The 243,793-nt window shown below is 40.0% G+C and overlaps 14 protein-coding genes across 24 annotated transcripts; 8 read left to right on the plus strand and 6 right to left on the minus strand.

Moving 5' to 3' along the window:
• Positions 1-1,168: 1,168 nt before the first annotated feature.
• Positions 1,169-19,491, minus strand: EMC1 (ER membrane protein complex subunit 1). Its single transcript, XM_028313298.1, has 15 exons — positions 19,344-19,491; positions 19,145-19,260; positions 18,691-18,822; positions 18,234-18,432; positions 17,540-17,867; positions 16,941-17,133; positions 16,279-16,395; positions 14,185-14,357; positions 13,509-13,655; positions 9,392-9,559; positions 8,798-8,902; positions 8,078-8,270; positions 4,260-4,412; positions 2,659-2,835; positions 1,169-1,444 (listed from the first exon to the last, which is right to left on the minus strand). The coding sequence occupies exons 1-15, from the start codon at positions 19,484-19,486 to the stop codon at positions 1,179-1,181; spliced, it is 2,610 nt and encodes an 869-aa protein (XP_028169099.1). The 5' UTR covers positions 19,487-19,491; the 3' UTR covers positions 1,169-1,178.
• On the plus strand, positions 12,058-12,732 carry LOC114359055 (uncharacterized). Its single transcript, XM_028313300.1, has one exon. It carries the CDS (start codon positions 12,118-12,120, stop codon positions 12,658-12,660), a length of 543 nt encoding a protein of 180 aa, XP_028169101.1. The 5' UTR covers positions 12,058-12,117; the 3' UTR covers positions 12,661-12,732.
• A 29,496-nt stretch (positions 19,492-48,987) lies between the features above and the next one.
• LOC114359062 (synaptotagmin binding cytoplasmic RNA interacting protein) lies at positions 48,988-73,614 on the plus strand. Of its 5 annotated transcripts, XM_028313309.1 has the most exons (15): positions 48,989-49,363; positions 49,784-49,988; positions 50,256-50,367; positions 52,707-52,900; positions 54,457-54,584; positions 56,558-56,799; positions 58,934-59,069; positions 59,822-59,955; positions 60,037-60,108; positions 60,356-60,505; positions 61,080-61,225; positions 63,833-63,927; positions 65,331-65,473; positions 66,189-66,248; positions 66,655-66,678. In XM_028313309.1, exons 3-15 carry the CDS (start codon positions 50,257-50,259, stop codon positions 66,661-66,663), a joined length of 1,620 nt encoding a protein of 539 aa, XP_028169110.1. In that variant the 5' UTR covers positions 48,989-49,363; positions 49,784-49,988; position 50,256; the 3' UTR covers positions 66,664-66,678. The 5 variants fall into 5 exon arrangements, with proteins under 5 accessions (XP_028169109.1, XP_028169110.1, XP_028169111.1 ...); XM_028313308.1 differs by lacking the exon at positions 66,655-66,678 and having other exon boundaries at positions 48,988-49,363; positions 66,189-66,296; XM_028313310.1 differs by lacking the exons at positions 65,331-65,473; positions 66,189-66,248; positions 66,655-66,678 and adding exons at positions 70,360-70,522; positions 73,504-73,614 and having other exon boundaries at positions 48,992-49,363.
• Positions 73,615-83,785: 10,171 nt separating this feature from the next.
• On the minus strand, positions 83,786-161,770 carry LOC114359056 (cubilin). Its single transcript, XM_028313301.1, has 17 exons — positions 161,680-161,770; positions 152,482-152,537; positions 151,944-152,039; positions 97,180-97,286; positions 96,810-97,008; positions 96,244-96,270; positions 95,592-95,803; positions 93,069-93,276; positions 91,791-91,999; positions 91,047-91,182; positions 90,870-90,968; positions 90,036-90,250; positions 88,020-88,248; positions 87,200-87,398; positions 86,709-86,913; positions 85,450-85,579; positions 83,786-84,226 (listed from the first exon to the last, which is right to left on the minus strand). Exons 2-17 carry the CDS (start codon positions 152,493-152,495, stop codon positions 84,037-84,039), a joined length of 2,475 nt encoding a protein of 824 aa, XP_028169102.1. The 5' UTR covers positions 152,496-152,537; positions 161,680-161,770; the 3' UTR covers positions 83,786-84,036.
• A 2,462-nt stretch (positions 161,771-164,232) lies between these two features.
• CCT1 (chaperonin containing TCP1 subunit 1) lies at positions 164,233-179,995 on the plus strand. Of its 5 annotated transcripts, none has more exons than XR_003656409.1 (11): positions 164,233-164,395; positions 164,736-164,859; positions 164,967-165,084; positions 165,304-165,485; positions 165,757-166,021; positions 166,438-166,690; positions 167,194-167,284; positions 167,901-168,093; positions 169,445-169,585; positions 170,190-170,464; positions 170,537-171,198. XR_003656409.1 is itself a non-coding variant. In XM_028313293.1 (11 exons), exons 1-11 carry the CDS (start codon positions 164,323-164,325, stop codon positions 170,412-170,414), a joined length of 1,665 nt encoding a protein of 554 aa, XP_028169094.1. In that variant the 5' UTR covers positions 164,233-164,322; the 3' UTR covers positions 170,415-171,198. The 5 variants fall into 5 exon arrangements, 4 of the variants coding, with proteins under 4 accessions (XP_028169094.1, XP_028169095.1, XP_028169096.1 ...); XM_028313293.1 differs by adding an exon at positions 168,542-168,607 and having other exon boundaries at positions 167,901-168,027; positions 170,190-171,198; XM_028313294.1 differs by lacking the exons at positions 170,190-170,464; positions 170,537-171,198 and adding an exon at positions 179,668-179,995.
• Positions 171,978-174,481, plus strand: LOC114359052 (valacyclovir hydrolase). Its single transcript, XM_028313296.1, has 5 exons — positions 171,978-172,356; positions 172,550-172,807; positions 173,083-173,236; positions 173,748-174,003; positions 174,360-174,481. Exons 1-5 carry the CDS (start codon positions 172,267-172,269, stop codon positions 174,451-174,453), a joined length of 852 nt encoding a protein of 283 aa, XP_028169097.1. The 5' UTR covers positions 171,978-172,266; the 3' UTR covers positions 174,454-174,481.
• On the minus strand, positions 174,802-191,426 carry wts (serine/threonine-protein kinase warts). Its single transcript, XM_028313297.1, is given in 7 exon segments — positions 174,802-176,274; positions 180,001-180,194; positions 183,156-183,255; positions 184,286-185,206; positions 185,209-186,367; positions 190,222-190,713; positions 191,038-191,426. Coding segments are annotated over 6 exon segments (3,054 nt in total). The 5' UTR covers positions 190,477-190,713; positions 191,038-191,426; the 3' UTR covers positions 174,802-175,849.
• Positions 191,427-194,351: 2,925 nt separating this feature from the next.
• LOC114359058 (thioredoxin domain-containing protein 5 homolog) lies at positions 194,352-196,440 on the plus strand. The gene is made up of 8 exons (XM_028313302.1): positions 194,352-194,647; positions 194,736-194,872; positions 194,965-195,083; positions 195,157-195,300; positions 195,399-195,554; positions 195,630-195,820; positions 195,927-196,053; positions 196,131-196,440. Exons 1-8 carry the CDS (start codon positions 194,478-194,480, stop codon positions 196,329-196,331), a joined length of 1,245 nt encoding a protein of 414 aa, XP_028169103.1. The 5' UTR covers positions 194,352-194,477; the 3' UTR covers positions 196,332-196,440.
• Positions 196,441-196,598: 158 nt separating this feature from the next.
• LOC114359059 (ADP-ribosylation factor-like protein 6-interacting protein 4) lies at positions 196,599-197,689 on the minus strand. The gene is made up of 3 exons (XM_028313303.1): positions 197,338-197,689; positions 197,154-197,259; positions 196,599-196,961 (listed from the first exon to the last, which is right to left on the minus strand). Exons 1-3 carry the CDS (start codon positions 197,603-197,605, stop codon positions 196,829-196,831), a joined length of 507 nt encoding a protein of 168 aa, XP_028169104.1. The 5' UTR covers positions 197,606-197,689; the 3' UTR covers positions 196,599-196,828.
• Positions 197,690-197,996: 307 nt separating this feature from the next.
• Pfdn6 (prefoldin 6) lies at positions 197,997-198,636 on the plus strand. Its single transcript, XM_028313313.1, has one exon. The coding sequence runs from the start codon at positions 198,145-198,147 to the stop codon at positions 198,517-198,519; it is 375 nt and encodes a 124-aa protein (XP_028169114.1). The 5' UTR covers positions 197,997-198,144; the 3' UTR covers positions 198,520-198,636.
• Positions 198,637-201,014: 2,378 nt separating this feature from the next.
• On the plus strand, positions 201,015-204,598 carry LOC114359064 (uncharacterized). Its single transcript, XM_028313314.1, has 4 exons — positions 201,015-201,693; positions 201,952-202,234; positions 202,898-203,514; positions 204,072-204,598. Exons 1-4 carry the CDS (start codon positions 201,535-201,537, stop codon positions 204,252-204,254), a joined length of 1,242 nt encoding a protein of 413 aa, XP_028169115.1. The 5' UTR covers positions 201,015-201,534; the 3' UTR covers positions 204,255-204,598.
• A 492-nt stretch (positions 204,599-205,090) lies between these two features.
• LOC114359060 (RING finger and transmembrane domain-containing protein 2) lies at positions 205,091-208,556 on the plus strand. 2 transcript variants are annotated; one of them, XM_028313305.1, is made up of 7 exons: positions 205,091-205,420; positions 205,539-205,880; positions 206,213-206,301; positions 206,434-206,499; positions 206,603-206,873; positions 206,955-207,170; positions 207,501-208,556. In XM_028313305.1, exons 1-7 carry the CDS (start codon positions 205,226-205,228, stop codon positions 207,732-207,734), a joined length of 1,413 nt encoding a protein of 470 aa, XP_028169106.1. In that variant the 5' UTR covers positions 205,091-205,225; the 3' UTR covers positions 207,735-208,556. The 2 variants fall into 2 exon arrangements, with proteins under 2 accessions (XP_028169106.1, XP_028169105.1); XM_028313304.1 differs by lacking the exon at positions 206,434-206,499 and having other exon boundaries at positions 206,213-206,367; positions 207,501-207,838.
• A 1,161-nt stretch (positions 208,557-209,717) lies between these two features.
• On the minus strand, positions 209,718-222,564 carry LOC114359041 (E3 ubiquitin-protein ligase RNF19B-like). The gene is made up of 7 exons (XM_028313281.1): positions 222,500-222,564; positions 219,040-219,154; positions 218,329-218,516; positions 216,911-217,052; positions 216,008-216,242; positions 213,662-213,851; positions 209,718-213,003 (listed from the first exon to the last, which is right to left on the minus strand). The coding sequence occupies exons 1-7, from the start codon at positions 222,558-222,560 to the stop codon at positions 212,708-212,710; spliced, it is 1,227 nt and encodes a 408-aa protein (XP_028169082.1). The 5' UTR covers positions 222,561-222,564; the 3' UTR covers positions 209,718-212,707.
• A 1,460-nt stretch (positions 222,565-224,024) lies between these two features.
• On the minus strand, positions 224,025-242,870 carry LOC114359042 (E3 ubiquitin-protein ligase RNF19B-like). 2 transcript variants are annotated; one of them, XM_028313282.1, is made up of 7 exons: positions 242,776-242,870; positions 232,020-232,200; positions 228,661-228,775; positions 227,991-228,178; positions 226,502-226,643; positions 225,407-225,832; positions 224,184-224,279 (listed from the first exon to the last, which is right to left on the minus strand). In XM_028313282.1, exons 2-7 carry the CDS (start codon positions 232,030-232,032, stop codon positions 224,273-224,275), a joined length of 891 nt encoding a protein of 296 aa, XP_028169083.1. In that variant the 5' UTR covers positions 232,033-232,200; positions 242,776-242,870; the 3' UTR covers positions 224,184-224,272. The 2 variants fall into 2 exon arrangements, with proteins under 2 accessions (XP_028169084.1, XP_028169083.1); XM_028313283.1 differs by lacking the exons at positions 232,020-232,200; positions 242,776-242,870 and adding an exon at positions 231,868-231,932 and having other exon boundaries at positions 224,025-224,279.
• Between the last annotated feature and the right edge of the window lie 923 nt (positions 242,871-243,793).

Genomic DNA, 243,793 nt, shown 5'->3' on the forward strand with positions numbered 1-243,793 from the left:
CAAACATTAGTAATCCGTTTTTTTTTGTGTCCATCGTATGGTACCTACTTACGTTATGCGAGACATGAAGGGTTTACTGCTCCTGCATCCTTCCTTAAGTCTATAATTATTTATAGGGATAATTGTGAAATAAATATTTTTATTTGAAGAACCCCTTATTAATAAAGAGTTACACCTAGGAAGAACCATGGATTAAAATGACATTTCCATACCAAATGACAATCTAAGCCATAGTTGAACTAGGGTGTAACTTGATTTTATTAATAAAGGGGTTAGAATTTTATTACTTCATGAGGATTTTATTATGGGTTGCTAAAGTGAATAAACCCACAAGACCCAATAAGTCCACCTACAAGATGGACCGACGACCTCAGAGTGCATTACCGCAGCAAAATTTTTATAAATGTTGTGCTTTAGANTGTGAAAACGCCAGATAAGGAAGAAGCCAGTGGTTATGTTTTGTTATAATCTCATTTTTATAAACGTTTCCCCATTTTTTACCACATGATTTGTATAACGTAGATAGTTATTGTAATTTGTATTATGTAATTAGCACATTATTTTTATTTCTTGTATGTAAGTATGTAGAGATTGATTGAATTGAACATTGAACCTGTATTAACGTATATAATTTATGTATGTTATTGTAATTAGCGCATTATTTTTTTATTTCTTATTTAAAGGGGGGGAGTACTGTGCCGGTATGCACAATACTTTATCTCTTCATATCTTATCTTGATCACGTTCACAGTGTCAGCACATTTATCACGTATAGTGCTGATGCTGTGACGTCATTTACCTTTGATCTATATTAGTATAAATAGCCGCGCAGTTCACATTAATAAACAGATTAATATCAGAGACTAACTACAACCCGTGTCTCATTCATACGGTCCCCCAACATGGCACACGTTGATTCTATGAAGTGTTCTGTTATAGTTGAGTACTGCGTCGGCGGGTAGTGGTAGTTCTGGCACGTAGAGCAATCTAATTGAAACCTAATTCTTAAAGTCACAAGGACTACACTCACCCAAGCCGGTAGCCAGCACCAAGCTCGTAGACTCTAATCCCGAAGGGGCAGTATAGATTGCGTTGATTCTATGCAAGGTTCTGTTATAGTTGAGTACTGCGTCGGCGGGTAGTGGCAGTTCGGGCGCGTAGGGCAATCTAATTGAAACCTAATTCTTAAAGTCACAAGGACGAAACTCACCCAAGCCGGTAGCCAGCACCAAGCTCGTAGACTCTAATCCCGATGGCGCGGTGTATATCGCGTTGATTCTATGCAAGGTTCTGTTATAGTTCAGTACTGCATCGGCAGGTAGTGGTAGTTCTGGCGCGTATGGTATGAGGCCTTCTTCTCGCTGCTCGGGCGTGGGAGCCAGCGGCCGCCGCGGCTCTAAGTATGCCCAAGGAAGTTCCAGTATCGCTCCGGTTGATAACGCCACTGTAAATAGTATTGTAGTTATTTGTCACATACGTCAGCAAGTCAACCTTACAAATTATTTATTATTGCTCCAATGGGCATTAAAGTGCTTCTTGAGCTGTCTAATAAAGCCATTTTTGTGCTTAGTTGGTACCACCAGTGAGGACACTGCGGCTTTAACGCTCATAAGCAAGTGACAAGACCTTACTTTATAGTGGGCCATTATAATGAGAGCAAATATGAATCTTCAAAACACCTTAGCGCTCACCAGTTGACGCCATGATCTTAGTCACTGTGAGTTACATGACCTTACTCTACAGTAGCACCAATGGATAGACGTAAATACGTTAGCGACTTCTTTAAGTAAATTTTGGATTGAGTCTAGAATTCCCATTTCTTTTAAACTTTCAGGGAATGTTTTGTAAAATGAATAACCATGTGTGTACGAACTTAGTAGTTTCTACTCACACAACACGTGTTTGTTTATCCGTCAGCGATTGCTCCTTTGTAGTGACGGCGAAGGCGAGCGGCGCCGCGGAACAAACTGAAGGCCGCGCCCGCTTCCAGCGAGCGAGACTTGCCCTCATACTCCAATGCTAATGCTGAAGCCTTTTCTACATAAACAAATGTTTCCACTCACGCAACACATGTTTGTCCGTCAGCGATCGCTCGGTAGTGGTGACGGCGAAGGCGCGCGGCGCCGCGGGCAACACATATGCCGCGCGGTACACGCTGGGGGCGCGCGCGCCGCGGAACGAGCTGAGCGACACTTGCCCTCTGTAGTGTTTGTATCTACGTACTAGATACAATACGCTGTCTCACGCACACATGTGAAAGGCAGTTACGTGACATCGTTATGAGAGAAACGAGTCGAGTCAGTTGTACGGCAGACGCCGGCGAGGACGGACGTGCCGCAGTAAGACGCTTGGTGCGACGGTGAGCCAGTGAATAGTGCGTGCACATTTAGGTACACTACACCCTCGTACAGCTCTAGTGCTATAGATCGTCTCATCCACGAAGACGCGCCCCACCATTCTTCCGCTAATGTTCGAGTGTTATCGGTACACGCTGAATTATCCATGAGTGCACTCGCACACTACAATAATGACGCTCGGATTGATCGGATCAAACTCCCCGCACCCCGCGCTTCCTTCGACCAAGAATTGGAGGTTTTTGTGGATGGAACGATCTATAAAGCTAGAAACCTTTTCTACATGTATAAATGTTCTACTCACGCAACACGTGTTTGTCCGTCAGCGATCGCTCGGTTGTAGTGACAGCGAAGGCGCGCGGCGCCGCGGGCAACACATATGCCGCGCGGTACACGCTGGGGGCGCGCGCGCCGCGGAACGAGCTGAATGCTGTGCCCGCTTCCAGCCAGCGGGACTTGCCCTCGTACAGTTCTAAGGTACCTGATTACACCGAAATAGCCACTATAACACAAATAACAATATGTACTTTCAATGAGGGTTTTCGCAATTGAAAAATCCGCCAGATGGCAATACGTAGACGCGGTCCAAATGTTGCTTGATTGGTGGATTTTGACATATCTGTCAATGTCATCAAAAATAACCAATCATGCAGCATTTGGACCTCGCGTCTATTCAAAATTTCAATTGCGAAAACCCTCATTGAACAAGTACAAATAGATATTCAATCTCTGAGATTGGAAATAGTTCAACTCGTGCTGACAACAGCACTGATTTTCTTTTCTTCTTCTTCGTGGAGAAAGTGGTCGTGAAAGCTTAGAAACGGGACCGGCTCCCGTCTCGGTCGCTGGTTTTGTGGTCTCCATTTGACCTGATGATGACTCACTTGTTACCTCCATATTTTGATCTTAATTTTTACGAGGTAATGTTGTTAACACCTTTTATCTGTTATCTGTAGGCCTAGGATGCGCGCCGCGATAAGCCCATACGCTTATCATCCATCGATAAGACTTTATCTCGGCGCGCATCCTAGCCCGATTGGTGATAACTGACTTGTTGCCACCATATTTTTATCTTGATCTAGTCTATCTATATAAATAAAAATGAGTTGTTGTTCGTTAGTCCGATTAAAATTAGATTTATTCACGCTATCTCTTGGGCAGTTCAAAAATGCAATCCATTCAAAATTAAAAGTTATTAGTACGAGCATTCAGGATTAATTTAATTTCTGTCTTTATATTCATAAATGTAATATTGGACTTTGCCCACGGCTTTTCCCGCGTGAGGTTGAGTGTGTCACGAATCGTTGTGAATTGTAGCCCATATGTTATTCTGATATATAAATAATAACACTGTAAAGTTTCATCATAATCTATTTAGAACTTCTTGCACTCTTAATTTATTAAGTGAAAATTTAATTTATTTATAATTATTTCACTTTTGTGTATCATAACAGTTTCGGCACTATTGTCTTGTATTTGTTATATAAATTGTTATATTAATACGTAACACTAGTAGATTGTCACTGCTTTGGTTTTTGTTTTCCTTTTTTGAAAATTACTTTGCGAACAATGTTATTGGTTACATAATTAGTAATATTAATAATAGTCATTAATACTGGTATAAGCTATATTATGTAATTGTTTGTTGTTCTGAATAAAATAAAATAAAATAAAACTCGAGAACGGCTGGGCCGATTGAGCTGATTTTGGTTTTAAAATGTTTGTCGTAGTCCAGGGTAGGTCTAAGCGGTGAGCGATATTGTTTTTCTGTGACAGACAAAATTCCACGCGGATGAAGCCGCGGGCGGAAAGCTAGTTTAAGATAGAAGGATGTTTTCAGAGTAGCTCACCAATCTTGCTCCCATATTTTGAACCTTATTGAGATGAACTAAGGTTACAACTCACCGATCTCAGTCCTACGATGTTTGTCGCTGTGGTAGACGAAGGCGGCGAAGTTGTCCTGCTGCACCGCCAGAGGGAGCGCACGCGCGCGCCGCGCCGCCGCTGAAGCCAGTACTGCGCCTGACGCTGCGTCCACGCACGTCGCGACTACCACGTCTGTGATACGACATGAAACAATAGACAGTTTGACACCATACCCCAATAATTCGAAACCACAACTGTTTTAAAAATACTCTTCATTCTGGTCTTAAAAACCTAATTTATTTTAAATTACCTGTAAATTTCGTTTTTTGTTCGAATTGTAATTGAAAAAAGTAGTTTAATTGGGTTGACAAAATAGTGACGTCACTTGCTTGTAGTGCCATACAAAATCTATGGGAGAGTTTCGTTATGACAGTTTTAAAAAGTACGTCAATTGACTGTGGTGTCAACATGTCTATTATTAAACAGATTTTACAAAATTAATCAGTCAATTTACAAAGAAAATTCCCTCCATCACAGATTTAGTACCGACAGAAATCATAATAGATCTGCTGCAAACAGCAATCGCTGGAAGAAATATTGTGGATAGAAAAGTTGATTTAGACTTTCCGTTGCGTGGAGCGGATTCTGCGCCCTCTTGACTTTACATTTACCAATCAAACCCACGCAGTGGAGGACCACAGTGCACCACCTTTGTGTATAGAGTTGGGCCTGTTAGTGACGAAGAGAAACGCACCGCCGAGCTTGAGCGCCCCCGTATACTGGGCTACAACTGACTTTTGTGTATGGGGTCGGGTCCCTCCGTCACGAACAGCACCATATTAGGGTTGGCGTGCTTGTACAGCACGCTGCGGTCGCCCAGCACGCGGCCCGTCGAACCCGCGCGTATACTGGGCTACTAAAGACTTTTGTGTATGGGGTCAGACTCCTTGGTGACGAAGGGAAACACGCGATGCGGTGAAGGGAACCACCGCCGAGCTTGAGCGACCACGTCTTCTGGGCTATCATTGACCTTTGTGTAAAAGGTAGGGCCTGTCAGTGACGAAGAAAAACGTACCGCCGAGCTTGAGCCCCCCCATATACCGGGGGACAACTGACTTTTGTGTATGGGGGCGGACCCCTCAATGACGAAGAGAAACGCACCACATAATTTGAGGTAGCCACGTATACTGAGTATGCACCACTGATATTTGTGTATGGGATCAGACTCTTTGGTGACGAATAAAAACGCATCGCCTTGTTTATACTGTGCTACCACTGACCTTTGTGTATAGGATCGGGTCCCTCCGTCACGAACAGCACCATATTAGGGTTGGCGTGCTTGTACAGCACGCTGCGGTCGCCCAGCACGCGGCCCGCCGAGCCCGCGCGTATACTGGGCTACTAAAGACTTTTGTGTATGGGGTCAGACTCCTTGGTGACGAAGGGAAACACACGTTGCGGTGAAGGGAACCACCGCCGAGCTTGAGCGACCACGTCTTCTGGGCTACCACTGACCTTTGTGTATAGGGTAGAGCCTGTCAGTGACCAAGAGAAAAACACCGTCTAGTTTGCGCACCCACGTCTACTGAGTATGCACCACTGACATTTGTATATGGGGTCGGGTCCCCAGCTTTCTGAAGAAGTCCATTCGGGTTATCTGTTCCCTGAAAAACACTAACAGCGTGGGCTACGATGAGTTAGATACAGCGGCAATCAAATGTTGTGCTGATTATCTGGCTCCACNTTATGTAAATTTGTACGCCGACCTTGGGCCAAACATAGTGATACCGACCTCATTTTTAACACCTGTAATATGTTATTTACCTATGTTCCACAAATAAACGAATTTGATTTGATTTGATTTGATTTGGTCCCTCCGTGTAGCTTGAGCGCTCCAGTCTGGGCTACCACTGACCTTTGTGTATAGGGTCGGGTCCCTCAGTGACGAACAGCACCATATTAGGGTTGGCGTGCTTGTACAGCACGCTGCGGTCGCCCAGCACGCGGCCCGCCGAGCCCGCGATGCCACGATGCGGTGCGGCTATACTGAGCTACTAGTGACCTATGTGTATGGGGTCAGACTCCTTGGTGACGAAGGGAAACACACGATGCGGTGAAGGGAACCACCGCCGAGCTTGAAAGGCACTGCCTAGTTTGCACACCCACGTATACTGGGCAACAACTGACCTTTATGTATAGAGTTGGGCCTGTCAGTGACGAAGAGAAACGCACCGCCAAGTTTGAGCGCCCCCGTATATTGTGCTATAACTGACCTTTGTGTATAGGGCCGGGTCCCTCCGTCACGAACAGCACGAGGTTGAGTTTGGCGTGCTTGTAGAGCACGCTGCGGTCGCCGCCTAGTTTGCACGCCCACGTATACTGTGCTACCACCTTCCTTTGTGTATGGGGTCTGGTCCCTAGCTCCATAACGAAGTCCCTCCACCTAGCTTAAGCGCTTCCGTCTGTGCCACAACTGACCTTTGTGTATAGGGTCGGGTCCCTCCGTCACGAACAGCACCATATTAGGGTTGGCGTGCTTGTACAGCACGCTGCGGTCGCCCAGCACGCGGCCCGCCGAGCCCGCGATGCCACGATGCGGTGCGGCTATACTGAGCTACTAGTGACCTATGTGTATGGGGTCAGACTCCTTGGTGACGAAGGGAAACACACGATGCGGTGAAGGGAACCACCGCCGAGCTTGAAAGGCACTGCCTAGTTTGCACACCCACGTATACTGTGCTACCACTGACCTTTGTGCATAGGGTTGGGTCTGTCAGTGACGAAGAGAAACGCGCCGCCAAGTTTGAGCGCCCCCGTATACTGTGCTACCACTGACCTTTGTGTATGGGGTCGGGTCCCCAGCTTTCTGAAGAAGTCCATTCGGGTCCCTCCGTGTAGCTTGAGCGCCTCAGTCTGTGCCACAACTGACCTTTGTGTATAGGATCGGGTCCCTCCGTGACGAACAGCACCATATTAGGATTGGCGTGCTTGTACAGCACGCTGCGGTCGCCCAGCACGCGGCCCGCCGAGCCCACGATGCCACGATGCGGTGCGGCTATACTGAGCTACTAGTGACCTATGTGTATGGGGTCAGACTCCTTGGTGACGAAGGGAAACACACGATGCGGTGAAGGGAACCACCGCCGAGCTTGAAAGGCACTGCCTAGTTTGCACACCCACGTATACTGGGCTACTAATGACCTTTGTGTATAGGGTTGGGCCTGTCAGTGACGAAGAGAAACGCACCGCCTAGTTTGACGCCCACTTATACTGTGTTACCACTGACATTTGTGTATGGTGTCAGACACTTTGGTGACGAAGAGAAACGAATCGCCCAGTTTGAGCGCCCCCTTATACTGGGCAACAACTGACCTTTATGTATAGGGTTGGGCCTGTCAGTGACGAAGAGAAACGCACCGCCTAGTTTGCGCGCCCACGTATACTGTGTTACCACTGACCTTTGTGTATGGGGGCGGACCCCTCAATGACGAAGAGAAACGCACCGCCTAGTTTGAGGTAGCCACGTATACTGAGTATGCACCACTGATATTTGTGTATGGTGTCAGACCCCTCGGTGACGAAGAAAAACGCATCGCCTTGTTTGAGCGCCCACATATACTGTGCTACCACTGACCTTTGTGTATAGGATTTGTGTTACAACTGATCTACTGCTGAATAAAGATCACCCTCAAGGATTTCCACAACGACCGGTATTGCGCTGCTCCCACCCAGATTCTTCCCGCAACCTTCACCAGATCGTCTGTCCACCTAGAGGGAAGCCTGCCCACGCTATGTCTTCCAGCCCGTAGTCGCCACTCGAGAACTTTTCTGCTCTCGTTTATTAAGCTACAACTGACCTTTGTGTATAGGGTCGGGTCCCTCCGTCACGAACAGCACCATATTAGGGTTGGCGTGCTTGTACAGCACGCTGCGGTCGCCCAGCACGCGGCCGGCCGAGCCCGCGCGCCCGCCGCCGGCCCGCGCCGCTACGATGCGATGCGGCGCGCCTCCGCCCAGCTTTAATGCCCATGTCTTTTGGGCTACCACTGCCTGGAAGGGAAGAAACAATAGTCAATGTAAGTTAAAAGGGTTTAAAAAATAGAACTCGAGCGCACCGCTACGATGCGGTGCGAAAACACTGGAAACCAAGTCGGGTAAACGCAACTGTGCAAGTTTATTTTATTTTCATATAATCAACATGAAATCAGACACTTTTTGTGTCCAGTTGTTTTCATTCGATAGCATACAACAACTAGGTTCATTCATTCATTCATTCATAAGTGCCACTTGTGGTCTAAACTGAATAAATATTTTTGATTTTTTTGATTTTGATTTAGGTTTCCTGCAACAGCTCCAAAGGAATTTCTTGGCGGATTTTTATAGGGGAAAGTTTGACGTCACCAGTCTTTAAAAAATTGTGAGCATGCCCATTGCCCATCGTGCTAAAGTAGTATAGAATACTGCAAACTAGGGTTGGATAAAATAACCAAAGGATCGCGCCTCGTAGTATCCCTCAAAGGTTGCTTATTTCCAGAAATGAATTAAAATTAGCTGAAATAATGATGAAAACAACATACCCTGCCGTCGTATCTTAGGGCGTATCCCTGCACGTCAGCAGTGTGCTTGTCAGCCACGTAAAGATACATGTTCTCCACCAGAGGGCCGGCGGATGCGGGGAATACCTGTGTGAATAAATAAAAAGCAATAATTATACATAATATCAATTAAAGTAAAGGGTAGCTCTGACTCAATCATCCATTTTAGAAAACATTTACATTTGAAGTAGGATAGCCAGTTCCTCTCTGGTTGAGGATTCCAAGTGAAACTAGCTTCCACCTTCAGCCTAATCATCACTTGATGTTGATAGATTGTGTGTATTAACATTGATGGTCAAGAAATAAATTCGTATTGAACTTTTATATACCAACATTGGGGTAATAAGGAATTTGAATTTGATTCCTCATTGTGGAAAAAAAAATATCTTACTTGCACATTCTCGTCCTTATCCAACAGCAATAGAGCATGCAGCTTCTCCGGGTCGGAGCGGTGTAGTAACGCGCACTGCAGTAACTGTGTATCGAGGTGTAAGACTCGCTCGCCTACTAGAGTCCCGCGGATCGGGTTAAGACTTATTATTAACCCTTTTCCTGCAACTATATTATACCACTTACTTGCACATTCTCGTCCTTATCCAGCAGTAATAGAGCATGCAGCTTCTCCGGGTCGGTGCGATGTAGTAACGCGCACTGCAGTAACTGTGTATCGAGGTGCAAGACTCGCTCGCCCACTAGAGTGCCGCGGATCGGGTTAAGGCTTATTATTAACCCGTTGCCTGTCTCCTGTGGACGATCAAATTAGTAGTATTCATTAAAAAAATATAAAAATGACGTCCAAACAAACTAGGTGTACAATTTGAGTAAGAATGTGTAGTCAAGTTACAATTAAATATGACTGTTAATCTCAAAGTGGTTTCAGCGATTCCTAATTTCATCTCGCCCTGAAACCATAATGTAAGCGCTTAGTTAAGGCGATTAGTGTCCTCAATCCGCGCCAAATGGGCATTTTGTAAAGCCTACTCCTCTATTACTGCTGGACAGAAATAGTTGAAAAAAATATATGTTATACAACAGTTCAAGGACTACATTTGTGACGTTTGAATTTTCGCTACGTCTCTTTGTTTTGGATTAAAAAAATAAATACGGGACATCGATTTTTTACTTAAATTCCCTACTCGTCCAAAACGGCTATGTTAATTTAAAAGATTTTTGCACGAATAGATTGGGAATTCTTTAATCTTTAAATGACACGTTGCGTTTTTCAATCGAGCATTACTTTCATTCATAAATTTTACTTTTGATAAATTCCGAACGTTTTGCTGTTGAGGGGGCCTTCGCGGGGTGCGGGCGGCAGTCGGCCGCTGGCCTTCAGACGGGGAGGTTGTGTCACTCGCTACAAACTGACATTAGCGATCAAAATGAATTTTTTCTTCGGATAAGTTGCACCACCTGACGTGACCTAACTTTGACCGTAGCTTTGGCGATAACCGGTGTTTTTTGTATGGAGTTAGACAGACTTTTGACGCTTGTCAAAGTTGAAGTAAGATGGTGCAACCCAGCTTTTGTTCGACAATAGATTTTATGTCAGAATTGTTCATAGAGTACGTGCAGTCAGANGAAAAAGTAGAGGCTATACTTAATTATCCGACTCCCAGCAATCGAAAAGAGGTCAAACGGTTTTTGGGTACAGCTTCTTGGTATAGACGGTTTATCCCGAACTTTAGTACAATTGCCGGTCCATTGAACAAGTTGACCTCCACTAAAAAATGTACTCCGCCTTTTCTCTGGACAGATGAAGCTGACAAGGCTTTTTTGAAACTTAAATCTCTTCTTGTTGATACACCTGTTCTTGCTTGTCCAAATTTTAGCTACCCTTTTGACGTTCATACTGATGCTAGTAATTTTGGTGTCGGGGCTATGCTGTCCCAGACGATTGATGGAGTCGAACATCCAGTCGCATACATGAGTAGATCTCTTACTGGATCAGAGAGAAATTACAGCGTCACAGAACGTGAAACACTTGCTGTTCTAGTGGCCCTGGAGCATTGGCGATGTTACTTGGAGAGTGGAAACCAGTTCACTGTTTACACTGACCACTCGGCCCTTAAGTGGTTCCTCTCACTTTCAAACCCAACCGGCAGATTGGCCCGATGGGGTGTCCGATTATCAGCCTTTAACTTTAATATAAAACACCGCCGCGGTAAGGACAATGTTATACCTGATAGTCTTTCTAGGTTGCCTACTCTTGCTGCGATTTCGGGATCATCTAGTCCAGTGACTCAAGACACTTGGTACCAGAATATATTTCAAGGATGTCAGGATTCACCAACTAGTTACCCTAATTATAGAGTTGAGAATGGTTCCTTATATCGTTTTATGAAAAGTAAAAATACCCTTACATCCGAGTTTGAATGGAAGCTCGTTGTTCCACAGGAGCAACGTCTCGGTGTTTTAAAGGATAATCATTCGGAACCCATTTCGGGTCATTTCGGAATTTTCAAAACCTACAAAAGATTATTACTTCGCTACTACTGGCCAAAGATGTATCCCGATGTTGTCAGTTACGTGTCTTCCTGTGAAACTTGCCTAGCTTATAAGCTTTCAACTCAGGGTACTTTAGGTATGATGGGGAGACCTAAAGAGTGTGGTAGACTTTTTCAAACCCTATCTATAGATTTAGTTGGCCCCCTACCGGCTTCAAGAAAACAGCACTGTTATATATTTGTAGTGACATGCTGTTTCTCTAAATATTGCCTCATGTTCCCGCTACGCAGAGCTACTGCTGATCTTGTTAGTAAACATCTGGAAGATTACGTCTTTTTGGTTCACGGCATCCCTCAAACCATTATCCTGGATAACGGCGTGCAATTCACGAGCCGTGAAATGGAATCTTTTTTTTTTCGGCGGTAGGCGCAAAAGTAGTTAACAGCTCTCTCTCATATTAAAATTGTATAAAAAATAGTTAAAGGCTAAATTGTTACCTTTTTATACTGCAATTTTCCTCAGAGGGCACTATTATTAACCCTCAAACGTTTGCATCACTTTACATGCTGTAATTATCACTGCACTGCACCTGTCACCGGTTCTCTTCACTTCGTTTCAACAAAACCAACACCATGTCTACTTTATCTGACGTTCACCAGCTACAGACATCCCTGGAGGCATCCCTGCATAAGCGCATGAGTGAGTTTGAGGCACAGCTGAAGCAATCATCATCAGAGCCGACTTCCCTCGGACGTCTATATTCAGAGTTCAGTGCGTTCAAGGAGAGTGTTGTCGGAATCGTTCAACTGCTACGCACACAAATTGAAGAGCTTTCTCGTGCCACTGATGCCCTTGAGATGCGACATCGCAGGAAGTGCCTCCTTTTTGGTGGCATCCCCGAGGACTCAAAGGAGGATGCCTCTGCGGTCATCTGTGACATACTAAGAGCCCGCTTCAACATGTCAGACATAACCAAATCTGCACTGAAAGCATGCCATCGACTGGGATCCAGCAGAGACGGCAGGCCACGTCCTATCCTGGTGCGGTTTGCTGAACATTCCACAAAATCCTCGGTATGGAAAAAGAAGACGGCCTTAAAGGGTACACCCACTGTCATCTCTGAGTTTCTAACTCGGAGTATACAAAACATATTCATGGAGACACGCAAGAGGTATGGAATTACTAATGTCTGGTCTTTGGATGGCAACATCTACGCAAAGCTGGCTGACGGGAGGCGCCGCGTTATTACATCCCTTGGCGATCTGGACATATTGTCAGCCAACTCCAAACAACCTGCCCCAGAGGTGTCTCAGCAAGAAAGTCCTGTTCCTACGCGAGCGGAGAGGTCGAGCAAGCCCCCCGGCATTTCACTGCGCCCCAAAAAAGTTAAGTCTAAGTAGGTAATTTGCGGCCGGTGTATCTACCCCCGCACTGTACTATTGCTCTAATTTCTGATAGTCGAGCTTGACCCACTTTTGCTATAACTAAATTCGGCTAAAACTATTATATTTTTTCACTTGAATCTACCTTACAGCTTGCAAGATTCCACCCGAACAAACATTTATGTAATTACCTACATACATCATAAATTGCAAGCTAAATAAAAGCTTGTAATAAAGTCGGGTTTGTTCAAATTTCGAGAACGACTGAACCGACAAAAGCATTAGAAAATTTACGAAAAATAAAATAAAATTTTATCCCGTACAAAATGTTCATGGATTTTGTTATTTTTATTAAATACCTTTACGCCTGAGTTAAATGACACCGACATCAAGGTTCATCAATTTAAGTTTAAAATAATAGGCAGTAATGTATGAAGAAAGAGCTTCTATTCTGTATCTACCTATGCCCGTGTATTTTTGATCGGTGTCAAATCGGAGTTTTTGGTGCGGGGTACGCGGGTGTTGCTCGCGGCGTGAAGGTCAAACGCCCAAGGTCATTGAGGACTCTAATCGCCTTAATATTCGTGTAATATTATCAATTTACCAGCAATTTTCATCATGAGCGCTCATTATGTTATTTTGACAATATTGATATTTGATTGATTGATCGTCGCGCGAATCGGCTTCACCATTTTGACGGTTTCGTACCCGTTAACGTGGCATGTGTTCGAAATTCGATCAACGGGTTAACTAAATTACGGCCAACTAGCAGCGATACAAAAGGTCGATACGACTGTCGAGTTGACAATATCTTCTATCTCTTCCCATCTTGTTTATTTCTCAAAGGATGAACTATACAAACATACCTCGTGTTTCCCCACAATAGTGAGGTATGCGTCGAGCGGCGGGTGGCGCGCTGAGCGCCGCGTGAACACGACCACGTTTTCAGCGTCCAGACTCGGCTCGAAGCGCTGCCACAAAATCTCGCCGGATAGGTTGTCCATGCCGAATATCTGGGAGGAGTAACATGCCATATTTAATACAGAAGCACTGGAATACAAGAAATAATGCAACACACCAAGAATAGAACATACAAGTCAGACAAAACAAATGTGTACCGATAGTTTCTACTTTGTAGATCATAATATGCATTCGATATTCTTCTAACTTAATGTAAGCTCGTATTTTGGATATAATTTAATTTTTGATTGGTTGAATTTAAATATTTTGGGACCATGGTATGAAATAAAGCCACAAACGTATAGCATAGCATAAACGTGAGCATATTGTTTATCTACGAGATCCTTTTACATTCGGTACACTCTTGTCAGAGTGGTCGTGGTCATCATTGTGAATTACGATTCAGAGTGATGTTCCTCGTAATACGGCGCCATTCCTCGCGGCCTTATTGCGGCCTTGATCTGGTCCGTCCATCTCATTGGTGATCTACCACGTGGTCTGGTATTTACGAGTGCATACAAACTAATCACAGCTGACTTGAATCTTCTTAAAAATATGTACTTAGTTCGATTATATTCTTACCTTTCCAGCATCAGTGACCAGCACAATAATCTTGTGCAGATTGAAGTAGTCTCGAACCAACGCTGTGGATGTATCCTGTGTGTTGGTCTCCGCGCCTTTGAGGCTTTGGATCAACGTCTGCAGCTGTTGAAACTGCGTCTGCAGGCGCCGGGAGAACGCGGCCCAAACCGAACCTAATGGTGGAGGTAATAGAAGCTGTATTTGCGTAAACATATGGTTATTATAAGAGTCAGAATTAGTTGGGTCGTTGGCTTCTATTCTACTGACTGTTTTGCAGTCACGCACGTCGCACGAGAATACAATGCGATACCTACATCATAATATTTTTTCTAAGGGCCCTCGCCCACGGCGACTTTTTCTAGCGATGCCTACGCGCTGCTGTAGCGCGTTAGTAGCGCGTTGGCATCACTTCTGTAGTGCGTTGCAAATGCGACTAACGCGCGTTAGTAGCGATGATGTCGCTCGTTTGTGAAACGCGCGACAAAATGTCGCCGTGAGCGAGGGCCCTAAGCTACTGTGTTTTGTTTTTTTTTTTTGTTTGTAACAATCATACAATGAATTGCCTTACATAAAAAAGAGATAACAGTACTTCTAAAGTATAAGCAGTGAACTCTAAAGACAAGGGCTGCCACAATAGATCAAACCTGGTCGAGTTGGCGCAAATAAAGGCCCAAAAACCAATAATAATAATACTTCTAAAGTACAAAGTTCAAACACTTTCTTTAAGATGCAACCACATTTCACATTACAAGTCGATCAAGGGTTTTGTGGCTAACAAAAGTGATACTGAACTATTATTTGCATTCATCCTTTGATCTGAATCTGGATATTATTAACTAATAATATGCGTCGGGCACCGGGTCAATCTTAGCAAACCGGTTATGTCAACAGCGGGGCTACTCCGAAAAACGTTATCTGAAGTTTCGAATGTTGCTACCCCTCTCACGCAAAGCGAGATGCCAGCATGAGCGACAGTGACAGGTAGAGTCGAAACTGCGTAAATAGCATTTCGGAATAGCCCTACAGGCGACGGCGTATCAGGTAGCAGACACCGGACATCGCCACTATAATTTCCTGACGACAGCCCGTGTGAAAAAGTTAGTACTTTGAAGCAAAGATAAGAGCTTCTGGATGAGGACACTTTCACAAAGCTATTTTAGCACTCAAAATTGGACCTTATTTAGCTAAGGAATTGGAATAACATTCATGAATAATTTACAATTTCACGATGACGGACGTTAGCAATGCCGAAGTTGTTAACAACTAAAAAGAAACTATGTGGATGTGAGTACAGTCAGCAACAAAAGTAGCGGTACATCAGAGACGCAGAAATGTCTATTCTCAACGAAGGAAGTGAGAAAAAAGGAGAGTTGCTTATCAACCAGTCACGTGCAACTGCAAAAGCTAATAATTGTAGTTTGGAATTATGTACATATTTATGTAGCTTATTGACAGGTAATCGAAAGTATAAAAACTACTATTTACAAGTGGGATTACTTCGCAATCAAGTAAATACGCCTGAACATATAGACTTAAAAATAAAAATCTAAATAACATTCACTTGATCAGATTGAGAACTGATCTGATACTGCGATACGTTTTGCGAAGTTTGTCGAACATAAAAAAATTTAAACACCAAGGAAAATATACAAAATGGAAAAGGCTACCACAACAGGTCTCAGTCGGAAGAGATTTTAACACAAAGTCTAGCACACATAATTTAGGTTCACACCCACAATCTACTGAATACTTACTATACATCTTGGCAGCTAGAAATAAGAAAAATTTCAATTTAATTTTGTCTCTTCAAATCAAATTCTTCACATATGTATAGTAATACAAAGTTATCATAAAGAAATGTATCACAACACTTCCTTCTTCAATAAAAGAAGTCGCATTCTTCATGGCATTCATGGCATCTTAACATCCATCCAATATCTAAGTTGCGCAAAACTCGATTCAAACTCAAGAAAGTAAATTATTGGCCAAATATAGAAAAAAACAGTCAGGCTTGAGAATGCTTCATTTTGAAAGAAGTTTTTAGTACCGGCTAGCTATTAAAACTTTTTTAAATGACAAAATGAAATAACAAACCTTCTTTCTGGTCGAACTCTGACTCAATGGCAGCATCCAGGTCTGATACAGGCAGGTCAACGAACTCCACTGCGACCACGTTCGCTAGGGATTCCTCGCGGGACCACAGGATACGGCCTGAGATAAGTAAAACACATATCTTAGAGAACAACTAATAAATGTTACACCATAGTTGAACTCTGGCTTAAGTTGTCATTTACTATGGAATCATTTTAACCAGTGTGCATCCTAGAATAGAATAGAATAGAATGTCTTTATTGCGGTAAATGTGGTACAAAGTAGTGATAAACAATGAATGTCCGTTTCACACATCTAACAAACGACAATTATTATTGACCTTGGTGTAAGTTTTTATTAATAAGGGGTAAGTGTCCAGACCTGTGAACGTGCATGAAGCATGCACACTACGCACCTTGAACGCGTGTGTCGTATTGAATTTGACTCATGCTTGCTTCTCGCGTAACTATGTACTGTTAGCGAGCAAGAAACCCGCATGGATTAATTGGGTTAAAAAACAACATATTTTACAACCCTCCCGTAACGAAAGACGTTAACATGTTTCGGATCTTACCATCTCTCTCATAAAAGCGAGATGCCAACATGAACGACGCAACAGTGACAGATAGATCAAACAACAGTGTCAAACTAAGTCGTCTACTTACCTCCCTGCTGCATAAGGTGCACCGAGTCGTCCGCAGCGGTTATCAGCAGGCGGCAGGCGTGCATCTCGCGTGGCGTGGTGCTACACAAAGTTGCCGCCAACTCGGGCTCCACCGGCCGGAATGCCGCGTCTGAGCTGCGAATCTCGGACACTGGAGCGCCTGTGGACGCGCTGTGGGCCGTAAGGGAGAAGCCCTGGAAAGAATTGAGGGGATGATTAATGTTGCATAACCTAGGAACTGCCAGTTACGAACTGGGATTGAGAGTTTATAATAGGCTGGTTGGATGCAGACTGCTTCAAACCTGTTAACTATTCAGTCCTACGATGAACGTCATTTCATCTGCCGACTTTTTAGGAGAATACACAATAAATGAAGTAATAAACAAGTACAGCTTATGACTGCTGTCTGTGGAGGAACACTATAATGTGATCGCGATCCTCATCAGTAAGGGACCGAGGAAGAAAAAGGAGTATAAGAAGAATAAGCAATTTTTATTGTAATCTCAGTTCATTCTCAAAGGCTTGTTTGTTATTCAATGTTACATAACTTGTTCTTTGAAGGGTTGTACCCTTGATATTTTCAATCAAAAACATACTAACCTTAACTTCATCAGTCCATGTTTGTAGTACCAGTTGTCCACTGCCACTGTCTACTATAGCCACACTGGCCGACTGGTCCGCCACACTGACGCCTAGCACTTGGAACTCATTATTCTTGATCAGAACAATCTTCTTATCCCCTATAATGAAGCCAGGCTGCACACTGTTAGCATCTAAAGCTCTGATATTGCCATTGTCTTCGGAGATGTACTGGGAGAGTGGCTTGCTTATAATTTGTACTGCATTTGATGTTACGTCCAGCGAGAGCAGCAACTGACTTCCCATGTTGCCGGAAACACAGCTGTAGTACGGAGCTGATAGTACACATCTGGAAGCAAATAATTGTGATATTTTCCAATTGACATTCTTATGAAGTTCTTCTTTATAACTTGATCCTTATGTAGGCCATGACATTATGAACCATCACTACAAAAGATTAGGAACAAACTCAGATCAACAACCAGAGAAAACAAGATAAGACTATCTTAGCACATTAAAACAAAGAAGGCTGATAATGATGATGATGAAGTGAAATGGGAAAAGGCATAGAAGAAGATTCTTTGTAAAACTTGTAAATATTATCTACACATGTGTATTCTTTTTGCATAATAATTATGTAAGCCCTTTTGTCATATTTTAATCTTTTTAAAAGCAAATCGCCACAATGCAATCCATATAAATCTGTGAAACTTACCCTTCATTAGTCCAAATTGCCGGCAACCTAGACGTAGCTCCCCTATTCTGGCCAGTCATCAGGTTGTACATGGACACCTCGAGGTGGGATCCGAACACGGGCAGCAGGTGCACCAGCATGCCTTGCTGCACCCACCACTCCGAGAACTCTGCGTGCTCTTCCTTCTGCAGGGTCAGCGACCATTCCCATAGGAGCACACCTGGAGTTGTAAGTTTGGTCATTACAAATTTGGAAGCCGTCTTATAAATTGTGGATGATTTTATTACATAGTAATTCAAGGGAAAACTCAATCGAATCTGAAAGAAAAAAGTATCTTACTACTGTACTATTTAGGAATTAAGAATTGTAAACAATCAAAAGGAAAACCAGAGAGCTAGAAAATGTACATGCGAAATAGGGATTTTTCATAATAATAAAAGTTATCATTGTCTATAATACTGAAAAATATATTTTTTACCTGTTGTTGAGTCCCATCCCCTCACTAGATAGGGATTGGACCCAGTGACAGTCACGACTTTCTCCGAGACATGCAGAAGCTGGATATTGCCTGTAGACGCACTTTCTAGTACGTGGCGCCATACTACTTGCCCTAAACCAGAATAAAAGCAAGTAGAATTACAAAACAGACCTCTAAGTTGAACAACTTTAATTTTGATACTTTTTTGCTGATTCATACAACAAATTTCATATAAGATTCCAATTCGCCTAGCTAGACAGATGAAGCTAAATAAGATTCATTCATCAGAGCTCATTAATCAATAAGAATGTAGGGGTTACTTCATTTTGCACTTACTGTTTCTATTGCTTACTTAGCATAATGTAATTTAATGTTTATTCAGCAAGTCATTCAATGTTTTTTTATTGTTATCACTACCTAATTAAAAACGGAAACATTGAATAAAATCAATTACCTGTCTTCAGATTCAAAGCCGCTAATACATTCTCTTCAGTGGCCACAATAATCTTTTTGGCCGTTGAAACTGTGTCAAACTGTGAGAATTTTATCCTTCCCACGTATGTTTGCCGCCTGAAAGTAATAATTTCATTAAAAATTCACCAAACTGTGAACCTTCAGTGACATGAATATTATAACCTAAAATGTTAATTTACCAGTCGAATTTGCCTATTTGATCCTCGTATATACATACTGAGAGATTAATTAAGCTAAAGAACACAATAAACCAGTTGAAACTGTTTAAAAATTTTAATAAACCCAAAAAATTGGGTTTGATAGAAATTGACAGCACCCCCATATCTAAATGACTGAAATGAATAATGTTGACATCACATAAATTAAAATTACTTCTAACATCTCGGAATACATCGCCAACATCTCACGGTGGCATGCACGGTGGATATGTCACAAAATATGTTTAAACAATATCATAAAAAAATATTATTAATAAATTAAGTAATTTAGATTTTGAGTTAGGAAAAAAGATAATTAATGTATAAGTAATTTGTCAATTTAAAACTTTGATCACCAGCAGAGTAATCAATCAAACTAAAAAATATTAATTAATATCCTTCTCAAAAAGATACCTATCCCCAAGTTTTGTATTTGTGTAGGCTAGGCTCATATATATACTGTGCTAGGCACCTGCAGGGAGTGTTGTTCGGAACCGATTCAGACCTTTTGCTACAGTGGCGGCGCGATCCCCCCCCNCCCCTGGTACCCCCAGGATTTGTGTTACCTACCGATTCGAAGATTGAAAGAAGACAATCGCACCCCCCCACATCACGACAATGCAGCCAGTGAGTACTAATCTGCGCGACTGTTGTCACCCCCTGATGCTTGGCTGCTTGGCACCCGGGGCGGACTTCTTTTTTTAGGTTTCATTACTTTTTTATACTTTTTAGTTACTTTTGTTGTGTTTTTAATTTTGTCGGATTGTTTCAAATTTTATTTTGTAATAGGTTGATAATGTGAAAATGATACAATATTTTAAATGTATTGTGAATAATTTATTCTTATTGGATTATTGGACAAATAAAATCATTTCACTTTGTAGTCATTGACGTTCTCTCTAATGTGAAGAAATCTACTAATTCAAGTACAGTTAATTGTTATGGCAATATTCTTTGAACGTTCCGTTTCACGCATTTTATTTTCTTATATTTTGGTTCTTGTATCAAAATAATGTTTTGTTTAATCCTATTGGAAATATTATTTTCCTCATTTGATTTTGCTTGAAGAACGCGTGTGATTGGCCACCGCGAATATAACTAACCAATAAGTTAGTACTCAATGGGAATGGTAGCACCTTGGAAACTATAGCTTTGACATAATTTAAATTCCCTCACCTGTTTAAATTGGAAGAAACTTTAACTTTTACTTAATTCCAGTAATGTAACTAGCTGCAAATCCGCATAATGCCACGATCATACACATTGGATCACCAATGTGAAACAAAAATGAATGAAAAAACCTCGTTGAAAATAGTTAGGTAGGCTGTGTGCTCGCACTAGGCGGCTTTCACCGGGAGGGAACATTCCAGGTGCAAGCTCTCGCGGCGATTAATCGCTGTGGTGACCGTACTTCACGTTATAAGTAGGTTAACAGTATGTAGGTACCACAGGTAGTAAGTGCCCTGCAACAGGCAACTTTTGGTCTTATGGCCAGTACCCTGAGCACGAACTCTCGTAATCCTACCGTAAACAAGCGTAACGTCGCTGTCTTGTTTTTCATACAAATAAAAAGAAACGATTATCATACCACAGAGAACGATATTTATTCGTGCTCCAGGTACTGAATCTTAATACAGACAGCGTACTTTGATTGGCTTTAGTGAGTATTTTAGCTAACAGTGTGCCCTCAGTAACGAAAAAACTCAAGTTCATCGCCATCAACCCAAAGAAGAAGAAGAACCTTTTAGCTAATATCTAGGTATTTTAAGTCGGTTGGTCCCAATAACAAAAACTATCATTAGTATATTCACAGTAGGTAAGATGAGTAGCTACCTTACCTAATAAGAATTAGATAATTATTTATTATCGCAAAAAGTTGTAACGTTTGGTCACCGCGCATCATCCGCATCTTGCTGAGTGCGCGTAGTTCGGTATTTAAATGCATAGTGCAATTTATGTTCGTTAACAACCTTCGCAGAAGTCGTGAATTATTTATTGAACATTTCCATTCCTGAATGAAGACACAAGCCATTGCCAATCAACCGGTAACGAACAGCCGTTTCCATTGGACGCTTTCCAAACAATAGCCTGCAGCGAAATTAAAAGTTGACGTTGTAAATTACATGAAATTACAATTTTATAGTCATAAGAAGCAGAGATGTAATACAAATTGTAGTTTTAGATACCTACTCAAGTTTATAATTAAAACTTAAAACGTGATTATAACTTAAGATAGACTTGGGGATGTGATGTGATTGACTGAATTTCAGTAGGCCATAGACTTGTTGAATTTCACGCTTATAGTTATTAACTAAATTATTATTGTAATTAACCTTTGAGCACCGTATCCAGAATAGCAAGCCTTCTAAAAGCAGGTAACCATATTTATGTAGACTCGCAACTTGAGGGTAGGTACGCGCAGAAAATCATGCTGGAACCCGCGTTTCTTGTTTAAAATTTATCTATGAGCTCTCTTTTGTCATAAATTATTTTTGTGCTCTATCTCAATTTGTCTATTTTTATAAGCTAGATGAAAAAAAATCAATTATTTGTCAGTCAGACAGATAATTAGAAAATATTAGACTCATATTTTTTATTTTCTTTCATAATTAAATAATAACAGTGCTACATCGAGTTGAAATGACGCGATACGTCACGCTTGAGTAGAATTTTTACTCAAAAGTGACGTCACGCGACATTTCAACTCAATAAAATACTGTAATTATTCCATTATGGAAAAAAATAAAAAATATGAGTCTAATATTTTCTAATTATCTGTCTGACGGACTAAATAGAATTTCGATTTCATTACCCAGTCATCATCCCTATTATATTCTAAAAAAATATAAGCCCCGTGTAACAGGAATACACAGCGCAGTTTAACATGGCGTTCGTCGCTGCTGCATGCGGTCGGCGCAGTGCCGCACCGTGCTGCAATGCCGATGTCCGCGGCACTGCAACCGCAAATGCTTACATTTTGTTTATGTTCACGTAAATGGTACGGTGCAGAATTGCTTTTTAACGCATAGTAAGTAATGATCTTTATTTCACTGCAATGCGTTGGAATATACTCAATTAAGTAACTTACTAAAATGTTGTGAGCTAGAAAGAAAGTTAAATGCGAGTACCTACATATTTTACGCACAGTTTGTCATCATCATACGGATGACAATAATGTTGCTTACATGCTAGGTACGGTGCTTGCATATTGCTACATAACTATGTATTTCTCGGTACCTCAACTCTTAAGTTAAACCATAGGCTCTTACGTCGTCGACTCTACATCATCATCATCATCATCATTTTAGCCATAGGACGTCCACTGCTGAACATAGGCCTCCCCCAATGCTTTCCATGTTGATCGATTGGTAGCGGCCTGCGTCCAGCGCTTCCCTGCTACCTTTACGATGTCGTCGGTCCACCTTGTGGGTGGACGTGCCACGCTGCGTTTCCCGGTACGCGGCCTCCATTCCAGAACCTTGCTGCCCCATCGGCCGTCAGTTCTGCGTACTATGTACCCTGCCCATTGCCACTTCAGCTTGCTAATCCGTCGGGCTATGTCAGCGACTTTAGTTCGTTTACGTATCTCCTCATTCATCTCGCAAAGAAACACCGAGCATAGCCCTCTAGCATAGCAACTCTACATCCACTAGCCAAATTTCACACGGGCGAAGCCGCGGACGGAAAGCTAATTATGTCATAATAATACAAGAGCGAAAAAGTCTGGTAGATAATTATAGGTTGCCTGTTAATTCAGAATCTGCAAATTGTATTCACTCATTTAATGAGTTACCTATTTTGTTTACTATTCTTTGCTATTGTAAAAAGATAATCCACACTTACGTTAATAAATTAATTAATCGCATTCTTACAAAACCTAACGATGCAACCGGCCTACCTAACAAGTCGGCAACAATTTATTACAAAATTATTTATCGTACCTACCTAACTACCTGCTATACGTATACCTACTGTAACATAATATTATTATTTGCTATAACTATTACTATTATGCATTTTTATGCATAAATATTCACTAATAATGAACCTAAATTAGCTGTATACTTAAAATTATGTAATAAGTTGGGCGACTAACATCGACTAAGAAAATTACACTGGAACTTAGTTTCAAATAAGTGTCCTCATTAATCCTTTATTAAATGAAAGTTTTTCATATTTAATTATAATGACAAGGTAGAACCCCTCATAAATGTTCACGACTAAAATTCCTAATAAATATTCTACATACCTACATTCATAATGATTCAAAAGTTTCAGGTGCAGGTCCAACTTAATAGTTCCCAACCATAAGGGGTCTTAAATTCACGATTATTTCATTTAAGGTCACGAATTGCTACTCAAATCACTCAAATGAACATTTTGTTATGAAGTCCGGTAATTATGCTGAGTAAGTATACAACGGTTCTGTGTTGTCTGTCTGACAGTAACATAAAAATTGTTAGGTCTATTACTTTAGGCATTTATTTTATTTGGGAAAACAAGTTGTTTAAAATATCACGAAACTACAGTTAAACAGCACATAAACACATAAATCAGTTAACATAAAACGAATAACACGCAAGTGCCTACCTATAATTTGCAGTAAAACAAAAATCAATAAGTGCGTTCAAAAATTACTTCATTAAAATCCATAGCCGGCATGAAATTGATCATAATATCTGTGATAATAGCCCGTATTACGAAATGATGCTGAAAACTGAAAACTCGATTGGAACTTAAGACTTAACCAGGAACTATAAAATAATGAAGAAAATAAACTTAAACTTACTTCAATAAATATCCGAATTTAGTTACCGATTTTCTACACGATATGAACCTTTTAAGTCGAAGGAAATCAATGATTTGCCGGGTAAATTATAGCCTAGGCTGCATGGGAATTTCAACACATGCACATACAATAGGAAGTAGGTACGTACAACTGCTCGAGCAGTTTCATTGAAAAAGACAGCCTATAAAGGCTGTCTTCAAAAAAAAATCACATCAACAATCATTCAAAAAAATCAGTAAATCACAAAGAAGAAGATTTTTAACTAAAAAATGGGTGTCCGTTAAATTCTTTACAATAAAGCAATTTCATAGATAAAAGACCTATTTTAAAGCGCATAGTTACTACATAGTTACCCCTACGTCTATAGCTATTTGCATAAAATATGCAAGTACTTTCACAGGATAGACCCTCCCCATACATCCCCAACAGCTGATCAAGTCTAGACTCGGGTTCTTGGATTATCTTTATAATACTCGTAACAACGTCACAATTGAAATCACCCTTCAGCGCATTTATATCAATAAGACCATCGCTTTGGTCTGTACAGCTTGCATGCTTTGTACTCAGATTACGTGTCCGTTATTTTATTTAAAAGAACAAACCGATGGGAATAAAATAAGAGGATGGCAAACAAAACACCCTTAAACTGGAATGGCTACCATAAGGCGCCCTGAGACATCACTAAAATACATGTGTAAGGTCTTTTTAAACTTTGATAGTGTGGTAGATCCTTGTCAATATGAACGAGATATAGGTTATCAACTAAGTAAACAATTGTTTAGCAACTCCTAAAATACTTAACTTAGGTCTTAGGTCGTACTTATTTTAGGACTGGCTACCTGCATTATCTTGTTACTACAAATAGGATGCTCCTTCTACCGAAGTAAATTATTATTCTGTCCTTTTACTCGTATTTTATCATGTTTGAAATCAATTAGAGTCGCAGACAATTGAATTGTTAAACAACTTAGGGTGGATTGCACCATCTAACTTTAACTGTGACAAACGTCAAAAATCTGTCAAACTCCATACAAAATACACTGGTTATCGTAATGGTTACCGTTAAAGTTAGGTGGTGCAACTCAGCCTTAGTGATTCACAGGTTCTGCTCTACAAAAATATGGGGGAAGCGCCGAAGCGCGTTTTGACAGCTCTACTCAACAAGGGTGAACTATCTAATTATCATAATTAGATACTTATAAATACAATCAAACATAAACCTGTGACCTGCTCCGTTAATAGAACAGTAGTATCATCGAGTGTGCAAAATCTGTCATTAAAAAAGTGACAATAATAGCTGTGGGCATTATCATAGCTTTTAGCTATTTGACGAAGCGTCTACGTGAGCTACGACTGAAACGATTGAAGAGCTTTTCAAAAGCTTCTTTTCAGCATTTCGTTTGAGAGGGTGTCTCCTTCGCTACTCGCAAAAAAGTGTCGCTGTTTCTATTACGAGATTGAACTAGTTACTTTGAGTCTTTGAATTGACACAACCTATAACTTTTTAAAAGCACAATAATGTCCTAAGTTCTAAAGCTTACTGTTGCAAAAATGAATTACTAAGGCAGTCGTTAAATGGCTTTATGATTACTTTCTCTACATTTAAGTTGAATAATTTTTATTTAAGTAGATAAAGGTGCTGCAATGATTCCACACGTGGGTCGTACCTACGTAACGGAAATGAAAATCTATTACATTTTAACCGGAAGTGAAACATTTTCGCAGTTTCAGTCAAGTTTAGATGCGATAACCTGTGTAATTTTGCAGCGAGCTTTCAGAAGACTGCCTACTCTCTTTAATTATTCAATTAAGGTCAGTGAATTATGAACATGGATTATTTTTATTATTGCTCTTGATGTTGTGTGATGAAAAATAAAACTGAAAAATATGTGCCAAATAGCACTTTAGCATTTTTTCCTTTCCACTGACGAAATACTTTTCCCGATTGAATTTTAGCTGGTTTTCAAACATCTCCGTATATTTTCTTTTTAGATTTTGCTATTATGTACAGAAATACATATTTTGTAATCGCAATCCAAATCGCATCAAATCAATCCTTTTAAATCCCTACAGTGCCTGAAAGAAGCGCTATAAGTTAGACATATTAAGTTGTGTGCCAAACCAATTCTTTTTTGTGTGAAACCGTAGAAAAAGTAACATTCAGTTTCTTTTTATATTCTTTAATTAAATAAATGTGTTTATTAAGATGTAAGTAGTTCCTATCCACCTAAATTAAAATACAATTACCTACCTACTTACGTATGGTTCACAAAAAGTCGGTTCAACGATTAAATAAAAAAAATCTTCATGTCTCTTCTCAATTCGTAGCAAAAATAAAAGTGGGTACTAAAAGAAAAGGTCGTATAAACTAATAACTAGCCGACGTCGGCATCAATAATTAAATAAAAAATGGCTCGTATTAAATTACTACTCATGGTCTGGGTAATCCAATGGATCGGGTGCAACAAACTCCGAGCGCATAGCAAGGGAGCTAGGGTTTGTTGTGGACATGCTTCCTAGCGTGATTAGAACACTTATTTAGACCGCAATCGATATTTAGTACTGCCACGTTGAAGCTACAATGAGGGAACTTTAATTAGAAAGAAAAATAATTTATTTGGTTCAAATACAGTTTAACACAAAATCAGTACCTCTAGTAGGAAAAACTTTCGAGTTCGTTTCGTTGCGTATTCAAAGTGTCATCGAAAAATTTTGTATGAAAAATTAAACAGCGCCCCCTAGGGCGGCTATAATATAGGGGGCGCTGTTTAATTTTTCATACAAAATTTTTCGATGACACTTTGAATACGCAACGAAACGAACTCGAAAGTTTTTCCTACTAGAGGTACAGATTAATAGTTCAAATTACTGAACCATGCCTTGTAGCATGATTGATTCTACTCAAAAAGTACTATTAAGTATTGGAAGCAATGATATTACGAGTCAATTTAGTATAACAATTTCGTTTCTTTTGTAAATAAATTAAGATTTACACAAATTTATATGCTCGTATGTAACATAATATTTATTTTATTAACAAATGCAGCATGCGTTTCGAGTTAATAACGTGTGGTAATTAGGTTAACAAGTACCTAAGTAGCATTTTTACTTAGCCAATAATAAATACTAACATTATTAGTTCATGTTGATTAAGTATTCTGTAAATTTGTTAAACAATCTTCAGACAAAAACTGGTGAAACCGAATCCTAAGTTTAATTTTAGATGTTTTTTACAAACTAATCATTGATTGCACTCCTTAAAAATAATGAGAGGGCTCTAATATTAATCCCAATTCTTTTTATATCTGTGGATAAGAACTTACTTCAACTAGCAGCCCGCCCCGGCTTCTCACGGGTGCAATGGAATTTCTCAGCTTTTCTCTTCTATATTATGCATGTTTTCTTTTTGAATCACTCTGTTTATTAAAGAAAACCGCATCAAAATCCGTAGCGTAGTTTTAAAGATCTAAGCATACAAGACCGCAAAAGCGACTTTGTTTTATACTATGAATCGGTCATTTTTAAGTGGGTGTCTCTACATAAGAGTTCCCTGAAAGTCAATCTGGTCCTTGCACATTGCGTAAGAACTTAGTCACCGCAAGCGAGTTCTTAATCAATAACCGACTTCCCGTAGACAACGGTCTACAAAATAGAAGCCTTAGAACGCCGCCATAATGCAAGTGTGCAACACATGTATGTAGCGCATAGGGCCGAAGTAATAAACTGGTTGCTAAGCGGTTATTACTTGCGCTTCAAATTGCAATTTTCATTTATTAAGTAGGTACATAACTAATATTGGATTAAGAAACATCAACATTTATTTATCTTCTTAGTAAAAATAAGTAGGTAGTACTACGAGTTAATGTAGAGTAGGGTACTTTGTGCCTTTTTCGTGATGCGGATTTCAGCACGCGTGCGGATCTTGTCCGCATGCGTGTAAAATCACGCTGCTAGCTGCACGCAGGAATCCGCAATAGGAAAAACATGTATGAAAATGCGGGCTGCCCGCATGCGGATTAAATCAAAAAAGGCACTTAACTACGACGTATTGTGTCTATAAACTATGTTTTTTTAGTTAAAATGGGCCTCTTCTTACAAATCACCTGTCGTAATTCAATTAATAAGAAACGTCTGCTTATTTGGCCCCGCGGGACTCAGGGTCACATGACGCGCCGCGTCTTTCCGTTCTATACATGGCCAGAACGCACCCATAGGAAACTGCTCGTGTATATTTTGTAGTGCCCGTTTGTAAATCTGTGACTCCAAACTATACACGAATTTTGCGTACTGTACCTCTAGTAGGAAAAACTTTCGAGTTCGTTTCGTTGCGTATTCAAAGTGTCATCGAAAAATTTTGTATGAAAAATTAAACAGCGCCCCCTATATTATAGCCGCCCTAGGGGGCGCTGTTTAATTTTTCATACAAAATTTTTCGATGACACTTTGAATACGCAAACGAAACGAACTCGAAAGTTTTTCGTACTAGAGGTACTGATCGTGTATAGTTTGGAAGAGCTCAGTAAAAAAAGTCATATCCAAACTATACTCGATTAGTTTCTACCACACCACTTACACTTGACTAGAGTGTGTTTAGTTGATGGGTACTTCTCATTTACACTCAAATTTGATGGTCACACAATAATAGTTCATAAACGGTATAAGTTAGAACAATAACTTTGAAATCAGATGATAAAATATCTATTTAGCTACATACAAAATAAATTTTATCGTAATAGAAGCAAAAATAATATGAAAAAATCACATGAAACGATAAAAAACGGGGTCATTTTTTGCGTTCTCATCGTGTCACACCTTCGGTTGCAATGAAACATTTGGTTACTGCATTCACAATTTTCATTCAATTTGTGTGTAGCATATACTAAAATCATCGTAATTAAATATACTTTCCACACAATTATCAAAAAAATATCTTCTTATAATTATTTTGAATTGAGAAAGCGAAATACGTTGGTCACACGATTTTAGGTACCTAAAATTTTGAGTAATAATACAAGATTGCCGTTAAACCGAACACCAGCAACCAATCACAGCGTTCTATTCCATTAACGTCAGTCGCGCTTCTACCATTGGGGAGGTGAGATAGGTCGATCGTCGCTTCGCGAAAAAAATACGTAACTTTTTGTGATTATCCATAGACATACCGTCGCTTGCTTGAACAATATTTTCTACCTCTAAAATTTAAACAATTTATTTNGAACTTTACTATCCTCCCACTTAAACCCACCCACCACAATGTAGACTCTCCAGATACGTGGCTTGATCTTATTTTTACGTCATCTCCAGACAGCATAGTTTCCCATGGTCAGCTTGCAGCGCCCGGTTTTTCACGCCATGACCTGATTTTTGCAACATATAGGCTCCACACCACGAAGCAGAAACCAGTTACTGTTCTTATGCGAAACCTAGCAAGGGTGGATGCGGAGGCTATTAAGAGGGATGCCGCTTCGCTTGACTGGCAACCGGTTCTGGTGGCAGCATCGATCGACGCCAAAGTATCACTATTTAACTCGCTCGTTTTGTCCCTCTACGATGTACACGCGCCACTCCGTCCGGTTAAACTTAAACGGCCACCTGCGCCTTGGATCACCGAAGGGGTACGTATGGCTATGACTCGCCGTGACCGTGCCTTTCGAAGATTTAAACAGGTCCGCAGTGACAGCAACTGGAATAGCTTCAAGGCTGCCAGAAACCGGTGCAATCAGATGGTAAGATCAGCCAAACGGAGGTACATACATAACAATATCCATAATTCTTCTTCGGCCGATGTATGGAAGTTCCTCAAAGGACTTGGCATTGGCAAAGCTGACATTAAACTCTCAAACTCTCAATTTTCACCAGATGAATTAAATATTCATTTCTCTTCTGCTTCAACTTTGGACCCTGATGTAAAAAATAAAACTATTGCCGAGGTAACTACCACGATCCCTCTCGTCTCGACAACCTTCTCTTTTTCTGCAGTGTCAGCCGATGTAGTCAAGAAAGTCATACTGTCGATCAAATCACAAGCGGTTGGCTTCGATGGCATAGGCCGGTACATGATATCGATTCTGCTCGACTGCACTCTCCCTTTAATAACCCACATTATTAACTTCTCTTTAAGCTCTGGCACTTTCCCTACTTTATGGGGTAAAGCTTTCGTCATCCCTCTTCCTAAAATATCGAATCCCACCTTGCTCAACAACTTCAGACCTATCTCTATCTTACCCTTCCTTTCCAAAACTTTGGAAGCTGTTGTACACTCCCAATTCTCTAAGTTCATCTTCGACAACAATGTCCTTAGTCAGTTTCAATCCGGCTTCCGCCCTGGCCACAGTACCAGCACTGCACTACTTAAAGTGACTGAGGATATCAGAATAGGCATGGAACACTGTGAAGTGACACTGCTAGTATTGATTGACTTTTCCAACGCCTTTAATACTGTGGACCATGACGTTCTTCTGGCTGTTTTAGCCCAACTCAATCTTACACCTACTGCAATTAACTGGTTTGCTTCCTACCTTCGTGGCCGCCAGCAAGCGGTCCGTATCGATAACTCTATTTCCCACTGGCGTGACTTGCTTACTGGCGTTCCGCAGGGTGGCATACTCTCTCCTTTACTGTTTTCTCTCTTTATAAACTCTATCACCTCCGGTATTGGCTCCTCTTGCCATCTATATGCAGACGATCTGCAACTTTACCGTCAATGCCACTTCAAGGACATCAACAGGGCTGTGGAGTATATATATGCTGATCTTGATTACATTGCTGAGTGGTCTGGTCGATTTGGTGTAGCCGTCAACCCTAACAAGTGCCAAGCCATAATTATTGGAAGCCAGCGTCAAATATGTCACCTCAACAATGTGCCACCGGTTAACTTTAATGGAGTTGACATTCCTTACTGTGCGAGCGTCAAAAACCTTGGCTTGCACTTGGACACCACGCTCAGCTGGAATGTATAGGTTGCGGAGGTCAGTCGGAAGGTTACAGCCACAATGCGCTCCCTCTGGAGGCTCAAAAACTTCCTCCCAACAAAAACGAAAATTTCCCTCATTCAAGCTCTTGTCCTCCCGATAATCGACTATGCCGACGTCTGTTACCCCGACCTAAATCAAGATCTACTTACAAAGTTGGATCGCCTTGTCAACAATGCCATTCGCTTTATTTTCTGTCTCCGTAAATATGACCATATCTCTGCTTACCGTTCCCAGCTACAATGGTTGCCTCTCCCACTTCGACGTAAAGTCAGAATTCTCTCTACCCTTTTTTCAATTCTAAATGATCCCAACTCTCCTTCATATCTTAAGTCTCAGTTTAATCTTCTCAGCTCTACGCACTCACGTCAGCTCCGTTCCTCCAACAAGTCCGTTCTCTCCACCCCTCTTCACCGAACTGGTTTTCTCTCCGACTCCTTCCGTCTCCAGGCCATAAGGCTCTGGAACTCTCTGCCTGAAGAGACCAGGCAAGCGTCTAGTAAGTTTTCTTTTAAAAAATCTGTCCATAATCACTTCCTCAAAATGATCTCATCTTCATGAATTGTAATTTCAGTTTAACTCAATCATCTATTTTATGTATGTATTTATTTATTATATATTTTATATATTATTTATGTATGTAGCATATTTGTTTTTGTTTTTCTTTCCTGCACTAGAAGTACCGCCAAACAAATTTCTTTTCTGCTCAACCCAAAGGTAAACTGGTCGAGAATGCTTTAGTGCATTAAGTTCGCCTTATGTTCAAATTTATTTTGGCATAAAGTTTAAATAAATAAATAAATAAATAAACACAAATAAAAGTAACTACATCACATTCTCCATTAAAGATTGTATGCAACCTGAAAGTGACTTAAATATAACTGCCCACTCATGTGAGAACAGATCAACAGGATGCAACTGTCAAAAAATAGAAAGGGTCACTACCACTAAATATCTAGGCGTGACAGTTGATCAAAAATTAACATGGTACCTGATGGAATTAAACGAGAGTTTGAACTTTTAACAATGGGTTTTATTTTAAAGAATTAAAATAATACAAGAGAAATGACTACGTAGACGTCAGAGGCGCGAGAGAGCGGCCTTACACAAATATGTCGCATAAACATAGCACGCGCTACTTTGCCGTGGTAATATTGTAAGGAGTTAGGGTTTCGCGTACATTTATTTCATCATCCTCCCCTGGACGCAAACCCATAGCCATCGCGAAGGTCTCGTGCTTTGGACGGTGCAATCCCTTGGTCAAGATGTCTGCCATCATGTCTTGAGTGCTTTTGTAGCGCACGGAGATTTGTTTATTGGCGATACGCTCTCTTACAAAATGATAGCGAATATCAATATGTTTGCTTCTGGCATGGTAGATGTCATCACCTGAAATACTGATAGCACTCTGGTTATCACAAAATATTACAATTGGTATACCTGACATGGAAGGCCAGAACTCTTCCTCCAACTGTTTGAGCCAAAGGGCTTCCTGTGTTGCTGTAGCCAAAGACATAATACTCTGCCTCGGTGGTAGACAAAGCTATTGTAGGTTGTTTTTTTGAACACCAACTAATGGCGGCGCCCTGAAATGTGAAAATATATCCAGAGCATGATCTCCTGTCTTCAGTATCAGTTGCCCAGTCTGCATCACAATGACCGATTATATTTGCATCAGTTTTCTTGAAGGTAAGTTTCAAATGCTGTGTTCCTTTTAGATATCTTAATACTCTTTTTGCTGCTATCCAGTGCTGTGACGTAGGTCTGTTATTGAATCGGCTTAGCTGGTTTACAGCATAGGCTATATCGGCTCTGGTGCCTTGTGATAAGTACAAGAGACATCCTATTAGCTCTTGATACGGGACATCTTTTAAAACATCGCTCTCAGTTTCAGCCTTTTTCAGTTGTACATTGCACGGTGTATGCACTGGTTTACAATCACTCATGTTGAAACGAGTCAGTACCTTTTCAATGTATACTGACTGATCCAGGGAGATTTCATTTGATTCAGTGTTATGCATTATTCTTAATCCAATGCAACATTTTGCCTCTCCTAAATCCTTCATGTGAAATTTTGTACTCATCTTGTCTTTTATGATTTTGACAGTAGCTTCATTATTGAAAAAGAATAATATGTCATCAACATAAACTGTGACGATTAGGATGTCCTGTTCATTAACAATCCTATAATATATACATGGATCTACTTTAGATCGTGACATTCCAATTTCTAATAAAACTGCATTGAGTTTTTTATTCCACTGTCGGCTTGCCTGTTTCAGGCCATAGATAGATTTTTGAAGTAAACATACTTTATCTCCTTCCTCAAAATATGGTGGCTGTGCCATATAAATATGTTCCTGTATGTCCCCTTGCAGAAAAGCTGTCACAGCATCCATCTGGTGAATTTTTAAATTATATTTTACGGCCAAACCAAAAACATATCGTAAGGAAGTGTAACGGATGACAGGTGCATAAATTTCGTTGTAATCTATACCTTTTTTTTGTTGATAGCCTTTTACAACGAGTCGTGCCTTCATTCTGCATACATTGCCGTTTTCATCTGTTTTTGTTTTATATACCCACTTGCAGGGAATCACTTTTTTATTTTTCGGCAAATCGACTAATTTCCACGTATTGTTATGTAGTAGCGATTGATATTCTTCTTGTATCGCTTCAATCCATTTCTCTGCATTTTTACTTTCTAAGGCTTCAGAAAGACTTTGTGGATCCTTATCTAAAATACTCATTGCGGATTCGCCATTCATACACATAAAAGATGTATTTTCTTGTGTCTGATCGTCCTCATAAATTTCTTTTCGACGTTGCGACCGAAGGTGTATCTTAAGCGGTGAAATATCGAAATTTACTTCAGGATCATAAGACTCGTCTGCTACATCTGAATAATGTGATGATGGTGATGAAATTGATGAGTGCGAATTTATACCTGTGGATATTGTTTCATCATCTATTTTTTCATTGGTACTGTCAGTGTTCCCTTCATTAATATTTTCTTCGGATAAAGGTAGGTAAACTGTTTTTGATTCGTTTGATTCCTCATTAGTTTTCTTTTTGTTGATTAGTTTATATGTATTATTATTTACTTTACTAATGTTTGTGTTTTCTTTTTCAGGTACAGACACATTGGAAACAATGTTTCTCTTCACGGTGGCTTCCAGAAATACGACATCTCTGCTCATCACAGATTGTTTAGTCTTCGGATCTATGAAGCGGTAGCCCTTTACACTGTCGCTATAACCCACAAATATCAGCTCACGGGATTTTGGATCCAATTTCTGTCGGCGCTCTTTAGGTATGTGTACCATAGCTTTGCACCCGAATACCTTCATGTAGCTTAAATCTGGTTTCTTTCCTGACCATATCTCTTCTGGACTGACGCAGGAAAGTGTTTTCGTCGGCGAGCGGTTTATAATGTGCGCTGCCGTGACCACAGCTTCACCCCAGAAGTAGTTCTGTAATTGAGCATTTATTAACATACATTTAGACCTTTCTATGAGAGTTCTATTCATTCGTTCGCTTAACCCGTTTTGTTCGGGTGTATAGGTATTCGTAGTTTGATGTATGATACCAAATTTTTTTAAATAATTATCAAAATTTTTATTTACGTATTCTGTGCCATTGTCTGACCTTAAAAATTTTATTTTTTTATTTAGTTCGTTTTCAACTCTGTTTTTATATTCTATAAATTTATCTAATACTTCAGCTTTACTTTTAATAGTAAAAACGTATACTTTACGTGAAAAATCGTCTATGAAGGTAACGAAGTACCTGGCCCCTCCAAGTGATGCTGTTTGCATCGGTCCACACACGTCTGAGTGGATGACATCTAGCAACTCAGTTGCTCGGGAGCCCACACTTGGAAATGACTCTCTATTCTGTTTTCCTTCAATACAACTTATGCATGTAATATCCTCTTTCAATGGAGACAATTTTACACCGGTAGTACAGTTGGGAACTTTTTCTACATCTTTAAAGTTCAAGTGACCCAATCGCTGGTGCCACAAGTACATATCATTTTCAGTAACAGCGGGCATCGCTTGAGCATTTTCAGTTACAATATTTAGTTTATACATATCATTTATTAAGTTGGCATTGGCTACTCTTTGACCATTTTTATTCGATATAATACATCCATTGTTATTAAATTTAATGCTGCAGCCACTTTTTATCATTTTACTCACTGATATCAAATTTGTGGATAATTCAGGTACATAAATTACATTTCTCACCTGTATTTTATTTACATTGCCATGTGTATCCAGTAATCTGATAGTTACATTACCACAGCTCTCGACTCGAAGTACTTTGTCGTTTGCAATTCTGATACTTGTTACAGGTGGTGGTGTTATGTCCTCGAGCCACTCCTTGTGTGTTGTCATATGCATCGAGGCCCCGGAGTCAATGTACCAGTTCAGCGAGTCATTCCAAGTAGTGGCTGAAAAAGCAGCAATAAAACCATTATCTTTACTGTTATTTTTATTCTTTTTATACCAACAATTTTTACTTAAATGCCCATATTTGTTACAATTAAAGCATCTCGGCCCCTTTGGTTTGTGTGCACCCTTTTCAACATTTTTACCATGTTGTTTGGAGTTTGAGTAAAATGCGGTTGTGTCCATTGTTTTTACTTCCTGTAATAATTTTGTTTTAATGGAATCGGCACAAATATTTACTCCCGAATTCTCAATAGCCATAATCATAGGCTTGTACATATCTGGTAACCCAGCCAGCATTAAGGTTCCTAACCATTCGTCATCTACTTTGAATCCTATATTTCTTAAACGATGGGCAGATGACATAATTTTGTTTACGTAGTCTTCTATGTTTGCACTACTTTCTAATGTAGTGTTTATTAAATCCTTCAAAAGGCCCACTTTGCGGGTCAAACCTGAATCGTCAAAAACTCGTGACAAGTTGTCCCAAACCTGCTTGGCCGTAGTGGCTTCTCTTACGTGTACATATAATGGGATCGATCGAATCGATAAGTAAAATCAGTTTCGACTTAGCTTTTACGTCCTTTTTTGCATCTACTGGTTTGTTGTCTTCACATGAAATACATTCCCATAAATCTTCCAATTGTAGATATGCTTTAACTGCAAAACTCCAAGTGGCGTAATTTTCTCTTCCACTTAATTTTTCTATACTCATTAGACCACTGTTTGAACTCATGTTTGTGTATTTCCTGAAATTATGCTGAAATAGAATCCTCTAACACGATGTCGAACTTTTAGGTTATGTACTTTTACTTTACTTATTTTTCGAGAAATGCACTATATTTTTATATACTTTTATATTCCAGGCATGGGGCAGCCCATAACCTGATGGAATTAAACGAGAGTTTGAACTTTTAACAATGGGTTTTATTTTAAAGAATTAAAATAATACAAGAGAAATGACTACGTAGACGTCAGAGGCGCGAGAGAGCGGCCTTACACAAATATGTCGCATAAACATAGCACGCTCTACTTTGCCGTGGTAATATTGTAAGGAGTTAGGGTTTCGCGTACATTTATTTCATCAGTACCCCCACCTAACGATAGTTGCTAACAGAGCTAGAAAATTGACTTGGTTATTTAAACACCTGCGTAATATTGCTGATAAAAAACTTATAACTTACATCTACACAGCCCTTGTCCAATCAATCCTACTGTACTGTATAACAATCTGGGGAGGTACTCATAAGACTCGATTTATAAGCATCGAGCGAGCTCAAAGAAGTATACTAAAAGTCATGCTAAAAAAGAGAAAAATGTATAGTGTATTGTACACCTTTATCTCCGCCATTAGATTATTATTTGGCTCGCCTACGCACACAGCACGACCTGCCCGCACCACGGTCGGACGCCGAATGCCCACACCGCCGACTAGGCTGTGACGTATGCGCTCGAGACAAATGTCTATACACTACATCCCTTCCTTGTTTTAATTTGAAATAAATACAATTTATTATTTAATTAACTTTTGAGGCGCTTCTTCATTAGGCGCTTTGTTTTAATCATTTGATCATTATTGCTTCACTGTTTTACTATTTTAAATATCCATAATATTACTATTAGCTTCTGATTAATCACCCTCATTCTGGTCCATCACTTTCCATTGTCCTTGAATATCCTCCTATACTTTTAGTTACTGTGTGTAATGTCGCGATTCAAACTCAATTTATTTTCTCTAGTCATATTTTTAACACGCTTTTATTAGGTCGACTTGCAAGTATTTTAACGAACTATGTAATAAAGTCTAAGAATCTGAATTACACGCACTTCTGATTCTTGTATCATCATGAAAATTGGCAATTAAGTGTAAATTTATATGACAATATAATGCTATGGTTCCATCGAGCTGATCCGATGATGGGACTAAAAAGTGGCTGATGGAACCTTGTATTGCCTTTTAGTAAACATATCGAGTTTGGGCTCATTAGATTCGTCTTAAGATATTCTGTTTATCTACAAGCGTGTTTTTAGTTTTTTGAAACAATTATTTATGTAAACTTTATCCCCTGGTTTTAACTCGCATTTTTTTTTTTTGCTTTTCTCTTCCTATCTTTATATACCTTACATTATGCCTTCATTTCCTTGTCCCTATGCTTTATTGCATAAATTTCATTTTGTACTCCAGTGTTACCAGCTGCCCATGATCCAAATAGTAATTTTAACCTCTCCACTAATTCATTTGGATCATCCCAATAAACCAAATCAGTATCCTTCTTAACTTCTTTCAAAATATCGATGCCTTCACCTCGTGGGAGACTTTCTACACTACTCGTGTGACTTCTAGAGAACTTAAACAAAGGTTTGATCACGTTCATATATTTAAATCCTTTGTTACTGTTTATTGGTTTTGATGGATCGCAGTTACGTTTGTGTGCATTGGTATCTATAAGTAGTAATCTATAATTTTGTAAATCCTCATTTGTAATAATTTTTAAATCTGGGGTCTTTTTGTACAATAATTCTTTTAAGCCAGGAGTTTTTTTTAGGCTACGGTATCCAATTTTCAAAATGCGGTCATCATCATAAACACGCGTGTTGCCGAGCATCAATTTTCCTTTTACATTTCTAATACCATAAGGTACATCGCTCATCACTTCAGATGACACCGACCATGATAAAGAATCGTTATTGATACTTGGTGAAGATTGAAGAGATTTAAATGAGTTTTCATGGACATCGTAATCCACCGAGGGCGATGTAGTCAGGGTTTTGTTAGATGTTTTGCAATCATCTATATTATCTAAATTGTCTTCATCATCATCATCATCAGGTTCTTCATAATCTTGAGCAGAAGTATTCGATGCTTCACTTTCACTGTATTTAGTTCTTTTAACTTCGGTATTTAAGTTTTTCTCCAATTCATCATTTTTAAGATGTTTATTACCAGTTTGGTTTGTTAACAGTTTCAGTGGGTTAACGATAGGTTTAAATATCGTGTCCAACGCCATATCATTTGAATTTTTTACATCTTTAATCATTTCAACCTTTCTTTTTACAGCTGCTGCAGATTTTACTATTTGTTCCTTAAGGTTTCGTTCCATTATTAAGATTTCCACTCTGGTTGACTTCTCTAATGAAACTGAATGGTTAGTAACTTAACATCTATACTTATAAAAAGTTTAATTCAATACTATGAATGTATCAAACTTCATTCGATAACAGCCNCAGCCTGCTGGCGATGTATATTTTGGAGTAAGATAATTGACCTAAGTCACTACAAAGTATACGCGAGCAGTACGCAGCATATGCGTAGTGGTCGTGTATAGTTTGGAGGAGCTTAGTAAAAAAAGTCATCTCCAAACTATACTCGATTAGTTTCACACCCTTGCGTTCTGGCTATGTATAGAACGGAAAGACGCATCAGGTGGGTCGTTATTATTAACTTTTATAAGTTCAATGAGAGAAACGGGTAAGTACGAGTAGTTTTTTGTCACTATGCGACTCTATATTGTCACACAACAAATCCAAATAAAAGTATTTAATGATTTGCTCTTAATTAAATTTAAATCAACTTGCTTGTGTCTTGTCATTAACAACTATACAGGGTGTGGCCAGGGAGTTGATGTTCAAAACTAAAATTTAGATTACTATCAAGGTGTATAAATAATCCCTATGTATGTTCTACGATATTGCTTAGTTTAGGGAGTTATTTTTGTGATTTAGAACGTAGTGAGAAACAATAACCGTGAAGCTTTGAAAGTTGATCTTCACTGGAAGCTTTTCCAGCGTAAGTATCTAAGTAAAAACAAACTATAAGTGTTCGACAGAGTGAGAAATACATTAAAGACCAACCATAGGTGAAAGAAAAAAATTACAAAATTAACTCTATCTCCTAAACTAAACAAAATCGTAGAACATACATGGGCATGATTTAGATACACCTTGATGTAAGGAATCTAAATTTTATCTTTGAACGTCAACTCCCTGGCCACCCTGTATAAAACCTGTAGGTAATTAATATAAAAATAAATAAATATTAGAAAGAATCTTAAACAAACAAAATTTGTTTCTCAGGATTAACAAAACACCGTTAAATGTTTAAAAAAACTTACTTACCTTTCTCTGTTACGAGTGCGGCTGGTTTATCAATAAGGGCCCTAGTCTGCCAGTGTCGCAGTCCTGTCGCTACCCAGCCAGTGCACAGCGGGGTAAAAAGTCGCCACTTGTACACATCTAAGTTAGGGATGCCGGTACATAAATCGATTGGCGTGTTCAAAGTAAAAAAATAAGAATCGATGTCTCAAAAAATTGTTTTTGTTTTTTTGCTGAACAAGGCAGGATGCCACCTGGGGTGTTAGTATACTATCACCATAACATTTATTAGACTAACAAGAAAATCGTTCATGTTTTTTCCTATTCCGTATCTACGTAGGTAGGTAGGTACTTACATTTCTTCGAACTTATAGCTTTTTTTCATGAATTTCAAGATAGAAATAGACTCTACAACTGTTACTGAAACAGATACTAAACGAAATTTTCAAGTGTCTGTGCTCGATTCATTCAGCGATTTATTAAGAACATCGATTCTTCATTTAATCGAGATTGTCAGCACTAATCTAAGCCGCAGAGAGGAGTCACATGACATGCAATTTTATATCTTGTGCGTAAACTCGCGATGTTGAGAACTTGAGATGCGCTGGATTTATCGATATCAGTAATTTTCCGCGACTACTTACAAAAATAATATGTTCTGGTAAGATTTCTGACTAATCACCAACTAGAGAAGGGTTAGCTGATAAATAATTACGGTTCATCATATTCACTTTCAGCAGTGATTGGTTGGTGAGAGGCTGGCTTGAAGAAGTTACCTATCGATCCTCTGACAAGTTGTTAATTTTATCGTAGAGCTACGAGCTAAATATAATTTTCTTTTGCACGCAATATCACAGGCCTAATTTAACAAAATTGAGCGCATTTTCAATTTATTTTTCATTTTTATGCGCATGCTTACTTAACTACTTACATTCTGTGCTTATTCAACTTACTTACATACATTCCACCTGCTAGGAGAATAAATAATTAGCATTCAAATAAAAACAAACATCAGTCTACCGGTGAAAGAGCTAATAATTCATCACTGACTGAAACTTTCTTAAAAAGTTTATAATAATAGTTTCTGAACTTTTCTATTTTAAGTACCTATTAAAAACTCTCTAAAACCGTCGTACTTAGTTGATTAAAATGGAGTCTTTTATAATCAACTAAAGCATTTCGACATGATTATTATGAATCCCTACCAAGCTAGTAACTTATAATTTATAACTTACATGATTGAAACGCATTTGCAGTACTTGTGCAATCAGTCAAAGGCATGCAAACCGGACCCCTCTGCACTAGCTATAAACTAGATTACGAAACGTGCGAATTCAATCAAGCGAGCGTTCCGCCGTTATTTGTTCTCACAGCTAGGCAAGACCTAGACCATTGCGACATCTTGAAGTCTAGCCCAACGAGACTGGTGTGAAATTCGCACCGGGCATCGCTTTCGCGATTAAAGCTACGGATTGATCGAGAGAACCGGTTGCCGCGGGTATGGCTCCCCATCCGTGCACTCGCGGTTGGGAACACTGAGATGAGATGTACGTGTGGGTACTTTTTAAGTTTTGCAACTATCACACGTTAAAAGCGTGATATTACAAATTGGTAATGTTTCTATGGAAGTTAAGTTCGATAAATTGGAATAAAATTTGAGTGGGTAATGAGAAGCGGCACCAGTCGCTTTTGAAGGCCTTCCAACGATTCGTAAGGACTAAAGAATTTTCATTTGCATAGGTAGGCATTTAAATAAGAAAGTTAATTGTCCAGAACCTGTTCGTTAAATAAGTACCTACGTTAATTGGTTAAAATACTGGTTGCTGAAATGATTATTACTTATTTAAAATTAAAGTAAGAACGTATGGAATAAGAATCGGAAAAAATAATGTAGAGACGTTTGGAGTTTTACATCGCCACCGATATTACGCTGCGGTTCAAGTTATTTATAAGCTAAATTGTTAACACTTGTTCGCATAGGATGTTTTTAATTGCCTCGGATTCTGGGACATGTCTGCAGATGACCGAAGCGAGCGCAGCCCGCCGTCCGCCAGCCGGCCACAAGCGAGGGGGCGCGCAGACCGGATCTCAGACCCTAAAATAAAAAGATCTATCGAAATAATAATACGTACTCCTTACTCGGGACAAGTACGCGAAACGAATGGCGTTGACCCCCCGAACATTCCCATGCTGTTCGCGGGCTGTGGACCAACTGGATTTTTCTTAATGGTAGGGTGGTACTACGCTTATAGAACTGAATAGGCCTTTCAAATGTGTGTTTGGACTTATTAGCTTTTATTTCTAAGACTAGCTTTCAAGGGAGCAGTGCTACGATCGCGATAGTCACTTGTACTGTGATGTTGGTAACGAGTATCACGAGACATGTAGAGAAAGTTTCATGTGTTTTATCTTATTATTGTATTGTACCCTATATACGAATAGTATTGTACATAAAAATACCTTAAAAATTGAAGTAGCTATAGAATGTACCGGAAAAATAGAGATTTTTTAATTTAACCATCATCATAGGTAAGTAAAATAACCAGTTAACTATTTAAACATGAACCTATTGTAAGCTTGTGAATCAGATATGGATCAGTAGCCAATCCTTTGTTTGGTATGAATAGTCTGCACAGGATCTAGGCACACGATAGGCGCTGGGCCGCGATGCTCTGGGATCTTTCTCTTGCCTCACCCTCCTATTCGATTTTCCATACACTCCGCACTTATTCACAGATAACCTGACCCGTCTGTGAATGTAATGTATAATTTAACAGTGCCGCCTTTTCTTCCATTCTGCTTTTGTCTGGCGAGGGCATCCAAACCCGTTGCCGCTGCACAGAGCACAAAAAATATATTTAGGGCTGATTTTTCAATCGTCGGATAACTTTTAACTAAAGAATAAGTTTGACACATTGGCAGTTTCAGTATGAGAAACATGTCAAAATGACAATTTTATTCTTCGGTTAAAAGTTATCCGACGATTGAAAAATCGGCCCTTAATGGATGTCCGAACAATAGTGAAGAAATTGTGATAGGTGAGAGTAATCTTTTACAGACGTTGACAATCCCCGGTCTTTTATTTTCCGCAGAGACCGATTGTTGAGGTTAAATAGGGTCACTCTATTCGCCGATCCGATCCCAATTTTGAATTGTAAATTTTGTTTCACGCAATCACTTGCTCACTTTTAAATTGAATTTTTAATGTATTACCAAATTAAATAGAAGGGACAGGGACTTGATAGTCCGGTATTGTTGGACACCTGAGAGAAACCGTCACTTGCATTAGAATACAGTTAGCAGGTCACTTGTTGTGCAGTGCAGTGCGGTGACTTTTAGGAGAGTGTGTTAGTTTTTTGCATACTTTTTGAGATTTTTTATCAAAAGGGCATTTTTTTAGTTTTAGTATCGAATATTGATGGGATAAACATTATCAAATAAAATAGTGATTATTTCCAAAGTGAAAATTAAAATGATTATCGACAGTATTCCACTGGATGTGAAGCAGTTCGCATTTCTAATATTTTAGTGCGATAATGTCTATAAATCACAAATGATATGACAGTAAAGCAGTGTTGGACGCAGAGATACAATAATGGTTTCAACCTTTCACCTCAATAGGTAAGTAAGTGCGTTGTCTAACATTATCATGAATTATCTCTTATTAGGTCCCTACTTGAGTTATTTAAATGTATTATTAGAAGATTTATCGAAATAGTTTACTCATAAAGTATTGTTATCGCAATCCAGGAATAATTTCCAATATGTTGCTTGTTTAGCAGAAAAGTCACTCTGTTACCAAAAAATAGTATTGAAACTCTTTTTGCTGTGAAATAGTGGTTGATTTTAAATGCAGCCGGATCTCGTTTCATGTATTTTTGTGCGTGTTTTAACTTCTGTTTCGTAACTTGTTTCTCAATCGCAAGTTGTTCGACTAAGTAGTTATAGTCGTTGTTAAACCTATAATATTCGCGCAAACTAATCAGTTAGTTTTTTTTTATTTAAGTATTTTAAACTTTGTTCGAATGCATTTCAAACTAAACATTTGGCTTGTAATGAAAATGTAGAGATAGAGGTAATAGATTTTAGAGAGGAAAAAAGTGGGCGGAGCTTTTTAACTCTGTTTTGTTAACTGCCTCAAAATGCCTCTGATTGAGGTACGATGATTTTAGGTGACATTTACGTTAAATTTTTAGGGTCAAATTTTTAAAATATTTCTTTTTTATATTACTTACTTATTTAAATTACTAACGAACGAGATGCAATGTTTGCCTATATTTATGGGATAATACATGAGTCTTGGAAATTTCATTATTTAAGTGCGAAATTGCTGCCAAATTCACGTGGTTTTCAGGTAAAATATTTTGGTGAAAACAGAAACTTTACGCTTTCAGAGATCTATCATAGCATTGTACGTTGCGCCAGTTTGCGTATTTTTCGTATGAAACGTTTGTAACGCTAACAGAAATGTCAGAGATAGAGCCAGCAGAAATACTTCAGTGCTAAAGCCAGCAGAAACTGTGGTAGAGCCGACAGTAAGTATGAAGATAATTCATAAGAACCGACAGAAACTGTGTAGAGCTAGCAAAAAATATTGTTAGTGTTAGAACTCGTAGGAACTATAGTAGAGTTAGCAGAAATGATTGGCAATGTTAGTAGAACTATAGTAGGAACTGTGATAGAGCTAATAGAAAAACTAATAATTGTCGATGCAGCAGGAATTTTAGTAGAGATAGCAGAAATGATCGTCTGATAGTATTAGACCAAATTGGAACTGCAATATAGAGCTAGCAGAAAGGAATGCCAATGTAGCCATCAGGCCAGTAGTAGAGCTGAAAGTAATGAACGTCAGTGTACGGTCTATTCCACTTTGATCACCTGGCTTTGATGACCCAGGTGATCAAAGTCCACTTCCAGCGACAATTTAGTGTCCTTTGATCACCCACGGATATGATGCTCTGGGTGATCAAAGTGGACTCTAGTTAAATTATTATTTTAGTGTCCTTTGATTACCTACATACAAATCACACCTCATCTTATACTTAACTAGCGGCCGCCCGCGACTTCGTACGCGTGAATCCCGTTTTTCCCGTTAATTCCCGTTCCCGTGGGAATTTCGAGAATTCCTTTCTTAGTGCACCTCTACGGTACCTAAGCTACGTCCCTTCCAAATTTCAAGTGCCTACGTTTAGCCGTTTAGGCTGTGCGTTGATCTGTCAGTCAGTCAGTCAGTTTCTCCTTTTATATATTTAGATGTAGGTACGGACAAACATTGTTTAGGTAAGTAACGCTTTAAAATATTTCATGCTGTAAAAAAAATGTCTATATTAAGAAAATGTTTCTACTTGCAACAATTGCACATGACGTGTCTATTCAAAGGAGGTGTGATTTGTATGTAGGTGATCAAAGGACACTAAAATAATAATTTAACTGAAGTCCACTTTGATCACCCAGGGCATTATATCCATGGGTGATCAAAGGACACTAAATTGTCGCTGGAAGTGGACTTTGATCACCTGGGTCATCAAAGCCAGGTGATCAAAGTGGAATAGACCAATGTTACAGCTAACAGAAACCATGGTAGAACAAACTAAAGTTATTGCCAGATGCTAGCAAAGGAGCTACTGAAGAGAACCAGCATGAATAAAATTGTGGTAGAACCAGCGAATATGATTGTCATACAATCTTAGAGTCTGAAAAACATAAATCTTTTAAACTGCGATCTCCAACCCGCCTGCCAAGCGTGGGGATTATGGCAAAACCCTCCACTATAGTGGATGAGGCTCATAGTCCAGCAGTGGACTGTAAAGGGCTGTTGATGATAATGCTCATGACAGTCTTAGAATCAGCAGGAACTGGGTTGAGCTATTGAATCTAGTAGTAGGGTGAGTTTGTTCCGGCGTTTCTTCTCAGCACTTGCCATAATGTTTGTCTTGAAGCGCTGGTAGGGCCCAAAAGATAAGGAGACATGTAAAGTGCCCCATAAGAGCTACCTTTTCTTTTATTTACTGTATTTTGATTGAATAAAATAATTTTGATTTTGATTTTGGTAGACTGGCGGCAGTAGCAACAGTGGACATGTAACATTGACGACATTTCTAATAATAAGCTACATACGCATGTGTGCTCAAGCTCGAATACACAACAATTTCTGTATAAAACCCACATTTATCTGTTTAACTTTAAATCCTTAAGTAGGCTAAAACGTAGGTATCTATTCTAATGCTATGTAGGTAGAGTCTCTGATCTGGTAATATAAATAGTATAAAAGATAGGTTGTTACAATGTATTTGACGGTGTGTGGTGACGGCGGACACTAGTAAATTATGCTCATTAAAACAATGCTTGGTATAAATAGGTAGATGTAGTAGTTTTTTTGTTTACTGAGGCAGAGGTAAATGAGATAGGTACGTATGTATATTGGGCGGGAATGATTGTTTTCTCTCAGAAAGTTTAGTAAGCACTAAGCTCATCATGTCCTCCCTATGTAGGCTCCCTCCCTTAGATGTTTGACTTTTTATACAGCGCCATCTAGGTAGTCCCGAACTAATGGATGCATTACTATGGCGGCAGACTACCTACAACAAAGTATGGAACCTATGTAGAGCAACTCTAAATAGGTAGGAGGTAGGTACCTATTTTAATTGAAAACTAGGTAAGGTAATAGAAATGATCCACGCTGGTACATCTCGTGCCAGCTCGATGAACCATTTTGAAAGAACCAAGCCCGAATAACGACATTTCTGGTGAGTTTACGTTTTTCAGCTTTTTTCCATATCGTGTAACTCAGTCCGGGTTGGTTTGTAAGTTTGTAAGTAAGTAACTTGCTTTGCAACAATTTTAGATAGAAAATAAATTCAAGCACTTACAACAAGGTTTAATTAATGATAAAATTGCACTAATACCAGCATGTCCTGTTATAAATTAGGTAATCTCCGTTTAACATTGGCCTATGACACGAGTCACACGAGACAACTACCTATAATGGCGGCTCAGTCAGCTCAGGCCCGCCTATAAAAAACAATTTCTGGTCTATCTATTGAATATGCGACGCCGCGCACTCAGGCTAAGGTCGAGAACCTCCCACAATAGACGAGATTCTGCCGCACCGCCACACAAGTCACACAACACAACGCTGAATAATTTAAACTTACAATTCGCTAAAAATACCTAACTATATTTCTCAATTCAACCCACTGCTTGATTTGCACTATGAATGGCCGACCTAAACTGTACACCAAACATTATCATTGCCCTTGAATTAGCAAAAAAAAAAACAAATAGCAATGACCTCGACACACATGAGCATGATAGAGACGGATACTCTATTATGCTGAAGCGGGCAGGTCAGATTAGGGCGAGTATTATAATGCATAGTACGCGTTTTGTGAATGCGATTCTAAACTAGAACTAGAATTACCGGCTAGTTTAATTTGATAAGGTGACGTCATAATCGTCTGGGCCCCCAATTTGACGTCAGCTAGTACGGTGACCCACAAATCTACAGACACAATAAATTCGACAACGTACGGTGCGAAACGGCGCAGGTCAATGAACTGTTGACGTATTTAAAATACGCACAAAGTACCTTATCGCGCGAATGTAGTGCGCGGTGAGACGAGCGAAGCGGCTTGCTATGTGTATGTTTGCAAAATGGTTATTTATAGACGTGAGTGTCCGTGACGGATGATTCGTGCCATTTCCTAAGGTCTCAGAATGGGTGAGTACAGAATAACCTGCTCTACTTAATTAAATTAATGCATTTTTGTACTAATATCCATATACCATGAGAGTATCGCATAACAAATAAAAATTAATTTAATTTAAATTAATAAAGGCTTATCAGCGAACTTTACCGGACTAGTAAACTTTTAAAAGTGCGTAGGTTTGAAGATGGAAGAAGGTCAAACAACAAAGTAAGAAACTTCTCTTGAAACTTTATTAAATCCTTTTTGCACTTTTAAAAACTGGCTAGTAAGTAGTCTGACTTTGACACATTTACGAAACTTTTCGAATTTGCCTAGCTGTCAAAAATGAAGAAAAATAGTGATGGGAATAATTTTTACATAATTATCCAAAAATCGATTGAGGACATAGTCGAATTTATTTGTTTGCTTATCTAATAATAATTTGGGTAATATTGCTGGTGATGTTTTATTATTATTGTATCAGTGTATTTTTGTAAAGTAGGTATGTACTGTAAGATGAAATGTTTCTCAAGACCTAGGTAGGGCACCGGAAACTAAGTGAGAGTTCGTTTTACTGCTGTATTAACGCCTTTGATATAAAGAAAATGTGAGAAAGGAAGTGTGTCTGTCGTGCCGCTACAAAACACACCATGCCAGAGTTCTTTGTAAAGAAAGGAAGAGTCTGCTTTGGTCAGTTAAGCGATTTTCGACATGACACTAGTCTCATGTAAGATTCATATTAGCGGTGAAAGGGCTGTGTTGGAACCTTGTCCGCACAAAACGAGGCACCCGCAGTAGCCGCCCTACCTACCCACATAATGCGGCGGATACAGATCCGAGTTTCTTACACATACACATGAAGTACGAAGGCCAGTTTAAAATAGGTATGTGTATGTGTCGCGAATACATACGGCTTCGATGATCAGCAGGTGTAAGCGAACTTTAAGCAAGGGGTTACTGCGATTAACTCTTTTATCCCTTCGTTTCCATATCAAAGAGTAATGAACCTTGTTCTACTATTTGGACGTTGTCGATTAGTAACCGTGTGATTTTTATACATTATAGGTACGTAGCGCAATATTAAAAGCTCAGCCACTTTTTAGCAGTATATATTTTTGTTTAAAATATTTAAAAATAATAGGGTAAAAAAATCTTATTAGATAATGCACGTCTAATAGATAATGAATAATTCTTATTGGATAATTTGGTCTGAATTAAAATTTCAAACGTGTCTAATAAGATTAAAACATTTTAAGTTTTGGTTTGGTAAATGTTCGATTATTTTAATTAATCAGATAAGATAACAATTAATAAGTCATTGATGTTTGTATTGTACGTCATAATAATTTACAAAAAACATCATGACTGGTGCCTAATGCTGAACATAAAACATTTCGGTAAATGTATTTACAAGGGTGTTCCTAGTATTGAAAATGCCTTCCTGCATCATTTCTATGCATCTATAAGGTGTTAAAAATGGTTTAACAGACTAATTGTAATAACAAAGGCGAAACACTGACATCAAATCGATTACGAATAACGAAGGTCATAGGGTTTGCGAGTGTGCGTGTATATGCAAGTATGCAGCGAGCTCGGTGCGGCGTCGTCGCTGCTGCACGCCTGCACCGCCAGTTGCAACACCCTCCCCCCTTCGCTCTCGGCTTCTCGCTCGCCGCCGTCTTGCCGCTAGCCTGTCTCACCTCGCGGCCGGCAGCCTTGCGCGACGCGCCGCGCTCTTTTACATTCAAAATTATTCGCAACCATTGCAAAAACTCTCTGTGCAATAAAAATATTATTTCGTATTTAGTTGCGTGCGGTCGCTATTAGTATTTAAAGCAGAGAGAGATTTAAAACTTTACAAAATAAATTAAGTGCCTTTTAAAACTTTGAATGCACTCCTCGTTGCATGTCCCGCGCGCGTCGTTATGAGAACCCCGTACTGGCGGTCACGTTGACGTCGCGCGGTGCCGCCATATCTGTCTCGGCCACCAACTAGCAAAATTAATAGGTAATTATTTTAGTGTACAGTGCCTAAGTTAAAATTTTTCATCAGTGTTCAAGTGTCAAAAGTGTTCTTTACCTTTTGGTATCCCCTGCGGATTCCTATTGGATTCTTTTTGGATAATGAACCTCGCGCCGGCCGGTTCTTATCGGGTGCAATGCAGTTGCACTCTCAACTTATTGCAGTTTTGTATTCACTAAAGTTTCAAGCGCGGAAAGTTTCTAGTGTTTGTATTTAGTTACAAAAGGACTGTAAAAGTGTTTTAAAAGTGATTACCCGCCTAAAGTGTTAAGTGTAATAGTTTCTAAAGAGCTGTCACAGTTACTCTGCTGTGTTATTTCGGTCATTGACCGCCGGAATTCGCATCTCCTTTATGTTAGTGCCGTTTTAGTTTTTTTGACATTAATTCTCGATTTTCGTTTTTAGGCTCAAAAACGTGTCACTTCACTAAAAGGATGCATTGACCCGCGAATTCGCTTTTTAAAATTTCGCCTTCACCCGGATGGAATGAGGAGTGCACTGTCCCATTGTTTCACAGTTTCATATGTTTGAACATCATTTGTTTTTTTGTTTTTCGGACGATTACAGAGTTATCATTTTCTTCCAAAATTACAAAAATTACAAATTAAAGGTAAATATTAATATCGTATAATTTACGTAAATATAGATAATAATATTATAAAAATATAAAATTTGGATAGGTGTATTGGTAGGTAAGTGGCATAATTCATGGCTATCTGGAAATTTGATTGTATGACATCATCTGTAGGTGAGCCATAACAAACCTGTGCTCAGATTGCCAGCGGTCACAAAAGTTGAAAAGTTGTTAATATTGTGAAGACTGCAGAAATTGCCACAGCAAAGTGAAGTGTGTGTAAATATATGAACATTTGTGCAGAATGGCGGAGGGCAATGGAGAAATTTCCATTGAAGAGGTACCTGGGAAGGACTCCGAAGTTGGCCGTACACCGGATTACCGCAAACTCATTGACTATGGCTTGGATCCTAAGGTGAGTTCTATTATTAAATTATACTTTTAGCTATAATAGGAATTAGTCTAGATATAAATTAAGCCATTTTCACAATTTCTGATAGATAAATTAGATAAAAAAGGAAAATAAATATTTTTCTAACATGCCCGTTGAAACTTCATATCGTTTATCCCCACTGTAAGAATGTTATAAAAAATTTTGGGCACTACATAATATATTGCTGTTGCATTTAGTATTATTTATTTACTATTAATATTACAATATTTATAATTATTTTAAGTTTTAAGAATTTTGCAATTTGCATGTCTTCAGTAAACTTGCTAATGTTCCTTCACTGTTATTATTCTCAATGTACCTATGCCCCATTTAACATGTTATTAACATGTATTTTCATTCAAACTAGGTATACTTAAAATCCCATTATTGTATAAATAAATAAAGTTATATTTTTCTTATAAGAATCTTATAAGTAATTAATATTTTTTTCTAATAAGACCTAATTATCATAAAAATTACTAGACTTTAACTTGTAAACAGCATTAAATAAATTATCTACATAAAAACTTTTATTATATTGTAGTAAGGTAGGTAGGTAGGTACTTTGTTTTAGAACACATTATTACCTAACATATCAGCCACACCTGAAAAGTTGCTAGAACTTATTGCTGATAAGTGGACAAACCAGTAATGTGCCTGACTCTGCACACAACTGCATGCATGCAATATGTACTTTCTCTCTGATAGTGCTGCATTTGTTATTCTGACCTATGCCATATTTATCTGTGTACCTGCTCATTTTCAAAATAACTCTGTTGCTATGAATTGAATATCCATTGTTTATTTATTGGTAACCATCAACTGACCTTGGTACCTATTTCATTCCTCAGCATAAAACTTATTTCTATAACAGCAGTGCTAACTATTGGGTTATAAAACTTATTTCTATAACCCATGTGACATGCAATAAATAATTTGAATTTGAATAACTCTGTAAGCATTTTGTGCCTATAACACAAATAACAAACTGATATGTCATTGTTACCATGAGCTTTTATCAAGATAATGTTTTGTATTTAATTTGCCATGTGTCCATTGGCAATTTTATCCTTGGCATTTTTATGTGTTCATCAGCATTAAATACTTTTGGAAAATAAGCAGGCAGACAAGTAAGAATGACTGGCTTGGCCAGAATGTTATTGCTTTATTTTGGAGGGGAGAGAAGTGGGGAGGGCAGGTATTTTCCTTGTACCTAGTTGGCCTTAGGCATATTCATGTAGGTATTGCCTGCAGACTTGAGACCTTTTGTGTCTCTCCAATTAACTGTCTTTAAATATAAGTACACAACTTGAATGTTCAGTTGAGAACAAGATAATGAGGCTTATTATAATTTGGTCTGTAATACTCCTGTGTTGATTGTATGTTTCCTGCTAATAAAGATTAGATATGGGTCATAAAAACCCAATCACAATGTTTAATAGATGTCCTTGATTATATCTTAAAATGCAGTCATTATCCTATTTTGTGGTATGCACCTATAACTTTTCTTTCACCTATAGTTTACCCAATCTGCTAATAGAAGCTGTAAAAATACTTTTAAGTTACTAAACTCCACTTATCCTCAATGATAATGTCAGCTGCTAATAATTCACTTGGCTTAGAATACCAGCTGAGATCTCCCCTCTATGTAGCGAGTGTTTTGTTTTGAATTTTTATAGAAAACCCTTTCGATCTTTATTGTGTGACGTGGCTTGTAAATGACCCCTAAACAATTCAAAAGGTAGTGTCCTCCACTCTTTCAAATCCAATATGTTGTCATTCGTATCAATTGATGCTGACGGCTCGGGTTTATTACTCCCGTCGTGATGACCTTCCAGTGGGAGTGTCAGTTCCCTTATCCTTTGTCTGTGGCGAGCTTCACCGCAATAATTATTGTTCGGCCGGTGAGGCAGACAAGATTCTTTCAGCGTTGAACGCCAAGTCACGTGATTTATCGAACACAACTGGCGTCTACAGAGTAACGGTCGTTTAAGTGCTTGCCTCTTGTCTTTTGTACTTTACGTCCCTTAAAATCTATTAGCATTTATCTAAAAGTCCTCCTAGTTGTGCCTTCATACTAAAGTTCTATTATGACCAAGTTCTAAAGACCCAATATGACACTCAATTTAAAAAACTGACTTTTTTCAGTCGCCTCAAATCAGGCATGCATGCACTCCTGCATAAGTTTTCAGATATAATGGCGCGACATTTGGTCGCAGAAAGTTTATTTTTGTTTGACTAGTGTAATAGTTACTTCATAAGAAATCTTAATTAGTATTTTAAAGTGCCTGGTAATTGTAAGAACCTCTTCTCGTTTTCAGGTAGCAGCCAAGCTGGACGATATTTATAAGACTGGAAAGCTAGCGCACGCCGAACTGGACGAGCGTGCGTTAGATGCCTTAAAAGAATTTCCATCCGACGGTGCTTTAAGTGTTCTTGGACAATTTTTAGATTCAAATCTCGAGCATGTATCGAATAAAAGTGCTTATTTATGTGGAGTCATGAAGACCTATAGGTGAGTTTTGCAGATATCTTATTCACTTGTGACCCAATCAAAATATTGGATGATTGCCAAACGGCCGGCCAGTATCTGGGTCACAATCTCGAAAAATTGATTTGACATATTATCGAGCCGTTGCCGACGACCACTGAATTTAAAATTTGAGCCATTGTCTCGCGGGTCGGATGGCGTTCGTTAACGCGAGTTCGCATATTGGGATATCCATAGATCCAAAAGCCTTATTGCAGTAAAACGTGCCGTAGACGTTGCACAAAGAAAACGCTTGCAGTCGTGACTGCAAACTCGCAGTGTGTTTTATAAAACAAAAGTCAACTTAATGTATTGTAATTATTATGCGTTGCAACATCCGCGAGCTGGCAAAAGCTGCCTACACATGGTAACGTGGCCATTGGCGCCATCTGTTTCCATGTCTTACAAGCAATAAAGACGAGAATGGCGTCCATAAAAACGTAACCGTGGTAAAATTACTAGATGCTTAAAAATTTCAATAGTTCTCGTCAATTTTCTCACACGAGGTGTGAGAAAATCCTTATAATAGCAGAATCGATAGCTCGATAATTATTGGTTGAAGTTAAATGCAATAAAAATCATTAACTAGTTCCCGAGCCCCAGCAAATGTATAACTTTTATTACCGACACACAACGTACATAAACTATCATTTTTGGTGGAAAAGTTGAATTGCTGCATCCGGCAAACGCAATGTTGTGCATCGAGTGCCAAACAAAAATATTATGCGCTAGCGAGCATGCCGAGCCTTCAGCAGTGCGGTGGCTCGCGCTGGGCAGATGAGTCGCTCGTCGTCACCGTACGTGTTTGTGTCGCTACAGCGAGATTAGATTACGAATGGTCATTAGCCTCGGCAAAGTCATGACTTGATGCAGAACCTGTTTGCATGATTTATAAGATGCAAATGGGCGTTTACATGAGACCGTAGACCTTGCTTTGAGGCCGTGGTGCCGAGCGCCCTTAGATAATGCGAACTAGGACTATAACTTGAGTGGCTTTTACGACTGGAAATGCTAATTTCATAATAAGTGCCATTTCACCTCGTGGAGGCTACTTAATATGCGAACTCGAGAACAGTGGAGATTTTCTAATAGGATGTATGAGTAGTGTCGGTGGAGCGGAATGAGGGGTCGTGCCGTAGCGTCAATTGTATGATCGCAGCAAACATTCCGGGGCATGATTGAGTGCGCCCAACACCTAGATGCTGTGCGTCCGGTGGCCTGACTATTTAACTAATTCTGTTCAAAAATTTTACCAGAATTGAGTAACGCGTAATACCAAATTAGAGGGTCGGACTTTCTCACTTGTATGGAGTTTAGGCCGTAGAAGAAAGGCGGGAAAGTCGACTAAACTGCTACCTAATCATATTGGAACAACATCGTTTCCTAAAACCCCATAAATATGTCTTTAAATGTCACACTAAGGGGGAACAGTATAAAGTTCGCTTACTTAGGTGCTAACTTCATGTTCAAAATAAATGCTCCCCTAATTCACACTTCGGGTCATATGCAGTCCTTTCACGATTGTGTCGTATGTGTTCCAGACAGAAAAGCAGAGCGGGCGTGCAGGGCGCGCCCGCGCTGTCGGCCGCTGTCCAGGTCAAAGGGCCCGACGAGGACAAGATCAAACAGATCCTTGCCAGGACAGGGTACACGTTAGACGTGACTACAGGTCAGTGCTGCACCTTTATTTACCTATGCATCTCTTGTAATTCACGTTTGCAATTCCAAAAACCTGTAACATAATTTTGGGTAGGCTCTAGGCTACAATTTCCAGCTAATACTTATTAATAAAAGTCTAACGCTTGATTCAGTAAATGCTTGAGGTACGGGACGTCAAAAGTCAGCGAGATTTCAATAAGCTTCAGATTCGTTCTTTCATGTCATAAAAGGTCTGTCACCGTCCCGTGCCACTATGAACAAGTATGCATCTGTGATTCTGTAATACATAATTAGATTCTGATTAGAATACGCGCATGGAAAATATAAATGTTGGTGAAATGATTTATCATTGTTGGTGTCACAGTAGTAAAATGGGGTCGTGAGAAACTGACTGTGCACAGCCTTTATGTAGACACCAAGTCGGCGTCAAAATGGCTTCCGAACATCAGATTTACTTGTTACACGTAATAATGTTCATTTTAGTATCGTAATGACTTCATATCTATAAAAACACTAGCGGCCGCCCGCGACTTCGTACGCGTGGATCCCGTTTTACCCCCTTTTCCCGATTTTTCTTTGCTATAAACCTCACGGAGCCCGAGACCTTTCCAACGAATGCAAAACCGTGGAAATCGGTTCGTGCGTTCTGGAGTTATAGCGTCAGGGAGGAAAACCCGACTTATTTTTATATAGTAGAGAAGATTATTAACTTTCATGCCGATCGTACCAGCTGTTTGAGATATAAGTGTGTCCATAATAATCCCAAATTATTTTTGTTTACCTAATTTGCGATTTAATTTGTTTGCTAAAATAACAAAAGTTGCTCCAGACAGTCGGTTGAGTCATCGTTCTCTTGACCTATCAATAAAAACAAAAACAAAGAATATTGCAGTAAAGAACCCGTTGTTAGATCCTTTGTTGCATTCGAGACGGTTTCATTGAACGGTGGAAAATATTATTTTAAACTTTTGATCTGAAAATTGAATTGGCAACACCGTTATGGCGAGGCACCCGAGGAAAATCTGTGTTCTCTCATGCTCTTATACAAAGCGATGATAGACAAATCGGGTCTATTTTTTAGTCCTTTCTTTTATGCCCGCTTTCCACCAAAGCGAAGAGACATTTTTCAATAACAAATCATATTTCCGAACCGATGCCGAGCAGAGAGGTGATGTGGAAATAAGGAAATTCGATTGGTTATTCAAACACATCCTCCGCTTTGGTGCAAACCACCCTTATTGTGTTAGAATTGTTTTCCGGGGGTTGCTCATACCGTACCTACTAAGCGGGTGTTTGTGACAAATAAAGATTTCTTTCTTCCGTTGTATAAGGGGTTTTTGAATCGCGCTGACTGCTTGCTGATAATCGGCACTGACAGATCAAAATGTATGTATAAGATCTTGCCAACCACGAAGACGCGCCCCACCATTCTTCCGCTAATGTTTGAGTGTTATCGGTACACGCTAAATTATCCATGAGTGCACACGCACACTACAATAATGACGCTCGGATTGCTCGGATCAAACTCCCCGCACCTCGCGCTTCCCTCAACCAAAAAATCCAAAAATTGGTGGGGCGCGTCTTCTTGGATGGCACGATTCTTAGAGGGAACGTTCTTGAGAAACGCTGACCGACGCTTCATACATTTCGGCTGTCAGCGCTGATGGTCAGCCTGCGTCAGATTCTTAGACTTGATTTCCTCCTACGCTGACGTCGGTCGCGTACATCGGTCGAGCGTACGAATAAACACAATGTTCTATGAAGCACCGCACTGCAACGCCGTCGTCAGCGGCAGATAATTACATAGAACTAGTGTGTAATCGTGCGCGCCGTTGACGTCGGTCACCGATGTCAGCCTAAAAGGAAATCAAGCCTAAAACCATAAGTTATTTTCTCGGATCGCTCATATTCAGAGTCGGGTTCCAGAGCAACGCAAATACGGGGGTTTTTCCCGGATCGCTCATATTCAGAGTCGGGTTCCAGGGCAACGCAAATACGGGGGCCCGCCGCCGGGGTGGGAGGGCGGCACGCCCGGCGCCGGCTGCGAGGTGTTCTGCGGCAAGATCCCCAAGGACATGTACGAGGACGAACTCATCCCGCTGTTCGAGCGCTGCGGCAGCATCTGGGACTTACGCCTTATGATGGACCCCATGACGGGAACCAACCGCGGCTACGCCTTCGTCACCTTCACCACGCGCGAGGCCACGCAGCGCGCCGTGCAAGAGGTTAGTGATGGCTCAACCAAACCCCGCTCTGTCGCCGATATGTGTCACGGACTGTGCTGCGACTCGGGACATTTGACTCGGAACTCGATTCGGTTGCAGCGGTGCTCGAGTTTTTGAGTACTTTGCAAAGATTCCAGTGGCCTTGGGTTTAAGGCGTCACTTTTGAAACTTGTACCATTCATTGTAGAAACTGCTAATTTAAAAAAAAATCTAGCTTCTATGTAACTTGATGGATTAACTCGACAGCTCGGGTAATCAAGTGAAAACGTTGTGCTATCGAAATCGAGTCAATATTTTGTATGTAGTCACTCGAGTCAAAAGAGTCTCAAGTCGCAACACTAGTACCAATTTTGTTGCCCGCTGCTTAACTAGACGGACGTGTATCCTTCAAGACACATTTTCATCACTGTCTTAAATCTAAATCTCTATCCCTGTCGCCGCAGGGCCTTGTAGCGTCTTAAATCTAAATCTCTGCTTTCCGATGCCGCAGTGTTATATGTTCGCTTTGGAATACAGCAGACGACAAAGTTCGTACTTTCCCAAACAGTATCAATGGAGCGGTAAATTTCAGCCAACTCGGTTAAACACCAAAATTGATCCGGATTTATCTAGATCGAATTGACCTCACTTGGCCAATTAAATTTCAATTTATTAAAGAAACGTTTTCGCCGTTTTATTCGTGTAGCGCTTGCGAAATGTCCGTTTATTTTACTGCTCTGTTGAAGTGTACAATACAGTAGTCGAAAGAACATTTGGATCTGAAATTGGTGCCACCGGCCCGCGGCCTTGGAGGCGCCGCGGTCGCGCGGTGGGGCACCAGTTTCGCTTTGGATGTTATCAGCCGCATCAGTGCCAATAGTCGACATATCCAGCACACTGTGTTATCGCAAAACTAAATAAAGATGCAATTGTTCATTATCAGTCATTTGTAATTGGTAACACTAAATTGTGTCAAACTAAAGCTTGTTTAAAATTTAGTATTTTGTCATGAGTGTATAATTGGTGTATTGATTTGAGACAAAATTTATTCTAATTTGACATCTACTTTCCAGGTGACTCGCCGAATGTTTAAGTATAATCCCTTGAAAGATTAACAGATCACAGCACTTAGCTGCCGATAGTTTGGCGACTTCGCCTCGTCCCGCGGGTAAAACCACCAAACATCCTCTGTACATAAATCATCCGGATTTTGATGGTTTTCCTCGAACCCCGAAGTCACCAAATTATTGTCACTTGCAAGATTACTTGTAATCATCAGCCAGTATTTTTGCAAGTCCCAATCATTTGCCTGTCGATAAAATTCACAGTCACACTTGGGAGATTTAGATTTAAGCTTCTTCTATCATTTAAACAGCATGTCATTAATATCCCACTTGAAGGCGGTTGCAAGTATCTCGATTATATCTCAGCTATTTTGTCAAGTTTGGGCGAATCTACCGTAGAATCTGTGTAAGACTTGTCTTGACCAATCTGATAATAATATCTGACTGCCAAAAACTAATTTGTATTTTTTTTAATTAAATCTGTTTTGATTGTTCAAGACTTTTCTTAACAGTACTATGGAAGAAATACATTGGCAAGGCTATATGAGATATTTGATACACGTACCTACCTTTTGACAGTGCAAAAAATATAGGGATACGTGTCGCCGCCTTCGTCGTATGTAATCTCACCGAATTTGTGTAAATGTGCAAACATAACACCTATAAACTGATCTAGCCTCGCTTGTCCTGAGATATCATCCCGTTCTTTACTGTTGCACCTCGTTCAATTTTAAGTTGCTTTAATTATTATTTTTTTGTTTACCATCACACTTGTACTGCTTCTTTTTATTTTCACTTCATCAAACGGTCCACTTACAGGGTTAACATAATTGGCTTCAAAAGTTCTCCAACTGAGAATGTAATATATCTCAGGCTCTCCTCTTTGCTCAGTCAACACTTTGGCTTATCATCAAAGTTCAGTAACTCATCTCGATTGGCTCTAACCCGCGGCCCGGGCCGCCCGCAGCGTAACTAAATTCATCGCCCGACCTCAAAATTCATCTCCGCCCGGCACCGATCGACGACACTCGGCCGACCGGATCCGAATCGATACTCTTTTCAAAATTTTTCCCTTGTTATTTTTCCCACAGCTCGATAATCACGAAATAAAACCAGGGAAGACTCTGAGAATTAAGATTAGCGTACCGAATCTACGACTTTTCGTCGGCAACATTCCCAAGTCTAAAGGCAAAGAGGAGATACTGGAAGAGTTTGGTAAATTAACAGGTAAAGTGTCACTCGAATGAATTAAGGAGTTTAGAGTTGGTGGGTTGTGCGTGGGGCTTGGTGTGGACCGCTGAGGGTGCCCCGCTTGCGTCCCGCTTGCGTCCCGTCCCGTCCCGTCCGTCCCGCGCCCGTCCCTCCCGCGTCCCGTCTCCAGTCATTGGGCCGGCGCGGCCGCCCGGCGCGACCCGGCCCCGCCCGTTGGCTATTCTCCCTCGAATTGTTCTTGCAGCTGAATGATTATGAAATTCGAAAGGGGAAAAAGATTGGCGTTACCGTTTCCTTTAACAATCACCGGTTATTCGTGGGGAATATCCCTAAGAATCGAGATCGGGACGATTTGTTTGAGGAGTTTACTAGGCACGCACGTAAGTCCTTGTCGAATTCATAATAAGTGCTATTCGGTTGGTAGTGGGCGCGGCCGCCGCGCGACCCTCGCGCGGGGCTCGCGCGGCGGCCGCGCGTAGTGTGCCGTGCGGCGCGGCACCGCGGGCCCGGTGCCCGCTGTCCCGCGCCGCGCGAGACTTGCCGCATACGAGAATGCACACTGGTAATGACTGGAGAATCTTGCTGTTGTTCTATAGACTAGAACTTTTTCAGTACCGTATATGTTCTCCTGGAATATCGTTTGATTTGCTTCATATTTTGTAGCCTTAAAGGAATGTACTTGCGCGTTGGGGCCGTGGGAAGCTTTATTTAATTATAGTGTGCTTGTGTCAGACTTCTAGTGCTATATTCGATTGGTATACTTGCAGCGGGACTCGTGGAAGTTATAATATATAGTTCTCCTGATGATAAGAAGAAAAATAGAGGATTTTGTTTTTTGGAATACGAGTCTCACAAAGCGGCGTCATTAGCTAAACGTAGACTGGGAACTGGTAGAATAAAGGTACGTTCTGACTGAATCAATGTAGATTTTGTATGTACTGCGCGCGCCACCGCGGTAAACATGATTTATTTCGATGTCCAGGTATGGGGCTGTGATATTATAGTGGATTGGGCCGACCCCCAAGAGGAGCCAGACGAGCAAACTATGAGTAAAGTAAGTAACTTTACTAAATCAGCCTTTAATTCCTTTAAACACATTGATTGCGCCTGCGCAGATTTTAAATTCACGCACACTACAGCGTGTAAAATTGCTTGCAAAATTCTTTGCAAATTTTTCGCACATCGCTTTGATAAACATAGTTTCAAAGAATGTTACATTTTCGGACCGAAATTCACTTTACGCTTGTCCTTCCTACGATTTTTAAGGCATTACTTCTCACTGAAAACATTTTATCTGATAGGTAAAGGTACTGTACGTGAGGAACCTAACGCAAGAGATATCGGAAGAGGCGCTGAAAGAAGAATTTGAACGCTACGGCACTGTGGAACGCGTGAAGAAGATCAAGGACTACGCTTTTGTGCACTTCGACGACCGGGACTGCGCAGTCAAGGTACTTGTACACTAATTTAAGTTATATTTTTGTGTAAAGATACTTTTTTTTCAGTAGAAGTGCTCCTTAGGCACGGTTTCCACCAAAGCGGGACGGAACGGAGACCTGTTATGAATAACCAATCAGATTTCCTGGTTTCTTGAATAATGAAGTCTGATTGGTTATTCAAAACACATCTACGCTCTGCTCCGCCTTGATGTAAAGTGGGCCTAACTTAAGTGAAATATAAAATGTTAATCCATCCTATATTTTTTACTAAGTTTTCTCTGTAATTTATTGTATAGATATTTTTGGTGTATCAAATTGCTGGTATAGTCTGGTCCGTGAGCACGTAGAATTTTGTCTAATGACCCCTTCTGTACTGTACTGCTGTTCTGGCACCCGCAGTGATTGTGCTCGCACATTCACTGCGGGTGCCAGTCGCACAGTCGCGACAGCAATATAATTACGCGCGAGCGATAAGGATGGGTAGCTAGGGGTCATTGGACAAAATTCTACGTGCTCACAGACCGGGCTTTAGACTAAATAAATAAATATTTTGGGTATTACACAAAACTTGGTTATCTTTTGGCAGGCAATGCAAGAATTGGACGGAAAAGAAATCGGAACGGCGCGGCTAGAGGTATCGCTGGCGAAACCACCATCGGACAAAAAGAAGAAAGAAGAAATCCTACGCGCGAGAGAGCGACGCATGATGCAGATGATACACGGGCGCGGAGGGTAAGCTACAGTTTTACTATTTGCCTTTCATAGCATGTACCATGAAGCAAAATACTGGGTGGCGCAAAAGTACTGGCACTAAAGAAAATACTTTTTTTTTATATGACATTTTCTGTCATTTTTTTGTTGAAAATTGTGTAGTGAACAAATGTAAAATACACTGAAAATAAACATGGACCGTTTTACTCCCCAAGAACGTGGAATAATTGTGTCAATGTTCTTACGGACGCTTTTCCAGGCCGAGTTATCTCTCGTTTTGGCGATTTTCCTTGGCCTGCAAGATCACCCGATCTGACCAGTCCAGACTTCTTTCTTTGGGGTTTTTTGAAATCTCGGGTGTATGTGAACAAGCCACAGACTCTCGCAGCTCTAAAAGAAAACATTCGTCAAGAAATAACGAACATATCGCAGGAAGTGTTACGGCAAGTTATGCAAAATGTCATAAATAGGGCTCAAATGTGTATCAACTCTGGAGGTCACCATTTAAAAGACATCATCTTTAAATCCTAATGGTACGAAATTTAATGGCACAAATATACATTAAAAAAAACCTAAATCTAGTTTTCTAATTTAGAAAAAATGTTATAGCTGAACCATATAGGGTCTTTACTTTTGCGCCACCCAGTACAATTATACAACTCGGTCGAGTTAACTGCGCACCTGGCGGCCGTGACGTCACATCGACGCTCTGGTACGAACGCGGGGAGATGTGCGAGTGATTGCGAGATAGTAGCATTCTAATCTTTTCTTATAGGTTTTAAACCTTTGTTGCCTGTCATCCGCTTTGCAATGGAGGGAAGTCGAACCTTAATTTCGAGCTCCTATGTTCTTCTGATTAATTTCGTTCCGGGTCCAATGATAGTTTCTTTCCCCCGGGACAAACTTGACCTTCATTGGTTGGGTTTTTATGGCGGTCAAGCTGGATCCTGGCTACACAGGAGTTGCTCGCGGGAACGAGAGATGGGAATAGTCCAGTAGCATTCCAGCGAGGTGCGATAGTTAACTCGACCAGATTGTAATACAGGTCTTGAAATAGTGCGGGGAATCTAAATAGTGCTTTTCAAAATTTATAAAATTGAAAATGATACTACTACACGTGTTTTTTATGTTAACAGACTCGATCGGCTGAAACACACCAGAAACTTTTACCTATTTTATTTTCTTTTGGCAATACTTTCAGCACTTTTTATTTCATTTATTCCGTTAATTTTCATTATTGTTTTTTTCCTTTTCTTCCTCAATATCTATTCATATCTTATTCATAGAAAATACTATACATTCTTAAAAGAGCGCACTATTCGATGATGTGCAAGTATTTTTCGTTAATACAGATGTGATTTATTACAGTTTCTTTTAAGTTCTATTTTCCTTCTTTATTTTTCGCTCTCCTATTTACTTTTGTCCCCAAACCAGCTCGGAAGGCACTGGCGCTATTGCCTGTGACAGCGATTGCATCTATCTTAGCGTCTAATGTCTAGCAACGTTGTTGCTTGATAAATTTATGGAGAAAATACTAGAATTTACTGTTTAGGACGGCTGGACCGTCGCATCAAACGTATTCTTTTCCCGTTTGCTAGACATTGGATGTTAAAGCCTTGTTCAGACAGCGATTTACGCGTAAATCGTTAAACTCGCATGAAAAGTATCCCATATTGCCTTTTCACGATTATTAGAAGACGTAGTCTTATTAGGCGTTGTAACTATGTTTATTTGAATTGTCGCAATCCCGTCAAGACTGCTTACTAGGACGAAAATTGTATACCTCTGCATATTATTCGCCAAAATCAATGCGTAAGGCCCAGAACAGACAGTGAAACGCAACTGCAACGAAACTGCAACTTTCTTATGATTCTTATGAATGAAACTGAAACTGAAAGTTTCAAATTAGTAGCGTCATGTGTGTGTGCAGGCCTGTTCATCTCCGCGAGTTTACATCGAAAACAAAACACGCACGATGGCCCACCTACAGGATACTATTCGACAAGGCCTCACATACGAGCGAACATTGACTCACGCACGCGTATTCTTGTGTATGATGGAAGAAAATAAAGAAAATGGTGTACTAAATACTGTGCAGTATTTAACTGCCTAAATAATAATAAAAACACAGAATGTACTTTTTTAAGTTGCCTCAAGACACTGAGAGGTAAATAAGTAGTTAATTAATATTATTCATGATAATTCATGCTAAATCATGTATTTCCTCCGCCATTTTCCGCAGTTTGGCACCTCACGTCACATCATTTTACCGAAGTCAGCCCTATAGCTTCGGCGCAGTGCCGATCACTGACGTTTGTCAACAAAATGATGCTTGACTCTTGAGACAGGCTAAATTACACCACATTGTTAATGACATTGAGCATACATTTTTTTAAATACCTTCGCGAAGTAAAACTTCTGTACGTAGTACTTATTATTATTCTGTGCTAGCAGTTGCAGTTCCGTTGCAGTTGCGTTTCACCGTCTGTTCTGGGCCTAAATCGCCTATCTGAACACGGCCAAAAAGCAGGCATCCGCGGAGCATCCAACCCAGCAACGCAGCGGTGGTAATCCCGACCGGAGGGCATGCCCGCGCTGCAGAGCTTAACTTGTGGCTATTAATGTCAGATTTGATTGGTGCAGCTGCTCGCCCGTGCACGGCGCGCTGCGAGGCCGCACGCCGCAGCCGACGCAGCGCCCGCCGGCCGCGCGAGGCGACTACGGTCAGTATACATACATACACAACACCGATACATTACATAAACATACACAACACAACTTGCCCAGGCCATGACCTGGTATAACAGGCAGAGACAACGGTCAGAGCTACGGAATCCGTTTTATTCGAAGACATACCAAGTTCCACTTTGAGAACTTCAGATTATAAAGTGCAAATTAGTGAACTCTTGCTCATACCTTTGACATTTTATAGTTTTATCATGTTATGCCACGTAATTTTTGTATAATATAACATTTACGAATTCACGGTTACAAGTGCAGTGAATCTTAGCCCTGACGGTTGTCTGCGCCCTAAGAACAAAGATTACACAGATACGAAAGCACTTAACGGCACTCAAGGTTGATCGAGGGAAGTAAGTGATGACTGCAAACAAGATTCAACCTTTTCCAAATTCTGATACGTAGTAGCGGTTCATCTAGTTAGGTATCCATGTGTTTCCAAGAGATTGATCCGTGCACCTTGAACTATAGTTCTCAAAATTAGGTCAAATTAATCTTAGAACCAAGAAACAAAAAACTGTTATTCGATAATGTACGAGTTGTGCTTTCGTGCTGCATATCTCGCTATGCCTGTACGAGACATGACATTGGATCTTGTGTGTAGAGTTAGCTCCTTTGTGAACGTTCCCTCCATTTACCTTATATTATCCCACACGTTGAACAATTGAACACGGTGTGGTCTCCACGCGCACACTCGCACATCTGCTACTTCCCCTACTAACCAGATGGCCGCTACTATACACTAATGCATATCCCCCCTCAATAATACCGCGTAGGTACCAGATCAGTGTATCGTATAGGCCACGTAACATGTTTCATTAACGCTACTCCCTAAGCTAGATAATAAAAGCCAGGATCAGGATCGATGCATGGTCTAGGACTCTAGGACTATCATCAGGACATCCCAGTGATAGGAAACGTAGGGCCACACATCGTCGTAATGTAATAACATTATTAACAATTTCCAGTGCATGCTTCTTCAATACAGAAAGTCATCTTACATTATGATCGGCGTCAGTCACTTCTGACGTTCTCGCCGCTTTAGAGTAGGAACATTTGGTGGTGGGATGTGAAACGAACAGCCTAGAATTCCATGACAAACAGCATGTGTGACGAACAGCAGAGAGATAGTCGAGTTGCCGACGCATGTTGTGTCCGTGTGTGAACTGTCGATGCTTCAGTCACGGCGTGGTTGAGGACAGGTGTCGGCGCTAACCGAGTGCTGTTAATGCCCAGAGTTAAGTGACATTCGCATGCGTTTAATCGTTGTTAATCTTTTCCCGGTACGAGTGTCGTGGAGGCTCGCTAACCGCCAGCCGATACGGTAGATTGTAAGTTAGCGTTAGTTTAGCTTAGCCTCTAAAAGGCCTGTGTTGTGTGTTTATAGATTATGATTACGACTATTACGGGTACGGTGATTACCGAGGTGGCTACAATGAGCCATTTTACCGGTACGATGAGTTCTATTTTGATTACGCGGGGCCACCGCAACCGTCCGCCGTCCGCCAGCCTCCCAACAGAGCGCAACCGGTGGGTCCCACACACACTCACTAATGTTATCACTCTTATTTACTAGTCACTAGTCGCTGTACTCATCATCGTTTCGATTTTTTTTGAGTTGCCAAATTTTCATCTGTTTTTTATTTTTGTTAATCCCATCCTCGAACGGAGTCAGTGACTCGGTAAAGACGGTAGTGTGTAGGCCTGACGGTGGTGATTGAGAAGCGGCGGGCGGGCGCGGCGGGCGCGCGGGGGCCCGCCGCGCCGCAGCCTCGGACGACTCCCGGGGAGTGAGGCGCGGGGCGGGGGTGGCTGGTCGGCCGATCTCACCATCAGGTCTATATGGCTGAGGCCACTCCGACTAACCTGCCCGTTCTGACCTGAGCCCACGCGGTCCAAGCTGACTCTCGCTGACGCCCCCAGTAGACCCATACAGTAGCTTAGATCACTTCCGAAAGTCAGCTTAGACAGCGTGGCCCTTGTACCTGTTGTTTTCAGTTGCCATTTGACATTAGTACCGCTTGAGGCCATCCCGGCGCTTTCACCCATCATGTAGCCGCTTCGCTTTGCTCTGTTACTAACCCGATAACACGCTTGGAGCTTCGCCACCCTCGCACACTTAGATGAGGAATGTTGTCCTATGCCCGGGACGCTCGTGTAACGTTGTTATATTTCTCGTTGCCGCAACGAGATAGAGAATATGTTAAGAAGACTTACTGACCCGCTTGGTAAATGCCTCACTCAGGACGATGAGCTCGGCCTCGGGCCCAACTCGCTTTACTACGATCTAACAGGAGGCATTCAGGTACCCCCACTTCATTCGTTTACAGATACGTAATGATTGATATACATAGTTGTCGATTCGATGTTTAGATTACTGTTCCTATTTTTTAGAAGTAGCTCTCGAATGATAAAGAATGACCGTAATTACTTGTAGTCCCCTCCTAGAATGCGGTAGTCCTTGAACCGAGTAAAGCTTTAGTAGGTACCTGATTGTTTCAATATAGGTATTTTTTAAATAAAACATCTAATTAGCTGTAGTCTGGCGCCTCCTCAGCAAAAGTTGACTACTAATATCGAATTTGACTAAAGAATTTGTGGCTCGTAGTTCTAGTGTTGTGCAGCTTTTGCTGTGGAATGCACTGGTGACATTTTGGTAACATTACATACTATTACATTAAAGTATTGCGATGCGATCGTTTATCTTGCAGCATGATTAGTCCATTTGGAGGAATGGTTTGAAGCACTTACAACTGCGCCTACCTTGACAACTTTTCTCCAAGCTTTATGACACTATTTGAGCAATGTACGATGCTGTTCACATCAGCATCATAGATTGGCCTATTATTATATTTAGTTATCTATATTACTCTTATTTTAGAAGTCACATATTGTCTTGCAACTCTAAATCGGTGCTCTTTATTTATTTCTTAGATGTCTATTCACTAATATTCATATTACATAGGCACCAATTTAGGTTTAATTAAGTTTTATATTGTACCATGCAAATATTATAAACTAGCCTGTTGTATATCTATTTGGAACGCCCTCTGCTCTTCGATTTATCTGATTTCAACTGCCTCTATGCAGGTACAAAATAGTAACTATGTTCTTATAAAGTTCTTATTCAAACAAGACGCGCTATTGGTCAATATAATAGACCAAAATACTCCCAACGCTAGCGATAGGTGGGCCCTTATCGTGTGTCAACATCGTGAGGGCTTCACGCGTGTTACGCAACTGTTAGCTTCGCTTTACATCGGTTGTCTCGCACTGTAGGTAGCACGCGTTGCGTTGCCTGGTAGGCGATGTGTCACCACTTGATTTACTATTTGTGGGCGTGTTGAAGTCAGATAAAGCGAGGAGCAGTGAGCGGTCGGTCGTAGCGCACAAGTCCCGTGCGTCAGTGCCGTGAGGTGGCACCACTGCCACATTGATGATTAACCCGGTGAATCAAACGCGATGATCTAATTCCGCTTAATCACGGTCGTTGCATTCGCGATTGTATGAAGCATCAGATGTTACTAGAATTCAATATTGTAGAGGAAATGACGAGTTCTCATAATTATAAACTCAACAATTTTTATTTTTAATTGGCACTAGCATGGGATATTGCATGAAAATTAATCTGCACGAAATTATTAAACCTAATTATAACTTGTATTTTGAGGTATTTACAATTAAGCTTAATGTAAAGTAAGTGAATGTAAAAATCGCGGATGCAAAGTACAACGGCGGGTGTAGTTTTACTTTCTCTTAAATCCGCCTTTGTGTCACCCCGGCACTGGACACTGGCCGAAACGCAGGCGCCCTTTTTATCGCACGAGTCTAGCGAGCTCACAATTATTGTCAATTTTTGTTCTGTTGTAAAGTACATCACATGCTTATTTTTCTTTTAGATTGACTAAAGCTTGGTCTGTGAGCACGTAGAATTTTGTCCAATGACCCCAAGCTACCCATCCTTATCGCTCGCGCGTAATTATGTTGCTGTCGCACTCGCACACTCACTGCGGGCGCCCGTCGCACAGTTGCGACAGCAAAATAATTACGCGCGAGAGATAAGGATGGGTAGCTTGGGGTCATTGGACAAAATTCTACGTGCTCACGGACCAGGCTTTAGTCGAGTTGATCAATTGAAAAACGCAGGTCGACCAAGTTACGAAATTTTTTCTATCTTGGGAAGATGTTTTTGTGTGATTTTTGTAACATGCATGTGATGAACTTGCGATATAACGTAAACGTTACATGATCGCGTTAACCCTTTCAGCACAGAATAATACGAAAGTGCGTTCGACTTTGAAAAAATCTAGTGAATTGGTAAATCAATTTTACCGCGCCAAGACGCTTCCGATCGATCGTACGGTTCCATATATTTGCTATTTTTCATACAAAAACTTTCAATGGCGTTCAGTCGGTGCTGTGTTGAGTGACAAAGATGGACGTGTACCTGACTACGGGAGGCGTGAAAAGTATTAATTTATTTAAATTACTTCTTTTGTGGATTTCAATGAATTTTGTGCGTATTAATTTAAATTATATCCTAAAAAAATATGATTCGCTTTAATTTTATAAAAAGTTAGATGAATCCGAGTACCAGGTACTCCTAAAGTTCTACAGCACGAGCGTGCATGTCGGGACGATGTTTGAATTTTTGGTAATGTAAGTAATGGAAACCTTTCGAATCTTTTAAAGGCCTGAACATCAGATTTACTCTAGAATAAACTCAAGAATGTCTCCGAGACACATTACCACCAAATAGTACAAATCCGCTGTAGAAAATACAGCCACCAGTGAAAATATCGAGAGGATACCAGGATTCTAGTACCAATAGATGAACCAAAATGATCCCTTTTATGAAAATATCTAACCCCATGTGTTATTGAATAATAGCCTCGACATCTGGGATTCAAAAAAAATAAGTTATTACTAAAAACGAAAGCTCATGTTCAATTTTATGATGCTACTACCCCCAAAATTCAGGTTTTGACAGAGTTCTAGGTTAGGCCCATGAGCTATTTTTGAATTTTTTTGCAGAAATTAGTATCTAATTACGATATCATGTCTTTATGAAGAATAATAAAGCTCCTTATATCTAAAATGTCTTTTTTTAATTAGTTTAAATTGTAATTGTAATGAAATAGCTATTCATAGGTTCATGACGGATTGATACGATCGTGCGGGGGGTTTAGGGGGGTTAAAGTCACCCCCTAAAGGACATCATCCATTTTGGTCCAAAACCAAAAGTGCCGGCCAAAAAATAAAAGTGCTGTATTCTGATAGAATACGTCCGCCTTAGCATTTATTACTATGGCACCAAAGCTGTAGCACCACTGTGCATCGTAGTATTTGAGCTCTAAAAATATATGAAACGACTGACTTTGATCTCAAATACTACGATGCACAGTGGTGCTACAGCTTTGGTGTTATAGTAACAAATACTAAGGCGGACGTATTCTGTCAGAATACAGCACTTTTTTTTTATTGGCCGACATTTTTGATTTTGGACAAAAAATGTATGAACCGTCGATGAATTTTAGATCTCAAATACTCGACGCACAGTGGTGCTACAGCTTTGGTGCCATAGTAACAAATGCTAAGGCGGACGTATTCTGTCAGAAAACAACACTTTTTGTTATTGGCCGACACTTTTGATTTTGAACAAAAAATGTATGAATCGTCGATGAATTTTAGATCTCAAATACTCGACGCATAGTGGTGCTATAGCTTTGGTGCCATAGTAACAAATGCTAAGGCGCACGTATTCTGTCAGAATACAGCACTTTTTTTTTATTGGCCGACACTTTTGATTTTGAACAAAAAATGTATGAATAAATCGATGACTTTTAGATCTCAAATACTCGACGCACAGTGGAGCTACGGCTTTGGTGCCATAGTAACAAATGCTAAGGCACACGTATTCTGTCAGAATACAGCACTTTTTTTTGTTGGCCGGCACTTTTGATTTTGGACCAAAAATATATGAAACGTGGATGATGTCCTTTTTTATCTATTTTTCTCTATTTACTAAGATCCTGAAGACCCCAGAAACTAACGCGATTTTTTAGAAATCGTCAAATTTTTCTCTCGTGCTGAAAGGGTTAAGTCAATTTTATAAAGAACATGACGTCGTTCATATTGCAATTTGTTCTATGTCAAAAATTACAAGTTTACAGGAGAGTAAAAAAAACAGCGTACGGGAAAAAATCTTTTAAGACACCAAAATGTTTTTTAACTAATGTTTCCTAAGCAGTTTCTTTTTAATATAAATATAAAAGTCTCCATAAATAATGTATATTTTGTCAGATTTTTTGTCATTGAACAAATTGCAATATGAACGACGATGAGCTCGCTAGACCCGTCGGTGCGGCGTGCGTTGGCGCACATCGTTCGCGCGTGCTGACGTGTCGTGTGCGCAGGGGGCTGGGTCATGTGGGACGGGCGCGCGCTGGGCGCGGCGCGCGGCGGGGGCGGCGGCGCCGGGCGCGGCTGGGGCCCGTGGTGGTGCGCGGCGCGCCGCGCGTGGCCGCCGCACGCCCAGCGCCATGCGTGGCCACCCACGCGCCAAACCAAGTTTACCAGGTCAGTGTTTTAACCTTGGGGATATACTTCCCACATAATTTGACTTTGTTTCTTTGTTTAGGTCCAGGAACAATGAAAATTTTGTTGCTATGACCATTGTGACCCACTGTATCGATTTGGTTCCAACGAGACACAATTTCAACGGGACACATTTTCAATCAGACACATTCCCACGTGGACACATCAATTATTGTATCATCAGTTAAATGTTTTAATGAAAAAAATAAAATAAAATGTGTTAATTGTCATGGGCATGGGTATGTATTCGTCTGCCGTTTGGTGTAGTGGTTCAAAACGGACTACTATGCCGAGAGGTCCCGGGTTCGATTCTCGGCCGGGCAGAAATTGAAATGATGCATTTTAATTTCTGTGACCGGTCTGGGTGTTAGACTATCTATACTTATAATAAATCTGTAGAGAGAGGTAGAGAGGTCAATTCTGTACATAAAATATGTTTTCAAAATAACTATCAGGGGGTGATTAGTGAATGCCAAAAATGCAATCAGTAAAATTTTTGTCTGTCTGTATGTTCCTTATAGAAACAAAATTTACTCGAAGGATTTTAACAAAACTTGGTACAATTATTTTTAATACTACTGGGCAGATTATAGTATACTTAGGAGTATGCCACAGGAACGGGAATTAGCGGGAAAATCCTTTTGTACGAAAAATCTAAACCGCTTAAAGTTAGCCTTAGTTAGCCTAGACGCTTGAAATTTGGCATGCAGGTACCTTAGAGAACTTAAAGCTTAGACAACAGGATATTGCAAAATTAGAGTTAGCGGGAAAAAACATTTGTATGAAAAAATCAAACAAAAAAATCCCGCGTAAGATAGATGAAGGGGGTAGGTAATAAAACGGGATCCACGCATACGAAGTCGCGGGCGGCCGCTAGTCTTTCCATATCTATGTATGTGCGGAAACGTCACGAAATCTGAATTTTAGCTGACCTCCTAACCCCTCATAAAAGCCAAGGTAAATTTTATTGATTTAAGGAAAGTACGCGAATATGCTTATTTCTGTTTAATTTTGTTTTTAATTGTAATATAGTTATTTTATTTCATTTTCACTTTCATTTATTCGACTGACTGTATTGTGTCAGTTTGCAACTGTGTCCACGTGGGAATGTGTCTGATTGAAAATGTGTCCCGTTGAAATTGTGTCCTGTTGGAACTAAATCACTGTATCGTGTGGTGTTTAAAAGGAATTAACGGACATGTTACTGAATACGTAACGTCGCGGCGTCGTCGCTTTTGCTGTTCCCATCCGAGAGGATACCTATCCTACCTTTGAATATTTTACCTTAAGTTCAATTAATCTTTGCTGAATTCTAATTTAATTTCCAAGGCCGATTTTCCAATTACAGCCGCCAAACTTTTGTTATGAGAATGTTTAGATTATCTTCAAAATAGCGCTTTCTTCTATAGCTTTTTGCAAATCAACAGCGTGACTTAAATGGATGCATACTTATCTATTCATTTTCCAAATATTGTTTCAAACGAAACGCATTTTTTTAGGATTTATGACATAGCGAATCTTAAAGCATTTCTGTAAATAAATCCTTTTCACCTTTCATTCTATTAGTTCTCGAAGTTCAAAGTGTTGAAGTTCATTCATTATATTTTTTATTCTATTAGTAACCTCATTAATATAGAGCCGGGGGCCATCATAAATTAGCTTTTACCATGAGTTACTTTGATTTGTCACCTCATTTTTAGATTACTTAATCCTAATTCAAATTAAACTATGGTAAAGTATTAATATTCTACTTAATTTTCTGAAATTTTACTGCGTTTATTTTATCATGACATGCCTGTCTAAGAACCTAACTTAATTCCTATCCATTGTAAATATGTTCCTACCTACCGTTGATAAAATGACACCAATATGATCTACGGCTTCATTTTAACAAAGGTGTGAATAATTGCTTTAAATACTTACTGAAAACAAAGCAATTACGTGTCCTATCAACACTCTGTTGGATACTACCTATGCCTATCTACACCATGCATTCATAAAACTTCAGAGCCCCGATTACGGTAACTTTTAACGTCTACAATCCAGACACGCTTCTCGATTCTGCGATACGATTGGTCGTTCAACAGCGTACGTCAGCTGTTTTGACCAATCGTATCGCAGAATCGAGAAGCGTGTCTGGATTGTAGACGTTAAAAGTTACCGTAATCGGGGCTCAGAAGCACTGGCAAAGCCAGCATTACCGATCACACCGAAACAAAATTCAAAATTATCTCAATGACATTGGACTCTTTCTCTATCGAACTCGATTTGATCGATATTTGAATTGATTTTATTTATTTCAGCATGTTTGATGGTTTGCGTGTAATCTGGAGTAATGATTGTATATTGGTAACTACCCTCTCCCTGTCCTATCCTCTCTAGGGCTGCCACAAACTTTGCCTCGGTGTAGAGCTCGACTGAGCAGAGTCCACTGTTGTTGCCCCAGTGTGGTGAAGTTTGTGGAAGACCTTCTCTGATTTTTAGTTTCAGTCGGTAATTCAGCACTTTCTGCAACTTGACGTCTGAAATGCTAGATTACCGACAGAAATTACAAATCGGAAATAAGTAGGTAGATTTGTTTGAACTAATTGTTTATCCTGGGATTAATAAAAGTGGAATGTAGCTAACTCTTAACAGTAGTAAACCAGGTGAACTTAGAAGTACCTAGATAGTTGTATAATCCCTAAGACATGCAATTTATCTGAATTTGTAGCATGATTTCGTCTATGAATTCTCTTAACACTAGACTTAAGACTTAGTTAGAATCTAAGACCTAAATCATCTTTGATATTATGCATTTGATTACTCAGTATTTCGTGCCTATGCGATAACATGTTTTTGTTTGTCAGATGTTCTTATTTGTTGTTATTATTTGTATATTGCCATCTGAAAACATGTCATCGGGAATGGACTTTTGTCTTTCTAGTAGGACGTTTGTAATATTTGACTCGGTGGCGTTCCAGGTAAACGTAAATACGACGGGGGTCACCAGAACCAAGGGGGCGAGACGAAGCGCCGCCTGGGCGCGGCGGCGGCGGCGGCGTGCGGCTGGGGCAGCCCGGCGCCGCCGCCGGCCGCGAGCTAGGCGCCCGCCGCCGCCGCCGGCCCGCCCCCGCGACGCCCCCCGGCCCCGCGCGCCGCCGCCCCTGCTCCGGAGACACTACAAGCTGCGCAGGGGCGCCCGAGCGGCGCGACGAGCGGCTCACGGTTACGTTTACACGATCCCCGCTCTGTAACGAGGGGATCACACTTTTTTCTATATATGTGTTTTTTTATTTGATTTTCAAGTTTTCGATTTTGTATCGCATTGATTCCGTAAAAATCTTAAAGTAGGAAGTTATGAAATGTTTCGAATGTAAGTTTCCCGTTATGCTTATGTTTTTCACTGTCGTATTAGCCGTATATATTATTTAATATATACTTTATATTTGTGAAGGCGCGCGGCCGCGGTTGCCTGTTTGCGGCCGCGCGTTCGGGTCGTATGACCCGTCGACTGTTTTTTTAATACATGTTATTCAATATATTTTATTCCTGCGAACGCATTTTGCGATGTGATGTGTATTTTAGCAGTAATTATTATATTATAAGGAGTTTGACTGTTGTTTTTTGACATACTTACAACTTAGGTTACACGATGACGATGAAATAATAGAATGAATTTGAAACTAGATATCTCAATTACGGCTAAAATAGAACCACCCATGTCTTTATTGTAATCGATAACATTTCCCGACTGTGTTCCTGCTTTAGTTTTTTGCTTTATTTTTATTACATATTACATATTTCCCTTTAAAATACATTAGTGTGAGGAAGTAGTATTGTAAAGTTCAGGATTTCTGTAATGTTTATTATTGCTGTACTAAACTTTTTTGTATTTCAACCACATAGCATGTCCATACTGTTAGAACTCTGTATCAATCTTGTATCAGTTTAATATGTGGATTAAATTTGCAAAACTGTGTTTGCCTTATTATAAAAATTTGTTTTCTTTAATCACCTCCGGCCTCCTCAATTCAACTGTTTGTAGAGAATAGGTCTCACACACACACACACACCCCAAAACACAAGTACTTAGGAAGGTATGGCAATTAGAGTAGGACTTCTGTTTCTCGTTTTCCCTTCTGCCACTTATTTTCCCGTCTACTACTTGTTTTCACGTTTACCCCTTGTTTTCCCGGCTGCCACTTGTTTTCCCGTTTACCCCTTGTTTTCCCGTCTACCACTTTGTTTTTCCATCTTTCACGTTTTTCTGTGCTCTACTTGTTTTCCCGCTATCCATTTGTTTCTTAGATTTCACTTGTTTTTCTGTTTACTTTTTCTTTCCCGGTTAGTTATTTTTCTGTTATACTCTCCAATATTTTCCATCCAGTCTATCACCGTTTGCCACTTGTTTTCCCGACTGCCTCTTATTTTCTCGTCTACCTCTTGTATTCCCCTCTACCACTTGTTTTCCCGTCTACCACTTGTTTTCCCGTCTACCACTTGTTTTCCATCTACCACTTGTTTTCCCGTCTGCCCCTTGTTTTCCCGTCCTCCACTTGTTTTCCCGTCCACCACTTGTATTCCCGTCAACAACTTTTTTTCCATCTACCACTTATTTTCCCGTCTGCCCCTTGTTTTCCCGTCCTCCACTTGTTTTCCCCTCTACCACTTGTTTTCCCGTCCACCACTTGTTTTCCCATCCACCACTTGTTTTCCCGTCCTCCACTTGTTTTCCCCTCTACCACTTGTTTTCCTGTTTGCCCCCTGTTTTCTCATTTACCACTCGTTTTCCCAGTATTGTAGCTACTAAAGGGACTTGTTTTCTTGTCAAGTTAGATTTTTGTGTGCATTACCCCAGCAAAATTTTCATAAATGTTGTGCTTAGAGAGTCGTCAACACCTACGATTTTGGAATGTTAAGTTTCTAAAGGACATTGGGAACTTTAATATGAGAAAATGCCCCACGGCGGACAAAGATGAAACGTATTTTATTTCAAAGCTTTATTCTTGTAGGTATATTCACTTAAAGCGCTATGTTGTGAGATATGGGAATTCTGAGATATGACGAGTCTAAGTTGAAAATATATTTGTCTAAAATGATTAGATATTTTTACATGTTATGTTGTTTGGCATTGCAGAGTAACCAATAAAAGTAAATAAAATAATATAAATAAATAAAAAATATAAATAAAATAACATAAATAAATAAAATATTATAAATACTTAAATTAATATTAGACAACATCTCATATTAATATATGTTGGAGTAATCTCCAACCCAAAATAAGTAGCTAAGGCATTTTTGTTATGGAAATCGGGAACGACGAACCACAACACACCCAAACCAGAGACAATGTGAAAAGATCGTTTTCTATATTGTCCCGGCCGCGAAACGAACCCGGGACCTCAGGATTGGCCCGGCACACCTTGAAAACCGGTGTGTGNTGTGTATTCGATAAGTCTGTTCCGCGCGGCGCATGCGGTGGCGCGGCGCGCGCGTCGTCATACGGTGTCCTGCAGCGAGGCGAGGCGGGCGGCGCAGGCGCGCGGCGGCGGGCGCGGCGGCGGCGGCGGGCGGCGGGGTCGGCGGCGGCGGCGGCGGCACCACAGCAGCAATTTTTTTAAATAAATTTTGTGCTTTAGTCTAGTCCATCGTGAGCAGAAATTAGTAGCCAAATAATTGGTAATGCACACTAGGCTGAGTCCGATTGAATTCGGTACAAGTAAATAAAAGCTATCTTGACGCCCGTATCAGCAAATCGAACGCACAGCGTTGGATAGAGCTCTGTGATTAGTTTGTGTGTCACCCTGTGCGTCCACGCACACTATGAGACCTCATAGTAATGTTTGTGAATACGAGCGTGAGGCTGGAACTTTACAATGAATCATTTCGTGGGTCTGTGACGCGACGCAAAACTTACGCTCCTATTTTCACTTGCTCGTGTGCCATCAATGTGAGAGTATTGTGTTCTTTTTCAAAGTTTGACTGTAACTTGTAACCCTAAAAACGACTCGTTTCAGTTTGGATAATGGAGCAGGTGAATAAAAACTCGTCGGTACGTTAAAGTTGTGTATTCGATAAGTCTGTTCCGCGCGGCGCATGCGGTGGCGCGGCGCGCGCGTCGTCATACGGTGTCCTGCAGCGAGGCGAGGCGGGCGGCGCAGGCGCGCGGCGGCGGGCGCGGCGGCGGCGGCGGGCGGCGGGGTCGGCGGCGGCGGCGGCTTGCAGAGTAACCAATAAAAGTAAATAAAATAATATAAATAAATAAAAAATATAAATAAAATAACATAAATAAATAAAATATTATAAATACTTAAATTAATATTAGACAACATCTCATATTAATATATGTTGGAGTAATCTCCAACCCAAAATAAGTAGCTAAGGCATTTTTGTTATGGAAATCGGGAACGACGAACCACAACACACCCAAACCAGAGACAATGTGAAAAGATCGTTTTCTATATTGTCCCGGCCGCGAAACGAACCCGGGACCTCAGGATTGGCCCGGCACACCTTGAAAACCGGTGTGTGCGCCTCTCCGCCACGGAGGTCGTCAAAAATGTTACCTAAATGTAAAATAAAATAAAATATTAAAACTTCATTTTCTCAATATTCCCATAAAAGAGAGAAAAAAAATGCACGGAAATTCATTGGATATTAGTATGTATCATCTGTGATAGGTTTCGTTTGTGTCCGCTACTTTTCGAAAAGTGGGGCAAAAAGTTCCCAATGTCATTTTTGTAAGGTTTTAGCACAGTTAGGCTGAGTTGCACCACCTAACTTTGACAATTACTATAACGATAACCGGTGTTCTTTGTATGGAGTTGACAGATTTTTGACGTTTACTTGTCAAAGTTAAAGTAAGATGGTGCAACCCAACCTTAGGTTAGGTTTTCAGAAAGGTAGGTAAGGAATAGGTTAGGTTTTCGGAAAGTAGGTTTTGAAAGATTCTGCTGACCAAACCACTACATGGAACGGAGTTAACTTTTAACATTAGTCGGCAGCTGCCTGACTCCCTGAAAGCCTAATTAGCTATTCGTAAACCTTACTTTCCGAAAACCTAACCTATGACCTAACCTTACCAATCATTCAAAAACCTAAAACATCCAAAATCCTAGCCATCTGAAAACCTAACCTAACTTGCAAGAAAAAAAGTAGAAAATGGGAAAACAAGTGACAGTCGGGAAAATAAGTTGTAAACGGAAAAATAAGTTTAAAATGAAGGGAAAACAAGTGGGAAAATAAATTATACAGGGTGTCCCAAACACAATGGATAACCTAATAACTATCGATAAAAATTTATATTACTTAGATAAAAATGTAGTGGTATATTTTATTGGTAATGGTAAAATGTGGAGATAGTTTTATGTCAAACACAGCGCATAATGAAAATTTTGGTGGGGTTAATGCACACAGCAGTAGTATGTAACGCGTTATGAAGCGGCGATAGGTACGCGTCACAGTAATATACAGTGTACGTGAAAGCACGTAAAGGTACAAGTCTGCTGCTGCTGTGTGGAGTCGGTTACGAAATCCCTTTACCAGTATCATTGCTTATTGTTATGATATTATCATGTTGTTTATCATATTGATAATAATCTATTTTTTTTATGTGTGTGTTTCCATTCTTGCCATGTCGGGTGTATGAGGTTATGGCTGACACAACCATTTTTTCTTTATAGATATGCTTTGCGCATACCCCAGGCCGTGGAGGCAACCAGGAGTGATGTAGGACACTACCGGAAGAAGGACGGGGCCTCCTACCCACTAAAACCTCATGGGATCCTCTATAACCACGAATAAAAGACATCAACGCGTTAGGCTAAGACCAATTGAATTTGGTACAAGTTATCTTGACGCTACATGATGACTCAAAATTGGTAGGAACTTTACAATGAATCGCTCCTCTTTTGCTCGTGAAAGACAGACGGATAAGGGTGGATTCGACCAAACAAGAGTAAATATTAATCTCTGAATAAATCGTCAGTTTTGACATATTTCCCGTATAGAAACTGTCAATGTGCCAGTTATACCAGTGGGTCTAGACAAAGTGCAAATTATAATCGCAAACCAGTCGAAAAGTGGTCGAAAAGCCGTTTTTTTGTATAGAGTTTTGACGGTTTCGATTTTCGATTCGATCAAAAAGTGCATTATGTCTAAGGGGCCAGGAGTTATTCTCGGATAAAAGTTTGGTCGAGTCGGGCCTAAAAAAATTAGTCAATGTGCGAGAGTATTGTGTTATTTTTCAAAGTCAGACTGTAACCCTAAAGACAAAGTGTTTCAATTTGGATATGGAGCAGGTGAATAAAAACTCGTCGGTACGTTAAAGTTGTGTATTCGATAAGTCTGATTTGCGCGGCGCATGCGGTGGCGCGGCGCGCGCGTCGTCATACGGTGTCTTGCAGCGAGGCGAGGCGGGCGGCGCAGGCGCGCGGCGGCGGGCGCGGCGGCGGCGGCGGGCGGCGGGGTCGGCGGCGGCGGCGGCGGCACCACAGCAGCAATTTTTTTAATAAATTTTGTGCTTTAGTCTAGTCCATCGTGAGCAGAAATTAGTAGCCAAATAATTGGTAATGCACACTAGGCTGAGTCCGATTGAATTCGGTACAAGTAAATAAAAGCTATCTTGACGCCGGCGCGCGCGTCGTCATACGGTGTCCTGCAGCGAGGCGAGGCGGGCGGCGCAGGCGCGCGGCGGCGGGCGCGGCGGCGGCGGCGGGCGGCGGGGTCGGCGGCGGCGGCGGCGGCACCAGACCGCCAGCGCGCCGCACGCGCCCGCCGCGCCGCCCCCGCCCCACCACCACGCGCTCGTGGCCCCGCCCCCGCCGGCGCTGCCGCGGGCCTCCGCGCCGCCTGTGCGATGGGAAACCTCAGCGCGCTTGCGCAGCGGACCGCAGGTAGATCCCGACCCTTTTTTATGTGCTGTGTCTGTTTTATTTTGGATTTAGTTTTATGGTGTTAATTTTTTGCCATCGATTTTGTGCGGGGTGGAGTTAATATTTACATAATGTGCTGTGTATTTAAAGTATCCAGTCGGGTTTTTTGCTGGTCCTTCGAGGCGGATAATGGAGTGGATTTTTTCTGTTGTCATTAGAAAGGGATTTAGCTAATGTTGATTTATTTAAACTACGGGGTATTTAGTTATGTGGGTACGGTATCTACCTGCGGTTTCAAAATTTATTGTGTTTTGACAATACATTTTATATTTTAGGTACTTTTTACAACATGCAACACATAGATTTTATCATGTTTGTTTTAGGAAGCCGAATGCGATGAATGACGATGGCGGCGCATGATGCACGTTTTAATTTCACAACACTGATAACGAACATAATTCTGCCGTATATTTCTAGAAGTTACATTAAATAAATAAAAATTAATTATTGTAACTCAAACCAGATAAGATTGGCACTATTTTATAATTTTAATAAATGCAGCATTATCTCAATAAGCGATGCTTTTTGGAGAATACTGCCTTATCGTTATGACAAAATCTGAATATGTTCCTTCGAGCCGGATAACGTTTACTAGTATTCCCCAAATTCTTAAATGCAAACGAAATTGCGCAATGAAACGAATAAGCAACAAGAAAAAAGCGCGAATGCGAAGATATGAGACTGCTGTTTTGCTCTCGTGACATGACTGATGTCTCAGATTGTTAAGATTCTCGGTGGTAACGTGTTAGGGTCTAACCCCCTTACTAATAAAAAGTTACACAGTTGTTGAACACTGTTTTAAAATGACATTTCCATACTAAACGTCACTTTAAAACACTGTTCAACGAGCGTGTAAGTTTTATTAGTAAGGGGGTATGTCACGAGAGCAGAACAAGGAGGAAGAGCGAGAATGAGAAGCGGAGCGGGAAGAGCGTGCGGTGGCGGGGTGGCGGGGTGGCGGGGTGGCTGGGACGGGGCGGGGGCGGGTGTATATTAGACTCACGTGTGCAGCGCCCGGTCAGTGCGGGGCGGCGAGCACAAGCGAGAGCACGACGAGCGCGCCGCGCGCCGACACGCGGCCCGGCGCCGCGCCGCCTGCGCACACCGCCGCGTCAGCCCCACGGCACCGATATCGACATACTTTCTGATCCGTACCCGCGGCCGTGCACGACCGAGCACCGCGCTACTGACTGTGATGTGCGTGTTAGGCCTCAGCCTCGAACTTAGCGGGCAGCGGGGCGGCGGCGGCGGCGGCGCGGGAGCGGCAGGATCTTATGCGTAAAATCAAATGGACCGGTTCTCGAAAACAGCGGCGCGGCAGCGGGGCGGCAGCGGGCAACGAGCGGGCAGCGGCGAGGGAGCGGGCATCGAGCGGGGAGCGCACTCCTTCTTTTGCCCACAATAAATCGAGCGTCAGGAATAAATTTGAATCGAAATAAAATTGTCGCCGTTGTTCAGACATTTCGTTTGCGAATAAAAACAAATATCTCGACAACACAACCCCGAACACAACACTTCGCCGCTAAATCGCCGCGCGAGCTGCCCGCTGGTTTCGAGAACGGGTCTGCGTTACCCGCCCCGCTCCCGCGCCGCCGCCGCCGCCGCCCCGCTGCCCGCTAAGAGTTGTGTTCGGGGTTGTGTTGTCGAGATATTTGTTTTTATTCGCAAACGAAATGTTTGAACAACGGCGACAATTTTATTTCGATTCAAATTTATTCCTAACGCTCGCTTTATTGTGGGCAAAAGAAGGAGTGCGCTGCCCGCTCGTTGCCCGCTCAAGGACCGCTGCCCGCTCGTTGCCCGCTCCCGCCCCGCTGCCGCGCCGCTGTTTTCGAGAACCGGTCTATTTGATTTTACGCATAAGATCCTGCCGCTCCCGCGCCGCCGCCGCCGCCGCCCCGCTGCCCGCTAAGTTCGAGGCTGAGGCCTAAGTCGTGCGTGTTCGCGCCGCCAGGCTCGTGTCGAGTGTGCATCGGTGAGCGTCCCCGCGGTCGTGCACGCCCGGCCGGTGATTTGTTTTTATTTCATCGATTAAATCATGCCATTCTAAAGATCGTTTATTAACACACTAGTTAAAGCGACAAATCAGAAAGTACTACCGCGTAAACGTGGGAAGAGGCAGTCGACTCGGTACCCCGGGCCCCATAGTGCGATGACTCAATGCAAGCTTCGTCGTTCGATTGAAACGTCGGCGACTGCCGGAAAAACTGTTGATTCGAAATTTTCCAAAAGCCACCCGACGCAAACCACGTCAAAAGAAATTTAGTCTCAAACGAAAGTTTCTTGAACTCTCCTGAGTCATCACAGTATTGCAAAAACACTAAGATATAAAAAGTAAAAATTGGAGAAAAAAATTTAGCGGAATATATGAATGTAAGAATGATTTTATGTGAGAACATTGAGATATTTAAATCGTATTCGAAAGGACGTTTGTAAATAAAAAGATCGGTAATCTTTGCAACATAGTAGATATATTCTGCTAATTCACCAACAATAATATGTTTGAACCCTTATTATAAACTATCGCCTAACATTATACATAGCTACCTAATATTTTTGAGACAAAGATTGCATTGAACCATCTAGTAAATTGAAAGTATAGTGAACATAATTATGTTAAATTTAAAGATCATTAGTTAACAGAGCTACAGTGTTTAAGTACAATATTATACAACAATACAGAAGATAAAAGCTAGAGTAAGCAGCAGCTCGTATGACCGCGAAGCTCGCCGTCGATCGGAAGCACAAGGGCGACAACTGAATACTGCTTACTCCGTGGAATATTTATTATAACAAGCTACACCGTTAAATTGGAATTTATCATAGATATCATTAATAATAACCCTATGATGCGACGATCAAATGCAATGTGTAAATACAATCATTAAGTGAAATGCAAGTGCAGTGCCAATCGTATATAATACAGTGAAGTTTTCTGGACTAATAAATTTGGAAAAACCTAAGCGACCGCTTAAAATTAGATGCATCCGAATAACTTATAGTAAACGGGGCAGATGTCACACAACGTAAATAAAATCCAAAACACACTCGTCTCAAATGGGAAATGGTCTGGAATCAAGAACTGTCAATATTTATCTTAATTACTAATATTTTTTCAAATTCTACCTACTAGAAATATGTAAGATTTTAAAGATCTAGTAGATATGGATAAAGTCTAAGAATATCATAACGAGAATATTTATTTTAATGATTCCTCAAACTGCAAAATATTTTCATAATATTTAAAGTTACTTGATATCCTATTTTACTGGAAAACCTTGATTATATGCTGTTAAATACGATCACCTCCTTAAAACTTAATGTCGTGCTGTTGGTGGTTTTGAAAATGGGTTGTCAGGTTGAAATTGTCTAAAGAAAAGCAGAATGGAATATTTTCTTACGGGGATAATAGGCGGATCGTTCTTTGTTTCTTGTTAAAATGCTCATCATTACTATTGTTGGAAGTTTATTGCTGAAACGCAATTAAAATCCTGACAACCCAAGAATTCATGTTGGACGATGATATAGAGTGGAATTTAAGATAGTAGTCTTTCTTCTGGGATATGTTATCAAGAAACGAGATTATAACGAAGAATCGGTACACTATATCTTCGACCAAAATGTTAGGGGATGCTATTGTGATTTGGACGTTCTTAGGTAGGCCAGGATGGCCGACGATTAGGTAGGTGGTTAGTGGAATAGTGACTCTACCACTTTTATGGTAGGTATGACCTTATAAAACGACTCTTCTCTGTCAAAGTGAATATCCACATATACACTTCTCTAGTACTCTTTAGCATAGTCTGCTATTTCTTAGATCCTTAGATTTGACCAACCATTGACATTAGTTCATCATACATCTATTCGCCCTGTATACCACGTTTATAATACCTCAATTAGGTAGTTCTTTTGTTTCCTGGTTATCGTGGATTGCGTTCAAATCCACAATGGATTATGGGCTGCTGGTACACAAATAGGTGGTCAAACCGTCTCGACCAGAGGGGCGCGCAATCCTCGTCACGCGTTGGTTCCCGTTGAAGACCAGCTTCTCGATTTTTTGATGAGCGGGCGCCTATTCAGCATATTTTTATTTTAAGTTAATCATGTATTGCTTTGTCCACCACATTGTGCTGAATAAAGACTTTATTATCTATACTATCTATACTAATATTATAAATGCGAAAGTAACTCTGTCTGTCTGTCTGTCTTGCTTTCACGCCTAAACCACTGAACTGATTTTGATGAAATTTGGCATAGAGATAGTTTGAGTCCCGGGAAAGGACATAGGATAGTTTTTATCCCGGTTTTTGAAACAGGGACGCGCGCGACAAAATTTTTCTGTGACAGACAAAATTCCACGCGGGCGAAGCCTCGGGCGGAAAGCTAGTTCTAATTTTCATAGAGGTTTACGAGCGAGTCCAATCAAACTTGACCTTCATTGGTTGGGTTTTTGTGGCGGTCAAGCTGTAGATCCTGGCTACACAGGAGTTGCAGTGGTGGGAACGAGAGGTGGGAATAGTCCCGTGAGCGAGTCCAATCACAATAGCATCCCAGTGCGTGCGTGCGCTAGCGTGCTTACTAACAGTGTTGTCGGGACGGCGCGAGCGCGGCGCAGTGCTGTAGGCCCGAGCACGCGGCGGCGGGCGGCAGGCACGCGCCGGCGCATTCCGCCGGTCTGCGTGCGTCCGCGCACTCCTCGCCGACGGAGACCTCGGTCCACACGGCGCGCCAGCCCGCCGCGCCTACTGACTTGTCCGCTATTATGAACCTGTGGAAGGCGCTAGATATTACAACTCTTTAAATAAATAAATATCTTTGGACAATCTCACACAGCGCCATCTAGCCCCAAAGTAAGCAATTAATATGCTTGTGTTATGGGTGCTAGCTTGACGGATATATTACTTATATACTTTTTTTTTAAATACATACATATTATACCTACATAGTAACACCCAGACCCGTCACAGAAATTAAAATTCATCATTTCAATTTCTGCCCGGCCGGGAATCGAACCCGGGACCTCTCGGCATAGTAGTCCGTTCTGAACCACTACACCAAACGGCCGACAACAGTTTAGGCCTTATACACACATCCACACAGCTTATGACCGCAGTCTGTGGAGGAACACAGTCTGTGGTCGCGATCCTCATCAGTGAGGGACCGTGGAAGAAGAAGGCCTTATACAGAAGCACAAAGTACCGGGAAACGCAGCGTGGGACGTCCACAACGTGGACCGACGACATCATAAAGGTAGCAGGAAGGCGCTGGACGCAGGCCGCTACCAACCGGGCAACATGGAAAGCATTGAGGGAGGCCTATGTTCAGCAGTGGACGTCTTATGGCTGAGATGATGATGATGAGTACAATAGTCTGCGACTAAAGCCCTTTGAGCCCAGAAATTTTTCCGCCTAATTTCCACAAACTATGGGCACTGTGCGACTATAAAACCACCATCTTGAATGTATCACTGTAGGTACAATCTATTGACCCAAGATAGTTTTTTTTTAAGATTATTATTAGTAATTTGTGCAATAAGTACAAATTGCTAATAGTCCCATTAGTCCCTCGTGTTAAGCTAAATAAGCTTGTGTTACGCCACTCGCTCACCACAACAGTCGATCGGCGCCGCGGCGGTGGGATTCGAACCCGCGTTTCTCGGATCTCGAATCGGCCAGTCCGACCCATTCACCGTTCGACTATCATGGCTATCGAAGACTTCTCAGAAAGAATACCCTTAAATCTTATAAATGCACTCTGTCGAACAGGATAGCAGTGTTACGATTCTTCGTTTTCTACCACAAAGCGACTTTTATTACGATTTGTATTGGTCAAGATAATATCTGCAATGTCTTCTGGTTCCAGCTAGCTGTCTATGATCGGCGAAATTTATTGCTCGTTGGTTAAAATGTTTAACAACCAGCCGAAACTTTTCTAACTTTTGGATATGACTAGAATACATTATGTACAACTCAAAGGTCAGAGTATACTCACGAGAGCCTAATGGAGTTGGAAGACGAGAGGTACTGCCACCGGTCGGTGGGCGCCTTCTCGCCGCACAGCTCCAGCGGCGGACCTGGACTCTCGTACCACAGCCGTAAGACCGCTGCGGGGCACCCACGCTCTGGAAATAGCCAGGAGATAATGTCAGATAGACATTACAAACGCAATCACGAGCGAGGAAAATTCGTAAAGCTTTTGAAGCGTTATAATTTTCACCCTGTATACTTCTATTCAAAAAATTCTTCCCGGGCGGTCATGTCAGATTTCCTAAAAGGTGAAGATTATCATTTATTAGCCACTGTAGAGCTGGCCCGGGTGCCAAGCATCAGGGGGTGACAACAGTCGCGCAGACTAGTACTCACTGGCGCATCTTCATGACAAGGGCGGTCATGATATGTCATAATATGGGGGAGGGGAGGGGGTGCGATTGGTATCATATAGCTTCTAATCCTGGGGGGCACCAGACCATCAGACCATTTGGGGGGGGTGTCATCGCCCCGGGTGCCAACCCATGCTACGCCGCCACTGCCTGGGAGCACGTCAACGAACCATTTACGAGGCTAGCCCGAGCACGGTGGCGAATGTGTGGGAGCAGATTAATAATAGCACTAAGTATTTACTTATTTTTCCGTCAGTTACGGGGCGCGCGGTCACGAACCAGTTGCACACACGCGTAGGGCGCCGGGAAGCTATGTAGGTGACATCCTAACTATAGTACTGGTGGCTTACCGGTGAGATGTCCTTCCACAGCGAAGTGTTCGAAGTTGAGCAGTAGCCGCTTGCCGGGGCGCGCGGTCACGAACCAGTTGCAGACGCGCGAGGCGGCGCCGCGCGCGGGCGGCTCGTAGGGCGCCGGGAAGCTATGTAGGCTATATCCTAATTATGGTACTGGTGGCTTACCAGTGAGATGCCCCTCCACAGCGAAGTGTTCGAAGTTGAGCAGTAGCCGCTTGCCGGGGCGCGCGGTCACGAACCAGTTGCAGACGCGCGAGGCGGCACCACGCTCGGGCGGCACGTAAGATGCCGGGAAGCTATGTAAGCTACATCCTAACTATGGTACTGGTGGCTTACTTACCAGTGAGATGCCCCTCCACAGCGAAGTGTTCGAAGTTGAGCAGTAGCCGCTTGCCGGGGCGCGCGGTGACGAACCAGTTGCAGACGCGCGAGGCGGCGCCGCGCGCGGGATGCTCGTAGGGCGCCGGGAAGCTATGTAGGCTACATCCTAACTATGGTACTGGTGGCTTACTTACCAGTGAGATGTCCCTCCACAGCGAAGTGTTCGAAGTTGAGCAGTAGCCGCTTGCCGGGGCGCGCGGTGACGAACCAGTTGCAGACGCGCGAGGCGGCGCCGCGCGCGGGCGGCTCGTAGGGCGCCGGGAAGCGCGGCGACGTGATCACGCCCCACTCTGCGCTCGACATGTTGCCGCCGCAGTCGCCGAATATCGACTTTGCGGGCTGGGAAGACGTCGGATGAATTAAAAATTGAGTTTGCTTTACGTGTGTCGCTTGCTTTGCAAGATACTTGAGTACGACTTGCAAGATACTTGAGTGAGATTGACCTAAACTTATAGCTTCATGTTTTCGAATTCGGATGTAGTCCTACAAATAATCCAAGATAGCACTAAGACTAAGAACATGGTAGACTTGGTAGGTATATCTTGTAACCCGCATGTAGCACATGAAAGCGATCTAATTTTCAACCTAATGCTTTACAAACTCCAAATAAGATTGTAACACTCACCTCAAAAACATATCGCGCTTTGAACCCAGAGGCGACGTTTTCCAGATCGGTGTGTAGCGCGATGAGCAGGCCCAGGGCTCCGCGCGGCGACTGCAGCGGGCCCGGCGTGGCCGGCCCGCACCAGCGGCCCAGCGGCACGCGCGAGCCCTCGCGCCCCGTCCACCACGCCTCCACCCAGTCCTCGCTGCACGTTGCGCCACTGCGGAATATTATGTATTACGTTAGCTTTCAAGATCTCATCTTTTACCATGCAGCACATGGGAGCCCTCGAACCCAGTCCTCACTGCACGTCGCGCCACTACAGCATACACAAATATTTGTCAAAAAATTGCATGCAGCTAAACAGTAGCTGCCCTAAAGAGCAGGATCTTCTATATATTTTAACAAAGTAACACGTCCGGAACTTCGCTCCCTCCCTCCCTCATCCACCATGCCTCGCTGCACGTCGCGCCACTTCGTTCGGAATAATCATCTCATCACTATCTTTCAAGCAAAAAGGTTCAGTTTGTTGTTTATATTTCAGTTAACCCCTCCAGCTAAGCTGCTTAATGTTAATAATGGTTTCAACACAATAGCCGGCCGACCTTAGGATAATTGCCAATTTGTTAGTTCACTGCCGCACATAAGCCTTCCCAAAGATCACCAGAGACGATCTCCCGCTTTTTTCGAATCGAAGATGACGGTGACCTGCTCGCTATTCGTGGCGCCCAACGTGTACCTACATGCAGTTAGTGATGAAGGATAGCGGTGGAAGTTGAACTCAAGGGGACTGTACAAGTATATCCCACTGCAACGACAGCAGTCGTAAAAGAAGACTCACCCGTATAGTCCAGCGGTGGCGTTCCAACCGTCCGCCTTGACTTTGAAGTGGTCGAAGACGACGGTGACCTGTTCATTGGGCGTGGCGTCGAGCGTGTAGGTGCAGTTGGTGCGCGAGGGGTAGTTGGAGGGGTAGCGGGGGGAGTTGAACTCGCCGCGCTTCTTCGCCTCCGAGCGGTATGTGAAGGCGCACTCGCCGCCGGGAGCGGCTGTGCCTGGCACTCGGTATTCTGTAACAAAACATCATGGTCAAATGTCAATAATTAGAACCTCATCATCGTCATGTCAGAATTTGCCTTGGAATGTCCAAAAGAATATGGATGTGGGTTACAAATTACAACTGAGGTCACGCATAACCCTGGTGGTGTCAGATTTTTTGAGGCGCCATAATTATCCATCATGATGACTCAATCGGAGTCAAATTTCTCATAGGACCATGACGAATGAGCCTTGGTCCGTTGAAAAGCAGCGGCATGGGGAACGCTGGCAGGATATAGAATCCTATTTCGTTTCGTACAATCACGTCACAGTGTATCCCTGCATTCAGAGTATCCGATTTTGAACCTTACGTACCAGTCTCAAAAGTATATTTGGCCTTGAACCCCCGGCCCTGCAGCTCGCCGGAGCTGAAGACCATCACGAGCCTTGGTCCGTCGGAGAGCAGCGGCGCGGGGAAGGCGGGTGGGACACAGAATCCTACTTCTTTTCAGATAATCACGTCACAATGTTCTGACTAAACAAAACCGTACCCAGACCGTCCAATTCTGAACCTTACGTACCAGTCTCAAAAGTATATTTGGCCTTGAACCCCCGGGCCTGCAGCCGGAGCTGAAGACCATCACGAGCCTTGGCCCGTCGGAGAGCAGCGGCGCGGGGAAGGCGGGCTGTATACAGAATCCTATTTGTTTTCAGCCAAACGGTTGCAATGTCCTAACCAAATAGTGAAGTACGACCTGCATCCAGAGCGTTCAATTCTGAGCCTTACGTACCAGTCTCAAAAGTATATTTGGCCTTGAACCCCCGGCCCTGCAGCTCGCCGGAGCTGAAGACCATCACGAGCCTTGGTCCGTCGGAGAGCAGCGGCGCGGGGAAGGCGAGCGGGATACAGAATCCTACGTCTTTTCGGACAATCCCGTCACAATGTTCTGACTAAACAAAACCGCACCCAGAGCGTCCAATTCTGAACCTTACGTACCAGTCTCAAAAGTATATTTGGCCTTGATCCCCCGGCCCTGCAGCTCGCCGGAACTGAAGAACATCACGAGCCTTGGTCCGTCGGAGAGCAGCGGCGCGGGGAAGGCGGGCGGGATACAGAATCCTACTTCTTTTCAGACAATCAGGTCGCAATATCCTAACCTAATTGTGAACTCGGGGGCTCAGAGCAGAGCCGTATCAACACCATTCAATTCTGAGCCTTACGTACCAGTCTCAAAAGTATATTTGGCCATGAACCCCCGGCCCTGCAGCTCGACGGAGCTGAAGACCATCACGAGCCTTGGTCCGTCGGAGAGCAGCGGAGTGGGGAAGGCGGGCGAGACACAGAATCCTAATTCTTTTCAGCCAAACGGTTGCAATGTCCTAACCAAACAGTGAAGTAGTAAAGCCTGGTCCGTGAGCACGTAGAATTTTGTCCAATGACCCCAAGCTACCTATCCTTATCGCTCGCGCGTAATTATATTGCTGTCGCGACTGTGCGACAGGCGCCCGCAGTGAGTGTGCGAGCGCGACAGGCAACATAATTACGCGCAAGCGATGCGATGACGCGCGCGATTTACATGAATCCTGAGCGTTCAATTCTGAACCTTACGTACCAGTCTCAAAAGTATATTTGGCCTTGAACCCCCAGCCCTGCGACTCGCCGGAGCTGAAGACCATCACGAGCCTTGGTCCGTCGGAGAGCAGCGGCGCGGGGAAGGCGGGTGGGACACAAAATCCTACTTCTTTTCCGACAATCCCGTCACAATGTTCCGACTAAACAAAACCGTAACCAGAGCGTCCAATTCTGAACCTCACGTACCAGTCTCAAAAGTATATTTGGCCTTGAACCCCCGGCCCTGCAGCTCGCCGGAGCTGAAGACCATCACGAGCCTTGGTCCGTCGGAGAGCAGCGGCGCGGGGAAGGCGGGGGGGCCGGGCGCGCCCTCTCCGCACAACTCCGCGTCGTGCTTGTCGTACGAGTCCGTCGCCTCCTGCCCGCGGAGGTACACCTTGAGGTAGCCGTCGGGGCACGAGCTGGAAGATGGTAGGAGCGTGAATCTTTGCTATGGTTATGATTAAGAGGGAGTGAGGCAATGTCCTAGCCCTAGCTAGATGATTATGAATTATTATGAAAAAAAATACATTACAGCCAAACAAAGAACCTCCTCCTTTTTTAAGTCGGTTAAAAACTACCTGTGTAACGATATCTCCGGCTGATTGTCGCTTTTAGTCTCTGAATAATAAATTATTTGATGGTATGTACTACATACGTCTTCTCTTATCACCTTTGAGAAGACCAACCGCTACCAATCGATCAACATGGATAGCATTGGTCCCCCAATGTTCAGCAGTGGACGTCCTATGGCTGTAATGATGATGAAAATGATGATGACATCTTCTCTCCCCAGATTCCCTGACACCAAGCTATTTTTACAAGGCCTATTGCGCGTGAATAGAATAAGAATGGATTAAATTCTAGGGTACTTATGGTTTCAGAATAATGGTGCTTTAAATATCACGACCAGCGAAAGAGACAAAAATTTAATTGATGTTAGCGGCATAATAAACTTTTACAAAGTCGTCATGAAACTAAATAAGATGATTAGAGTTCTTAACTCCGCTACGTAGCAATTATAAATGTTTGTGTACTCACTCAGGTTTCGGGTTAGATCCCTTTGGTATAGAAAAGTTTTGAAATTCTAAACGCACCCTTTCTAAATTTTGTGAGTCTTGCATACCGTATATAAAATATCTGGAACAAAAATAGTTATTAAATTCTTATAATAATTTAACGAGAAACTACAAACGTTGATTGAATTTTTGAACTCACCTACAAACAACTTTTTGTATATAGGGGAATGGATAATTTGGATGGTACACGAATCCCGTAGATTCCTTTTTGCTCAGGATCTTCTGGTCGCACTCTGAGCCCCTAATGTGCTCGGCGTCGTGTTTACTTATAAAATCTGAAAGCAAATTAACATTATTCATATCATTTCTCGGGTTAGAATTTCCCAGAACAAGAAATTAAAAGTATTCAGGTTGAAAGAAAGGTTGGGAAAATGTTAAACAGACTTACAAGTAAGTAAATAATATTTTTCCGGAAATGAATGACCAACTTTTTCTACACTAATATTATAAAGAGGAAAACTTTGTTTGTTTGTTTGTTTGTTTGTTTGTTTGGTTGTACCTAATGAATAGGCTCAAAAACTACTGGACCGTTTTTAAAAATTCTTTCACCATTCGAAAGCTACATTATCCACGAGTAACATAGGCTAAAATTTATTTTGGAAAAAAATAGGGTTTCATAAAATATGTAGATAATGTAGTCCAAGCGCGTGAAGCCGCGGGCGGAAAGCTAGTTTATTATATTCGTAGTCAGAAACGCACACTTTTCTTTAGCAGTTTCAGCAGCTTTTTTAGCGGTACCTAATCAAGGTATGCGGCGAAAGTCTGTGATACTGAGTGGGTGTAATTTTTCAGCATTTTTCAGACAACCAAAAAAATATTCCAATTTTCTTTCTGTTTTTATTTTCCCCAACCTCTTTCTTACTATCTTCGCGTCACAACTCACCTAACTTAACAAAACTCTCTGAAAACTCGAAGATACCCTTGAACCCGCGGTTCTGCGTGCTGGCGGAGCGCGGCAGCGTGTAGAACGTGACCAGCAGCCGCTCGTCGCTGGAGTACAGCACCAGGTTGCGCTGCTGGCCGCAGTATGTGCCGATCACCGCCGATGAGTTGTCGGGCCCGTCGTACACGCGCACCCAGTCGAATGGGCAGCTGGACGGAATTTGGTGAGATTAGTAGCTTTAGGCCATTATGTATGATAATGGTTTTTAAAATTATTTTGGACCTATGGAAATTCTTTTTTTTTTTCTCATACATTTCAGTTGAAAATTTTAGAATGTTCTGCTAAAAGCATATTTTTTATGTTTCTAGCAAAAATTTTGTATCTTGCATCAAAGATAGGAAGGTGATTATTTTTTTCAAATATCTGCAACTAATAGGGAATCTGTCAAAAAAAAGAAATCTGAGAAAAGTCAACCCAAAAAAAAGATAAAAAAAAAATTAAGCCACTAGGTCATGAAATTTGAAAAAATCACAATATTAACGATAACTTCTAAACTACGAAAAATCGTAGAACATACATGGGGGTGAAATCGATAGGTCTAGTCCTCACCTATCACCTGCCTTCGGCTTGACACCTTACAAGAAACACCCTGTATGTCGCCACGTGGACCGCGGAGCAGTGTGATAATCGCCTTACGGAATGTTGGGTAGATAGCCGTAAGTGGCTTTCCAGGTTCACTGGGCTCTCATCCTCAAAATTTAAGCAACAGGCAACCCATAAAAGGCAATATTGGGGAAAGGTACTATAAATCCTTATAACCATTTCAACTAAAGCTACATAACTTGTTTTATGGTCAATGGGGAATCTAATCAGTGTGCTTACCATGAGTTTACGTTAGGTGTGCGCGCTAGCGACTGCATAAAAAATGACATTAAAATGTATGACATATTGTGCAGCGCCTCTAGCGGCTACTTTCAAGAAATAAAATCTCCATTGATTTTTTTGACGTACTCGCTAGCGAGCACACCTAACGTCATGGTAAGCACACTGAAGTCCGATGCGTTACATCGATGATTGGTTCATACGATGAGAAGTTACTCTTCATTTTACATTACACAAAATCTGACAATACAAAAGTTTAAAGTGCACATTTTAGACGGTCGTGCTGCTATGAAGTAATTTCTACCAGACAACCAAGGCTAAGTATTAAACGCGCAGGTTCAGCTACTTTATGATTTTCCATAATCAAGCCAAATCTAATTAAATAAATTAACTCACTGAGGACCGCCGAAAAACAGATCGAAGTCGCGGAACTCCAGGCGTATGCGCTGCCCCGGCTGGCCGCTGAACAGGTAGTTGCAGGTCATGTCCTTCGGGTAGATGCCGGGGTACGTCGGCGACAGCAGCAGCCCCGTCTTGCGCTTGCTCGCGTCGATCACGAACGAGCATAAAGTGTTCGGCACTGGCGTTCCCACCTCGAACTCCGCTGTTGGGAGAGGAGTAATTTCCTTAGTTAACATGATAGATTGACACCCGTACCTATTCACAAACGATGCTTGCCAATCGAACGCACAGCGTTGAATAGAGCTTTGTGATTGGTTCGTGTATGACCCTGTGCGTCGACGCGCATTGTGAGACCTCATTGTAATGTTTGTGAATACGGGCGTGAGTCGACAGCTCATCGGACGTTTGTGATCAGAGAGAGCAATGTACCCAAAGGGAAAAAAGCATCGACGCAGCACCTGCGTTAAATTTCGGTCCGTAGTTACTTCGAATTCCGCGAGGCAGGAAAAATTATGGGGAAGGTACTCATCTCATAGACTGTTACACACATAGTTTAGCTAGATAGGCTCGTGCAATAACCAAAATGTTATCAAATCAATCAAAAACAATTTTACATAAGTAATGTCATAACTACATACTCGTACACATGCATAAACCTAAATGCTATAAATTCCTAGGAGTTTTGGATTAATAGCTCGCTAACTGTAAGCGTGTAACTTGTAACTGCTAAAGTTATTTATATCTTCGAGAAGGTTTTACGACTTAAAGTTTGATTGAAAATACTTTGTAGGTACTTAGTGAAGTACTACGAGCGTTAAGAATGTGGCGGGTAGATGGTATGCAAAACTTAAACTCAAAGTGGGTGGGTCCTTCATAATATATTTTATAGTCTTTAGCAATCTCGCTTCAGGCTGAAAGACACTGCGTTATGTTAGTGCTAAGCGGGCGTTACATCTTATCCGAGATGAACGTGATGAGCTCGCGGAAGACCTACAGGATGCTAGAAGACACTCACATGCGTTGATAAAGCGATATGTGCCGATGAGCAGAATGGGCGGGACGAAGGTCTTATCCGAGCAGAAGACCGTTATGGCAGGATGTGGCATCGTGATGGGCCCGTAAAGACAACTCACAGTATTCTCACGCTATCCTAGAAGACACTCACATGCGTTGATGAAGCGGTATGTGCCGGTGAACAGCGTGGGCGGGACGAAGGTCTTGTCGGAGTAGAAGGAGAGCGCGACGGCGCGGTGCAGCGACACGCGGCGGCGCGGCGGAATGTACCCACCGAAGATAACTCACAGGGATCTCACGCTATAGAAGACACTCACATGCGTGGATGAAGCGGTACGTGCCAGAGAACAGCGTGGGCGGGACGAAGGTCTTTTCCGAGCAGAAGACTGTTATGGCAGGATGTGGCGTCGTGATGGGCCCGTAAAGACAACTCACAGGGATCTCACGCTATCCTAGAAGACACTCACATGCGTTGATGAAGCGGTATGTGCCGGTGAACAGCGTGGGCGGGACGAAGGTCTTGTCGGAGTAGAAGGAGAGCGCGACGGCGCGGTGCAGCGACACGCGGCGGCGCGGCGGAATGTACCCACCGAAGATAACTCACAGCGATCTCACGCCATATAAGACACTCACATGCGTTGATGAAGCGGTATGTGCCGGTGAACAGCGTGGGCGGGACGAAGGTCTTTTCCGAGCAGAAGGGCGTTGTGACAGGATGTAGCGTTGTGATGGGCCCGCAGAGACAACTCGACGTCACGCTATCCTAGAAGACACTCACATGCGTTGATGAAGCGGTATGTGCCGGTGAACAGCGTGGGCGGGACGAAGGTCTTGTCGGAGTAGAAGGAGAGCGCGACGGCGCGATGCAGCGACACGAGGCGGCGCGGCGGAATGTACCCACCGAAGACAACTCACAGCGATCTCACGCTATAGAAGACACTCACATGCGTTGATGAAGCGGTATGTGCCGGTGAACAGCGTGGGCGGGACGAAGGTCTTGTCGGAGTAGAAGGAGAGCGCGACGGCGCGGTGCAGCGACACGCGGCGGCGCGGCGGAATGTACCCACCGAAGATAACTCACAGCGATCTCACGCCATAGAAGACACTCACATGCGTTGATGAAGCGGTATGTGCCGGTGAACAGCGTGGGCGGGACGAATGTGTTTTCCGAGCAGAAGTAGAAGACACTCACATGCGTTGATGAAGCGGTATGTGCCGGTGAACAGCGTGGGCGGGACGAAGGTCATGTCGGAGTAGAAGGAGAGCGCGACGGCGCGATGCAGCGACACGAGGCGGCGCGGCGGAATGTACCCACCTAAGACAACTCACAGCGATCTCACGCTATAGAAGACACTCACATGCGTTGATGAAGCGGTATGTGCCGGTGAACAGCGTGGGCGGAACGAATGTGTTTTCCGAGCAGAAGACCGTTATGGCAGGATGTGGCGTCGTGATGGGCCCGCAGAGACAACTCGACGTCACGCTATCCTAGAAGACACTCACATGCGTTGATGAAGCGGTATGTGCCGGTGAACAGCGTGGGCGGGACGAAGGTCTTGTCGGAGTAGAAGGAGAGCGCGACGGCGCGGTGCAGCGACACGCGGCGGCGCGGCGGGATGGGCCCGCAGTAGCGCCCGCCGAACGCCGAGTTGACCAGCTCGCCCGCCTCCAGCGAGGCCATCTCCGAGTAGATATCCATATACTCGTGCATGCATCTACGAGAAAAAAATATAAGTAATTTATATTAACAATAGTTTCGCTACCAAATCTTGCCGCAGATTTTGAAAGGCATCCCTAAAATCACATTCATCACACAGCTCTGTAAAACAGAATGCATTACAAAGACCACAAAATCATTATCGATTTTGATGCCATTCACATCACTTTGAGGGATTATTTTTTATTAGAATTTAAACTCGGCCGACCTAAATCATCCCCTGTCTCCCAGTGTATTCCGAACGTGTCTCCCTAAATAAATCAAAACAAGTTTATCCCAGTCAAGGTTCCGAGCTTCGAGAAGTTTGACCCAAATTGTCGCGTCTATACAAAACAATAATAATTCTTGCGGAAAGTAAACATGTTTGCGCCGCATAATTTATAGTAACACGTTACAGGGAGATGTAAGCGAGATAGATAGATAAGAAACAATACTCACGCTGGTAGCTCCCCCACTGCGGCTCCACTGAAACAATAAACATTACCAGTGAAAATTGTGCCTTCGTTAATTTTAAATGTGATGAGGGGATGTTGATACGGATTTAACCGCTGGATGCATAACATCATGGATTATGACGATGTAAATTATTTATTTTAGCTGTCTGATCAAGAGGTGAATCTCTCAGTAAATGTAGAGGAGCAGGAAACAATTTCTCAATGATTAAATTAACTAAATAGAAACAACAAGGTAATGCGTTGTAATGCGTCATAGCACCATCAACAATCAATCTAATTATACTAGTCGCAAACAATATTGAGGCATGGCATATTGTATGTACAGACACATTGGTTTTGTGAGTGTTGGGTGAATATGCGGTGCAGATAGTCATATTCTTGGGCGGCACCGCCAGGAAACGTGGCACATAATGTAGAGGCACTGGTTTTGTGAGTGTTGGGTGAATATGCAGTGCAGACAGTCATGTTCTTGAGCGGCACCGCCAGGAACGTGTGCAGACACTGGCGGCTGTGATAATATGAGTATACTGTGTGAGTGTGAACACGTACTCGGGCGGCTTCCCACGCAGGTCGAAGGTGCGGAACTCGACGAGCACGCGCTGCCCCGGCGCCGCCAGGAACGTGTACAGACACTGGCTGCTGTGGTTGTGTGAGTATACTGTGTGAGTGTGAACACGTACTCGGGCGGCTTCCCACGCAGGTCGAAGGTGCGGAACTCGACGAGCACGCGCTGCCCCGGCGCCGCCAGGAACGTGTACAGACACTGGCGGCTGTGGTTGTGTGAGTATACTGTGTGTGAGTGTGAACGTACAGACACTGGCGGCTGTAGTTGTGTGAGTGTGAACACGTACTCGGGCGGCTTCCCACGCAGGTCGAAGGTGCGGAACTCGACGAGCACGCGCTGCCCCGGCGCCGCCAGGAACGTGTAAAGACACTGGCGGCTGTGGTTGTTGGGGTTGAGGAGCTCCGGCGCGTGGAACGTGCCATTGCTCGCGCCGCCACGACTCACGAATGTGCGGTCGCACTCTGTGGACGCAAAAAAGAAAATATTATCAAAAGTATCAAGACTCATCGTTTCGTTGTCTCTTTATAAACGGAGATGGACCAAATCACCACAGCAAGAGAAGATTGGGACCCGGGATCATGTAAACAGTTCGAGCAATCGTCGATTTCCAATAGATTGCCAAAGTTGAAACTAATAACCGTATTCAAACATTTAATTAGGACCAAATTTAGGTAATTCAAACAGTTCTTAGAATCCAATTTGATTAAATTGAAATCATATAGGTAGATGATTTGGTATGGTGTTATTTCTATTTATACTCGTAATAGCACTCGGTGAATCAAATCCTATAAATCTGCTTTCTTCAATAACAAGCAAATGAGGCTAAAAAGAAAATCGCCAGATAATGTAGAGTGAAACTAAACAAAGTGGGCTCAGAAACTGGTAATTTACCGTAGATTCCGTGGTGGTGACGTAAAGCCCAGGTGTTCAGAGCTAGAATGGATAGGGCTGCACAAAACTATTCTTTTAGTTTAATAAACTTTCCGTGACCAGTTTGAAAATTTTAGTCCTCTAGTTGTTCTATAAGATTATTTTTGACATCTACAATTCTATCGTTTTTGACATAATTTAGACATTTAATTTTGACATTTCCTTTAATTATACATATTAATGTTGTTTAATTTTTTATTTATTTTTCTATTTGTATTAATTTCTTCTACTACTTGACATTAAATTTGACATTTATAAAACTCATATCCTGATACACCGAGCAACTCAGACCACGGCCGCCGTCTGAAAATCAGCGTCATGTGGTATGCACTTGACACATGCTGAGACGGGGACCTTTTTGCTGCTGCAGCGCCGCCAAGTAACTGTCCCGATATTAATTTTAATTTTAATTATCATTCTTTTGACAGGTTCTGTAATGATGACCGTTTGTTTTATGTATGTATGTGTATTCATGTGGCAGCAAAATAAACGTTATTCTATTCTATTCTTATAAAATAGGTAGTAAGATTTCCAGCACTTAAGTTAAATCATCAATCATTCAATAGGTACGTTACTAAGTTTCATAGTTACATTTTGTATTATTATTTATTATAGTCTTTCATTATTATGTAGACACTGCCGTGTTCCCAGATAAATAATGATATCATTCATCATACTGTATTTAAACGGAAGTCAAACCTAAATAGACCTTGTTTATGGATCACAATATAAATGGCCGTCGATATCCTCATATTCTTTTATCTTTTGTCCGCATTATGATTTACGAAGCGTAACCCTAGCCTGCTATTAAAGCTTCCATTCCAGCCCACTCTTAAATAAAACTACTCGCACTTATTCACACTTCGCAGCTTTTACGTCAGAAAAATACTGCGCCGGTATCAAACCCTCACCTGAACGACTCCGCCAGGAAATATGAGACATATTTATTTGAATGTAATGTATAACATTTGTTTTGACACCTTTTGATCGACATAAATTGTTGAAATTGTGTTCAAATTGATATCCAAACTACGTAATTAAAATGAATTAGCTCGATGTATGTAAAAACTTGAGCAACAGTATTTTGCAGTGTGCAAATTACTAACATTTCTTTCCAAATCCTTTAGCTAAACTATTATACTTGTGTATTTACTACGCATTTAGTAAAACACTACATTTTAAATTATGTTATGTTCGAATACAACTTCGATTTAGCTGTAAACCTGTTAGTATAGAACTTTTAAAAACTAACTGCTTTCATTGTTAATACTGCTTGATACTTTTATTTTTCGCTTTCGTTAATCCAATCGCAGCCTCGCAGGTTAACACACTGACTGACGTCATAACTCATAACAAAATGCCCATTTGTACGTGGTTATACGAGCAATAATACGCAATCTTAATGCACACAGCACATAAAAACACCAGGGAACAACCATTTAGGGCCTCGTTTATGTAAACGCATTTAGCGCTATGTAATTGTTCTCATTAAAACCATAATAATATCCATTACTTGCTAAAACAGTGTCAATAGCTGCAGAAAGTGGTAAAATGTATCTGAAAGTAGTTTGGCCCCTTTATATTTAGAATCGCTCCTTGTAAGCCCCAAGGGTCCTGACCTGGTCCAGGAATAGGTACTCTTGATAAGAAGTCTAGCCAACTAGCAGTAGTATTTTGCAGGTTTTCCATGAATGGCAATTCAAGAATTTGAGAACTGAGATGGAATTGTGTAAAGCAATCGTAATCATTTGTCAGTTCATAACGTACGATAAAATCCGTTAAACAAAGCGTTTGACAGAATAATCGTACGTTATGAACTGTCAAATGATAACTATTGCTTTACACAATTACACGATTCAGCCGTACTTTTTAACTTTTAACCGTACATTATGAACAGCGAGCGATCATTAAAATTCCCTTAAAACACAAATAACTGTCAGTTCAGGATTTCGACTATCACTCGTGTCTTGTGGTCCGGATCACCTGATGAAGAGTTGGCAACATATTACAACCTGCCACATGAGATTGTTGCCAAATTTAAATCCGCAAAGCTTTGTATCAGTATAAACGAGGCCTAAACATAATGCGGTGGAGCCCACGTTATAATATGCCTTTTATTTAAGAGCTTTCATTTCGCTGAAAAATTGCGATAAACACGACGCTGGCCCTCACGGAGCTGTATATTTTTTAGCACTTTCAAAATTAACTTTATAGGAATTTCGTTGTACTGTTTGTGTAACGTAACATGTTTTAACCCCTGCGAATGTAACAGGCATTAAGTTTCTTGATTCTTTGATAGGTACGCGACCACTTTTTATGCTAATTACAATCTGAAAAGTATATTTTACCTCGGTCACCAAAATCTTACTTTTCAACTTCTTTTGAGTTCTTAACGTTTTGAAAAAGTGGTTAATCTGTCACCTGAAATTTAACTTTTCATACCCATAGGATAATTATAGGTACTTAATTTGTAACTTATCTAGGTATTTCTGATGTGTAAGTAATTAAAACTTTTTAACCCTCGATACGAGAATACAACTCAATGCACTTGTCCGATTTATCATAATAATATAAACTCACTTATTGCTCAGCACTATTCTAAACAGCCAACAAAGAAAAACGCGTCAACTGGACTCTACATGGTCACCGCTATATTTTATCTCAAAAATAGCTTCTTTGAGCAGTAAATGCACCGTAGGAAGTCTTTCAGCCGAGAGACAGCGAATTCAAAAGCAACGGATATTCATGGTCGGGTTGGTAAAGCCTGAGGTGCCATCTACCGATGAAGACGTGTCTTTTACAAACTTTAATATTCAACGGCAAAAGCTTTTAAAATTTCGATTTCTTTGAAATCTCTTTAAATTTTTCAGTTAGTATAAGACTATGATGTGAGCGGAGTCCATTATATAAAAGCTTTAATAAAATATTAGGCGCTAGACGAAAAACTAATTTGAAGACACTAGATTTTATCAATCACAAGTCCCTTCTGAAACTTCTGAAAAGATGTCCTTAAGTTACACGATATCATATTGCTTTTGTTTTAGTTTGTCAGCTTATTTGGTTAGGTAAGTAAATCTGGATTGAAATTTATATTTGTCACGGATTAATACAACTTACTTTAGAGTAATAATAAATGTCGCATTGAGGGACGTTATGTTTAGATACATACCTGGTATACACGGTTATAGCTCTTGAGAGTTAGCGCAAGGTACCTACAGTGTGACTCTTTTCAGTTGGCCATTAAAACTTTCCCTCGCTAAGGCTTTGCCGTGTTCTCGGGTAGATTAAGAACTTCATTACGTTGGAATTATACGACATTTTAAATAAAACTTACCATATTTTTACTTTAATCACTACACATCAAACTAACACAGATCATGCTACTCGAGATACATAGAAATATTTTGAAAACACATTGATACTGTGTAGGTTCACAAATCAAAGATAAACAAACGGAACACACTCTCATCGAATGGAATTGCAGTGATAGGGATCTATATTGTGCCAGGGTGCTGTTACGAATTGGAAAAACGCCAAATAATAATGGTATACATTTTCCGAACGTCCACACGTTGTTAGGGCTACGTGCGCACATCAATTTTAATATTCGGACCTTCGTGCAATTTTTTTTTGTTATTTACGGTCTGTTATTGGGGAAAAGTGCTCAATTGACTTTAGGTTGTCAGGAGCGTGCCGGGATGGGGTCTGTGCTGAGCGTAAGGTAAGTGCTTTTAGCCAAAATACACACATACTCGTATACTCGTTGACTAAAATAAGATCTCTTTCAATATACCTTCAACTTGTAATTAGGGGATTTAAATAATCCCTCGATTTGTCGCGAACTCATTATTCTGATAACTTTATCTGCTCGCTGTCAAAACGTCCGTTTGGCAAGTTAGTGTAATCCCGAGTCGGCGAGAATTATTCCGCCAGGAATCGTAGATGTTTCGTTCCCGATAGGATGTCAAACTAATCTAAAAAGAAACTTGATCGAGTTTAAAATATGGGTCCGACAAGCCAATCTTTTTCTAATTTAAGTTTTTAACTTTAAAACGAATGCAACGTAGAAAAGTTCTGTACCAAAAGCAGAGATAATTATTTCTAATAAGAATTCCATTTCATAAATGGTTCTTTTATAATGTCGTCATTTTTGTTCTGCAACCGTTAGTGAGTTTTTGTTTTCAGAGGTAGATTGCGAGATCTTATTGTAGTTTATTTAGATGTAGGAGTGTAGACGTACTTGGCAGTTTAGTTGGCGAGCTTTCGGCGGGCGTGCCCCGGCTCGAGGGCTCCGTGGCCTCTCCCGCGTGCACTGCACAGAAATAACAACCAGTTATCACCGCATCTCAACAATGCTATTTTACTTAGTGCAAGCAGCATTTACTTTACAAGTTTTGATCTAGTCGAGTCCAGACCCCAGTAAATTGAAAGCTTTCAAGTTAAATTACAGCGCTCATTCTTAATGATATTGACAGAGATTCTAATAAGTTTAACTGTCCGAATTACAAAAGCTTTTTGTTTAAATGAATTGTCCCAATTAACTAGCCCAAATATAAGTGGAAGATCCAATCATAAACGACAATGAAGCTTTTTGACGAATTGACGTTAAAATCAGCACCAAGTCAGACTATCCCAACCGGCAATAAAGAATCTTTGAAATCTTCAGATTCTTTTTAAATTATTCAAAAGTGATATTCAGGTCAATTGAATACAAACCCAAATGCAACTGGTAGGCTTCTTGTTATTCAGATTGGATAAATTTCCATTTGAAAAGCGACGCTCTATTGCTCCGAGTGTTTGCATTACCTCAAAGTCGGGTAACTTGAATTATGGTTAATATTGTTTACCAGGCTGCGTGTTGGTGTAAGTTTAAGAAGCTGTAAAACTTCGTGTTTGAAACTATCTTCGCATAAGCGTTTATAATTAATTCGAAACCTTATAATCTCTTACAGACAACTCCGAGAGCACCCACAGTCGAAACTTTAATGGCAGAATGTGGGGTATGTGCAAACAGTGGAATAAACTTGACTTCCGGAACTCCCGCGTCGCCTGAACTCCGAGAAAATAGGCATAGTATCTCGTGGGCCCAATTAGGTTGATATTGTTGGAAGTTCAAGACAGAGAATGTAACTTTGTTTCCTTTGTGAAGAGGGAGAAATACTTGGCAACTTGATGTTTTATGGTTGTACTTAATAGTTTATCTGTTTAAAGTATATTTATTTACATTTACGCTACCAACCGGGCGATATGGAAATCATTGGGGACGTCAATAAAATTCTGCAGTGGGCGTCTTGTGGTTGAAATGATGATGATGATGATGAGATGATTGACATTTCTCAAAATGCAATGTTTAAATTTCTTTCTCCGTAGATGCGCTTCATCAAAATACCTGAAAAGTCTATTTGCGCTTTTAGAATAATGCAGAAAACCTTTTAGCGTTTCCGATATCTATACATGCATCCAAACAATCCCGCCCATAGCACGTTATAATCTGAATGCGATTGCATCGCACGTCAGAGTTAGTACGAGTATTGAAACAGCTTGCAGTGTCTGCCGATGGACCGACATATTGGATTTGCAGTTTATCGAAAGCTTTGAAGCTTTTGAGGATTAAAAATATTTTAAAAGCATTTAGATTTCCCTGGGCTAATTTGATACATTCGAAATAAGTAATATTTGTTACCTACACTAGCCTAGAAACCTCGAAATTGTTAATTTACTCTGGCCCCTATCTTAAACTTATGTACCCAGTCCTAGGTAGTCTAATCTCCAAAAAGCCGCGGGGAACAGCCAGTTAGTTCTAACGCAGGAAGTAACTACCTATCTACGTTCCTACAACATATCCGTAGCTACGGAACATGTCGTTATGAGAACATCGTAGCCGCTACGAGCTACGCCGTAGTCGACGCTTCCTGCTACGTCCCGCGCTGTAACTAAGTTGTAAGTTCCCTAAAGTACAAGCAGTTGTGTATAGATATTATTATTATGTTACTCAATTTTATGACTTCAGAATTTTATTGTAACAATATTTTTTAGAAAACGGATCATAGGGATAAATCACAAAACATGTTTTTCCTAAAAAGACTTATCTTGTGTAGTCGATATTTATCATGTTTACGTTGCTGGGAATATTAGGCAAAGCCAAAAACTGTTTAGGCTCCATGTGGTACGAACATGCGTGTAAATAATTCAGCAATTTTTTGCCCTACAAACTTACATCCAATCCTAAATACAGTGTTTCCTTCACCTAACGTAACATGACGCTTCATATTTTACAACTTTTCCAATAAAGTTATTTTGTTCTGAAGTCTTCTCGAGTTAGAACATAGATTGCTTCAACTTCGAAACTCGTAGCAAAGGAAAATAAACCTAGACGACCCATTTCTCAATTAGTTTTGTGCAATTCACAGGGTTTGAGGCAGACTTTGAAAGTGAAGCAAAGAAATATCAAATGAAAGAAACGTAAACAACATAACATAGCCAATTCAATGAAACCTAAAAGGTGTCAGTTTTATCAGCGAGTCAAAGAGATGGCAATGATAAACCAAAGAGAAAAAGTAAAGAAAGAACACCTTTAAAGCGAATAAGAGCAAAGGAAAATAAACTAAGAAAAGTATATTTCTCAATTACGCTCGTTTCAATTTACGGGGCAAATTAATTTAACAGCTACCTTTGAGCTGCAATCGTTTGTAATGAGCTAATAAATCTATTGCAATGGCGCGGAATTCATTCGCTGATCTGAATTAACTTAGCGAAAGAACTTTCGAAGTCGAGATGCCTTAGTGATAATTAATTGCGCTGCTAAAGTTCTGGGCTTTAATAATGTAAGAAGTCATTCATCATAAACTTAGATACTTTTGCCGTCGGAGCACCTGCCACTCGCTGGGGTCGTGTGGACCTTAACACCGGGGGCAAAGGTTGAATTTGGGGCGTGTGGGAAACGGCGCAAGGTCAATTAAGAGTGGAGCCAGACGTGTTACACTTCCGGACAGTTGGACGTGCGAACCAGTTCTGATATGACTTAGGGAATACCTTGACTCGTGGCGTTTAGACGTATACAACAGACTAACAACTTTTATTTTTATCAGACAACACTACACATTATGGTAGATAGGTAACTTGATCTTGAGGCACCGGCGTGGCTGGCACTAATCCGTATCTTGAACGAACTTTCGTCTAGTTGGCAATTTATCGAATACTAATTTTGCTAAGTAATATTTCTAAAGCTAAAGGTACAATTTGGTACATAATTAATAATGATGTCAAGTTCATGGGAAGTACAGAAATCTACCTCTGTACCAGTATTAATATTACCTCAAGAGACTGTTTAAAACTAATTAGAATGGCAATAGACAAATGTTACCGTTTGCGTCGCCTGTTTCTAAGTCATCTGGAGTCATTAGTTTTAGTAATATGGCCATAATACGTACGTAATAAGTGCCACGCTAATATCCGAACATGTTAAAATATGTAGAGCAAACTGTAAACAAGTGGAGGCAATATCGCGCCAATTACACACGCCGCATCTCTAATACCCGCCGCAAGATGGCCGAACATCCGCCGTCGCCATGTTGCTGTCGCGACTAAATTATTAGTATGTTGGCACTGACTCATTTAGGAGTTTAGTGTTATGTAGTGACCTAGTGGTCCAATCAGTACCTATTGGCACGCTATTGGTAAGTCAAACCAGTAAGGTAACATTTATGGCACCTAAGTACCTAAAAAACTGCGCTTACATATACAATTTGGGATAGCAGTGACATAATATTGAATTGAAAATATAGTATTTTAGTTAGAACTTGCTTGTATCTGATTTACGAAAATATCTGGTGGTGTTGACTTACATTTTATGGCAAACAACATTATTTTGTTGAGACTGCGTTCTCTTGAACCCGATTGTACCTTTTTTTATACCCCATGTTTACCAAGTTAACACAGCGTATGTAACCACACGCTGTTTGTCCTGGCCGCCGACCGCAAGCTGTCATGGCGGCAACATAAGTGTTGCCACACCACAAATCGTCGCACGCGGTTGTTTGTTCAGGCTCTGACTGACATCCAATACACAATGACCAAACACAAAACGTAGGTTGCAGTTTAGACCTTATTATCTAGCACACAATTTAATACCAGTCCATGTGCCAGATTATGAGGTTGACATTTATTATATTTTGCATTGCTATTTACTTATTGTCCGTCAAATTTTTAGTAATTCCATCTATAGTTTATTGTACCAAAGGCTAATTAATCTTATTCGTCTGTTAAAAGTTATCCGACGATGGTAAAATCAGTCCTAAAAATGTACATAAGCAACTGGCTACACCGTTATGACATAGAAATAACAATTAGGATAGAGTTTATAAAGTAAAGGTTTTTTGTTTTATTTTGGGCAGTTAAGTCATTAACAGAGTTGTTAATTATGTTTATTTCAAACTACCCTAATTAGTAGGCGATCAATCATGTTAATGTCATAAACTAATCCAGGCCTATGACTCCGCATATCATCTATGACGTGACGTGTACTATTGTATTCCGGTCGGAGTCAGTGAACTGAATAATGTTAGGTCTAATGTGCTATGTAAACCACGCAAATTGATCTTGATGAACGCTATTATCTAATAGATGCCTAACATTTGATATGCCTAATCGAAATACGGTTGATACGCATTTAATTGAAACTAATTGGAGAATACCTGTGACTATCAAATTGATAATAATGGGTAAGATTTCACTAAATTACTGTTTTACACAACTATGTACATTTGTAGAAGTCGTAATTCGTAGTCATAGTTACTACGAAGAAAACGAGTAAACCAGATCGCTACGTTATATTTAATGACAAAATTATTTCTCTAGAAGATTAGTTACTTGTACAATAAAATAGAAGTCTTGATCCAGTGTTCTTCATAAAACCTACATACTCCTATATCAAAGAAAACACTTACATCAAACCCATACGACAATTTCTGAAAGAGTTTGTACTAAGAATTTTTTAGCAGTAGGTACACACGGCCACACTGTTAACTATCCATTTCCGTTTTTGCTCTCGCTCTCATCAAATGGTGATTCTTTGGGACAGAACGAGGTGACATGACTGGCAATGGGCAATTAACACTGTTGCCGATAGTAGGTACCTACAACCTACAAGCACTTGAATTCAGAGATAATATACAGGGTGGAAACGATAAGTGATCTCACTCGATTATTTCTAAACTATACAAGATATCCAAAAACTGCTTACTGATCCTAAAAGTACTTCATGAGCTCTATCCAACGGTACCAATAATAGGTTACATAATAAATTGGATCTATCTGAAAATTCAATGTTTCCAGCCTCCATACATTTAGTAAAACCTCATAATATTAAAAACTATACAAGATATCCAAAAACTGGTAACTGATCCTGAAAGTACTTCACGAGCTCTATCCAATGGTACCAATAAAAAGTTATAAAATAAACTGGATCTATTCGCAAATTCAATGTTTTCAGCTTCCATACATTTTTAATACTGCCACAATCATAGCACTCATGTCTTGATAATATTATAGCAAGTAAAGCCTAAAAGCAATGTTTTCCGTGAATAATTTTAAATAAGAATGCTATTCACGAATTAATTTTAAGTGTTTATTATTTAAAATAAAAAAAATTAACACTTCTAATATTGTGTGGCTGGCATAGTGGCATACATTTAGTATGGAGGCTGAAAACATTGAATTTTCGGATAGATCCAGTTAATTCTGTAACCTATTACTGATATCGTTTGAAAGAGCTCGTAAAGCACTTTCAGAATCAGTAATCAGTTTTTCGATATCTTGTATAGTTTCGAAATAATCGAGTGAGATCACTTAACGTTTCCACCCTGTATTATAAGATACATTGGCGTCTACATGCTGTAGAATAACGTGGTATATTATGATTAGCTGCAACACGGCCTCAGCCAGCGGATGTTCAGCGACGTGTGGCAGGATATTGGAGATGTGGTTGGTGTGATTGCGGATATTTGATTGTTTACATAAACTTGACATAAAGTATATTCTACATTTTACTAGCTTTTACCATTAGGTGCTTGCTGTTGCCCACATTATTAGCTTCTATAACAGCTTTTTTTACCACTTGTTAAGTACTTTCACATAAACCAGATTTAAAAAAAAATCGCTGCCCAATCGATATATGTACGAGTAGCATTAGATCCTATCCATTAAAACGGAAGTTGAAATATGAATATAATTTCGCCTCAATGCATAATTTTTAAAAGTTATTCAAACTTTGTTAGTTGAAATTGTACTTATCTATATTTCGTAAGTATGTTCTGATAAATCTATTACTTATAATAAATCTGTAGAGAAGTAAAATCTGTACATGAAATATATTTTCAAAACAACTATCAGGGGGTGATTAGTGAACGATACTGATGCCAAAAATGCAATCAGTAAAATTTTTGTCTGTCTGTCTGTCCGTCTATATGTTCCTTATAGAAACAAAAACTACTCGACGGATTTTAACGAAACTTGGTACAATTATTCTTCATACTCCTGGGCAAGTTATAATATACTTAAAAATTCCCACGAGAACAGGAATTAGCGGGAAAATCCTTTTGTATGAAAAATCTAAACCGCTTACGTTAGACGCTTGAAATTTGGCATGTAGGTACCTTAGTAAACTTAAAGCTTAGTTACAACAAGGAATTCCCGAAATTCCCACGGGAACCGGAATTAGTGGGAAAATCCTTTTGTATGAAAAACCTAAACCGCTTAAGTTAGACGCTTGAAATTTGGCATGCAGATACCTTAGTAAACTTAAAGCTTAGTTAGAACAGGATATTGCAAAATTCCCACGGGAACGAGAGTTAGCGGGAAAAAACATTTGTATGAAAAAATCTAAACCGCGTAAGATAGATGAAGGTGGTAAAACGGGATCCACGCGTACGAAGTCGCGGGCGGTCGCTAGTATTCAATAAGTTCAAAGTAAAATATCTATGCTTTTAAATGTAAAGTATCTTTCCCACACCAAATTATAATGAAGACACCTAAGAGCGTTGTCACATTTTTCATGCAGAAATCGAGAATTTGGCAGATTTCGAAATGATTTTAGTCATATAATTTATTGTTATAGCTTCTTTTGACTTATATCATCGTAATTATCATACGTTTTTACGGAATGTCTATTGACAAAATCTCGTTCAAATTGGATTTTTGCCTACGAAAACAGCGAATTTCGAAAGCCCGATTTCCAGGTAACTCGCGAAGGCACAACTTTGAACTAATATTACAACAAATTTATTTCTAAGTAAGAAGATAGACTGTATTCATTAGAATAAGCATACCCTGAAGAAGAAAGTGTATTGAGAAAATTTTGATGTTTAATTCATTAAAATGCATTTTTATCATGTCTAAGATAGTCAAAATTCGAGAAAATTACTGCAAGAAAACAGGTTTCAACGGCCAAGTCACACAACATTAACTATAATAATAAAGAAATCGCAGTAAGGAACCATAGACTTGGCACGACTTTGTCTAGATTTCATTACTTTTTAGAGATAAACAAGCAGCTCCATCGAGACTTGGCTAGTTTTTTACAGAATGTTTTTGGTGGGATTATTATTTTCGTCATCCTTACTTGTATTAAATTTAATTAAAATACACTAAGGCTGAGATGCACCACCTAACTTTGACCCTAACTGACAATAACCGGTGTTTTATGTTAGATAGATTTTTGACATCCAAAATTTTGATGTCAATGTTAAAGTAAGACGGTGCAACACGGCCTAACAAATGTATCGTAGACAGTACTTTTTATTTTCTTCATAAATCTCTCTTTTCTTTGTAAAGCTATCTACAAGCTTTTATTTTCTTTGACATCTGGAGTTGTAAAATCTTGCAACTTAAAATTTACTTACTTCCCGTTTTCCCATTGAGCTGAAATTTTGCATGTCTACACAGGCATGCAAAATTTCGTTTCATTTCGCACTAAACAATTTAATTTACACGTGTTTTCATGCGATGGCCAAGTCAATATGCTTACCGCTTAGGTACAAAAATGGTATTAATTCATAGATTCTTGTGTAAGTAATAACTTTGAATAACTTTGACATTGATCTCTGGACATAAATGTATTTATTTCTTATTCTTATTAGTAGTCTTAGGTATGACATTCTATTTTGGACTTAATTATTTTATGTATTTAATTTTAATGTTATTTGACTATTATTTAATTTATCGTTTTAATTATTTGACAATTGTACATATTGAAATTGCTATTATAAATTATCTGCATTGTATAACTTGTTGGCGCGTTGGACTTTCTGTAAGCCTTCAAGCAGATTATAAATAAATAAATAAATAAATAAATATATTTATGTAAAACGTTAATGATTTCCTGGACTGGACTTGGTATTACATGGATCTCACAACTTTTTACCGTAGAACAACTGAGTAGTGAGACTTGGTTTTTTGACAAGTATTGTTTTTGATGGGTTTGTATTACAGAACGCATGTGTACCTAATGGGATAACTGTTTAAAAACACGATTAGATAAATTTTGCTCTATGGATAAAAATCTTAAAGTTACCTCTGATTTTTTAGCATTATACGACCGTGGTTTATAATAATAAATTCTATAAAATCACAATGATATCAGTATTTACCTCTTTGATTTCCTGACTTGTTTAGATTTACAAAAACTAAATATTTATTATTAACTTTTAGATAATAATTTGAATGGCGCTTACGATGTTTAGTTACGAGCTCTTTGATGGACACAGATATTATAGATAACGTTTAAAAAATGGCACGCTCGTTTTCATACATTTCATTCTATTTATTTAACCTATCCATATTTATGTGCGGAAACGTCACAAAATCAGAATAAATTTTAATTTTTCCATCCCGCATCATAAAAACTAAAAAGTCAAAAGTAAAATTTAAATAGTAAATATTTTTCATAAACAAGCTTTTGATGCTGTAAAAAGAATAAAATAAAACATAAATTCTTTCAAACCCATCAACTTATTACTTTACTCAATTTAAAGATTAAAAACTTGTCGCGGGATTTACTAGTGTAAAAAATACATTAATTACGTAACTTGATTTTGCTAAAAGTCTGATCTGAGAAAAAATCAAATAGGTAAATTATACATTATTTCTTTATTATTATGTATGATGTACTGTCTTAGGTACGATACAACTACGGATTAAGATCGTTTAGTCGACGCAGCGTTGAAATTGTACAGATAAATGCAGTTTGCGCACTCACTACGCGACGTCAAGCAATAAAAACCTAAAATTCGAACGCCAACTTTTTGCTACAACGCTCTTAATGAATTAAAAACGTGATAATTCCATTAAACCTACTTAAAATAAATTGGTAAAGTAATTCCAGTAAGAGATCTTAATTTGGGTAGCACAGGTGCTTCCACTTCGCTTCATTTTTCATGTTAATGCACCTTCTAATTTAATAGAGCGTATGAAAAACAAGGTAAAGTGGACTTTCTTAATTCAGTTTGGAAAAGTCTCAAATGCTTGACGGTGTGAAATTGCTGTTGGACTAAAAACAATATTTTTATTCTAAAATCTCACCATTTCTATTAAAAGTAATAAAATATTACGAAAATTGAACATTGACAAAAAGTCGTTGTTACTTTACATGACTTGCAATTAGTAAACTGAAAATACGCAAAATACCTAGGTATGTAAATATGAATTTTAATTTGTATACTCAATAATGCCAAAATAGTTTTAGTATTTTATGTATTATTTATCTTTCGTGCCACACGTGTAATCTATCAGCTACTCTTGCTGGAAAACAACACCAATTATAAAATGTGTAATCATTCTCCCAGCACGCTCATCCCTCACAATGGGGTGAAACGGGAGCAGAAAGGACAAAGCCGTAGTTCACGCGACACGAGACGCAATTAAGATGCACATTATGAATTGTGGGCATATTGCAATTTGCGCTTAGAAATCATCATATTAATATTATACTGGTTCGATGCCTATGAAAATAGTGTTAATATATTATAGCTACAGTTTTGCTTTAAGTATGGATGAAACCAAAAGGATTGATTTTATCTACGGCTCATTAAAAAGAAACAGTTTTAAATCTTTAAAAAAATATTACCAATTTTTTTAAAAGGATATTATTTCTGAGGGATTTTCGTTGCATTTGAGCAGTAGAACCAATCAATTTATTTGATGTAAAGCCCACAAGATACCCTGTATAGTTAAAAATATATTATTATGTTGGAGTAATATAGGATACTTATTTGAGAATCGTCCCCAATTTAATTATGAAGACGCTATTGCTCTGTTCTATTCGTCATTTTCAGCTTTGCTAGTTATATCACTGAACTACTTAAATACTTTTCGCTCGCTGTGGCATATATGGAACACGGCTTTTCGCAGCCATTAACGTGATAAATGGCGGCTCAAATGAGAGACGCGCGCGCTGCGTGACACGTGACGCGTCATTTCCACCCGATACGTTCGCCCATGCCAATAGATTCATCTCAGCTTAATTACTATCTAATACAAGTATTTGTTACTTTTCACTGACTGTATTTTATAACTGTTAATATTAGATTCCATATTCCATTTCAGAAAAAGCCAGTGCTGGATAAAGCCCCCAAAGGATTTCGACAACGACCGGTCCTACGCTGCCCGCAGCTTCACGCGATTTTATAAAATCTGGTCCATCAATTGGGTTGGGATGCCTGCTGCGGCTATTTTTTCTGGTACGTGTATCTGAACTTTAATTTGAAATACCATTGCAGTTTGTGTCATTATTCGGCACTTGATTTTACATATTAGTAAATACGTTATACATAACAATTTCAGCCCACGACATATTGGAAACAATCATCTTCTTTCATCAACAGTTTGTAACAATTTGTAACGAGGCAACATTCTACATAGTAACATAATATTTTAACCCAGAGACATGAGCTCAGGCTTTTTGTGGCCATTAACGTGATAAATGGTAAAGCGCGAGATGCGACGGGTTCGACGTGACGTGTTAATTCCAATACGCTCGGCCTTACATGCTAATGAGTTCATATCATGTTTAATTACTATCGGAAACATCTTAATTGCAACTGTCCATTTACTGTGTTTTATGGCTATCATATAGATGTATAGTGTACGTGTTTTTTATACTTTTATGCCAGGGCAGTATTGCACGACATAAATATAATTAATTCGCTGAAAGCTGAATTCAGAAAATGAGATACATATACCTACTTATTATAAGGTAAAAAACATTATGAAAAACTTTGAATGTTTCGTAGCTTATGTTACTTTATTACAAAATCCCACACAGCCGCCGATTCCCCACCATATTTTATGATTTTCAAAAGGTTTTCAAAATTTATAAACTAAATTGAGTTGTATGTACCTTCGCAAAATAGTTAAAGTGTAACATCTGCCAGAAATATGCGTACCGTGATAAAATCTTTTCGATGATTTAGGCGACAAACGGATGGGCTTATGGCGCGATAAATGCTTATCGCGCCGAGCACTGGTCACAACAACTTCGGACTATGTCTCCTTGGTCATACCTATCATGTCATATTTACGGAAACATTATAAATGTTCCTCGGTGTCAATTAGCAGACGATATCCGGTTAGGCGTAGGTGGCTAACCTAATTTATGATGGATCTAGTGCGAACGGTAACGGCGTCGATGGGGAAACTCAATTATTAATCACGTTTCCGCGCCACTAACGCAATCATGCCGTGGGTTGAAAATATGGTCGTAGAGGTATTCATTGAAAAAGAATGTTCTTTTACACTGATGACTATGAGACGGACCCGCTTCTTTTAATCGCCGATGGCCGTTTAAGGGCACCATATAAACTTTATAGCGATTTTATAAATAATCTTACAACCTAGATTAAGATAGAGCCGTAAGACTATAAATCCTGTTACGCATTCCAGAAAGTGGTTTCAACATTAATTTATTATTTAACCTTTCCTTACAATAACTAAGAATAGGGCGCTTTTTGGCCTTTATATTATTTTTGTTTGCCTATACAGGGTGGAAACATTAAGTGATCTCACTCGTTTATTTCTAAACTATACAAGATATTGAAAAACTGGTTGACTTACTTTGACTTGACTGACCTAGAAGCTGGAAACATTGAATAGATCCAGTTTATTCTGTAACCTATTAATAATACCGTTTGATAGAGCTCGTGAAGCACTTTCAGGATCAGTAACTAGTTTATTGATATCTTGTATAGTTTAGAAATAATCGTGTGAGATCACTTATCGTTTCCACCTTGTATAATATATTGTTTTAAAATGTATTTAAATTAAGGTATATGGTAGCAATCCCGTCAGTAATAATAATTATAGGTACCTATATAAAGTCCTTCACGTATTTGTAATTAACTAAAATAAATAGAAGTTCAATAAGATTTTTTATGATAATACTTCTTGCAATCAATCACAGCCTACAAGTGTTCATCAGAGCAAATTACCAATATAAACAACCCAGACCGTAGTAACTCTTAATTGTCGGTCAAGACATCAATCCAAATGTTTATTTAAGATCCATTTCAGGTGCTCGGAATGCTCGGAATTAAATCCAGGTTACGCAAAGGTTCGGATGGCGGGCGGAATTATGAAAGGCCTTTAATGGCTTAATCTTTATCTAAAACCATTGGGGCGAGATAATGCCGGGTCGGCAGCAAAGATCGCCATTACCCTTCATTGTTTGGACAATGGATCTTAAAATATTTAAGGAAAGTTTAATTTTGGAGTTCTTTTGTCTCGCCGAGGGCGCCCCGCCCGCCCAGACGGTGTGCGCTTGGCGTTAGCAAGAAAGATTATAACGGATCTGATTACAATTAGTGATTTGATACTCTGAATTGGCTTCTTATGATTTTAAGTGAGAAACTCTTTTCTTATGATTTTAAGTAAAAAAAGTGAGAAACCCTTTTCTTTAAGAAACCTCGCTAATTACGGATGCAACGTAAATTTAAGAATGAGGGTGCGTGTAATATCAATCAACGTGTCACAGTATTTACGTGAAATCAAAAAACTAAGTTTAGCGTATGTAGCTGATAATGTTGAGTTCATATCTCCAAGCACAAGATATTTGGACCCCAGTGGGACTTGAATCCGCTACCACAGCCAGGCAGACTCTATCAATATCACTACAAACCTTAGGACCATGCTTCTTAAAGGTTCTATTCACACTCATTTAATTTACTAATAATTCCTCCGATTAATTAATTAAATCTCAAAATGAATTATGATACCATTAATATTCTCAGTTTCATCATTGATAAACTAAGTAGCCGACGAACGTTTTATCAAAAAGCTCACGATCCGTCACTCCGCGGTGAAATCGCGATTAATTTGCTATAAAATCGTTTTGGCTCCTCTAAATTATTCATTACGCGCCCCGATCGGCCATTAGAAGCCTCGAATAAATTTAATTGACTGACATTATAAAAATGTTATCGCATTTGCTTTAGAGTTTAAGCAATCAAACATTGATCGAGATTAAATAGGGCGTTAAATCAAAAGTACTTAATCAGTATTTAATTTACTACCACAGGTATTACACTAATAATAGCAATTTCGTGAGAATACATAAATAAATTTCATTGTATTTGTAAGTATATTTTGATTTTTTGTGTGTTTTAATTTGCTAGTAAGAACATCACAAGTTCTGTCAGAATAGTTTTTATCCTATCTAACATACCTAATGTGTTAGAATTTGAAAAAATCTAAAGCGAAACCAATCTCATGTTCCTTTTCAATACTCGTACATAATTTCCTAAGTTTTATGTCTTCCAATTATCTGCATTTCACATAAATACTCAGCCTCATAAACACTGGAGTGTTTTCAAACTCTACACCATTGGTTCCCAAAGTTCCCAGGGTAGGCGCAAAGACCTTTAAAGGGGGCGCGGGCCATCTGTGTACATAAGTATAAAAATCCTGCGACCGCTGAGGGAATGCATTCCAGGCTGCTCGATACGATCAATAAATAATCTTGACTGGAGGAGGGGGTCGCGGAGTTTTTTATATGGTCGAAAGGGGGCGCATCTCAAATAAGTTTGGGAACCAATGCTCTACACGATGTGAGCGTAATTTAAACACTGGAGTGTTTTCAAACTCTACACGATGTGCGCGTAATTTCGCCACTCGTAGATTAATCGCAGCAAACGGCCGGCCCTAAGTGACACGCGCACTTTGTCTGCGCACCTGAGCTCGTTACTTATGCCGCGGGCGCCATTATTAAATTCACTGCCTTCGGAGTTGTCGTGTCGCGGGAAACTTTTCATAAATCGTCCCGACATAAAACATGCAGGACCGGAATTTGGCGCTACAAACTTATTTTTCTTGCCGAAGTTTTCGGCTCTATGTTAATTAAGGGTTTATAAGAGTTTTATTATTCATTCTTTACAAGAAACGAGTTTATCTCGTGCCGTTATTTTAACAGCACCACTACAAGTGGAACACAAAACAAGGATAAGTACTTAATTGTTCGTATGAGAATTACCATTGTTAACCATTCTATTTTATTGCACTCACTTGTCCAAAATCATAGTTACTTTTCAAAAATAAGAGCTTTCTAACAAAATTAAATAGCAAAAACTGTTTGCCTATAAAAAACCAACAAACTTATGCTACTTTACATGACTAAGGTAGGGTCTTTAAAAGCATATGTATAAAAGGTCAAGTGTGAGGTGCGAACCAAGATAGGGAAACTCATTAGTGACTCCGCGCGCTAATTGCAACGTTACTCATTCCAACTCCACCTCAAAAAATATTCCAAACACAATACACGGGTCAGCTGATACTAATGAACGTTGGTATCTTGCTGTTTAATTGGACTTTAAATCCTTTGAAACTTAAGTTTTTTACCTTGCTTCCTCGCAGAAGTTAAAAAACTACTAGTTACCCAATTTACCTGAAACAAACAAAAACAACGTTAGTAATCGATTTTCTATAGGTACACCACCACTTTTTCCTCAAAAGGATAATATGCTAATGGAGCAGGAAATTCTCCATTAACGGTTGTTTATTCCACTCTGTCTTCTGTTAAGGACTTAAGGCTCTAAGTTAGAAGCCTCTGGCCATAATAGGCAGCCTCGTAAATCTTCAATAGAGCTGCTATCTCCAGAGCTCCCTAACTCTGAATAAATACAAGCCATTTGTAAATTTATCCCCGAGTTATTTCAGAACGGGTTAGATCTTAGTCTAAGAACAGTGGTGCTTAGACAATTTGGAGCGCGACCCATTTCGTACGACGAAAAGGTTATAAATTGACATCATACGAGTATAAATTAAGTTAATTAACCTGGCATTAAGTCCGCCACTGTACATATGTATGTGCAAAAGTGTAAATAAATAAAAAAATAAATAAATAAATGAAATTAAAAGACCACATTACTCTTCGTAAATAGGAATCTCGATTGTAGCAAATGTAAATGACATAAATATTTTGTATTCTCCGTGGAGGGTGGCGGTATGAAACGCTCTTTTAAATTCATTCAGTTCCAAGTATACCTACTTGCGAGTAGATATTGGTCCTTTGACAGCTGTAGGAGGGTGCTCCTGCTGGAGTGTTAAACAAAACTCGGGGTAGGCGTCCGATACGCGACCCTTTAAGTTGCTTCGACCGCGTTTTTCTCCGTGACCCACTTTCCCGCGATTTTTTCTTACGAGAACTAAATATGGCCGTAATTCCTGGAGCAATTAGTGTGCAGTTTAATACTCCTTGGTTTTTAAACTGTGGCTGTGAACGGTGTAGTTGAGCTGTTTTTTATGCCAAACAGTAGATTTTTAATTCAATTGCATTCCTGTGGTAGAATTTTCTCAAACAACATAAAGCGAAGAAAATGAAACTTTACACAGAAACTTTCAGAGTACAGCTACTGCAAAATATACGTTCGTAAATGACAGATAGGAATATTCCTGTAATATTATTGTTATTCCTGAAATAATCCTGATTCAGCAGTTAAATACGTATCTATTACCTAATAAAATCTATATCTAGCACCTTTGCATTTTACTTTGTGTCAGTTGACACTAACTAGAAAATTATTCGCACGAAGTTATTTAAATGATTCCCAGCAAAACCAAATGTCATTACGTTGGCGGCAATCGCGAGTGGGCCGAAATTTATTGTGAATGATGTGACCACAAAATTGAATTATACCTGTTATCGGTATTGCTAATCTTATTATTTCCGTTCAAATGTTGGAAATTTTGCGGTTTAGCAATTTCTGCTATACAAAGAAGAATACATAGCTAAGTAATATAAATACAGCTGTGGTAGATAAATACTCTTCATTGTGTAAGGCACTGAAAATTTTACAATTAGCGAAAATAAAACAAGTTATTTAAAATAACAATTGATTTGAAAGAACGTACCTACTCGTACTTAGGCATATGTTTGAGCAAAAGATTAATTTGATTGTGACGTTTCTTAAAAACATACATTCACATTTCTAATGAACATTATGATAACGATACAGGACGAGGAGGCGAATTGTAACATGGCGGCGATCACAACAAATCAAATCCGGTGGCATTGACCATTCTCATTATCGCTCTTTTGAAATATTTCCGTCCATAAAACAAATGTATAATATGGACGTCAATTAGCTAGGCACAGTTGTCGACAGTCAAAGTAAAACAACCGCCAGCCACCAACAAAGAGCAAACCCACGCGATCAGAAAGCTCTCACAGGCACTTGTGTGCATGTGTACCTGAGACGCGCACGGGCATCCGCTCGCTTGAGCCAAGGCCGGCCATTGTGGATAGGCTTTTGTTCCCGGTTTGTGGGTCAACCGGACGCGCCGGCTAACCGTTTACTTGGATNGCTTGGATCCGCGGTGTGTGCAGGCCTTAATTACTATGTGGAACTGTAAATGTGGGTTTCTGTCAATGTTTGACCAGGCATGAAAGTACTACTAAAAAGCACTACGTAAGTGTTTTATTTATTTAGAGTAGGCTTAAGGCTTATAAAACATCATACTTGATTTACAGTAATGCGTAAAAGTTCGCAGGCGTTGTTATTTCATAGCAACAGCTGACAGGTTTCTATGTATTTCTATAAAATAACAAATACATAGAAACCAGTAGTGTAGCGACAATAAGTCGTTTAATGCTGCTGCATGGAGTCAGCTACGAAATCATCTATATGTCGCAGGCAAATTGTATGATTCCGCATTTTNGCCCTATATTCAGCAGTGGACGTCCTATGGCTGAAATGGTGGTGGTGGTGGTGGTACATATTATACTGAAAATGTATCATTAGAAATCAACTACGGGGGCTAAGGAGATAAAAGGAGGGTTGGAAGTTTATATTATGAAAGTCCTATGTTTTAAACACATAAGAGAGTTGAAATTTTAAATGTATGCGCTATAGATGCTAAGAGCGAATTTTACGAAACTCCACCCCTAATGGAGTAAAACGAGGTCCACGCGTACGAAGTCGCGGGCGGCCGCTAGTGTATATATAAAAATGAAACCCGTTTTCCGTTGTCACGACATAACATGAAAACGGCTTGACCGATTTGGCTGATTTTTTTTTTGTAGTTTTCTAATACTCTCTACAAGGCTTTTACGGAAAAAAATATATAGAAAATCTTTACGCTAAGGCGGTACGAAGTTTTCCGGGTCAGCTAGTACCTTATAACTACCTTTTAAACACACTGATCGTAGAACTACTTCGTAGCACATAAAGCTACTACGAAGCTACGAGGCTACGGGAAATCTTCGTATTGATAACTTGCGGAATAACATACAATAGTGCGGCTTATGCGGCGAAGTGAAAAATGAGGAAATAATGACGCCGCGGGCTGCAGCTGAGAATCTTTACAACGCTGGCGAAACCCACCTGGGAAGAGCGTTCATTTGAAAAATGTTCCCCAGTCTAACCAACGGCCTGCTTCGTTGTGTAAATGCTGATGATATCACCTTTAGGATTGTATTGTTTTGTTTCATATTAATACAAACTTTTTTCTTTAGATTAGTATTTACTCAATACTGTATTGCACAAGTTGCAGTATCTAGAAAGTGTCCTTTAGAGATTAATATTTTTTGGGGTAGCACGGGATCAAGTGCTAAATCCCCACGTAAGTCGCCTCTCATAGAGGTTCAAGTGCATTTGCTTCATCGCCTCACTGTCGGTAAACCACCCGTTTTCCCGAGTAAGCACAGTTCCTTCGCTCGAACGTCTCGGTGCATTCGGTTTTCTGATTCATTCTAGCGAAATCATTCGCTTACTGCTGCTCCAGAGAGCATAGTTTATGTTTTCTGTTTTATGTAACTTTTTGTACGCGTATCTTCCACTCATCTTCCACCTTATAAAATTTTTCGAGTCTTTCTGTAACTTTCCCATTCATAATATCTTTTATCAATAACTACCTGACCCGGCGAACTTTGTTCCGCCTTAATGCCAATAAAAAGTATCCTATGTCCTTCTCCTGGCTCTAAACTACCTCCCTGACAATTTTCAGCTAAATCGGTTCAGCCGTTCTTGAGTTATAAGTGGAGTAACTAACACGACTTTCTTTTATATATATATAGATAAGATTGGTAATAGGTATATCTGCAAAAAATAAGATGATTTCTGACTCTCATAGTTTTTTTTTTTTTTGGGGTTATCTCATTCCTGCTAACGATAGATCATGGGATATGTAAGTAAAGAGACTGATAGAGCAAATTCAGTCATCGGCGTAGCCCTAAATGCATAGTAAAGTACTATAACCTATGAGACTGTTTCCAATATCCATTGTCTAGTAAAGGTTCTTCTTACTTTAGGATTAGATACCGCAGTATAGAATTGTTTATTTATTAAAATACATACCTGCCTACTTCTAAACAAAAAAGCTGTAGTGCCGTTTGAAAGTTGGCTCTCCTGAGCGCAGTATCGATGCCGGCACTCGGCTGAGCACTCGATTCGCGAGTGATTACAGTTCACTCGACGCGTTCCACTCGTCAACTTCAACGATCATGATGTACGATTCGATAAGTTCTCACTCGATTATCGCACCAGCGATATGTTATTCCCAAAATGTATACGGGTATAATGTATATGAGAATAAAATATCCTAGAAATAATCTACAGGGTGACTTGTAACGAGTGGACATCCTTTTTTTTAGGGATTGTAGTTACAGGTAAATTTGCAACCAATTTAGTTATGTGTATGCATAAGTAAAAGTCAGACATTTATGAGATATTTTGATTTTGTATGGAAAAATCATTTAGATAAACTAAGTACGAGTAAAATGGAAAAAGTTTTGATAGTAGGGGAACCAATCGACGTCTGCTCTTGCTCACCACTCATTCAGAACGAGTGAACCCATTCAAAATCGTTTACAGTTATATTCGAATTTCAAACAAGAGGCGGAAATGTTCTCGACAGAATTCGCATGGTTTCAGTGTTGTTCAGATATTGTTTTGAATATAAATAACGAATGTTTATTTAGTAAAAATATTTCAACAAATGAACTTAAAATTATTCATAGAATGAACTACCTAAATTTTCAATAGGATTCAGAGAACAACTAAAATGAGGTTTACCTACAATAACTAAATGCATGACGTAAGTCTGTCTGTAGTCTGTAATCAAGAGCAGGATCTAAAAAAGTGGAAATGTAGAAAGAAAAGTAAACAAAACCGTTCTGAAATAAATACATACGCTTCCTTGTTATTTGAAAGTACTACATAAAACATGTTGAAACGAACTGGTGTTGATTTTAGCTAAATGAAAGTGAGCCGCGAAGAGAAAAGTCGTGTCTGAGGCCTCTGGTGTTTGCCCTCCTTGTTTGTTCGATTTGGTCCGATCGTTTCATTTTGGTACTTGCCAAGTTCAGAAGACTTGAAAACGATATGGCATTGAGGGGTTTACTACTTTTTTATACACATACGTTATATGAAATTCATAAAAAACCCGCGGTTAATTCTAGTTAGAAAACGGGTCAAGAAATTTTTCCAATATCATGTGAAAATTCCTTGGATATTTCGTATCACCGAAAATTAAGACCATTGGAGAGAAAAAATGCATAATTAAGATATTGAACTGTGAAGAAGTAACTAGAATAGGTATTCACATAGACACAGAGGTAAATGCAATGTGTGTTACGCAGTGGCAATGACTAAAGATATCAATATCAAACTTCGAATTGTCAGCTCCCAAATTTGCAAGTACTGAGTTCTCCGTTCTACAGTCTCAACTTCGAGCTCAGATGAGTTAGTTCTTGATTGCTTTCCAATCAGAAACTGGGACAATGTTGTTTCCTTTAAATATGAAATCACTTGCTCACGTTTATTTTTATTAAAAAAATATCAGCTTTAAATACTTGATTCAAACTATGTTATCGCTTTTGAAATATATTTTATTGTATGAATAACCCAAGTCAGATAGGGTTTTAATTGGACTGCGTAATGGTATTCCGTTCCACGCTCCTCGTAATTAGGGCACCGCTGCGTTGATCACTTGTATCGCAATATCGTTATAGCCGAAGGGCTGGTTGCCCATATTTGCTGTGTCGAAATTAAATTGAGCGCAAATACAGATACGTGCTACGGTTTGCTACGACGTTTTTAAGCGCTACACAATAACCACACAGTGCTACGAAGTTTTATAATTACTATCGTCTACATTCTTGATTCGTAGTCAAATTAGCTACGAGTACGAACTACGAATTCGAAGAGTACTCGTACAAAACTTAACCATATTAACTTAACATATTTCGTAATGTTTACTTATTATTATGTTTATGATGTTCTACGAGTATAATTACGTCGAAATTGTATTTCGCGTAAACAGGATGGTTTTGATCGATTAAAACGTAAACAAGAAACTAATTAATTACGTACAAACGTACGCCAAATTAGCTTCTACAATAATATTAAAGACGTTTCCACCGCCAAACGATATTGATATCGAAAGATCAAATCAAATAGGGCGTTCTATATTACAATTACAAAGACTTTATGACAAATAGGTAGGTACGTGTAATGATTTGAAAGCGTATAAACTCGTATAATTCAGCAAACAAGAATTCAAGCACGCACGCTCATGACATATCCACAGGGTAGGTATGCAAAACCAACAGAAACGGTTCAGCAGCGATGCACCGATTGCAATCACACGGGATTAACAGCTGAACGACAAGCGTGAACTGCAGTTAGAATCCGATCCTAATTATTAAGACAACAAACAGTACGAACGTGTTCCAAAATGCTGGTTAATTTCGAAATGCTTGTAGACTATATTAAAAGAATAAATAGAATAATAATAGAAGAATGCATTGAACGCGCTAATCTCAGAAATTACTGGTCCGATTTGAAAAAATATTTTTGTGTTCGATAGCCCATTTAACAAGGAAGGCTTTAGTTAGGCTATACATAACATAACATCACTCTACATCCAATTGGGGTGAAGTAGTAAAGAAAAATGTTACAAAAACGAGAAATATTTTCACGCGTACGAAGTCGCGAGAACAGTAAAATCATATATCGGATTAATTAATTGCTATGACTTCAGTATTCTTAGTGTGATCCCTATAGCAAAATCTATATCCCTATAGCAAAGTTACTAAACTGCAAGCCAACGACAGAATTTGCGGTAACTTTCCGCGGCGTCTTGATTATTAGCTCCTATTCCTTCTATTGTCGTAGCGTCGCAGACATAAATAAAACGAGTTTTCCAAGCTAAAACGAAATTTGCAATTTAAAAATGCTTGTATTTCAAAAGCGAGATCATTTTGCAAATTAAAGAGTTTTTTAATGTCCAAACTGTCTGCATGCATCTCTTTCATAAGGTTGGTATTTCAAGTTCGAACTAAGCGTAGTTAATTTGAGCACAAAATAATTAAGTAAGTCACAACGGTCAAAAAGGCAAGTAAAGTGGTTTGCTTTATGAGTTAGACATCATTCTTATTGTGCAAACAGTGGTGACTGAGTTTGTTGCGGCGCTTCTTCTCAGCACTTGCCAAATGTTGGTCTCGAAGCGCTGGTAGGGTAAAAAGATTATGGACAGACACGTAAAGGCATATAAAAAGAGATAAGACATGTAAAGGCTCCTTAAGAGCAAAATATTTGACGATTTGTAAGTACTATTTATTTTGACAAGAAATTTTGACCTTTAACTTTGACTAGTCATGTGTATAAAATACTTATTAAAATGTGTATTCTTAAGTTCTCTAAGTCTTACGAGTATCATTATTCTTTCAATAGTCCCAAATCTCTCCAACTCGCGGCCGCGGCGTTGCAAGACCTCTAATCCACACGATGAATATTTCACTTCGATATCTTTGTACATCATTCAGTATTACCGCCATAGGAGGGTTTTAAAATTTATGAGCGATTACGTAAACGCTTCTTTCACTTCGCACGAGGATAACCCACAACAAAGGGATATATCGATCGGGAGACTGAAAGAAAGATAAATCTTTTATAAAGTTACGTTATTACTGAAACAAGCATTTGTCCATTTGGGCTCATTTTTACTCAACACTCAATACTTTATTGCTTCACTACATTAGCATTTAGGTCTTACAATTCAAGCAGATCAATGTGGATTTTATTTGATAGATGTTTTTTTTTTTTTCAATTTTCAGTTAGTCGTTTTTGGTAATATCTAGTTAACGTTCATTCCATGCCAAATTATTTAATGATTTTAACACTTTGTCCTTCCAGTCCCATGATCATAATAGTCGGCCTCATTTTGATTATACAAGTTCAAATTCAAATTCAAATTCATCTATTTGCTCAGAAACATGGTACAATACAGATGTCAGTAAAAACAATAAGGTTCAGCAAAAACCCAACAACCCCAAATACGAACAAGAATTTTGTAAATATACAGGTGCTTATTTAAGTAAAAGCTCTGCTAAGGGCTAGGTGGGAAAAAGCTTAACAAACATCATGCTCTTCACATGCGACGAATCTAACAAAGCTCCAGAGATATTGTCAGTCAAGGCGCATCTCCAGACAAAGAAGCGCGCGAAGTCAACCGGAAGTGAGGCAATGTAGCAGCAATCCGACGCGACTCCGCTCCATTTCCGGTAAGCAAATGAGGCTGCTCGCTCGGATTAGACATGAGGTGCCTGGGGATCAGCAAATATAGTCGCGATCTATGCCAAGTCGAGCATGAAATAAGTTCAGGTTATGTAAGGACAGAATTTTTCATATGATGCCTTGGTACTCGAAGTTTTGAGAGATTTTAGCATAAAAATAAAAACTATTTGTTGAATAATACAAAATGATAGAGTTTTTATATCAATGTGCACATTGAACAAATGATGAATACTTAACACGTAATTTTCAAGAAAAAATCTTCTGGCCAGGCGTTTCCACAGGACAATTAAAAAAATATCGTTATTATCAAAGCCATTTAATCCACTATGGTATCACGGCGACAAAATCACATCAATTAAGCAACTACTGTTGAGGTGTTAAACCGTAAGACAAACTTATTAAACACTTAGCCGCCACCAGACGTCCACCGGAGCGTGACAAGGGTGGCCGGGACTTATTGCACGAACTTGCGTGTCGAATGGTCTCCAGAAACTGCCTAATGACCGCCCGGGATGGGCTGCGAAAGGAAAATTGTTCCCTTTCAGTTCCGAAAGAACCCGAATATTTCACTGTTAAGGGTTACGTCGTGGTTCTTTTCTTATGTGTGCGGTTTAACAAGTATAATAATAATTTCTTTTTCCTACAGACACATCAATTACCTAGGCCCAAACTAAGCATAGTTGGACTATGGCCACTTTATAAAACAAATAAGTAATTGTTTACGCAATCAACATCTGCTTCAACATTGTAAGTACTAAGAAACGCGTTACATTTCAGTTGCAACAAAAACACGGACAGTTGCCACTTTTTTTGTTGAAAAAGTTCTTTGAATAGTTTAAAATGTCACGCAGGTTTAATCTTTTTAGCCGGTTCAAATCCAAACTTCCACGTTTCAAACGGATAGTGATACTCGCCGGTGTTGATTGAACAAAGCCGACAGCGTTGACGAGGGAATGAAATTTAAAATCGATTTTTGACAAAGTCCTCTAAAAATTGATGACGCTTTTAATCTGAAGCGTTACAATGTGAATGACATAATTCGTCACTATACCACCAAATGTAAAAAAAGGAAAAAACTGGTTTCAACGTACTGTCTCACTTGACTTCTAAAGGATCAATGCACACATACTCGTAGCACATGCTGCGACCGTTCAAGCGATCATTATAAATTCCACATGTTTATTTTCCTTAACACTATAGGTACAAATGTTCCGAGTATATCCGTTCTCAAAGGTCTCACGTTCCTTAGGAGTCTCTCAAAGCCTTTGGGTCTGCATCACAGCTCGTTATGGTTCACGCTCCGGCGGCGATGCGATGCATCGGGTGCTCGTGACAGATCTACACATCGATGATACTGATCATAGTACTATATGGGCGATATACATGGACAAAGCATGGACGAAAATACTCGCATGTGGGTGGTGATACGTCATGCACTAGAACGAAGGAAATTACGTCTACCTACATTAATATAAACAAACGAGTTTTTAGATAATCGAACATTCTTATAGAGCCATTTGAAACGCTCGACGCACTCCCAATAAAAAGCTNACATGCATACATGGTACTTTATTTGTTAGAGACACGTGTAAGAATGTTCAAGACTTGAAGGACGAAAACATATTTTGTACTTTTATCACCTAAATGCTTATGTATAACTAGAACTCATCGATCAACTGATCGAGATGATAAAATCTTTAGGTACAGACGATAACATCGTTTGGGAAAATAATATCCTATTTTCATAAGCGCGGGATCTCGCTGGAATAAAATCACGATTAAGAAGCCTAAGGGCGGATTCCATGGAACTTCAATGAAAACATTTCACAATAATGAAGATTTTTCACTCACATTTTCCCGTAAGGAAAAATACGTGATGAGACTTCAAGGCTTCGCAAGAAGCTGCTTTCATATGCATGTTTGTACGTATTTCCATATATCACATTTATTTCCGGCATGTCACTGAACTTACTATTCCTTAGCTCAATAAACTTTCTCTGATAAACACAGTTGACAATCAATAACATTGTATACCTGCTAGTTAATACGATGTATAAAGTATTCATACGCACGTTCGATTCCGGGCCACGTGCGTGTCCCACACGCCACGTATCAGCGCCTAATAAACGGAGGCTGAGCAAGGGGTGCCAATTTAACTAAACTTTGCGTACGTAACAATTCAATTATACTTTACGGATCTACGCACATAAGTACTTCCACAGAAGAAAACTTTACAAGGTCGTTAGCTATCTACAAACTTTCTGGAAAAGCTGTTTTCGTTTTCAAAGACAAAGCAGATTTTATTTTTAAATAAAAGTTAAGAATGATAAATATGAAGCTCGTTGTGTGTATTCGTCTCGTTGACAAAATCTTTCAGATTTTAATCAGCCTATGCTGGCAACCCTAAATTTTCCGATAACAACAAAATATCCGTGTTTATTCAACCCTTATCGAACACGTGGGCGACGTGGCAGGCGCTGAATAAGTATTTCGTCTGTTTACCAGCCAAGAATGTGGGTGGACATAATGTTTCTTACGCAAGTTTTAATTAACTTCAGCGGACCTTAAATAGGTTTTATGAAAAATTTTATTATCATCGACCTCAAGAAAATAGCTGGTAGTAAGGGAAAGAATAAGAAATTGGGGAGATCTTACTTTGTAGTTTTCCTTAAGGAAATCTTACGTTACGCAGTGCACTGCCTTTGGTTGAAACGATGATCATAATGAGCAAATCTAAATTACGGATTATGACATAGTGCATTAGTAGAGAACTAGAGAGCTTTGAAAACAGTGTAATATGTAGGTTGGAAGGTTTGATAAACGATAAATAATAATATAGTTTACAGATAACAAATGACTCTATTATTTAGTTTTAGTATATACTCGTAAAAAGTGAACATATACAAAGGGCAAAGGGTCCCTTAAACATAAGATAACAATGCTGATTCAACTTTATTACATCCAGATTTCAGATCGTAAACTCGTGATTGTATTTAAATCTGAAATGCGGGTCGTACGTTAATTAAAACAGCCTCTGGCCTTCGATATTGCTGCCGCTTCCATCGAAGACCCTTATTAATTGGGCCTCTACAAAGGTGTTTGACCTTCCCGGCTCGCTTCTGATACCGTAGATTAAACACTACCTTACTTGGCCCTTGACGGCGTCTTTGCATTCTTAATCAAGGCAAATTTGTTGAGCTATTTCTAGATAAATATTTTTTTTATGCATAACAAGTTGTTAACTGTTGTTAAGTGGGATGCAGTCTAGGATGGTACATATCTGCCCTGTAAGTGCTTATTCACTCTCGCCTTGAAGAGGCCCGGATTATAGTTTTCGGGAAAGACAGCAGCAGGCAACGAATTCCAGTCCCTAGCTGTTCGCATTATAAACGTTATTATTAGTAACGTCTGCGGCTGGAGTCAGGTGATTTTTATTGCTTTACGTAAATGATTATGTTTTACCTGTGATGCTAAAAAATATTTAACCACGGAAAGTAAGCTACATATTATATTTATGTAAAATACAGAGGTCGGGAAAGACATTTTCTGCTTAATTATCACACTCCACGAGACTACTGCTATTGTCCTGAAAACAATGTGCACTTGGTTATCAAATCTTACCTCTCCACCGCTAGGAACCAGTCTTCGGCTCCATGTTTTGTCCGACCACGATGATCAGGATGATGAAGACGAGCAGCAGCACCAGTATGCAGCATATGGCGACCGCGAGCATCGCCGCGTGTTCGCCCAGCTTGGCGGCGCCCCGCGCGGCGCACGCGCACGCGGTTCGCGTCGCCGCGACCACTCGCGCGCTAATCTTGACAGCACAACGCGCACTGGCCGAAAACGCTCACTTGCCGCTCATTGCGCGTTCCAAACTCGAATTCAAATTTCAAATAACTTTTTTCTTTTTCTAAATCACTTGTCAAAGTCCTTGATTACGTATGTAAAGAGTTTGAATACGTTGTCATTTTGCACCAGCTTGAGCTCATTCACTAAGCGTTCAGGCTTCAAATCAGTCTTATATTCCGCTAACTTAAGCTCCCAAGTTCTTGAGCATTCATCTGCCTTGTAAAAAGAATCTTTTGTTATGAATATTTCAGGGCTGCCCTAGTTTTTGAGTACAGCAACGAATGCCTCTAAAAACATTTCAATTTAACGGTTAGCGCGACGCGAATAATTGTTACAGGTCCCATAATGACCGGCATCTCGGAATTAAAATGCAAGAGGCATATTCCAATTTCGCCTCCGTTTCTTGGGCCGCGTGTCGGCTGTTTTATATTCGCGGCTCCAATTAGATCGAGAGCCGAAAAAGTATCTCGCCTGGCAACAATCGGGTGTAAGAGAGTCATTGCAATACAGTTGATGCCGCTTTAGAAACGGAATTCCGTAACTTTCAGTAGGGCAAAGGAGGATTGGAGTGACGGATAGAGTTCCGTATAGTTCAGGAGTAAGCTTAGGGTGCTCCTATTTTAATATCAGATTTGGGTTTTCTAATGGTCGTGCCCTACATGGCCCATTAAGTTCAGTTTTAAGTTTGTGGTGGGTGCATTGAATGATTGGATATTGAGCGAATATTGAGTGAAAGGGAATGATTTTTAAAATTTAAACAATTAGTCTATCAAAGTTCATGTGCGAAACTTAGAACTGTTACTCACACTTGCCAGTTCTTATGGGGCATAATCGCTTGTTGGAACTGAAACATGGCATCGCAATAATTCGCGATGAAAACACGGCGAAGTCATCAGATATTGTTCCAGTTCACGCTCGGAAGGGTCCAATCTCGAAACGGTTGGATTAGGGCCGGCACACACCGGGCGTTTTGTTGTGATAACGCAACACATGCGGTTTCTATTGACGGCTAAACCCGGAAAACATGATCCGCTATTTATTTGATTTCCGAGTTTTCTAACCTACCACATCAACGAAAACGCCAGCTGCGTAAATAAAAGATTGGAGTTTTAGAATTACTAACCTACTTAGTTTAACTTTTGCTACAAAAAGCAAGGTCGATGACAGCCTCTAAAATATTGCTCTCCGCTCCAGACTTCGGGAAGACGCATTATAGCGAGAATCTATGTTAATGGATTCCGTAATTCGTCTGTTTTTTCCTCCATCGCCAACTAAATCGATAAAGTCACGTGACAAATGGCGTCGAACACAATCGAATCGAAAACAAAGCGGATCGCTCGATCGGAAATCTTAGGCCTCGAAATGAGTCTGCATCTGCTTGACCTTTTTTTGCGGTCTGATTTAGGTATGAGTGCGAAAAGACGAGTTTAATGAAATGTGACGTCCTCGATTGCGTCCTATATCTTTCTATATTATTTACCAAAATTAAAGTTCAACAAACTTCAACTACGCCCTAGCTTTAAAATATGCGTAACTCTTAGCCTTTAAAAATGTTAAACGTAAAACATTCCGTACGTACAGCCACTGAAATTTCCTTAAATTCTTAGCTCCGTAAAAGCAAAATCGCCAAGAATTTTAGAGGCATTTAGAATATGGGCTATAAAAACGTTATCTACGAGAGCAGAACATTGCATGTAAGCAGGTATTAGAAGAGAATCGTTCGCAAATTTTTAATAGAATTCAAACTAAAATTCAAAGTAAAATCACTGTGGAGTAGTTTAATCGGTAACACCAATGATATTATAGAACTATAGATATGTTACGTTCATAGAAATTACGATTTTAATCCGTGCCGAGCTATTCCAAATTGCACACATTGACAAATGTAACTGATAAGTGAAACAAAAGATACGAAATAGCACGCAAATGAAAGAGATAGCTAATATTTTAACGATTCTGCACTAACTAATCTATGTCCGCACGCATCCTTATCGCTCTAACGTCAAAACAAGATCGCTTTCTCTTTCTTAACTTGAACATGGCGCATGGCGTCTTGATTGTTTGCATAAATAATTGAAAATATAAATACTAAATAATTTTGCATAATCACATGTGGTAAGAGATCCCTTGTATTTTGTTTACTTTAGAGTCATAATTGGTACACTTTCGAAACACACACGATGGCATTTTTTATTTATTTTGGTAAGAACACAGGAAGTGTGGTACGCACGCGATTGTGCACGACGCAGGCCACACGAAGACTAAACACAAGACGTCCCAATTGGGACGTATTTGAGTATTCACAGCATTCTTATAACATATCTGCTTTTGTTTTTATGTAATATCATTGGGTAACACAGATAAAGTTTTAAAAACGGCGTTTTATTCAGAAACAGTTATTTTTTTCATTGAGATTTGACATTTTCAGATGTGATCTGTGGCTATCCAACCCAAAATAATGTACCTATTCCGAGCGTAATCTAAAAAAGTTAAATTCGAGAAAGTAGGTATGTTACTTTTCTATATCCAACATCATTTCAATAACCATGACTCTCTACATCATAATAATCTCTTGCAACCCCAGTCACACCATATGCGTAATCCTACCAGTGACATCACGGCATTTTCATACAGCTTATTACCACTTATTTCAGAGGAATGGGAACGGGGCGTTAATGACGGCGCTTCAGCCATGAAGTGAGATGGGAATATTTCCGTTCCCACTTATACACGCACTCATATAAGAGCACCATCGCGTATAGGGTTACTACCGGATTTGCATGATCGTAAAATCGCGTTGTACTTAAATTAATTGGTTGTTTGGGCGTTATAATACTTAAGAGTATGTTACGGTGGATTAGGCGTATGTTTTTGTTTTTAAATTCAAGTACTTACAAATAAAAATACTATTTTTAGGATATATGGACGAAAGCGAGTAAGTTAAAATTATAATATGGACTAATAGGTATTTTTGAAAGACAAGTGACGTATTTAATCAAAGTTGAATAAGTGAAAAAACTAGCGATGTACCTAGCACTTTGAGCCTTTACTTCAAAGATTCACGCATGGCATCCTATTTGGTGCTCTCAGTTGAAATTTTACGTCCAGACTCAATACCCGTATAGTGATGGTAAGCTAAGATACTAATCCATTACGAAATGGCTTCCATAAATTCATTCACGCGTTAAAAGGGGCTAGTTGACTTTGGGACCTTTCCGACCTACATTGTCCTGTTATGTAAAGCATACAACGTTATGGAGGAAGTTATGATATATGATGGTTACGACCAGGTAAATGTGTTTACAAGACGTTAATAAGGTGACATAACGGCCTATTGCAGAACTTTAAGAAGATCCTAATAAAATGACAAAATATATTCAATGTTAAAGCAAAACATCCATATAAAAAGAAATAAAAATTAAAGATTCAATTTGTATTCATTCGTTCGTTCGTTCGTTTCAGCCAAATGACGTCCACTGCTGGACATCATCGTTACTGCCGGACGTTAATCATAATTTACCAAATATTATGTAGTAATATCCTTTACTACAGCCTACCTACTGAACTAACAGTCCCAAGTTCAAAGATTTCGGGCTTACCTATATTTTAGCATTCGTAGCAGCTGCGCATCTCTAAAAAGTTTTTTTTGACCGAAAATCCTTCTAAATACGTCATAGATGCTACGTCAAAGAGGAGAGAGGGTAATTCAGTCCCCGCCCGCAGTAGAGCCGAATAAGGGGAATGCACATAAGCCGATTATCATATACCTAATGCTGAAAGGCTCAAGTACTTTTTACGGACCTGCGTATTTAGATAAAACCGCATAAAGCGTCTGTATTTTTGTATAAAAAAGCACAGACTCTCACATGACGTAAATTATGGGTTTTGGTTTTATCATAAAACAAAGACTGCACGCGCCCGTATAAACCAGTCACAAATCTTTCTGAAATACATCTGAAATCCAGGTAGGATTTTTCTTTAGGGGGAAGCACTAGAAAAATAGGCAGTGGGTACATAATACATTTTTAAAGAGGATTTCTAACGTATGAAGTAATAAAGGATACGATGAGAAGTGTTCGTGGCGGCTAATGAGGCCCAGTACGAGAGCTCTCGATGTCATTGTTGCCGCTGCGAACTTTCATTACTCCCCACTTACGGGGAAACAAGTAAATCATTGGAGGCTCCAATTTAAATTGAACTGGAACGATGAACAGTTTGCAATTTTTATAGTATCCTTTTTTAACATAAATTAAGACTTGACTCTGAACGCTCGTTGATTAACCCTTTTTTCTTTTGTGTCACGCTGAGTATGCTAACATTTTTTAATTGCATGCCAACTTTGCTGACATATTTAACTTTGCTCTCAAACTGCACTCTTAAACGTTACTTTAACATTTTCGCAATGTGTGTTTAGTGGACGTTGAGGTAAAGGTATTCATTCAAGTCTTTCACTGAAATATGCTCGTAACATTTAAATTGGAATACATTATTTCACGTAGGTACGAACTCCTTTTAACAATAATTAACTTTTAAAAAAAATAAAACCGACTTCAAATGCGTGAACACAAAAAAAATACTAAAAATTAAAAATATTGCGTATAAAAAAGTTCATCCCCAATTTTCCACCCTTGGGGGTTGAATATTTTCTTCAAATTCGCATGAAACCACCCTTTTGATAATACCTATTCAACAAAAAAATAATCGTTCAAATTGATTTATAATCGGCGGAGATATTGCGTATAAAAAAGTTCATCCCCAATTTTCCACCCTTGGGGGTTGTTTTTTCTATTATTAAATTTAAATGGGACCACCCTTGAGGTATTACCTATACGCCGAAAAAAGATTTGTTCAAATCGGTTCATAATTGGCGGAGTTATCGCGTAACAAACAGAAAAAAAAAAAACATACGGGTCGAATTGAGAACCTCCTCCTTTTTTGAAGTCGGTTGAAAAGACATACACAATAGGTACACCGCATTTTAATGTGAGCTATTATCTTTCAATATGTGTATCCTGCTGGTTTTAAGTGTAATTGTAAGAAGTATGCTTTCTTACAATAAATGAAAAAAACAATTTCTGGAAGTAACACGGGCAATTTTTGCCAATCATCGGTGCTTTAGTGCGTTACATGTGACTCATAGGCCAAATTAGCCCACAATCAATTTAGGCAATGACGCGATGAAAGCTTTCATGTAAATGGAATTAGTGGCCGTGGAGGAAACGGCACATTGTTTTATACGGCGGTTTTATTTCATACCAGCGTCAGGCCTAGCCTAGAACCAACTTTTAGAACTATCTAGTAAAAAATAGAGCCAAGGTAGTACCATGGTACCGGTTGATTTTTATGATAAAGACTTCTTCTTATGGTGGTCCAAACCCTGTGATATAATTTCAGATAAACCTGTAAGCTGTAACTTGGGCTGCCACAGGCGTCTGATAGGTATAACTCTATGGAACCGACGTCTCTAGGTCCCTATACTTAGAACACAAAATCGTTTTATCAGGCTTTTCGGTCGATTCAACCCTACAAAATCCAAACTAGGAATCTACAAACAAAGTCAACCCACCTGAGAGCTTTTACGGGTCTGAAGATGAAGAATAAATTGTACCTACTGTTCCATGAATTCAAAATGACTTACCCTATTATTAACATATTTTTATATTGCAAACCTTTCCGTTTGTTGATCGGGTATTAACATAACAGCAAACTTTCTTACATAATGGATAGTCAAAATCAAAAAAAATCAAAAATATTTATTCAGTTTAGACCACAAGTGGCACTTATGAACGTCAATAGAAAATAATAAAAAAAGAAAAAGGTAGCCCTTATGGGGCACTTTACATGTCTCCTTATCTTTTGGGCCCTACCAACATATTGATGTTGTTCAACCTTCCAGCTAGCTTATAATAATAAAGGGAATCTTTGTTTATGATTTTAGGATTGAACTATGGCCTTTATAAATTGTGGTCTAAACTTTAGACTAAAGTAATACTTCATCTAAGTTTAAATATTCGCTCTGTAATGATGAATCCTGTATTTCATAGAGGAGAGTGGGGAAATTAGTCCTACTTAGCTGAGCCTGCAAAGGGAGCCTCGTAAGAAGATTATCATATCAAGCTGAAAGGCTCAGGGACATCTTTTGGAAGATGAAAGACATAAGGTATCCACATGTACGAGTACAAAGCTTTCCTAAGCCAATTACACGATGATGTTAATACGTATTTAAATCTTACGTATTTAACTATAGCTGTAGCCTACAAATTAATAGAATCAAAATAGCAATAAATTAATCAATTCTTATTTATTTACCTAATGTGACAACATAAGCTTTTGTTAAACCAATGAAGCCTACCAGAAACTATCTCAGATTGATAAACAATTTCCTGTGTGTTACTTACTTGAAAAATATATTCGAATTTCACAATCAATGCTGAGTGCTTTCTGTTCATTAGACCACAGAAATGCTCTCAATGTTTGCACAATAACACAAATAATCAAAGTCCCTATTAGTACCATTATCTGACAGGTGCCTATTCGAAACAAAGCTATCGATTTACCACCAGTATTTAGGTCGGGAGTCGTATGTTGAGCTCGAACATTAGCCGATGAGATTAAGTGCTATAATTGGTCTAATACGGCCTCTTCTGGGCCTATTAGCGCCACTAAACAGCGTGAGCATTTGGACATTATTTTGTGACAACAACAAAACAAAACAAAATCGGTAATTCGAAGAAATCGTAGAGTTAAAAAAGACGATTAAAAAATTAGGCACACTCTCTGCCTAACAACAGATTCTTCTTTGAGGGCAGATTTTTCAATCGTCGGATAACTAAAAGATAGTTAAAAGATATCTGGCGATTGAAAAATCAGCCCTTAAACATTTAAACTACTATTCTTACTCTCAATCCTCGTTCCTCATTCATCACTTCCGTTTCCTCCATAGACCAATCATTCCTCATCATTCAGCGTTCAAATCATAAAGTTTCATTCCGTCATCCTACTATTCCGTTACACATAGGAAGTAGTGTTTGCTATGATATTATGTAGAGTTGATGTTAACAATTTTATGTTATCAAATGCTCTGAGACAATTTTGATAAACATTCTTGGCGAACAATAGTACTTATTACAAAATAATTGTTTCAATGAAACGATAATAAACTCGTTTATTTTGACTGCTGAAATCATAATTTCGACAACCACTTGTCACATAACATAGGTTTAAATAAATTTATTACAAACTTAACTCGCCGTGTGGTGACGGCAGAGTAGAATACATTTGTCACCAACCCCTACTCTTCCCGCGGGTGTCGTAAGAGGCGACTTAGGGACTACACAACAAACAGAGAATGGGCAGCAGCGCTCTCTGAAAAACATCAATCTTTTAAACTGCGATCTCCAACCCGCCTGCCAAGCGTGGAGATTATGGCAAATCCCTCCACCATAGTGGAGGAGGCTCATAGTCCAGCAGTGGACTGTAAAGGGCTGTTGATGATGATGATGATTACAAACTTAAACGTGTAAGCCTGTTAATAATGTATTCTAAATGAGGACAATTGTTCAAATTAATGAGACTCATTTAGATATTTGAGATTGTCACCTTGTTAACCGAGTTAAAACAAAAATAGCAACAGACTTTTTTCTGAAATAAATTCCTATATAACAAAACATAACCTGAATAAACTAAATGGGAACAAATTACTTACGATTTAAGTTAATCGTGCACAAATCAATCGTCGAATATTCAAACATTAGTAAAGATAATTAATAAATAAACCTTTAATAAATAAATATAAAAACTTTTAGATAAAACTTCCAGTGGACTTTTAATCCTACCTTTATCCACTCACAGACCAAAAGAAACTTCTTCGACTAAAAGTAGGTAGGTACTTAAACTTTCCCGTTTAGTATTAACTACTTTCAGTTTAATACCCTGAATGGATATTTTTTGCGCGTAACATTACCATACCTACTGAAAGTATTCTTTTTTCCTTTATTTCGTTCTTTGTTCTTTTGATTTAGTTATTTTTTTCTTTGTAACACTTTTTATAGACTCATATAACTATTCCTTTGATACAACTGAAGCATAAGATGATAGTTTGCCGCTATTAGGGAAAACTTAAACGAAACTTATGGGAATTATTTTGTATAAAATGTCGACGCTCAGCGTCAGGTCCTAAGTAGATTATTTTATAGCGTCAAAAGACATTCTTGTCTAAAAAAGCAAGTACGTAGCCGGGTAGCAAACCTGAAGCTAGATCTTACGACGTTGTCAAATACTCTTCTGATCGCTATCTAAAAGAACTGATAAGTGCTACGAGCTACGCGATTTCTGTAGCATAATCGACCTTGTAGAGCTTATTAACGTATCCAATTTTAGACAAACCATATGCCAAGCATGTAAAGTTTTGAGTACCGTACTTTAGAAACCTGTAACCACGAGAAATTCCTAATACCCTCTAAAGTTTAGAGCTATGTCGCTCAAAACTCAGTCATTCAGATGCAAGCCTCAAAGTGGAGCCGTTTGTAGGGGACTTAGCGGATTTAACGTCGGAGTGAAAAGCTCTGGAAGTGAACATACGCGATTATTTTAAATGCCAGCTGCGTCAATTACATTGAACTTCATGATACCTGAAGATAATGTATTAAATCTGGCTGCAATCAAGAATTCCTTGACCTTGTAGTGAGATTAAATCTTTCAGCAGATGAAAGATCAGCCCTTTTTATTTGAGTTTTAAAGCTCGTGTTATCAAATGACTCTTCTTAAATATAAAACTTACACTCAAGAATAGATTTAAAATCAACCATATTAATCTATATGTTTGGGTTTGTGAAGTTAAAAGTTTAAAACTGAACTGAAAACTGAAATCAGTGATGGTCATTTACCGAACCTCATGAATTTTCATACAAATGAAATATTACTTCAACTTCGCAATGAAAGTGATTTCTAATCATTTATTTAGTCTCAAAAATGTATAATTGTTTTTAATTGAAAAAAAAATTCACGGCCAAACACAAAACAAAATCAGAGCAGAGGAAGGTATAATACACCAAGTACACCTTGGTGACAAGGGTTGACACCACGATTAAAGATTCGGACCGGGTGCGTCTGTGCGGAAAATTACCTCAAAACAGATAGGTACTACCACCGTATCATTCTCTAGTACTTACACACGCGGAGTGACGGTAGCGCGGTCAAATTGGGATGACAAGCGCACTCATTGGAAAGGCAAATTGATATTGAAATTGCCACCCGTTACGGTATGGGGCAATCAACAAACTGCTTACGCTAAATTGTGATGAAGGGTGAGCAATCCAAAGTTTAATAAGTAGAACGATGTTGTTTAGTTAAACGGACGGAAAACTTCGCTTCTTATCCCGTTTGTTCACCTTTTGTTTAGCAAGGATCAACAGCATTATACAGATTGCCCGTCGTTTTATCTTTTGTAACAATATTCACTGTAACTTACAAATTAAGTTTGATAAATAAGGCTTTAACAGCTGCCTTTTAATCTAGTCTTTTTTGCAAAAATTAGGCTCTATCAACGAGCAACTTTTTAATTGGAAAAGGCAATATAATATTTCATTTTATTTCCCCTGTCTAAAAAGGTTCATTAAATACTTATTTGCAAGCCCAAACTTGTAATAATTTATTGCAGTGCTCGTATCTGCCCGTCGGACTCATTTGTACAGCTTTGGTTTGATCTCTTTCCATGTGGATGCTCTTAATTCGCTTGGCGCAAAACTTTGCTCGTTTTATGTCTGTTGTAAGATAACTCGGTTAAAAACCTATTTCAATTGAAGCGGAATTTATTGTAGCATTGTGAAAATTACAACAGGAATGATATTTCCTGAAAAAAGGGTAAAATGTACTTATATTTTTGTTGTATTGTTTCAAATAGTCATATCTGAAGAAGTGGACCTTGAAGAAGAGAGTTTGAAGATTTGGGAGCTGAAAAGATGCATATATAAGGTGGACGTCAGTTCTAGACAGGCATTCTTAGAGGGGCAAAGTAAGTTCCCAAAAGATTTAAAATGCTGAAAAAAGCTAATTAGATTGTTTTCAGAACATTAATTATTCATTGCTGTACTCAAATTAGTAAGACAAAAACCTTCTAAACATGGTGGAATATTTACCAAACTTCGAAGATTCGATGTAAGTAAACGAGTAAGCCACACAAATCAATATATCCTAAATTACACTTTGTATAATTGATGGCACCTCATTTGAAATTAATGGGTATGTATGTAAGTATTTAGTATAGTAATATTCGATATATTTTTAGATAAACCGCACTAATTTCAATATCCAAAATATTTTTAACATTAAAAACTCTAATAAATATTTTTATTTTTAATCTACATTTACTAAAAACTTTTTGTTCACACAATCGATTTTAGAATTGGCGGTAAAGTTGACTTTTTATTTTTTAATCGCGCGTTAAGTTTTTAATCTCGCGGTGCCGGCGCTGGGTGCGTGGCGGGCGACCTGCAGACGGGTACTGACGCGCGCTCCGAGCGAGGGCGGGGACGACTTCAATCATGCACGGACATCTGCTGCCGAGATGGATTAGGAAAAACACCTATTGCGACCTACAGATCTTTAATGGATTGGCAACCGCACACGTCCAACAAACTTTCTGCAATCGATTACTAGTACGGCTTTTAAGGAGACTTCGTGAATAGAATCGATGTTGACCATAAATTCGCCTACGTAAAAGGGGTAGCAAATGTATTAGGTATGTATTAGTTTTGTGTTGTATTTTAAAAATCTTTAAGCCTTTGTTGTTAAATAAAGAGACGAAACAAATATTTGTTAAGTCGAAATACGAGACAAATATTAGCAATAAATTATTTATCTTCGAAACCAACACATGTTTGTGCAGTAAAAAACAGTCTAGCCTTTTCCAATAATAACTTTATTATAGCTACGAAGCACGTTTAACAAATAGAGCTTTACTGAGCAAAGAAGAAAATAAACAGAGCAAAATAATACGAGTATGAATATGTCGACATGAAAACTATTTCAACATTTTCATATTAACTAGAAATTGTGCAGCCCCGTAGACGTATAAAGGCTTAAACTATTCCGGTGTTGGTTCATAACACTAGTGTTATTAACTTTCTGCTGCCATATACTCAGGAAAGGAGATAGCAGAATGTAGGTAAATACTTTCATTTGCCGCAACTACAAATTGAAAATATAACTGGAATATTAAATGGAAAAAAACTAGTTTACAACAACATTTCAGGTCCTGTTACCAACCGTAGCAAAAATCAGAGTTAATTTCGTCTAAAACAATGTGGGTAGTAGGTAATCAAATATACGGTTGGTACCTAATTACCTTTATCGTAATTACGATAAAGCGTAATTATTTTACTCTGTTTATGTAATTATGCTAAAAAGTTAATAAATAAACAATGTGTTTTAAATTAATTTGTATGACTTAATTTTTATTTCAGATTTTTCTTTCCCGAAACATAAACTACCTAGAAATAATAAAAGCATTTTCTTATTGTTCATATAAATACAACGAACGTTCCATGTCTTAAAACGAAGAAAACATACTATGAAGATGTTTGTTNTTGTTTGTTTGGAAACATAAAATGATTAAACCTCATTAACGGAAAATTTCTGGTAAAAGTAAGCTTAATCCAAATAAAACAAACAAAACCACTTTATAAAGTTTAGGTAAAAAGCTAACAAAAGTATGCACAAAACCCTGATTAAGTAAATAACCAAACACGACGAAGTAGCCTTAAAAAGCCGACCCAAATAACCAAACGCCGATTCCGTCTATTTACAAGTTTTTTAAGTTCCCGAGTTTTTGCCGGCAAGTTTGGGCAATTTCCCGGAGTTGCCGACATAATCCCGACTAGGGAGGGGAGAATCCCAGCTTTATTAATTGCGGCGTTCTATTGGAGCTTGTCCCGGATTACCGGCATCGTGCCTTCGTATCAAAAACATCCCTACAAGTAAATCTACATGACATTATTAAAATTCGAATGCAGCATGTAGCATGGCATGATGGCAAAATAAAAACTAAATTTAAAGTTTTTATTGCATATTAACTAGTGAGTGCAACAGTAATTTCATATTTGGAAGCTTTAACAAACTGTTACTCGGACAAGGGTCGGAACGTCGGTCGGAATGGGCCTATTCACTCTTGTCATAAAGACACCCTGTTTATAGCGTTTAAGGATAGCGTTACAGTATCTAGCTGTTTGTATTAGAAAAGAGACGTTTAGTGAAGGTCAATAAACTTCTTTAATATTTTAACAAAAAAAATATAGAGTCAAAAAATAGAACATATCTGTGGCCAACCGAATGAGTCTAGCGATTGTAGCGATGAAATCGTTCAAGATCTATCTTGCATTTGATGATATAACATCCCAAACAATATAACCTGAATACGAGTGTTTATGATGGCCATCCGTCACGTAGCACCGCTCCGCAGCCGTGGCGATGTAGGCCGGGGATTGATAGATTTGTCGCAGCTCTCGTGCCTAAGTGGCGCCTGCCCGTAACGACCACAAGTGAGGGATAGCGACACATATACCTAATATGCCAAAAGCGATAATTCGGTGTTAATCAGGCTAGGTTTTTGCGCTGCATTACCTACACAAGATATACTGGTCATCACAAAAATCGGCCCACCTACGTTTTACAGGAAAACTCGTTTCTACTGACACAATCTACTTTCGTCTACTTTGTTAAATCTTATCACTTTAATTCATTCCTGTATACCTTTACTAGTTCAGTTTACTGCTTAGGCCGTTTTGAGTGGTGGGAGCCTGATGTCGTGTAACACAGGTATTTTATACCTAGCTCAGGCATCAGTCTCACACAAACTAGTGACTGAAACTTAATGTTAATGAACCTGTACTCTGCATTATAAGTTTGTGATGGGAAAAATAAACTATTTTATTATTTATTATTTATTAATCATGGTGCCCCAACAATATTGGTGTTATTTGAAAGCCCAATAAATATCCTTAAAAAAACACATTTAATTTCTTAATAAACGATTAACATAAACGCAATATACAATAAATGTGACTTGAAAAAAGACCTCACTTTGGGATCACCTCTGGGATCAATTAGACCAATTTTTATGGTTATAAAACCAAATAATGATCTCAAGTGTCCTCTTTAACAGATGGATAGCGATTAATCCCAACTTAACAGTTTTATAGCCATAAAAGTTGGTTCAAGCGTAACTACCTATTTTTTTGAAGAAGTGACTCTGGTTTCTTCTACAGACACATTTTTGGGAAAAAAACCTTTCCTTTAATGAAAAGACTAGGCTTTGGTGCAAATGGTTCCAATATTGGTGGGAAGTGGGGATGCATACGTTTGATAGTGCTTGTCGCGGGAGGGTCGATTTTTGTGATGACCAGTGTATTTGGGATATTAAGTAGGTATATTGCTCAAGATGATAGGTACACAACATTGTTTATAATACAAAGTAGGTAGGTACAGCTCGAGCTAAAACTAAAATTTTATTATACAGTTTTATTCTCAAGCACTCATGCAACATAATTTCAAAAAGTGGGTGAAGAAAAACGTTTTTTTTACCAAATGTATGTCATTAGTCTTATAAGAGTGCTCTCTACGCCGACAGTCCTGCTGCGGCCTCCATACGTCACTCACGCGGGAGGAAATGTAAAAAGTGCACTCCGGAGACATGACGCCCTAGTTCTGATGATGGAAAAAGTGGCCTAGCCTAGGTGTAATAAAAATTAATGACCTACAAAAAATATTTTCTTTAAAGAAGAGTCATATCATAAAGTAAATTGATTTGCCAAGACTATTGACATAAAAGGTAAAAATGAAGGTAGAGTCAGTGAAAATTCTCACTTCTCGTTCCCATCACTACAGCTCATTTTAAAATTATACTTGTGTGTTAGTTTCATACTGTAATAAACTTGACTAGAGGCAAATGAAACTGTTTAGTTCCGTCCAAAAACTAGCAAAGTTTAGAAAGCCAACAAGAGAGAGATAAACTTCCGTCGCACAACAATGACCACCGAAAATAAACGATAGAAAAGAAAGAAGTCAACACAATAGTATCTTGTGAAAAGTTGTGAAGCAAAGCTATTTGCTTTACCCCTCTAGCTTATCCACAAACGTCCAGCAGTGTGGCTTGCAGGAAAAATCACACATCGCCTTGTACAGTGGACACATCAGACTACACATTTTTGTTGCAAAGTCACCTGTATTACAACTGCATAAGATGCCACAGTGTTTACCTTGATGTGCTGTCGCCTTGCACACAAACTCTACGTCTCTAGAACGGAAATTACTTTCACGGCTCTACTCAGTGAGCTAGGCCAAATCACTTGTAATAGAGGACTCGTGACCGGGCAAATGTAGCAAAAATAATGAATGGCCGTGCTGCCAACTGGGACAGAATAGCCCGCTTTTATTTGGGCACAAGGTAATTAATATGAAAATCGGAGAGGTTATTGTAATTCAAAGACAGTGCCTAATCGCTGTCAACTCAGAATAATATTGAGCAAACAAACTGAGCTCAATTTTCACTGGCCAAGCTTAAGGTGGTTCATCCGAAGGTGGCTGTAATTCGACTCAATTTCTACAGAATAACTGCACAGTCATATTTGGATTCTTATGAAACGATTAAGTTTTTATGAAATTATTGCTCCATTAGTTACATTACTTTGTAAACATGTTTACTACTCGTAAAGTCAAAGTCAAAAGTCAAAGTCAAAATTTCTTTATTTGTTTAGACTAATAAATAGTTCTTACAAATCGTCATAAAATATGCTCTTAAGGAGCCTCTACATGTCTCATAATCTTTTTACCCTACCGTATAAAAGTCGTAGTAAAGTTCATCACACAGTATTTGTTGACATGAGCTTCGAACCTGTGGCCACTTTTCCACACACGTGTCACAAATACGAGTACCTATAACCCTCTCGCCTACGTTTCCCAGACGTTAGGTCAGACCCATTGATCATAAGTTTATTGTTATTTGTATCGCCCGAGCCCATTCCGCGCACGTTTAATCCCCAAACGTAAATTATAGACCAATTTCTTAACACCAGGTGTGCAATGTGCTGTGACTTTGGACCTTTTCGTTGAGATCGAAGTAGTACATTTACAACGTTTGGAAATATTAATCTAGAATTTGCAATTTTGAAATAGGTTTAGTTATTTAAGAACTTTAATGATATTCGATTAATAATTGATACTTGAAGCTTAATTTTCTTTTAAAACTCAAAACAAAAACAGACTCCTATTTCTTCATTTTCTAAAGATTTTTGGTTAAAACTTGAAATGTACAGTAACTTAGGTATTTATGCAGTTTTTCTTACATACCACGTAGCACCCTGTACACTAGGTTAAAAGTTCACCTATCCTGGATTAAAAATTCAACAGCAATCTTTAATATTAAAATACATATATCATAGCACGATATACACAGTTCGCTAGGACTCCCGCCTTGTTGATGTCTATAAATACTTGCTTTTTCTCCAACTCTCAAGTCCATCTAATAGAAAGTGAACAAAACCCTAACAAAGATTGATTTATTTACCCAGTATTAATTATAACATAAAGTATCAAGATGCAATATTCTATCTATAAGTTTGTGGCTTTGTCATTGCTTAAAGTTTGTGCGAAAGTTTATTGCGTTGATAAAGTTTTGATCGGTTTCGTAGGCACTGTTCTCTGAAAGTTGTTATCGGCAACGTTTTTTCTGGTCCCGTGACATCACTAAAAGGCACAGGGCGATAATAAATTAGACCGAGGTGGTGTTGGGCACTCTGCTGCAGCCATTACCCGATTTTTATGTGTCGTTGAAAGGTCTCGTCTCTACGCCGGCTGAATTTTCGAAATAGTTATAAATGGGCAGGTTGTCTCTTGTAAATTATTGTACATTTGCGTCGTGTCAGCGCTGAAATATGAACTCTACATTTTAGGGACTTACTTAAAATGTTATATTAGAATGTATATCCCCAACCAACCACTCTACGTACCGATACAGAGAAAAATGTTGTCATACGTTACGTACTGTGAAGGCTAATATCCCATTAGAAGAGGCTACGTGCAGCATAGGATATTATAATATACGTAAATAAGTAACATCAATGCTTACTTAAGCCCAAGCAAGCGATAACGTGTTGGTTGGTAAATAATAGCTTTTATAGAAGTAAATGGACAATTATCAAGAGAGTGGGCCAGCTCACTGGAGCTGCCACTGGGCTGGCGTGACGTTTTAATAATTGCATCTATCCGTTTTGCTTATCTAACTAACAATTAGTCAAATGGTTTTTGGAGAATTAATATTTGCATAGAAGATTTTATCCTACCAATTTGAATGTCCCTGTCCAACATAAAACGAAATTAGTTTGTAGAGTCGAAAACTAATTTTTTACTATAGATTTTTTCTTATGTGTTTTTATGTGGTTTTTCATCTAGAATCTATATGTATTTATAGCATTTTATATACACAGGGTACGCATTATCACATAAATAGACCAACGTGCGCTTACGCGTCGCCATGACGTTGATAAATTGAATGGCAGAGATAGGAATGAAAAGATTAGGAGACCCTTTAATAAAGGAATATTCAGTCTACAACACAACTAAGCGTTTCAAATCAAATGAAATTTCTTTATTTGCATAATTTCAGGTAAACAATGGTCTTAAAGAGATTTGGTAGGTTTCACTGAAAGCTCGAATTAGAAGCGTGAGTTTTAACTATTATTTTAAAATTACAAGTTGAAGCTAGATGAAATTGTACAAACATTCGTATGATTGAATCGCAGTAGAATAGAATAAATAAAGACATATTGGATACACAGTTATCGGCAGCACACTGCACATATCCATCAAATATTTGACTCCATCATAGAATCCGATGCAAAATGCATACACTTTTACAGGGCTGACAGCTCTATGAAATTATACAAGGGCATAAGAAACAAATTGTTGCACATCTTTCTTCGTTCAGACGACTATGAGGACATAGTTGTGTAAATAAGTTATATTAAATGAAACATTAACCTAAGTTTACCGTCTAGTTTATTACCCAAGTTTGTTTTACTTACTCAAGTAACTCTCACTCCTCACCGTATAGTACTTTAAGTTCAATACTAACAGTAAGTAAGTTATGAAAAGGAGCGAAAATACAAATTAAATAATTTTGTAAAAACCACTCTTAATTTAACTCCGTGAAGTAAAGTTTAATTCTAGTTAACCTAATTAATAAAAAATATAATTGTTAGCATTAATTACTCACATACTCGTATAATAAACACGTGACAGAAAATTAAAAATCTTAAGGAAACGAGTAGACTTTTTTTTGCATTTCACAAAGATTGATGAGCACGAATACCCCCACAAAATGGCTGCCTCTCCACATTCCCAGCCCTACCTGCCAGTCCTCTTAAACCTGCGGAACTGAATCTATTTCCGAGGCCCGACATCACCAGCAAACGAAGCCAACATAGAACCAGTCAGCATACTACTATCTTATCCCCTACACAATAAGGTTCAAACTGTACCGTCTTTTTCGGCAGGAAGGTCGGAAGTGTGCAAACGATTTATCTTGCTCGAACACCGCTAGAATATTTGATATTTGACATTTATTAGTTCCGTAATACCATATATTGTGAGAAGTTTAATATTTAAAGTACATTAAATTATAATCTAATGTAAAATTGTGTCATTTTGATCTAAAAAATGAGAAGTACAGGGATCCTCAGATAGAATTAATATCAGAGTCAAGGCCCACTTACGCCAGTTGCCAGTCTAGATTATTTTATGTGCTACCCTGGGGATAAATAGCATTATGTCTTGCAACGCCAAAATAGTGGGACTAACATTATTCCCAATCATATTTAATTAATGTATCTTAAGGATTAATTAAAATTGCTATTAAACAATAGGAAGTATTTAATAGTAATGGATGATCATTCAAGAAAAATCCTCAAACAAAATAAATAAAAAAATTGTGCGTATAAATTAGACAACATTGCTCCCTCAGACAGCCTAAGAAACAAATGAAAGAAGCGAACGAAACCTTATTCGTTCGCTTGACGAAGAATGGTACGAGTATATAAGATATACATAGAATGACCTAGTTCGCGACAAGTAATGATTCTTCTCAGCGATAAGGGTTCAGCGAACGTCAGAGTGAAGTGTCTAGTCGCAGCCGCATGAGGAACTATAGAGATGCCTCTGCATGAACATCNCGAACATCAACATATATTAAGGATTTGCGGGATAGAAAGAAAGAAAGAAAACATATTTATTTGATATCAAATAAATCAACATAAAGAGCAAAAAAAAAGAATTATTTGTACCAAATTGGTCTCTGCTCAGTATGAGGCCATAACGTACTCGGGACGTTACGGCCACTGGTATTCTGCAGACACCATGAGAGAGGAGCACGTGGCCCACAGCGAACGTTACAACTCACAACAACGGATACATGATGCGGGCTTCGTTCATTTTGACCTTGCATCTAGTGCAACAGAACCATTAAAGTCTTACTATAATCCCTTATTTCTCCACACACACTTCAGAGTTCAGACCCTTATTTAATCCACTTAGAGCCAGGTATCTTTTATCTGAAGAATAACTTTGTCATTTTGACATATTTCCCTTTTTTTTAAGGGACGTGCGCTGGTAGCTTGAAGAGCTTTTCCAGCTTCACCGGGCAGAGTGGCGAGTACAGAAGGTACTCTAGCCGTTTAGCGATCGTCGGTGCGCGTGCCGACGAGGCCAAGTGTGGGCTTCGCTTCGCGAAGCCCAGGCTCGTCCACGTTCGCTATCGGGCCGTGACATATTTCCCATACTAAAACTGTTAATGTGACAAACTTATTCTTCAGATAAAAGATAGCGGATGTTGACATCAAAGTTTTAGTTAGTACATAATGGCAACCACTTCAGTTTTAACATCCAGACTTATTGCGATATAGAACCTCCACAAACTGGACTTTTGCTGATTACAGATAACAGCACGTTAAGTTAAACATATCTTATGTCGCTGTAACAGGGGTGATTTTGCGACAAAAATATATTATCTGATGTNTCGTAATCCCTTATTTCTCCACACACACTTCAGAGTTCAGACCCTTATTTAATCCACTTAGGGCCAGGTATCTTTTATCTGAAGAATAACCTTGTCATTTTGACATATTCCCATACTAAAACTGTCAATGTGACAAACTTATTTTTCCGATAAAAAGTTAACCGACGATTGAAAAATCAGCCCTTAGGAAATGAATTATGGTAATTCCTTCTTAGCGGATGTTGACATCAAAGTTTTGATTAGTACCTACATAATGGCAACAACTTCAGTTTTAACATACAGACTTATTGCGATATAGAACCTCCACAAACTGGACTTTTGCTGATTACAGATAACAGCACGTTAAGCTAAATATATACTATGTCATCTTATGCCGCTGTAACAGGGGCGATTTTGCAACAAAAATATATAGTCTGATGTGCGGTCGTTGGTTATGAATAGATCTTGCTGCTTGCCGCACCGACGGGGACGAGTGGGTAATTGAGCATTTATTCAATTGGGAATCAAAAAGCAAATATTAATAAGAGAAGTTCGAAGGTTGAATGTATCGAATAGCATACGGATGCAGTTCATCACATCCGAATACAGCTGGAGACTTTACACTTTCCAAAACTAGATCTTCAATCAACTGACATACGAACTAAAATGTGTAATTTTCTTGAAAATAATTATTATCACTTTGCCAGGCACTACCGCTAATAATCCCAGAGAAATCTATAACGATTAATCATTGAAAGATTGTAATTGAAGAAAGATGGATAAGTAATAATGACCAAGATGAGTAAACTATCTCCCTAGAGGCTCGTGGAGTCAAGCGTGAAAGTAGGTCGATCCAAAATAGCTAATCAATATCGCTCGGTAGGTAGTAGACTGCATGATCATGCAAGAGTTTATCAATATGTGACAATAAAATTGGGAACCAACAGTCAAAAGGAATTTTATGTGTCACCTCATTTTTATGGCAAATAATAATATTCCCCTCATCCCTATTAGGAACTTTTTCAAATAATAAAAACTAAATAAGCATAAAATGCCAAGTAGACGAAGTCTTAGGCCCTTTTCACACGTCCCGGTTGATGATGCCTTATTATGTTTGATTAGACGCCTCCATTATCTACTCGTTGAAAAGTTGTAGGTACTCTCACCTTGAGGTCCTGGGTTCGATATCCAGGTAAGACACACTTTGAAAAATAACTTTGGTGACTGTTCCAGAATGCTTTCCCCGAGGATTAACCAAAAAGTAATACATAAATGCTTCAATAGCACACTCATCTTCATATAATCTGACAACAGATAAGATTGAATGAGGAAAATTCAATATCCACCACTATCAAGTTATATTGTGAAGTCGAAATGGTATCCTAAAAACAATTCATTGGTGTTAACATCCATAAAAAAAACTCTATAAATCTCTTTACCAGTGATTTTTTAATTCGCTTCAAAACAGCAGCTCTTTAATTATTACAGGCTCATGATTAAATGACGTCCATATACGTGATTCGGGCCGCCATGTTGTGCTCTTTGTAAATTCATTCGCGCCCTTCAGCGAAAATGTTTTCAAATGCGTTTATGCCAGCTCCACACGTTGGTTGGTCCAATGTTGGTTCAAACACCACTCGTTTGACATGAGGGTTTAGTCTAAAAAAATAGTGTTGGCACCAACGTTGGCACAAGCTATTTTATAGATCTACACGTTTGACGAGTGGCGTTGGGACCAACGTTGGGCCAACGTGTAGAGCCGGCCTTACAGACGGCGTTATTACGCTAATGGGACACACAAAGATAAGACAGCGGGACAATAGGCGAAGTATTAAAAGTGCCGTCGAAATTAAAAGTGGAGTGAACAATTACGTAGAGAATATCTCACACCCGGCTCACTTGTTTGAAGATTTTTTTAACCGACCTCAAAAAGGAGGTCAATTCGACCCGTATACGTAATAATATTGTCCGAATTGCATATTTATTATGAGTATTTAATTACTTACTAGTATCTTCTAACCATGTGTGCAAACTTTTTAAATCGTAATTTTGGTAAAAATCTATATCTATACTAATATTATAAATATGCGAAAGTAACTCTGTCTATCTGTCTTGCTTTCACGCCTAAACCACTGTACCGAGTTTGATGAAATTTAGCATAGAGATATTTTGAGTCCTGGGAACAGACATAGGATAGTTTTTATCCCGGTTTTTGAAACAGGGACGCGCGCGATAAAGCTTTTCTGTGAAATACCACGCGGGCGAAGCCGCGGGCGGAAAGCTAGTATAAAATATGTAAATGCCCTTTATTTTAATGTACTTTTTATATTGATATAAGTACAGAAACAATACTAAATATAGAATAGATATAAAAAATATATCATCACTAGGCTCTAAAAACTTACATAATTACATTGGTGGCACAGTTTCGGAGAAAATCGTGATGCAGGCGTTCAAGCAAAAAAGCCTCCCCCAATGTGTAACAGCCGCATAATAATATAAAGTGAAACGAAAGTGTCGGCGTGAATTAATATTAGACCCCGTCCCGAAGGGTGAAAATAACCGATCATCGGCCGACGAGATCAAAATAATATTTTTAACGGGAAGTTTTTTCATTAATTCTAGATATCAATTCTGACAAGGACCTGTCGATATTAAACGAATTTATTTTTAGAATATTATACTCTCGCGAAGTGCATTTCAGAGCCATGTAAACGTATTTCTGGGTCATTCAGCTTTTAGTGCTTGAGTTTTTTTTTAGAAAAAAATAACATTTTTAAATAAATGAATATTTTAATTCCCAAATACTTATACTAAGACTAGTTACTACAAAAACATATAAAACTTAAGGTAGCTTTTTAACCAAAGTTAAGTCAACAGTATCTATTTACTGTCCCAACAGTCGCATTGTTTAGTTAAAAGCATTACAGAAAATCATTACAATTAATAAAATAGAAAATGGAAATATAAAAGTAACAGCATTCAAATTACCCCACTGTACCTACCTACACATTTGGGTATACCTTTCCATTGCGGTCGGGAGATTAGAAGTTTCTTACCTAATTCGAAAAAAGCAATCGTCTCAAGCGTAACGGAGCATAAAACATCATTACAGGACCCCGTCTTAAACCCGCAGGCATTCTCGAATTTATAATCGGAATCTTTATTGATCGCCTCCAGGCTGATGAGCGAGACGGCAACATCTTCGGGAGGATCAGAGCAGGACGCCTATAGTTTCCTGTTGGACACCGCCGTCCCAAAGGATATCTTTCGACCACGTATGTTTCGCGAACGAGTCGTGTGATTTAGAAAAAATAACATTAAAGTTCAAGTTCGGTTATTGATAACCATATATGATATATCGAAAGTATTTTTTAAACTTTATGATCTAAACGTTATAACAAACGAAAAAAATCATATTGCAAAGTACAATACTTCCAATTTCTTTTCCATTACTTATATTTTTGTCTATTTTACGTGCACCATCTTTAAACGATGTGATGGAGTCACTGATATGACTCCATAAAAATTTTTCATCTTTAATCAAATTTTTTCTACAAATTGCATCAAAACATTTTCGAAATCCCGAGCACTCAATCACTAGAACAGTAAAATCTGTTCCCCTTCTTGATCGGGATCACACTAAGCGGCCTCTGAACGATTGGATAAACCTAATATCCTTACATCTCGGGTTATCGGTTTGCCTGCCCGCCCCCCAGATAAACGCCGTAATAGAGGTAGATACAGCCTTATTCTTGCCGCGTCTTGTCCTTTTGTATCGCTTTTTTAGGTCAAATGGATAGTTTAGTGGCGACATAACCGTTTATGTTAAGGATTCCTACTACACTCTATCACAACGACAATGCCCTTAGTTTTGTTGCTTAAAGTCTACGACACACTACGATATGTCGTAGGCGAAAGCTCGTAGTCTTGTCGTAGTCACTGCTACGATCGTTAACGATGTCGTTACTATTTCCGTAGCAACAAAATTCTTACCATTTTGTTTGAAACTGCAATTTGTTGCACTTATTGTATGTACTTATCATTATGTGTGCTAGAACAGCTTCTTCATAAAAAAAATATAAAACAGTCATAGTTAAGGTTTTAAGCTAATACATACATTCTTCATCATTTTCTGTACAGGTTAATTGAGTTAATAAATAGAGAAGAAAACAGCAATGGTGTCCATAACAGTGTTTTTGAGATAACTCAGATGTAAATTAATTAAATTGACTTACCGCTTGTGACTTGAAGAGTAGTGGCGAAGAGACATAGCAGCGAGAGTGACAGGCATCCGAGTGAGTTGAGCCGATGTGCCGGGGCCATACTGTATCCTTGAAACAAAAACAATACTTAAATATCTTTAAAATACGGTAAGAGTTAATTTGCTATTAGAACTCTCAAAATAAAATAATTCTTCAACTCTACACTAACTGAAACCCATTCAGAAAACACGCCATCTATCGGGTGGTGCGCGAACTACGAAGCGAAACGATGCTTTCCTACACAGGGGGTGGGTTAGCATTCAGTTTCGTGGTAAACCGCTAGATGGCGGTAGTGGGATAAAATTTTAAAACTGGTTTAAGTCGGTCAGACAGGGGCGAATTTGGAAGGAAAAGGGAAAGTAAAATAATGTAATTTTACAGTGGTCAACCATAGAAGTAATAATAAAGCTTTTACTTTTATAAATTAGTTTGTTGATATTTCATTACAAAATTATGTCAATACTTATTAAACAATATTTATTATAGAAAAAGTAAATTGATAGCTACAAACCATATCGTCAGCATGTGTGTTTGTGCCGCGGCCGTCCGCTGCCCACCACAGATCACCTGGAATGCAAGACGGTGTAATTTTAATTATTTATTTTATATCATTTCATATAATCTATTAAAAGATGCAATTAAACTTATGTGACTACAAATGTGTTCTTTTTTTCAATCAATATAAGCTGTAGATCCTGGTTACAAGGGAGTTGCAACGGTGGGAAAGGGAGGTGGTAATAGTCCCGTAGTCAATTTAAAAATGCAATGAAAAAAAAAACATACGGGTCGAATTGAGAACCTCCTTTTTTGAAGTCGGTTGATAAAATGCAGACCTCAGATTTTTGTCCTAATTTTTCCGTACTTGCAAGTTGCAAATGTAAATAACTACGTTACTATATTTAAACTTACAAAAGATTTTTGAAAAATGTAGGTCACGAAAACAACATAAAACTAATTTGAAACAGCGCGCAGCGGTCTTAGGAAATGTTGTATGGGATCTTTGGTTCTGCGTTTGAATAACTTAACCGTTTAATTTTGGCATCAAATTATCTAATTCAAAACCGATTAATTAAAAACTTTGCTCAAGGGTCAGAAGCGAGACTGATCTCTCACGCACAATTAAACAAATTAACGAAATCGGGAATCACACTGATGACAGCCGGCAGGCGAATGTTCTTCATGAATGGGGGGTAGGGGGGATACAAACACGCGCCAATCAAGCCCACCACTCGACAGGGCTCGGTTTAATAACTGCCATCTGAGGAATTTCCGACTTTGAATTGCCTGAATTAAGGAACAAGGAGCTCTGGAAAGAGGTTAAACTTTTAACAATACGGAAACGGGTTTATTGTGATTTTATATCGCCGTAAAACGTTATTCAAGTACCTTGAACAGCATTACTGCACATGCTAGATACTACTCAGATTATGTGCAACTATCAAGATAAGTATGTTACGTGTTTTGTCTTTCACTACACAGTAGCTACGTCTGATTTTTTATTTAATAAACCTTAAACCAAACTTTAATATTGTAGACAGTTTTGTAGTAAATATTTTCTAGTTCTGTAGGTAAACTTACGTGTTATATATACATAATATCAATGCTTAAAGACCCTAATAACCTAGGAAAATCTCAGATAAACTACATTTCCTAGGAACCTGTCTGTGAAATCAGGTTAATACTTCTACAAAAGAGCTTTCAAAATAAGTGTAACCGTAGCATTGTAGCAAGATAAGGGTCGTAGTCGTAGTGCTACGCCGTAGTATGCTACGAAGTGCACGTAGACGAATTCTTATATCCACTTTACATTTTAAGCTGTTTACCACAACGGAGGAGAAAATTTACATAGCGATACTTTCGTTTTGTTTACTTCATACGAATCTCAATACATATAAAAAGCTAAATTATTGAACACCAAAGAAAAATTACTAGTAATAATAGACTTCAAACGATCTAGTCTAAAAAAATGTGTGTAGCCTATGGTGTAGCGGCTACTAGGCTACACTGTAGCCTAACCATAACACCTCATACTGTTAACAATGCATTGCATGCATTCTGAGTCTAATGGCTTAGTTAAATTTTAACAATGCTGACCAACTGACGACATTGCTGTTAATGGTTCACGCACTTTGATTGATAGCACGCACACGCGTTTTTTTCTTTCAAAATTAAACAGAAAGACAATATTATGGTTAAATACCTTTTAATTCCCTGTCTGGCCAGGGACTTTTCCACACCTATGTACCCGTATAGGATTGCCCTATACCAATTGCCGGTATTTTAATTAAAACAGACAATGGAAGGCGGTGGCACTGCACCGGCCGGCACAAAGGCTGGCAATTAAAACTAACACTTCATTACTCGCTTGACTTTGATTTGCCGCACCCAACTTCTAATGGACTCAAGCGAGACTACGCGGATGCACATTCTAAAGGAAAATGCTCTTTCAATGGAATCCTACTTACTTATTACTTCGAAAGTTCAAGCTAGCGGATAAATTCGAAGACTAATGGCATATATTATTAAGTCATTTTAATTGTTAAACGTTTATTATTCCGTACTTATTTACGTATCTGTTTGCCACGTAATTAGCAATATGCTAGCAACAGCTTATTTTAAATCAGGCTTTTTACTCGATCATACCTTAAATAGAGAGTTTTTGTTAACTCGTTATATCCACTTTAAGTACATATATCACATTGGATGGACCCATAGTAATATTGTTAGAAGCATGTAAAGTACATATTCGTATGTATTTATTTTGCTACCTAACACAAATCAAAGTCAAACAATGTTGACTTTATTGCAAAGTTTTTCGATTTAAGACCCGAAACTAAAACTTTTTCAGTCCAGAATACTTTAATCTTCATAACGTAGAAATCGAGTAAGGTGCCGGCGATAAGCTAAATATTTGAGCACCGCGGATAACGCCCATTCTTTATGCATGCCAACCTACATACCGTTTCTGCCTGAAATCTAATTTTACGTAATCACATTTCAGTTTCAATTTAATTCAATTATGTAAAAAGTCTTCTGACCGTGTTTATGTTGTTGCTTTTTCCATTTGTGTTTCGTTTCTCTCTTTTCGCAACTTTTTGAGAGGACTTTTTTTCATAATAAACGGTATAGAAATTCCTACCTGAAAAGGAGGAAGTGAAATAGAAATTAAATAACATGTTTGAGCCATTTGGGGTCGAGACGCTAGGTCCGTGGGGACCAAGTGCTCATCGCCTGTACAGGGAATTAGCCAAGCGGCTGATTGACTGTACAGGTGATAGAAGAGCTGGCGCATTTCTTGGCCAACGAATCAGTTTGGCCATTCAGCGCGGAAATGCAGCCAGCATTCTGGGCACCACGTAGCGTTGTTTGGACAGCGATTTGGGACATATTTTTTATTTGTAAATATTTAGTCTATGTAGGTTAATTATTTGTATTATTCTTAATTTTCCTTAATAACAATTTATTATCTAAAACCATGCATTAGAATGAGAGGTTAAGTGCCAACTGAATCACTTATGTGTGTACTAGCAAACTCTTTTATTTCATATCAAGAGAACAAATCTAAACAACCTGGCCGCTTGGCCACATGTTTGTAAGTAATTTACATATGTATTGTAGGGTTCAAACTTTATCTTTAATTGGAATACTTCAAGTCAGCACCATGCAGAATCGGGATTTCATTAACATACAAATTCACCCGTAGGTTGAAGTTTTAATACGTGAACGCTGTCGAATAATTAAACTGGTAGTTTGCGTTGGTTTTCTCAAAAGGCGATAACGCATAGCTAAATAAGCTGCCATTAAATTTTGAAGCGCTTTAAAGCACTGCGGGTTATCGTGGCGTGTTGGTACAGCGCTTTTGAATTGTATTTTATGGTTTGTTGTCTAAGCTCCTCCGCGGCGAGGAGGGCACGTCGAGCCAGCACTCGGCTTTAGTTAAACACGGTAGTATCTTTTACTCATACAATAAACTACCGCATAAAACAAAACTTGCAAAACAATAAATCATTATAAATATATCCTTATTTCAAACTAAACTTCTGTGCGTTTATTTAATTTATATTATTTCGAACTGTAACTTGTAATTTCTTTTATCATTATTATTGTTTTTTATATTTATAATTATCTCGAATAAAATACATATCGACAATATAAGCCTGCTCACTCGTAGTCACTCAAATCTCAAAGTAAGTGGAATGACTTACTGAGAGTGAGACTGGAGGATCCTTGAAGCTTTGTTGACCACTCAGTTTCAGAAGTGCTGGGAATTGAACCACTGAAACGTTTTTTGGAATGAATAAACAGTTTTAAATTATTTCCTCGTCGTGAATTAATTATGAGAACAAAGTCAAACTTTTTCGATATCTCGTGGTCGTTTCCTAGTTGCTGTTGTTTTCCAAGCTGCGCTAGTAGCAACAAGGGTCATATTTTTAACGGCTTGTGATTTACGGGCCGTCGACAACAAGCCCATAACTCAAAAAGTCCGCTGCGAGTAGCTCCGAGCTCTGAGCTAACAATTTGTCTTAGCCAACGAATGAATTTGACAAAGCTTTTCCTTCGACGCTTTGCGTGCTTTATCTTTTACAGTCCAAAGTGCTATTTGTTTGAAAACACAGAAAACAGCTTGAATGGAATTTTGGAAAGCAGAAGCAAAAAGCAGGTGTGGAATTGAGATCCCATTATTACCTATTGGCTGTGCCCACGACTTCGTACGCGTGAAAACCCGTTTTCGCAACATTTTTCATTTTTGCTCTGCACCTATTACTCGTAGCGTGATGGTATATAGCCTATAGCCTTCCTCAATAAATGAGCTATCTAACACTAAAATAATTTTTCAAATCGGACCGGTAGTTCCTGAGATTAGCGCGTTTAAGTAAACAAACAAACTCCTTCCTTACTTTAGAGTTCTGATAAGTAATTATGAAACATATTTATTCAAAAGCTCTCAGTCAGTTTCCAAACATGTTTTAAAAACTTTCAGAATGGAACTGAGATACACGAACTAGTAAGACCCATTTTCACATTGTATAAAGCAGAAAATTAGACAGCCGACAGACATTACTGGAAGGAAATTGTCTGTAATACCAGACATTGAGCATACATTTTTTTAAATACCTTCGCGAAGTAAAACTTCTGTACGTAGTACTTATTATTGTTCTGTGGTAATACGAACGGAGCAGATCTAACCTGACTCAGACTCAGATGCACTAATGATTCTAGCAGTCAAAAAACACTTTAGTTCATGGGTACAGTTACGAGTACCTACTCTAGATAATCAAACGCAGTGAAAGTACACAAAGATTACGAACTTAAGGTTTTGGTTTCTCAAATTGGTCTATTTCAATGTTATTTACATAAGTCAATCTCCAGAGTTAAATTACTTAACCTACTTCATTCACATGAATCCTTCTAAATTATTCAGATTGTTGACATTAGAATTGTGAACCGCGCAATGGAAGAGTAAGGAGAATAAAATAAAAAATCATTTCGTTTATTTCAATAGAAGCAATAAGTATTGATTCCAAACAACTGATACGACTTTCAGATACTCCCACCGGCTTTATATCAAACCTAAAGAAAGTATGTTAATGCAGCCTTTAGAAAACTAACAGATGGCGTCTGAAGAGAGTCGGCGAGTCAACAGTCCGTTTAATATCCGGACTAGCGGATACCGCGACTTCGGCCGCCATTAACATATAAATGGGATCTCGATTCTCGATCGTCCCCGGGGACGCTCTGTAATTATTGTCGCGGTCAGTCAGATTTAATTAATACATTTATAGACGGGTCTAATTTATGCATGTTGAAAAAGTAATTAAATGGGATCTATTTTTGAACACTTGTTGTTTTTAGTCGACTTCAAAAATGGTTTTCGGTGGAATTTTTGTTACTTTAGAACTCTACATAGGAACCGATTTGAAATATTGTTTTTGTTTGATAGATAGTTGGTACTTCTTACTACGCTTTTTAGCTTTTAAAGCTCTAAAATGTGGTTCTAAATTCTGAAACAGTAGAAGTTAGTAAACATGGAAGATATTCTTTTTATTTTTGGTATTTATTTTACAACGCAAACGGTAAATTGTGGCCGTTACTCATGACAGGCGCTTACGACTGCTCATAAAAGGGATCATATAATAAGAATACCTACAGCCTACACGATATTCCGGTACATTCCAGACTCTGGGTTTTTAATTTTCCTGACAAGGCTCACCGACAATTATTAGATGTCCGTCTAATGGGCTGGGCAGACATTTATTACTGTCGTCTGGCGTTAAAAACGGCTCCTCAAGTTGTAAACTTACAAAAGTTTCTCAAGAACAAAGCTCGTCAACTGTGGCCTTGACAGTTCAATTACATTATTTTCTCTATTCCACCGCTTGGCCTGGTGGTTCGCGTACTGGAATAATACTTCAGGGGTCCCGGGTTCTATCCGCAATAAAGAATTTGTAAGGTAGATCCAGATGTTATAGTCAAACCTCGAAGCTCAGGCGCTCCTAGGTTTGACTAGTCAATCCTCAGGTCTGACTAGAAGTCTTAGTCAAAGCCCAAACATTTCGGCCTTTGACTAAAGAATGTTAGTCAAACTAGAGACTAATTTGGTCAGTCAAACGTCGAAACTGAATTTAATGAAATCGGGGTTTGACTAGTCAAACCTCAATTAAGACTTTTAACTAAACTACACTTCATTTTGATATTGAACTTATTACATAAACTTTACGGTCGGTTATCTCTTTAGGTGAAGGTATGAGTACGAGTAACTAAACTTGTTTACTGCGGTCGTTTATCAGTTTTTCTAAACCGGTCTTGAAATTACTATTTTTAGGGTTCTGTACCTTAAAGGGTTAAGGGCAAAAACGGTACCCTATTACTATGACTTCGCTGTTTGTCTGTCACCAGGCTGTATCTCATGCCTTCCCAAAATATTTATTTTTATAGTCACTTTAAAAATCATCCCCATACGCCATACAGCAATAAAAGAGTCGTACGGAACCCTTCGTACGTGAATCCGATTCGAACTTGGTCGGTTTTCTATAATTGCTGCCGGCTTCTGTAACGCTGCGTCTACTTTTGACTGAGTCTGTCAGTCGCTTCTAGGATTGACTAGGCAAAGCCCGAAACAGATTATTTTCATTTCGACGTTTGACTGAACAGTTAGGAACTCCTAGGTTTGACTTAGTCAAAGGCCGAAATTGGAATTTATTTCGGGGTTGGCCCGAAAGCCTTGGTCAAACCTAGGATAGACCAGTCATTCCGCGAAGAGACTGCATATCGACCTTTGACTATGACATAGATATCCACATGTTTGGTACCTGATGAACTGATCATGCTACTTCATACTATTGTTCTGTTTTAGATACAAAAAACATACTTGGTGAAGGATTCTTAATTCGTAGAAAGCCTCTCAATTCCAGAGTGACAAGGGTTATTTTTACGGCCGTCATAAGCCCACTTTCCGATAGATATGTGGTCAATCTGTGACGGATGATTTTGATAACTTATGAAAAGGGACAAAAATACTGTGAGAACGATCTTCAAAACACCGCTAGATGTTATTGAACAGAAAAAGAAATGCTTACATTTCTGGTGAAAACAAGGTTCACCTATTTTTAATTGTATTACCTATTTTATAACATGTTCACTTTCTTTTCAGGCTTGCTAAGAGCAAGTTTCTAAATGAACTCAAGTAACATTTATATAAAACTAGCTTTTGCCCGCGGCTTCACCCGCGTGAAATTAAGTTTGTCACAGATCGTCATAAATTATAGCCTCTATGTTATTCTGAGTTATAAACAATAATACTGTAAAGCATCAAAATCCATTCAGTAGTTTTTGCGTGAAAGAGTAACAAACATCCATCCAGACATCCAAACTTTCGCATTTATAATATTAGTAGGATAGTTAACCTATATCCTATTATAATCTTTGACTCGAAACATGACCTGAATTATCTTCGTGCACAAGTTACTCTGACTGAGCTACCAACATAGTGAGAGCTATTGAAGTGATATCAAGCAAATTCAGAGCAATAGCGACTCAAATACCGAGGACATAGTTCGCTGCTTTAGATTAGCTCGGCGAACTACTGGGGTCAATTATTTTCATGCCCGGAATTCCTTCCCAGCGCTTTGATAGAAGCGCAATGTTGTGGAAAGCTAAACCTTGAATGCGCCATTTTAGAAGCATTGCTACACGATTGAGGAAACCGTTAAATATTTTTCATGAAATGGAAATTCATTTCAGACAGTTTTATGCCGCTTTTTTGCATGACTTGGCGGGGGCACTGCCGTGCCCCCAGATAAACTGATTACATGATTACTTAGGACATAAATATTTTCGGTTAAAAAAGGTAAGGTAGTAAGTAGGTATGTGTTACGTTACGATATGTAGGTAGGTAGGTATTTTTATAATCTTTCAACGTTGACCTGAAAGGGCAATAAAATAGCTTGTAAAGTTATTCAGTACCTAACTTAAAAGTTTGAAGTGCTAAACTAACTATAAGTTACAAAACTTATTCTGTTTCGACTGTGTTAACTTGTTTTTGTTGGTTGGGTGTTCGCTAGTCGAAGAAAATTCCTTTAATGAAAAATAAATGTACCTAGGTACCTACACTCAAAGCAAATGAAAGTCACTGAAAACGTACATGATTTCAGACTGACTTTTCTTAACTGAAACTTAGTACATAGGTAATCATGTTAATGGCTTTATAGTATTAAGATTAATTATTTATCAGTGTTGTGGATTAAAACCATTATTATGACATAGACACCTAGTTAGTAGGTACCTCTGATTCTGGATAGGTTTAGGTATTTGGGTTAACTATCAAGTATTTATGAAATCTTGCCTTTCTTTAAGTTGAATAANCCTGATTTTTCAATAGCTGGATAACTTTTAACTGAAGAATATGTTTGGCATATTGACAGTTTTAGTATGGGAAATAAGTCAAAATGACAGTTCTATTCTTCAGTTAAAACTTAACCAACGATTGAAAAATCAGCCATTAGTTGAATAAAAAGTTATACCTAGTAGGAAATGAATTCTATACTTACTCGACTTTCGAGTTACTACATCCTCGTGTCAGTAAGAGCAATATTTAAGTTCATTAGAATGTGCAAACCTAGATGACAACCTAAATATTTCTTAATTAAAACAAACATCCCTAATAGAATACCTTGTTCAGCATTAAAGCAAAAGCAATCTATACAACGTGGTTTAGATTCCTACAACTATCGCACAGCATCCTGTTCGAAGAATCTTTGTAATCTAACCTAATAAGTATTCAACATCTATAAATATTAAAAACAACTGCGAGACGGTAAAACAGGGAGTCCTGTGGGTGCGATAGCTGCGAACAATCCAGTTACTTATATCTCCAACNTCTCCAACGTTTTACAATGACTACTGATTTTTGAGTGGCGACATCCGCAGCTGAATACTAAAGAGGCTGCAGGCTGCGACAACTCGCCTGAAACGCTCGCTCCTCGCGAAAATCAATAGACACATCTTCGAGATGACTCTCAACTTGTTCGAGGATTCAGCACCGTTTTATATAACGTTATTTGTTGACAAGACTGCAGCGTTATCAGTGCCGTCGCAGGGACGAGACCGCGCGGCGAGTCGACGTCCTACCACGCCCCAAAGATGCTGGGTCGTGGACCACGGTTTCGGGGGGGTTCGTGGGGCGGTGTTGATTCAGGGTGTGGGTACTTACCCGCGTGAGCGAGGTCCCGATATAGGCGCCATTGAGCGGGGCAGAGCGCGGCGGAGCGGCGGTGCGCGGCGGCGGTGGGCGCACGACTGGCGCCGGGCGCGTGCGTGCTGCGCGCGCATGAGCCGTCTCCGCGATTTGTTTTCCTCCGCTACTCCATGGGCCTTGGTTAACAGCAGTGAACGAGATTATGCTCCCGTGTAGATACAGGACGTGTAATGACGGATAAGTGACAAGGACGCAGATATGCACGATCGAGAATTCTTCAACGCTCTATCCTTCTCTGAGAGAACCATTACGTCCCGCCAGCCGGAGTTCCCAGAAACATTGTCGCCGCTTATTCACGTCGTGGGACGTTGATGGCAATAGTTATGGATGAGATTTTAAACTCTCTTGTTTGCGGGAGGTAAACTAGCCCCCCGTACGTAGTTGGGTCACGTACACGAATAATTGAGGATGTTTCGCAATTCACTCAATTGCATTCATCATTTATAATTTTGTCTGTATCCTGAAAATCTTTCTTCTCGCGTTAACACGTTTCACCACGCGAGAATGATAAATGATGAAGATACTGATGAAACGAAAATTAACTAGTTACTAACTTACATATTTTATAAATTAAAAACACCCAATCCATTGCAAACATCGATGATCGAACCCGCGACCTCTAGCTTAGTAGTCCGATACGCGAACCACTATACCAAATTGCCGTCAAAATTCTATTTTTTGTATGACGTTTTATGACTGGATAAAAGCGAAAGATAGGTATATTTCACAGGAAGGAATTTACGAAAACTACTCGTAATTTTATTTTAGTTTGAAAATTCGTTAGTTCTTTTACTTAAAAACATGCATGACTACCACCGAACGTTTGAAGTTAGTCCCATTTACAGAGCCGGAAAAAATACCACATCATAAAAATCGAGCGACCCCTGATTCAGTACGTAATAATGCAGGAAAATAAACTCAAGATCCGTCGAACCTTTTCCTAGTTGACCTTCGCAGTGCGTCCTCATCGCGGATGGGCCAATCCTCGTTCTCCGAGCACGTACTCTCTGCTGGGGTGGACACACGCGGAGAACGTGCAGGACAATCGGGAATACTCATCATGATAAACAAAAATTGTTCCGCTTATCACGGTCTTCTATTATAGGAGCTTCTATCATACAATACAAAATCGAATGCTAGATATTTAAAAAATCTGAATTCTTTTTACTTGTTTTCCCGTGATTACATAAGGATGGTCGACTGCAATAATGATTAATGTCCTTTCTACCTTGTTTAAGCATCTTTTATATCCTCAAGTAAGTACAAGTCCCATAAATCATTTAAAAACAAAGTAAAAAGACATTACTTAGACGTGCATTTAGAGACTTTATTTTCCGAATGCACATGTTTGTTACTGTCTACTTTGTTTTAAGACATTATCTGCTCTTCTTCTACACCCTGTATAGAAAGAAATATACATCGTTTTTATTTCCGATAAAGTAATAGTATTGGGGACTCTACCGGGGCAGCGCTACCAGTCACGTAGCCGCTACACGCTCCTGATATCTTGATAGGTATGTGAACCCTACTCTAACTACATAAATACTAGTTCACAGACTGCCAGTTAGTAGGTATATGGTGGGTACGCAACACATTATACCTGGGCTATTTATAAAAGAACCACTCACTCGTATAAACAGTCTTTAAATGATACTAATTAAATATTATCATTATTCAATCTGTAACTATAAATTAAAAATTACTTTCCAAAGCTAGCAAGCATTCCCCGCTAGGAAAAGACATGAAAAACACAGCTTTTTCTTTTCATGCAAGGTAACAACTGGTTGTAGTTTGTTTACAGAATTTATCATGCGCTACATAGAGCGAGTTTTCATACAAAAGCTCTCTGGGGAGGTATAAAAGAAGAGAACAATACCTGAACTAGGGTAAAACCTAACTTCAGACCGGAATTTCTTTATTTTTATATTTGATTCTTACATTTTAGTTTCGTAGAGTTCGTTATTGTTAGTTTGTTCCGTTTTTTGGAACTTTTGCTTTGCTTCTTCTTGTGGCTATTTATTATAATTACATTAAGATGAAGGAAGGTACTTATTTCATATTTTCGTATTTTTATTATTTGATAGCTGGGCTTTAGCCATTTTAAATCTTCGCGGACTCTTATCAGCTTCCTAGTCTGACCTCATGTCCTTGGCAATATTATGTAGGACATTCACCGTTTCTCGTCCTCGTGCAAACTAAAATTAATATCTATATTAAACAAATTATACCTACTTCCTATTATAATTTATCAAAAATCTTATTTTGTGTGTTTACTCGTAGTCGCGTAGTATAGAAGGGTAGAGCTTAGGGCTTCAATACTCAATACTCAATATGTTTACCTGATTTAAGGCCATCTAGCAGCAAGTAGCAGAACTAAATAAAAAATAAAAACTATTTCCTTGTTGATTGACTAATTTAGTTATAAAACTCCGCAATAGATGGCGCTATTAATGTAGCAACTATATTTTTTTACACTGGCAATAAACAAAGTAAATGTCATTATTTCTTTCAGTTGGCTGCACTGAGTCATCTTCCAGAATCAAAAAGTGTGACGGACTAGCGAGAAATTGTGAATTTTGTGAAAAAATATAGTCAAAAATGTCTACACTCGCTGCACCACTTGCTGTTGCTGGGACTAGGTCATCCGGATCTTCAGTCAGGAGTCAAAATGGTATGAATTTTATGTTAAAATCCACACGAGGTAACACAGCCCCGGTGATCACATGCATCGCCACTTATGGTTACATTTTTATAAATATTTCGTAAAATCAGTATCAAATTGCCAGATAATCATTATTTCTGGGATGTTTGTTTCGTAAATGTCTCTCCTGTTTAATTTCCCTTAAGAATTTAAAAATTTACTGCTAAGTACAAGGAAACTAACCTATGAAAGAAGCAACATAATGAGAATCCATTGAATGATGTCTAAAATCTTTATCTAAAAAATTCTGAAATTTTTCAAGGTGAAAAAAGGGTGGAAGGAAGCATTAATGACTGTTTGTTTGTTGTAGTCACGGCAGCAGCTGCTATTGCCAACATTGTGAAGAGTTCCCTGGGCCCTGTGGGCCTGGACAAAATGTTGGTGGATGATATTGGAGATGTCACAGTCACAAATGATGGTGCTACTATCTTGAAGTAAGTGTCCAAGTCCAAATCACTTACATTTTGTATTTTCACAAGTAAAATCCTTTGAGTGTACCAAAAAGTTTTTTTATTTTAATTATATTTATTATGTATTTCAGAATGCTGGAGGTGGAACACCCAGCAGCCAAGGTTTTGGTAGAACTGGCTCAGTTGCAGGATGAGGAAGTTGGTGATGGAACCACATCTGTAGTCATAGTTGCTGCTGAGTTATTGAAGGTTTGTAAATGTTCATATTATATCAAAAAATGACCCTTATATTATGGCTGTCAAAATAATTACTGTGAGTCTGTGATATTCTTAAAATCTTGCTATAGTAGTGTTCAAATCTGTTCCCTCTACAAGCTATATCGTCACTTTCCTTGGGCTATTTATTTGTCCAACTCTGTTCTAGTTCCAATGCATAGAAATTTGAAAAAAAATTATGTTATTTTTCAGAGTGCAGATGAACTGGTGAAGAATAAAATCCACCCGACCAGCATTATCTCCGGCTACAGGCTGGCCTGCAAGGAGGCTGTCAAGTATGTGCAGGACAACCTCACCGTCACAGTAGAGTCACTCGGAAGGCCGTCACTCATCAATGCTGCTAAGACCACCATGTCATCCAAACTTATTGGAGCGTATCCTTTTTCATAAACAAATCTTTTGACTAGTAATGCATAATGGATATTAAAACATTTCCTATGGCATAAGAGGGTAAGACAAGATTTTAACACTTTAAGCCTTCCTTTCCTTCTTGAGCCATTTGTTTCAACTGTGTAAAAATGTAAAATATGTAACCTGGCAAAAATTTTATCTCATTTCATGAATAATAAAAAGTAGTCTGTCATACTTGTATTTCCATAATGCAAACACTCACTGTGAATGTTTTCCTTAACAAAATATCAACAGTGATTCAGAATTCTTCGCCGAGATTATAGTAGATGCAGCACAAGCAATCAAGGCTATGGACCCTCGTGGCAACACAATCTACCCCATCAAGGCCGTCAATATCCTGAAGGCCCACGGACGGAGCGCTCGGGAAAGTGTCCTGGTGAAGGGATACGCCCTCAACTGCACCGTCGCCTCACAGGCCATGCCCAAGAAGATTGTGAATGCTAAAATTGCATGCTTGGACTTCTCGCTACAGAAGACGAAGATGAAAATGGGTGTTCAGGTAAATGGTTTTCTTTCATGTTTATTACATGAATTTGTAATTGTTCATGCTTTATAATGTTAGCTCTGTAGATCCTAGGACAAACCAAACTGCTTTTTTATGTCAGTAGTAGATAGGCAAATGCCTTTCGCATTTTTGTCTAGTACCATCAAGTATTAAGTAGTATTATTTCTTGTTTATTATTTAGTGTCAACCCAATTGTGGTAATTAGTTTTATTCTTAGCTCACATAATGCATGTAATCCCAAATATGGCACACCAAACTTAAAGGTAATGCTTTTCAGATAAAATTATCATTGCTAAAACTTCCATAGTTATCTTTCACACACACTTCTGGGACACAACTTTCATTTTAGTTTAAATATTGGTTTTGCTAATGTGTATTCAGTGGAATAAAAATCTTTTTTCTTATCCTAGGTACTAGTCTCCGACCCCGAGAAGCTAGAAGCGATCCGCGCGCGCGAGCTTGACATCACCAAGGAGCGACTACAGAAGATCCTCGCCACCGGCGTCAACGTCGTACTCTGCTCCGGCGGCATCGACGACCTCTGCCTCAAGTACTTCGTGGAGGCCGGCGCCATGGGCGTGAGGAGGTGCAAGAAAGCTGACTTAAAGAGGATCGCTAAAGCTACTGGAGCCACTTTCCTGACGTCACTCACTAATATGGAAGGTATGTTGTAACTTTGAAAGTCTTCTCAGAATATGTATGTATTGTTATTGACGAGGAAAAGTCACTGATGAACTTTACACTGCAGCTCTAATAGTTGGTTATTGGCACAACTGCACTGTAACTTGTTTTTGTAAGAATGTCTTTGTAAGACCAATAATTTTGGTGCCTAAAGCCTGGTCCGTGAGCACGTAGAATTTTGTCCAATGACCCCAAGCTACCCATCCTTATCGCTCGCGTGTAATTATATTACTGTCGCAACTGTGCGACGGGCGCCCGCAGTGAGTGTGCGAGCGCGACAGCAACATAATTACGCGCGAGCGATTAGGATGGGTAGCTTAGGGTCATTGGACAAAATTCTACGTGCTCAAGGACCAGGCTTTAGAAAATTATAGTATGTATAATCTACAAAAAATCAATTTTGTGTTTAATCTTAGTGGAATTGTAGAGGGTACAGAATTGATTATGATACATTTATTGATGTTAGATCTGTTGCTTGTTTATAGGTGAGGAAGTTTTCGAGCCGAGCATGATCGGAGAAGCCGCCGAAGTTGTCCAGGAGCAGATCTGTGATGACCAGCTCATTCTGATCAAGGGGTAACTATTAATTTAATTTTAGGCAGTTTTATTAATTTCCTAATGAATTTAGCCTGTTGTACCACTGTATTTTTATGTGTGCAATAAAGATTTTAAATAAATAAACAAACACGACGACAANAATGACACGAAAACATCTGCAAAAGCGACGTGAACAAAATGAAGATATAAATACAGAATAAAAAAAACTGGTCCTAATTAACTATCGAGAAATGGACTAGGCGATTAATACATCGCAGAACTGAACATCAATGGAAAAGATTTTCGACCACGATTTCATTTCTAAAACTAACAAAGTTCTGCGCCAATTAAGCCATGTATTCATTAGGCAACATTTGTTGATAAACTGTTTATGACTAGTGTGAAACAAGTTTACCATAAACACAGTTTCTGAAACTTGGCCGTCCTCACTTGCTCTCCACTCATAGAGGGGAGAACGGCAACATGTATCATAAACAATATTTCATCACCTATGTTTATGGACTGTTTATACATTGTTTACAGAGATTATGAAACATTGTTTATAAACAGTGTTTATCAACAAATGTTGCCTAATGAATACATGGCTTTATGCTCTAATTTAGTAAACATAACAGTGTATATCTCTATTCCTCAGACCTGTAGCTCGCACGGCTGCTTCAATAATCCTTCGCGGGCCCACCGACGCTTACTGCGACGAGATGGAGCGCTCGGCCCACGACGCGCTGTGTGCTGTCCGCCGCGTGTTGGAGTCCGGTCGTTTGGTGCCCGGGGGCGGCGCTGTCGAAGCCGCGCTTTCTATCTACCTGGAGAACTTCGCTACTACTCTGGTTAGTATACTTTCGTTTCAGCCAAATGACGTCCACTGCTGGACAAAGGCCTCTCCTGATTAGTACACGCCTCGAGAAATCTGTGCGTCTTTTGTAATCTCTTATACTCGATCGTGGTGCCATTATTCCCCCTCTTGAGACGAAATGGAGCGCTCGGCTCACGACGCGCTGTGCGCCGTCCGCCGCGTGTTGGAGTCCGGTCGTCTGGTGCCCGGGGGCGGCGCTGTCGAGGCCGCGCTTTCTATCTACTTGGAGAACTTCGCTACTACCCTGGTTAGTATACGTTCGTTTCAGCTAAATGACGTCCACGGCTGGACAAAGACTGGTGAATATTCTGGTTGATACATGCCTCGAGAAATCTGCGTGTCTTTTGTAGTCTCTTATACTCGATTGTGGTACCATTATACGCCGACTGAGACGAGACGGAGCGCTAGAGTCCGGTCGTTTGGTGCCCGGGGGCGGCGCTGTCGAAGCCGCGCTTTCTATCTACCTGGAGAACTTCGCCACCACTCTGGTTAGTATACGTTCCTTTCAGCCAAATGACGTCCACTGCTGGACAAAGACTGGTGAATATTCTGGTTGATACATGCCTCGAGAAATCTGCGTGTCTTTTGTAGTCTCTTATACTCGGTCGTGGTGCCATTATACGCCTACTGCGACGAGATGGAGCGCTCGGTCCACGACGCGCTCTCTATCTGCTCTGGTTATTATCTGCTATGCTTAGTGATACTGTAACATCTTATGTGATTGTTTGTAATAGGTGCTACTACCGACACTATTCCAATCAATCATTGACTCTTATTGTACGCGCCTGTACTTCGGAATCGTGTATCATTGTTTATGGTGCTATTTAGAAGAAAAAAAACAACCAACCAAAGCGATTCCACGCACTTCTTTTGTGCACATATTTAGGGCATTTGCTAGAAATTGAAGATCGCACCGGACAGTCGCAGACGTACCATGTACGGTAAACATGTCACGGGTGGATTTACGTGTGTCTCTGCTGGGCTTATTCCACTATTCCCCGTTGACAATCCCCGTCAACGGGGATTAGTGAACTTTTTGTTCACTATTCCCCGTAAACGCAAATTGGAGCTTATAATGGGGAATAATGAACTAAAAAGTTCATTAATCCCCGTTATATTAGGATTTTATTTTGAACGTAATGGGGATTAATGAACTTTTTAGTTCATTATTCACCATTATAAGTTCCAATTCGATTCGACGGGGATTGTCAATGGGGAATAGTGGAATAAGCCCTCTGCTGATCTCAAAATCTGTCAATGTTCACTTTATGCACTAAGTTGACGGTACTCCTTCAGCACTTATTCACGTATATCTTCGTCCACAGAGCTCCCGCGAGCAGCTGGCCATCGCGGCGTTCGCGCAGTCACTGCTGGTGATCCCCAAGACGCTGGCCGTGAACGCGGCGCGCGACGCCACCGAGCTCGTGGCAAAGCTGCGCGCATACCACAACTCCTCGCAGACCAAGGTTGGTATATAAAGTGTGGTCTAGTGCTTCATCATTATCATTTCAGCCACAGGACGTCTAAAGCCTGGTCCGTGAGCACGTAGAATTTTGTCCAATGACCCCAAGCTACCCATCCTTATCGCTCGCGCGTAATTATATTGCTGTCGCGACTGTGCGACGGGCGCCCGCAGTGAGTGTGCGAGCGCTCACGGACCAGGCTTTACTGCTAAACATACGCCTCCCCCAATGATTTCCACATCGCCCGGTTGGTACTATGGTAGCTCTAGTGGTTGTTAGGTACAGACATCCATTCCCTTGACCAAGGTTCGAATTGTATTACGTGGTCCAGAAAGCGCCTTAAGTCGGCCCGTTTGAGCCGTTTCAGAATGGCTCATAAAACTGAAAAGAGTTGTGATCTCAAAATGTTACAACCAACACCAAAGAAAAAGAATTAAAACAAGCACTAGCAACCATTATTGTCGATACGCAAACGCGCTTATCTGATATCACCAAGCTACATTGATTTAACTACCAGAAAAATCTGTACATTTATACTCGTATTTAAGTTTACGTACACTGTCTCACATACGATATCATAAAATCTAAAACTACTTTTATTTCCCAGGTTGAACACGCCAACCTCAAATGGGTGGGCCTGGACTTAACAGAAGGCACGCTCCGCGACAACCTCGCCGCCGGAGTGCTAGAACCCGCCATATCCAAGATCAAGTCTCTGAAGTTCGCTACCGAAGCCGCCATCACGATCCTGCGCATCGACGATATGATCAAACTGGACCCCGAACAGAGAGGGAAGAGCTATGAGGACGCCTGCCACGCGGGAGAACTCTAATCTATGGCGCAGTATTTGAAACGATCTCATTCGACAATTTAGGCTCAGTACACGCAGTGTAAAGCGATCAGCCGGCGTGCAGCGATGGCGATCAGACTTAAATGCATTGATGGTCATCGCTGCACGCCGGCTAATCGCGTGTGATCGCGTTGGTTTGACTGAACCTTAAAGCTTCAGATAAAGCGTTCAGCCTGCGTCCGCGATGGCGTGCACTTATGGCTTAATCTTTACGCGACCTGGCCGCGCGACCAAATTTCATACATGTCGTTGACAGCAGCACTTATTCATCCCAGGGGAGCTGACATGAATCGAGCTTTACAGCCACTATCATACTGATACAAATAACAATGAGATCGAATTTAATTATAACTATATGACAGTATGGAGTGCTTGATGTGCCTGAATGTTTGTTGCATATCGTTATGGTGTGTCCGGGTTCTTAAAACATTTATTATCCTGCTGGATACAAACAGGATCAAATTGCATTTTGATGGTACAGTCAGAAGTGTGAATATTTTTGTTAAAGAAACATCTGTTATTGGACTGTAGTAGAAAATTATATTTTTAGCAGAATCCTTGTTGAGTGTTTTATGATGATGTGAAGTGATTATATGCAATTTCTTAATTTTGTAAAACAAATTAATTCTGCTATATCTTCAGTAACTATTTCACGTCACAAGTAAGCCTTCTGTTTCAAAGGAAACCTTCATATTTATTATGAATATGCTTATAACATTTAATGCTAGTTTTATATCGCTAGGTTGTCCACTTATGTCAACAATTACTCTAAAATAAAATTTAATTTTAATAACTAATATTGTCTTTAATTTGTTCATCTTCCCCAACTTAAATTCATTATTATTATCTAGGTTTTATAGAAAATATAACTGAGGAAGGAGCTCATTCATGTAACTAATAGCAACTGAGTAGGTTCTGAGCTGTACAGAGTGTTGTTACCAACGCTAAAAGTCAGCAAGACCTCAAAATACAGTAATTCAGACATAGGCCATAGCTCTGTTACCTCATTTATCACTCCTCCACAACTGCAGGAACCACTCAGAGCCCCGATTACGATTACGGTAATTTTTAACGTCAACAATCCAGACACGCTTCTCGATTCTGCGATACGATTGGTCGTTCAACAGCGTACGTCAGCTGTTTTGACCAATCGTATCGCAGAATCAGAAACGCGTCTGGATTGTAGACGTTATAAAAGTTACCGTAATCGGGGCTCAGATAAGCGCTTTACAGTCAGCGTCAAATAATTCGTGACACCCAAAGTAGCCAATAAGTTCGGAATAGGTATCTGTTGAATAAGGTTGTGTCAACAACTTTTTGGCCACTTTGGTCATAGAGGAAGGTAAGGTTGGAAGCTAGAAAAAGCTAAGCTAAGGGCTCCACACACAGAGCATGATTTTAAAAAGTAATAAAAGTGGCTTTGACAAGAACACAGCACAGTAACCAGCCCCCCTAGACAAAACGCACTTTTTGATCGAATCGAAAATCGAATTCGTCAAAACTCCATACAAAAAAGGGGCTTTTCGACCACTTTTCGACTGGTTTGCGATTATAATTTGCACTTTGTCTAGACCCACAGTAACGTCTGTCTCATCTGTGGTAACGTCAGACAGGGGAAAATATGTCAAGAAGTATTTACTTGCACCTTGCACACACATTTTATTAAAAAGGAACCTTGTGTACTTGCAATGAGGGTTTAATCTACACTGTTTTGGAATAAATGTCATATCATCTACGTAAACTCGCGCTATCAGAATAATTTATTTTAATCAAGGTTATAAGAGTTTACCGCTACCATCTAGGCTACCACTAACCTGTGAAGTGTATTGTAAAAATGTTAATTAAGAGTTTAAATAGATATATTCCATTGAGCTCCAAAGTGCGAATTATTTGGGCTCCTTTTTCCACTAATGCATTACCAAAGGTAAGTGTTAGTGTTTCTGTTTATTAAATTCTTGTTAAACTCACTATAGATGTAAATAAAGGCGGCAAATTTGAATGGGTAGGTAGCTGAATTTGTGTTATTTATTCCGATTTTGCCTCTGACTGTACTAACAATTATAGCAAATAAATAAATAAAATTAAATCAGAATCTTAGCTAAAATACATTATTTCAGGAAGACAGAATTAAGGTTGGAAATTGCAACATAAACTACATAAAAGTCGGCAACGGGCCCCACAATGTGCTATGCTTACCTGGTGCTCTCGGCTCCATCTGGACTGACTTCAGGCCGCAGGTCGAAGGCTTCGACCGGGCACAGTTCACGCTGGTGGCCTGGGACCCGCCAGGATACGGGAAGAGTCGACCACCTGAAAGGGACTTCCCGACCGATTTCTACGAGAAGGACGCCGAATACGCTCATGAATTTATGAAGGTAGGTAGCTTTTTGTTAATTACTCTACTTAGGGGGCCGATTCTCGTTCAATAAAATAAATGTCGGAGTTTTCGAGAGAAATTCCCGAGCGCCTAGCAGCTTTGAATAAGTTTAGTCGTATGATTGTAGAGTAATTTTTACTATTTTCTCATGATATGATGTTCTTGCTCGAGAACCGCTAAAAGGGGAAATTGTCTAGGACTGACAATAGTTAGATTTTTATTTTTTTATCTTTGCGGTCTATTATACTAGAAGCTTTCATATCTTACTTTCAGGCGTTAGGCATCCTCTCGTATTCGCTGCTAGGCTGGAGCGACGGCGGCATTTCCAGCATGATCCTGGCGGCCAAGCATCCGGCTGCCGTACGCAAGATGGTCGTGTGGGGCACCAACTCCTTCATCTTGCCTCACGAACTGGACTTGTATCAAAGTTAGTTCTCACTTCACTTCCATTCTTAGAGGACACTTCCTAAAAAATGTGCTAGATTATTACCAAACAGTTTCGGGGTGCGATTCTTGTTAAGTATCATTTTGGGACGTCAGTATTTTAATTAATTTTAAACGTTCGCATTTCATAATTGAATTAATTTAGACAGGTTTTAACGTGATACGCGGTTAAATAATATTGAAATATTGCCTGACATTTCGACCGGGTTGCACCGTCCATGATCACAGGCTGACTGAAGCGTCGAGTGCGCGATCCGTATGGTGGGTAGAATCATCTAATTCTACCCCCATGTTATTATTTTTTCTCCAAGTACCGTCACACTAATTGTGGCCCTATTCTGTGAGGCCGTCGGTGCGTGCGTTAAAACTTGTCTAAATTAAGTCAATATTTTACCCTGCACAATAATCGATCCTAAATTATAAATCCAAATCGCATATCACACGTTCCACTCGGGCTTTGCCTAAAACATACGCTAATAATTCTTCTTTTTCAGAAATCCGCGACGTAAACTCATGGTCGAAATCAATGCGAGAACCCATGATCGAAGTATACGGCGAGGAGTTGTTCGCCAAGTACTGGGCTCAGTGGGTGGACGGTATGATCGCTCTTTTCCGGGCCAAAGATGGGAACATCTGCAACGAAATGCTCAAGGACATCAAGTGTCCCACGTTCATACTGTACGGAGAAAAGGACCCGATGGTCGACAAAGTACACGCCTCGCATTTACTCACTAATATTACTGGTTCAAGGTCAGTTAATATGCTTCTTTCTTATAAATCTTGAAACACTCAAAACTCGCACACTTTCGTCGTCAAAACAGATTAAAACTGTCGCCGACAGACCCACTATATTTCGAAGCTACCTGACATGTTTATTTACTCTTCATTGCCTACCCTCGTCTTACCACTTTCAACGCCCGTATTCACAAACATTAGGTATTATGAGGTCTCACAAAGCGCGTGGACGCACAGGGTCACACACGAACCAACAGAGCTATGTGACTCTATGTAGCTCTATTCAACGCTGTGCGTTCAATTTGCTACTTCACTTATGCAAGCATCGTTTGTGAATACTGGCGTTAAATAATTCAAGACTATTGTTTCAGGCTTCAACTATTCCCGAAAGGAAAGCACAACATCCACATTAAATACGCCGACGAGTTCAACAAAAGTGTACAAGAATTCCTCCTGCAGCCTTAAAATATAAAAACGACCAAACAAAATAAATGTAAGGGGTGAAACGAAAAAATGTAACAAAATTCCCATATTTTATTTTCATTTACTTCTTATAAGCATGTTTCATTTCAGAATAAAACAATTTACATTCAATAACACATAATTCAAGGTTGAAGTGACTCATTTATAATATTACTGTACAAATGATAAAAAGTTGGGTCACAGGACCCACAGACGAGCTGTTTCGTAGATGTGGCAACCTTAACCAGGCTTTGGGACATGAGTCTAGTGGACTTCCAAAAAGATTATTTTGCAACTACACGTTATATTGGACGTTGTTAGTGAAAACAAAATATTAAAATGTTTTTCCTACATTTACTATTAAAATAAATATTGTTCATATAACGAAACGATCTTTGATATCGCCCTGTGCTAGTTATGACACTAATCAGGCACGTAGTGCTCTCTGACGAATATATCCCGCGGCAATATACTTAATTATTGTTCAAATGCTATACAATTAATAAATAAGTAGATATGTACCAACTGTACCTTTTTGTAATTAATAAGATTTACATTTTGCCAAAAGTTACATTTAATTAAAGTTATAAGCCTGATTACTTTGCAGTAAAAACAATCAACTGCGGGCGTTTATTTCCTCTATTTCCAGGCAGTTCAAGCCATCAACGTATCAGTAGTCTACGGTTCAAATTTCCTGGAAATAATGGCCGATGTCACGCCATCTGATCACATAATCACAAATTTGGAAAACGTTGATATTGTTATGAATTTGGAGCTCATCTAAAACCTTCAACCGAAGTCAAAAAATAAAATACGCATCAACAATGTGATCGATTCATGTTAATAAATATGTATTGCACTCTCTACAAAAGTCGAGTTATAAAAACCTGCTCTAGTGTGGTGACCAGATACACCAGTACTAAGTAAGGCACGCGAAGGCTCGGAAGCACAGTATCACTGCTCGCCGCTGCCGGCACGCATCGTAGGCGTCTTCATAAATTACGTTTTACAATTATATAAACAACACACATTAAGCGACCTACCTCGATAAATACATAAGAAAATATAGTGACAATATCAAATCATTCGCTAATTCAAGTAAGCTTGTTCTTATCTCATAAATAATTTCTCTACAAAAATAGTATACATGAATGGAACAACACTAGATCCGCCGAGAGCGGGCAGCACCATTGACGTATTCTCGCGTCCATCCGTCACATATATTACAATGAAATAAGATTACTCTTACAAATACATAACGATACAATATTACAACATTATCACCGGGATCATTAACAGTACGGTTTAATTAAATTTTAAATACGTCACGTTCGTTACGTTTACAAGACTAACGTTTCGATAGAGAGAGTCAAGGCACACGCGGGTCACACTCGATACGTCAGACGTAGACGGGTCCCTGCGCGTCGCCGTCGTCGAGGTTGATTTTGTTGGTGAAGCCCTCGTCGAAGAAGCGTCGGAAGGTGAACTCGAAGAAGCCGTGGAAGGTCTTTCCGTTGTCGAGGAGTTCGGAGTCGGACTTGTTGGAGTCGGAGGAGGCGGAGTTGCGCAGCTTGTCGGGGTCGATGGGGTCGAAGTTGGAGGTGTCGGTGGGGTAGTCGATGCGCGGGATGTAGGGCGCGGGCTGGCGCCGCAGGCCGCGCTCGAAGTCGATGGGCTGCAGGAAGGGGTGCGCCTTGAGCTCGCCCGCGTGGTTGCCGAGGCGCGTGCTCTGGCCCGAGCACAGCTTCAGGATCAGGTCCTTGCTCTCGCGCGACAGGTTCGCCGCGTCCGGGATGTGCAGGGTTTTCTCCCAGTTTATCACCTGCAACGGAGAAAGTGTTTGGTGAGAGAATAGAATAAAACTTTTTGGTGACAGTCAATGATTAGAGGTCTGGCTGAAGCCTTTCTAGTGAGTGATGAAATATATAAATAGATCTTTTAGTTTTAGCTCGTACATAAATCACAATCTACCAACTGTAACTGTAGTACTGTCCAAGAACGTGGAGAATTCTTCACTCGTTTATCTCTTTAGCAGTCCCAAACATTCAACACCGCCCCAGTTTCAGTCTAGTAGTCTTTGTCATATTATAGTTAATATACCTAGTGTAATAGAGCAACAAAGGACTGAGCGAGTGAGATGTCACTAGCAGCAACACCGTGTGATACAACTATTTGACAGTTCTTTGCACTTATTGACATGCTGATGAACTGAGATTTTTTCAGATTTTACATGAGTGAAATCGTGGATGTTTATGAGAAATAGTACTTCAGAAACGGAGTCATGATTCGGTGATTTATTTATTGTACAACACAGTGAAATAATCCTGACACTGCCACACAAATGACATCCATCCATCCATCCTAAAATCGGTTTCGTTTGACAGCTTATGGTTGTTGTTCTATTTTCATACCTTGANTGGAGAAAGAAAATTTGTTTAAGAAAGAAACATTTATTACGTGAACATCACTTAGTTAAGGACTAAGAAGGTATATGGAAAAAAAGACAGAAATAGCACACAAATATTACAAAGAGATAAAATGTGAACTGAGCAGTGCCACTTTGTCGCAACAGCGATGCCCATTGCAATGGGACCCTATCCAGCATGTTCCCTGCGACAAAAAGTCCTGAAAAGTGAAAGCGACTGTAGTCCCCACCACCCTGTCTCCAGGTCCCCAACATTCTCCACCCAGTCTTCAACCTACCTTGAGCTGCGTCTCCTGCGGCGTGGCGGCCAGGAAGGGCGGCGAGCCGACCAGCATCTCGTAGAGGATGACGCCGACGGACCACCAGTCGCACAGCTGTAGTCCCCACCACGCTGGCCACCTTGTCTCCAGGCCACCTTGTCTCCAGGCCACCTTGTCTCCAGGCCACCTTGTCACCAGGCCACCTTGTCTCCAGGCTCCCAACACTCTCCACCCAGTCTTCAGCCTACCTTGAGCTGCGTCTCCTGCGGCGTGGCGGCCAGGAAGGGCGGCGAGCCGACCAGCATCTCGTAGAGGATGACGCCGACGGACCACCAGTCGCACAGCTGTAGTCCCCACCATGCTGTCCACCTTGTCACCAGGCCACCTTGTCTCCAGGCTCCCAACACTCCACCCAGTCTTCAACCTACCTTGAGCTGCGTCTCCTGCGGCGTGGCGGCCAGGAAGGGCGGCGAGCCGACCAGCATCTCGTAGAGGATGACGCCGACGGACCACCAGTCGCACAGCTGNAATTTTAGGCAGTTTTATTAATTTCCTAATGAATTTAGCCTGTTGTACCACTGTATTTTTATGTGTGCAATAAAGATTTTAAATAAATAAACAAACACGACGACAAGAAAACATCTGCAAAAGCGACGTGAACAAAATGAAGATATAAATACAGAATAAAAAAAACTGGTCCTAATTAACTATCGAGAAATGGACTAGGCGATGAATACATCGCAGAACTGAACATCAATGGAAAAGATTTTCGACCACAATCGAATTTCTGAAACTAACAAAGTTCTGCGCCAATTAAGCCATGTATTCATTAGGCAACATTTATAAATTGTTTATGACTAGTGTGAAACAAGTTTACCATAAACACAGTTTCTGAAACTTGGCCTTCCACACTTGCTCTCCACTCATAGAGGGGAGAACGGCAACATGTATCATAAACAATATTTCATCACCTATGTTTATGGACTGTTTATACATTGTTTACAGAGATTATGAAACATTGTTTATAAACAGTGTTTATCAACAAGTGTTGCCTAATGAATACATGGCTTTATGCTCTAATTTCGTAAACATAACAGCCTATATCTCTATCCCTCAGACCTGTAGCTCGCACGGCAGCTTCAATAATCCTGCGCGGGCCGACAGACGCCTACTGCGACGAGATGGAGCGCTCGGCTCACGACGCGCTGTGTGCTGTCCGCCGCGTGTTGGAATCCGGTCGTTTGGTGCCCGGAGGCGGCGCTGTCGAGGCCGCGCTTTCTATCTACCTGGAGAACTTCGCTACCACTCTGGTTAGTACAAGTCTTTGCTCCGCCGGTGTCTTAGGGCCTTGCCACACTGGCGGATTGCAAACGTTTTCTGGGCGGAGCAAGGTCCTTAAATGAGCTATTATCGCCCTGTAAGCCTAGGATGCGCGCCGCGATAAGCGGTTATCACGCTATTTTATCGATTTTGCCCATATATTTTGACGTCGATAAAATATATCACGGCGCGCATCCTAGCCCGACTAGTCAATTTATTGACGCGCCCTTACTCATCAGAAAAAAAATAGGCAATCAGCCCAAGCTATTCCACGCATTCTATTTTGGCCAGGAATAATAACCGCGAGGTTATATTATTAACAATGAGACGGTGACGGTCACCGGACAATTATGCTCGGTAGACATGTCACAGGTGGATTTACCTATGACTCTCTGATCTCAAAATCTGTCAATATTCACTTTATGTACAAATTTGACGGTACACCTTCAGCACTTATTCACGCATATCTTTCTCCCACAGAGTTCCCGCGAACAGCTGGCCATCGCGGCGTTCGCTCAGTCACTGCTGGTGATCCCCAAGACGCTGGCCGTGAACGCGGCGCGCGACGCCACCGAGCTCGTGGCCAAGCTGCGCGCATACCACAACTCTTCGCAGACCAAGGTACATACAGCCTCTGTGCTCTAGGCTCTAGCTAGTGTTTCACCATTATCATTTCAGCCACAGGACGTCTAAAGCCTGGTCCGTGAGCACGTAGAATTTTGTCCAATGACCCCAAGCTACCCATCCTTATCGCTCGCGCGTAATTATATTGCTGTCGCGACTGTGCGACGGGCGCCCGCAGTGAGTGTGCGAGCGCTCACGGACCAGGCTTTACTGCTAAACATACGCCACCCCCAATGATTTCCACATCGCCCGGTTGGTACTATGGTAGCTCTAGTGGTTGTTACAGACTTCCATTCCCTTGACCAGGGTTCGAATTTTATTACGTGGTCCAGAAAGCGCCTTAAGTCGGCCCGTTTGAGCCATTTCAGAATGGCTCATAAAACTAAAAATAGTTATGATCTCAAAATGTTACAACCAACACCAAAGAAAAAGAACAAGTACTGCAACCATTGTCGATTCGCAAACGCGCTTATCTGATATCACCAAGCTACATTGATTTAACTTCCAGAAAAATCTGTACATTTCTACTCGTATTTAAGTTAACATCCACTGTCTCACATACAATCTAAACCTACTTTTATTTCCCAGGTTGAACACGCCAACCTCAAATGGGTGGGCCTAGACTTGACGGAAGGCACACTCCGCGACAACCTCGCCGCCGGAGTGCTAGAACCCGCCATATCCAAGATCAAATCTCTGAAGTTCGCTACCGAAGCCGCCATCACGATCCTGCGCATCGACGATATGATCAAACTGGACCCCGAACAGCGAGGGAAGAGCTATGAGGACGCCTGCCACGCGGGAGAACTCTAATCTATGGCGCAGTATTTGAAACGATCTCATTCGACAATTTGGGCTCAGTACACGCAGTGTGAGCCAGTGCAGGCTATCGCGGACGCAGGCTGAACGCTTGTCTGAANTTGAGCTGCGTCTCCTGCGGCGTGGCGGCCAGGAAGGGCGGCGAGCCGACCAGCATCTCGTAGAGGATGACGCCGACGGACCACCAGTCGCACAGCTGCGTGTAGCCCGTACGCTGGAGCACCTCGGGTGCGATGTAGTTGGGCGTGCCCACCAGCGAGTGCGCCAGGCAGCGCTGGTGCTCGCGCTTGCGCCGTCTGCGGATAGTTGATTAGTTAGTTACTCAGATCTTTATCCTGTCTGCACTTAGCCGGTCTATTCCACTTTGATCACCTGGCTTTGATGACCCAGGTGATCAAAGTCCACTTCCAGCGACAATTTAGTGTCCTTTGATCACCCACGGATGATGCTCTGGGTGATCAAAGTGGACTCCAGTTAAATTATTACTTTAGTGTCCTTTGATCACCTACATACAAATCACACCTCCTCTTAAACTTAACACTAGAGTACACGCGTGGCCTACTAGAGTAGACCAGGGTAACATTTTACGCTATAACTTTTTAAGAACTTGCGCCAGAGAGCTGGTATTCCAGGAAAGCCTCGTTGACTAAATTGTCAATAAGCCAGTAAAGCTTGGGTCGCTAGGCGTCTACGCACTTTTCTAAAATTGGCCGTCAAAACTGCGGGTCTACTCAAAAGCCCGAAATCACTCACGAAAAAAATGATGGAAGACTTGCAAAAAATGGATTTACCCCATGTACCAGGCAGTAGAAAGTCTTGAATACTATGACAGATAAAAAACAAATCATATTTTTTCAGTAATTTTTTTTTTTCTAACATGGATCTCAGAGTGCAATTTTGGTCCAAAATTTTACAACTTTTTAATTTGTTTATAATGTTTTATCCCAAATAGTTGTACAAAGAAACTTTGATTATAAAAGAACTATAATAAACACTTTAATCATTTACATAATAATTTTATTCATAAATTGTTTACAAACTGATTTACAGTGATTTTAAATTGGCTTACCAGAGTAGGCCGCGCGTGTATTGGTGTAAAAAAAGGGGCGCGTGTACTGCAGTGTTAATGTACGGACAAACATTGTTTAGGTAAGTAACGCTTTAAAATATTTCATGCTGTAAAAAAAATTACAATATTAAAAAAATGTTTGTACGTACAACAATTGGACATGACGTGACTATTCAGATGAGATGTGATTTGTATGTAGGTGACCAACGGCCGAATACTGAAACACTACTTAAATCTGTCACTCAGCTGACGGGCTCCTAAATTTAAGTATCCTTCAATTTTAANGTGAGCCGCTAGAAGCTTCGATAACCATAAAAGGCGAGAGGCCTCCGGCCAATCAGCGGGCCGCATTGCTAACGGCTAGCTCGGAATGTTCTAGGCGCGCGATAATAATATTACCTACGCGCGCACCCAGATTCGCTTAATATTTTAATTATCCAAAATCACATACACACAGTGTAAGTTCGACATGTTCAATTTACAGTTGACATAGTTAAATATATTATTATTACGGTGCAAATATACCTATTCATTGATAGGTACATAGGTACACACACATAGATACATAGTTTCAGGTTAAAGGCAAATTAGATTCATAAGTAACTACATTTACATAATTAACAATACGTAGGTCTATCAACTACCTACTTCTGGTGGCCATCGTCAACAATGCTGTAAAAAAAATTACTATATTAAAAAAATGTTTGTACGTACAACAATTGGACATGACGTGACTATTCAGATGAGATGTGATTTGTATGTAGGTGACCAAAGGACACTAAATAATAATTTTACTGGAGTCCACTTTGATCACCCAGGGCATCATATCCGTGGGTGATCAAAGGACACTAAATTGTCGCTGGAAGTGGACTTTGATTACCTGGGTCATCAAAGCCAGGTAATCAAAGTGGAATAGACCACTTAGCCTACTGATCCATTTAATGCAATGAGGTAATTAAATACTGACGCTATTTGGTACCTATTTATTATTTTTGAAGCTTATACTATAAAGATAAATGATTTAGAGGGTTCCTGTGGTAGTAGAGCAGTGCGAGAAAGACGACATGCACATAATTGAGCTGTCACGGCATACATTTGAAGCACATCTAAATTCGCGCCGTTGTTAAATCTTCTGCACCGCTTCACTATCAGGATCTGCACTCAGTTCCACTATCCACATCATCACCATTTTCATCAGTTCATTGGCGTGTGCAATGGTTCTCCACTATAGGAGGATGATCCTCTCTAATTTACCGGAGGTAAATAGAGGATTTGACCTACACTCCCGACGCTAGACGAATTAGGAAAGCCTGAGGTGGAATTGTGTAAAGCAATCGTAATCATTTGACAGTTCATAACGTACGATTATTCTGTCAAACGCTTTGTTTAACTGACTTTATCGTACGTTATGAACTGTCAAATGATTACGATTGCTTTACACAATTTCACCTCTGATGTTCACAAACTTTTTTCTGACCGATTGTTATGAATAATGAATGCAAAGCTTGGGAAGGTTCAGATATGCGCTATAACTGGGTGGTTCTCGTACATATTTAAAGCTGTAACCGTACGCTAACCTGCTCAGTGTATCGCCATTTGCCAATGAGAACCACCCAGACACACGCGGTTACCGCATGTCTGAACCAGGCCTTAGAGTTGACCTGGTGGACTGACCTTTCCAACGGCTTCAGCTGCTGTTGCTGCGGCTGCGCACAGCGGCACTCAGCGCCCCACTCGCCCTCTACTGGGTCCATTGAATCCTGCCGCCCGTGGTCTGCAAACAACACAAGGCATATAAATAAATAAATAANCAGGATCTACACTCAGTTCCACTATCCACATCATCACCATTTTCATCAGTTCATTGGCGTGTGCAATGGTTCTCCACTATAGGAGGATGACCCTCTCTAATTTACCGGAGGTAAATAGAGGATTTGGCCTACACTCCCGACGCTAGACGAATTAGGAAAGCCTGATGTTCACAAACTTCTTTCTGACCGATTGTTATGAATAATGAATGCAAGGCTTGTGAAGGTTCAGATACACGTTATAACTGGATGTTTCTCGTACACATTTATAAAGCTGTAACCGTACGCTAACCTCCTCAGTGTATCGCCATATACCAATGAGAACAACCCAGGGTTATCGCGCGTTTCTAAACTAGGCCTTAGAGACCTGGTGGACTGACCTTTCCAACGGCTTCAGCTGCTGTTGCTGCGGCTGCGCACAGCGGCACTCTGCGCCCCACTCGCCTTCTACTGGGTCCATTGAATCCTGCCGCCCGTGGTCTGCAAGCAACACAAGGCATATCATTAAACTATCACAAATAAGTGGCTTTGAATAGAGTTCACCATCAATCCCTAATTTTTAAGTGACCCCTATGAACATAATGGTGCGTCCAGACTGGGCGAATTTGCTCTCGCGGCCAACTCAACATCCTGCTCACTCAAAAGCAGAGTGAACAGGATGGCAAGGTTGCCGCGCGAGCAAATTCGCCCAGTCTGGACGCACCATAACATGATTTTTTTTTCAGCTTGTGAATCATCTTGGTGTCACTTAAAAGTTAGGGATTAATGGTTAAAACGGGCATGAGTCTAATGAGGCAGATTAAAAACATTCTTTTTGCAAAATAACAACTATTACTACAACTAAATAAGACGCACCGAGGGTTCAGCGTGATATATCGTCGTCAGTACGACCTGCCTACGTGAATAATACTTTTTTGAGCTTATGTGAATACTGATTCGTTATGTGGCGGAATCATGTCTTTAGGACAATAAAATGAGTACATGAATTGGAATATTTATAAATAGACCTATTTTTGTGGATTTCGCACTATCAGATGCCTAGATTCTGTGCCATTTATGCCCGTTTTCACCATTAATCCCTAATTTTTAAGTGACCCCTATGGTATCACATAACAGTAATTTTTTTATCATAGGGGTCACTTAAAAATTAGGGATTGATGGTGAAAACGGGCATAAATCTGTTGTTTAAGCGGTCCCGAGACGATCAATCGCGATTATCAATTTTACGTGATTGACAATTGATCGTTTACAAAAGGCATTGAAGTGATTGTCAATTTTGAATTTACGTGATTGAAGCAAATTGATGTTATTTTTAATTGAAGCCCAATAGACAGGTTCCATTGAAGCTAATATTGATCGTTTAGCTGAGCAATTGACAATCGTTTTCGTCAATTGGTTGTCATTAACGCAAATACATTGACAATCGCGATTGATCGTCTCGGGGTCGCTTTACGCTTGGAAGGATTAGAAGAGAATAATTATGTAAAAAGGATTCAAAAAGAATTCTCACCGTTTCTCTGATAGTACTTCGAGTTGTGCGTCCACCGGAAGCCCGTGCACAGGCCGAAGTCAGTGAGCTTGATGTGGCCGTCGCGGTCGATGAGGATGTTGTCGGGCTTGATGTCGCGGTGGATGAAGCCCATCTTGTGCACGCTCTCCACGGCGCACGTCAGCTCGGCGATGTAGAAGCGCGCCAGCTCCTCCTCGAAGATGCCCATCTTGATGAGCAGCGACATGAGGTCGCCGCCCGGGATGTAGTCCATGACGAAGTACAGGTTGTCCTTGTCCTGGAAGCTGTAGTACAGCTTCACCACCCACTCGTTGTCGGCCTCGGCCAGGATGTCCCGCTCCGCCTTCACGTGCGCCACCTGGTTGCGCTTCAGCACGTCCGCCTTGCGCAGCGTCTTCATGGCGTACAGGTGACTGGTGTCGATCTTCCGCACGAGCGTCACTTCCCCGAAAGCGCCTACGCCGATCGGCTTGATCTTCGTGAACATCGACTTGTCCATCTTCGCTCGCTTCAGCCGGATGTAGTTGGACTCCTTCTGCGACAGCATCTTGCGCATCTGGCACTGCGCCTCCGCGCTCAGCCCGATCTTGTTCATCTCCTTCTCCAGCTGCATGCGCCGGAACGTCCTCTGCTTGTACGACTTCAGAATGTTCTCCACGTGCTGTTCCATGAAAAATTTAAACGCCTGGGGCGAGTAATTTCTAACTTTGCAATCTCTCCTCTCGTCCTCCTTCTCTTTGCTGATGTTCTTTCGTTCCGGAATCGGCGACTGATGCCTGATCTTTTCCAGGCCCTTCGTTCGACGTTCCGACGAGCCGTTCGAGCTCTTGTCGGACCCCGAGGCGGCGCACGTGTCTTTCAGTAAATTATTCGTACAGTTCTGATTCGGACACTTGATTTCGAAACCCTGCGACGTCTCCCGTTGTTCGAGAACTTTTTATGCAAAGGAGAGTGGTGGGAGTTGACCGTGGTCGTGTTCTCGTTTTGGCTGCCGTACGGCGGCGGCGGGATCGGCTGCATGCCGCGCTGCACGGCCAGCGCCTGCATCGTGATCGCGTAGCTCGGCGGCTCCGTGGTGGGCACGGCGGGCGGCGCGGCCGGCGCGGCGGGCGGCGTGGAGCCCGGCGACGACGGCTTCGGCGCCAGCGGGTAGCTCGGCGGCGTCTGCTGCTGCTTCTGCTGGATGGAGCTGGCGTACGAGGGCGGCGGCGGCTGCGCCGGCGAGCCGGCGACCGGCGGCGGCGCGACCGGCGCGATCGCCGTCTGCAGCACGGGCTTCTGCACCTGCGTGCTCTTCACGGACTGCATGATGATCGGCGGCTGCACGGCCTGCCTCGCGGTCCACGCCTGGATCGGCGTCGGGCGGGCGACGCCCGAGGCGGAGCCGGCGGACTGCGTGACCGTGATCGGGCTCGGCGAGCCGGCGGAGGTGCCGCCGGAGTAGACGCCGGACGAGGGGCTCTTGCGGTAGTCCTGCGACTGCGGGGGGCTCTGGCGGTTCTGCATGGAGACGGAGTAGGAGGGCGGCGGCGGCACGCCGGCCAGCGGGTAGGGCGGCGGCAGCTCGGCGGCGGCGCCGGCCTGGTACAGCGCGAGCGCCTGCATCTGCTGCGACAGCTGCTGCTGCGCCTGCGGGCCGTTCTGCACGACCATGGGCGCGCGCGCGGGCGGCGCGGGCGCGGCGGCCACGGGGCTGGTGCCGCGCGCGGGCGGCAGCGGCGGCGCGGGCGACATGCGCTTCATGAGCTGCTGCACGGAGGGCGGCACGGGCGGCGTGGACGGGCATCGCGGCGGCGGCGGCGGCGGCGGCTCGGCGAAGGCGGAGGGCGAGTACTGGCGGCACAGCTTGTCGTGCGGCGCGTCGGGCTGGCGCGGGCTGTCGGAGCGCGAGCTGCCGGCGCCCGAGTCGAGCGCGGGGCTGCCGCGGTGCAGGTCTCGCTCGAGGCTCGGTTTCCTTATCAACTTGGTGCTGAGCGCGCTCGTTTTTAGGATACCGTTGAGGGGCTCCTGCTGCTTGGACAGATAATCCAGTGCCGCCTCGAAACGTCCGCTGTTAAATTTTAGTGCTCTCACCGCAGAATCCTGTAAGACGAAAGTCATTTATTGATATTTTTGAAAAAAAAAATTGTTTTAACTATAAATAAATCACACAAAAGAAATATGTACATTTCAAAAACTGCTAGGCTGCTGCTACTATCCACAGGTTCATTTTATTCATTTTTAATCCCTATTACCCTATGAATTTCAATGCTCTTTTCACTGATATTCCTGATAATTGTGTAAAATACATGGATTATTTATAAAGAAAATGTAATTGGTACTGGAACAGTAATGAATGTGAATGTTATCTTCATGTAGAATTAATTATATAGCTTTAATTACATAATTTGCATACAAATAATTAGCTGGTAAGAGATGACAAATTAGGTCCTCTTATAGTCTCCTATATCCATTAGTTTCATAGAGTAAAATACCCTATTCATAGAAAAAATTTAATCTACATTTAAGAAAATAATGTGGGCATTTTCATTCACACAGATATTATAAATATCCTCAAACTTTCATTAGAAATCATCTACCACTTGTTTATTTCTTTTTTAAAGTACTTCAGTCGTTTCTAAAATTGGCCTCAAATGGTTAGAAAATACAATCAGCACAAGATTTTAGTAAGATTTTAAAATGTGATTCTTTTGATGGTAAATAAGATGGCTCTGTGAATGCAATAAACTTTTCTTTAGATTATAGGTGTGTTGAGCTAGTATAATAATAATTTTCATTAATAAGTTAGGAGAATATAGACATAGTTATAAGGTACAGTAGAATACCGATTATCCGGATCAATTAAAACCAGGGGTGTTCCGGATAAACGAAAATCCAGATAATCGATTTCAAACTAAAATCAAACAATAATTAACTTTTTACAATAGAAAGGGTTTTCAATACATCNATATATATTTTTGAAAAAAAAATGTTTTTACTATAAATAAATCACACAAAAGAAGTATGTACATTTCAAAAACTGCTAGGCTGCTGCTACTATCTACAGATTCATTTTATTCATTTTTAATCCCTATTACCCTATGAATTTCAATGCTGTTTTCACTGATATTCCTGATACACAGATTATTTATAAAGAAACTGTGATTGGTACTGGAACAGTAATGAATGTGAATGTTATCTTCATGTAGAATTAATGATATGGCTTTAATTACATAATTTGCATACAAATAATTAGCTGGTAAAAGATGACAAATTAGGTCATCTTATAGTCTCCTATATCCATTAATTTCATAGAGTAAAATACCCTATTCATAGAAATTTTTTAATCTACATTTAAGAAAATAATGTGGGCATTTTCATTCACACAGATATTATAAATATCCCCAAACTTTCATTAGAAATCATCTACCACTTGTTTATTTCTTTTTTAAAGTACTTACAGTCGTTTCTATAATTGACCTCAAATGGTTACAAAATACAATCAGCACAAGATTTTAGTAAGATTTTAAAATGTGATTCTTTTGATGGTAAATAAGATGGCTCTGTGAATGCAATAAACTTTTCTTTAGATTGTAGGTGTGTTTGAGCTAGTAAAATAATGACTTTCATTCATTATAGTGGAGAAGAGAATATAGACACAGTTTTAAGGTAGATTCCTATGCACCAAGGAATATGAAATATCATCCATTAGTGCAAAAACCAACTATCTGCAATAAATTCTTAACAAGATCAAGTTGATTGTACCAATCCATTGCAGATAGTATAATTACTTTGTGCACTAANATTGATATTTTTGAAAAAAAAAATTGTTTTAACTATAAATAAATCACACAAAAGAAATATGTACATTTCAAAAACTGCTAGGCTGCTGCTACTATCCACAGGTTCATTTTATTCATTTTTAATCCCTATTACCCTATGAATTTCAATGCTCTTTTCACTGATATTCCTGATAATTGTGTAAAATACATGGATTATTTATAAAGAAAATGTAATTGGTACTGGAACAGTAATGAATGTGAATGTTATCTTCATGTAGAATTAATTATATAGCTTTAATTACATAATTTGCATACAAATAATTAGCTGGTAAGAGATGACAAATTAGGTCCTCTTATAGTCTCCTATATCCATTAGTTTCATAGAGTAAAATACCCTATTCATAGAAAAAATTTAATCTACATTTAAGAAAATAATGTGGGCATTTTCATTCACACAGATATTATAAATATCCTCAAACTTTCATTAGAAATCATCTACCACTTGTTTATTTCTTTTTTAAAGTACTTCAGTCGTTTCTAAAATTGGCCTCAAATGGTTAGAAAATACAATCAGCACAAGATTTTAGTAAGATTTTAAAATGTGATTCTTTTGATGGTAAATAAGATGGCTCTGTGAATGCAATAAACTTTTCTTTAGATTATAGGTGTGTTGAGCTAGTATAATAATAATTTTCATTAATAAGTTAGGAGAATATAGACATAGTTATAAGGTACAGTAGAATACCGATTATCCGGATCAATTAAAACCAGGGGTGTTCCGGATAAACGAAAATCCAGATAATCGATTTCAAACTAAAATCAAACAATAATTAACTTTTTACAATAGAAAGGGTTTTCAATACATCATTAATTATAGTTTGATTTTACTTTGAAATTGATTATCCGGATTTTTGATTATCTGGAATACCCCTGGTTTTAATAGATCCGGATAATCGGGATTCTACTGTAATGTATTCTTTAATAACTCTCCTCAATTGACATTATAATAATAAATATGAGTTTACAGTTTAATATACAGGAAACAGCTTAATATTTTTAGCAATCTTGTGATCAATTAATATTTACTGACCGTCTTATACATCTTAGCTGAGAATTTAGTGATTAATACTATAAATATTGATAAAAATGGAAGTGTAAATAAATATTACTCTTAAGGTTTATACAAACATACCTCATCATATCCCAAAGCAAGGAGTTGGTTAAGAGACTGTGGTAGCACATTTAAGTCCTNTACCTACATGGCCAACATACCTTTCAGCATCTTTGGGAAGCGAAAAAAAAGACAAATCCGGTAGATTTCTTTTCGAATTTAAACACCCGAACGCCGCACAATATTTCTTTCTCTTTATATCCATTTTTAAATAATACTTCGATCATAGAATTAGGTAGGTACTACAACGCACGCCAGCGTCCTGACGAGTGCGCGCGTGACACTCGACTGATATAATACCCGCCGGCGGGGCGCTTCGCTGTAGGTAATTATCGGATGTACCGCGCGGAGTGAGCCAGGCCTGACTAAAGGTAATTAATTATGTTAAGTAGGTATGTGCATTCATAATATAGTTTTTTAAATATTATGAAATCTATTATCCTACTACACCCTACTTATACATATATATTATAAATGCGAAAGTTTGGATGTCTGGATGTTTGTTACTCTTTCATGCAAAAACTACTGAACGGATTTTGACGAAACTTTACAGTATTAATGTTTATAGTCCAGAATAACATTAGGCTACAATTTATGACGATCTGTGATAAACTAAATTTCACGCGGGTATAAACCAGCATTTATGTTTGATGAAACCATCAAGGGGCACAAAGAAAATGATTGATTGAAAACGAGTACATGAATTTTCTAAAAGCTGGATGTTTATAGGTATTTGAGTGTGACTTTGTTAGCTCTATCACAAAATTTGAGTGATATGAGTAATGTATTATTTAATAACTCTCCTCAATTGATATTATTGTGTAATAAATAAATATGATGACATTATTGTGTAATAAACATGAGTTTACAGTTTAATATACAGGGAAACATCTTAATATTTTCAGCAATCTTATGATTAATTAACATTACTGACTGTCTTATACATCTCATCTGGGAATTTTGTGATAATAAATACTATAAATAAGGTTTAAATACAAACATACCTCATCATATCCCAAAGCAAGTAGTTGGTTAAGAGACTGTGGTAGCACATTTAAGTCCTTGTCTAATCCATTCCCGGACGACGAACTGAAGCCGGAACTGACCCCAGAACTAACAGTGCTTGCCGCTGACGATCCAGGAGGCTCGGAGCTTCCAATATTAGCAAATGGAAGCAAGGAGTTTCTGATTTCGGCAAGCGCTTTCTGGTTGTACCCGGAGGAGCGCGTGGCCGTCTTGCCGGGCGCCGGCGGGTTCATGGCGCCCGCGCCCGAGCGCCTCACGGCTTACCCCACCCCTCCCATCACACGAGCACACCCCACCCTCCACACCGATCAGTCACCGTTCGCATTTGCAACTTGTTTACACTTAATGCCTTGAACAGTAATAAGCTCACTGGGATATTTCAATGTCAACACTGGTCTTCTCAGTCCCACTTTTGATTCAAAACCACATGTTTACACTTCCGAATTTATGAGAATTGATGACGAATAACTCTGAAAACAAAACAAAATATGTAACAGCAAGCTGGGTCACTCATACTGAACACTTTCTAGTTGGATTAGTACTTTGTTGGGGTTGTGTTCTATCTACTTAGTATCTGTTCTAGCGAAAAACACCCTACCATCTTACGAGAACTTATACAACTGGATTTTAAAATTATAACTAATAAACATTTAATACACAATCGAAAAGATATTCAACATGAATCTATCATGACATACAGCTCAGGAATGCCAAAATTAGAGGCAGCTTTTGTTTCACTTAATTAGCACACGACCACTGTTTTTACAAGCAAATTCTAATTAAATGCCAATTACCTGATGTTTTTCACTCGATTATATTCCAAAAGAGAATCACAAACGTCATAATTCCATAAAATAAAAATGATCGTCGAAAGCTCTCACATTACCGATGACATCTTTCTCACACACCACAGGCTTGGATTGCAAAAGTAATTATTTGAACTTTATTCTAATGATGAAGAAAAAAGTATTACTTTTCCTTGAATGTTACAAAAAATAACCGAACTAAGAAAACAAAGAACTCTGAAACACAGACATGCAAGTTGGCAAACCATACAAAGCAACCATTTTGAAGAATTACCACATTCTTTTGTATGTTCAGAAAAGCTACACCAAAATGACGTTTACATTTCATCCGTGATTTTAATGATTATTCTGTTTATAAAAAATCTGTTGAAGTAGAATTATCAGGTTTTTATACAAATTATAAAAATAAAAATGTATACTGCATGAATTCATTAAATTAGTGAATTTATTCATAAAGTTCACAATTAATTTCTGAACGGAAAACAAATGAAACAAACTTTGTGACAAAGAGTTTGTAATTCCTCGGTGCGTAGATGGGGACGATGCGGTCACCTTGGTTTGGTCTTGCGGTCACAGCATTTTCCAAAGGGCTGATTTTTAAATCGTCGTACTGTGGGAATTAAGTCAAAATGACAAGATTAAATAAGTTATCAGTTAAAAGATATCTGACGATTGAAAAATCAGCCTTCCTTATAAGGGAGAATTAAACCAATACCACCAATATGTCCGCCGCGCCACAGATGAGACAGCGCTGCGCAGCCGCTACGGTAAGCCACAGCGCGTCTCCGCTCCGCTTTGAAATGAAAACGCATAATGTTGTTTGTAAGATGACGCGCAACCTCAATCTTATTTATCAAATCTCCGGTCCGGTCAGTCATTGCTGAAAAAAAAAGTTGTCAAATTGATAAGCGGTGACCACAGATATGGATAGATGCAGCATGTGTCAAAACTTCTTCTTCTTCTTNGTCCGTGTCAAAACTTGTATGAAGCCGAGCGTGCCACTTTTTAAACGTCATTAGTGTCATTTTAGCGAATTTTAGTGATTAAAAGTAATCGTATCATCGTACTGCATTTGCATAGTCATCGAATGATATCGTGTGACTCGATTCGAAAATTAATTAATTACTATAAAACTGATAATTTGTTGAATACAAAACCAAAAACATCTTTATTTTCCTTTTTAAAATAAATTAATTCTTACAAATCGTCAAATCTCGTTATTTTTTTTACCCTACCAGCGTTTCAAGACATACATTTGTCAAGTGCATGAATACATGCATCAGTGTGTGTCTTATTGTTATGAGTAAGTACGGTTCCTTGGGATCGGTATGAGTGCACCACATACAGGGACCATGGTTTTAACTCTTAAGAGTACATCGCAGGATATGTATTAAAAATAGAGATGGGCCGACTAGTCGGGAAAGCCGACTATTCGGCATCATTTGTAGTCGGCCGACTAGTGACGACTATTCGGCAAAATATGCCGATTATAATCGGCGCATTACAAAATTAAATATGTTAATGAAATAAAACTCATAATCACCAAGATGATTATGAGGTAGACCAAGGGCGTTTATCTAAACCACTTTTGACTCAAAAAGTGGTTTAACCTGATTTACAATTTTGGAAATCAGTCTAAATTCATAAAAGTTAATATTAGATAAAAATACCAGGAAATCATTACAATGACATTGTGGTGATACATATTGTGTAAAGTTTATGCAATTTGTCCATATAAAAATTATGACACTTTTTTGGGTAAAATATGCATGGAATTGCATACCTACCCTGTGTAGTGGTAGATTATGTGGGGCTCCTCTCATCGGAAGGATGAGGAATACCCACATAAATAACCCCTGAGATCCGTCGATCGTCTTAGTGTGAAGAACTATGTGAATCCGGACAAAGCCATCAACTATCGCAGTCCGTCCCGGCAATTGCCCACCTGTATGGCGGGCCTTGCCTATCAAACGGTGGTGGTAGTCAGTGCAATGCAGGCGGGGGTACCCCCACGCCCTCAGCTCGCTGACCATCACCGTGGAGGGTGGAAAGGAATCAGTGGGCCTAGGATGCGCGCTGCGATAAGCAGTTATCACGCCATTGTATCAATTAATTTTTCCCATATATTTTGACAGCAGGAGGCGATCATATTGTCACCTCCCCTGACCCCTCCACCGACGAAAATTATGACATCTACCTTAGGTACTTGGTAGGTGATTGTGATGTTGCTTTTTATTTTTTCTCATATTAAAGAAATTTTATTTCTCAAGAAGTTATAAATTCCCTTAAGAAAGCTAGATTACTTATTTCTTTGAGAAATCTAGATATTATTCTTCGGACAAGAAGGTACTAGAATGATCGGCATTGCCGATTAGTCGGCCGACTAATCGGCAATTTGAAAACCGATTAGTCGGCTAGTCGGTTAGTCGGCAAAGACCATAGTCGGCCCATCACTAATTAAAAACAATGCTACTTTATACTTCTTCTACTGCTACTTTATTCTAATTAATTATTTGTTACTTGTGCTATTTATTATAATTCTCAATCCGTAAATAATTTCTTCTTTCTACCGTGTTCGTACTACTGTCCTCGTAAAATCATCGTAACCGATTGTTGTAATCGGATTACATGAACATCACTCGACCATGTATGTCCATTTGGACATATCGGAATGGCACGCTTTGACGATCAACTTGCTGTATCTACTCTAATCCATATCTGTGGCGGTGACCTATGTATTACTTTTCTCTATGGCGGTGANGGGGTGCCAAAGATGCCAAACTCTCTCTTTGATGACATTACGGTATAAAGTTACAAATAACAACACCAACTACAAAGTATTTCTGCTTAAAAACTTGAAATCGAACCGCCCTTCCGCCACTGTAACGCATTGTAACGTTTTTCAAGATCTCCTCTCCCCCCAGATTGCATTACGTAGCACTAGAACGCCCCCTTAGCAACAAATACCACTTCTCACTTTAAAAAAACGCTATTTTTGTTTTCACCCACCAGAATGGGTGGTAATGGGTAAAAACCGGGTTTTTACCCAAATCACCCAGTTTTAACCCAATCGGGTGAAATGGGTTTTTACCCACTACCCATCTCTAGCCACAGCGCGTCTCCGCTCCGCTTTGAAATTTAATGAAAACGCTTGGCCTTGGCCCATAATGTTGTTTGTAAGATGACGCGCAACCTCAATCTTATATAAATCAAATCTCCGCTCCGGTCAGTCATTGTTGAAAAAAAAAGTTGTCAAATTGATAAGCGGTGACATTATTGACAATGACATTTCATCTTTTTTCACTTTCTTCCACAGCTACAGCGAAAAGTTATAAAAATTAAATTAATTCGATAATACATACTTAATCGTTTTTTTACAAAAGCAACTTGTATAGTAATAAACCGTTGATAATAATTAAAGTGTTGATATGATCTCAAAATTAATTGAGAAAATGTTTAGAATAGTTTTACTATTTTTTATATTTCAACCGTATTTTGTTGCCCCCGAAAAAGGATTTGTACTAAATTATAGCCCTAGTAATTTTAAAGAACGTATAGAAGAATTGGATGGCAATTTTATCATGTTCTTCGCACCTTGGTTGGTATATCTGCGTAAATTTGTAGTAAGCTTGAAACTGAAATTTTCACAATGATTGTAAATGCAATGTATCATTTTTTCTTTGTAGGTGTCAGCCTTGCGTTCGATTTCATCCAATTTGGCAAGAACTTGGGAAATTAGTGAATTCTAAAGATTCCAAATTTGCTATAGCGCAGGTTGATTGCACTGAACATCGCTTACTGTGCCATGAAAACGATATTACAGGTATACTATTTTAATAGCAAACATATTTTTTATGTAACCTTATTTATTTTCATTAATTAATACCTACTTCACACTATCACCTTTTATTTCAGGATATCCAACTTTATTATATTTCCATAAAAATTCCTTTGATTCAATAGAATATAAGGGGACCCATGATTTGCCTTCATTATTGATGTTTTTAAGTGAAGTGGTTACTACTAAGACTGAGGTGAATTTGCAAACATTTATAGTTGTATTTTTTTTTCTAAACACATTATAAGGCAAATTTACTTTGATTCCAGAAAGCTGAGACTGTAAAAGACGCTTATAATGATGTAAAAATATATGGCGGTGTGGCCTACCTCAATGATCAGAATATTGAGAAGTTTATATCTGAAGGTCAACATTTTGTAATGTTTTATGCACATTGGTGCAAAGAGTCTCAGGTAGTTATTGTCATTCTATATTAACCTGCAACTTAGCTAGTTGGGAGTTTTTATTCTCTTAAATGAGTGCATACTTACAATTAAATGTTTATTTACAGAAACTAGCTCCTGTGTGGGCAGAATTGGCAGTGCAGTATACCCACAATGAATACATACAGATAGGAAAAGTGAACTGCATGGAAAGCCAGATGACCTGCAAAAACTTTGATATCAAACTATATCCATATCTTTTATGGATTGTTAATGGAAGAATTGTAAGTTATACAGAGTAGTACCCAAAGTTACCCATTTGTAATAATGTACTTACTGCCTATAATTTCTTTTTTAAGATGGGTGTAGCAGAAGGAACAACCTTAGATGAACTTAAGGCTTTTGTTGAGAAAATGTTGCTTGAAGAAAACCATGACCCAGAAAAGTTTATGAAGAAAAAGAAGGTTTTACCAGTTGCAAGAATAACAGAGGAAACATTTGAAACATTCTTGGAAAAGGATTTGGTATTTATCAACTATTTCGCTCCATGGTAAGAAAGTTTTTAGTCTTTAATAAGTCAAGAGAGTGGGGAATCATAAACAGATAAAAAGAAAACAGTATTTTACCTGCTTATACATATTGAACTTTGATTTCAGGTGTGCTCATTGCATGCAAATGGGTCCACTATGGTTGAAGCTCGGTGAGAATTTCCAAAATGAAAGTCGTGTACTTATAGCTGATATAGATTGTGTAAGGTCGAAGCAAATATGTGATGTTGAAAAGGTAACTTTTTATCCATTGAAACATACAAACTTTGCTCAAATGAGGTTTATTTGTTTAATTAAATCGTTTAATTTTAGATAAATGGACTACCAACATTGGTACTCTACAAACACAAAAAGATTGTTAATGTTGAACACGGTGGTAGACCACTGGAAAGTCTGATTTCCCTGGTCAAGGAACATCTGAAGGAGTCAAGTGACATTATAGAGGAGGTAGCACACAGTGATGATAACAGCAATCAAAATGAGGACACAAAAAATACCAAAGATGAGCTGTAGAATAAGTAGGTACCTAGTCAAATAATAAATTATTAAAAATAATTTGTATGTTTATTATTTTATCCTTTCTATCCTGCAAGTGAGAGTAACCCTGTTGAAGATATTAATAAGAAATNGAAATGAGTTTTGGTCTTTTACTATTATGATCATACCTGTTTCATACAACTGTGTGTACAAAGCTAAGCCATAATACTCACTGCAGCTTGAAGCTTTTACAAAAAAGCAATTTTATCAATTATGTTAGAGAGCTATGAATTCAAAGGTAAATAATAATCTAATAAATATTTATTCTCAGTGTTTCAATGGGTTGGTTGCAAAACAGACCTATGACACTTAGGTTTATAAAAATATAGCAACCTATCTCTACTCTCAATTGGTACAACATGCTTGACTAACTAGAATAAGTGCACATACTGAGGTAACATTAGTAACAAATGTGTCTGACAATCAAACAAGTTAATATGCTCAACATATTCAAATTACAAGCTAAATCCCTTTCACTTAAATTTCTTTTCAATAGTTTGGGATTGGAAAAAGGCTCCGTCAGCCAGCGTGGCCTGTCTGTTAATCTGCTTGTGGCGATCTCGGGACACTATTTCTTCTAACACTTCACCATCACCTTTTATTAACCTGGAAGCAAGAGACAACTGAGAGGCACGGATTAAACAAAGTTGAGATTATAAATAAGACCAATTAATAACTTAGGCAGTACTTTTTTTTACTAAATTCACAAAAGGCATGGGTAAAATTAAACTATAAACATTATCTCTAAACTTTATAATGCTAACAAAGTCAATTTGGAAAAAAGAATAATAGGATAACCTGTATCTTCCACTTTCTTCATCTAGAACTCTTCTTATAACACTCTGTCTCTTTTCCCACTCTTCTTTTGTCATTGGTGCCATGGCTTTGGACTTCTCCATTAATTCTGTAAATAAGTCATATGGTTAGCAAACAAATGTTAATCTTGAAACAATTTTTTTGTCACTTTTAGCTAAACACTTGCCAAGTGGTATGTCGGCTGACTTGTCATCTTTTTTGATGTCGTCACCCTCGTCGCGACTGCCTCTGTCGCTACTGCTTTTCTTCTTCTTTAGCTTTCTTTTTTCCTCCTTTAATTTCTTTTTTAACGCTCTCTCGGTCTTTTTTTGTTCCTTCTTCAATTTCTTTTTCAGTTTTCTTAACTTCTTCTTCTCACGCGATGAGTCGGAGCTGCTGGAACTAGTGCTATCTTCTGAAGATGATCTTCTTCGTTTCGATTTCTTTTTATCCATTTTATCACAAAAGAAAATAAAGGTGGTTTAAATCAATCTAATTCAAACAAATCGCTAATCAGGAAGCATAGAGTAACTTGTCAGGAAGTACCAAACCCAAACAATCAGCTGTTATTGACAATATTGACACAACAAAACGTCACTTTGACTAAACATTTTTTTTAATTGAACCGAAAAACAATAATTTTTTTCACGTACTCAGTTGACCTTATAAAGAGAGAAGTCGTTATTTTGTCTATATGGAGATAAGTAGAAGCACCGAGTAGAGAACGTCTAAGGCATGAAGCATTGATGATTTCTTTCTATAAGCTTCTATGAGAATCTAATGAAAACCAACCTTAGCTCGCTCATCCATATCTGTGCTCGCTCTTCATGCTTTTTTTATTATCTGTGCTTCTTCTGTCATAGTGACAGCACATACGGATTAATTTTCTAACCTAAAAATTGATCGTCATTGAATTATCTGTATGTATTTTGCCGATTTACACTACGAATTTTGGTGATTAATTTGAATTAATTTAATAGTAATCAAAAATTACATGACAATGACTGAAGAAATACAAAAGAAATTGCAAAAGGAGCTAGAGATTTTCAATGGCGTCCAAAAAGAGTATCATAAGGCCGTTGCCCAGAAACAGCAACTAGATAGCCAGTTGAATGAAAATAAAGCCGTAAAAGAAGAGCTGTTATTGCTGAAGAAGGATGCTGAAGTGTATAAACTAATCGGACCTGTTTTGGTGAAACAAGACTTGGAAGAAGCCAAACAAAATGTTTCAAAGCGTATGGAGTACATCAACAAGGAAGTAAAGAGAACAGATGATCACATTTCTGCATTAGAAAACAAACAGGAGGCATTACAAGAGAACCTCAATAAGCTTAGAAATGATCTCGGAAAGTTAAAAATTAAGGCATAATCTGAACCAGGAAGATTACACAAACGCTACTTATTCTAATGCTTTATGAAAAATATGTTTTCTAACGAATATATCATAGTATTTAACTAATTAAAGTGTTTTGCTTATAAAAGCTAATATAAATGTTTTATTTTCTCCAAGATAATTATGTAAGTCATTAGCTAGACTAGGTCATTTTTACTATAAGTATTATGCTGTTTCTTTATTAATAAATTAGTTTCAATAGTCACATCTTGCTTCATTATCAATATATTCACCTACAGTCAATATACTTTTCTTGAGTTATCAAACTAGGAGATGTGATAAGAACTTAGCCAAAGTCTTAATCTTAATAGTCTTTCTGTGGCAAACCAAAATTCAAATGGGCAGAACCTAGAGGACTATTAAGAAACCGAAAGAGTACCTAACTATTTCCCTCTTTAATTAGACAACAAAGTAATAACAGGCTAACTTTTAGGTAGACTCTTAAAAATATAAACATTGGTGAAAGAATTACTGCAGTAGCATAAAAGCTCCCAGAGATATCACCATATTATGAGGACCCCACTGACATGAATCTAACGTGATTTCCTGGAATCAGGAATGTTATGAAACTTATGCTTTTCAAAGGTTCATTAATACCTGCCTAGGTAAGATCTTGTAAACCTGTGAAAGAGTGTCATTTGTCGTCATAATTTTCTTTACCTGTATCAATTTTCAAAATTAGAGATGTGGTCATCAGCAAATAACAATATTACATGGATCTATTGTAAGGAAGGCCATTTTAATATAAAAATAAGGAATAGAAAAGGTCTCAATATTGATCCCTGTAGCACACCCATAGTTGTGTAGCACTAGAGTGATTCATGAAGAAGGCTTTGGATATAATATGTCAAGAAGAAAACAAGAGATAGTTTATATTCCAGTTTTTGAAAGAGAGGAAATTTATTTTAAGACTAGACCAATATTTCACGCAACCGACACGCGAAGCCGCGAGCAAAAGCTAGTCCTAGATGAAAGTTATTGAAAATAATACTGCTTGATGTTAAAAGATGACGTACTTTTGTGCAAGATTTTTAAATCGTGATTTATTCACACGAGGTCACCATCATCACCATACCATACCGCGTCGTAAGTATTTGCTGAGTAATAAAGTCATCGTCCGTCTTCAGTTAATATTAGGGTCTCACCTATGATAGGTATTAGTCATATCTAAAAGAGGTAAAGTAGATATTTGTATAAAAAAAACTATTTAAGTACACAAATAATTCGGTAACCCACCTAAATTGGAAAAACCATGTCGAAATAGTTAAATCCAAAATATCCCAATTTATTTATGCTCTAGGTGTCCTAAAAACAAACTCATCAAAAGAATCCGCCCTCACTGCATACTATGCCTACGCGTACGCGTGGCTGCGCTATGGCATCATCTTGTGGGGTCACAGTTGTGATGCTAAAGACCTGTTTATAAGTCAAAAAAAATGTTTACGAATAATTGTTAATATAAAGCAGAGAGTCAGCTGTAAACCNAAAACCTAGAGGACTATTAAGAAACCGAAAGTGCCTAGCTATTTCCCTCTTTAATTAGACAACAAAGTAATAACAGGCATGATGTTAACTTTTTGATAGACCTATCAAAAATAGAACCATTGGTGAAAGAATTACTGCAGTAGCACAAAAGCTCCCAGAGACATCACCATATGAGGACCCCACTGATGACGTGAATCTAAAGTGATTCCCAGGAATCAGGAATGTTATGAAACTTATGCTTTTCATAGGTTCATTAAGAGATATCAGTGTAAACCTGTGAAAGAGTGTCATTTTTGCCGTCATAATTTTCTTTACCTGTACCAATTTTCAAAATTAAAGATGTGGTCATCAGCAAATAACAATATCATATGGAACTATTGTAAGGAAGGCCATTATTAATATAAAAATAAGGAATAGAAAAGGTCTCAATATTGATCCCTGTAGCACACCCATAGTTGTGTAGCACTAGAGTGATTCATGAAGAAGGCTTTGGATATAATATGTCAAGAAAAAAACAAGAGATAGTTTTTATTCCAGTTTTTGAAAGAGAGGAAATTTATTTTAAGACTAGACCAATATTTCACGCAACCGACTCGCGAAGCCGCGGGCAAAAGCTAGTCCTAGATGAAAGCTATTGAAAATAATACTGCTTGATGTTAAAAGAAGACGTACTTTTGCGCAAGATTTTTAAATCGTGATTTATTCACACGAGGTCACCATCATCACCATACCGCGACGTAAGTATTTGCTGAGTAATAAAGTCATCGTCCGTCTTCAGTTAGTGTCTCATCTGTGATATTAGTCATCTCTAAAAGAGGTAAAGTAGATATTTGTATAAAAAAATCTATTTAAGTACACAAATAATTCAGTTACTGTATAACTATTCCGAGTCATGCATGCATGCTCGAGTAACTAACTGCATAGCTGCATACCTACATAATGCGCTTCCAGTTACGACGATAGGTGTGAATGAATCCTATGGTGTGTAAGTATTACAGGTGGTAGGTAAGGTAAGTATGTACCTACATAGGTTAGTGAATAAAAAGGTTTCCTGTCTACCGTCTGCTGTCGTGACCTGAGGCCTTTGCCAAATCGTGTAGGTATTTATTTCTGAGAAGCCAGTGTGGTGAGATTTAATATTATTCCAAAATCATAAATGATGGAAGACTGTAGAACTGAAATAACTCATCCTGGTATTCATCTACCTACCTAGCCTAGGTAGGTACTAAATGATGCGCCATCCTATGTTGCTAAGTGCGATGTCTCATTGGTTAGTGATTGAGCGCCGAGCGAGACGTCACGGGAGCCCGATGAATAATTGAGGGAGGACCGCGCATGCGCGAGTTCGCTCCCGGAGCCCCAGTAACGCTACATCACTCCACCGAACTGATGTTGCGTTGAATAAACTCGAGAGATGAGAGTGAAATCGTATTAATTTTGGTGTGTTTTTAAGATGTGTGCGTTGTAATTGTTTGCTTTCGGTCGGGCGTGAGTTCAGTGCGCACGATGCAGGCGGGGGGGCCGGACAGCACGGCGGTGTCGGAGGCGCCGAGCAGCGAGGACTCGGACTGCGAGCCGGTGCCGGAGCCCGACGCTGACGCCGCGCTCACCGAGGAGTGGGCGCGCGAGCTGCTGCTCGGCGCGGGCGTGGTCGGCGCTAATGAGGTTCTAATTTGTTAATTAATTGGTGCAATTGAGCGTTTCTCAGAGCCGAGAACATATTACTCATTTATCTTTTATCTACAATCTTGGAAGATATAATTAGTTAAATAAGTAGTTATGTATTTCGTTATAATATGGATAATAATGNTAATATGTAGTATTGAAAAACTATTTTTAAGAAGATATAGAGAAACCGCTCTTTTTCATACTTCGGAAAAGTCCGCGTCACCGTCTTTATTATGTTTCTGTTATTTTTTACAGGTCAATGTGGAATCACGTGCTGGCGTGGCCGGGGCGCTCAGCAGGGTGCTAGCCGTCACGGTCGCCTACGAGAGCGGCGGCGAGCACCGAGCTCTGCCCCTGGTCGTCAAACTGCCGCCGAGAGACCCCTTCGGCAGACTCTTCGTGGCTGAAGCCCAGTTTGATACCAGAGAGATCCTCTTTTATACAGAACTGGCCCCCGCCTTGAATAAAATAGCTGATGAAGCGTTGGGCCCTGGTGCTGGACTGCCCATCCCCAAATGCATAAAGGCTAGGTTACCAGGTTAGTTTTCTCATCAATAGCATTGGTAAAATATAAGTGTATGTTTAATATTATCTAGATGATATGCTAATGATCTAGATTCCCAGGTCATCACACAGAAGTTAATGTCTTTGTGAATGAACTCACGAGTCTTTCTATTCATACACGGGAGTTTACGCGACAAAAAAATTGCGTTCAAATTTAGTCCTATTCCTATGTAAGAAATTTTTACACTGTTGCAGCGTAGGTATAAGTAGCGCAATAAACACTAAAATGTATTTTTACACAACCCGCAAGGTCATAGAAGTAGCTAAATAGGTGCTACTTACTATGACTATGATAGCTATTATGACCTACTTAGTACCTAATACCTACAAGTAGGTATAGGTACGTTGAAAAGTGCATTGTATTAATCATCTTGCTTGCCTGCATCGTGCACCACTTATGTCTTTATAATAGGACACTCACCTCCTTCCCTCTAGTGAGCTGCAGACTGCTGACGATAGGTGTTCTAATTCCAAAAGCGCTTGACCCGATTTTTGGAATATGTAGGTAAATCGTTCAACTGATCACTGTTCATCGAGATTATACGTCGTGATAATCAGCTACTTAGTTACAAGTAACTTTAAATAAAATTGTAAATTACAAAATTACATTTTCTTCAAGTTATATTTGTGTTTTCAGATGAAATCGGAGGTGACAGTGAGCTTGTTTTGGAAGACGTAACTTCACTCGGTTTTGAATCTGCAGACTTTGCCGAGGGTCTGACGGAAGAGAGAGCCAGAGCAGCGTTACACGCTGCAGCTCGATTGCACGCTTTGTCTCTCGCACTGCGTGAGAGAGAGGGACCTTTAGACCAAAGGTTCGACTTCTTATTCCCATGCGAGAGAGCGGCCGCCGGGTACCTACGTCTCGTGAGAAGAGGGCTGCCCCAGCTCGAAGCGTTTCTAAGAGAACGAACCGACTGCGTCGAGGAAGCGGCGGCCGTGTCCGCGCTAGTGGCGCGAGCTCCTTCCCTGCTCGGCACACTCCTGAGGCCGGCGGAACCGGCGCCGCTGGCTCATGCGGATTTCTGGAGCGGAAATCTCCTGTTCCGGGAAAGGGAGGGGGTGACCGAGTGCATCGCCCTGGACTGGCAGATGGTGTCGCTGGGGCGGCCGATGGACGACGTGGCGCTGCTGCTGCTGTCGTCGCTGACGCCGGAGCTGCGGCGCGCGGCGGGGGACGCGCTGGTGGAGGAGTACGGGGAGCGGCTGGAGCGGGAGTGCGCGCGGCTGGGCGCGGCGGCGGCGGGCGCGCAGGTAGCAATGGGCGTTATTCGTTATCACGGGTTATCAAACGAGTGATCAGCCTGACCAGTGATCACTCGTTATCCAGAAACGCCTAAACTAGTTTTTTTATTAACGTCATACAACGTTAGAATCTCTTCGTTAATCAACACGATTGTTTCCACAACGGTCTAAAGCTAAACTGAATTCACTCTTAAGCAAACAACATAAGGTAGATGTTTGGTTGACATAAAAAATAACGTGTTTCCCGCTTCGTTATGACATATTTGAGGACAACGTCGTACATTGACGATTCTTAAACATATTTTTGTAACCTAAAGGAGTAAAGCTAGTAATGTATGGTGTCCAATTAATAAGGATCGCAACGAAACGAGTGCGTGTCATAAGTTCCTAAATGCCTTGTAGCTAACCAAACACCTAACGTTAAACGTTATAATTATCACGCTTGCTTCTGAGTTGTGGAAATAACTTCGTTTAAAAAAAACTAGTTTTGAAAACGTTATTCGTGATTCGAAAACCGTCGCGTTTAGTTATTTGAAAAAACCATAACGACACATCTTTACGCGCAGGTGCGGCGCGGGCTGCGGCCGGACTGGGCGCGCGCGGCGCTGCGGGCGCTGCTGCTGTGCGCCGGCAGCGTGGACGTGGCGCTGGGCGAGCCGCGCGCGGAGGCCCGCCTGCTGGAGGCCGTGCGCGACCTGCACGCGCAGGGCGTGCTCGCTCTCAAACCGGACACGGACGGTTCTGTGTGAACGTGTGCCAAGCGCGTGCCGAATTTACGATCGCCGATTATCATTGTATGACTTGCAGTCCGGTAACGATGTAGTGTATTTAGTTTCCGAATGTTTAAAGCACAAATACGTTAGCCGTGTGTTATTTATTCGTCTTTATTAACAACGATTGGATTCGTCGAAGGAGACGCCTCCTCCGTGTCTGGTGGCGGTGAGATGCCTAATCAAAGACTGAATTTACGGTATTACATAGTGCATTTGTGCGTGTGTGTACCTAACGTAGGTATATTGCTCATCGTATCAAAGGCTAGAGATTCATTGCGGTCTATTGACTATTATTTAAATAAATATTAAATTATCAAAGACATAAATGACTTAATTTTATTTAATAGGTAAACCCACCATACTACCTGTACTACTGGGTCTACTGGTACTACCTTGTAGAACACAAAGTTTCCACATACCCAATTCAAGTCTACTTGACTACTAACCACGTGACTGAGCGCGGAAAGTTCTCTTCATAGCAAAGTTACCGTGATGCGATAGCGCGATTGTCGGTGGATTCGATGCCTAGGTTGGGCAACACAAAGAAATGATAAAATACATGTGATTTTCTCCACATAGCAACGGAAAGAAAGATTAAATAATGCTAAACAGCTATAGGAAGAAAATCTCAAAGTAATTTTCGAATAGAAAAAATATTTCGGTATAATCAGTGGCCATGACCATGACCAAAAACAAAGACAACTTCTCCCGACTATAATCGAATAATAATCGTTCCATCGATGATGTCACAGATTTGGATTAGAGGACATAATTAGAGGATGATGTATTGTTTCAGGACGTATATTGCAAATGTCAGAAATGTCACACATGTCAAAAATTGACCCCCGCTGTGCGTTTTCATAAATATTTTGGAAATGATCGTTTTTACATCAAACTGATCGTTTTAAGTCATTTTTTAGATATTTTTTGAGGCCCTATTTTCAATAATGGCCCAATCTAATCAAGTGACGTTGAATATCGAAGATGAGGCACCCACTGAGAGCCCACCGCGAAACAACGCATTACACAGACTTGACTCAGTTTCCAGACCAGTGCTTCCTAATAGAAATAACTTAGGTTTCGGTGACCGTTTGAATAATGTTTTTAGAGAAATCCGGCCGCTCGTTGAACATGCTCGTATGGTAAGTATGACCAATTAGTGCTTAAAAATCGCTATTAATGCAACACACTTTCCTAAGAGAAAATTTCTAGAAACTGAATTTATGTGTTCATTTTGTCACCTGACATATTGTGCTTCAGGGTAATAATGCCAGATTATCTTTGCCAACTTGGTTGCCGCGAACCACTCCTGGCACTCATCAAGTAGGGGAGGGAAGCTTACAGCGGCCACAAAGCTCCATAGCACATGTGAACCTTGGGCCTGGGGCTCAAACCTATGCTGTGACGGACCGCGGCACGACGCCTACGAACCGGGCCGCGTCAGCCAGCCACGGGGTCAGCAACAGCCCATCAAATGACTCAAACTTATCTGAACATGGCCCCGATCACCCTGAGATCAATGTTTCTGTGAACCCTGCCAACAATAACAACATCCATGACAATGCTGATAATGACAGTCAAAGTGAAGATGGCACACAACAGGTAAAATATGTTTTCCTTTTGTATGTGATGCTTANGTATGGTTATTAGGTAGTTACTGATATTCTAATACCTCATAATGAACCATGACTTGCCTTAACAATGTTTTCATGCTATAACTTGTTAAGGTTAAAAATAAATTCTAGTTACTTGTAGGTATAAGTAATATTTTCAAGACAACAGTAGTTCTGAGAAATAATGATAAGCTTTCCTAAGTGCATTATTCCATCTTATTACTATCTTTTTTATGGCTACAAGTTAATTAATGGAAGGAATAAGATATAATGTCTTTGTATATTATTTCTTATCATTATTTGAATCATACTTTGTTGCAGGTGGTGGATGTCCGAGCAACATTAAACCTGCTGATACGCTATGCCCCATTCTACTTCTTGCTCTTCATAAAGTTCATGTATGATAGCAGGGAAGGTCTCTTCACTTTTATCATACTGTTTTGTACATTTACACATAGCAACAGTTTAGTTAGGAGGTAAGAAAATTGTGTAACAATTANATTCTACTTCTTGCTCTTCATAAAGTTCATGTATGATAGCAGGGAAGGTCTCTTCACTTTTATCATACTGTTTTGTACATTTACACATAGCAACAGTTTAGTTAGGAGGTAAGAAAATTGTGCAACAATTAAATCATGGACTATTTGATTAATTGTAAATATTTGAACAATGCAGCAATGTTGTAATTTTGTTTTTTTTTTTATATTTCAGAGAACATGGAAAACAAATGAACAGAAGCATAGTAGCATTATTTAGTGAATTAGCTTTCTCTGCCAGTTGTATTGTCATTGTTCACTTTCTGTTTGGGCACGGAAAGTTACTGCCCAATATGGTGATGTTCCCTGCATACACAGATCCTATTGATGTATGGGAACTGTTATGGCTTGTAGTGCTTACAGATTTAATAGTTAAGATCATCACTGTGGACATCAAAATTTTGGTCACAATGATGCCTGCATTTATATTGCCATTCCAGAAAAGGGTAAATATTTTAACTACACTGGTTCGTAACCAGTTATAATACCAGTCCTTTATTTAATTACTAATGAAAAATCATTTACAGGGTAAAGTGTATTTATTCACTGAAGCAGTATCTCAACTGTACCGTTCCCTCCTGACCATCCAGCCATGGATATTTTACTTGATGCAGTCCTATGAAGGCTCTGAAAAGATGGTGGGAATGTTTCTTACATCCATCTATGTAATTGCCAAGATTGTGGAGGTACTTGTGAGATTGAGGCTGTTCAAAAATGCCACATGGACTTTATTACAGAGTGTGGTAAGTTATTTGATCTCCAATTCCAAAGTTACTATTTTCTATTGTTAGTAATTTTGTCCATTCTGATACTATACTATAGTAACTTGGTGTGATAAACAAAATATTTATTTGCACAGTAATTGTTTCAACTGTTTCATAATCTTTATCAGTTTAATTCATTGCAATCAATGAATTATCCAATCTCATACCACAAACTAGCCTTTAGCTTCTTAATTTTTTTAAAGTTATCAACTAACCAATGCACATGGTTCACGAAAAAGTCGGTGACCATTGTCCTGTGAGGCTCTCCTTTATAAATATTCTTCATTTAAATAAAAAACTTATTATCAGAATCTGGGGACGAAGCCGACTGGCGAGCAGCTAATGTCAGCGGGAGACTCGTGTCCGATCTGCCACGACGACTACACGACGCCGGTGCGCCTCGGCTGCAGCCACATCTTCTGCGAGCTGTGCATCTCGGCCTGGCTCGACCGCGAGCACACCTGCCCGCTGTGCCGCGCCAAGGTCGCCGAGGAACCCACCTGGAGGGACGGATCCACCACGTACGACTTCCAACTGTATTGAAGCTCTGGTAATTTTGCTGTTACGCTCCGCACTGCGCGTTTAATCCATCTTTGTTGGATAGTGAGTATGTATTAAAAGTTCTACCTACCATCAGTACTATCTGGCCCATGTATAATTGTATATGTATCGACTTGCTTTTAAATCTCACTTTTGTTAGATATAAAAATATAAGATTCCTTGTTTATATGATGAAGCAACTTTTTTTGTTAGCCAATGCGATAGATTAACATCTTGTTTAATTAGAGCTAGCATGATCACTTAATCCATTACGTAAGGGGCTATTCTGTATCTAGACCTTCCATTTTATTTCTTTTAAATGATTGAACTCTTTTGGACCTGATCTGATTATCTCATGTTTGAAAGAGGAAGAATCGCATTATTTTGTTCATAGTAAATGTACTTTTGATATCCAATTTTAGAATAATTAATTAACTATCGCAATTTTGTATTTACAAATTGCTTTTTATATATTTATGTTTTTTATTTTAATTTATATTTCTTAATTACTGTTATACATCTTTTAAAAAAAAAGAAATATCCTTTTCTTATTATCGTATTTTTCTCAATCGATGATGATTTACATTATTTATAACTGTTTATTAACTCAACAAGATAAATGATAGTATACATCCAGAAGTGGGCTATTGGCGCTATTGCATATAATTTAATCACGACAATCACGTGAAGATGATTCAAAATGTACAATCCACTGCTATTAAAGTAATACAAGACAAAGAACAAAGGCAAGAGATAAAAGACACTAATGACGAATGCTTTTACCACAAATATTTAGTCTTTGTAAATATTATTTATTTGATTGAACTATGAATTATTACACATAAAAAGAATGTACATATATTAACTGTTACAAATTATTTTTATTTAGTATACATATTGCATATTATATTGATTAGCATCAGTTATTAATATTCATTATATCTATTATTTATAAAATGACTTCAATTCTTCATCTTTTCTGGCTGTTATTGTTATTTTATATAAAATATGAATTCACCAAAAGTAAAAATGTTTTTGTTACTTTATATCAGTCTTTCCCAAAGTGGGCGATAACGCCCCCTTGTGGGCGCTGCAGGCTTAAATGAGGGCGGTAAGAGACCCAGAAAAAAAATCGGGACGTTGTGTAGAGGCTTGGGAGGCGTCACCTACTAGGAGGACTCTTAGACATCGACTGAGCTCGACTCTTGACTACAAAAATGGGGGGCGCTAAAAAATAATTTATTCTCAAAGTGGGCAGTAGACTAAATAAGTTTAGGAACCACTGCTTTGTATCATCATATCGCTGCTGTTAAGCTTTGAAAAAATGCAGCTAAGTAAAACTAAGTTTTATAAAAGCTGCTGATGTATTTGTTACAAGATATAAATATAAATGTAGTAATTAAAAATTGTTTCTCTAAATTCTAACTGTTGCTTCTGTGTCCTTCCAATCTATTTAGATATAAAATTAATGTGCTGTTTCAAGTAGATGTTAGCTAATTAAAAGTTGCTCATTTTGCCAAAATTATAAAAGCTGTCCTTTGACAACCGTCAATCAGGGTAAACTAGTGGTAGTGTATAGGAGCTAGAAGCACATTATAGCCTTCACGCCATTTGAAGCAGACATACATTTATTTTAAATGAATAATTTTCATTGCCCTGGTTGACATGTAAAAAATTATCAAAATTGTACAAAAATTAAGTCGTCATCATGTACACAATCTTCAAGTCTCAAGTCTTTGATGGCTGTAGCTCAAGAAATATTGGATACATTATATTTTTTTAAGATTCCAGTGTGTGAAATAAGTAACTATTAATATTTTAATGTTAATGTAACATTTTAACTTTTTTTCTTGTGAATTTATTTTGGAATGAACTAAATTATTATGTAGTACCTATGACTGTATGATTATGATTATAGGTGACTATAATGATAAAGGGCCTAAACAAAAATGTAATGTATTTTTTTGTAAATATTATTATCTTTACGGTTCAGTAAAAGGCAAATGAATACAGACTCATTCTAAGGTCAACATCATTCACGTGTGGGTACAGATACGTGTCTGTTTAAGATATTTTTTTCAGAACTTGCTTGATGAATAGACTCTTTTGGTAAAAAGATGTAGTTTTGCACAGATTTGGTAGTGTTGAGTATCCAAAAAAAAATTTGTTGTGTAAATATAAAAAATAATATAAGGGGGTCAATTGGCATATAAAACGATTTAAATAAATTAAGTAAGGAGAAACATAAAAGAGTAGAAAAAAATATTGTTAATTATTGTTATTTAGAATGGATGATTGTGAATCTATTGTGTGATTATACCCCTTCCTTTATTTGAAGTATGTATTAAATTTTCCGTACGGTTTCTCTTCCATTACGTTCACTCACGCAGCTTCGCTAGCCGTGATGACCATTAAAGGCACATCAGTAAATGATTCAATATAAAATAACGCCGCATCTTTTAAGTCCCTATTTATAAGGGCCGCTCATTATCGCATTTATGTTAAAACAATAACTTATTCCAGTTCCAAAAGCCAAAATATTTTTAAAATTTGTAAATACCTTACCTGTCAATATATTTTATGTATATTTTTAGAAATAATAAGCGTAATGTGATATGTTTTAGCTACCCTGTATATTATTTATTTATATATTATGCATGAAGCAGATTAAACATTAATATAGTTGTTTAAGGTAATGAATCTTCTTTATTTTCAATAATTGGCTATTTTATTTTTACGCCCGCATAAATATTTTGGTCAAGCTACGCACATGCAGTTAAAATTGTCAAGAGCTAACCAAGTTAAAATTAACCTTTCCATTATAATATCACAGCAAATTATACAACACTGAATTTGTGTAGCCAACTTAGAACCTGTTAATATGTATTTATGATTATTTTTATATTTCTTGACAGATAATAAGGATCAGCATTCTGTGAATTTTTGTGTACACTGCCGGTAATATGTATGCTCTCATGTAGGTACTTATTACATTTATTTACAACATTTACAAATATTAATTTGCATTTTGTTTATTTATTAGTTAGAAGTTATGTTTTTTTTATATTTATGAGTGCTTGTTATTACTAGATAATATTCATTATTATTTTAATATTATCATCGTACCGTTTATTAATTTTGTTTAGAGCGTTATAGTACTGTTTTACCGAATAAATGCTTTGTCAGTTTCTCTCAATGTAAATATTGCTGTGAGGGAAAAAGACAAGTGTTTTAGTCAAAACAATGTTATATTAATATTTTAGATTTTCACAAAAGAGCGTTACACCTTAATATAATACGTATTAGTCAGTTTCGTTGTTTATTATTGTGAATGTATTTCGTAAAAAATATTTAAATTCGAAGTCTGTATGTTCATTAGAATCAGGGTTGTCCATGACATTCCAGAATGCAAAGTGTATTCTATTCTTTTGATATAATTGAAACAAAAAAACTAAGTTTTTTTAATTAAAGACTTTATAATATTGCAGTTTTTGTTATAAAATAAAATTTTGGCTTATAAAATAAAAATTGATTGAATACAATTTTCTACCAAAAAAGGCACCAATTTAGCCGTATTTCTACAACATTTGTAAAAAGTAATATTATGAGCTTCATTTAACTTTGTAAATATAATATTATTATTAAAATGAATTAATGATAGCCTATGCTATACGATAAAATATGCTATACGAAATATGACATTGTTGAATTATAGAAACAATAAGTGTGTTTCAAACTAAGTAAGTACTGTATGTCTAAAAATATAATTCTATGTAAAATATTTTTGTAGGAGCGTTGCCTACTAAATCCTATGAAATATGGGTGTATTGTATAATCGTCCAAACATAAAATAAAGATGTTAAGAAACAAGTAGTCACATTTTTTTTTTATTTTACCACGTCTCCTTTACTAGTAAAGAAGACCGATAAGAATAATTATTGAGGAATTCATTCAGTATAATATAATAAAAGAAATGATAGATTTAATCACATTTTAATCATAGTTTACATTTTATATAATTCACATAACGTAATAATTATCACTTAACATTACTTTTTGCCTACAAACGTGAAAAATTAAATAATTTAGATCATTAATAGTAATTATTATTCAAAGTATCACAAATATCGGATAGAGTAACACTGCACTGTAAGCGCGAAGCATCTATCGTAGCGGGGCTGCCAACTTCAGATTGGGGCCTTACAATACTTATCTAGTCGTGTGCTTACTTCGAATCGATACACTCTTATATTGGCACAAAGATTGGTGCATCAGTGGACGAATACTCTATCGAGAGACGGGGAGCATGCGACCTCATCATGTTCACTACGCTAGTATACTCCGGGAAGCGGCGTCCGCACTAGGGCACATCTGTCGTTGCACGATTCATTAATATTATTTCCATTCGCGTCACATCTACGTTCTCCACTGCGGCTTTAGAAACATACTCATCGGACTGCGGGACTAGAGTGCGGTGCGTCAGCGCAAAACGCATCTCGCTTCTGCTTTCTAACTCTCAATAAAACTATCAATCATCTTTTTACACAACGGAGAAATTACGTATAGAGTATTTCGATCGATTTCAAATCATTTTCACTTCAAACGTCCGGAGCCGGAGCGCGGTCGCGGCGGACGTATCGCCGAGGCGTCGATCACATATCATAATCGAACCGGTGAGCTGCGTTCATTCAAACCGGACATAGATCACTGATATTCTTATTACGACGTCAATTGTCCCGTTACAATGAGGCTATCGTTTTAGCGCTCACCAGTTGGCGCCTCTGTAGAGTAAGGTCCTGTCACTTGCTAGTAGCGAAGATAGTGGCGCCGGCTGGTGAGCGCGAAAATGGTAGGAGGAATATCGCATTTGCGCTCATCAAGATGGCGCCACTGTGGCGAGGTCTTGTCAATCGCCGGGGGTGCCAACTGTTAAGTATAAAAACGATAGCAGTCATTCCGAATCGTCTCAGCCAAGGTTACGCGGCGGGTCGCGGCGGCGGCGGCGGTGCCTCGGGGTCGGGTTCGGGTGGCGCAGCGGAGCCGTAGAGGAACAGCGAGCGGAGGCGCGCGGCTCGCGAGGACGTGGACGGCAGGTCGTCGGGCCAGGACGCGGCGGACGCGGCGGAGGCGGCGTCGGGCGCCACGTCGGCCACGTCGAGGCGCGCGGCGGCGGGCGAGGGCGCGTCGTGGCCGCCCAGCGAGCCCGCCAGCGCCGCCAGCGACGGCGCGCGCAGCTCCGCGTGGTGCGAGCCCGCCGACAGCGATGCGTCACCTGAGGACACAAATATCAATTCAATATTTAGCCTAACATTTTGGTCTTTGAAATATGTGCATAAAATTAAAATTCATAAAATTCATTTATTTTTGCAAATAGGCTTTAAAAAAGTACTTTTACACGTCCCAATATTAACCCTACCACTGCGTCGGGACAATAAATGGGCCAGTGCTGAGAAGAAGCAGCGCAAGAAACTCAGTCACTATTGCATAAAAGTATTATTTCCCATACATTGTATCACATACGGAACATAATACGTAATAATAAAAAGTCGAATGCGATCTGCAACGCGGTGTCTTTAAACAAAAACGTTACATTTCGATAAATGTAAGTTTACTTCTTGTGCTGATCGGGCGCGACCCGTTAACGTTATCATTGACGTCATTCCAGATCACCTATCAAAATATTAAATAAACAAAACACAATCAAAAGGCACAAGACGTATGATGTCTAGCCGCATAAACAAATGCCGGCGCATCACTGCGTAGCACCACACCGTAAACGTAGCTCGTGACGGGGCTATTCTCAATTCTCGTTCCAATCGTTCAGTTTGAACATGAGCGGGTGACGTCACTCACCGATACTGGGCTCGAGGCGGCGTCGAGGTCGGGCGCGTCGTCGAGGTACACTAGACATGGCGGGTGACGTCACTCACCGATGCTGGGCTCGAGGCGGCGCGAGGCGGCGTCGAGGTCGGGCGCGTCGTCGAAGCGCGGCGGCGGCGGCTGGGGCCCGCAGCCGCCGGCGCGGCACAGCGACACCGGCACCACGCCGTACACGTAGAACAGCAGGATCGGCACGCCGATGCCCACCGCCAGACCCGCCACCAGCGGGGACACCACCAGCTGGGGAAATTACGGCACAGTTAGAAAAAAAATGACTAAAGTTCAAGGCGATTAGCATTTTTTGATCGGATCGAAAATCGAATCTGTCATAACTTCATACAAAAAAAAGGTCTTTCGACCACTTTTCGACTGGTTTGCGATAACTCTCTTCAAACTATAATAACGCGACGCCAGCGCTACGTCGACCCGCCGCTCAGCAATGGCTCCGCGTCGACGCTGCGCAAGCGCTTGCAAGACATCGGCACTTGATAGATGCTAGTTCGTTCGTTTCAGCCAAGGCCTCCCCCAAGGTTTTCCACAATGAACGGTCCTGCGCTGCCCGCATCCAGGCTCTTCCCGTGACCTTTACCAGATCGTCGGTCCACCTAGTACATTGGTTCCCAAACTTATTTGAGACGCGCCTCCTTTCGACCATACAAAAATTCCGCGCCCCCCCTCCTCCAGTCAAGTTTCAGCGGTCGCAGATTTTTTATGCTTAAGTACACAGATGGCACGCGCCCCCCTTTGAAGGTCCTTTGCGCGCCCCCCACTTTGGGAACCAATGATCTAGTAGGAGGCCTGCCCACGCTACGTCTTCCAGTCAGATAGATGCTAGTGTGGGGGTTCTAATACTCATAGCAGCGGCGACGCCAGCGCTACGTCGATCCGCCGCTTAGCAATGGCTAAGCAGCGACGCTAACCTAGCGCCGCGTCGACGTTGCGCAAGCGCTTACAAGACAGCGGCACTTGATAGATAGATGCTAGTTCGTTCGTTTCAGCCAAATGACGTCAGCTGCCCGCATCCAGGCTCTTCCCGTGACCTTTACCAGATCGTCGGTCCACCTAGTAGGAGGCCTGCCCACGCTACGTCTTCCAGCCCGATAGATGCTAGTGTGCTCGCACTGGGCTCGTGCCTATGTATTCAATGAGGGCTATCGTTTTTATACTTAACAGTTGGCACCCCTGGCGATTGACAGGACCTTACTCTACAGTGGCGCCATCTTGATGAGTGCAAATGCGATAGTCCTCCTACCACTTTAGCGCTCACCAGTTGGTGCCACTGTCTTCGCTACTAGCAAGTGACAGGACCTTACTCTACAGTGGCGCTAACTGGTGAGCGCTAAAACGATAGCCCTCATTGATACAGTATCTGATACATTACATGCTACACGGCTAGACGAGTACCCTGCTTTATACTCACAGCAGCAGCAACGGCAGCGGCTACGGCAGCACGACGGCGGGCGAGCGGCGCTCGTCGCAGCCGGCGGTGCGCGCGGCGGCCGGCCCACAGCGGCAGCCCCACCCAATGACACTTGACAGACGCTAGTGTCGGGGTCCTAATAGAGGTACTCACAGCAGCAGCAACGGCAGCGGCTACAGCAGAAGTCTCTACGAGCTGTGCCCCGCCCACTGCCACTTGATTTTAGCAATTCTGCGAGCTATGTCGGTCACCTTGGTTCCCCTACGGATCTCCTCACTGATTCGATCACCCAGGGAAACTCCGATGCAGATGCTAGTGTGGGGAGATAAAGATTGTACTCACAGCAGCAACGGCAGTAGCTACGGCAGCACGACGGCGAGCAGGCGGCGCGCGTCGCAGTCGTCTCGGCAGCGCCTATACTAAATAACGCGACGCCAGCGCTACGTAGATCCGGCCGTTCGGCACCCGCTTAGACTTCGCAGCGACAAGGTTCCGCGAGCGCTGGCAAGACAACGACCGCCGCTCGACTATTGTGGCGAGCCCACTCGTAACACAAGCTTATTTAGCTTAACACGGGCTAATGGAACTTAGTAATTTGGACAATACAAATTGCTAATAATCTTTAAAAAAAAATATGACACTTGATAGACGCTAGTGTCGGGGTCCTAATAGAGGTACTCACAGCAGCAGCGACGGCAGCGGCTACGGCAGCACGACGGCGGGCGGGCGGAGCACGACGCAGCCGGCGGTGCGCGCGGCGGCCGGCCCACAGCGGCAGGCCCACCAGCAGCGAGTATCGAACGTCGTCTCGGCAGCGCCTAAACTAAATAACACGACGCCAGCGCTACGTAGATCCGACCGTTCGACGCATTCGGCAGCCGCTTAGAGACTTCGCAGCGACGAGGTTCCGCGAGCGCTGGCAAGACAATGACACTCGATAGACGCTATGTGGGATCTTTATGCAGATTGTACTCACAGCAGCAGCAACGGCAGCGGCTACAGCAGCACGACGGCGGGCGGGCGGAGCACGACGCAGGCGGCGGTGCGCGCGGCGGCCGGCCCACAGCGGCAGCCCCACCAGCAGCGCCGGCAGCGCCACGCCGGCCACGACCGCGATGCCCAGCGGCGCGCCCGCGAGCGTGCCCAGCTGCCAGAGAAGCTTCTTCTTGCGCGACCACGGCTTCTTGCCCCAGAACGTGCAGCCGCTCGGGCTGGAACACCAAGCGTTTGTGTGAAACGAAACGCAAACGGAAGGAAAGGAAGGGAAGATGTGTAAGCGAGAGGGGGAGGTGATATAAGATGGCGGATTGAAGTGGAAATCATCACCATAATCATCCCCAGGTTTTGTTATAATTCCCACGCTTGGCAGGCGGGTTGGAGATCACAGTTTAAAAGACTAATGTTTTTCAGAGAGCGCTGCTGCCCGTTCTCTGTTTGATATGTAGTCCCTAAGTCGCCTCTTACCACACCTGCGAGTGGAAATAACAAGTTAATAATATACAGCAAGATTTACTTGAAACACGCTTTTATTTCTTGCAACTATCTCACATTTGTTTCTAAGTAAAGTGCTAAAACCTGCCGATAGGTGTCGCTGTGCAGAATTAACTCGCGCTTATTAATCACTTCACACCTCAAATTTTAATCCTGTCGTATGAATAGAGTTCACTATATTTAAAATAATATAGGAAACATTATACATTTGGAACAATATACCACTGTAGGTACTATACGAAGTTAGCTTTTATTTAGGCATCATAGCAATCTCTACTTGTGTTTGGTTAAAACCATAGATCTTACTTAACCTAGATAAAATCCCTTATTAGACAAAGCCTACTTAAAAATTTGATTTCTAAAAATCAATAGTTTATCATGTACTCACCTAAGGTAATGCAGGTCGGAGACCTCCTTCATGCAGAGCCAGCAGAACTCGGCGCCGCACACGCAGCACACCATGTGGTTGCACGAGCCGTCCTCCACCTTCACGATCAGCACCGAGCAGCGCGGGCACGGCTTCACTTCGCCTGCGACACAACAAGTACATACATAAGACAGCTAATCTAAAAACTTAAACACTCAAAATCTTCATCATATCATTTAATTTCGATTGCACGAACACACCCTCTCTAATTTACAACTAACTAACTAACAAACGACTTCTTCTCTCTTCTTTATCGCCTTTAGCCACCATAGAGAAGAAGCAGAGAAAACATTACGGGTTGAAATAGATCGGACTAACGGCGAGTGAGCCGTTCCTTGGACTCTAAAATACTTTGAAAAAAGTATTTTGTCTAACGATTTGTCTCTGTTGTAGGCCGTCGCTGGTTGGGTATTTATTGGCGGTCAAGCCGTGGATCCTACCTACAACAGGCTCTGTGTGGCTCTGGTACTGGAAACAAAATCGATCAGAAAAAAATAGGAAAATATTATTTTGAAGTTTGACTTTTGTCTCGGGGACTGCTTTTCGCTGGTTGGGCTTCATTGACGGTCAAGATGTAGGTCCTACACAAGAGTTCATCAGCAAATAGAGAATTGCGGCGCACAGCGTCGAAGGTTTGCGTAGGATGCCAGGCCGTCTAGCTGTGTTAGCAGACGACGCCGACTCTATAGGCAGTCCAGCTGTAGACCCTAGACAGGAGTTGCACCAGTAGGAATATTTGTCACTTACCATGGTCGAGGTCTGTGTGCGAGGGCTGCGGCGCGCGCGGCGTCACAGGTCTGCGTGGGGTGCCAGGCCACCTTGCAGTGGTAGCAGACGCTGACTCTATAGGCGATCCAGCTGTTGATCCTAGACAGCAGTAGCACAGGGAACAGCCTGGTACTGACCGTGGTCGAGGTCTGTGTGCGAGGGCTGCGGCGCGCGGCGTCCAACGTCTGCGTGGGGTGCCAGGCCGCCTAGCTGTGTTAGCAGACGACGCTGACTCTATAGGCGATCCAGCTGTTGATTCTAAACAGCAGTAGCACAGGGAACAGCCTGTTACTGACCGTGGTCGAGGTCTGTGTGCGAGGGCTGCGGCGCGCGGCGTCAGAGGTCTGCGTGGGGTGCCAGGCCGCCTTGCAGTGGTAGCAGACGACGCTGACTCTATAGGCGATCCAGCTGTTGGTTCTAAACAGCAGTAGCACAGGGAACAGTCTGGTACTGACCGTGGTCGAGGTCTGTGTGTGAGGGCTGCGGCGCGCGGTGTCCAACATCTACGTGGGGTGCCAGGCCACCTTGCAGTGGTAGCAGACGCTGACTCTATAGGCGATCCAGCTGTGGATCCTAGACAGCAGTAGCACAGGGAACAGCCTGTTACTGACCGTGGTCGAGGTCTGTGTGCGAGGGCTGCGGCGCGCGCGGCGGCGGCTGGCGGCTGCGGCGCGCGGCGTCGCAAGTCTGCGTGGGATGCCAGGCCGCCTTGCAGTGGTAGCAGAATGACGCGCCGCAACCCGGTGCCAGGCACGTAAGCTTCGGGCACGACGCGCACCCAGTTGCCACCACCGCGAAACTGGAAATGGCTCGCTTTGTTAGTTTTGAAAACACAGTTGATATTCTTTTAAAAGCATTGATAACTTGAAAACGTTTTAATGTACAAAAGCTGCGTGATATTGGCGGAACAGTGTGCCCTGTGGCGAAAATACACAAGTTCATCGCCATTAATAAAAGATGTTGCGATGTCAATGTCACTTACGATCAAGCGACACACAAACCAGTTTCTCTCCTCTTATTAAAATGCAATTGGAATATTTTTTCTTAAGGGGCAAGAATTGGATAAGAATGCATTTAAAGAATTACTGGAAAGCGTTTGACATCTTCCAAAATATTTCTTCGTTTACGCAGAAAAAATATTTGATTTCTGTACAGAATTTCTATCATTTCAGACACCTCTTATCAACTTCAAACGTTGTAAAACTGTAATGAGCTAACGTCAGAGGAAAAACGAAACAAAAGAACATTATCAAAACTGTGAAAACTACATTGCACTTCTCTTCATCATCATTGAATCCTCCTCATCATCAGTCTTTACTGACCTACAGTCGGGCGCGGGGCACCACCTCGTGTCGGGGTCGGCGGCGAGCGCGCGCCGCACCGAGAACTCTTCATATTTCTCGTACAGCACAGGGTTGTCCACGATTCGATGTACATCTGTAAGCAAATGATGGAAACATTAATTTACACTTGATCTTGCTTTTTCCCGTGGTTTCGTCTGCGTGAAATTAAAATGGTACAACTGATCTAGTAACAGTTTTTGCGTGAAAGAGTAACAAAAATACAACAATTACCTGTTAATATATAATATTAAAGTCATTCTCAAAAACTTTCAGATCTATAAGATCTAAAAGTTTTTGAGGATGACTTTAATATTATATATTAACAGGATTTCTTGTGATATTCCTTATCAACAAGGGCACCCTGTGTCCTGTTTACTTTGTGTCCTATTTAGTGTTGCTTGGAAGCACTGAGGTGACATGCGCTTCTATCAAAGCGGTCAGACAGCCTAAGGTCCACAGAAGGAAATTGCGAACACATCCAAGTTTGATTAGGAAGTTTTGTAGCTTTTTAGCAAAAAAACATAATAAAAATTACAAAGGGTATGCAAATTAAGGTATTACATAGCGTTTTGCTTCAACATCATCATTAGGGTTTGGAACAATGTGTGAATGATAGTGGGGTTGCCCCATGATAATTAAAAACAGTCGGCAACAGATAAAAGGACCAAAAATAAACGCCAATAGCAAATGACAATGACTGCGACAATTAGTGACGATGGTGATTAGGTTTATTCAATGTGATACCTTTTTATCGGAAAAAGTTTTACTGATATGGATATTTAGGATGTCCACCATTTATATCTTTCAAGTAAGAACCATGAATCATACCTAAGTCCTAACATATTACTCACATCACGAAAGCTTGTCGCGACTAGTTATAAAATATACATATGTATGAGTAATAGAACTATTTCCAGAGGTTCCGTCTGGCTGTATTATCGATCTGTCTGGATTCTTTGTTGGCGGGGTAGTTAAATCTAATCTCCAAAAAAGACTGACGTTAGGAAATGATCTTTTTATGCTCGGAAACTAATAGAGTACCTACTTATCTAAATCGGGCTGCCTATTTCAGCAAACTTGGGTACTAACTTAGGGAAAACGTTAAAACTTTTATTGCAAGATATTTTACGCTATTCTGTTCTAAATAGAGTCCAGATTACTTCCTGGTAGGTAAAATACAGCGCTTATTTTTTAACAATAAAATTATTGGCGTCTCTGGGATCATTGATAAAATACTACATTGATATCATAATCCAATTGAATACTGCAGAACATATTGCAGAAAAACATTTACATGTTTTCTAGGGGCCATAATAAAATAAATAAGCAGTTAATGTGCCATTTTGAACTTAGGCGAAATAAACACTTGAAATGATAATATGCTACTAAATCTAAAGGAGCACTCGTGTGATCAGATCAACACATTATAGAAATATCATACATTAGCTTAGGCTAAAATAAGACTCGAATATATGTAGTTCGACCAATACTCTGAAATAACGCCGGTCGTTCCTACACGTGCGCGTCAAACTATTGAGGAAAACGAGGCAAATGTTAAGCCACAAATGTGACATTTGAGACAGCCTAGACCTTTCAGTAATTTTACAAACTAAGTAGGTAGGTAGGTAGTAACCTATCTACAAAAATAAAAACACAATTGTGTTTCTTAAAAACATTCAAAATCTCAATGTAACATTTGAAAGATCAATTTTATTTTCATAATTAACTATGTGATAGATTTAATTTGTATTTTTTACATTTGTGAAACCCACTTGCTTTTGTATTTGGCGAAGTTTCCTAATTTAAAGTATTATTTAATGTGTATCCGTTTAATTAATTTTAACACGCTTTTTTAATCATAATGACCATGCAATTGTAAGTTTGTAAAATAAAATTAAAAAACCATTATCCGGTCAACCCAAATTCCTAAACACAATTTGGATTTAATTGGACGCCGCTGGCAGAATTAATTTTGTAGAAACCTAACTGGTTAACTTTCAGTCAAGATGCTTATATCTTCATTTGTATCTAGATTATATTCAAGACGCAGAGCTTCACCATCTACTTATAATAAACATTGACATAAATTAAAAGACCGAATTTTAAAAACACCTGCAAATAACTGGTTTAGTAGCGTTTAGTAAAGTTATTACTAAAATATAAACTGAGCTGTAATTTATGTGAATGCAATTTTTATTACAAGTAATAGTATATTAGGTATTTCGTATACTAATATCCTGTTTCCTGTTTATGATATACACGTGGAACATTCATTACAATTACATATAATATAAACCCCAAAAGGAAGAGCTGGATAATTGACAATTACGGTTTATTTACTAACCAGTCGTGACTCTCGCATCTAGGCAAGATAATGTAAAAGCCAATACTTCAAATTGGGTTCAAAATTAAATGATAATGTCTCTTTAAAGACATGATCGAAATTACTTTGTTCGTTCGTTCGTTTCAGCCAAATGACGTCCACGCTGCCTCCCCCAAGGATTTCCATGAAGAAATGACTTATTAGAAATGAATTATTTTCTAACCATGACTCTGACCGTATGAAGGGCAGCAATAACACGTAAACGCCTCACCAGTAACAATGCAATCGATTAGGCCCAGCAATTTTTTTGCAGCTACATATAAATTTTATAATCAGCAAAAATATTATTTTACGCTGAGATAAGACTTCTGTGAAAAGTCGATTCATGGTGAACGTGTGCCTGAGTCAGGCCATTAAAGCAATCACAGCTTCAAGAAAGTTGTTACAAATCACATTATTGGGGTGAAATATCAGCATTTATTTACGGATATGACTCAGGGTTTTGCAATTTGAGAGATTTTAATAATTTAAGTTGCTTAATTTCGAGTTCATCTTCTAAAGATTAATTAAACAGAAGTTTCCCAAGTACGTACACAGCTTAGACAGCTTTTTATTTCGGCACCCATAAGTTAAACTATTTCGGGAGTTTTATGTTTGGTTTGGTATTTAAGGAAAAACCTTGATGTTATCCTTGAATCAATTTTCGATTCGTCTATTTATAGATCACATGTGATTATTATTTACGAAGGATGTTATATTTATTTTATGGTAGAGGTGTCTTAGTATTGGACCGTCATAACCTGAGAAGCATGGAAACCGCGACAAAAGGGCGTACAGACTACAGAACTGATGGGTGGTGGCAGATGACAAGCTTCGAAGATATCCATGGATGATGAGATTCAGGCGCAGACTAGATTCAGGCGCAGACTGGTGGAAAAGACGACTATACATAGAATACACTGACCTGATGGGTGCATGCTCTCGTGGCAGACGGGGCAGTTGACAGGCACCCGGGCCTTGAACATCTCTATGGCGATGTACTGGCGCAGGGAGAACTCACAGCAGTAATTGAAGAAACAATATAATACCATAGGTCTCTATAGAGTTGGCACTAACCTGATGGGTGCATGCTTTCGTGGCAGACGGGGCAGTTGACAGGTACCCGCGCCTCAAACATCTCTAGGGCGATGTACTGGCGCAGGGAGAACTAACAGCAGGAATTGAAGAAACAATATAATACCATAGGTCTCTATAGAGTTGGCACTGACCTGATGGGTGCATGCTTTCGTGGCAGACGGGGCAGTTGACAGGTACCCGCGCCTCGAAGATCTCTATGGCGAGGTACTGGCGCAGGCAGGACTCGCAGCAGCGGTGGAAGCAGCCAGCCAGCCGCACCACGCTGGCGGACGTCACCGCCGTCAGGCATAGTGGACACTCGAGCCCTTCGCTCTGCAAGAAGGAGACACAGAACGTGAGAAAAGATGGATCCTATACGAGTAAAATTATAAACCTTAAACGTTTTTTCAGATAAATTGTTCAATACTGAATAAATAAAGATTTCCAAAGTTAGACAAATAACGTTACGCCTACGCCCCATTAGATAGCCTTATTACTGAGCCTCCTTAAACGTTATTTTCGTTAATTACGTCTGTATTATTGATAGTATACTTTGTTATTTTTACTTTATTTTCCATTAAATGGTTTAACCACTTGGCAGCCCGCATGTAATATTTTAAACACGAACGCATTTTCAGTCAGAAAATAGGGCGTTCTTTTGGCAACACGACCATGTAGATACTTTTTTGAAATAAAAATACATTGTGTGCACTGATGCAGTTTTACAAAGTAACGTTCCGAAACAATGCACCATAAATGTTGCCGCTAACGATAGCATAAAATGCACATTACGCAAGATGACCTAATAATAATTAACTGAGCCTAAGCATGCATGAGGATATTTTGCATGTTACAAGTTTATTTATGCCTCCGAATTAATTCTCAACACGCTATNTTTCGACCACTTTTCGACTGATTTGCGATTATAATCATGTGTACATTGTCTAGCTCTAGACTTACAGGTAAAACAAAACTCAACTTTCAGTATAAATGTAGTGTTGAGTGTCGTTAAATTTGAGACTCAAGGTTAATTCAGTCAAATACCCATTTATGCGGAAGGAAGAAGTGCGAGAAGACACCCTAAAAAGAATATCCATTAACCCAGCGACAACCCCCACAAGTAGCACGTATCGAACTTCGTCGTCTTGTCAGCGCCTGCGCTGCTTCGCCGCGGCATCAACTCTCTTCAAACTATAATAACGCGACGACGCTAAGCTAGCGCTGCGTCGAGGCTGCGCGAGCGCTTGCTAGACAACGACCCTTGATAGATGCTAGTTCTTTCGTTTCAGCCAAATGACGTCCACTGTTGGACAAAGGCCTCGCAAAAGGTTTTCCACAATGAACGGTCCTGCGCTGCTCTCATCCAGGCTCTTCCCGTGAACTTTACCAGATCGTCGGTCCACCTAGTAGGAGGCCTGCCCACGCTACGTCCTCCAGCCCGTGGTCGCCACTCGAGAACTTTTCTGCCCCAACGGCCATCGTCTCTACGAGCTATGTGCCCCGCCCACTGCCACTTGATTTTAGCAATTCTGCGATCTGTCGGTCACCTTGGTTCCCCTGCGGATCTCCTCACTACTGATTCGATCACGCAAGGAAACTCCTATGCAGATGCTAGTGTGGGGAGATAAAGATTGTACTCACAGCAGCGGCGACAGCAGCGGCTACGGCAGCACGACGGCGGGCGGGCGGAGCACGACGCAGCCGGCGGTGCGCGCGGCGGCCGGCCCACAGCGGCAGCCCCACCAGCAGCGAGTATCGAACGTCGTCGTCTCGTCAGCGCCTGCGCTGCTTCGCCGCGGCATCAACTCTCTTCAAACTATAATAACGCGACCCCAGCGCTACGTCGATCCGCCGCTCAGCAATGGCTCCGCAGCGACGCTAAGCTGGCGCTGCGTCGAGGCTGCGCAAGCGCTTGCAAGACAACGACCCTTGATAGATGCTAGTTCGTTCGTTTCAGCCAAATGACGTCCACTGCTGGACAAAGGCCTCGCAAAAGGTTTTCCACAATGAACGGTCCTGCGCTGCTCTCATCCAGGCTCTTCCCGTGAACTTTACCAGATCGTCGGTCCACCTAGTAGGAGGCATGCCCACGCTACGTCTTCCAGCCCGATAGATGCTAGAGTGGGGGTTCTAAGGCAGGGTACTCACCTGCCATGTAGCACGTAACGTAGCATGTAACGTATCCAACCTTCAAGTGAGTACGGCTCGCCCACGATCATCGCGTATCTAGCTGCGAGCTCCTGGATCCTACTGCGAGCCGCCTTTGTGCTCGCAGTGATGCCGCCAGTCGGCGGGTCGCTGCGATCTCCCTGCGAACCACGCGCGAGCAGCGGGCTCGTGCCTATGTACTCACTTGATATAGAGCTACATGACTAGATGAGTAACCTGGTTAATACTCACAGCAGCAGCGACGGCAGCGGCTACGGCAGCACGACGGCGGGCGGGCGGAGCACGACGCAGCCCCACCAGCAGCGCGTATCAAACGTCGTCTCGGCAGCGCCTAAACTAAATAACGCGACGCCAGCGCTACGTAGATCCGGCCGTTCGACGCGTTCGGCAGCCGCTTAGACTTCGCAGCGACGAGGTTCCGCGAGCGCTGGCAAGACAACGACACTCGATAGATGCTATGTGGGATCTTACGCAGGTTGTACTCACAGCAGCAGCGACAGCAGCGGCCACGGCGGCGCGGCGGCCGGCCCACAGCGGCAGCCCCACCAGCAGCGAGTAACGAACGTCATCTTGGCAGCGCCTAAACTAAATAACGCGACGCCAGCGCTACGTAGATCCGGCCGTTCGCCAGCCGCTCAGACTTCGCAGCGACGAGGTTCCGCGAGCGCTGGCAAGACAATGACACTCGATAGACGCTATGTGGGGTCTTTATGGAGTTTCTACTCACAGCAGCAGCGCCTGCGCTGCTTCGCCGCGGCATCAACTCTCTTCAAACTATAATAACGCGACGCCAGCGCTACGTCGATCCGCCGCTCAGCAATAGCGCCGCGTCGACGCTGCGCAAGCGCTTGCAAGGCAACGACGCTTCGCTCGAAAGATGCTATGCTGCGGTGGGCTAAGATGGAAGTTTTTATAGAGACTGTACTCACAGCAGCAGCGACGGCAGCGGCTACGGCAGCACGACGGCGGGCGGGCGGAGCACGACGCAGCCGGCGGTGCGCGCGGCGGCCGGCCCACAGCGGCAGCCCCACCAGCAGCGCCGGCAGCGCCACGCCCGCCACGACCGCGATGCCCAGCGGCGCGCCCGCGAGCGTGCCCAGCTGCCAGAGAAGCTTCTTCTTGCGCGACCACGGCTTCTTGCCCCAGAACGTGCAGCCGCTCGGGCTGGAACACCAAGCGTTTGTGTGAAACGAAACGCTAACGGAAGGTAAGGAAAAGATGTGTGAGCGAGAGGGGGAGGTGATATAAGATGGCGGATTGTAGTGGAAATCATCACCATCATCATCCCTAGGTTTTGCTATAATTCCCACGCTTGGCCGGCGGGTTGGAGATCACAGTTTAAAAGACTGATGTTTTTCAGAGAGCGCTGCTGCCCGTTCTCTGTTTGATATGTAGTCCCTAAGTCGCCTCTTACCACACCCGCGAGTGGAAATAACAAGTTAATAATATACAGCAAGATTTTCAAGTAAATAACACGCATTTATTTCTTGCGAATATCCCACATTTAATTTTGTTTCTAAGTGCTAAAACCTGCCGATAGATGTCGCTGTGCAGAATTAACTCGCGCTAATGAAACTCACTTTACACCTCATACTTTTATCATATGGATGGAGTTCACTGTTTAAAATAATATAGGAACTTATTATACATTTAGAACAATTTATACCGTTGCTTACGAAGTTAATTTTGTTTAAGTAAGCTCAACTGTAACCTGTGTTTTTTAAACCCATAGCTTTATAACCTATATAAAAATCATCCATTAGCCTACTTCATTAGACAGCGCTTCCTTAACAATTAGATTTCTAAAAATCATTAGTTCGTCATGTTGCTCACCTAAGGTAGTGCAGGTCGGAGACCTCCTTCATGCAGAGCCAGCAGAACTCGGCGCCGCACACGCAGCACACCATGTGGTTGCACGAGCCGTCCTCCACCTTCACGATCAGCACCGAGCAGCGCGGGCACGGCTTCACTTCGCCTGCGACACAACAAGTACATACATAAGACAGCTAATCTAAAAACTTAAACACTAAATCTTCATCATATCATTTAATTTCGATTGCACGAGCACACCCTCTCTAATTTACAACTAACTAACTAACAAACGACTTCTTCTCTCTTCTTTATCGCCTTTAGCCACCATAGAGAAGAAGCAGAGAAAACATTACGGGTTGAAATAGATCGGACTAACGGCGAGTGAGCCGTTCCTTGGACTCTAAAATACTTTGAAAAAAGTATTTTCTCTAACGATTTGTCTCTGTTGTAGGCCGTCGCTGGTTGGGTATTTATTGGCGGTCAAGCCGTGGATCCTACCTACAATAGGCTCTGTGTGGCTCTGGTACTGGAAACAAAATCGATAAAAAAAAATGCAGTGGTAGCAGAATGACGCTGACTCTATAGGCTATCCAGCTGTTGATCCTAGACAGCAGTAGCACAGGGAACAGCCTGGTACTGACCGTGGTCGAGGTCTGTGTACGAGGGCTGCGGCGCGCCGCGTCACAGGTCTGCGTGGGGTGCCAGGCCGCCTTGCAGTGGTAGCAGACGACGCCGACACCGCTGAGCAAACCGACAGCAGTAGCAAAGTACAGCATTTTACTGACCGTGGTCCAGGTCTGTGTACGAGGCCTTGGGCGCGCGGCGTCGCAGCCTTAACCGGTTCGCGTAAGGTGGCCATCTTGCAGCGGGCTGCGACGCGCGGCGTCTAACGTCTGCGTAGGGTGCCAGGCCGCCTTGTAGTGGTAGCAGAAGACGCTGACTCTGTTGGTGGTCCATCCAGCTGTAGATTCTAGACAGCGAATAGCTGTTACTAACCGTGGTCGAGGTCTGTGTGCGAGGGCTGCGGCGCGCGCGGCGGCGGCTGGCGGCTGCGGCGCGCCGCGTCACAGGTCTGTGTGGGGTGCCAGGCCGCCTTGCAGTGGTAGCAGACGACGCCAACACCGCTGAGCAAACCGACAGCAGTAGCAAAATACAGCATTTTACTGACCGTGGTCGAGGTCTGTATACGAGGCCTTGGGCGCGCGGCGTCGCAGCCGTAACCGGTTCGCGTGAGGTGGTCATCGTGCAGTGGTAGCAGAACGACGTTTGACTCTATTGGCGGTCCAGCAGTAGTAGATTCCTAGACAGCGAATAGCTGTTACTGACCGTGGTCGAGGTCCGTGTGCGAGAGCTGCGGCGCGCGCGGCGGCGGCTGGCGGCTGCGGCGCGCCGCGTCACAGGTCTGCGTGGGGTGCCAGGCCGCCTTGCAGTGGTAGCAGACGCTGACTCTATAGGCGATCCAGCTGTTGATCCTAGACAGCAGTAGCACAGGGAACAGCCTGTTACTGACCGTGGTCGAGGTCTGTGTGCGAGGGCTGCGGCGCGCGCGGCGGCGGCTGGCGGCTGCGGCGCGCCGCGTCACAGGTCTGTGTAGGGTGCCAAGCCGCCTTGCAGTGGTAGCAGAATGACGCTCCACAACCCGGTGCCAGGCACGTAAGCTTCGGGCACGACGCGCACCCAGTTGCCACCACCGCGAAACTGGAAATGGCTCGCTTTGTTAGTTTTGAAAACACAGTTGATATTCTTTTAAAAGCATTGATAACTTGAAAACGTTTTAATGTACAAAAGCTGCGTGATATTGGCGGAACAGTGTGCCCTGTGGCGAAAATACACAAGTTCATCGCCATTAATAAAAGATGTTGCGATGTCAATGTCACTTACGATCAAGCGACACACAAACCAGTTTCTCTCCTCTTATTAAAATGCAATTGGAATATTTTTTCATAAGGGGCAAAAATTGGATTAGAATGCATTTAAATAATTACTGGAAAGCGTGAATTATTTGATTTCTGTAGTATCATTTCAGACACCTCTTATCAACTTCAAACGTAAACTGTAACTGAGCTAACGTCAGAGGCAAAACGAAACATAAGAACATTATCAAAACTGTGAAAACTACATCGCACTTCTCTTCATCATCATCAATCATTGAATCCTCATCATCATCAGTCTTTACTGACCTACAGTCTGGCGCGGGGCACCACCTCGTGTCGGGGTCGGCGGCGAGCGCGCGCCGCACCGAGAACTCTTCATATTTCTCGTACAGCACAGGGTTGTCCACGATTCGATGTACATCTGTAAGCAAATGATGGAAACATTAATTTACATTTGATCTAGCTTTTGCTCGTGGCTTCGCCTGCGTGAAATTAAAATGGTACAACTGATCTAGTGACAGTTTTTGCGTGAAAGAGTGACAAAAACACAACCATTCATCCTCAAAAACTTACAGATTTATAATATTAACAGGATTTCTTGTGATATTCCTTATCAACAAGGGCACCCTGTATCCTGTTTACTTTTTGTTTTATTTAGTGTTGCTTGGAAGCACTGAGGTGACATGCGCTTCTATCAAAGCGGTCAGACAGCCTAAAGTCCACAGAAGGAATTTGCGAACACATCAAATTTTGATTAGGAAGTTTTGTAGCTTTTTAGCAAAAAAACATAATAAAAATTACAAAGGGTATGCAAATTAAGGTATTACATAGCGTTTTGCTTCAACATCATCATTAGGGTTTGGAACAATGTGTGAATGATAGTGGGGTTGCCCCATGATAATTAAAAACAGTCGGCAACAGATAAAAGGACCAAAAATAAACGCCAATAGCAAATGACAATGATTGCGACAATTAGTGACGATGGTGATTAGGTTTATTCAATGTGATACCTTTTTATCGGAAAAAGTTTTACTGATATGGATATTTAGGATGTCCACCATTTATATCTTTCAAGTAAGAACCATGAATCATACCTAAGTTCTAACATATTACTTACATCACGAAAGCTTGTCGCGACTAGTTATAAAATATACATTATGTATGAGTAATAGAACTATTTCCAGAGGTTCCGTCTGGCTGTATTATCGATCTGTCTGGATTAAAAAGACCGAAGTTAGAAAATGTTCTTTTTATGCTCGGAAACTAATAGCGTACTTATCTAAATCGGGCTGCCTATTTCAGAAAACTTGAACTAACTTAGGGAAAATGTTAAAACTTTTATTGCGAGATATTTTACGCTATTCTTTTCTAAATAGAGTCCAGATCCAGATAACTTCCTGGTAGGTAAAATACAGCGCTTATTTTTTAACAATAAAATTATTGGCGTATCTAGGATCATTAATAAAATAAATTAATATCATAAACTAATTAAATACTTCAGAACATCTTACATTTACATGTTTTCAAGGGGCAATAATAAAATAAATAAGCAGTTAAAGTAACGTGCCATTTTGAACTTAGGCGAAATAAAAACATGAAAAGTTATGCTACTAAATTTAAAGGAGCACTCGTGTAATCGGATCAACACATTATAACAAATATCATACATTAGCTTAGGCTAAAATAAGACTCGAATATAGTTCGACCAATACTCTGAAATAACGCCGGTCGTTCCAACACGTGCGCGTCAAACTATTGAGGAAAACGAGGCAAATGTTAAGCTACAAATGTGACATTTGAGACAGCCTAGACCTTTCAGTAATTTTACAAACTAAGTAGGTACCTATCTACAAAAATAAAAACACAATTGTGTTTCTTAAAAACATTCAAAATCTCAATGTAACATTTGAAATATCAATTTTATTTTCATAATTAACTATGTGATAGATTTAATTTGTATTTTTTACATTAATAAAAGTGAAACCCACTTGCTTTTGTATTTGGCGAAGTTTCCTAATTTAAAGTATTATTTAATGTGTATCCGTTTAATTAATTTTAACACGCTTTTTTAATCATAATGACCATGCAATTGTAAGTTTGTAAAATAAAATTAAAAAACCATTATCCGATCAACCCAAATTCCTAAACACAATTTGGATTAATTGGACGCCGCTGGCAGAATTAATTTTGTAGGAACCTATCTGGTTAACTTTCAGTCAAGATGCTTAGTATATCTTCATTTGTATCTAGATTATATTCAAGACGCAGAGCTTCACCAACTACTTATAATAAACATTGACATAAATTAAAAGACCGAATTTTAAAAACACCTGCAAATAACTGGTTTAGTAGTAAACGCTACTAACGCTGTAAAGTTATTACTAAAATATAAACTGAGCTGTAATCTATGTGAATGCAATTTTTATTACAAGTAATAGTATATTAGGTATTTCGTATACTAATATCCTGTTTCCTGTTTATGATATACACGTGGAACATTCATACAATTACATATAATATAAACCCCAAAAGGAAGAGCTGGATAATTGACAATTACGGTTTATTTACTAACCAGTCGTGACTCTCGCATCTAGGCAAGATAATGTAAAAGCCAATACTTCAAATTGGGTTCAAAATTAAATGATAAAATGTCTCTTTAAAGATATGATCGAAATTACTTTGTTCGTTCGTTCGTTTCAGCCAAATGACGTCCACGCTGCCTCCCCCAAGGATTTCCATAAAGAAATTACTTATTAGAAATGAATTATTTTCTGACCATGACTCTGACCGTATGAAGGGCAGCAATAACACGTAAACGCATCACCAGTAACAATGCAATCGATTAGGCCCAGTATTTTTTTTGCAGCTACATATAAATTTTATAATCAGCATTAATATTATTTTACGCTGAGATAAGACTTCTGTGAAAAGTCGATTCATGGTGAACGTGCGCCTGAGTCAGGCCATTAAAGCAATCACAGCTTCAATAAAGTTGTTACAAATCACATTACTGCGGTGAAATATCAGCATTTATTTACGGATATGACTCAGGGTTTTGCAATTTGAGAGATTTTAATAATTTAAGTTGCTTAATTTCGAGTTCATCTTCTAAAGATTAATTAAACAGAAGTTTTCCAAGTACGTACAGCTAAGACAGCTTTTTATTTCGGCATCCTTAAGTTAAACTATTTCGGGATTTATTTTGTTTGATTTGGTAAGGAAAAACCTTGATGTTATCCTTGAATCACTTTTCTTTCGATTCGTCTATTTATAGATCACATGTAATTATTATTTACTAAGGATGTTATATTTCTTTTGTGGTAGAGGTGTCTTAGTATTGGACCGTCATAACCTGAAGCCGCCATAGAAGCATGGCAACCGCGACCAAAGGGCGTACAGACTACAGAACTGATGGGTGGTGGCCGATGACAGGCTTCGAAGATATCCATGGATGATGAGATACAGGCGCAGACTGAATTCGCATAGCGGTGGAAAAGACGACTATACACTGACCTGATGGGTGCATGCTTTCGTGGCAGACGGGGCAGTTGACAGGTACCTGCGCCTCGAAGATCTCTATGGCGATGTACTGGCGCAGTGAGAACTCACAGCAGCAATTGAAGAAACAATATAATACCATAGGTCTCTATAGAGTTGGCACTAACCTGATGGGTGCATGCTTTCGTGGCAGACGGGGCAGTTGACAGGTACCCGCGCCTCGAAGATCTCTATGGCGAGGTACTGGCGCAGGCAGGACTCGCAGCAGCGGTGGAAGCAGCCAGCCAGCCGCACCACGCTGGCGGACGTCACCGCCGTCAGGCATAATGGACACTCGAGCCCTTCGCTCTGTAAGAAGGAGACACAGAACGTGAGAAAAGATGGATCCTATATGAGTAAAATTATAAACCTTACACGTTTATCATATTAATTGTTCAATACTGAATAAATAAAGATTTCCAAAGTTAGACAAATAACGTTACGCCTACGCCCCATTAGATCGCCTTATTACTGAGCCTCCTTAAACGTTGTTTTCGTTAATTACGTCTGTATTATTGATAGTTTACTTTGTTATTTTTACTTTATTTTCCATTAAATGGTTTAACCACTTGGCAGGGCAGCCCGCATGGCCATGTAATATTTTAAAACACGAACGCATTTTCAGAAAATAGGACTTTCTTTTGGCAACACTACCAGTATATTCCGTGTAGATACTTTTTTGAAATAAAAATACATTGCAGTAGATGCAGTTTTCAAAGTAACGTTCCGAAACAATGCACTATTAATGTTGCCGCTAACGATAGCATAAAATGCACATTACGCAAGATGACCTAATAATAATTAACTGAGCCTAAGCATGTATCAGGATATTTTGCATGTTAAAAGTTTATTTAAGCCTCCGAATTAATTCTCATCACGCTATAATAACAATCGTCGTTTTAATTATGTAAGCAATCAGAGCCCATTAATATGTTTAAAAACTAATAGCGTTTTGTTTTCGTGCTAGCCGCAGCGCAACAGCGGTCTGGCAGCTCATACCTATAATGTGATCTCAGTCTTTGAGAATTTATTAATCGAGTAAGTAAATCGCCTAGTCATTACGAGTTTACAATACAGTACTTCTAGCAAGATGAAAGTATACTGGACACTTGGACTAGCGTCAGAGCAGTCGATAGATGGTATACACACAAACAGATGTAAAGAAAATGTAATGAAAATAAAGCAACGATTAGGTTCCCCAATAATCGTGTCATATTGTAACTGCAGGCCTCTTTATTAATATCGCTCGTTATCTCACTGTCATTTTATTTATCGAAACCAATTGTTGATACTTTTAACTGTTCATACAACAGAAAACAAATCTGAGATTGGTTTATGAATCGGCATATGAGTGAAAATGTGCATGCATGCCACATGCAGAGCCACCAAACGTAACGCACGGCCTCTCGACCAATTGGATCGAATCAATTGTTACCGATACGCTCTAACTATCGTCAAAGGATTGTTGTAATTGCAACTAATTAATGTTCACCCGTTTTCGACACCTTGATGCAAGTGTCAATAGGTCCTTAATTCCGTACCGACAATAGCGTCGATGCTACACCAAGCTAAACTCTGTTGCATGCAATGTCCTTAGTTGTAATGGGTAAAACAAAAATGTAGGCTAACACCTATCTACAAGCGGATTGTATCTGACATTTTAACCAGACCTTTTATTCAATATTCTACATAAAGTTAATTAATAACTTGGCCAGACGTAAATGACTGCTGAATAAAATATTACAAACCAACGACACGATTCTACAGGTGAGTGTAATGAACTCATGTCAGTAAACAATCATTTTTTAGAACAGAAACTCGATTCCGAACGGTCAAAGCACTTGCTAGAAAAAAGCTCTTCTGGGTAGTGACGCTTAAAAAGTTTATGCAGAGTCGTTGCTATGGCAGAGTTGGAAATATACATTCTGTTTAATTTATTGGTAATTGCTTCAAAATTGTTGGAAACACTTTTGCTCTTGACTGTCCATACGTTTATTCAGAACTACGCTACGGATGTATTTATGAGATGATTTATTTTGACAGCTTGATGGTGTGGTGATATGCCAAAGCGCCGATTCCCAGTCGCATTAATTTAGAAAACAAACATTATGAAATCATGTACATCGCCCATTGTCCTGTGGATGTAGTTTTCTCAATTCAATAACTTTGGTCTGCTTTATTTATTCGTAACCTGGCTGTCCTACCCTGGTTTTGTATGATTTGACGTGTATTTTAATTGGACACAACCTCGTACAGTGTGATTATTAGATTGTATGTGATGATGACTACAAGAAGGTAGATAATGGCCGATGAACCCGACATACCGTGTGACGCCAGTTTTACTGTTACTACTCATACCTACTTCAATCACACGAGCATTGCCGTGCTGCTTTTTAGATACCCGACACTACATAGTTTACCCTTTTCCAAATAAAAGGTAAACGAACCATAACGGCATAGTTACCCACATATTTGCTTAAAATGACGACACGCTACATTTGAAACAGTAAAAATTAACTGTGTAATTCGCGTAATACAGTATTAAGATATCGATTTATGAATGCAATCGGCTTGTTACCCATTAACTATTAAGAGGTAACTGCGCGGTAGGTATAATTTTATTGATCATTTGAATGCAAAAGTGTTGTATCGACGTCTGCAATGACGGTTATGTGCCGTGCGTGCGTCTGACATTATTTGCATCACCTCAAAAGCTTTTTGCGTGTATCTGTATTACGTAAAACACCGCTTACGGAGTTTCACTCCCAATTCCAACATACTACACATCAACTAGGTACATAACTAGCTAGCTACTCTTTTCATACCAGAGCCTTGAAAGGGAATATAAATAATACCAAGAAATGAAAAACAATTTCTTTTGAGACATTTTTCCGGGAATCCGAGAAAACGTAATAATAGAACTTTCCCCGAAGTACGTCAGTTAAAGAGAAAAACATTTTCCACGAGATCAATGGAAAATATTTCGCAATAAACAAGTTACGGAGCGAATAGCTTTGAACATTTGTTTGGAGACTTAGCACTCCAAAGCTTGACTCCGAAAACACTATTCTGCGAAATTGGATACACCCACCACAGGTTCTAAATACAGGGTGAATAGAAAGCAATGTATACACATTTAAATACTTTTTCAAAATAAATGCCTAGCGAATTATCAAGGTTCATATTATGTAGAGTCACCAATGAAACGATTTGGTAGAATCATGTTCACGCATAAATTTAGTTAGTTTTGTTTCTAAGAGGAAAACTATTACTATCATGTCTCAGCTATGTTATAGTTTTACAATAATTTCTAACTAATGTATAATCTAACTAATGCCCTTCTAGAAAGAGCTTATCAGAGGTTCTATGTAGGCTCTCAGTTTGTGGAATCGCCGCTATCCTATTTCCAATAAAGGTTTTCGTTGTTAAGTATCCGTAGTCCGTACTAAATAATAGGTAGGTAACTCGAATGATATGGTAAAAAATATTCGCCTTAAATTCCCAATTATTTTATTTTCAATCTATTTTTTTAGGAGTAGAATGTTTTATTCATAAATAAATATTCAGTTTTAAAATTTAAAATAAAATATTGAATTAATTATTCTTATTCCTTGGGTATATGTAGATTAGACATAAATAATGACATTCATCTGTTAGTTTTTTATTTTTGTGGCAAACAATATAAAATTTTTATACGAGTCCAACTTTTTAAGATTTTGAAGTCTCATAGAACAACTTTTTTTGCTCCAGAATTACTTTCAGGTGGTTAGATAGATAGACGGTGATACTTCATCGTTAAATTATTCGAAGGGTGAACATAACATAATGTAATGAGTATAGCATAGTTATGTCATGATGAGTCATATACGGTGACTATAACTGTTGTGCAGCTGACCAAATTAGTTGTCTGTCTGTGCCAAGCATGTTCTACTTAATGTTACACGCATTGCCTCTATTCAGTTACTGTTGCGGTTTATCTCACGACCACATTTGGATGTATTCGTGTCCATTCAAAATTCAAATAATTATCTTATCAGTGTATTAAAATAATCTCGCGTTACATTAATATCTTTCGTCACGTCTATTTTTAACCAACTTCGAAAAACCATTCTTGATGATTTTTCTTTTACTTGATCGATGAAATCAAAAAACTGACGATAACCTTTGGAGAATAACGAAAACCGGCTAATAACACCGATTTCACTTGTATCCTTTATTGAAAATAATGATTCTTACACCAAATATGTGCGAGCCACAAATCTAACAAAATCGTATAAATCGAATTGGAATTCTAATGCTTCAAAATTACGCTTCCTTTGCACGCTGCCTTAGCTCACTTTAAAATTATAAAACATGCATCGCTGTAGCTTTAAACATTCGGGGATATCCGTGAACACATTCTCCTGAAACATAACACAATCAACCTTATTGCCCACGGAAATTGTATCCCTTACTTTCAAAAACTTCGCTTGCTTAATGAGTCAATTACAGTACTCACAAGGTTAACTCATTGTCCTTTAAGGAAAAATCAGAGTTCGTAATGTACGAGTATTACGAATTTCCGACCATATCGCATTGCATTTCTAAGAACGCTAAAAGCGGGAGCTGGCTGGCCAGAGGACTGACCGAGTGCATTAGACACAGTCAGACAACCGACTAGGGTTGTCATCAATGAAACTGCCGTTACCAGACGAAAAATTGAAAAAACTCAATTTTTATTAGGAAAGTTTCATTAAGACACTATTTTGAGAACCATATCCGAGCGCTCTACCATGAAAAGTAAAGAAAACTCAAAACTTATGACTTATGGCAACCCTACTTCTAAAAACTATTAGGTATTCTGTGTCTTCGCTTCGATTCGATGGTAAGATAAGGTACTCTGATACGTATCAAATATTCAATTGTTGGAACAAGCTCAATACTGGGAAGTACTTAAAGGTTATAACTAGATATTACTTCATATCACCAACCCCCTGCTTGTTGACTAGGTTTACCTCAAACTCTACAGTAGGGAATTTTCTAGGAGGTTTACCTAACTAATGACGCAAGAGGAAGGTATAATCTTTTAAATATATGTATAAAAGGAGAAACTGACTGACTGACATATCAACGCACAGCCTAAACGGCTAAACGTAGGCACTTGAAATTTGGAAGTGACGTAGCTTAGGTACCGTAGAGGTGCACTAAGAAAGGAATTAACGAAACTCCCACGGGAACGGGCCCCTAAGGGGGTAAAACGGGATCCACGCGTACGAAGTCGCGGGCGGCCGCTAGTAACCTATAACATAATAATGCGTAACCACGTTCGGGACTAACACTTAATTAAAAAGTTATCTCTAACTGTCGAATACCTATGTTGATAACATCTTTATCATTTGTTCTAGGATCAGCAATATTTATAGTTTTAAACCACTTAATCTCAGTGCATGTGCTACACAGTGCAGCAAGAGAAAGGCAGTTTTGTCTGCTAGTTACGACATACGCGTTAAAGGTAAGCAAGCCACTCGACCGGGGGCTGGTTTCTTCTCCGCTTGTACCATGGACTAGTAATAAAAATTTTTTGCAAGTATGTACTTTGTAAAAATTTCATTACCCTTTTTAGAACATTTTTATCCTCCGAGAAATAGATTAATAAAATGTGTTGTTAAGCACGACTCTATCTACATATTATGTATTATGAATACATAAAAGTATTTTCAATACATATACTTGTTTTTACTTATTTGTTGACAGTAGAGTATATCGCGAATTCCAACAATTCGAAGGCTATTGTAAATATGATTTAAAATCCATTCAACGGGCAGGAGCTTTTCCGCAGTGCCGTATAAGGAAAAAGTGCGTAGACCACTTGTCCTTGCATATCGTTTTGACAAGATGTTATTATTTCATTCAATTATACGTATATCAGAATAATATTCATTGATATTTAAGATGTTTTATGGATAGATTGTTGTTTATGATATCTTTTACTAAATGAAATATGAAAACCACTCTAATAAACATCAGCCGCCAACTCTGTATCGTTTTAATTTGCTATACGAAGAATCAGACAAAGAAATTCTAAAACAATATTGATAATATCGCATCCATTCCAATAAGAACTCTATTATTCAAGCCTGAATTCCAGGGTGAAGTTTTTTCTATAATAAGAAGGAAAATTCCACGCGTGTTCGAAGTTTCTAGACAATAATTGGTGTGCTTGTTATTTTGAGACATTCGTACGATACATAACTTTATCATAAATAACATTAAATTCCTAAAATAAATACATTTGTAATTGATAACTCATTTGACATTTACCTCGCCATGCATTTTGATGATAATGACACTTTCAAAGTCTTGCAAAGCTCCAGAATTCATAACTACGCCCCAGAATGCTAGAATACCTAGTAGCTAAGTGTTACCAAGTATAAGCCAGAGTCGAGGAACAAATTACAAGTCACCTCAAACAACTAACTTATGAAACAGGTTCTAGAGTAGAACAGAATGGGCGACATGTAACGTATCAACTTTCTGGACCACATCGCAAAATCATGTCGTGTCCACACACGGACAACTCTCTTCAGTGGTCTTTTCCTGCATTAAAAATGAGCAAAGTTAATATATTGAAATGTATTCCGTTGCATTGTAATTAGTATTCATTAATAATTTAAATATTATGGTCTAAAAGTAAAAAAATGCAAAGTGCCAGCGGTGATAAAAAATATTAACTCCAGTCCAGTTTATGTAAAAAACAGCTGGACTAATAAATTGATAAGTTGTTTTGGACTTTTTGGAGGAAAAACACCCTAAAAACCAGATGATGACTTGATGAATATTAAATTGGTCACGTGAAAGTAATACAATTTTCATTTAATCACAACAGAATCATTATTTCTGTTATTAGATTTTATTTATACGGCTGTTGGAGACTTGCCCCCTTACTAATAAAAAGTTTTTCATTTCCATACTAAACGTCACTTTAAAACACTGTTCAACGAGCGTATAAGTTTTATTAGTAAGGGGGTTAATACAAGCTTCAGCACGCGACTATTCTCGCGTGAGATTAGATCTGTCACCGAAAGTCTGTTTCGCACATATCGCCTTTATCTCTAACTGGAAGACGACGAACTCTCCTTTGAATTTATGCAACTAGATAATTTTTGGATTGCCTATAAAATCATTACATTTAATTTTATTCAGAGGTTTAGACATATTGATAACAGAACGATAGAGTAACTTTCGCATATCATTTATGATATTTATGTATACTTGGATGATATTAATTTAATTCAAAAGTATGGACAAACAGCTGAGGAGCGGCTAAGCCTGTAATTATTTAACAGGATATCCGACATAGAGCATGGCCGAACAACAGAACAGGCAATTAGGCAGGTCTGAGATATCGAGCGTACGAGCTCTATCTGTGTCACTGTGATTTGTAGAGACCACGGCATGTCAAGGTAATTATTGTGGCATCTTATTCAGTTGAAATAGATGCTATTTTGGATCAAAAATCTATAGTCTAACGTACTGTCGCTGTCCCTAACAATGTAGCGCGACTATATGGCAAATTAATAACAAACTGCATCATTCGAGTACTGGTAGAGGTAAGCAACACGTATGCGTTTAAAATTAACCAAAATAAGGTTGACGACATAACCATAACTCGCAAGTAATGTATGATGCTCATGGGAAACCCGATCATTTTAATGGCGTCATATATGATCATGAACTTTATAGGTACTTATGCAGAATAAGAACATTTACCTATGATTAACAATTACATAAAACTGTAGTTCCCACTTTAATGAGGACTAAGCTTAGGTACCTACTTTTTGTTTTCCTTACATAAAACACTGGTTAGAGAAGTTACGTAGTCAGCCTTTTCTAAAAATAGGCAATAAGAAAAACAACATAATATTAGGTTTTACCTAGTACTTATTTAGGCCAGCAAACAAAAAAGCTAACAGATAAAATCACTAAAAGTAATTACTTTTAGTGATTTTATCTGTTAGCTTTATACCACCACATATAAATTTATATTGTTTATGAAATTACGAAATATGTATAAAGTAATTTATATTGTTTGTGGAATTATACGAGTATTTTAAAAATAAAATCATTGAAACGAAACAGGTAAAATTATTATTGACGCAATACAGAGCGGTGCGGTTTTCATCAATAACATATTATGTGGTGGTTACAGTCCAGCACATCAGATTATAATATGTTTGTTGCAAAATCGCAGTTATTACAACGAGATAAGATGTCACAGTGTTCCATTTGATGTGCATTGATGTGTATGCACTATCGAGTTTAATGTCATATTAATGCATCATTAATTAAGAGAGGTTTTCTACGTCGGTTGATTATTTGGTTTACAGATAGCAAATAACTAGAAAATAACAGTTGAACAGCAACAGAAATTACTAGTTTTATTTGAGAAATAAAAAAATTCCACAAATCGAAGCTCATAGTCACAGTGATAGGTGTAGGATTGGTTTACGTCACAGTTGAACCTATTTATCTAATCAATAACCTTGTAGTTCACGCTTAGCTTATTAATACGAATATTAGTTTTCCAATCCAGTCCACTGAAAACTATGTACAGCTCTGGTACTCGTATTATCTGTATGATCTGTTTTGTGGACTCACTGAGATAAGATATGGGAGCTAATGTGGTCCGATTGCTAAAGGACTAATAACACCAATTTGCAATAAAGTGGTTCAATAAAAGTAATGCACAATGAATCCCAGATATGTCTATATTTTTATCTACGTTTATCAGGGTTTTTTACTGTTTGATCTGAATTTTGCCAGTCATTTTTAGTTATGAAACTGACTACGAGAGCAAGCTTATACAATCCTCCAATTTATACAATCGATAGATCATCATCATCATCAACAGCCCTTTACAGTCCACTGCTGGACTATGAGCCTCCTCCACTAAAGTGGAGGGTTTTGCCATAATCTCCACGCTTGGCAGGCGGGTTGGAGATATCGATAGATATCTGACGATATTTTTGTTCGCGATAGCGCTATACAACCACAAAAAGTGCATCGTTGTTTAACTTGGTGTATTTTTTTTCTGGTACGATAAAGATTGCCTCCTAAAATACATCCCATAGCATACCTTATGCAGAATAAAGAAACAATCCCATAACGTTTTTCAATGACGAAACAATATCATGGTGGATCTCAAACTTGCGTAGATGAGATCACACTCCGCTAATAAGTTCAAATAAGTCGGTTTCTCAACACTGTCAAGTGGATGGAGTTGTTTGACGCTAGTTAATATCAAATATCTGGCCATACGTTTACCAACGAGGCACCGCAATAAGGAAAACCGTGTTGAGTGTTATACACCTACGGATCGGGCACGTGCACTGCACGTACACCTGCATATCTCACGACACTCGTGAGCTAACGCCACTATCTTTGTTTTGCCTATACATTATTACAATAAACTATGGTTACTTTGACTTTTTTTAAAACATTAATGGCCAACCTTTTACAAGCAGGTATTCTAAAAAGAAAAATCTAGTTCTACAAAGTCGAGGTGACTATCGTTATCTACATTCTCTTACTTGTTGCTACTCTACCCAGGGAACAATTTTATCGTTGTTAACTCCAAAGTTCGAGCTGTACTCGAACTATAACGTATGTGTGTGTTCGTGTAATAATAACATGATAAATTTTACATCAAAGCTTTCGAGTGTGCTCATTATGTGAGCATAAAAGTGAGCGTCACATTTAGGCAATCGGTTCTCCAAATTGTGTAACTTTTAACTTAATGCCAAATAATGACGCAGCTAAAGTTTACTACCGCGACTTTCTGGAAACAAAGAAGCTGGCAAAGGAATCTTATTAAACAAAAATACAATCTTACTTTTAATTTTAAATTTAAATTTAAATTTACAAATACAAAACGACGTTTCATAAATCCATAAGTTATTATGACAGAAAGTTCGTATAAATTCCGTTTACATAGCTTATGTATACTTATCGCCGCAATATAACGGACAGATTTACGTTACGATGTGACACGCATAATAATACAATAATTTCCCTTAATTAAAGGCAATATTACACCAGAACGTCGTAAAGGCACTTGTAGCTGTTACCAAGTTACGAGTAAAACCTTTGTTTTATTAGCAGTTTCGTAACTATCGCAATAGATACACTATAATTTGCATGCGACTAGCATCTACTTCTGTGATAGAAAGTGTTTTTTTTCTTCTTTAGTGGCGCGCCCGAGGCATGCGGATTAAGGCATCCGCGACGTGACCAGCCAGCGTTCGCCAAGGCAGCCTTGTAGAGCCGCTTACACAATGATATTTGTTTGTCAAGACTTCGCGGCGCTGTACCAAGGTCACATGAACACGATTATCGAAACCCTGGTCGGAATCGATTCGTTATCCTTTTTGATGTATTATCTTGGCAAGAGAAATTCGTGAGATCCCCATTGGAAGGTCATTATAAGTTTGGGACGTGACTATATTTGGTGATATCAAGTCTACACCGAGTTCTTATGGTGTATGGAGGACACCTCCCCCATATTTAGTACTACCTCAGAAAGGAATTTCTGATTTCAACTCCTGTATATCCAAGATAGCTCTGCAAAACAAAAACTCGTTTGAGTAGTTCCGTTGGAAACTAACTGGATTGTAGTTCGAAATTCAGTACCTATAGCAGTGGTTGGTAGAGACCCTGCTGCACTGTAGCAAAAACAGGCAAATTCATTAAGATGTAATAAACCTAAAGTGGATAAGACCACGTATATTTGCGATAAGGTTCAGGTCCTGCCTACATGCTTTCGCTTTCCCTAGCTAACACATGCAGGATCGCAGTTCGCGTCACGTAGCGCAGTCATCAGTATGAAGTGTGGCAGTTAGTACGAACCTCCTCGTCTTCCGCTATGAACTCGACGGTAGTCTGCTGTTTGCTCTGCTGTTGCTCCGCGCTCGACTTGGACGGCCGCGAGTCGCCCTGGTCTAGCACTGCAACAAACAACAACACATGTGGAATGGAGCTCGTAGATGGAAAACAAAAACAACGTGAACGAATTGCACCAATGCAGACTTGATTTACATCCTGGTCATAAACGACCGAATGTTCCCATATCAGTACTAGTAACTTGCAGCACAATTAAACCAACAGGTTTTATCTTTCCATTAATAAATAACCTAGAGCGAATATTTAGTCTTTTTTTCGAACAAGTTAATCATACCATAGTAAAAGTTGTTCGTTATTATGAGCAAATTCATGTCCGCAAATATGGCAAGCTTTGAAATAAAATAAAAAATGTTTCGACATATTTTTCACGGCCAATGGCTGCTTGTCGAATATTCATGAAAAGAGTGGTTTAATGTTATTAAACATGAGCTTTAGGAATTAACATACACATTCCTGAAAGAGATTGATTGATTGCTCCTATTGGACAGTTCGGAATTTATAAGGCACTTAGCTAATGTAGGGTAAATAGCATAGTAATAATTATTATGCTTATGCCTCTGAGGAGTTTTTCAGTTGTCTCCAAGCTGATTCGATACAGTTGCGTGCCTTGCACTTGACCCAGTCAATAGCGCGTAATCAGTCCGCCCCCAATTTAAGGCAAGTAAAAATAGGAGGTGACGTTAGCAATCGGTAGTTTTTACGCTGTCTACTGTTTTAAATTAATAACTACCATACATTAAGTCCAAAGTATTTTGGAGGAATCTAAATGTATCCAAAATTCCAAACTCATGCATGGGTAATTTCTAGGGGATGTCTATGTGCCTTGAAAATAATGTAATTATACTAAATACCAATGATTACTCACAATAATAATAATAATATGATCTAATTAAGTAGTTCGCAAATTACACATTTCATTTAATAATAATAGTGAATCAATTAAGTACATCATCAAACATAACAT

Source organism: Ostrinia furnacalis, unplaced genomic scaffold (assembly GCF_004193835.3).
Source record: "Ostrinia furnacalis isolate ACB-3 unplaced genomic scaffold, ASM419383v2 OfSCF4221, whole genome shotgun sequence".
Classification (NCBI taxonomy): domain Eukaryota; kingdom Metazoa; phylum Arthropoda; class Insecta; order Lepidoptera; family Crambidae; genus Ostrinia; species Ostrinia furnacalis.

What these genes read in the sequence shown, in the direction of transcription:
- EMC1 (XM_028313298.1), bottom strand. Translation starts at nt 19,486, where the DNA reads ATGGGGGTGCTGTCAATTTCTATCAAACCCAATTTTTTGGGTTTATTA. An exon ending in CAAATAGGCAAATTCGACTG is followed by an intron (nt 19,261 to 19,343) that starts GTAAATTAACAT and finishes TATTACTTTCAG; the next exon opens with GCGGCAAACATACGTGGGAA. An exon ending in GGGATGGGACTCAACAACAG is followed by an intron (nt 18,433 to 18,690) that starts GTAAAAAATATA and finishes TTACAACTCCAG; the next exon opens with GTGTGCTCCTATGGGAATGG.
- Pfdn6 (XM_028313313.1), top strand. Translation starts at nt 198,145, where the DNA reads ATGACAATGACTGAAGAAATACAAAAGAAATTGCAAAAGGAGCTAGAG.
- LOC114359058 (XM_028313302.1), top strand. Translation starts at nt 194,478, where the DNA reads ATGATCTCAAAATTAATTGAGAAAATGTTTAGAATAGTTTTACTATTT. An exon ending in CCATGAAAACGATATTACAG is followed by an intron (nt 194,873 to 194,964) that starts GTATACTATTTT and finishes CTTTTATTTCAG; the next exon opens with GATATCCAACTTTATTATAT. An exon ending in GGATTGTTAATGGAAGAATT is followed by an intron (nt 195,555 to 195,629) that starts GTAAGTTATACA and finishes TTCTTTTTTAAG; the next exon opens with ATGGGTGTAGCAGAAGGAAC.
- LOC114359042 (XM_028313283.1), bottom strand. An exon ending in TGCCCCGCGCCAGACTGTAG is followed by an intron (nt 228,179 to 228,660) that starts GTCAGTAAAGAC and finishes AGCCATTTCCAG; the next exon opens with TTTCGCGGTGGTGGCAACTG. An exon ending in TCCGACCTGCACTACCTTAG is followed by an intron (nt 225,833 to 226,501) that starts GTGAGCAACATG and finishes TTGGTGTTCCAG; the next exon opens with CCCGAGCGGCTGCACGTTCT.
- LOC114359060 (XM_028313305.1), top strand. Translation starts at nt 205,226, where the DNA reads ATGGCCCAATCTAATCAAGTGACGTTGAATATCGAAGATGAGGCACCC. An exon ending in GTGAAGATGGCACACAACAG is followed by an intron (nt 205,881 to 206,212) that starts GTAAAATATGTT and finishes ACTTTGTTGCAG; the next exon opens with GTGGTGGATGTCCGAGCAAC. An exon ending in AGCAACAGTTTAGTTAGGAG is followed by an intron (nt 206,500 to 206,602) that starts GTAAGAAAATTG and finishes TTTATATTTCAG; the next exon opens with AGAACATGGAAAACAAATGA.
- LOC114359062 (XM_028313308.1), top strand. Translation starts at nt 50,257, where the DNA reads ATGGCGGAGGGCAATGGAGAAATTTCCATTGAAGAGGTACCTGGGAAG. An exon ending in CACGTTAGACGTGACTACAG is followed by an intron (nt 54,585 to 56,557) that starts GTCAGTGCTGCA and finishes GTCGGGTTCCAG; the next exon opens with GGCAACGCAAATACGGGGGC. An exon ending in CTCCCAACAGAGCGCAACCG is followed by an intron (nt 65,474 to 66,188) that starts GTGGGTCCCACA and finishes TGCCTCACTCAG; the next exon opens with GACGATGAGCTCGGCCTCGG.
- LOC114359056 (XM_028313301.1), bottom strand. An exon ending in CAAATATACTTTTGAGACTG is followed by an intron (nt 88,249 to 90,035) that starts GTACGTGAGGTT and finishes GTTTTGTTACAG; the next exon opens with AATACCGAGTGCCAGGCACA. An exon ending in TGTGGAGGGACATCTCACTG is followed by an intron (nt 85,580 to 86,708) that starts GTAAGTAAGCCA and finishes GGCTATTTCCAG; the next exon opens with AGCGTGGGTGCCCCGCAGCG.
- LOC114359064 (XM_028313314.1), top strand. Translation starts at nt 201,535, where the DNA reads ATGCAGGCGGGGGGGCCGGACAGCACGGCGGTGTCGGAGGCGCCGAGC. An exon ending in CATAAAGGCTAGGTTACCAG is followed by an intron (nt 202,235 to 202,897) that starts GTTAGTTTTCTC and finishes TTGTGTTTTCAG; the next exon opens with ATGAAATCGGAGGTGACAGT. An exon ending in CGGCGGCGGCGGGCGCGCAG is followed by an intron (nt 203,515 to 204,071) that starts GTAGCAATGGGC and finishes CTTTACGCGCAG; the next exon opens with GTGCGGCGCGGGCTGCGGCC.
- CCT1 (XM_028313294.1), top strand. Translation starts at nt 164,323, where the DNA reads ATGTCTACACTCGCTGCACCACTTGCTGTTGCTGGGACTAGGTCATCC. An exon ending in TTCAGTCAGGAGTCAAAATG is followed by an intron (nt 164,396 to 164,735) that starts GTATGAATTTTA and finishes TGTTTGTTGTAG; the next exon opens with TCACGGCAGCAGCTGCTATT. An exon ending in AGAACTTCGCTACTACTCTG is followed by an intron (nt 168,094 to 169,444) that starts GTTAGTATACTT and finishes CTTCGTCCACAG; the next exon opens with AGCTCCCGCGAGCAGCTGGC.
- LOC114359052 (XM_028313296.1), top strand. Translation starts at nt 172,267, where the DNA reads ATGTTAATTAAGAGTTTAAATAGATATATTCCATTGAGCTCCAAAGTG. An exon ending in CCACTAATGCATTACCAAAG is followed by an intron (nt 172,357 to 172,549) that starts GTAAGTGTTAGT and finishes ACATTATTTCAG; the next exon opens with GAAGACAGAATTAAGGTTGG. An exon ending in CGAACTGGACTTGTATCAAA is followed by an intron (nt 173,237 to 173,747) that starts GTTAGTTCTCAC and finishes CTTCTTTTTCAG; the next exon opens with AAATCCGCGACGTAAACTCA.
- LOC114359059 (XM_028313303.1), bottom strand. Translation starts at nt 197,605, where the DNA reads ATGGATAAAAAGAAATCGAAACGAAGAAGATCATCTTCAGAAGATAGC. An exon ending in GTCAGCCGACATACCACTTG is followed by an intron (nt 197,260 to 197,337) that starts GCAAGTGTTTAG and finishes ACTTATTTACAG; the next exon opens with AATTAATGGAGAAGTCCAAA. An exon ending in GAAGAAAGTGGAAGATACAG is followed by an intron (nt 196,962 to 197,153) that starts GTTATCCTATTA and finishes TCTTGCTTCCAG; the next exon opens with GTTAATAAAAGGTGATGGTG.
- LOC114359055 (XM_028313300.1), top strand. Translation starts at nt 12,118, where the DNA reads ATGCGACATCGCAGGAAGTGCCTCCTTTTTGGTGGCATCCCCGAGGAC.
- LOC114359041 (XM_028313281.1), bottom strand. Translation starts at nt 222,560, where the DNA reads ATGTTTGAGGCGCGGGTACCTGTCAACTGCCCCGTCTGCCACGAAAGC. An exon ending in GCACACAGACCTCGACCACG is followed by an intron (nt 217,053 to 218,328) that starts GTCAGTAACAGG and finishes GTTGTGTCGCAG; the next exon opens with GCGAAGTGAAGCCGTGCCCG. An exon ending in TCCGACCTGCATTACCTTAG is followed by an intron (nt 216,243 to 216,910) that starts GTGAGTACATGA and finishes TTGGTGTTCCAG; the next exon opens with CCCGAGCGGCTGCACGTTCT.